The 288,358-nt window shown below is 43.6% G+C and overlaps 1 protein-coding gene across 5 annotated transcripts; it reads right to left on the reverse strand.

Annotated features, from left to right (window-relative positions):
- Window positions 1–9,383: 9,383 nt before the first annotated feature.
- On the reverse strand, window positions 9,384–240,794 carry LOC128136277 (growth hormone receptor-like). 5 transcript variants are annotated; one of them, XM_052775535.1, is made up of 11 exons: window positions 172,163–172,181; window positions 171,751–171,824; window positions 117,504–117,589; window positions 79,760–79,839; window positions 38,395–38,524; window positions 34,672–34,832; window positions 33,466–33,644; window positions 18,202–18,373; window positions 15,251–15,341; window positions 12,497–12,566; window positions 9,384–12,237 (listed from the first exon to the last, which is right to left on the reverse strand). In XM_052775535.1, the coding sequence occupies exons 4-11, from the start codon at window positions 79,827–79,829 to the stop codon at window positions 11,284–11,286; spliced, it is 1,827 nt and encodes a 608-aa protein (XP_052631495.1). In that variant the 5' UTR covers window positions 79,830–79,839; window positions 117,504–117,589; window positions 171,751–171,824; window positions 172,163–172,181; the 3' UTR covers window positions 9,384–11,283. The 5 variants fall into 5 exon arrangements, with proteins under 5 accessions (XP_052631495.1, XP_052631494.1, XP_052631496.1 ...); XM_052775534.1 differs by lacking the exon at window positions 172,163–172,181 and adding an exon at window positions 171,983–172,126; XM_052775537.1 differs by lacking the exon at window positions 172,163–172,181 and having other exon boundaries at window positions 9,399–10,128; window positions 11,269–12,237; window positions 171,751–171,899.
- Between the last annotated feature and the right edge of the window lie 47,564 nt (window positions 240,795–288,358).

The following is a 288,358-nucleotide window of genomic DNA, read 5'->3' on the forward strand; positions in this document are numbered from 1 at the left end:
CTTTTGCCCACCCGAGGATAGGAGTAATTCCTCCGTCCCCGATTTGTTCGTATTGCTTCCGTAGCAGTATTAAGTGTGCAGTTTCTAAGCATCCTTTAACAATAGCGATTAACCTATTGAAAATGCATGGCCCAAAAGTCAAAAATAAGATTAATAAAATAAGAGGTCCTGCAATAGTCGACAATAGGGTGGTTAACTAGGGTGAATAATTAAACATAGACTCATACCAGCTCTGTTGTGATTCCCGGTCTTTTTTTCGTTTTTCTAACCCCTCTCGTAGCTTGGCCATGGTATCTCTACCCCAGTATGGTCAACATATACACAACACTCCTCCCGTAGGGCTGCACATAACCCCCCCTGTTGCATGAACATTAGGTCTAAGTCCCGTCTGTTTTGTAATACTACTTCTGATAAAGACCTAACAGACTGTTCCAGGGCTGTCATGGTCTTTTCTATCCTGGTTAAATCTTCATTGACTGTTACTCTTAAAGATTGAAATTTTTGATTTTGTTGTACGAGGGAGGTTATTCCTGTACCAGCTCCAGCAGCTCCGACTGCCAGGAGTGTTGCCACCGTGAGGGCTGTAAAGGGTTCACGCTTTTGTATATGATGGGTCTGAGTAGTTTGATAGTCATAAACGAAATCTTCGGGATGGTAAATAAGTCTAGGTATCACAGCTACTTGTATACAATATTTAGTTGTTCAATTAAAGACCTTTAGGGATATACAAGGTGTAACCCCAGTTTGGGAACAAATCCACTTAGTATTATCTGCAGGAATTAACCATTCAGCTGTTATTTCTCCTGATTTGCGAGTTGTGTTACATAGGTGTCGTTTGTCTTTTGGGACATTTCTTATACACTTTCCTTTTCCCGATACTTGGGACATTGTTATCCCTTGCTTACGTTCAGATTCCTTATTCTACAAGCACTGAGCTGGATTTGTTCCGTTGGCTTTCTTAAATCTACTGTCCACCCCAATAGCTTCATAAAAGGGTGGCTGAATGTCGTAACATAACCAACAATGCTCAGTTATATTAGGGTAGGTGGTATTCAGTACCTGATAACTGGCTTGAAGCATATTCTACAATGGGTTGACGCTGACTTCGGGTGTAAGAGTCGAGGGTTTGATTTTTACTGATACGCCCGGGATGCTATTTTCAGTGACGTTGATGTTAGGAGAGATTGTAACAGTATGTACAATACTGTTACTTCCACCTTCCTCTACCAGGACCGGATTTGGTCCGACATCTGAAGTATGTGGGAAGGGATTTTCTTTTCTTATTTGGATGAACCCTCCTCGATCCGTCCCTGGTTCCCATATTCTTATTCCCCACATCTTCCCATGCAACCATCCTGAATTCTCAGGCTGTCTGATAGTCATATTCAAGCTGGTACAATTCGATTTGTATTTTCCTCCTAATGGTTCCCGGTCATGAGCATAAGAGGGAAGTTTACATCCTTGTGGACTCCATTTTACGTCTAAAAATAAATCAGGATTCCCAACTCTCCATCCAGTAGCTATAGTCTCACAACCCCAATATGCACAATAATAGTGCCCAGGGTAATTGCAATATGAACGGGTTTGAAAGCGGGCACATATAAATGGCTGGCTTAATCCCTAACTTCTCTTTACCACAGGAATAGGGAGACACATGCCCTAGCATACTGCATATTGTCACATTAAAGGACGGAGATCCAGGGGTAGTAACAGTTTGCAATACCTTTGATCGATCTGGTTGTATTAAAGACCATTTGAAGGGTTGATGGTGGATGTTCCCACATACTATAGGTAGATACCATAATAATATCATCCAGACACGGATTGCTGGTGGGGTTCCCCGAGGAGTACCAACAGGTGTCAACGTCAATTCTTGATTTTCTTTCTGCCAGAATATGCCCAGCCGGACTCCCAGAGTCCATCCTTCCCTTCGAAGTGTCTGTTCCCCACTATTACCTGCCGATGGTCTCACGGTGTACTCACGTTCCCTTTTCCGTACGTCTCTGCCTACTTCGCCTACTCCGGTGCCTGGAGCAGCGAGGTTTTTCATCTTCTCGGCAGCAGTAGTACTTCTCAGGGGCGTGTTTTCCACTTACAAAGCCCTTACGGGGCTTAGCTCCTCCTCGGGAACTCGTGCAGGATATTTTATATTGTCTGGGAAATGACAAGACACTCGTAGGATTCAGGGTTATAGGAGCTCTGGGTTTGTTAGGGACTTCCCGCAGTTACTCCCCCACCCTTTGAGGAGGCTGTATTTTGGTCCCCTTCTCCTTTGGGTACACTGTGCACAGCCGTCCCTAGATGGGTGGCTGTTCTTACAGTGTGTCCACCAGCATTCCCTGTACAATTTTTTATTTAAGAGCAGAAGCCGTCTTAGTGGCACGTTTAGTTTGTTCCCACGTAAATCTAATAGCACACTGTTTTATAGTTCTGGACCAATCTTTCTCATATACTTCCCAGGTTTCAGGCACTAATAATTCCCTCCCACAAAGTAATTTCCCGATGTCTATTTTGTCCAACTGGTTCCTATTGGGGAATTGATGCTCTCGACATTCCATACAATAATAATGTCTCCTACTGGGACTACAATACCATTTCTCACCGCACTTTACACAGTTACGAAACACCCAACTCCAATGGTTGTGGTTATGATGCTTTAAACACGAAATCCCGTCAAGATACTCCGATGTCGTAGGGATTTTAGTCTCTACTTCACAACAAAAAGGTAAGTACCGAGGGGTTCCTGTTAGTTTGTATATACCAGCTCCGCCGGTTTGATGAGGTATCCGTTCTGTATGCCAAGGAACAAAATTCACCACCTGTAGATCATCTCCAGGTGATACCTGGAACTACTGATATAAATTAGGTTTTACCGTTCTTCCAAAAGGATTTATTCACTCGTGCAGCTCCTTTTCTTCCTTATCACTAGTTTCAAGTCCTCTGAATTCTTTGCTATTTCCCACTGATCTCTGGGAAAAGGTCCTTTAATTCACAAGGCATGCGTCCATCCTCGTTCTGCAGTCCGGATAGCAGTTTCTGTGGTAAGTAAAACAAGAAAGGGCCCCTCCCACCTAGGAATGAGAGAGGATTCTTTCCAGGCTCTGATCAATACCATATCACCTGGCTTTACTGAATGTATGGATATATCTAGGGGTGGTCTCTGTATTACCATCCCTTTCTTCCACAATTTTTCCCTTCTTTTCATTAGCTGAATTATATATGGGTTAATATTCTCTTCATCTAAAGTGGGGTAGTCGGCTGGACACTCCATATCATAAGGCATGCCATACAACATTTCAAGTGGGGAAATTCCTGTATCTGTCTGGGGCTGAGTTCGAATGTTTAACAAAGCAATTGGTAAATACTTTACCCATGACATTTTGGTTTCTATCATTAATTTAGTCAACTGTTTCTTAATTTTACCATTCATCCGTTCTACCTTACCAGAGCTTTGGGGATGTCAGGGGGTATGGAATTCCCATTTAATTCCAAAGGGGGCCAGAGCTTCTCTTACCACCTTGGAAACAAAATGGGGGCCTCGATCTGAGTCAATAGTTTCAATATTCCCATATCGGGGTATAATATGTTCTAAAAGTACTTTCACTACTGTATTGGTAGTGGCTCTAGCAGTAGGGAATGCTTCTACATAATGGGTGAGGTGGTCCACTAATACCAGTAGGTGTTTGTACCGTCCCACTTTGGGGAGATCAGTAAAGTCAATCTGTATCTTAGCAAATGGTCAGTGTGTTAACTCCCGTCCTCCTGGTACTTGTTCTCTAAGACGTTGTTTATTAATTTTCTGACACGTCAAACATCCCCGTACAATTCCCTTAGCCACATTATAAACTCCAATACACATATATTTAATTGCAAACTGATCAACTAATGCTTGAACACCCCAATGGGTCTTTAAGTGCATGCTCTTCATTATTTTCCATGTTAATGCTTTTGGTAATACTTGCCTCCCATCAGGTAATTTCCAATTACCCCCTTTTTCTATTACTCCCATCTCCTTTAATTTGTACATTTCTGGTTTACTAAATTGTGGGTTTAGGATTTTTGATGATTTTTCGTTTGTCAGTGGGGTGACCGTTATAGTCAGCAATGCTGCTGTCTTGGCCTCTTGGTCAGTCAGGTTATTCTCCCGAATTTCAGGAGATGTTCCCCTTTGATGTCCCCTAACATGTACTACCGCAATCCTCTTGGGCCCCCTAAGTGCCCGTAGGATTTTAACAATTAGCTCCTCATGGATTAAACCCTTTCCTTGGGAATTAATAAGTCCCCGTTCCTCCCAAATTTTTCCAAACGTGTGTACTACTCCATATGCATATTTCGAATCAGTATATACCGTTCCCTTTTTGCCCTTTAAAAGTTCCAATGCCCTAAATATTGCGTACAACTCGCAGGCCTGCGCTGACCAGCTAGGGCTGAGAGGCCCAGATTCCTTTACTTTTAGGCTTTCCCCATCTACAATTGCATACCCTGACTTTCTTTTTCCTGCTATTACTCGAGATGATCCATCAGCAAATAACTTCTCTCCCTCTCCCAATTCTACTTCTTCTAGATCTGGCCTAATTTTCATTTGTTCTTCAATGGTTTGGAGGCAATTATGTGTTAGCTCCTCTTCAGGACCCCCATACAAAAACTGTGCCGGGTTCTGCAAGCTTGTTGTTCCGATCTCCAATTTAGGGGAATGGATTAGGATCCCCTCATATTTTAAAAGCCTGGCATCGGTGATCTATTTTTCAGCCTTTTGTTGGAGAACCCCTCGAATATTATGGGGAGAGAACACCCTTAATTCACTTCCAAATGTTACCTTATTCACTTCTTCCACGATCAGGGTTACAGCAACGACTGCCTGTAAACAGGTGGGTCACCCTCTACTGAAGGGGTCTAATAATTTGGAAATATACCCTACGGGTTTCTTTTTCCCTGCCCACTCCTGGGTCAAAACCCCGTATGCTGTCCCCTCCTCAGTGGCCACAAATAAATAAAAGGGTCTCTTCACATCAGGCAAACTCAAGACAGGTGCGTTAACTAGATCAGCTTTAAGACTCTCTAATCTCTCCTCATCCTCTTGGGTCCATTTAAGCAATCCATCCATAGTTAACTTTTGATACAAAAATCGCACTTTCGCACTAAAGTTCTCAATCCACTGCCTACAATACCCAAATAGCCCCAACAATTGTCTAATCTGTCGTTTATTCCTCGGGGCTTTCAGTGATAAAATTCCATTTACTCGTTCGGGGTCTAACTTCCTAGTCCCCTTGCTTATCCAGTGTCCTAAATATTTTACCTCCTCTTCCACAAACTGTAGTTTCGACCGTGATATTTTGAGGCCTTGAAGGCTCAAGAAATTTAACAACCGTATGCTTTCTTTTCTGACTGCCTCTTGATTTTCTCCTGCCAACAATAAGTCATCCACATACTGTACTAGCACGAACCCATCTTGCAGCCGGTATTCCCGTAGAATCCTTTCTAGGGCTTGTCCAAATAAGTTTGGGGATTCCGTAAACCCTTGGGGAAGTACAGTCCACCTTAACTGCTGTCTCCTATGAGTGTCTGGGTCTTCCCACTCGAAGGCAAAATAATCCCTACATTCCTCCTTTAGAGGGTATGACCAGAATGCATCTTTAAGATCTATTACACTATACCATTGATTCTCGGGCCCCAATTGACTCAACAGGGTGTGTGGGTTTGCCACTACTGGGAACCGGCTGACAGTTCGTTTATTGATTTCCCTTAGGTCATGCACCAACCGATAGCTGCCATCGGATTTCTTTACTGGTAAAATCGGGGTATTAAAAGGGGACATGCAGGGTTCAAGTAACCCTTTTCCCAATAGTCTCTCGATCTCAGGTTTTAGTCCCCTTCTCCCCTCATTAGATAAGGGATATTGTTTAATTCTCACTGGAATCTCGGGGTTCTTAATAACCACCTCAAACGGTTCAATATCCAGTTTTCCAACTGTTTTGGGAGTATACCACACTTAGGGGTTAATTTGCTTCTCGTCCACCTCTGTAAGGGGACAAAGCCTGATTTTTAACTCTTCCTTTTCCACGTCCACCCGAATCCCCATCTTTACGATTAAATCCCTACCTAATAAGTTGTATTCCGCTTCAGGTACTAACAACAGCGTTCCAATTCCATATCGGCAACTTGATTCCACCGCCACATCTTTTATAATGGGGACCCTAAACGGTTCCCCTTTTGCTCCAATTACATTAACTTTATTCCCGGATATTTTACATCCTGGAGGTAATGATTGTACAGTAGACCTTTCGGCTCCGGTATCCACAAGAAAGGTCACCTCCTGGCACTGAGGACTCACTTTTAAAGTTATCAAGGGCTCTTTCTTACCAGGGGTCCTCAGCACATAGAGCCCCTGACCCCGCTAATCCTCCCGGAACGCTTTCTCATCCTGAATCCTTTTTCTACATTCTCTCTTCATGCGTCCTTTTTTCCCGCAATAGAAACATTCCACGGCTTTATCTCCTCTCCTCTCGATTCTTTCCTTATCTCCCCCACCAGACCTATCAATCACACCTTATCACACCTTTCTGTCCTTTTCTTACCGCAGCAACCAGTAGCCTAGTCTGCCGCTTTTCAGTTTCCTCTTCTCGCCTCACATACACCTTCTGAGCCTCTCTAAGTAATTCATCCAGCCCCCGCTCCTGCCAGTCCTCAATTTTCTCTAACTTTTTCCTAATATCTCCCCAAGATTTTGCCACAAACTGAGTTTTCAGCAACGCCTGTCCCACAGGGGTAGCAGGGTCCACCCCAGAGTACAACTGGAAACTTTTTCTTAGCCTTTCAAGCCATTCTGTCGGGGTTTCATCTTTCTTCTGTTGTTCACTAAAGGCTTTATTAATATTCTGACCTCAGGGAACAGATTCTCGTATCCCCTGAATTATAATTGTTCTCAGATCTGACATATTATTCCTATGAGCCGGATCCTGGTTATTCCAGTCTGGCCGGTTTAAAGGCCATTTCTGATCCACAGCCGGGCCAGCTTGATGTTGTTGATCCCACACTCTCATTCCAGCCCTTCTAATCATGTCCCTCTCTTCCACGGTAAATAGTATGCTCAGGATAGACTGTAATTCATCTCACGTGTACAAATTTGGTCCCAAGAATTGATCCAGCCTCTCGGCTACCCCCAGGGGGATCATCTAACAAACTCCCCATTTCCTTCTTAAATCCCCTTACATCCCCCGTATTAAGGGGAACTGCCACATACCCCGTTCCCGGTCCCCCCCGTCCATCCCCACCAGGCACTAACATTTCCTGAAGAGGAAACAATCTCTCCTCTCCTCGCCTTATTCTATTACGTGCAGACTTTCTGGGAGGGGGTGTCGGGGTCGGGGTATCAGGTTCCGAATCTGACCCCTCCTGGGCCTGGGCTATTCCCTGGCCTTGGGGTGGGTCCTGAGGTGGAGGGGCCTGAGGGGCATAGGGAGGGGGCCAAAGGGGGTCCTCATCATCCTTTCGGGGGTTTTCCGGTCTTTTTTCCCTTAAGGCAAAGAGGAATGATGGTTCCCAAGATTGGGGAATCCATAAGGCAGCATATTCGCTCTCCTCTGGGCCGGCTGGTGGTCTCCTATTGTTTACCCATATATTTAGTTGTTGACACACCCAATCCTCAGAGGACCTGAACACGGGCCAGAATACATGAGGATTGCTGAGGGGTTTCCCACCCCAAATCGCCATACAATAATTAATCATCTTTTCCTTAGACTTATTCTTTCTCCTTGGGGAACTGTTCCAATATCTTATCATCAGGCCTAAGGGACTATCTGGGGGTATGTCTGGTAACTTATCTTTCTTCCCCATCCCCATGCGTCCAGAGGGCTTGCTTTTCCTCTGCCCCATCTTCCGAGGTGCCTTTATCCACACACACACTTCCCCTCGGTTGTGACTCGCTCCCTCGCGGGCTACGAGAACTGCACTACTGGAGGGTCCGCACTCGCGTGATCTCAGAGAGACCTCTCACACAGTCGCACCTCGGGATAACCACCCCAACCAAACGGCTCACAATTTATATACTCACCCGCTCCTGGGGTCTTCGTTTGGTCTTCGTGCACAAAATTTAAGGGGTCCTGCAGGTTCTTTTGCTCAATTATCGTAATTTAAAGGGGGTTCGTGGGTCCAGGGTATGGTGGCGGCACCTCCTCAAGACGGGGCTATCCGGGGATAGGGCGCCTCCCCGCTTGCGAGGGTCCGCACCAAAGAACTGGATCCGAGTCACGGCACCAAGTTTTAGACGCTCGTGACAAATTGGAGGAGCCAATTTGTATTAAATGACAAGATCGAATTTATTAGCAAGCGATAAGAGAGCAAAACAGCGCTGGGCAGCCAGGGAGACAGTGCTCCACCAAAGGCTCGCGCCAAAAATGGGGAAGAGTCCCTTTATTTATACAGTTTCTAGTTTCTGTCTACGTGACGGCTGGTATCTTCTGTATTGTGTGTGCGTTTGTGCCGTCAGTTGCTAGGTGGTCGTAATCTGCCTTCAGGTGGCGGCTGGTATCTTCTGCATTGTGTGTGCGTTTGGGCCGTCATTTGTTTGTTAGGTGGAACGTCTTTCGTTAATCATCGGTACTTAACTGGATACTGTGGTTTTAGATAAGCGAGGAATGTCTCTACCCCCACATGTGATTTCATGAACAAAGTTAACCAGTTCATTACACCCGGGCTGCAGGTGGGCATCTGCTCCCCCGCTCACCTCCATGGGCTGCAGGGGGACAGCCTGCCGTCTCACCACGGGCTGCAGGGGCATCCCCTCCTCCAGGGCACCTCCTCCCCCTCCTTCACTGATCTTGGTATCAGCATAGGTGTTTCTCTCACATTCCAATCTCCTCCTCCGCTGCAAGTTTCCCTTCTTAAATCTGTTCTCCCAGAGGCACCACCACCGTCACTGATTGGGTCGGCTTTGGGCAGAGGCAGGTTCGACTTGGAGCCAGGGAAGCTTCTAGCAGCTTCTCACAGGAGCCACCCCTGCAGCCCCCTTCCCCGCTACCAAAAACCCTGCCACACAAACCCAAAACAATATACTGCTAGTTTTTAACTATCACAACGAGTAACTATCAAGGTTTGTCAGAATATCTGATTTGTGGATTCAACTGTAGGTGTAAATCTTGACCTAGTGCAGCTTATTTATTTGCAACCACAGGTTGTTCCAGCCAAAGGTAAACTGGTCTGCTAAATTAATAACGTATCTTGGCCAGTTCTGGGTACAGCATGTCTTATCTCCATCTATAAATTTAAGTCTGTGCTTCTATTTTTAACTATGTACATATCAATCAGTGAAAACACTGATCCCAATAGGCATTGCTTCTATTCTAAGGAAAGCAGCATTCTGCTTAATTCAATGAGAAATACTTGATTTCTCCTGATAAACTCTCTATTTTCCATAAACATTTAATTATCTGCAATAAAACACATTGTGTCAGGAAAGATCAAAGACAATGCATTTATTAAACTTTGAGAAAAACAAAAAACCCACTAACATAAGGAAAGTTAAATAGAAACTGAAAGACACATCTTTGGACCGGCGTAAAATGGCTTGTGTGACCAGTAAAGTACCAAAATGACATTCTGAGTTTGATTGAGGTATTTAACTAATTTTGGCAATAAAAACAGAGTAAGAAACTTCTTCCAAACACACACATAGGCATTACTTGCATTAGCGTCTATCATCTATGCAATTTTATATGAAACTAAATAATGTAGCTGTTTGTTAGAAAAATATAGCAGCAAATTAGCAGAATATCTAATACACATTTACCATAAAGTATGTGCTAAACTTAAAAATTCCCACCCAATAGTTGGGCCCAGTCCTGTAGCCCTTGGTCACAAAAAGAGCATCAATGAGTTCAGTGGGAGACATCATGAGCAAGACCTGCATTCGCTGCACTTCATACATTTCTGTTCAGGTCAGAGAAATGAAATGAACGTCCCTATTTGCTTTCTAAGAAGAACCCTGCTATGATGGAACTATGGCCTAGGAAGGTAACTTCTGAAGCAATAACAGTTCATTGCAAAGCTCCGTCAAGAGAGCTTTCCCACCAAGTTTCCATTTTCTCACCTTCTGAATGTCTGCCTAACACGGTCAGAGGAGATGCTGTTAGGCTGCAAAAATGATAAACACTTTTGAACAATACTGTATTCGATTCCCTTGTTCCACTTAAGTCTTTTAATCCTGTTATAGCTTTAAAAATGAACTGCTGACCAAATCCTGAAGTCCTTATTTTATTTTTTTAATCAAGACTTTATGTGGCACAAACTAATAACTGTAGTGATACCTTTGGCTGTAGGAGGGCTTCAGAAGTTGGTCAAATGTGAAAAGATAATGCTGCTAAGTCACCAGAGCTTATTCACGTGTTTTCAAAAATTTTCAATGAAAGTGTAGTTGCACACTGTTTAATACTGTGGTCAACAAAATCTTGCTTATAAAATAGTATATTATTAGCATTAACCAGAATCTGATGAAAAATAGAAAAATTTGCCCAAATATTTTTTATATTTTAAAGTTTTCTACAAAACTTTGTTTAATGTATATTTCTATATTAGTTACCATAAGAAAGTAATAGAATCAGTTACTGTAAGTTTCTACAATATTTGAAAATTTCTCTATAGGTTTCTTTGGAGGTATACAATGGCTCTGTAAAAATCTGTTTTTTCTTTTTGCTGCAAACAAAACTTTCATAAAACAGAAAGCTCCTTTTTAAGATTGCAGCAATTACATTCCTTAGATGGGTCATCATAATTAACCTACAGTGTGTAGTGTAATAGAAAACATTTATGTTTTTATGACTAAAATATTAACATATATTTTATTAATTTATATAAACCAAAATAGATGTGTTTTTGTTATTCAAACTATTTTTGTTTTTTCACCTATATGTTCAGTTCCCAATTATTGATATAAAGATCTCTGCCAACAGCATGATTTTTACTAAATTCTTAGACTTTAAACCACCTGATTTTTAGCTTTATCAAAAAGCATGATTTACTGTACATTAAACATAGTCATTTCAATGTTTAGTATCACAAAAATCAACACCCACAAGAACAAGTCACTGCTAGTAAAATAATCTCAAGACAAATTCATAGATAATATTTACAGAACACAATAGGAATATTTTGATGAATATTTTATGTTTCAACATTTCAGATAAAATTATAAGAACCATGAGAAACTTTTAGATTTCATTTTGGTTTCAGCATACAAGCCCGAGCTGACTCTCTGCTGTGAAATACTGCACACACCTAGTCAAAGAAGAGCTACAGCATGATTTTGTTCAGCTGGTCTGTGCTCACATAGCCACAAGACATGTTAAATTCCTTGTCTGGCACAGGCAGTGCAGTTGCATTGAGCACAAGAGAGTGAACAATATGAATAGATGTATAGTCTAGGACAGGCATCTCTGAACTTGGGGTTTCTGCTGTTGAAGCTCCAAGATTGACAGCAGTAGTGGTAAGGCTCGCTGTGGTGAAGTAAGCGTCCTTGTTATAGCTTTGCTCCTGAATATGCAGCTCATCCTCTTCGTGGGAAGTCACAGCAATACATTTTTTCACATCTTCTTCACAGAAGTAGGCATTGTCCATGGTGAAGTTTTGTTCTGTGCAGCTTTCACACTGTGCTCTCCCCACCCTGGATTTCTGCCCTGGTGAAAGTACAACACTGCCTGCTGGAGTAATATCGCTCACTTGTGTGTAAAAATCAGTATCTGTCAATGAATTCTGGTTACTTAGCTGGGTATGGATCGATGGTCTAGCTGAGTCAATGCTGTCTGCAAAAGGTGGCCACAACTGGCTATTTTTGGACTGAGTATTAGTATGTGGCTGTTGGGTGTCTGTGTCGGCAAGACTTTGAAGTGACTCATCATTATCTTTCCTATCAAGGCACAAGAGATCCTCTTCTTTTTCAGTTACCTTTTTGAACTGATCAATATCAGAGATGGCATCACATGTGTCACTTGCACTGAAGTCTGTCTCTGGAATATCTGGTTCACAACAACTGGCCCGTCCAGAATCATCATCCTTTGCTCCCAAGCAACACTGTGATTTCAGATGATCTTCATTCAGGAGCCTGTCGGTATCTGAGACTCTGTTCTTTTCTTCGGGGTCTTCTATGTCCAACTCAATAAACTCAACCCACAAGTCGTCATTGTATAGATGTGTCTTGTAGCTGTCATGGCTGGCTAAGATGGAGTTCACTTCATCTAGCTTTCCTTTCTATAAAGCAAAAAAATAATGTTATAAAGGAAAGAATAAAAATGCTTGTGCTTTTTATGGTGTTAACTTAAGGAAAGGTAACTGTAGCTGATGTAATAATTGCAAAGTGTGGGTTTTTTTGTATTTTATGAAAACTAATTCTGTGGCAACTACCCCCATGTCATAATTTTTTCCTACAAAATTGTTCTGCCTGGGACAACAATTGTCACCTGCTACTACTACAATGATTCCCACTGTAGATTTTAGAGCACAATATTACCTTCAAGAGATCTGGGTCAATCCCTTTAATCTTTGGAACTGGCACAGGAGGAAAAATCAGCATTTTTAACCTGGAAAAAATAAATGATGGCTTTTAATTGACAGTGGTCCTTTATGAGGAGTTTAGAAAGAAGAGCTTTACATTGCATTTATACTTATTTACTTCAAAACTGAAATGTTTGAAGATTCAATTTCAAATAGTGCTAAGGAAAAGAATGATTGTTTTCTCTCATTCCAAATAAAAAACAAGTTTTCTGCAGCCTTCCTTATTGAAATCACATACATTTATGTGGGAATCCATTTTGGACTCCAGTCTTTGATAATTTAATGCTCTATAGAAAGAGAGTAAATTCCTAGAGCACTGTCAATAGTTTCCCTTTTTACATAATTTTCAAAGGAACCTGACACAATTTTTTTTTCAGGGACAAATTAGCCTTGCATAACCCCAATAAATTTAAATAGAGGAACAGAAAAAAAGGAGTTGGTGAAGAGTGAATTACTTTAGAACTAATAAATAAAACAGAAACACAACTTCAAAAATTTAGGCTAGTATTTTGCCATCTCTATGACACTTCTGTTTTCTAAATTATTAATGTAACAAGTAATATATAATAACAACAGGGTTTTACCCTTGTAGATAAAGAACTAGTAACTTGCTTATGCATGTACATACTGTGGAAATAGATATTATTCTAATTCTTCATAAACTGAATTTCTAATTCTTTGAGAAAAAAACCCACAACCAAACAACAAAAAAGAAAACCCAAATAGAAAGATGATTTTTCCATTAATAATAAACCAACAATAGTGGGTCATGCCTATCTCCTCCATTTTACCTCCTTGCTTCTTTTGCAAACAGATAAACTGTACTTCCCAAAAGGAAAATTCAGCATTCTCTTTATACTGGGTTACTTGCCTATTTTAGAAAGTAAGCTGTGGGAATGGTAGATCCAAATCCAAATATTAGTTTTGCTGCATTGTTAGTGACCTTGCTGAGGTCCAGGGAGGATTAGAGGGGTCTTAAGAAGTGCTACAGAGAAATGTAGGCAACTTCTGCTTAACTATGGCAGGCCCAAATTCCCCAGCTATTTTTGTTTTTGGCAGACCCTCAAAGTTCTACCCAGCAAGCCTCAATGAGAGCCAGAAATCCAGTAGTTTTCCACCTAATCCCTGGAGGGGCGGTGTTAGCTGTGCACTGGCTGGGCTCTCAGAGTATTAAGGATTTACGCTTACAGTTGAATCCACAAATCAGCTATTCTGACAGGATTGGTCACTGCTTCTAACAAAACGGACAAAGGATTTTACCACTCACTGCCTGGAGAAATCATTCAGGAGGGAGAACTATGCTCTGCTCCTTTCTTAGCCTCGCATAATTCAAGCCTACATCTCTCAACTCTAAAAGAGTATGGCCTAACCCTATGGCATCTGTCCTAGGGAGCCTGGTTCAGATCTTGTGAGATCAGAGTTGAGGAAATTATGAATTGATATCTTTTCAGATACAGGAGGAAACTGAGCCTGGATATTTTGCATTACTGGAAACCTATGCAGCCTGCTCTTCTGCAGAATACATTGCCACTCCCACCACTGCGTGAACCAGTTTGAAGGTAAGGGTGCAGGCCCATAGGTCCAGAAAAACTTTCCAGATGAAGGGTCCCCAGTGGAGAAAAGCCTCCTCCAGCAATCATGATTAGCATGGAAGATATTAATGAGCTGTGATCAGACATGCTTCAGCCCTCAGGATCTTCTGTGATCAAGCCACTCCTTGCTCAGTGTGCTGACCTTAGTGACCTCCTGGTCCCATGTGTGAGTTGTTCTTGCCCCATTCTGACATATCTAGCTTTTGTCATGCATTGTATCAGGAGCCTTGCTCTTAACTCTGGAATTGGTATGCCATTGCAGGTAGCAGCTTCCTTAAGTTAAGCACTGATAAAGCATAGTGCTGCTTGCCTAAATTTTTTTTTTTGAGCTGCTCCAACTGCACCATCTTGTTTTCATTTCAGCGACTTGTCCTTATGCTGGTATGTTCAAAACACCTCAGTGTTCATTTTCAAAGTGTATATACAAGACCACTGACAACATGCATGTGTGCACTGGGGCTTGACTGTTGTGTTGCTCCATAGTCTAGGACAGTAATGGTATGACATCCAAGCCGAATTATTCTGCCAAAACCCATCCCTGAACACACATCTTAGGGGATGAATTCACTTTGAGACCATTTTGACATTTTTATATATGTGTCATTGTGTCTTTTTTATAAATTACACAATCCTAAGCTTTGTTTTATTTTATTCCTGTTACTTATAGGAGCTGCAGTCTATCCACAGAGACCAAATACTGTCCTATGACTCAAGCTCTGTCCCTTGGCTCAATGAAGAAATAGTCAGAGATTAGTGGAATAGTCCAAGAACAAAAACAAATATATAGACATATGTTTGTGTGAAACTTTTGAACAGTAAATGGATAAAAATAGTATTCCCAAAATTTGAATGGACTAAAAAACCAATCATCCCCTTCATAGCCTAAGTAAATACTATAGTATAAAATGTTCTGCAATCTAAAAGGAACAGGAGCTGTCAACATAATCAGATTCTCACTGCTGAAGGCCTAGTGCGTACATATGCTGGCATCCATGTAGCTTAAGAGGATGGACAACAATCCTCAAAATAGTTTCTAGTCCCCCAGATTTGAAAAAAATTGAAGCACTCTAATTTTTAAGCTACAAGTACATAAAATCTGACAAATAAAAACTCTCTACCTTGGTTGTTTGGACAACAGGATTAAGATCACTGTTACAGCCAGCCCACATGCTCCAAAGATAACAACTAAGACCCACGGAAACTCAATTTCTGAAACAACAGAACAAAAAAATGTTAGCAGGAATTTGCGTCTCCATTGCATCTTTAATTTCAACCTTGTCTTCTGCTGCCTGAGGATTCCAAAGTCATAAAAACTCATAGGAGAATCTTTGGTTACTTAAATGTGAAAGTTCTGTGTTAAGCAGAAATAAAAATACCCTTTTGGTCTCAACAGTTTCTATATTGCATTTGTGAGCTCACTGAGACTCCTTGCAAAGACAGACTTGAGTTTTTTAATATAAACAAGATCTTAGTACAGACAATATATGTAGCAAAACAAGCCACAAGGAACATTCTGCCTGCTTGGAACATGCTACCAGTAGTCCTGATGGCATATAATGCCACAGACCATGTTACTGCTTGTTAGCCCAAGCTGAGAGAACATTATTAATAGCATGCTAAATCATAGATGAACTAGTCTTCTCTCACAGAAACTAAAATATGGTGGTAGCATAATACTATTTCTAAAGGCAGAACATTAATTATGTTGTGAACCTCCAATTGCAAAAAAAAAAAAAAGAAAAGAAAAAGAAAATATATTTCTCCCTTTTATTTACCTTGCAGGTGGCTACAAAGAGAGACTTTAGGTCATTGAGAAATGTGATTTGGTAGGAATGAATAACAATGCTGATAAATGAAATGTTTTATCTTTTAAATACTGGCAATTCCATCATACTTAAGCTGACACTGTAGAATACAAAGTATAGAAAAATTATTCTGGCTGTAGCCTTAGATTCTTCTCATTTGTTCCCAATTTTAAGTTTTCCGTACAAACTTCACTCATTTTTTGGGCTAAGAAATACTGTACAGGAAGCATTAGAATTCTATACATGAACTTAATATACAGTCTTTTGGACAAAAAAAAAAAAAATTCAGGCATCAGTTTTAGCCCTCTACTCTCAGCTTAGATTTTGACTGGACAAGTTTTCATGCTTGAGTATTTAAAGTCCTATTTGGATATGTCTGTTAGGTCCCTAATTTAATGGTGTCCTGGTTTTGGCTGGGATAGAGTTAATTTTCTTCCTAGTAGCCGGTACAGTTCTGTGTTTTGGATTTAGTGTGAGAATAATTTTGATAACACACTGCTGTTTTAGTTGTTGCTAAGTAGCACTTATCCTAAGTGAAGAATTTTTCAGTTTCCCATGCTCTGCCAGCAAGCAGGTGTACAAGAAGCTGGGAGGGAGCATAGCCAGGACAGCTGACCTGAACTAGCCAAAGGGATCTTCCATACCATAGAACATCATGCTCAGTATATAAACTGGGGGGAGTTGGCTGGGAGGGGCAGATCACTGCTCAGGCATCGGTCAGCAGGTGGTGAGCAATTACATTGTGCATCACTTGTCTTTTCTTTGGTCTAATTTATCTCTTTTTGTTATATTCCTTTTCATTATAATTATTATTATTGGTATTATATTTTATTATTATTGTTCTTATTATTGTATTTTATTGTATTTTATTTTAGTTTCATTATTAAACTGTTCTTATCTCAACCCACGAGTTTTACTTTTTTCCCGATTGTCCTCCCCATCCCACTGGGTGGGGGGAGGAGTGAGCGAGTGAGCAGCTGCGTGGTGCTTAGTTGCTGGCTGGGGTTAAACCACGACAAATGGGGAACCAGTAACTCCTTGTCATGTCAGTGAGACCTGTGAACGTCCAGCTGCTTCAAAAAGTTAGAATATTACATTTGAATTTAAATACTTAACTTTTAACATGGAAAATTTCAATTTTAATTCTGTGTTCCTGAGGGTAAAATACAAAACAAGTAAGAATAAATTTTGCCAGACCATCTTATGGTTTCTCAATTTTCCTTTGGAAATTTCCAACTTATGTCCCAATTCAGCAATGCAGTACATGGTGGAAAACTGATCCATCAAATCAGATCACTGCTGCTGTGTGAGATGTATAGATATGGATCAACTTGCAGAATCTGGGTTGTAGTGATTGAAGAAAACTGTGCTCATATGGCCTTAGATTTTCATAGTATTTTAATTTTGTTCCTATAAAACCTTGACAACTTAATGCAGTTCATATGAAAACCTTGACAAAATAATGCCACGTGGACAGAACATTAGCTCTTCATATAAATTAGGAATTAAAAGTAGTAATACAAAGAGTTAAAAAGGCCAATCTAGCAAGATTTTGAAAGATAAGAGTTATGGGTGGTTTTATTTAACACCTCCACTAATACTCTGGAAAATTAAGTGAAGCAGATATTGTTAAAATAAGTTGCTGAAGAGCTCATATTTTGAAGAGTTAATTTAGTAGCTCAGACCTGAGAATGCTTTAGGAAAAGGCACTGTCTCATTCTTTTAATAGAAAAAATGTGGTGCTCAATGGCTGTTTCTTCTTCTGTCTTTAATAGCACTTTAAAAACCAGTACAAGACAGAAGCAAGAATCAGAAAAACGCTGTCCTTGATAGTATCGGGCAGATTAGAAAAGCACATCATTCTGGTAACAAACTTTTAGCCAGCAGTATAACACTTTAATAGAAGTGACAATTCTTCTCTTCACTACTGGAGTGCTCAGTTTACACAATGAAGTATGAGATTTAACTGTATTTTCGGCTCTATAGGATGTGCAACAGCAGTTATTATTTCCGATTCTTAAAGCTATCCATATTTTTGCTCTCTGATGAACTGGGAAAGTCTTGCTGAGTTTACATCTGAACTTGTATATGGAATTTGTACACTCTCAATCTCACCAAATGATTTTCATGTAGTAGGCTGAATTATCAATCCATTCAAGCATACAACATCAAAGGTAAGGAGAACCCCCTCCCAAACCCAACACCCAAAAGACAAAAAGACAGCAATGGTTATAAAACCACTTTGCTGCACTTTGCTTATTTACCTTCAGCACAATGAACAAATTCAACACCTGTTTGAGAAAAAGTTACATAAAGGATTTCACTGAACTCCCCAAATTTTTCGGAGGTACGTTGTCTTGATCGGACTCGTATCTCATAATCTCTTCCCATCTTCAGAGAGTACAGTGGAACCATTGTTGAGACCTTGGGTTCTAACTGTAAAGACAGAAGGACTGCGATTTATTTGCTTAAGTTGTACTGGCAATTTTATACTGCTTCTTGATTTCAGAAATAAACATTTTACTACTTGGAACTGTAAGGATACCATGAGAAGAGTTCAGAGAAAATTCACACCATTTACTTTCAACTTAATAGCTATGAGGCTTTGCTGTGATTCAGGGGACCAAAAGTGGAGAATCCAAGCTCTCTGTAAATACAGTCAGTGAAGAAAGGCAGCTGCTCCCAGTTACATGACATAAGTAGGTGGTGTGAATATCTCCCACTGATCTTATCAAGTTGTAAATCCTTTTTATTGTTATAACACATTACTGACTTCACAATGCCAAAAACCTTGTTGAAATAACATAGAAGTCTTAAAACTAGTGCAATAACCATTACAGAATTAATTTTAAGAAGAAAAATTATCTAAAGGCCTTCTAACCTGTATTGCATCTTACAAATGTATTTATTTGGGAAAGACTGCATAGCTCCCAACATCTTCAACTATATATAAAATGTGATAATGGAGACTCTGGGAGAGCTGGCATCAGATTGTCAGTCTTGAGACTTCTATATTAAGTTACTTAAGAATTGTTTAAGAATTAAAACACCTGGAAAACAACAGTCATTGGGGATTTGAAAGAAGCTTGAACAATACAATCCTATAATCACTGTAGCTGTGTAATCTAAATTTGAGAACATTCTGTTGGTAGCTACAATCTGTGGAGTTCTCATGATCCCTGGTGGCTCCAGATTCAAGTGTTCTGAGAACCAACCAGTCACATTTTGGAGGAGGCAGTGATCCGACACAAATTGCTTTTCTCTGCTAGTGGTTGAGCACAAGATCCTGGAGAACCATCACTCTACATCACAGAGGTTTTTAACGTGAAAATAATCCAGTTGGAAAGTGTTGGGAAGGGAATACAATCTATACTAGTCCAGTTTACTTATTTTGTGCTATGAAGCCACAAAGAAATAGTACACTAAAGTTTTACAGTATATAATTTATTTTTTTTTTCTGAAACAATTAGTGGAAATTCTTAGGAGAGAGATGCTGGACCACACAAAATTTTATGTACCCCAAATAATGGTGGCACTTGGAAAAGGCAGTATGCAGGCCAAAATAGAGCCCTGAAAAATATGAAGTAGAATTACTGTAGCTGTACACCTAAAATTGCAAGGGTTGCTAAAGAACAGATAATTGATTAATGGGCAGAATGTCTCTAGTCCATCAATGGACTAACAAAACTTTATGTAAGATACCTGGATGGAGCAAGATGTATAGACTGGGGAAGGTACAGCATGAACTGAATAGATGAATAGCATTTGTGATATGAATTAAATCAATTAAAAACCATATGAGAGAGACATGATAGAAGATAACTGATAAAAATGCATGACAACATATAGAAAACTCATTTAAAATATGTGAAGGGGAGCTTGGAACCAGACAGCTGGGTTGCTGGACTTATTGCAGGCTATTCAGTTAATGTACACAGAGTGATGCTTGTGATTGCCATACTAAAGAAACATGTGACAAACCCGCTGTCACGCTGAGCTGTGTGACTGCATTGCCTGTGTGAGTCTGGCCCTGTAAGAAGGGGTTAACAAAGACTGTGGAGCAACTGTTTGTCACTAGTCAGCTGGAGCCCCAGGGATGCTGGGAGTGCTCTCTGGGATGAGGGCACCAGAGGCAGAGGCTGGCCCAAGCATGACAGGCAACACAGCAACTAAGGCAATGACTTTCACCAACTTTAACAGAAAAATAGTGAAAACTGGGAGATGGGCAGTACCAGGGAAAGGTTCAGAGGTACCCTGGGGAAAGCATAGCACAGGGTCGGGCACCCATACAACACAGTATACCACATGGAGGTATTAGGCTGTATATCTAATGCAGTGTAGGGAGCTGAGTTTCGCTCCCCCAAACTAGTAAGCCCTGTATCTCAGCCACAGTGCTGTATGGACACAACGATGGTGTTCAGCTCTGGAGTTAGTACTCCATGCTTCCTTGCCCTAAGTGCACTTCACTGCAGTGTGAAATGGACCTTTTCCAGCAGAAATACAACAAGATAACGAGAGCCAGCAGAGTCCTCCCTGGTCCAGCCCTCTTCACTGAGGACTGAGCTGTGATCACCAATTTCATCCCATGTCAGGTGGATCTGGGCCTGTTGTGGGGTTTTTTTTTAATAAGTCAAAAGATCAGCCCAATATAAAATACGATAAATAACTAAAGGAAAATTAGACTTTCAAGATTCCCTATCATGCGTACATTTTTAGGCACTTCATAGTTAGACACTTCTCTACTAAGTCATCATTCTTCACTACTGCTCAGATGGTGTGTTTTCACACCTTATTTAAAAAACACAGCAGCCTCACAAGGTTTGTATAGCTATTGCCATTCATGACTAGTAAACTTGGATAGACATAAGAGGGGACAGAATTTTAGTCTAGTGAATGTAATGGGCAACACTTCAAGATAAGAGTATAATTTTAAAAAGATACCCAGCAAGGAGCTACTAACAATGATGAAAGTTTTTCAAACTGTGAGCCAGATTAAATTTGGCTCTGTCTCATTAACAGCCACTATATGAGGGTAGGGATTTTATTGTTTTTAGGAAGTTTCTCAGTAAATAATTTTGATCCTTTTATCACTATGACTTATTGTTATAACACTTTACTAATTAATGTTTTAGTCCTCTTTCATGTTACCTATTTTCAATTAGTAAATGGATTGAAAAAAATGAATATCCATGAAAAATCAAACAAGTTCATCCCAAAACCTCTAAAAAAATTGCAAACAAGTCTCAGTAAGTACAATTTAAGTACTATAAATTCATTTCTGTATCAATTTTTTTATCAGTTATATGTACAAAGCATTATGATATATTTAAGCAAAGATTATCCTTTGTGTATAAAACCAGTAATAACAGTATAACTGGACATCTCTCTCTTTACTGCTTCAACACTCATTACAGAACATATTTGTAGCAAAGAATGCAAAGCGTGAAATCATTTCTCCATTGCTGTTATTGGGAGTTTTGCAATTGTCTCAGACCAGACCAAGATTTTGTTTGAAAAATTCTCTTTTGTGCTCTAACTGATAGTGTCTCAGGGAATTATGCCATGTTTGTGCTTTTAAGCTGAAAGGCACAATAACATAAAATATATACAGCTGCAGTACAAAATAATCTATAGCACTATTTTTCTTGAGGCAAGCATAGTATTCAGCAATTCCTTATCTGTTTTCTGAAAGAAGAAACACTGAACTTCAAACCTTTGATCTCCTGAGAACTATTCTCAAGGCATGATGGAATTATTGATGGTACTGGAGCAAGAACAAAGCTTTATTACGGTATTTTTATGATTGATACCTAAAGGCTTATAAAAAATTTAAAATGTGCATTTTTAAAGAGGTATCTGTATTGCTGCCTGCTTTTGTAAATCCCATAAATACTGTGCATATTTTCAAGTTCTTAAGGAGTATTGATTTGCTGCCTGATATAGAGAACAAACTGCTTATTGCTTAATGATTATCTCTCTGTCACTTTACATACCAAGGACTGGTGTTTGTCAGGGATTAAGCCTGTCAGAGACTGGTACTTGGGAGTGATGAGCAAGAGGGAGCCATGAGCAATCACAAAACTTAATTGTTTGATGAATTTACGATCTTGTTGAGAAGGCACAAGCAGAGGCCTTGCTTGAATAGGTAGGGCCGGAAAAGATAAGAACTCCTGCCTTTGTTCTCGTCCTTGTAGATAATTTAGCTTAAACTAGCCATATGGTTTTACACCACCAATGAAAACTTAGATAATAAGAGCACTAACAAGCATTTTTTTAGGGACTAACGTGCATTCTTTAGGATAAGATGTATCAAAACATGTAAAGGACCATACTGCGCAGAATCACCTGAGGAGGGTCAAGTAGCGGACAAGTGAGGAAGACTATGGAAGACCACCAGAGGACTCCTGAAGACCACCAGAGACCTTCAATGCGCCTGCGTAAAGGACATTTGCATATGCTAGTAGTTTCCCGGAAAACTAATGAATATGTATAACATTTCTCGGAAATCTAGTGAATATGTATGTAGAACATGTACTTAACCTGCACAATTAGGCCCAACGGTGTGCACGATAGGTGGAGCGATCCCCCGTGCATCCAGTGCTGCCAATAAAGAATACCTACTTAATAGTTAATCAAACTATTGTGTTAGTTTCTTTGAATCAATCTGGCGACCCAGATGGGACGTGCTCTGCTCGGCTGCAGGACCCGCTGAGAACAGGACTCCCTGGGGTACCCCCGGGATTTCCCGGAGGGACTCCTCGCCTCAATCGGATCACTGCGGGAGCAGACAAGGACCATCTAAAGGAGTAAAAGGTATTCTTCATGCTTTTATGTTTATTTTAATTTTAGGACCGGTCATTTGAAAAGCTATCCATAAGTCATAAGACAAAGGTAAACTTATGCAGGATGGCTTATACCAGGTAGCTAGCACCCTTGGTATACATTTGGTGTGGTATACGTTTGGGTGCTTTTATTTCGGTACACTCTGTATACTCTGTATGCTTCAAGTTTGGTACCCACTCGTGTGCTTTTGTTTATGTTTTGGATTTGGTTTTGACGTTTTTGGTTACCGAACGTGGTAAACGCTATTGGAATTGAATTACGGATATCGTTTGCGGATTTTGGCCTTTGGATTGCAAATTGAAATGACATAAGACAACTAAAACTGTGGATTGAATGTTTCAGTAAACGAGACGCAGCTCAGCTGCAAAGCGAGTGTGGAGTTCTGATCCGCAGTTTCGTAACTCCGCAAGGGGTACGGCCGGAGGCGAGCAAAGTGTGACTCACTGATGATTTGGAACTTGAATTTATATGTTAGCGTTGTAATTGTAAGTTTGAGTTTGATTATCTTAATCATTTTGTGGTGTTGGTGTAAGAAAGTCCCTGTATGGTGCATCATATAATTGCGGGTATTTGAATGGTGTCTTTTACATCCAGGAAATGAGTGTATGCCCTCATATGTCCTGGAATGCGTGTGCTGCAAACGGAGGTTGCAAGTAGATTGTAGAGAGGATATTGAATGCCCTGAGTGTTGGGTTTGGACTCCCTGGGACGAGAGGGAACGGGCTACGTATACAGTTAAGATTGATTGTGGTTGGAAAGGTAGAAATCAAAACGAGTAATATGGGAGGTAAACAAAGTGGTGGAATATTGAAAAAGAGCCCCTTAGGCTGTATTTTGGATCACTGGAAGGAGATAGGGGAACCGCCAGGTGGGAGTGTGGATAAGAAAACTTTAATAAAATATTGCAATCAGTGGTAGCCTTTATATAAGTTAGACGGTGATGAAAAATGGCCCTTTAATGGGACGTTGAATTATAACACTTTGTTACAATTGATGTTGTTTTTGAGACGAGAAGGAAAATGGGATGAGGTGATGTACGCAGATATGTTTTTCACTTTAAGAAATCATTCAGAATGGCAGAAAGAATGTGGTATTAATTTGGCCCCACAAGATCCTCTTGTGTTAGCAATGGAAAAGGAGCAGAAAAAGACTACAGGGAAGATGAAGAGATGTTGTTCGGCATGTAGTATAGGACAAAGATGTGTAAAATTAAAAGAAACTGAGGAAAGAATAGAAGATTTTGTTTTTCCACCACCTTTACTACCTCCAACACCCGTAGGAGGTAATTTTACTGACGATACGGGTGCGAAAGAACTTGATGAAGGTACGAGCATGAAAGATTTAGGTTTTACTCCTATTACAGCTCGCACCCGGAGTAAGGTCGGTCCAATAATCCAGGCTCCCTTAAGACAGGCAATAGGAGCTACCAGTCCTGCGAGAATTAAACTGCCATTTGCGATGAATGATTTAGATTCATGGAGGGAAATGGTAAAAGGATATCGGGATGATCCTGAGGGAGTTGCTAAAAGATTTGAATTAATTATTAAAACTCAAGATCCAGATTGGAAGGACATCAATTTGATGCTAGATGCCTTAACCGAAACTGAAAAGCAATTAATAATAAAGACTGCTTGGATTCAGGTCCAAATTCAAATAACTGCTGGGGTTTTACCCGGTACGGTAGATAATCACGTACCGAGAACAGACCCCAACTGGGACCCTAATGATGATAGTGATTACCAATTGTTGAAAAAATATCAAGAATGGATAAAGATCGGTATTGAAAATGCGATACCAAAAGCAGTTAATTGGTCAAGTCTGTATGCAGTAAAACAAGGTCAGACTGAAACTCCCACAGAGTTTCTTGATCAGTTAAGAGCAGCTATGTGGAAATTTACTACCTTAGATCCCTTATCTGAAGTAGGAAAACAACAGTTAGTCTCTTTGTTTCTAGGACAATCTTCAGAAGATATAAGGCGAAAGCTTCAGAAACTAAAAGAGCCTGAGATAAGGGACTTAGAGAAGTTGATAGAGGAAGCTTGGAGAACGTATCGAAACAGAGAGGGGGATGAGAGATGAAAATTGGGAAAAGCTATTGCTGCAGCTACTGTAGCTGCGCTGGGAAAGCAGGACAACTCCCTTCGTGGGAGGGGTGGGGGAATTGGAAGGAGGGGAGGCTCACGCCAGCCCCTAAGATCGGATCAATGTGCTTATTGTAAAGAAATAGTCCATTGGAAAGGACAATGTCCTAAGCTAAGTGGAGCACGAGCTGTTGTAGCCAATGATGTTACCTCTGGTCAATGAGGGGGACTGGGGGAATCCACCCTAGCAGATCCACTGGTTAAATTTAAGCTAGGGAAAATAGAATGAGAGGTGGATTTTCTGGTAGATATGGGAGCGTCCTATTCAGTGTTAAATCAAAGGTTGATACCGGAGGATGAAGAGTTTGTGACTGTAGTGGGAGCTACTGGCCAGCAGAAAAAGGCTTTTTTCCTAAAACTGCTTAAATATAAATTGGGTAAACAGATAGGAATACATAAATTTTTGTATTTGCCTGGATCTCCAAAGTCCTTGTTAGGTCGCGATTTGCTAGAACAATTGGAAGCAGAAATTGTTTTTGAAAAAGGAAAAATGGAATTAAAAATCAAGGAAGACCAGCTAATTAACATTTTAAGCTTGGCATTAATACAAGCTGAACCAAAATTTGAAGTACCTCCAGAAATTGTTGATCAAGTATATCCTGGAGTCTGGGCCTCTGAGGTTCCAGGAAAAGCTAAAAATGCAGCCCCTATAGTAATTAAGCTGAAACCAGGAGAAGAACCTGTCAAAGTTAAGCAATATCCCCTGAAATTAGACGATAGGAAGGGGATCAAGGAAATAATTGGTAAGTTTCTACAATATGGAATATTAATTGAGTGTGAATCAGAATATAATACACCTATACTACCAATTAAAAAGGCAGACGGGAAAAGCTATAGGTTGGTCCAAGATCTGAGAGCCATAAATAAGATTACTGAGGATATACATCCAGTAGTTGCGAATCCATATACTTTGTTAACAAAGCTGAAAGATAACCAAGTTTGGTTTACCGTGCTGGATTTGAAGGATGCCTTCTTCTGTCTGACCTTAGCCGCAGAAAGTCAGAATTTGTTTGCTTTTGAATGGGAGAATCCTGAGTCCGGAAGAAGAACTCAGCTAACCTGGACAGTATTACCCCAAGGCTTTAAGAATAGCCCCACTATCTTTGGAAATCAATTGGCGAAAGAGCTTGAAACTTGGGTATCTCCAGACAATGAAGGAATTTTGTTACAATATGTGGATGATCTCTTAATAGCTACCAAAACCAGGGAAAGCTGTATTCAATGGACTGTGAATCTTCTTAATTTTTTGGGTTTAAGTGGATATCGAGTCTCTCAACAGAAAGCCCAGCTGGTTCGACAGCGTGTGACCTACCTGGGACTTGAAATCTCTGGAGGACAACGGGAGCTCGGGACCGAGCGAAAAGAAGCCATTTGCCGAACCCCGGAGCCCCAAACGGTAAAAGAGCTGCGGACCTTTCTGGGAATGACAGGTTGGTGTCGCCTTTGGATATATAATTACGGATTATTGGTAAAGCCATTATATGAATTGATAAAGAGGGACCAGTCAAAAGTAACTTGGACTGGAGAAGCACGAAACGCATTTCGGCAGCTCAAACGAGAACTAATGAGAGCTCCTGCTCTGCGACTGCCGGATGTTTCAAAACCGTTTTGGCTGTTTTCTCATGAGAGACAAGGAATAGCCTTGGGAGTACTAGCACAAAGACTTGGTCCCTATAAACGAGCAGTAGCTTATTTCTCCAAACAACTGGACGAGGTAAGCAAAGGATGGCCTGGCTGCCTTCGAGCTGTTGCAGCAGTTGTTATCAATATTCAAGAGGCCCGAAAGTTTACCATGGGACAGAAAATAACGGTGTTAGTCTCCCATACAGTTTCAGCGGTTTTGGAACAAAAAGGAAGCCATTGGCTCTCACCCCAGAGATTCTTAAAGTACCAAGCAGTGTTAGTAGAACAAGATGATGTAGAAATTGTAGTTACTAACATTGTCAATCCAGCCTCTTTTCTTAGTGGAACTTTGGATGAACCAGTGACACATGACTGCATAGAAACAGTGGAAGCTATATATTCCAGTCGACCAGACCTCAAAGAAGAACCTCTGGAGGACACTGAAAACTCCTGGCATACTGACGGGAGTAGTTTTATAAAACAGGGACAACGTAAAGCAGGATACGCAATCACAACCACCCAACAGGTAATCGAATCTAAGTCATTGCCTTCCAGAACTTCAGCCCAAAAGGCGGAGATAATTGCCCTTACCCGAGCATTGGAATTGGCAAAAGGGAAAAAGATAAACATTTGGACAGATTCTAAATATGCATTTGGAGTAGTTCACGCTCACGGTGCAATTTGGAAGGAACGAGGATTGCTAACTGCTCAAGGAAAGCAAATAAAACACGCAGAAGAAATCTTAAAACTATTAGAAGCTGTGAAGCAACCAGAAAAGGTAGCTATCATGCATTGTCGAGGACACCAAAAAGGAAACACAGATTCAGAAATTGGAAATCAACCAGCAAATTATGAGGCTAGGCAAGTGGCGGAAGAAGTGGAAGCAGAGGCATTATCCTTAATACCAGATGGTAAAATCCAAACTGTAAGTACAAATCAGAAACCAAATTATTCGAAGGAAGACCTAAAATTAATTGAAGATCTGGATGGTAGAGTCAGATGGATGGGTTCATTTAGCAGATAATCGTATAGTAATACCATCCAATTTAATATGGACAACAGTTTTAACTGAACATAATAAGACGCATTGGGGAGCGGATGCCCTATACAAAAGCTCAAATCAGAAATTAATAGGACACAATCTGTATACAATGGTGAAACAAATATCTCAACAGTGTGAAATTTGTTTACGTAATAACCCTAATGTAGCGAATAAAGTAAAGTTGGGGATAATTGGCAAAGGAAATTATCCAGGACAACAGTGGCAAATTGATTTTTCGGAGCTCCCAAGAAAAGGGGGGTACCGATACTTGTTAGTCATGACTGACACATTTTCAGGCTGGCCAGAGGCTTTCCCCTGCCGAACAAACAAAGCAAGAGAAGTAACTAAGATATTGTTGAATGAAATCATTCCTCGTTTCGGAATTCCAGCAACAATATCTTCCGATCGAGGTTCTCATTTTTGTGCCAAACTAGTACAGCAGGTGAGCAAAATTTTGAGGATAGACTGGCAGTTACATACCCCACATAGACCTCAAGCAAGTGGGCAAGTTGAAAAGATGAATCATTTAATTAAGCAACAGATAGCAAAAATTGGTCAAGAGACTAATCTAACTTGGCCCCAATCTCTTCCCCTGGCATTGCTTAGAATGAGAGTGAAACCAAAAACAAAGGAAAATTTAAGTCCCTTTGAAATATTGTATGGGAGACCATATCAATTTCAATTTACAGGACAAGATTTAACCCAATTGGGTGCAGGGTATTTGTGTGACTACATGGTATCCCTCCAGAAGCAGTTGGAAAATATAGATAAACAAGTTTTAGGAACCAGGGCTAGAGGGTTAGATCAACCAATCCATCCCTTTAAACCGGGTGATTATGTATATGTAAAGATTTTTTCAGGACAACCTCTGGAGGAGAAATGGGACGGACCCTATCAAGTGTTGCTGACAACCTTCACCGCCATTAAGATCAAGGAACAGCCGGCCTGGATTCACTATTCAAGAGTAAAGAGAGCACCTGAGAGGCCATGGACAGTCATCCCTACAGGACCCACGGGTCTGCGATTCTCCAGATCATGATGGTAACAGAGTTATTACTCGGTTTAAATGAAGCTCGATGGAACTTGAACTCACATTTTTCCTTGACACAAAATGTTTCCCAAATCCTGAACAGAACTGACTGTTGGATATGTACTCACATGCCAGAACATGGGGGAAAAGGAATCTCGCTAATTGGTATTCCGATACCAAGAAATCACTCCTGGACCAATCTTTGGGAAAGTACCACATGGTATACTGACAATGACGAAGTCCAGAAGTTAGAAATAACTAGTCCTGAGGCCCAGGAGCCTTATTGTACATGTGTACAGAGATGTAATCCACCTAGAGGACTTGGAAAAATTGACTGCGTTAATAGGACGTATGTGGGGAATCATACAGTTTGTAACAAAACTATAGATATTGGAACTTCAACTTCTGTTAATACTACAGCATGGCCAAGGATGGTACTGGCTATGCAATGACACTGCCCGGAAGGTTTTACCAAAGAATTGGATGGGAACATGTACTTTGGGAGCAGTGGTTCCGAATATGAGTATACATAGTCCTCCACCAAAAGGATGGGTGCGAACACACTTTTGAAGGATTAGATGAGATGTTGAGAATCCTTTAGTAAGGAGGCCTACTGCCTTTCATAGTTTTGCCCGATGGTTTCTCCCATGGTTGGGAGTGAGTGAGTTAGAAAAAGCCATAGTTAACATTTTGGCAGTAATAGAAAACCTTGAGAATAAAACAATTGATGCAATAAGAGCCCAACAATTAGAAATATCCAGTTTATCTCAAGTTGTACTACAAAATAGAATGGCATTAGATCTATTATTGACCTCTCAGGGTGGAGTATGCACAGTTATAAATACGAGTTGTTGCATGTATATAGATCAAAGTGGAAGGATCTCCACCGACTTAGAAGAAATTTGGAAACAGACCAAAATACTACATGAGATAACAAAGGATGACCTCTCATGGGAATTTAAAGAATTGTGGGACAAACTAACATCCTGGCTGCCAAATTTCGGGTGGCTAAAGCAAATTTTTATTATGGTTATAATTTTAATGACTAGGAACGATGGTCTGCATTATGCTTAAGTGTTTTGTGTGGTGTTGTCAGGGCAAGGTAGAAAATTACAAAAGTTGGAAACGAAATAAAATCAGACATCAAGTAGAAACCGGAAAATACTTTACACGGTCTCTCGGAAGTAGTGGAATCCTATAGTTGCAAAATAAATTGCAAAGGTTTAAAGAAAAGGGGGGATTGATATAGAGAATGAACTGCTTATTGCTTAATGATCTAGCTCATCTTGATTATCTCTCTGTCACTTTACATACCAAGGACTGGTGTTTGTCAGGGATTAAGCCTGTCAGAGACTGGTACTTGGGAGTGATGAGCAAGAGGGAGCCATGAGCAATCACAAAACTTAATTGTTTGATGAATTTACGATCTTGTTGAGAAGGCACAAGCAGAGGCCTTGCTTGAATAGGTAGGGCCGGAAAAGATAAGAACTCCTGCCTTTGTTCTCGTCCTTGTAGATAATTTAGCTTAAACTAGCCATATGGTTTTACACCACCAATGAAAACTTAGATAATAAGAGCACTAACAAGCATTTTTTTAGGGACTAACGTGCATTCTTTAGGATAAGATGTATCAAAACATGTAAAGGACCATACTGCGCAGAATCACCTGAGGAGGGTCAAGTAGCGGACAAGTGAGGAAGACTATGGAAGACCACCAGAGGACTCCTGAAGACCACCAGAGACCTTCAATGCGCCTGCGTAAAGGACATTTGCATATGCTAGTAGTTTCCCGGAAAACTAATGAATATGTATAACATTTCTCGGAAATCTAGTGAATATGTATGTAGAACATGTACTTAACCTGCACAATTAGGCCCAACGGTGTGCACGATAGGTGGAGCGATCCCCCGTGCATCCAGTGCTGCCAATAAAGAATACCTACTTAATAGTTAATCAAACTATTGAGTTAGTTTCTTTGAATCATGCCTAAACTTAACTCATTTCGTAGGCTTTTAAATATAGAGGCTATACATTAAGTGTAGCTTAAACCAGTATAGAAAGAAATTCAGACAAGTATTAGGAAAAAGTTATAGACATTATAGGCCTGTTTGGCTGTAGACTTACTAATGAGGAGTAGGATAAACAGAAAATGCCAACATTGAGAAGGATCAGAGGTGAGGAGGGATCCAAGGTCTTTCACAGATGAAGGCAAACCAACCAACTTGACTGTTTCAGTTGGTAAACTTGCCTTTTGTAGGATAAGATAAATTCATAACGGTATTATCTGCCTTCCTTCTGTCAGTTAACTCACTTCATATTAATAAGAAAGTAAAGGAAGGGTTCTGCTCTGAAATGATGTTCTTATTGCATTGAACTTATATTCAGGAAGAAGTCTCCATATGCAAATATTCCATGACACACTGGCACTTAGCCTATGCATTCAGGTAAGCTGGGTGCAATTTTTTCCCCCCTAATGGGAAAACTAACTACATGAGAAGTCAGTGATTTTCAAAGGAAAATTTAAAAGATTTGGGGTATAACCATTTTATATTTTCATGGACTATCCATAGAGTCACAAACTTAACATTGCTGTCTGGTATGAATTCTCTATGTCTTATTGTTATGGGTTTGTGTGGCGCAGGTTTTTTTTGGTAGCCAGGGAGGGGGCCACAGGGGTGGCTCCTGTGAGAAGCTGCTAGAAGCTTCCCCGGCTCCAAGTTGGACCTGCCTCTGGCCCAGGCCGACCCAATCAGTGACGGTGGTGGCGCCTCTGGGAGAACAGATTTAAGAAGGGGAACCTGCAGTGAGTAGTGGGATTGTAATGTGAGAGGAACACCTATGTGGATGCTGAGGTCAGTGAAGGAGGAGGGGCGCCTGAGGAGGTGATGCCCCTGCAGCCTGTGGTGAGCCAGCAGGCTGTCCCCCTGCAGCCCATGGAGGTGAGTAGGGGACCGGAGGTCCCCGAAGATGGCCGTGACTCCATAGGAAAGCCCGCGCTGGAGCAGTCTGTGACTGAAGATCGGCCCGCGGAAAGGACCCACGCCAGGGAAGTTTGGGAAGAACTGCAGCCTGTGGAAAGGACTCATGTTGGCGAAGTTCGTGAGGACTGTCTCCCTTGGGAGGGACCCCACGCTGGAGCAGGGGAAGAGTGAGGAGTCCTCCCCCTGAGGAGGAAGGAGCGGCAGAGACAAGGTGTGGCGAGCTGACCCCAACCCCCACCCCCTGTGCCGGGGGGAGGAGGGAGAGAGAACCGGGAGTGGGGTTGAGCCGGGAAGGAGGGAGGGGTGGGGGGAAGGTGTTCTAAGGTTTGGTTTTACTTCTCAGTATCCTTGTTTTGATTTGATTGGTAGTAAATTGAATTGATTTTGTTTCTTCCCCAAGTTGAGCCTGTCTTTTGCCCGTGACCATAAGTGGTGAGTGATCCCTCCCTGTCCTTGTCTCAACCCATGAGCGTTTCTTTATATTTTCTCCTCCTCATCCCAATGGGGCCGGGGGGGGGAGGAGTAAGTGAGTGGCTTCGTGGTGCTTTGTTGCCGGCTGGGCTGAAACCACGACACTTATTGTGAAATGTATATTGGCTTTCGCAAAACGAGAACACTGAAATTTGCCTAACTACTGCATAAGCTACATCCCGAAAGGATGTTTGCCTCACTACCACTAAATTAGGCCTTAACACGGGAAATATGTAGTTAATGTATTCCAGGCATCAACTGTATTTTATAGTTTGTAGGCAATAAATGGGCACAAGCAGAATATGTAGTTTCTTCTGATGAGATAAGACATCCTGTAACTCAAGTAATTAAAGGATGTGTAGATAGATTTGTGAAAACATAGAAAAACAGACAAATGGACTCAAGGACGAGTAAAATTGAGAACACAAGTAAGAAGATAAGGAGTGATTTGTTAGCATGAGAACAGCATTTTGGGGGTCAAAGATTATTTGACATGAAAGATACGAGAAGAACAAAGGAAAACCAGGAGTTTAAGGTGAAAATATTGAAAAGTGTGACTGGAGGAAAACGACAGGGGGAAAAGTGCAGCCAGAGGAAGACTACTGACTTCATCCCTTGCAGATCCCCGAAGGCCCCTCCGAACCACAAGAGACGCGAGCAAGTGGGGGGTGGTCTGGGGTGGAGTTATGTTAATAGATACCTGAAATATTAAAATAACCCCTTTGAAATGCCACAAACACAGTGTATAAAAAGGCGAGTTTGGGTATAACCGGTGCGCCTCTGGTTTTGACCATGCGCCCAGCGCTGTTTGCCTTTGTTCTATAATAAACTTGTAAAATTCATGAAATTCAGCGTGAGTGCATTTCTCACACTTATCAATGTTGCATTGTTTTTACTTGCTTATTGTATCAAATTTTAAATTATAACTCAAATTTTTTCTTCCTTTTTTTAATCTATTGAAATGATATTTATAAATATTAGAGCTTTACAGGTACCCTGAAAAATCTGGACTGACAGTGACATTTTCTAACCATAATATTCCTGTTCCAACTACTAAAAATACCATGCACTGTTTCAAATAGCTGAGTTTTAGGAAAACAATAGAGAAATATTTTATCCTTGAAAAAAACTGTATATATGTGATTATTGCTATACTTCCTAATCTAACATGGGGATTTCAGGGTCTCATTATTATCCTGTGTGCCAACTATCTTGACACAAAGTTACAATGTTTGCCAAAAAACTTCAGAAGAATATGGGCATATTTTTTAAGACTTAAGGTATCATCTAGTTAGCAAGTACAAACCTGTTGCTTTTCATAACAGTACGAAAGTGTTAGGGACAGAACAAGCCTGCACTGTACTATGACCATTGTATAATAAATACTTGCTTCATACCTCCTTCCATTTTGTCTCATTAACTTCTTTGTACTGCAATTCATACTCCAGAGTAATCCATCCCTTCTGAACATCTGCTGTTGGTGGTGGATCCCATCTTACTTGGATATCCCCATGGATCCCCGTCTGACTAGTATTTAGCAGAGTCCAGTTAAGGTGGACAGGGGGATCAGGTAGTACTGTTTAAACAGAGTATTTAGAATAAACCAGCCAGTTTTCAATGTGAAATGACCATTTTTACTACACACTATTAAATGATTTCAGGACTAAAAAAACATATTAACCACACATTTGCTGATTAAAATTAAACCTATGAATTGATGACAAAGTCACTACAAGTTTGGTAACAAGAAGGCACCCTGCCATTGGCAGTAGACATGCTCTGCATAAATCTTACCTGAATGACTAATAAAGACGACTAAGAATGTATTACCTATTACACTACATTTTCCAATAGCAGCTTATAAAACACTGAGACATAAACAGCTCTCCATAAAAACTTAAATTTTACTTCTCACTATAAATAAAAACAATAATTGGAGTAACACAGAAAGATAAATATTTAATGACTACTTTGAAATAATGTAGAAATACATTGAAAAACTATGGTATCTGAAAAGCTATTCTCATTTTGCTCAGCTGAAGGGAACGGTGGGTATTCTGGTCACTTGCAGGAATAGTGTGTTAATTGTGTATACATACACCACTGCTCTGAACAAGCAATAATGTCTGGAAAATCCCAGACAGTCACAATTCATATAGCAATAAATATAAATTCTAGCTTAGAAATGCTAAACATCCTGATTCTGCAGATTAGTGTTGATTCAGGAACAAAAACCTATTTGGTTCCAGAACTTTTCAGAATCAAAATTTTAATGCCATCCTTGCTCACACTGAACAAGGGGATGTAGCATCCATTAGAAAGGACTCAGAGTGACAGCAAAGGCAAACTCATCTGCAGACATTTGAGAGACCACGTATTTGCTTTTATCCTTTTAGCTTTCTTCCAACCTGGGCAATATTTTCTGGTGTGGATCACATTACATATGTTACAAAAACAAATCCCTTCCAATATATCATATTTTTTAAGAAACTAACCTTTCTGAGATGGAGAATTTAAATACAGTATGAATAATATGAAAGCTTATAGAATCACACCTATTGTGGTATAAAAATATAGAGGTAAAATGCATAACGGAAGCATACCTATTTCATCAACGCTGAAACATTTTTCATCAAATACTTCATCTTTATTAGCAAGCTTAACACAATACGGTATCCAAATAGAGGTGTAGGACGTGTTGAAATAACAGCTATTTTCTCCTGCAGTGATATAATCAGGGCATTCTTTCCAGTCTTCATCATTCCTAGAATGACAACAAAAATGTAATATACATGAGAGAGAGATTTATAGATCTTACAAGGTGCAAATTATAGATGTTACAAGACATGTTGTTGATAAGTCATAACTAATATGGAAGTGAGAAATGCATGTCAATATTTATTGTGACTTAGGATGAAGCCAAACCACTATCCAAGCAACCTGCATAAATGTGTTTAGGTTCTCATGTACTCGTAGTGGCATTTCTGTGCTTTGGATGGTGTTTCCAAAAGATCAGTCAGAGAGCACATGTTGTCATGCTGGTAGGTGCTAATGACTACCAGCAAGCACAAACTTAGATAAATTTGATATGCATTTAAGCAACTGTTGTTCAGGCAAAATTAAATTGCAATAAGATGGCCATCTACATAATGAGATCTGAAACACTGAAAGCCAGTCCTTACAGCAGATCAGTACTGCACTACCTGCACAGCCAAGGACAGGGGAGTGCATTGCCCTGGGGAGCTGAATTGGGATGTAGGCACTGGAGCATTGATTGCTCACACAGGAAAGTGCCCAAGGGTGGATGCTGCAGGAGACCTGGCACAAACCAACCCAGGACTGCAGGATGTGAAAGAAGGGAAGAGAAATACAGCGCTGTGAGTGAGGGCGGGCTAAATTCCTTGGGATACAGAACTTCTAAAACACAGGCTTGGAACTACTAGCAAGAAACCCCTTATGTTTTTCCATTCTGACTTTGTTAAAAAATTCATAAATGTTCTTTGTAAATAAAAGAATTGCAGCAGGAAATATCACATTCATATATTTCATTTAATCTCTTAAAAAAGCCAAACCAGCAGTTATAAAGAGTGGCATGAATTCTCAGACTGAGAAACACTGCTACTTGTGTAGGGTCATTTTCATACAGCCAAGCTGAAACTATGCAGCAGGTCCAAAACCAAAGAAGTCTTCGGTAAAGCAAAATGGGAACAACCAGATTATTAGAAATACTCTACAGGAAAAGCGACAGACATTTATTCAGTATTTCTGAAGTCACTTTAAAAAAACAAATCTGCTGTTCTTTATCTCAATACTCTCTCTCAGCCCAAATATAGAGCGAATAGGGATCTTTTAAAAAATTACAGTCTTGGTTTGTTAAAAATATACTGTAAATTCCTTTTCTTACTGTTGTGGATTAACCCCAGCCAGCAACTAAGCACCATGCAGCCGCTCACTCACTTCCCCCCCCACCCAGTGGGATGGGGGAGAAAATCGGGAAAAGAAGTAAAACTCGTGGGTTGAGATAAGAACGGTTTAATAGAACAGAAAAGAAGAAACTAATAATGATGATGATAACACTAATAAAATGACAACAGCAATAATAAAAGGATTGGAATGTACAAATGATGCGCAGTGCAATTGCTCACCACCCGCCAATCGACACCCAGCTAGTCCCCGAGCAGCGATCCCCCGCCCCCACTCCCCCCAGTTTATACACTAGATGTGATGTCACATGGTATGGAATACCCCGTTGGCCAGTTTAGGTCAGCTGCCCTGGCTCTGTCCTGTGCCAACTTCTTGTGCCCCTCCAGCTGGGCATGAGAAGCTGAAAAATCCTTGACTTGAGACTAAACACTACTTAGCAACAACTGAAAACATCAGTGTTATCAACATTCTTCCATACTGAACTCAAAACATAGCACTGTACCAGCTACTAGGAAGACAATTAACTCTATCCCAGCTGAAACCAGGACACTTACTAAGAGCCATTTGTGCTGGTTTTGGCTGGGATAGAGTTAATTTTCTTCATAGCAGCGAGTATGGGGCTATGTTTTGGATTTGTGCTGAAAACAGGGTTGATAATGCCAAGATGTTTTTGTTATTGCTGAGCAGTGCTTACACAGAGTCAAGGCCTTTTCTGCTCCTCACCCCACCCCACCCCACCAGTGGTGCACTGAAGTTGGGAGGGGACACAGCTGGGACAGCTGACCCCAACTGACCAAAGGGATATTCCAGACCATATGACGTCATGCTCAGCATATAAAGCTGGGGGAAGAAGAAGGAAGGGGGGGATGTTCAGAGTGATGGCATTTGTCTTCCCAAGTAACCATTACGCATGATGGAGCCCTGCTTTCCTGGAGATGGCTGAACACCTGCCTGCTGATAGGAAGTAGCGAACAAATTCCTTGTTTTGCTTTGCTTGCATGTGCGGCTTTTGCTTTACCTATTAAACTGTCTTTATCTCAGACCCATGAGTTTTCTTACTTTTACCCTTCTGATTCTGTCCCCTATCCCACTGTGAGGGAGGTGAGCTGAGCGGCTGTGTGGTGCTAAACCAATTATGCCAAGTGCAGCCTTCAATACTGGAGTGGGTGCTTAAGAAGTAAAAAGGCAGATGCTACATAAATTAAGAAGCATTTCTGCTACTAAGCACAGGTCTTGTGCTTAGCTGATGAGACCAGACACTTTTCTAAAGGAAATGCTGCAGCTCAGGAGTCAGGACTTCATAAAGGTGTATGTGGTTAGACACTATGGTTTGTGTTAAGCAGAAGACTGGGTTAGGTGATATATTTCAGTCCTGAGCCTTATATGTTGCTTGCACATTAAAACAGAAATATTTTTAATGTGGATGTTCCATTCACATCTTTTATTGCAGTATACTACTTTCTGGGGTAAAGATGAAATGTGATCTGTTCAACATATGAGGTACTGCTTTATTGAGAGTTTAATTAATTTTTAAAGTTTGTACTCTCTTGATGCATGTCATTGACAACTGTCAAGTAAACATTTACACTTAAATAGTGGGTTTAACTTGGACCCTTATATTTCTGAGAGGTCTCGGAAAAGTAAGAAATCAAGCTTTGCCATTAAGCTTAAGTTTGCTAAGCAGATGTATCATCACCAGTAGAAAGTCTGTAGATCAAAAAGGTTGAAACATTAGATGGAACAGAAACTCACATCCTCCTATTCTGTGAACAAAATGCCTATTTTCCTTAATAGCCATTACTGGTAATGTCTATGTCCTCTTTCAGGCTAATCATTGTAACATCCTGAAAATTACAAGGGCTTAAATGGAACGTGAATCAGAATTGAACAGAGCTCAATGAAACATTATCCCCAGTCTCAGAGCAGCCTTTTTACCTGGACCTGCACATTCAGTCTTTAATCTAGCAATAGATCAATGGAAGTTCTAGAAAAATGTAATAAAAAATTGAAAGGGGCTTGTATCCAAACTCCACATCTGAGCACAGATATAAGGAATCTCACAGTTGCATGTTAGGTTGGTAAGGAATAAACTGAAGTTCCCTATTAAAAATTCCTTTCCCAAGCCATAGACTGTTCAGTTTTGGATTCTGCAACCTGGACCTAAATTTATAAGAATGTGTTCTTAATTATCTGCCAAGTAATGCTTGTCACCGCAAAATGCTTGATAATTAACAACAAATTTTGACATTGAAAAATATATACTGAAACCACAGTTTTATGCCCTCAAAAACAGTATGGTTTGCATCATAACAAAAAAATTAACAGCAACGAGTTAACAGGAATATCAAAGTATATGACTTTTCTCTCTTTTCCTCTGTCTTTCATTGTTTCCATATTATTACCTTTTCATGTACAATAGTTGTATTGTTCCTGGAGCAGTGAGGTTATAAAAATTTCCATCAGTCCAATAACATGAAAATGTCTCCAGTTCAGGTGATCTGCACTTGCTGATTTGTGGCCACCGCAAAATGTCTGTCAGGAAAAATGGCAGGGGACAGAATGAGACACATTAAACAAATCCATAAGCCAAACTAACATGCTGTTAAAATGAAACTCAGGATTTTTAATGAGTAATTAACTTTTCTTCCAATTGCTTATGTACAATGAGGAAAGATTTAAATTCTTCTTACATGCTGTGATGGGTTAACCCTGGCTGGATGCCAGGTGCCCACCAGAGCTGTTCTATCACTCCCCCTCCTTCTCAGCTGGACAGGGGAGAGAAAATATAACAAAGAGATTGTGGGTTGAGATAAGGACAGGAGAGATCACTCACCAATTACCGTCATGGGTAAAACAGACTCAGTTTGGGGAAAATTAACTTGATTTATTACAAATCAACCGGAGTAGGGTAATGAGAAATAAAACCAAATCTCAGAACACCTTCCCTCCACCCCTCCCTTCTTCCCGGGCACAACTTCACTCCTGGATTCTCTACCAACCCCCCAGCGATACAGGGGGATGGGGATGGGGTTTACAGTCAGTTCATCACACGTTATTTTCTGCCGCTTCATCCTCCTCAGGGGGAGGACTCATCACACTCTTCCCCTGCTCCAGCGTGGGGTCCCACCCACGGGAGACAGTCCTCCACAAACTTCTCCAACGTGGGTCCTTCCCACGGGCTGCAGTTCTTCACGAACTGCTCCAGCATGGGTCCTTTCCACGGTGTGCAGTCCTTCAGGCACAGACTGCTCCAGCGTGGGCCCCCCACAGGGTCACAAGTCCTGCCAGAAAACCTGCTCCGTGGGCTCCTCTCTCCACAGATCCGCAGGTCCTGCCAGGAACCTGCTCCAGCGCGGGGTTCCCACGGGGTCACAGCCTCCTTCAGGAACCCACCTGCTCCGGCGTGGGGTCCTCCACAGGCTGCAGGTGGATATCTGCTCCACCGTGGACCTCCATGGACTGCAGGGGGACAGCCTGCCTCACCATGGTCTTCCCCACGGGCTGCAGGGGAATCTCTGCTCTGGCGCCTGGAGCATCTCCTCCCCCTCCTTCTTCACTGACCTTGGTGTCCGCAGGGTTGTTTCTCTTACATGTTCTTACTCCTCTCTCCGGCTGCCGTTTTCCGTCTGTCCCAACTTTTTTTTCCTTCTTAAAAATGTTATCACAGAGGCGTTACCACTATCGCTGATTGGCTCGGCCTTGGCCGGCGGCGGGTCCGTCTTAGAGCCGGCTGGTATGGGCTCTCTCGAACACAGGGGAAGCTTCCAGCAGCTTCTTACAGAAGCCACCCCTGTAACCCCCCCCGCTACCAAAACCTTGCCGCACAAAACCAATACACATGCATAAACGTAGATGACTATACCTGTAGAAAGCCAAATCTGAAAGTCAAGCTCTCTTTTGTGCAGTGTGGAAATGTTAGTATCACAGCCTGACACACAGCATGGGGATATGCCAGCACTGTAGCTGTAGTTCAGTACAGATATACCTGAATTAGCTCTGTACTTGCTTTAAAGAAAGTGTGGTACTGCAGAGCTCAGTATTAGACTAACCACAGTTTAGTATTTACCCAGCTGAGCAGTTTTGCAATGTCTACTCATTAGAGTAGCTACCTTGAACTGAGTTCAGGTTTGTGTATACTACATTGTGTAGATATAACCTTGCTCTGAGAGAGATAAGGGCAGCTCTAAGCATGTGCTTGTTCTGCCACATGCTGCTTCTATATTCATAATTTCTGTTCTTTGTCAAAACTGAAATCATTTAGGGCCATGAAATGACTGGTACAATTAGTCACCCTCGTCAATCCTTGTGAGAAAAATAAAAACAAAAGTTGCAGGTATGATTCACTGCTTTCAAAGCAAGTACTTAATTTTTTTCCTGATTTTTAAGGGTCTAATGAACCAGGCATTCTAAAATGCCAGTGTTTCCTATTTGGCCTGTGTGGGATACTTGGAAAGTAATGGGCACATAGTGAACAATCCAGACTCGATAGAATTGATCAATTTGTGAGCCAAGGATGTTTTGTAGGCAGCAGGCTTCAAGGACGCTTTGTTTGTGGACACATATTTAGCTAACGGTAGTAAGAGCATTCCAGATGCCTTTAGAAGGCCTTGAACAGAGTAAACAAGACGACAAAAAAAAGAAAGATACCAATTAGAAGAACACAGGTGCGCATTCCACGATAAAGGGAACTTGGCACAAAGAACCTCAATTCGGCAGCTTATCTTGACCAATTAGACTGAGACAAGTTTCGCATGTTTTAGTTAACCAATTATGCCTTATGTTTATGTGCGTGTACAGTGTTGATATAACCAATCATTAGGTGTAACTAGGCGCGTGGACAGCACATGCTAGCCAATCTCTAATTTGCTTATGCGTGAACAGTAACTAGAATGAACATATAAACCGAGCTATCTTGGCAATAAAGTGGCATCTGCTTGATCATATTGATTGTGTGCAGTGTCCGTGACTTCCGCGTCAACAGGCCTGGAAAGCTTTCCAGAGGGAGATCACATGCATGTGGAAGCATCTACCTCTCTTCATTATCTGGGAAATGTGATCATTTATTTAAGAAAATTTCTCCATGAGGCACCTAAAATGTAGATATTAGTCAGTTGTTTATGATCGATGAAATGATCCCTGGCCAGGGAACGACATGATGCTACTGGACTCTGCATGTCAAGATCTTTGCAAATATTTTTGCAGTATCACAACTGTAAATATTTGGTACAAAACATTTACACTCAAAGTTGGAAAAAAGTATTACGATACAGACATCCACATGCACCAGATGCTTCCTACTATGCATGAGGATTTTGTAGCCTTCCTGCATGTTAACTCCTTTCTTTATGGCTCAGAGAGACACAGCCACTCAATGCCAGAACAATTTGTATTTCTTTGGCTTAATGGTTTAAATTGTCCCCTCTACATTCTGCACTGCCAAGCATCCACATCAGGCAGTAACTAATACATGAATATTCATAGAATCATATAATCATAGAATATCTCAAGTTGGAAGAGACCCATAAGGATCATCGAGTCCAACTCCCTGCTCCTCACAGGATTAACTAAAACTAAACCATATGACTAAGAGTGTTGTCCAGATGCTCCTTGAACTCTGACAGGCTTGGTGCCATGACCAATTCCCTGGGGAGCCTGTTCCAGTGACCGACCACCCTCTCGGTGAAGAACCTTTTCCTAATATCCAATCTGAATTTCCCCTGACACAGCTTCATTCCATTTCCTTGTGTCCTATTGCTGGTCATCAGAGAGAGGACATCAGCACCTCCCCCTTCTGCTGCCCCTCCTGAGGAAGTTGTAGACTGCAGTGAGGTCACCCCTCAGCCTTCTCTTCTCCAAGCTGAACAAACCAAGTGACCTCAGCAGCTCCTCATAAATCTTGCCCTCAAGGCCTTTCACCATCCCGGTTGCCCTCCTCTGGACACACTCTAATAGTTTGATGTCCTTCTTATATTGAGGCGCCCAAAACTGCACACAGTACTCGAGGCAGGGCCACACCAGTGCGGTGTAGAGTGGGACAATCACCTCCCTCAACCAGCTAGCTGTGCTGTGCTCGATGCACCCCAGGACACGGTTGGCCCTTTTGGCTGCCAGGGCACACTGTTGACTCATATTCAACTTGCCATCAACCCAAACCCCCAGATCTCTTTCCGTGGGGCTGCTCTCCAGCCTCTCGTCCACCAATTTGTAGGTATAACCAGGATTACCCTGTCCCAGGTGGAGAATCTGGCACTTGCTCTTGTTAAATTTCATATGGTTGGTGATTGCCCAGCTCTCTAGCCTATACAGATGTCTCTTTAATGCCTCTGTACCCTCAAGGGAATCCACAGCTCCTCCTAGTTTAGTATCATCGGCAAACTTACTTAATGTACATTCGACTCCTGCATCCAGATCATTTATAAAAACATTAAAGAGCACTGGTTCTAAAATTGAGCCCTGTGGAACCCCACTAGTGACTGGCCACCAGCCTGATGTAACCCCATTTACTATAACTCTTTGAGCCCAACCCGTCAGCCAATCGTTCATCCAACATATTATGGACTTGTCTAGCTGTGTGCTGGACATTTTGTCCAGAAGGATACTGTGAGAGACAGTATCAAAAGCTTTGCTAAAATAAAAAAAACCCCACATCTACTGGCTTCCCTTAGTCAACTAGATGGGTGACCTTCTGTTTTGCTCACCCCATATCATTGCCTTATTTAACAATTTGGACATTGAATACGGCCTGAACATATGTGTGTAAATAAGAGATTTTGTAAGTTGGGTGGCTTATTCTCCCCGCCAAAGTATTTAAAATTCTTCTTGCCAACTTAAAATAAATGATGTTTGCTTAGAAAGATTTAAACAGAAAGTTTTTTTTCTGTTCCTTAGCCAGCACGCTACATTTCACTGAACTTTATAGAAATTTCTTTTTTACATTGAAAAAAAATATTTAAATGAAGTGTTGCAGCAAATGGAAGAAATCACACTGTCCTTTTTCAGAAAATATTGAAATGAAACATTTTGACTATTGCACCTGGTTTTGTTTGGTATGGTATTCGATATTTGACAGCTTTGGCCTAAATCCCAAAATGTTTTTGGTTGACCTTGATTTGAGTTTTTACACATTTTTACACCATTTATCAAACAATTTTCACGTGGTTAAAACCAGCATATGATCATGAAATTGCAAACTATTATAACATACATCAAAAATAAATCAGAATAAAAGATTCAAGAACAGTACTATATTTATAACTTTTTAAATTCAGGAATGTTCCAGCTTTAAAAATTGAACTTTCTTTTCTATTTAATGGAAAATCAAACCATTGTTTAAAAACAAAAGAAAGAAAAATAAATGAAATTTTGTGCCTCTACTTCAGAGGCATGAGTAAAATTGCCTTGATTGCATAATGCCTATAATCAACAGGACATGAGTCTCTCCCTTCTTCTATAAACAGATAGTGTGCAAGAAAGTACATGTTATGGTGTTTCCTGTTTCTATCCTCAGCTACATAAATCAAGAAAAAATATAGCTATTTTTACTGAAACAGGTTAAGAATTTGAGAAAATGATATTAGAATTTTTCTGTTGATGCCTGCACCATATTTATAACTAGAACATACAATATTTAAAGCCCATGCAGACCATGTCCTCCAGGGGTAAAGTCACACAGTCACTTCTTAACATGAATGAATTGAATAGAATCAAAATTCACTTACATTTTGAGAGGTCCAGCAGAATCTTAGACATAGGGTCTACAATGTGTTAATAATGAATTTTGTTGAATTCACCAGCTTTATATACAAGCTAAATTAAGGACTGTAAGACATACAAACTCTTCTAGGAAAATGGATTATAACACAGCCAGAAATGGCATCGGTTACAATGGAGAGGATTACCAATGCACACAGAATACAGATTAAGACTCGGTCTCTTACACCCTAACTTCAGAGGAACGTATCCCTAAGGTCCCACTTTCTTTTCCACTTCCTCATGACAGGACTCTTAATTCTTTGTCTCACAGGTGTTCCTTCAACAGGCACAAGAATTTTTGAGCAGGAAGCAGATTTGTCCGGGATTCATATGCTCTTGGTTTACTGGTTTGTAATTTGTATTTTTTTTTTTTTATGACCAGTTCCATTTGTAAGAAAAATCATCTTCTGATTGATTGTTTCCAGTTTCTGTGTCAAGCTTCCAGCCTTCAAAACTGCAGGCCTTTGTGACTGACTGGAGGAAACTTTGTCATATTGACTTGTATAATGCTTGGCACTCTTGGGGTGGATCTCCTGAATTCCTTGTTTCCCACAGAAATAAATTATCAACATTGTACAGGACCCTGTGTGAGCTCCATCTCCTGAACAAACTGTACCAGAATGTGATAAATGAACACAATAGCTCAGCTGAATGCATTTAGGCATAAAGGCAGCAGGGTACTGAAAGTAAAGGCTGTCAAACTGAGATTTAAAATAGACTAGAAAAGCAAAACAAAGCATGGAATATACACTTGCCCTTTTCCTACCTGATCCAATAAGTTCCAGTCAAATTGTCATGAATAAAACCACTCACTTCATTCAAGATAATGGCTTGGCTGAATACACAGATTTCAACAGTAGAAAACATGGAAAAAAATGGTAAATCTGTGGTTTCCACTGTCACTACTAAGAAAGTTTGGTAGAAAAGTTCCTAGTCCTGCCCCAGGGTTTAGCTGAAGGTAAATGTTCAGATACCACAACTGTGCTGCAAAAGAATAAAATGTCTTCACATTCTGCTCTCATTGTGTTATGACCACAGATTAGCCATGGTCTAAACTCTGGCTCAGCCAGAAGAAACTGTGCCAAAAAAGAAGCTAAAACAATAGTGTGGTTTACAGAAAGAATCAGGAATGCAGATCTGCCATCACTTCTGCTTACATTTGTTTGTGGGTCACCAGCCAGCAGTTTTCCATTTAGTGTAGTTTCAATGATATATTTGTCATGGTTTAACCCCAGCCAGCAACTAAGCACCACGCAGCTGCTCACTCACTTCCCCCCACCCAGTGAGATGGGGGAGAGAATGGGAAAAAAAAAGTAAAACTCGTGGGCTGAGATAAGAACAGTTTAATAGGACAGAAAGGAAGAAAATAATAATGATAATGATGATAATAATAATAAAAATGAAAATAATAAAAAAAATAATTGAAATATACAAAACAAGTGATGCACAATGCAATTGCCACCACTCGCCAACCGATGCCCAGTTAGTTCCCGAGCAGCGATCCCCCCCAGGCCAACTCCCCCCAGTTTATATACTAGGCATGACGTCACACGGTATGGAATACCCCGTTGGCCACTTTGGGTCAGCTGCCCTGGCTGTGTCCCCTCCCAACTTCTTGTGCCCCTCCAGCCTTCTTGCTGGCTGGGTGTATTGGGTCTGGCTGAGATGGAGTTAATTCTCCCCATAGCAGCCCTCGTAGCACTGTGCTCTGCATTGGTAGCTAGGAAGGTGTTGATAACACACCAGTGTTTTGGCTACTGCTGAGCAGTGCTGGCACAGCATCAAGGCTGTCTCTCCAACATTTTTGCCCCCCCTCAACGGCAGGCTGGGGCTGGGCAAGATCTTGGGAGGGGACATAACCAGGACAGCTGACCTAAACTAACCAAACAGATATTCCATACCATATGATGTCAGCTCAGATATAAAAGCTAAGTAAAGGGAGACGGAAGGGGGGCATTTTTGTCTTCCGGAGCAACTAATACACGTACTGAAGCCCTGCTTCCCAGGAAGTGGCCGGACATCGCCTGCTGATGGGAAGTAGAGAATAACATCATTTGTTTTTTTTTGCTTTCGCACACGACCTTTGCTTTCACTTTATTGAACTGTCCTTATCTTGACCCACAAGCCTTTTGTTATATTTTCTCCCCCCTGTCCAGCTGAGGAGGGGGAGTGATAGAGTGGCTTTGGTGGGCACCTGGCACCCAGCCAGGGTCAACCTACCACAACCAGCCTCTGGTAAAATGGAATGATACAATGGACTGTTAAAGACTACATTGGGAGCAATGGGGGGTGGAACCTTCAAACATTGGGATACACATTTAGCAAAAGCCACCTGGTTAGTCAACACCAGAGGATCTGCCAATCGGGGTGGCCCTGCCCAATCAGAACTTTTACGTACTGTAGAAGAGAATAAAGTCCCTGTAGTGCACATAAAAAATATGTTAGGGAAGACAGTCTGGGTTACTCCTGCCTCAGGCAAAGGCAAACCCATTCGTGGGATTGCTTTTGCTCAAGGGCCTGGGTGCACTTGGTGGGTGATGCGAAAAGATGGGGAAGTCCGATGTGTGCCTCAAGGGGATTTGATTTTAGGTGAGAATAGCCAGTGAATTAAATTGTATGATGTTACTTGCTATATAACCCTGCCACTGTATGTTATCATTACTATAATTGTTATATGCTATATCAATGGTATTACAGTAAGAATCACTTAGATCAAGCAAGAAAGAACTGTGATGAAACTGAGTGAAGCGTAGTAGTGATGGAACCAGAACTGACTTCAGCATGCAACAATCCAACGGTGCACACCATCCTCCTGCTTTGTCCAGTGTTACCTGCTCACTGCACCGCACTGAAGCCCGATCCTGCTCTGCCGACGACTGTGTGGACTTCACACCATCCCTCCTGCCCAGAAAGACTGGTATGACAGATGGAACCCAAAGTTGGGGACTAAATGAACTCAACGAACATTTTATAGAGATGGCCCATAGACTAAGGGAATGATATCTCTGTGTATGTGTGTATACACACATATATATATATATATCAAAGGACGGAAAAGTTGAAGGGGATTAATTAGGATGTATTGCAAAGTATGGGACCAGAGCATGACCTAAATGGTATAGAATAAGAGGTGGATACTGTCCTGGTTTCAGCTGGGATAGAGTTAATCGTCTTCCTAGTAGCTGGTACAGTGCTATGTTTTGTGTTCAGTATGAGAAGAATGTTGATAACACACTGATGTTTTCAGTTGTTGCTAAGTGTAAAAGGAACTAGGCCTTAAGCCTCATTGTTTCTAAGACTATTCGTATCAGACATATAACTAATGATTAGAGATTGCTTTAGATGTGATTAATAGAATGCAGGTGCTTATAAAACAATATACATAAGCTGCTTATTTGTCCTATGTGTAGCCCCCACCATGGCTGGCTAAAAACCCAGTCAAGCTAAATCAACAGAAGAAGGATCATACATCATCTTAGACCTAAGACATGGGAGTAAGTGATTAACTTTAGAACAAGATAAATTAATAGAATAGCCTGAGTGATTTTCAGAAATTCAAAGGTGATCTTTGATGTGTAAGAAGATAAGTGATTGTGGTGACCGGAGACCTTCTGCCTACGACCACTAACTTCAGAAGAACCAGGACACGAGAATTGATGAGAGAAATTGATGAATGATAACGACATGGGAACCGAGATCGACTGGAAAATTACAAAGACTTTGGACTGGGATAATGGGTGGTAAAAGGTATATAAGACTGAGAAATTTTTGGAAGGTTGCCATTCACTGCAGTAGTGGCCCAACTCTGAGTTGTTAATAAAGCAAACCTAGAGAAACCCATGACTGAAAATCCTTTAACACTAAGTAGTGTTTAGACTAAGTCCAGGATTTTTCAGCTTCTCATGCTCAGCCAGCAAGAAGGCTGGAGGGGCACAAGAAGTTGGGAGGGGACACAGCCAGGGCAGCTGACCCAAAGTGGCCAACAGGGTATTCCATACCATGTGATGTCATGCCTAGTATATAAACTGGGGGGAGTGGGGGTGGGGGGGATCACTGCTCGGGAACTAACTGGGCATCGGTTGGCAGGTGGTGAGTAATTGCATTGTGCATCACTTGTTTTGTATATTCCAATCCTTTTATTATTATTATTGTCATTTTATTATTGTTATTATTATAATTATTATTTTCTTCCTTTCTGTTCTATTAAAGTGTTCTTATCTCAACCCACGAGTTTTTCCTTCTGATTCTCTCCCCCATCTCACTGGGTGGGGGGAAGTGAGTGAGCAGCTGCGTGGTGCTTAGTTGCTGGCTGGGGTTAAACCATGACAGTTCAGGCTGTTTCTGTCATAAATAAAACATTCAACTGATCGTTTGGTATTGCTTCATCTTAATTTATCCCAAGGGAATTCCGAATTCACCACGACCCCTCCCTGGTCTGTCCAGCACGGGTTGTGACACCATGGTGCGGAAGGTTGTCCCCCTGCAGCCCATGGAAGTCCACGGTGGAGCAGATATCCACCTGCAGCCCGTGGAGGACCTCATGCTGGAGCAGGTGGATGTGCCCAAAGGAGGCTGTCACCCCGTGGAAAGCCCACGCTGGAGCACGTTTGCTGGCAGGACTTGTGACCCCGTGGGGGACCCATGCTGGAGCAGGGCAAGAGTGTGAGGAGGAAGGAGTGGCAGAGACAACATGTGATGAAGTGATTGTAATACCCATTCGCTGTCCCCCTGCGCTGCTCGGTGGGAGGAGGTAGAGAAAACTGGGAGTGGAGTTGAGCCCGGAAGGAAGGAGGGGTGGGGGGAAGGTGTTCTAAGGTTTGGTTTTACTTCTCATTATCCTTGATCTTTTATTTGGTTGGTAGTAAATGAAATTGATTTTGTTTCTTCCCCAAGTTGAGCCTGTCTTTTGCCCATGACCATAAGTGGTGAGTGATCCCTCCCTGTCCTTGTCTTGACCCATGAGCTTTTCTTTATATTTTCTCCTCATCCCACTGGGGCCGGGGGGGAGGGGTGAGCGAACGGCTTCGTGGTGCTTTGTTATCGGCTGGGCTGAAACCACAACACCATTCTAGTGGCCCTCCACTGGACTGCCTCCAGCTTGTCAACAATATTTGTAAGTATTTATAAATCTTTCTAGATTGCACAATCCTGCAAGAACACACTGACTTAACAACAGTAAAATAAATATTATGAATACGTTTTATGGATCATTCATGATTCATTAAAGAAAATGATTGCTAGCAAAGTAGTAGATTTGGGCAGTAATTACAGCAGAGTACAGGGCAGTTTCTGCCTGGTTACAAATTTTCAGTTGCAATTCCTTTCTGTTAGAATATTCCACTTATATCAAAGCCACATATTTCTGTGAACTGAGATGATTTTGATGAGCTTCTGAAAAATATTTCAGAAAAGAAAGCCTCATTAATAATTTTCTGCACTTAGGAATTGGAAACACTCATGACTGAATGCTCGTCAGTTTGTTTGACCTTGTGTCTACAGAGAAGCTCTCCAAATCCCTCCCTTGGGAAACAGCAACTGAAGAGAACTCCTCCAGCATAGCAAGGGCAGTTACCTTATCCTATGGCATTATTTTGTAACCCTCACACAGGGTTTTATGGGTTCGTCAGGCCACAGTTGAGTTTTCCTTGCCCTTGTGAAGTCTGTCTTCTCTCTTTTCATTATGCAGAAAAACAATGAGGAAAGCAGGGACCATATGCCAGCAGTTATGATATTCCCAAAGGAGAATAAAAATGATGTATTTCTGACAATGCTTGACATTGCAAGTAGCAGGGCTGCCAACCTCATTCCCATATTCCTAACACTGAAAACTGTGTTAGTGGCTTTGGGGGAATGCAAGGCCAGGTTTTCTGGAAGCATCCTTCCTCCATAGAGCACTTCAGAATGGGAAACGGACAGAAGAGCTGCATCAATACTGCTTGATGCTACTTATCCATATGACACCAGTAGTGCTACTCTACCTTATTGGTCACACTGTTGTGGGTCAAGAGCCCACCCAAGGCTCTGCACTCCTATATTCACTCATGACCCATAAGATTGATCCTACTTCTCCAATTATATTTAAAAATACCTTTTTAATCTCTTTGATAATAAAATTAAACTATTTTGGATTAGGCTACAAAGGCTGGTAAAAAAAAACGCACTGAAAGGGTCAGTATTTGTAAATCACAGTCTATCCAGTACATAAAGGACTGTAGTCATGGTGTTGAGTGAGACTGACAGAAACCTTGCAATGTAATTTCAAATATTTATCAGTGGTACTATTCTAAAATAAAAAACCCCACAACACCTAAAACTAAAAGAGACTTTTGAGATTTAGCATTATGATGCATTTGAAATTGAAAGGCTAAGTATGTTGAGATTGGTGCAATTACATTTAAGTGCCCAATAACAATTCTGAACTTACATTTAAAAATATACTATCTATTACTGTAATTTTAACATCATTAGAAGTAATATAAATGATAAAAGAATAGTAGTAGCATTGCTAAAAGAGGTGACAGAAAAATATTTTCTCTTTAATTCTGTCTGCCTCTGTGTTCTTTGTAGGAGGGAGTTTTACTGTCTGTCTTGGTATACAGTCAATATCTTTGCAGTTGGTCTGTCTCTTTTACACAACAATGTGATAGCAAGAGAAAAAAATGGAAAATGAAAATGTGCACATTATACTACTAAAAGGCTTATGGATTTGGAGACAGGAGGAAAAAAATCTAAATGTTTTAAGAGATTTTTGAAGATGAATTATGGAGGTGTCTCTTTTAAGTCCTATGCAGTTCTGACACATCTAAATAACAGATGAAGTCTCTGCTGAAGAGAAGCAGGGGGTCATGTGCTTGATTTGCTGCATTACCTAAAAACCCGTAACAGCTGTCCCCTTTCCCTCCCTATCTTTACAAAACAACTGTTGAACTCCCCTAACAACTCCCTGCTTCAGCTTCACATATTCCTTTCCTATTGTCCTGGTTTCAGCTGGGATAGAGTTAATTGTCTTCCTAGTAGCTGGTATAGTGTTATGTCTTGCATTCAGTATGAGAAGAATGTTGATAACACACTGATGTTTTCAGTTGTTGCTAAGTAATGTTTAGACTAAAAGTCAAGGATTTTTCAGCTTCTCATGCCCAGCCAGCAAGAAGGCTGGAGGGGCACAAGAAGTTGGGAGGGGACACAGCCAGGGCAGCTGACCCAAACTGGCCAAAGGGGTATTCCATACCATGTGATGTCATGCCTAGTATATAAACTGGGGGGAGTTGGCCGGGGGGGATCGCTGCTCGGGAACTAACTGGGCATCGGTTGGCGAGTGGTGAGCAATTGCATTGTGTATCACTTGTATATTCCAATCCTTTTATTAGTATTGTCATTTTATTAGTGTTATCATTATCATTATTAGTTTCTTCTTTTCTGTTCTATTAAAGTGTTCTTATCTCAACCCATGAGTTTTATTTCTTTTCCCGATTTTCTCCCCCATCCCACTGGGTGGGGGGTGAGTGAGTGGCTGCGTGGTGCTTAGTTTCTGGCTGGGGTTAAACCACGACACATGGGCCTTAGTGATCCCTTAACTGCGTGGCTTTGTGTCTTTTATCAGGGTGGTCCCCTACTCCCCTCCCTTTTTTGTTTTGGGTATTTTTAGTTTGGAAAAATGGAGACTGTACATGTGTATTGGTTTTGTGTGGCAAGGTTTTGGTAGCGGGGGGGGGTTACAGGGGTGGCTTCTGTAAGAAGCTGCTGGAAGCTTCCCCTGTGTTCGAGAGAGCCCATACCAGCCGGCTCTAAGACGGACCCGCCACCAGCCAAGGCCGAGCCAATCAGCGATAGTGGTAACGCCTCTGTGATAACATTTTTAAGAAGGAAAAAAGTTGGGACGACGGTATTCGGCAGCCGGAGAGAGGAGTGAGAACATGTAAGAGAAACAACCCTGCGGACACCAAGGTCAGTGAAGAAGGAGGGGGAGGAGATGCTCCAGGCGCCAGAGCAGAGATTCCCCTGCAGCCCGTGGGGAAGACCATGGTGAGGCAGGCTGTCCCCCTGCAGTCCATGGAGGTCCACGGTGGAGCAGATATCCACCTGCAGCCCATGGAGGACCCCACGCCGGAGCAGGTGGGTTCCCGAAGGAGGCTGTGACCCCGTGGGAACCCCGCGCTGGAGCAGGCTCCTGGCAGGACCTGCAGATCTGTGGAGAGAGGAGCCCATGGAGCAGGTTTTCTGGCAGGACTTGTGACCCTGTGGGGGGCCCACGCTGGAGCAGTCTGTGCCTGAAGGACTGCACACCGTGGAAAGGACCCATGCTGGAGCAGTTCGTGAAGAACTGCAGCCTGTGGGAAGGACCCACATTGGAGAAGTTTGTGGAGGACTGTCTCCCGTGGGTGGGACCCCACGCTGGAGCAGGGGAAGAGTGTGATGAGTCCTCCCCCTGAGGAGGATGAAGCGGCAGAAAATAACGTGTGATGAACTGACCGTAAACCCCATCCCCGTCCCCCTGTGCCGCTGGGGGGTTGGTAGAGAATCCAGGAGTGAAGTTGTGCCCGGGAAGAAGGGAGGGGTGGAGGGAAGGTGTTCTGAGATTTGGTTTTATTTCTCATTACCCTACTCCGGTTGATTTGTAATAAATCAAGTTAATTTTCCCCAAACTGAGTCTGTTTTGCCCGTGATGGTAATTGGTGAGTGATCTCTCCTATCCTTATCTCGACCCACAAGCTCTTTGTTATATTTTCTCTCCCCTGTCCAGCTGAGGAGGGGGAGTGATAGAACAGCTCTGGTGGGCACCTGGCGTCCAGCCAGGGTTAACCCATCACAACATGTTATTAATCTAATTCGGTTATGATGGATGTACTAATGTAGACTTGGAATGTCAAGGATCAGAAGATGACTACAGGCAACTAGATACTTAGTGGGCTTTTGAAAGTGATAGACATCTAATTGTAATACTGTTTGTATGCTTGTATTTCCTTAAATTACAATTTTAATTTAAACTAAGAGATCTCCCATCCAACTGGAATCCTTTACCTATTATTGTGAAAGTAACAACTAACAATACTGAAAGTAGCAAATTAAACGTCTCCTCAAGAAGCTGACTGTTCTGCATTACCTAGCTTTCCAAGACTGAGTAATTTACTAAGGACGAAAAGACATTACTAAAAGTATGTGAATATAAAACCTATTTTATAAAAAAGTTTTACTCTTTTTAAATGGTCTTAAAGAATTTTAAGAATTAGTTAAACCAAATTGCTTAAATGCAGGCAGAAGACAGTTCAAGCTACAAAAGATTTTAGTGATCCTAAAAAGTATCTTTCTCAGTGAAATATCAATAATGCAGATTTAAAAGAATAATAATTTTAATTGTTTTTCCATCTTCAAGGTAGCTTGTCTAGCTGTTATCTGTATTTTTTATGAGTTACCTTAATATTTTGTATGTGCTATGTGAGCCACTTAAAATGTTTTTCTTTTTATAGATCTCTAAGTAGATAAATTGCTGGCTTCAGTTCCTTGAAATTACATAAAGGTATCCAGATATTTGTCATATTATAGTTGTGATTGTAGAACCATGGGCACAATGGGAGTTTCTAATTGACTGCATTTTTCTTTCACTTTGTAAAATACATTACTGAAGAATCATAGAATCATTTAGGTTGGAAAGGACTCTTAAGATCATTGAGTCCAACCATTAACCTAACACTACCAAGTCCACCACTAAACCATATCCCTAAGCACCATGTCTACATGTCTTTTAAATACCTCCAGGGATGGTGACTCTACTTCCCTGGGCAGCCTGTTTCAATGCTTGACAACCTTTTCGGTGAAGAAATTTTTCCTAATATCCAATCTAAACCTCTCCTGGCGCAACTTGAGGCTGTTTCCTCTTCTCCTATCACTTGCTACTTGGGAGAAGAGACCAACACCCACCTCACTACAACCTCCTTTCAACCTCCCCTCAGCCTCCTTTTCTCCAGACTAAACAACCCCAGTTCCCTCATCCGCTCCTCATAAGACTTGTTCTCATAAGACTTTGCTCATTGATAAAGATATTAAAGATATTAAACAAAACTGGCCCAAATACTGAGCCCTGGTGAATACCACTTGTGACTGGCTGCCAACTGGATTTAACTCCATTCACCACAACTCTTTGGGCCTGGCCATCTGGCCAGTTTTTTTACCCAGTGAACAGTACACCCGTCCAAGCCATGAGCAGCCAGTTTCTCCAGGAGAATGTTGTAGGAAACAGTGTCAAAGGCTTTACTAAAGTCCAGGTAAACAACATTTTTTTCCCTCATCCACTAAGCGGGTCATCTTGTCATAGAAGGAGATCAGGTTAGTCAAGCAGGACCTGCCTTTCATAAACCCATGCTGACTGGGCCCGATCACCTGGTTGTGCTGTACGTGCCATGTGATGGCACTCAAGGTGATCTGCTCCATAACCTTCCCCAGCACCGAGGTCAGACTGACAGGCCTGTAGTTCCCCAGATCCTCCTTCTGGCCCTTCTTGTAGATGGGCATCACATTTGCTAACCTCCAGTCAGCTGGGCCCTCCCCAGTTAGCCAGGACTGCTGATAAATGATTAAAAGTGGCTTGGTGAGCACTTCCGCCAGCTCCCTCAGTACCCTTGGGTGGATCCCATCCGGCCCCATAGACTTGTGTGTGTCTAAGCAGTGTAGCAGGTCGCTAACCATTTCCCCTTGGATTATGGGGGCTTCATTCTGCTCCCCATCACTTGTCTTCCAGCTCAGGGGGCTGGGTACCCCGAGAACAATTGGTCTTACTATTAAAGACTGAGGCAAAGAAGGCATTAAGTACCTCAGCCTTTTCCTCATCCTTTGTCACTATGTTTCCCCCTGCATCCAGTAAAGGATGGAGATTCTCCTTTGCCCTCCTTTTGTTGTTAACGTATTTATAGAAACATTTTTTATTGTCTTTTACCACAGTAGCCAAATTAAGTTCTAGTTGGGCTTTGGCCCGTGTCGTGGTTTAACCCCAGCCAGCAACTAAACACCACGCAGCCGCTCACTCACTCCCCCCACCCCCCCCAGTGGGATGGGGGAGAAAATCGGGAAAAGAAGTAAAACTCGTGGGTTGAGATAAGAACGGTTTAATAGAACAGAAGAAAATAATAATGATAATGATAACACTAATAAAATGACAACAGCAATAATGAAAGGATTGGAATGTACAAATGATGCGCAGTGCAATTGCTCACCACCTGCCGACCGACACCCAGCTAGTCCCCTGAGCGGCGATTCCCCACCCCCACTCCCCAGTTTATATGTCACATGGTATGGAATACCCCGTTGGCCAGTTTGGGTCAGCTGCCCTGGCTGTGTCCTGTGCCAACTTCTTGTGCCCCTCCAGCTTTCTCGCTGAAAAATCCTTTACTTTAGTCTAAACACTACTTAGCAACAACTGAAAACATCAGTGTTATCAACATTCTTCACATACTGAACTCAAAACGTAGCACTGTACCAGCTACTAGGAAGACAGTTAACTCTATCCCAGCTGAAACTAGGACAGCCCGTCTAATTTTCTCCCAGCATAACCTCACAACATCTTTGTAGTCCTCCTGAGCTGCCTGCCCCTCCTTCCAAAGGTCATAAACTCTTTTTTTTTTTCTTTCCTGAGTTCCAGCAAAAGCTCTCTGTTCAGCCAGGCTGCTCTTCCCTGCCAGCTTGTCTTTTGGTACATAGGGCCGGCCTGCTCCAAGAAGATGAATTCTTAAGAGAATGGTTTACTTTAAATTATGAAACATAATACATAAGAACATATTCTAGATGTCATATTTAATCCTCTCACTGAACTTACCTTTTGAAATGTGAAGAAAAATTTGTAATAAAACAGTCTCTTTTAAATAACTCCGAGAAAATTGCACTTCGTTGTGTTTTCAACAACAAAATCCTGCTATTTAAAGGATTTGCAAAACAGTTGTTTTGAATTTTTTTACTGTAGCTTGTTCTGATTTTTTTTTCATCCATTACTGTGAACTTTAATTGTGTTGAGCTTAGCCCAAAGGTTTCCTGTGTTCCAGCTTTTTAAGCTACCTAACCTGTGTAAATACATTAGGGCAGTTCTAAACCATTAAAAACAAGAGGAGACGGATGTGTGCAAAGTTCAAATGTGTTCTGCTGGCTTTTATCATCAGTGTGAATCATGTGGCAGTTTAGATGCCGAAAATAGTTTCTTGTTCATAAAACACAGCAAAATACAGCAAATGAAATCTCTCTAGAGGAGACAGAAATATATATTGTGCATTTTAATTTGGTGCTGTGGGAGGTTTCTTACTGGAAGGGGCTAGGTTTTTTCCATTTGTGTATTTTCATTTTTATTTAGTATTATTTTTGGTGTACTTGAAATGGTGTCAAAAGCTGTGGAAACTGAAATCCTTCTTTCGTCCTCAAAAATTAAATAGTATGGGAAGTTAAAATATATGCTTCCAGGACAGGGGCAGATCACTAAACAGGATTCAGTCTTCCTGCTGAATCAGTTTCTCACCTCTTTCTGTTATTTCCTAAGACCTCCAGCTTAATTTCACATTGCATGCAGAATCAGTGAATTAAAGTGTTTAAAAAATTTAAAAAGCCTGAAAGATGACATTTCTTGGGCCAGATACGGAGTGATGCTCCTGTCTCTGGACGGAGGCTGACAGCTCTTCCTTAAAACCAGCAGGCACAGTGTGCCAAACCAGTAAAGCCGTGTAGGAGAAAGTCAGGAAAGTATATAAAATCTAGATGTCAAGTGCGATTGTCTGTTTTTTTGTGTTTTTTTTTCATCTTGAATTAGTATTAGTGTGCAGACATAGGGCTTTAAACTAGGTTTGAAGGGGGTAAGGGATAAAACTAGGTGCACCAGAGGTGAGCCTGGGGGCAGCATGCTGATGTTAGGGGTGGATTCGACAGGCCAGCTCAAGTGCATCTATGCCAACGCACACAGCATGGGTAATAAACAGGAGGAGCTGGAAGCCATCGTGCAGCAGGATAGATATGACTTAGTCACCATCACAGAAACATGGTGGGATGACTCCCATGACTGGAGTGCTGCAATGGATGGCTACAACCTCTTCAGAAGGGATAGGCAAGGTAGAAGAGGTGGTGGGGTGGCTCTCTATGTTAGGGAGTGTTTTGATTGTACAGAGCGACACGATTGTGATGACAAGGTGGAGTGCTTATGGGTAGGGATGAGAGGGAAAGCCAATAAGACAGATATTGTGCTGGGAGTCTGTTATAGACCGCCCGACCAGGTTGAAGAGACGGATGAATCATTCTACAAGCGGCTGGCAGTAGTCTCACAATCGTGTGCCCTTGTTCTCGTGGGGGACTTCAACTTTCCAGACATCTGCTGGAAATACAACACAGCAGTGAGTAAACAATCTAGGAGGTTCCTGGAGTGTGTGGAAGTGGAAGATAACTTCCTGACACAGCTGGTAGGTGAGCCAACCAGGGGAGGAGCCTTGCTAGATCTATTGTTTACGAACAGGGAAGGACTGGTGGGAGGTGTGATGGTCGGAGGCCGTCTCAGGCTTAGCGACCATGAAATGATAGAATTTTAAATTCTTGGTGAGGCAAGGAAGGTGGCCAGCAAAACCACCACTATGGACTTCCAGAGGGCTAACTTTAGCCTCTTCAAGGCACTGGTTGAGAGAGTCCCTTGGGAGACGGTCCTGAAGGACAAAGGGGTCCAGGAGGGATGGACATTCTTTAAGAAGGAAATCTTAATGGCTCAGGACCAGGCTATTCCCATGTGCCGCAAGTCGAACCGCCGAGGAAAATGACCGGCCTGGCTGAAGAGGGAGCTTTTGCTAGGAGTCAAGAAAAAAAGGAGAGTTTATCATCTCTGGAGGAAAGGGTGGGCAACTTGGGAGGAGTACAGGGATCTTGTTAGATCATACAGAGAGAAAATTAGAAAGGCGAAAGCTCACCTAGAACTAAATCTGGCTGCTATTGTAAGGGACAACAAAAAATGTTTTTACAAATATGTTAACAGTAAAAAGAATCCCAAGGAGAATATCTATCCTTTAATGGATACAGAAGGGAATGTAGCAACCAGTGATGAGGAAAAGGCTGAGGTACTTAATGCCTTCTTTGCCTCAGTCTTTAGTAGGGAGACCAGTTATCCTCAGGGTACTCCACCCCTTGAGCTAGAAGGTGAGGATGAAGAGCAGAATATACCCCCCTTAATCCAGGAGGAAATAGTGACCTACTACGCCATCTGGACACTCACAAATCTATGGGACCCGATGGGATCCATCCAAGAGTACTGAGGGAACTGGCGGAGGTCCTTGCCAAGCCACTCTCCATCATCTATCAGCAATCCTGGTCAACAGGGGAGGTCCCAGAGGACTGGAGGCTTGCCAATGTGACTCCCATTTACAAGAAGGGTCGGAGGGAGGATCCAGGGAACTACAGGCCTGTCAGCTTGACTTCGGTACCAGGGAAGATTATGGAACAGTTTGTCTTGAGAGAACTCACATGGCAAGTCCAGGACAAGCAGGGGATCAGGCCCAGTCAGCATGGGTTTACAAAAGGTAGGTCCTGCTTGACCAACCTGATCTCCTTCTATGACCAGGTGACCCGCCTAGTGGATGAGGGAAGGGCTGTGGATGTTATCTACCTTGCCTTCAGCAAGGCCTTTGACACTGTCTCTCACAGCATACTCCTTGAGAAGCTGGCGTCTCATGGCTTAGACAAGTGTACTCTTCGCTGGGTGAAAAACTGGCTGGATGGACGAGCCCAGAGGGTAGTGGTGAATGGGGTGAAATCCAGTTGGCGGCCGGTCACGAGTGGTGTTCCCCAGGGCTCGGTGTTGGGCCCCGTTCTGTTTAATATCTTTATCAATGATTTGGATGAGGGGATTGAGTGCACCCTCAGCAAGTTTGCAGACGACACCACGTTGGGAGGGAGGGTCAATCTGCTTGAGGGTAGGGAGGCTCTACAGAGAGATCTGGACAGGCTGGATTGATGGGCCGAGGCCAATCGTATGAAGTTCAACAAGGGCAGGTGCCGGGTCCTGCACTTCAGTCACAACAACCCCATCCAGCGCTACAGGCTTGGGGAAGAGTGGCTGGAAAGCTGCCCAGCAGAGAAAGACCTGGGGGTGCTGGTTGACAGCCAGCTGAATATGAGCCAGCAGTGTGCCCAGGTGGCCAAGAAGGCCAATCGCATCCTAGCCTGTATCAGAAATAGTGTGGCCAGCAGGAGCAGGGAGGTGGTTGTTCCCCTGTACTCGGCACTGGTGAGGCCGCACCTCGAGTACTGTGTTCAGTTTTGGGCCCCTCACTACAGGAAAGACATTGAGCTGCTTGAGCGTGTCCAGAGAAGGGCAACCAAGTTGGTGAGGGGCCTGGAGCACAAGTCTTATGAGGAGCGGCTGAGGGAGCTGGGGCTGTTTAGTCTAGAGAAGAGGAGGCTGAGGGGAGACCTTATCGCTCTCTACAACTACCTGAGGGGGTGTTGTAGTGAGGTGGGTGCTGGTCTCTTCTGTCAGGTGTCTGGAGATAGGACGAGAGGAAATGGCCTCAAGTTGCGTCAAGGGAGATTTAGGTTGGATATTAGGAAAAATTTCTTTAATGAGAGGGTTGTCAGACATTGGAATAGGCTGCCCAGGGAAGTGGTTGAGTCACCATCCCTGGAGGTATTCAAAAAGCATGTAGACAGGGTACTCCATAACATGGTTTAGTGGGCATGGATGATGGTTGGACTCGATGATCTTGAAGGTCTTTTCCAACCTAAATGATTCTATGATTCTTCTATGATAGAACAGTAAATACTTAAGAAGCAAGCATAATAAGAGGGAGTCCATCTAAATCTGTGTAAGGAAAAGTTAAACCCTTAGAGGTATAAGGGAGGTGGCACTTGCATGGACAAGCAGGCTAGGAAACAGAGAGCAGGAGTCAGTGAAGGGAGGTGGCTACGGAAGTTGCTCTTTTCTACATATTCATAAACAGCTCTGCAAAGGAGGTAAATGCTGAGGTAACAATAAGTTTGCCGATGCTCCACTAAGCGACTTAGAACCGTAAAGGGCTAGCTGAAGAGCTGCAGTGTCTGGGTAATAAATCAGCAAATGAAACTCAGCGTAGATAAATGTAGAACGATGCTTGTAAGCAAAATACAACCCTAATGTGGCATATAAATTCACAGGCTCTGAGCTTTACAACTCAGAACTGGGATTTTACAGTTGTGGCAGGCTGTCCCCTGAGAAGGTCAGCTCACTGCTCATCGCAGCTCCACTCTTCCCTATCCCAAAAACATGCAGCAGAGCTGGAAAAATGCAGAGAAGGCCAACAAGGATGAGCAAAGGTCTGGAACAGATTCTGTGCTGGAAACAGCTATGGTCCTATTCCTCAGTCTAGAAATGAGATGACAGGGAGAAGGAAACATGATAAATGGCATAGGGAGGTGTGTTGTCTCCCCTAATAGAAAAAACAGGAATTACCAAGCTAGGAAAAGGGACGTGCAGAGCAAAAAAAAAAAAAAAAGGTGGTTCTTCGTGTAATGCATGATTAGGCTCTAACTCTCTGCTGAAGCTGTGGATCCTTAAGTTTACGTAAGTGCAAAGAGGTGCTGAACAAAGGATACCCACTGGGTGTTACTTCATGCGTGGAAGTGAGACGCAGCTCAGGACATCTCTGAAGCGGCGTGTTACACGTGCACCTTGCTGCTGTATGCCTCCCCAGGGACCTGCTGCTGGTTGCTCTGGGAGGCAGGATACTGACTGGAGGTCTTCCTCAGTGTGGCCTTTCCTAAGCTGTAATTCCTCAGATGCCCCTAAAATCAATATCCTGAAATGAAGAACCAACAGCCTCAACAACAAAGGTGTCTTTCACATGCACTCTCACAGACTGCAGCTAGGGTGTTGGGTGCAGATACTATCTGATGGCAGCGCACAGATTGCATCAAGCCATACCCTAAAGGGAAGAAGCCTGTTGGTGTAGCTAATTTTATACTGTGTTCCAGTGTGTGCAGAATAATGAAAGTAATTCTGGTTGGGTCTAGTCCATTTTATACTAATTATTGCATCTGATACAAGGTTTCTGGAGTAACATGGCCAAAAATAGTGTTAATTGAGACAAATACTACACAGCCAATTTTTAAAAGCAAGCAATGAGTAAGGGTCGCAAAAGTCTTACTTTTCCATGGATGTTTCCTTTTTCTGCCAACCTTATGCTAGAGTTCAAAGACATTATGCCTAAGTGAAAGTTCAGTTATTGAGCAGGAGTAATAGAAAAATAGTGCAGAATCAGTGCAGCTCCTGTGTCAGTATGTCCTCCTTCATTCTGATATTTGTGCTATTTCCACAGAAAATATTAGAAATAGTCAAGTCTCTAGTCAGCTTCAGGGAGGCTTCTTTTCTGCTTTTGATATGAAATGAGTACCATTCCAGTTAGAGTAAAAAAAAGGCGGGAGGGGACGCCAGAAGAAAAACTTAAGAACATTTCAGAACAAGAATGGGCAGTACTCAGCGTCTCTTCTGGTAGTTCCTTCTGCAGCCAGATTTTTTCAGCTGAGGAGGCTTTAACCCTCCTCAGGAACTGCAGCTATGTCCAAGAACACATGCTCTTGGCAGCAAGCTGGTGCCATCTGATGTAGCTGGAGAACTGAAAATAACTGTTCTAGGGGAAAAACTTCAGATGTAAAAGACTTTAGGCATGGTTATCTAATGTTGTTAGGCTTTAGTGTATTTTGTGTGATTAGAGAATTGGAGGGTTTGGGGTTTTTTCCTTCCTCTCAAAAATAAGCAGCTGAACAGTTTACCCACAAAGATAATACAGGATGTAGTGAATTGTATCAAACCTGCTGTCACTTGTGAAATCTGAATTCTCTCTCCGTCTTTTTGAATTATGTGGAAAAAATTCAGTCATTGAAATCAATGTTCAGTCTTTGTTTTATACTTATAAAAAAATGCAGTTGGCTTATTTTCCAATTTCTTCATTTATGTTAAAGGCAAAGTTGTACAGCTAACCATAATGTTGGACAAATAGTTATCAATAAAACCTTAGCACATTTGGTGAAGAAAAAAAAAAAAGTGTTTGGATCAGCATATTGTTTTAACAGGATGAGCTGCTTTCAAATAATTGTTTGCAGTGCCCATTAATTTAAAGCAATCTCACCAGCCACAGCTGTGGGAGGATTATGACCTGGTCACCGGTCCAAGGCAAGATGCGATGTAATTTAAAAAGAAAAGAATCCCTAGCCTATGCTAGTGTTACAATTTGATTTAAAATAAGTGAAATAAATAGTTTATTATTATAAGTAGCATACCATGTTATAAGTGATCTTTAAAAAGCTCTTGATGTCTTCATATACAGTGCAGACTTGGTAGCAAAACCATATATATAGAGAGAGATAAAAATTACCAAAATGTGTGCTTCTTATAGAGGACCTTGCATTTGAGATTATCAACATACTTTATAGATTAATAGAAATTTAATATAGAATCACAACAACATGTTTCATAAGTATTATTTTTGTTTAACAAATGAGGGAAACAGATACAGAGAAACAGTGATTTTCCAGGAATCTTAAAGTGAATGTGATGGTTGAGTGTAGTGGCTTGGCAGAGAAAAAACTTAAATCCTAATAGAGAGCCAGGTTTCTCATTTTACTGGGTTTCACATTTTTCTCTTACATTCGTAATACAGATGATTTTTTTTAAAGTATGAAGTATATTGATAGATTATGATCCAGTAATACTGTGAACAACCTTTTTTTTGACTTTTCAGTTACTAGAAGGGAAGATTAATAGATCCTTGTGTACACAAGTCAAATCCGGTGTTTTGAGAAGGGGTGGAAGAAAATTTCTCTTGTGTTGTTTTTATTTTATGTTTTACTTAACTTCAGATACTAATCCCCTCACTGAAAGCATGAAGTAGAGAGATTTTGTTTGTGGTGCTTATATCACTCTTCAGATTTTATTAGCTTTTATTCCGCTGAGATCAAAACTTCCTGGCAAGTAACATCTTGACAGTTTCACTTATTTACCATATATAATTTATGAGAATACATTGGCTTTTCTGAAACAGAGATATGTTTATGGAATGATATGAAGGATATCTGAAACCTGAAAAAATATGCAAAATGTGCAAAGAAAAATGTGTTACAGTACGGATCATGCTGTTTAACAATGGTGAATTCATGAAGGTGTGCTTTCTACAGATCCTCACACCAGGGTGCTTCTTGAAAGATTGTTTAATGCCACACGAGAGAGGAGAAAACAGAAAAGGAGAAGAGGTGGATGACGATGTGTGAGATTAAAGTCTAACCACATAGTGGACCACATTATTGAGAGCATTGCAAGCAGGTCAAGGGAAGAGATTGTTCCCCTCTATTCCACACTGGTGCGTTGTGTCCAGTTTTCTTATGGTGTGGGACTTCCCAGAAGAAGACAATAACAGACCAGAATCCAGTGGATGGCCACTACGCGGATGGAGGGCTGGAACACTTGGCATACAGGAGGCTAAAGAAACAGGGCTTGTTTAACCTGAAGAAGACAGGTCAGGTTTCTGTTTTCTGTGATCATTAGTACAGCAAAGGCAGTTATGTATAAGGTGGAGCCAGTTTCTTCTCAGAAGTACACACAGAAGAACAAGGGACAGTGGTCACAAGCTGCAACAGCAAACATCTGCTTGGATATAAGGAGAAAATTCTTCCCCAGCGAGTGGTTAAGCACTGGAGCAGGCTTTGCTAGAGACGCTGCAGGATCTCTGTCTTTGCAGATATTCAACATGGGCTTGGGCAAGGCCCTTAGCAACCTGATCTAACTTTGAAGTTGGCCTTGCTTTGAAGCTGAACTAGGTAGCTACCAAAGAGACTTCCCATTTAAATTATTCTGTGCTTGTGTGATCCCAGATGGGCTGACACAGTGGGTAGTCAGAGGTGGCCTTTATTGAGGACCTGATACCCAACCATTTCATAAACAGAGAGCAAGCCTTCTGCATAAGGTGGAGTTCTATGTGGATATGTCCACACAGGTTGCTATAATCTTTTAGTAAGGATTAATTACAATTACATCATCTGATATACATTAAATTCAAAGGTAGGAACAGCATATCTGTGTTCTGAAGGAACAACATTCAGAGTTTACTGATTTTCAGTTGCATTAGTATTTAAATACTTGTAGGAGCAAATTTTCAGAAGTGCTCTGTACTGCAGTTTACAGTCCTATAAAGTTAATTTATTAATCTCTGTCAGAACATTTAAATTTCAAAGGATTAAGTATGGCTGTTAGGCCCTAATTTCATTCTATAAGGAGCTGAGAACCCTTTGCACCCAACAACACTCAAAATTAAAGGCTCTTCCTGGTTTTATTTTACTGCTTGGGGGAAAATTGCCAGAATTGTTAAGTGGTTCAGGGAAGCTAATGCTAGAAAATGGTAAGCTGTGCTGAAGGATGCCAATTCTGCCAGATCCATGGCTCTGAGTGCTCACTGAGCAAAACATGGAAATGCAAACAAAGAAAATACTGGAAGACCAGAGCAATTGAAAAAGGTGAACTGAGTGTGAAACTTTCTGGAAAAAGGGATAAATTAAAAAGGCTGATACTGCTTTTCCCTGCATATGAATGCAAAATGAGTTCCAGCAAAAAGTATTTTAGGCCTTTTCTTTTCTAGTGGAAAAAAAGGAATTTGTAGCAACTACATATTTTTAGTGTAAAACAAAGTGACAACAAGGCAGGCAATATTTTCAGTTGATGAACATCCAAAGCTCTATACATACCACAGTCATCAGTAGGAACCCATTCCTATACTTTTGAAATTTGGGTTGCAAGACATAAAATGCATTAATGCTTTGAGTTAGGTTGCCTTCAGAAACAAGCAAACAAACTGTTCAGATTTAGGAAATAATAAGTTTCTCACCATGCTGAATGTATGATTTGATCTTTCTGTCTGCTGTCACAAGCTGAACAGTCTTGTTTACACTTTGGAGAATGATTAAGGATCTTTATTAAGATGATTCTCTAAAAAGTAGATATATTCCACTCTGAGAACAAATCATGGCTTAAGTCCATCAGGCTCATGATGCCTTGACATGATCTTATGAGCAGACACAATGGAATCTACATACAGTATTGTCATGGAAATTTGAGATGTTTGTTTCTATGTCAGAATAGTGAGCCCTAAATCTCTGCCTGTCATAACTAATTGTTGATTTATGACATTCATCCTGGATGTGATAAGCTGTTCCATTTGTTAACAGGACTTCATAATTCTCATAATTATGGACTTTCCTTCTTAATGAGTAGCAACATTTTTTACTGACAGAGGCACAAGCATTTAAAATAATGTTTTTCAGATTTGTTTTCTTTTGTGAGGAATACTAAGAGGTTCCAGGGAGACAGTAAGATTTATTGTTGGAAACACTCTTGGTGGGTTGAGAGATGTGCAACTATCATTTTCCTAGTCTTGCTGCCAGATGTCCAAGAAGCCTGTTTCCAAATGTTATTATGGTGACAAACCTGCAGCGAATCAGCAGAATTTTGTACATTGTTCTACAGATATCCATTTTTCTAGCTCTGTTTTGAACTGTGTGAAACTCTTTGGTATAAGACAAAAATAAAAGTAGTGTATGGAAGATTAGGAAAAAATAAACATAATTTGGCCACTAAATGGAAACAGAAGCAGCAAGTGTGCATATGTGTGTTAGGTATATGTATTTGCATATTCACCTGAATATTTTAATCTCTTATCTTCACATGAATATATAGAGAGTGAATAAAGAATGAACTGGACAGCAGAGTATGGTTGGAGTAGACTAAAAATGCATACAAGAGAGATGAAATAAAAAGGGGAAGGGTAAGAATACCAATGCAAAGGAAATCAAACTCAGGGAAGCTCTAAAAAATGCTGTAAACCATGAAAGCAGCATAATGCTGGCTCATCAAGAGGGGCAGAGTCTGTAAGAATATATATTTTTTTTTCCTGTGTTGTTAGATTTTACCAATTTTTTGTTCCTTTGCAGCAACAAGGAAAGAAGTCATCTTGGGTCTTTTAATGTGTCAGGAGTGATTTTCTGTGAGGAAGCCTTGCTTCTGAAAAGCCTTAGAAGTTCTCACTGAGACAAGGGGAGTCAAAAGAATCTCAGTAGATATAATAAAGGGGGATGAGAGATGATGTTTAGCGCTTGCATTGTTGAAATTAGCTGAGGTAGAGACAGTCCTTGATAAGAAGAGCTGGTCCCAAGAACCAGCCAATGAGGCAGAGACAGTTCCTGATAAGAAGCAGGAGCTGGCCCCAAGAGCCAGCCAAGACTGGTCTTGCGGCTTGGGTGAATACCAAGAAACCACTGAGCCTGCGCAAGAAAAGAGGTTACTAGTGGTGACGAAGAGGAGTCATCTATCTTCATCTCTGCGACCACCAGACGACCACCATAAAGAGGCACTGCGCAAGGGCAGTTGAGAGGAGACTATGGAAATGACCTCTCGGAGCTAATTTTAATATGAAGCGGGATAGGTCATGCATATGTATAAGCGTATTGTGAATATGTAACACTTGACTGTATAAACTTGAGACAAACTGCCGAGTCGGGCGCGCACGACTTTGGTGGGACTACCCCCCGTGCTGCCCAGCGCTGAATGAACATACCTACTTTACAATCTCACTGACTGTGGAGTCTGTTTCCGCACTTCATCACCACATCTCCAAATATTACTGTTTTCATCCAAAGTTGAATCTCTGAATCCCATATCATTAAACTAAAGAACCACAGCCTGCTTAGTTAACAGTTAAGCAGCTGTTCTGCATGGTCCCTATTGAGTCATGGAATCATTCAGTCACAGAATAATTTAAATTGGAAGAAAACTCTTCAGGTCTCTAGTCCAACCTCCTGCTGAAAGCAGAGCTGATTTTAAAGTTAGATCAGGTTGCTCAGAGCTTTGTCAAGTTTTGAATGTCTCCCAACGATGGAGATTCCACAAACTTTCTGGCAAACCTATTCCTGTCCTTGACTCTCTAAGACTCGTTTTGGAGTTTTAGAAAGCAGGCATTCTTTATTGCAGCGCTGGATGCACAGGGGATAGTTCCACCTAGCGTGCATGCCACAGCTTCAGCACAAACAGGTTATATGGAGTAACAATTACATATTAATCAGATTAGTATACATATACATAAAAATTATTATAACTGATTATCATAGTACTGCCTACATCCGATCATGCGCAATGAAGAATTCATTTGAGTCAAAGGGCTACTTTTACGACCACCGACCCATTTGAGATTCTGTTGGCTGTCCTTGAAGTCTTTGTTCTTGTCCTTGTTCTTTGATCTTGAAGCTTAACGCAGCTTCAATCCCATGTGGTCAGTTTCAACATTGTTCTCCTCTAGCGTACAGGAACATCTAGTCATAAGAGCCAAGAACTGCAAAACTTATGAGGAACTACCTCTACTAGTTAATTGCTTGGCTACACTTTTGTCTATTGTTTCAATCATAGTGTTGGTATAAGATTTCTAATAATTATTTACCAAATCTCACTTTTACAGTCACCTAGCAGCAAACCAGTTTCCACGGCTGGTACAAAATATTAAAACCATCAAAATATTTAGACATACCATACAGAATGTATGGACATATGCTATCATAGGGACACATCCATCCTGTAGCCACCCCAAATATGGACTTAGGAACAATTTTTATTCCTTATCTATGACCTAAGCCTTGCCCTTATTTAAAGGAAGGAGGATTTCTTCTTATGCATTTTTCCAAAATTCACATGTCTTTCTAACATGCTGTATTTAAAAGCTACAGTGTATTATATTAACAACCAGGAAATGCTGTGGGACTTCCCCGCCTATATAAGTCAGGGCAGCTTACCTCTAGTAAAGGAGAGATATGAAGGATTCAGGGCTTTTCTAAAATTAATTTGTTAAAAGATTATAGCGGCTTTTCATAAACTGCAAGTGAATGCATGATGGGATTCCCATAGGCAAATAGAACAACAGACAGGGACTATCTTTGTTTAAATCCAGGAGTCCTATCAATGCAAGCCATTTATTTTTTTTATTGGTCCCCACTTCTGTTCTTAAAGGGTGTGAGAGACTGAAAGAGTTAATGTCTCAAACATTGTGGTGGGGCAAGTTCTGCTTAAAGAGGAACTCTGCATAACAATGAACCCTGCCCAGCAAGGAACCACAGGTGAAGAGAAGCGGATCAGCACCCATCAGCTCAGACATCAGCAACAGGGCAGGGAGGGCATGCTGGAGGGTGCACAGCTCCCTGTTCTGATACAAAGATCAAATAATGGCCACATCTGCAGGGAAGGGGAAGTTACTCCCCAAACAACCCCCAAGTTCCAAAGGCTCACAAACTGCTCATGACACCTAATTGGCCTAATGAGTTCGAGTGCCCGCCCGAAGGAGGGGCAAGGATGATAAAAGGACACAAACTGAAGCCCCAGGGGTGCAAGCCCACTGGAACTGGACCCTCGGCTGACTGAACCAACGCTGGACCCAGAACCGGTGAAATCTTTCTCTCTTCCTTTTTCTCTGTCTGTCTTGATCTCTTTCCTTTTCCACAGTCCCTACACCTCATCCCTTTAGACATAAACCGTTGACCAAGTCTGGGACTAGGAGTGGATCCAGCCGCCCCTGGGCCCTTCTCTGAGGAGTCTAGAAAGCAAGGGGGTCCACTCTGAACCTCGTGACTCAACGGGAGGGCTTTCCTTCTTCCCTGAATTGATGTATATGGTTACCACGGGTTACACGGTTTACTGAGATAGTCTCATGCCAATTCCTGTTGTGAGAAACCCCGCCACCTACTGTTATGCCTCCCAAGTTCAGTTTGCTTCTATCATGAATAAAATGTTTAACTGATCATTTGGTGTTGTTTCACCTTAATTTAGCCTGAGGGAATTCTGAATTCAGTGTGACTCCCTGGTCTGTCCAGCCCGGGTCATGACAAAGGGGGGTAAGAGCCACATGCTAAGCCTAATATTCTATTTTTCTTTAGGGATAGCTATGACTCTAGGAAAAATAACGCTGTTTCTAGAAAGCCAGTGTGTATATACAGGTATCTTGGGATTACCAGAGATCTTAATTATATTTCACACATCTTTGCAAGTTGCCAAGATGTAAAACCCATGGAAGTGCAAAGTATTGTCATGGTCATAACTCATCTTTCTTAAAGTATTTCAAGGGGATATAATGAAATTAAATTGTGTTGCAAATATTTTGGTAAAGAAATCAGAATTTAATCACATAGAAGAGTTAGGTTTGATTAAGAAGTAAGATTGTGAAGCATAATGTATAGGATTGTTAAGTTTGAAATGTAGCCATAGAAACTTTAGGAACTGTGTTATGTGTGACTATAGGAACCTTAATATTGTTAAAAGTTTGAAATAGCTAACCATAGAAACCTCACCAGGAAGTTACTGGTTTTTCTATGTTTTGTTTCAAGAAACTAAGGAAACCATCATGGACACCAGTTTGCTGCTTGGAAACCCCCTTACCCTTCCCATCTTAATTTGAGTATCGAAGATTCCAATCAGTAGAGCTAAGTGTAACTGACCAATGATTGTTTTTTAAATAAGAATATTGATAACGTTATATAATCAAAGGACCAATCATTATAAAGGTTAAGTTTAAGAGCGAGCATAGTATGCATTTTTATGTAAAGAGCTTATGTAACAATGACCTGACAGAATAAGTCGATAAAAACTGATGGATTTTGATACTAAGTTGGACACGCCTTTGGAGGAGTGATCCCCCGTGTCCCCAGCGCTGCAATAAACGAAGTGCCTGCTTCTTAACTTCTCATTGGTGTTAAGGAGTTTTATTCTGGATTTCGATAACAATAGCAAGATGTTAACTGTTGACACTTCTCTAAACAAGAAGAAAACAGAGCCTCATTCTCTTAAGAAAAATTGCACTTTTGGCTTAACAAATGGGAAAAAAAAATGTTGACTTCTAGCAGTAACAAGATCTCATAACTGAAAAACAGCATTTAACAATAATTTACAATCAAGCCTTCTGTTACAAAGTTGGACAAGACAGACCAAACACTAACCCTGATAGATGCAATCCTTGCACAGTTTTTCCTGTAACTAGAACTGCTACTTAAGTCTATTAGTTAGATAAACTGGTGAAGCAGAATATCAAGCCTGCTGTACTGGGGGGATAAGATAACATGTCAGACTGGGAGCTCTGCAAGGAGGATATAATTATTTTGAGATGGTCAGCACTTCTGGAAAGAAGCCCTCACCTCCTGCAGAACACCAACTGGAAGGTGTCACTTACCTCAACAAAACATTCACAAGATCGCACCACATGCAAATGTGCCAGATTCTGTAAAGCATGTTACTCCTGGTAAAAAATAAATGTTTCTTGACTTGTGGAGGAAAGAAAGGGCAACGCAGAGAAAAACCTACTTCAAACAATGAGCAGTGTTCACTGCCTTGGGAAAGTAGACAATAGCAGTTGGATATTTTGGGCAACCACATTAAATTCCACTGCTTTTGTCTTTGCTACCTCTCTTAATATGAAGTCTCATTCAGGAGGGTTCTGCAATATTATTGCAAGTATTTTTGTAGACAAGGATGTAACTACTTACCTGGTGTCCTGGTTTCAGCTGGGATAGAGTTAACTGTCTTCCTAGTAGCTGGTACAGTGCTATGTTTTGAGTTCAGTATGCGAAGAATGTTGATAACACTGATGTCTTCAGTTGTTGCTCAGTAGCATTTAGACTAAAGTCAAGGATTTTTCAGCTTCTCATGCCCAGCCAGTGAGAAAGCTGGAGGGGCACAAGAAGTTGGCACAGGACACAGCCAGGGCAGCTGACCCAAACTGGCCAACAGTGTATTCTATACCATGTGACATCCCATCCAGTATAGGAACGGGGAAGTGGGGGCAGGGATTCGCCGCTCGGGGGACTGGCTGGGTGTCGGTTGGCGGGTGGTGAGCAATTGCACTGCGCATCATTTGTACATTCCAATCCTTTCATTATTGCTGTTGTCATTTTATTAGTGTTATCATTATCATTATTAGCTTCTTCTTTTCTGTTCTATTAAACCGTTCTTATCTCAACCCATGGGTTTTGCTGCTTTTCCCGATTTTCTCCCCCATCCCACTGGGTGGGGGGGGAGTGAGTGAGCGGCTGCATGGTGTTTAGTTGCTGGCTGGGGTTAAACCACAACACCTGGCTTGGCCAGAAATGGGAGGTTAAACAGTCTCAGCTGTGACAGCTGGATACCCCAAAGAGCTCCCAGTGCATCCTTTCAAGAGCAAAGTCTTGCCTTCTACCTCTGCAAAGCATGGCATAATCCAGCCAGAACTTTAATTTAATTCTGAATGGCCCTAGGTGCATTGAAAGGCATGTGCCAAGAGTAACAGGAGATACCTTGGGTTTTTCTGATTAACTTCTACAGCTTCCTATTGTGCAAATGCTACGGAGTCAGAAAGATAAGAAGTTATTGATCTCACATCCATTTCATTAGAGCGCCAAGTTTCTTCCAACTTGCCTTGCCCAGAAGAAAAGCTTTCTAGTGTGCAATTTCCTTGAGTTCTTTTTTAAAATAGGTGTCAAATTTGCTTGTGGTGGGTTGACCCTGGTTGGATGCCAGGTGCCCACCAGAGCCACTCTATCACTCCCCCTCCAGCTGGACAGGGGAGAGAAAATATAACAAAGGGCTCATGGGTTGAGAAAAGGACAGGGAGAGATCACTCACCAATTACCATCATGGGCAAGACAGACTCAACTTGGGGAAAATTAACTTAATTTATTGCTAATCAAACCAGAGTAGGGTAATGAGAAATAAAACCAAATCTTAAAACACCTTCACCCCACCCCTCCCTTCTTCCCAGGCTCAACTTCATTCCTGAATTCTCTACCTCCTCCCCCCTGAGCAGCAGAGGGGGATGGGGAATGGGGGTTGCAGTCAGTTCATCACGCATTGTCTCTGCCACTCCTTCCTCCTCTTCAGGGGCAGGTCTCCTCACACTCTTCCCCTGCTCCAGCGTGGGGTCCCTCCCATGGGAGACATTTCTCCATGAACTTCTCCAGCGTGAGTCCTTCCCACGGGCTGCAGTTCTTCACAAACTGTTCCAGCATGGGTCCCTTTCACAGTGTGCAGTCCTTCAGACACAGACTGCTCCAGCGTGGGTCCCCCACGGGGTCACAAGTCCTGCCAGAAAACCTGTTCCAGCGTGGGCTCCTCTCTCTATGGGTCCACAGGTCCTGCCAGGAGCCTGCTCCAGTGCAGGCTTCCCACAGGGTCACAGCCTCCTTTGGGCATCCACCTGCTCTGGTGTGGGGTCCTCCACAGGCTGCAGGTGGATATCTGCTCCACCATGGACCTCCATGGACTGCAGGGGGACAGCCTGCCTCACCATGGTCTTCACCACAGGCTGCAGGGGAACGTCAGCTCCGGCACCTGGAGCACCTCCTCCCCCTCCTTCTTCACTGGCCTTGGTGTCTGCAGAGTTGTTTCTCTTACATGTTCTCACTCCTCTCTCTGGCTGCAGTTTCTGTGTCGCAGCAACTTTTTTTTTCCCTTCTTAAATATCTTATCACAGAGGCGCTACCACCATCGCTGATGGGCTCGGCCTTGGCTGGTGGCGGGTCCGTCTTGGAGCCGGCTGGCATTGGCTCTATCAGATGTAGGGGAAGCTTCTAGCAGCTTCTCACAGAAACCACCCCTGTAGCCCCCAGCTACCAAAACCTTGCCATGCAAACCCAATACATTGCTCCATCCCACTTCTTTGGTGCCAAGGCTGATAAGTGGTAAATTCCCAGCTACACTTAATATTTAAGAGTTTCCTATTGCATTCTTTGAAACTCTCAGGTAAATTTCCTTGACCAACTTAATGGGAATGAAACACAGGACTGAACAGAAATTACACATGGCTCTTTAGATATACCAAAAGCCTATTTTATGGCGATTCTATGCCCCTTAGCATGGAATTAACTACTTTCTAAAAGATTTTTAATTACATGTAAAAAAAAAAATTAAAAAAATCCTGTACTTCAGAAAAAATAGTCTTCACAGTTTTCTAGAGTTTCTGCAGAAAACTAACCATTGCTGTTACTACTTAATTTTACATTTTGTTTGTGTAATGGGCAGGAAGAGAAAGCAAAGTATAAAAACCTCTGTCTTGTTAAATATCAGGACTTCTTCCAAATTCAGAAGCTAAAGAGTCCTTACTGGTAGTCCGTAGCTCTGCCTCTCATGTACAGCATCATCCCTAGGCTATTCTTCTTCCATAGTTCATTTTTAGCACCTTTCCAATAACAGAGAAGGGTTAAAATATCATGTATGCTCCCAACACAGAAGAAAGACAAGGTGAAATCCTTTCTTCTCAATGTGAGAGCATAGATACTGTCACATTGGCCCAGACAAATGGCTTATCTGAAATATATACTACTGGCTAGGAAGCAAGAGCAGTAAAAGTAACTCAAAAGTGCACAGACTCAAGGCCTTCCCTCAATTTTTTTCTGCTAGCCATCAAAGCCATACCTAATCGCAATGGAAAGTGATGATGGAAATACTACTTTGCTCTCTGCCAAACTGAATCTTCCCTCCAGCTGAAATGGCTTAGCCAGATCAGAGTGGTATAACTTACACTTTCCTGTGCCAAGCTTTCCAATCCTGGCTCCTGGAATGGCTCTATAGCAATTTCTACTACATAATGGAACATTTTTCTTGCTCAGAGATACTTAAACTTCTGGAAATAAGGCAACTATTCTATAGGCTTTGTCTGCAGGTAAAAGTTTTAAATACGCATTCTTGACAGTTTTGCCCCTGTCCATGTAAAATAGGATGCACTAAGCTGATCATGATTTTGAACTTTTCAGGTTTTACTGCCAACTCTGCTTTGGCTTGTGTTCCATACTTCTGTAGCTGCATATAATTGAGAAAGTAGGTAACACAGAGAAAGGCCTTAGCAAAGACACACCAGTTAGAAGAATTCAGAAGAGAAAATGACCACAATGAACAAATGACTACCAACTATATTATGGTACTATTATTTACCAAGAGGAGGCAAGAGAGTTTGCAGCTTAAACTAAGGAAAGATTCTGCCTCCTTTCTCATTATCTTTTGTCACTTCCTAACAAGATTAGGATCGTTATATATGCAAATACATCTAGTCTTCCTGACCATAAAAAAAAGTAATTAAAAATAAATACCCTTCATGTATGAGAAATGGCTTGTCACTGCACTGACTGCAATCTATAAAATTTGAGTTTGCCTACATCACAAAACGTGTTTTCAGCCAAAACCCCACACAGCTATCAATCTTTTTTTCTAAATATTTCAAGCCAGGCAACGAAGTCCCTGGTACCTCCTAACTCCGTGAACAGATGGACAAATTTCCCTTTCTCAGCAGAGAATATGCTGCAATTCAAAGGCACCTTACTGCTTAGACTAAGAATTCCTCTGTGTGTCACAAAAGTCAAATCCATGCCTTTAGACAACATCCATCTGCTACTTAATTTCATGGTGACAGCAAGAACCCAACTGTTATCCTGTCAATCCAGTAAGAAGACCCCTCACCTTGGCTGGCAATAGAAGATGTACAGCATGTGGCTGAGCAGTTATGACACTACCCAGTAGAAAGCACGTATGCATACCCAAACAAGGGTGAGACTCAGTTCAAAATGAAGACACCTATATTTAGCTCTCTTTATGCAAGGTAGGGCAAAATCTAGTTGCCTAAACATCTGTAGCTATCTCAGACTGCCTAGGGTATTCTGCCTGCCTTCCAGCCTCTGCTTCAAAAGGCAGGTAGTAGGTCATATGCCCTATCTACAAGTCTCATGCAGATTTTTTGAGTACCTGGAGGCTATCCATATGATTCATACATGGATGAGTCTCATCCTTAGGTGTCCAAGCTCCCATGAAGTCAATGGAGAGCTAGTCAATACAGTCCCTGGAATAAAGAACAGCTGATGGAGTTGATTTAGTTGCCTGAAAACAGATGTTCAGGGACATTTGAGATGCCTGACCTTAAGCTTTTTATAAAGCTCTTTAAGATTCTGGCCATTCCAGAAGGATGGAGATGTCCTGCAGGTCCTGTGTCATCTCTGTGAGTCCCATGCAGATGTCTCAGGTGCCCAGGGGTGTCTTTAATGATACTAAAGCCCTATACATGCGTTACAGATACAATCCCTAGCTCTATAATTGGGAGTTTTCACACCCAGTGCACACCTAAACTTAGATGGTTTAATCTGAACGTGGAATGCATGCAAAGCATCCAAGTACAATAAGTGAGGAGACAACAGCATAACAAAAGGATGTTTTGATGGAAGTAAAAATTAGATTTGATATGTCTCAGAAGGGAAAATAATTAATCCCACTTCTTATATAAAAATGAGGAAAATAGGGCATTTGAGTATAACAGCTTTATACAATACTTAAAAAAAGTTGTGATGAAAAAAATTAAATACATTTCTAAAATCAGATTAGATAAAAAGAACAATAAATTCAGGCTTGTAGCTCCTAAAATTATCATTGTACAAAAACAGGTCACTCAAAAATATTTTTATTGTGCTATCATTAAATATGAATGCATCTCTAAACCTGCTTCAGAGGATGATCTAGTACCAAAAATGAGAAAAGACATTTCCCACTTCTTTTCACTGGGAAGAAATTAGTTTTGGAACTGCTTGAGCTTATGTATTGTTTTATTAACTGGGACTAATTGCCAGTTTATTCCTCTGTGTCTTTATGTGACCTACACTCATCAGTTGTAGAGAAGGAACAAGCAGACAAAACTTATTTTGCTTCCTAAACATTTTGCAACCTGTGTCTGGAGCAATTCCCCTTAACCACTTCTGATGTCAGCAGGTATAGTAAACCAAAATAGCTAGGTGTATGCTGGATATGTATTTGAAACACTGTAGTTACATTAATGTAAATATCTCAAACACAAATTGTGTATGTGTACATGAATATAAGCTCTTACTTTTTTCTTGAACCATGATTATTATTGCACAGAAGTAGGTGATCTACTCATGAAGCAGTACTGTCTCTTGTTCATGTACCTAATTAACTAAATTAAACTAAATTTTCAAAATCACACAATTCCCCATCTTCAAAGCAACCTAAATTCTTAGGCGCCTAAGTTCTATTGACTTAACAAAAATGTCTTCATTATCTGTGAAAATGGATCTTATGTTTTCAAATCCCTAGGGCACAAGACCCATTTACCTATGGTAATTACACACCTATTAGAAATTACCTTCCCATTACTGTGGCCTTTACACTTTCTTTCTACCACTGCCTATGTTCTGCCCTTTCTATTGTACCGCACCTCAAGGACACAGACAGCATGTGGGTCAGCATCCAGCTGGCAAGAGGCTGCAAGTCCCAAACCTGCTCCGCTCTGACTTATACACAAAGACCTGATGCAGCAGACATACTTGGTCACATTTAACATTGCGATCTCAGAGACAGTGGGCACCCCTGTCACTTCACTCCAGCCACAGCCTCTGTTTAAGGAGACGACAATCCAAGCTCTTAGCAGAAGGAGAGCGTAAAAACTAGCTAGATCAATGGAAAGCCTCCAGCAGAACTTGGCACCAGCCTGGAGACAGCAAATGGGTGACTAAATATCCAATATCTGGTCTCAAATGCTGTGCAGTTTTCTGGCCAACTGCTGGCCTCACACCCTCTCCTGCTAGGAGGAAACACGTATGGGATTTCACTGTGTGCCAAGGGTGGATCCGACCCCACTGCACAGAGCCAGCTCAAAGCACAGGCACTTGTAAGGCTGAACATAAGCTTTACTTTCAGGACATAAAAGTGTGCAGTTCTTCCATGGATCCTTCCATATACAAGTCAATATTACACTGCCTCAGTAATGTGCTTTGGTGTAAGATTAGCAACTACATGTAATTTTTTTAACCTGCTGCCATAAAAAATACAATTACTGAAGTGGATTTGTTAGGGAACTGTGACACCACAGATCCAGTCCTTCAGGCAACGTATCAGATATGGTACAGGTATGGAGCACTTCTAATTAAGTTTATAGGAAGGCCTCAGCAAGACTGTGCTGGGCAGAACTCTGTAAGATTATCAGGATTCATCACCTAGTAATGACTTGGGAGAGGGACTGGATGCTCATGAGAACTTTTGCAGATACAAGCACATTCACATGGGGGAAAAAAAAATAAAAAAACAGCCAATAAACATCTCATCTAATACTCTGTCCTAAATCATGCAAGAATGACAAATGGATGTTCTCTCATGCTGTTATCTCAAATATTCTTGTTCAACTTATACTTCCTTATCTGACTTTCTCAACTGAGCATTTCCCCTACTCAGAATAAATGTGTTACAGCATTAGAAGCAGTTTAGTGGTTAGAAATTTATTTTTGGGACAACAAAGCTCTGTTCCCTTCACACACACAATTCTGTAATAATGCAGTGAATCAGGACATATATATTTAGTATTGTGTCTGGATTTAAGCACAGGAACACAATTAAAATGTTCTTCATTTTTTGATTCTGAAGGTAAGCTCATGGAAATTACTATTCCATCAGTATAGAAAGTCACCAGTATAGACAAAAGGTGATGTTGTGGTTAAGTTTTATTTATAACACAGATTTTTACTGAACTTAGGACATCTGGACCACACCTCATTTGCCAAGGATCAAAAAATCCTCACGTGCTCTTAAACCTCAAGAGAGAAATCAATTGGTCCAGTAGACTGCATCTGAGCAGAGATTATTTTTGTCCATTGAATGAATGTACTATAAAATACAGACACTGCAGGGGGAAGGATCAAGTCAGGACACATTTGTTTTTGTTCTACTGACCATTCTGTAAGAGACAATGAATAGAAACTGGTACATGTATCATATTTCACTGTGAAATACTGACTTTCCACATTTCAGCAGAACCAAGGAGGAATGTGCAAATTTTATTTCAGTTCATAGGTCTAACTAAAAAGATTGGTACACAAAGGGGAAAAATGAATATATAGCTTTATTCTGCAAATGCCATCAGAAAATTCATCTTCTTTTAAAAAAAATCAGAAGACAGAGAAGGATTATAAACACATTAAATAAAGGCCCCACATTGTTTCAGCCCAATTTTAATATGAAAATAAACACTTCACTGCCCCACACTTCCTTACACACTTCTTAAATAGGCACACTCATGGGACATGTAGGTAGCAGAATGAAAGTATTGCTGCAAGTAGGAAATGAAAGTAGGGAACAAAAGTGAAAACTTGATTCATTCATTGCCTTCAACAGTCAGCTACATTAGGAACTCAAACCAAATTTGGTAAATGTTAAAGAAAATGCTGTAACTAGCAGGGGAGAAGAGAATCTTATAGATGAGCTGGTGTCTGATAACACAGAGGATAAGAGACTGAGCCACATACATAGAAGTAAACAGAAACCTGTGTTTTCCCTATCCAAACCCCTTTTTTAATAAATAAAATTAACTTTATGGAAAAATTCCCTGAAAACTGATCATTTGAGTTCCAATTATATCTTATTTCAGCTTAATGTCTCCATTAACAACAAAGTAATAACACTTATATCTCTCCAGCGCTTCAGCAAATATGGATATCTAGAAATTTTAAGTATGCAACTCCAAGAAAATGCAGAACTGTATCAGGGCAAAGGAGGATGATTATACCTTTAAACTGTAGGACAGTTATGACTACAGGCAACTATGCCATAGCCGTTTGGTTTAGTACCATATTCTAAAACTAACACTAGAAAGGCTAATCAAACGTGGCTTGCAACTCTATAGGTATTTAATTTGCATTCAGTAACACCTAAGTATGGAGCTAAAGGAAAGAAAATAAATAGAGATGTGAGAAATTTTCATTGAAAATTTTAACAGTTTATTTACAGTTTGTTGTGGAAGCTGTTTTCACCCCACTTTTTCTAAAATTACTCAAACTGCCCTCTCTGACTTTCTCTGCTAACACTGATTTTGGCTAGGAGGTCAGGAGGGGCACCTGCTTACAGAGCCACCCTTCTGTAGCTGCTCTGTAGCTCTGGGAGAAGTGGTGACACATTCATATAAAATTAGTAATTATGGAAAACTGTTACTGCTCTCTCCAAAGGCCAGAACAAGACTGAGCAGACTAGGTTAACTTGTATTTGTTTACAGGAGCAGATCATAACCAAAGTAGCACAGATAAGTCTGACACAACATAAAACTCCCACTGAAGTTAATGGGATTTCTTTGTTCTAAACGAGTAAAAGACTAGTCCCAAAGGACCAGCCAGAGTCAAAGCAGGCCTCTGGGTGATACAGAAATGGTTCTAAATCGTTGCTGGTTGCAACAAGAAAAAGCATCAGAGAAAGCTCAGCTGGAGCGAATACTTTCCAGCCCTGCATTTAATTTAGAAGATGGAAGAATTGAGGTGAATAAGGATGGGAAGGAGAAGAACTGTGGAAAGCCAGAGGTACATTCAGTGGATGTGAACCCTGGGCAGATCTGTTGAATCATGAACACCACAGGATGTGCATTCAGAGCTTCTCCTAGCTAAAAAGGCTTCTACTGGCTACCCACAGCCAGCTGGCTGGTTGAGGCTACATGTTCTTTTCAAATCCCTTTTATAACCTCTACTCAAGAATTTCTAAGTATATTTCTTATGAAACTTGTTCATATTGCCCTCAGACCCAACACGTACAGTCTTAAAATGCTTCCTCCATACTTCCAAATAGCTCTACATTTAACATATGATTATACTAAAAAGACTTGTTAAGGGGAAAAAAGGAAAAAAGTTTCTATAAAAAATTAACCCCATACAATTCTTTCATAATTTCAGTACCAGAGCAAAGAAAATCCAGGTATCTAACACCAACATTGATCCAGCCTGTTTACACATCACACACCTAATGCTGTCTATGAAATTCACCTTCATTCTGCAACATGTTGTCTCAATCTCATCCACTATCTTTACAAGAAGATTAACTGACATATTTTTCACATTTCACATGATGTACCCAGGTTACTGCAATCAAGGAACATGCATAGTCCTGACACATATAATATAAAAATACTCTTTATATAAAGCTATATATATACACATACACACAAAGGCACAGAAAGGTATCATAAAACTTACCATCACTTGCAGAAAGCGAGTCATTTGCACAGACCAGTGCCAAAGTAAACAGCAGATGCTGAAGATCCATACCTCTAATTCTGTAATAATAAAAGACATAACAGAGTTTCTTTAGAAACTGATATTACATTAGCTAGTTTTATTGAATTTCTGATTGGATTTAAACCAGAAGTGTATTTAGTTTACAGTTTATTGCCTCATAAAGCATTACATCATCTTGCAGTCTAGGACAGATAGTAAATACTATCTTTACAAGAGAACTAGCTTATGGGTCTCTAGTTCATTTAATATAGAGGGAAAAAAAAATTAGTATTGTCAATCTCTAGCTTGCTTCTAGGGAGTAACCACACTCCCCCCACAGCAGCCTTTGGGGAATGGATCCCAATGAGCAGCCTAGGTTAAATGTGAAAGTAGAAGAATAGTATCTCTTTCAGGGAACAAAGAGATGATGATGCCCTTTCCAGCTCATACTCCTCTGAAGCTGTGTTCGTCTTTGCAGGCCAGGTGTCCTGGTTTCAGTTGGGATAGAGTTAATTTTCATTCTAGTAGCTGGTATAGTGTTATGTTTTGGGTTCAGTATGAGAAGAATGCCGATAACACACTGATGTTTTCAGTTGTTGCTAAGTAGTGTTTAGTCTAAAGTCAAGGATTTTTCAACTTCTCATGCCCAGCCAGCAAGAAGGCTGGAGGGTGTGGAATAATTGCTGGAGGTGACTTATTGATATGTCCAGCTCTTAAGGGAAGGTAAACCTCCAGGGTGGAATGCAGTGGATATGCAAGGAATCTGTTCCATAATAATTCCCTAAGCAACATAACCTGCAACCTTAGATGTTAGCAACACCAGGGGAGCTTGGTATGCTGACTCTGAGAGAAACAACACGGAGGGTGGAGCGGAGTGGAGACACCACGGCCAGGCTCTGTGATATCATCGCAGGGATAGGGAACTGGAACTACTGGAACAAGAATGAAAGGTCCCTGCATTGAATCCACTGAAGCAAGGATGTGAAACAATGGGGTTCTGTCAACCTACTGCTCTACTTCTGATTTATATCATAAGTGCCCCGTTCTGGAGTACTGACATGGAACTTTGCTCATTATAATACTAAAACACACCTCCATCCCAAAAGCTACCCACCTTCAAGGTGCGACCACCCTTCACTGAACATGCTTTCAGAATTTTCTCTAGCATATACCTTTAAAAGTAAAGTGAGGAGATTTTACACCAATCATAATAAAGGTATGTATGACTAGAGTCACTCAAGCTCCACCCAAAAAATAAGAAAATATAAAAGGGCTTAAGAGAGGAGGAATGTTAGGGAAGACACCAGCATAGACAAGTCAGGAGGACATCGCTGACTTCTGGGATCAGTCGACGGGCTGAACCTCTCTTCCCCCACATAGGGACGCCTATTGGGTAAGATTTGAACCCTCGGTTATACCAAGTGCTTCCCCAAGAAACTTAGAAATCTCTATAGAGTTTTCCATAATTTAGTGTGCTTGTAGTCAACTGTATTATTATTTGCACGTGCTTTGCAGACAGTGTATTTATCACTGGCAATCCAAAAGAACCTGTACTCCTGTTGCTTTAATAAACTGCGCTGCTCATTAATCTAGCTGTGATAGTTCGTTGAACACGACCAAACTCCTTAAGTCTGGCAATTCTAGTGCATTGAACGCGGCTAAATTGAAAGTACGGTGCCAGTGCACTATTAGTGCATCCGTAATCGTGATTGATAGTTGAATATATTGAACACGACCGGACTTATAGTGCTGAATTAGGTATCACCCAGAATCTAAGCCTAGCCACCCCCAGCCCCTCTGATATCTGAGGACAAGCTGGAATGCAAGGAGGTTTATTTTCTGCCAAACTTTGTTACGCTTTAACGCAACAGAGGAGCACAAGAAGCTGGGAGGGGAAACAGCCAGGACAGCTGACCCAAAGTGGCCAAAGGGGTATTCCATACCATGTGATGTCATGCCTAGTATATAAACTGGGGGGGAGTTGGCCTGGGGGGATCGCTGCTTGGAAATTAACTGGGAATTGGTCAGCGAGTGGTGAGCAATTGCATTGTGCATAATTTGTTTTGCATATTCCAATCCTTTTATTAGTATTGTAATTTTATTATTGTTATTATTATCATTATTAGTTTCTTCCTTTCCGTTCTATTAAACTGTTCTTATCTCAACCCACAAGTTTTACTTTTTTTTTTTCCCGATCCTCTCCCCCATCCCACTGGGTGGGGGGAGTGAGTGAGTGGCTGCATGGTGCTTAGTTGCTGACTGGGGTTAGACCACGACAGTCCTTTTTGGCACCCAACGTGGGGCACAAAGGGTTGAGATAACAACAGATCTCACCAGAGCATGTTAAAATGAATTTGTTACAAGCATTCATTACATTAGTTTAATAGTTGCTGGTCACAATGTCACTTTATGAACTCTTAGAGTTGTGGCACTCATTTTTAGAGTTCTGTTATTTATCACCTCACTTGCTGTATGTAGTCCCTGTTCTGCTGCTTATCATCCATGGGAGGTGGATTAAAGTTTTTGCTTTGATGTATTCTGTAATACTGGCTTGTGGTATGATAAAATTATCGGTCGTGGGACTAATCCGGTATTTGTACTCAGAACTGTCGTCACCTCTACAATTCGGTAGCCATCTCGGGGAAACTATTAATAATTACACCCTTTACCTTTCCTCCTCGGAGACCCAATCTATGGGTGAGACACCTTTCTTCCCCTTTCCCTTCTCCTCCAGTCTAGTTACAATGGCGTTTGAGAATTCTGAAAAATTTGAATACCCTTGGGAAGTTGAAAGCAGCATGGTCCTCTTGCTAGGAACTAGCATGTTCCCGAATGTTGTTCAGGCCTTGTTTAGGGTTAAACAACTATTTAAGAATATCACCCAGACATCTGCCCCAAGGCTAGATAATTATGAGTGGCAGGGTGTGTGGGGTAGTATGGGCAAGTATCTAGGACAGTGGGCACCTCCAGTGTTTTGGAACTTTACTCCTGAATAAGTGCAGAATCTGGAAGAACTAGTAGAACATTTGGAAATAGTATGCTGTCACCCTGAAAATTCCAGAGAGGCACAAATCACTGCAATGTGCTAGGGCCTGGCCCAGGCCTATCGAGCCCCGTTCAACACTATTCAGTACCCTCAAGGGGAGGAGAAGGTCCCTGGATCTGACAACAAGGCGACGGGCACCGTGTCCACTCCAAACCTCGGCAACAGGCACTGCAACCACTCCAACTGCCGTGACAGGCACTGCAGCTGAACCAGAGAACCAACCCGTACCAGTATCAGTTGCCCCCATACAGAAGAAGAAATATACAAAAAAATCAGTTCGCTTAGCGAAGGATGAAGGCGAACCAGGGTCATCACGGGAACAGGAGGAAGAGGCAGAACCAGAGGTAATCACCCGATCCCTATCCCTGAGTGTGTTGCGGGATATGCGAAAAGATTTCAGCTGTTGTCCAGGTGAGTACATTATCACCTGGCTTCTCCAATGCTGGGACAATGAGGATAGTAGCCTGGAATTAGAAGATAGGGAAGCCAAGCAGCTGGGATCGCTTGCCAGGGAAGGTGGCATTGACAAGGCAATTGGAAAAAGGACACAAGCCCTCAGCCTCTGGAGGCCATTCCTGTCAAGCGTGAAGGAAAGGTACCCCTTTAAGGAAGATGTTATATGTCAACCAGGCAAGTGGACCACCATGGAAAGAGGTATCCAATATCTGAGGGAATTAGCTGTGCTAGAGACGATTTATTATGACCCAGGCAACGCACAATTACCTAAATATCCAGATGAAGTCCAATGCACATGACCCATGTGGCGGAAGTTTGTACAGAGCACACCATCGTCCTATGCCAACTCACTGCCGATAATGACCTGGAAAGATGAAGAGGCACTGATGGTGGATGAAGTGGGTCGCCAACTCCAGCAATACGAAGAAAATCTCTCTTCCTCCGAACAACCCCGCATCTTGGCGGTGGAGAAGCTGTCCTGGGATTTCCAGCAATTCAGAGGATATGTCCTACTCCCCACCTGTATGGACCCATATCTCAGCTATTAGGGGTAAGCATTTCTCCGCTCAAGAGAGAGGAGACAGAAGGTACACGCGACAGGGTACACTGTGGTTTTACCTATGTGACCATGGAGAGGACATGAGGAAATCGGATGGATAACCTACCTCAGTCCTAGATGCACGGGTATATGAGTAGCGAGGAAAAAACACCACAAAAGGGGATTCTTCCAGCAAAAAATACCATTCTAGTTTCCAGACAGAGTAGAAGGGCTGATCTTACTTCTGATCCTCTTGAAGGGACTTCTGAGTCAATTTTACAATATGTGGGTAATGGATACTCTGACCAGGATTAGAGGGGCCCTGCCTCCAGCCAGGTGGAGGAAAGGGACAACTGGGTTTATTGAACTGTGTGGATTCGATGGCCTGGCATGTCAGACCCACAGGAGTACAAGGCCTGGCAGATTGACTATATCACACTCCCACAAACCTGCCAAGGCATGCGCCATGTGCTTACAGTGGTGGAAGCAACCACCGGGTGGCTGGAAACATATTCTGTACCCCATGCCACCGCCCGGAAACACTATCCTGCGCCTTGAAAAGCAGGTCTTGTGGCGACATGGCACCCCAGAACGAATTGAGTCAGACAATGGGACTCATTTCCAAAACAACCTCATAGACACCTGGGCCAAAGAGCATGGCATTGAGTGGGTGTATCACATCCCCTATCATGCACCAGCCTCCGGGAAGATCGAACAATACAATGGACTGTTAAAGAAGACATTGAGAGCAATGGGGGGTGGAACTTTCAAACATTGGGATACACATTTAGCAAAAGCCACCTGGTTAGTCAACACCAGAGGATCTGCCAATCAGGGTGGCCTTGCTCAGTCAGAACTTTTATGTACTGTAGAAAGGGATAAAGTCCCTGTAGTGCACATAAAAAACATGCTAGGGAAGACAGTCTGGGTTACTCCTGCCTCAGGCAAAGGCAAATGCATTCGTGGGATTGCTTTTGCTCAAGGGCCTGGGTGCACTTGGTGGGTGATGCGGAAGTCCGATGTGTGCCTCAAGGGGATTTGATTTTAGGTGAGAATAGCAATGAATTAAATTGTGTGATGTTACTTGCTATATAACCCTGCCAATGTATGTTATCATTACTATAATTGTTATATGCTATATCCATAGTACTACAGTAAGAATCACTGAGATCAAGCAAGAAAGAACTGTGATGAAACTGAGCAAAGCACAGTAGTGATGGAACTAGAACTGACTTCAGCATGCAACAATCCAACATTACACACCATCCTCCTGCTTTGTCCAGTGTTACCTGCTTGCCACACCGCACTGAAGCCCGATCCTGCTCTGCCGACTGTGTGGGCTTCACACCACCCCTCCTGCCCAGAAAGACCGGTATGACAGATGGAGTCCAAAGTCGGGGACTAAATGAATTCAACGAACATTTTACAGAGATGGCCCATAGACTAAGGGAATGATATCTCTGTGTGTGTGTGTATATATATATATCTCAAAGGACAGAGAAGTTGAAGGGGATTGATTAGGATGTATTGGAAAGTAGGGGACCTGAGCATGACGTCGATGGTATAGAATAAGAGGTGGATACTGTCCTGGTTTTGGCTGGGATAGAGTTAATTTTCTTTCTAGTAGCTGGTATAGTGTTATGTTTTGGGTTCAGTATGGGAATAATGTTGATAACACACTGATGTTTTCAGTTGTTGCTAAGTAATATTTAGTCTAAAGTCCAGGATTTTTCAGCTTCTCATGCCCAGCCAGCAAGAAGGCTGGAGGGGCACAAGAAGTTGGGAGGGGACACAGCCAGGGCAGCTGACCCAAAGTGGCCAAAGGGGTATTCCATACCATGTGATGTCATGCCTAGTATATAAACTGGGGGGAGTTGCCCAGGAGTTGCAGATCGCTGCTCGGGGACTAACTGGGCATTGGTTGGCGAGTGGTGAGCAATTGCATTGCGCATCACTTGTTTTGCATATTCCAATCCTTTCATTATTGCTGTTGTCATCTTACTAGTGTTATCATTATCATTATTAGTTTCTTCCTTTCTGTTCTATTAAACTGTTCTTATCTCAACCCACGAGTTTTACCTTTTTCCTTCCGATTCTCTCCCCCATCCCACTGGGTCGGGGGGAAGTGAGTGAGTGGCTGCATGGTCCTTAGTTGCTGGCTGGGGTTAAACCACGACACCAGGTATAACGCTAGGTCTAGGAATGCATGCAGTAAAAATGAGAGGAGTGATGCAGTCTAATGAGTCAGCTCCCACACTAGAAAGTCAAATGGGTGTTAGCAGAGAAACACCAGCTTAGTACCTACTTCCACCACCAGCAGCAGGCAGCACTCCAGAAGTGGAGAGAGCAGCAGTAGCTGTGGGGCAGCAAGAATGAGAGTAACCCAGGCTAATTATCTGGTCTGTTTCCCACTGGCATTCTGCACAACCCTGAGCACATACCTTAGTGCCCCTGCTCTGCCACACTGCTCTTAGGGGGCTACCATGGAAGCTGTCTCACCTTGGAAACTTCTACCCATGTGATTTCTGAGAAGGCACCTTCTGATGGACCTGAGCACATCCACAGAAGCCACACAACCTCCAAGCTTACAAGCCTTTACAACCTCCCCAGAAAGCACGCTCCTCCTTCTCCCTAATTCATCTGTGCCACACACATATATCCTACAACCCTATCACACGATTCTTTTTGAGGGATACTACTTTGCTCATGTCATTGTCACCAGCATCTGATAAGAACAGGGAAGGGCAGAAGCTGGACTACGGTGGACTTGTGGGCAGTGCAGCCTTCTGCACAAAATTGTACCATGTCCCCAGAAGCTCATGAGGTCTCCATATGTAGTAGGGAGAAAACATACATACCATGGATTACGACCTGACAGTTTACAACCATGCCAACGGAGCACAGAGATTACTGGAGGCCTTCAAAAGCAAAGCTACAACAACAAAATGAACACGAACACTGAAACAATGGTCAAGAATTGACTTCTTGTTCTGTGGCATGCAATTGCCAAGATATACTGACACCCCAGCTCAGTGAGGCAGTGGAGAGAGAGTAATAGCTCCACTTTTACATTTGACCATAAATTGGTATGACAAATCTTGATTCTACACTGGAGAATTTTCAATTAGACATTTTCTTTTTTCATCTAACAGGAGAATAAATCACTGGTGTCCAAACAACCAAGCCCACTAATGAGTAATAATCTCTAAGTGGGTGTTACTGATGAACACGACCAATGCTGTCAAATCTGGATATCAACAAATAGTCAGTCTCCTAGTAGAGTTAGCAAAGTTTGAATTTAGTCAGAAACTGTAAAACACAAGCACACCGAGTATGTAAAACTATGTTAACACTGAATTTAAAAGACAATTCCTTCCTTAATTTTCTTACCCCAAGAGAACAGTCTGACTCACACTGCAGAAAAAACGTAATTATTACCAACTCCAGATTTCTCATTCATGCTGTTTAGTACAAAACGAAAATCAGAAGGTATTTCTCCCATCTTCATTAATACAACTGCTCAATAATTCTCAAGTTTCAGGCTCAGTACAGGAGGAATTTATTCCAACTGCTCTAGGCTAGTAGAGTCTAACCTAGACCTGCAAAGGCAAGCCAGGAGACACTCCTCATGGCACCTGCGCCACCGCAATGCCCATGGTTTGAGCGGGCACAGGGCAGCAGGAAGGGCACTGCGGGTATGACTGGCTGCACGGAGAGAAGAGCTGGGGGAGCTCTGGGGACCTGCCAAGCACCAGGCAGGACTTTCCCCTGGCCAAACAGACACGAGTCTTTCAAAAAGTGACTCCCCTGTTCTCAAGTGGACAGGGAGGAATGAAACCATACAGTGAGGCTGGACGCACATTTAGCAAGGATTTGGGGCCAGTGTGAGAGTGAGGCAGCTGGGGAGCAGGACCCCGGAGTAGTGGAAGGCTGCAGCTGCTGGAGCGTACAGGGCTGGGAAAAAGTCCATAAAGCAATTACAGGCCAACAATCCTCCTACTCTCAGAGAGGAGTTACACTGGCACAGCACGAGGTTCATCCGAGCACAGCTATGTTTTTAGCTAGCTCAATTGTTCCCCTGCTCCATCTGTATTCTTGTTTAAAGGATTCTTATTGTCTCTTATTAATAAATAAATCTTTTACAGAAATGCTTCTCTGTATATGCCAATTCCTCTCCTCTTACACTATTTCTACCCCATCGAACAGTCCTCCCTCCCCTTCAGCCCTTCCATTTTCTCCCTAATGTTTTGTTTTCTCTTTCACAGGCCTGAGCACAATGTCTATTTACAACCCTCCTGCTCTCTCCCTGTCGCAATACCCAGACATCCCATGCTACCTCCATATTCATACTTCCCTGTTCTCCTGTGTTCACCAGCCTCTGCTGATTTTCCTACCACTCTTCTCCAGACTTTCCTACTTCTTCCTGCCTAACAACAGCTACAAGAAAAACCCAAACCTTCACAGGAGTTCTCCTGTGAGAACAAATGTCATCAACAGAGTCAGTCATTCAGAGCACATCTGTGAATACAGTTTCGGTTTTCATAACCGCACTGAACAACTCTGTGGTTGGACCGGGATCAGTCCCCACGTGCAGCCATCACAGCATGGCTATCCCCTCCGTCCCTGCACTGTGACTGGCAGCCATCTCAGCTTTGTCCAAGGAAGAGCAGTTTGACAGCCAGAGTACCAACCCAGGAGTCTGGAAATACATCCCAGAGGTCAACAATCATGTTGAACTTCAATAAGGTCTTGCTGCTGCAGATAAAAACAATCCCATTCCAGTATTACTCTTCTTGCACTGGCAGACTTGTTTACATACCTGCACACAGTGAACTCCATCAGGAAATTATTCCAGTTAAAATGAATCTGTAAACATTTATTGTAACAAATCTGTTTGCTGACTGGGTTTATCAGGACTCCACAAAGACGCACCCTGGGAGCAGAGTGGGGGCAGCACAGGCATGGGAGTGAGCAGCCAGGGCAGAGGGGAGGACACAGCCACCCCTCCAGCAGCAGCAGCTACCACTTCTTTAAGAGCAATTCTACAACTATTGTGACAGTTCCTGCTTAGTCACAGACCTTGACTAAAACATCTAGCTGTCTGAAACAGGGCATGGGATTAATTTAGGTTCCTAAACCCTAAAGGTGACCAAAATCGCTGCTTAATCCCTTAGTTTTTGCTAATAAAATGCAGTATAGAAACAAATGATGCTTCTTCTGTGGATTCTCACAAATGCCACTATCTTGGCAAGGCAAAGCAATAGAGTGTCTCTGCTCTGCCTAAATCCAAATGGGATCCTCCAATGAGTTATCCGTCCAGACAAGTTGCATGTGGGAGAAAAATCCAACAGGTGTACTCTGAACATGCCCAATATGGACAGGACTGTGCTCAAAAATGGTGAATGCTCTCATTTGAAAATACAGAAATTATGGTCGGGCCATGCTCTACCCTTTGTACAACAGCTTCTGGAAAGGGCAAGTTGTGCTAGCCTCCTTGGAGCTCAAACCCAGAGCCCTTGGGACAGGGCTCATACTCAAGGTCTCTCCCAGGCAAAGGGAGCTCTGCAAGAGGTTTGAAGCACAAGGGACTACGTGACCTCTCTGCGTCCAGCACATATACCAAAAGCTCTGCTGGGCTGCAGGTACGACTACCACTTCTAGAAGTATCGGAGACTAAGGGAGTTACACTGCCACAGCTCCGGTCTTGTGGGAGAAAATCTGTTGCAAAGCAGGAGCTGCCTCATTACGATACCACTTTTGGTGGTACAGAATAAAATTTCTGAGAGAAGAGTCCTCTGAAGCGCCATCTGCCCCACCATCAGACAACTACTGCCTTGCAGAAAGTTCTCACAAATCTGTTTTGTAACCACCTGCTGTTGTTCCTCTAAGACACTCTTGCAAGCTTGCTGCCAACAAGAACAGTATTGTTCAGAGGCTGCAGTGTTAACCTAGCAAGAAACAGCTTCTCTATCAGTTTTAGGACAAAACTGATCTTTTACAATCTAGTAATATCTACCTCCCAACACGTACCCCTGTATGCATATGAAAAACAAATGCCACTAATAAAGTCCCTGTTATTTAACAGAAAAAAAATTCAGTGTCTGTAATACACACTATTATAAGGAATAATAGCCTATATATTACCCAACTCTAGCAGTTTGCAAGAAGAGAGCTAAAACCAGAAAAAAAAAATTACAGCAGCTGACTGTTCTCAAGGCAGCTGAAACTTGACCACAGGAACATTTGGCTAGATTGTATTGGGTCTGGCTGAGATGGAGTTAATTCTCCCCATAGCAGCCCTTGTAGTGCTGTGCTCTGCATTGGTAGCTAGGAAGGTGTTGATAACACACCAGTGTTTTGGCTACTGCTGAGCAGTGCTGGCACAGCATCAAGGCTGTCTCTCCAACATTTTTGCCCCCCCTCAATGGCAGGCTGGGGCTGGGCAAGATCTTGGGAGGGGACATAACCAGGACAGCTGACCTAAACTAACCAAACAGATATTCCATACCATATGACGTCAGCTCAGATATAGAAGCTAAGTAAAGGGAGACGGAGGGGGGGCATTTTTGTCTTCCGGAGCAACTAATACACGTACTGAAGCCCTGCTTCCCAGGAAGTGGCCAGACATCACCTGCTGATGGGAAGTAGAGAATAACATCATTTGTTTTCCTTTGCTTTCGTGCGCGACCTTTGCTTTCACTTTATTAAACTGTCCTTATCTTGACCCACGAGCCTTTTGTTATATTTTCTCCCCCCTGTCCGGCTGAGGAGGGGGAGTGATAGAGTGGCTTTGGTGAGCTCAGGCTAATTGCTTCAGTGCAGAAAGGGAGCCAGGAGTCATAAAAAGGACAAAACATTCCTGGCCCTTTTCTATAGCAATGTTGGAGTAAGGTCAATCACAAGTGATTTTAAACATAACATCTCTTCAGTGGGACGTGAACACAGTCAGCATAAACAGGGGAAACCAGGCTAAGAAAATCCCTGAGAAGAAATTGTTTAGTTACAGCATACTGAGTTGTTTGCATCTATTCTGGTCAGGTAACAATGTTAACACTCAGAGTAAACCATAAGGAGTTTTGCTTATAAACAAAACTGTTGTTTGAAATGAGATCTTTACGTTTAGATAGCTCCTGAACCTGAAAGGACCTGAAGGAAGGAGATTACACTACATTAAACTGCACCTAAGAAGAGATTTCTGCTTTTGCTATCTCCATTAACTCACTGTACTCCAAATACAACAGTTTTTTCCCCCTATAACCTTGAACAGTTTAGCTTTGCTTGCGAAAGCAGCACACATGCAGCTAGTCCAGAACCAAAGGTGGCCTCTCTGAGATCTCAGGATAAGCCATGCATGCTTTCGGGAAAACATCCCATTCTGCTTTTATCTTGATTACAAGTGCAGCATCTTTTGGGCTTCAGGCACTCTTTGGCCACACCTGAGCCATCTGTTGCCTGAATGGTACATCAGGACCATCCTGATATTTCAGGATAAGCTATGCATGCTTTGGGAAAACCTCCCATTGTGCTGTTATCTTGATTACAAGTGCAGAAACTTATGGGCACCAGGCACCCCCTGGCCACACCTGGGCCAACTGCTGCCTGAATTGTATATCAGAATGACTCAGCACAAATTGTGGCCAGAATGTAAAAGAATGACCAAAGCCAATCATCTCGAGACCCTATAAATAGCAATCCAAGGTGAGACCTTTTGGAGTTCTCCAGGACTGCAGTGGGCTGTGCAACCCAGTATCTCCCCTTGAGCTGGGACGTCTCTCAGGGTACATTTCGCGAGGATTGAAAGATCGTCCAACGATTTCACGAGGACTTAAAGGCCTGATTTCGCGAGGTTCACTGACCGTCCGTTGATGAATGCCGGCACATAAAAGCGAGTAATTCATGAAACTCACGAGAGGGAAATTTTAATAGTAGGTTAACATCTGTGTGTGGGGGGGGGTTGTAGCTGTGCGTCTGACATTCATGACAAATTGGCGTAGTTGGCAGGAAGGCAAGTAGTGTCACCGGTTATTTACAAAAGCACGGTATTAATCCGAACCCTGGCTTCTCAAGAGAATGGACCTGTGATAATGGGTATAATTGCGAAGCAGTAGAGAAGCAGCTAAATGCTGTGAGGGGTTCGACTAAAGATGGGAAAGATAAAGGTATAATCTGTAAAATGTTGGGAACATGCCTAGAAGCTGCATGTAGAGAAAGAGGGGAAACAACCTGTAAAATGCAAGATCTGTAGGATGAAACAGAGAGATGTAAAACTACCGAACTGCTACTATTGGTAAAAATAGAACAACTGCAAAAACAACTTAAGGAAGTGTCCTGGTTTCAGCTGGGATAGAGTTAATTGTCTTCCTAGTAGCTGGTACAGTGCTATGTTTTGAGTTCAGTATGTGAAGAATGTTGATAACACTGATGTTTTCAGTTGATGCTAAGTAGTGTTTAGACTAAAGTCAAGGATTTTTCAGCTTCTCATGCCCAGCCAGCAAGAAAGCTGGAGGGGCACAAGAAGTTGGCACAGGACACAGCCAGGGCACCTGACCCAAAGTGGCCAACGGGGTATTCCATACCACGTGACGCCACATCTAGTATAGAAACTGGGGGGAGTGGGGGCAGGGGATTGCCGCTCGGGGGACTAGCTGGGTGTCGATCGGCAGGTGGTGAGCAATTGCACTGCGCATCATTTGTACATTCCAATCCTTTCATTATTATTGTTGTCATTTTATTAGTGTTATCATTATTATTTTCTTCTTTTCTGTTCTATTAAACTGTTCTTATCTCAACCCACGAGTTTTACTTCTTTTCCCAATTTTCTCCCCCATCCCACTGGGGGGGGGGGAGTGAGTGAGCGGCTGCGTGGTGCTTAGTTGCTGGCTGGGGTTAAACCACGACAGTCCATTTTGGTGCCCAACATGGGGCACGAAGGGTTGAGAGAACGACAAACCTGACCAGAGTTTGTTAAAACAAATTTGTTACAAGCATTCATTACATTGGTCTAATAGTTGCTGGTCACTATGTTGATTTATGTGTTCTCAGAGTTGTTGCTCTGGTTTTTAAAGTTCTGTTATGTATCACCTCGCTTGCTGTATGTAGTCCCTGTGCTGCTGCTTATCATCCGTGGGAGGTGGATTAAGGTTTTCACTTTGATGTTTTGTATAACACTGGTTTATGGTATGATAAAGTCATCGGTTGTGGGATTAATCCGGTATTTGCACTCAGCATTGTCACCTTTATACTTTGGGAGCCATCTGTGGGAAACTATTAATAATTACACCATTTACCTTTCCTCCTTGGAAAACCAGTCTATGGGTGGGATACCTTTCTTCCCCTCTCCTTTCTCCTTCAGTCCAGTTACAATGGTGTTTGAGAATTTTGAAAAATTTGAATACTCTTGGGATGTTGAGACCAGCATGGTCCTAGCCCTACTGCTAGGAACTAGCATGTTCCTGAATGTGGTTCAGCTCTTGTTTAAGGTTAAACAACTATTTAAGAAGATCACCCAGAGATCTGCCCCAAGGCTGGATAATTATGAGTGGCAGGGTGTGTGGGGTAGTATGGGCAAGTATCTAGAAAAGTGGGCACCTCCAGTGTTTTGGAAATTCACCCCTGAACAAGTGCAGAATCCGGAAGAACTAGTAAAATATTTGGAAAAGGTATGCTGTCACCCTGGCAACTCCAGAGAGATACAAATTACTGCAACGTGCTGGGGCCTGACCCATGCCTATCGAGCCCTGTTCAACACCACTCAGTACCCTCAAGGGGAAGAAAAGGTCTCTGGACCTAACAACAAAACGATGAGCACTGCGGTCACTCAAACCTCGGCAACGGGCACTGCGGCCCCTCCAGCCCTGGCGACGAGCACTGTGGCTACCCAAACCTCAGCGACAGGCACTGCAGCCCCTCCAGCCTCGGCAATGAGCACGGCAGCTACCCAAATCTCAGCAACGGGCACTGAGGTCCCTCCAGCCCCAGCAACGAGCACAGCAGCTACCCAAACCTTGGCAACAGACACTGCAGTTATCCAAGACCCGGCGAGCGGTACTGCAACTGCACCAGCGGACCAACCTGCACCAGTATCAGTTGCCCCCGTACAGAAGAAGAAATATACAAAAAAATCAGTTTGCTTAGCGAAGGATGAAGGCGAACCAGGGTCATCACGGGAACAGGAGGAAGAGGCAGAACCAGAGGTAATCACCCAGTCCCTATCCTTGAGTGAGCTGCGGGATATGCGAAAAGATTTTGGCCGCCGTATAGGTGAGCATATTATCACCTGGATCCTCCGATGCTGGGACAATGGGGCTAATAGCTTGGAATTAGAAGGTAGGGAAGCCAAGCAGCTGGGATCGCTTGCCAGGGAAGGTGGCATTGACAAGGCAATTGGAAAAGGGACACAAGCCATCAGCCTCTGGAGGCGACTCCTGTCAAGTGTGAAGGAAAGGTACCCCTTTAAGGAAGATGTTACATGTCAATCAAGCAAGTGGACAACCATGGAAAGAGGTATCCAATATCTGAGGGAATTAGCTGTGCTAGAGACAATTCATCATGACCCAGACAACCCACAATTACCCAAAGATCCAGACGAAGTCCAGTGCACACGACCTATGTGGCGGAAGTTTGTACGGAGCGCACCATCGTCCTATGCCAACTCACTGGCAATAATGACCTGGAAAGACAAAGAGGCACTGACAGTGGATGAAGTGGCTCGCCAACTCCGTCAATACGAAGAAAATCTCTCCTCCTCCCTACAAGCCTGCATTTCGGCTGTGGAGAAGCTGTCCGAGGATTTCCAGCAATTCAAAGAGGATACGTCCTATTGCCCACCTGTAAGGACCAATGTCTCAGCTATTAGGAGTGAGCGTTCCTCTGCCCAAGAGAGAGAATATAGAAGGTACACATCGCGAGGTGCCCTGTGGTTTTACTTATGTGATCAAGGAGAGGACATGAGGAAATGGGATGGAAAACCTACCTCGGTCCTAAATGCACAGGTACGTGAGTTGCGAGGAAAAACCACCACGACAGAGGATTCTACCAGGAAAAAAGCCGCTCCAGTTTCCAAACAGAGTAGAAGGGCTGATCTTATTTCTGATCCTCTTGAAGGGACTTCTGAGCCAATTTTACAAGAAGTGAATACTGGATACTCTGACCAGAATTAGAGGGGCCCTGCCTCCAGCCAGGTGGAGGAAAGGGATAACCGGGTCTATTGGACTGTGTGGATTCGATGGCCTGGCACGTTAGACCCACAGGAGTATAAGGCTCTAGTAGACACCGGCGCACAGTGTACTCTAATGCCATCAAGTTATAAAGGGGCAGAACCCATCTATATCTCTGGTGTGACAGGGGGATCCCAAGAGTTAACTGTATTGGAAGCTGAAGTAAGCCTAACTGGGAATGAGTGGCAGAAACACCCCATTGTGACTGGTCCAGAGGCTCCGTGTATCCTTGGCATAGACTATCTCAGGAGAGGGTATTTTAAAGGACCCAAAGGGGTATCGATGGGCTTCTGGTATAGCTGCCTTGGAGAGGGAGGGCACGGAACAGCTGTCTACCCTGCCTGGTCTCTCTCAAGACCCTTTGATTGTGGGGTTGCTGAGGGTTAAAGAACAACAAGTAACAATTGCTACCATGATGGTGCACCGGCGCCAATATCGCACCAACCGAGACTCTCTGATTCCCATCCACAAGTTGATTCACCAACTGGAGAGCCAAGGAGTGATCAGCAAAACTCGCTCACCCTTTAATAGTCCCATATGGCCAGTGCGAAAGTCTAATGGGGAGTGGAGACTAACAGTTGACTATCGCGGCCTGAATGAAGTTACGCCACCGCCGAGTGCTGCCATTCCAGATATGCTAGAACTTCAATATGAACTGGAATCAAAGGCAGCCAAGTGGTATGCCACAATTGACATGGCTAATGCGTTTTTCTCCATTCCTCTGGCAGCAGAGTGTCGTCCACAATTTGCCTTTACTTGGAGGAGTGTCCAGTACACTTGGAATCGACTGCCCCAGGGGTGGAAACACAGTCCCACCATTTGCCATGGACTGATCCAGACTGCACTGGAGAAGGGTGAAGCAACGGAACACCTGCAATACATTGATGACATCATCATATGGGGCAACACAGCAGAAGAACTCTTTGAGAAAGGGAAGAAAATAATCGAAATCCTTCTGATAAGCCAGTTTTGCCATAAAAGAAAGTAAGGTCAAGGGACCTGCACAGGAGATCCAGTTTTTAGGAACAAAATGGCAAGATGGACGTCATCAGATCCCAATGGATGTGACCAACAAAGTAGCAGCTATGTCCCCACCGACTAATGAAAAGGAAACACAAGCTTTCTTAGGTGTTGTGGGTTTTTGGAGAATGCATATTCCAAATTACAGTCTGATTGTAAGCCCTCTCTATCAAGTTACCCGGAAGAAGAATGATTTTAAATGGGGCCCTGAGCAACAACAAGCCTTTGAACAAATTAAATGGGAGATTGTTCATGCAGTAGCCCTTGGACCAGTCTGGCCAGGAAAGGATGTTAAAAATGTGCTCTATACTGCAGCCGGAGAGAATGGCCCTACCTGGAGTCTCTGGCAGAAAGCACCTGGGGAGACCCGAGGCCGACCCCTGGGGTTTTGGAGTCGGGGATACAGAGGATCTAAGGCTCGCTATACTCCAGCTGAAGAAGAGATATTGGCAGCATATGAAGGAGTTCGAGCTGCCCCAGAAGTGGTTGGGACTGAAACACAGCTCCTCTAAGCACCCCGACTGCCAGTGCTGGGCTGGATGTTCAAAGGGAGGATCTCCTCTACATATCACGCGACTGATGCCACATGGAGTCAGTGGATTGCACTGATCACACAACGGGCTCGCATAGGAAACCCCGATCACCCAGGGATTTTGGAAGCAATCACGGACTGGCCAGAAGGCAAAGATTTTTGAATGTCACCAGAGGAGGAGGTGGCACGTGCTGAAGAGGCCCCGCTGTATAATAAACTGCCAGAAAATGAGAGGCAATATGCCCTGTTCACTGACGGATCCTGTCGCATTGTGGGAAAGCATTGGAGGTGGAAGGCTGCTGTATGGACTCCTACACGACAAGTCGCAGAGACTGCTGAAGGAGAAGGTGAATCAAGTCAGTTTGCAGAGGTGAAAGCCATCCAGCTAGCGTTAGACATTGCTGAAAGAGAGAAGTGGCCAGTGTTCTATCTCTATACTGACTCATGGATGGTGGCAAATGCCCTGTGGGGGTGGCTACAGCAATGGAAGCAGAGCAACTGGCAGCGCAGAGGTAAACCCATCTGGGCTGCCGCACTGTGGCAAGATATTGCATCCCGGCTAGAGAATCTGGTTGTAAAAGTATGTCATGTAGATGCTCACATACCCAAGAGTTGGGCCACTGAAGAACATCAACACAAGCAGCAGGTGGATCAGGCTGCCAAGAGTGAAGTGGCTCAGGTGGATCTGGACTGGCAACATAAGGGTGAGCTATTTATGGCTCTGTGGGCCCATGATGCTTTAGGCCATCAGGGAAGAGATGCAACATATAGATGGGCTCGTGATCGAGGGGTGGACTTGACCATGGACACTATTGCACAGGTTATCCATGAATGTGAAACATGTGCTGCAATTAAGCAAGCCAAGCGGTTAAAGCCCCTGTGGTATAGAGGGCGATGGCTGAAATATAAATATGGAGAAGCCTGGCAGATTGACTATATCACACTCCCACAAACTCACCAAGGCAAGCGCTATGTGCTCACAATGGTGGAAGCAACCACTGGATGGCTGCAAACATATCCTGTGCCCCATGCCACCCCCCGGAACACTATCCTGGGTCTTGAAAAGCAGGTCTTGTGGCGACATGGCACCCCAGAACGAATTGAGTCAGACAATGGGACTCATTTCCAAAACAACCTCATAGACACCTGGGCCAAAGAGCATGGCATTGAGTGGGTGTATCACATCCCCTATCATGCACCAGCCTCCGGGAAGATCGAACAATACAATGGACTGTTAAAGAAGACATTGAGAGCAATGGGGGGTGGAACTTTCAAACATTGGGATACACATTTAGCAAAAGCCACCTGGTTAGTCAACACCAGAGGATCTGCCAATCGGGGTGGCCCTGACCAGTCAGAATTTTTACATACTGTAGAAGGGGATAAAGTCCCTGTAGTGCACATGAAGAATATGTTAGGGAAGACAGTCTGGGTTGCTCCTGCCTCAGGCAAAGGTAAACCCATTCATGGGATTGCTTTTGCTCAAGGGCCTGGGTGCACTTGGTGGGTGATGCGAAAAGATGGGGAAGTCCGATGTGTGCCTCAAGGGGATTTAATTTTAGGTGAGAATAGCCAGAAGTAAACTGTATGGTTTTAGTTGCTATATAACCCTGCTACTGTATGTTATCCTTACTATAATTGTTATATGCTATATCCATAGTACTACAGTAAGAATCACTTAGATCAAGCAAGAAAAGAACTGTGATAAAACTGAGCAAAGCGCAGTAGTGATGGAACCAGAACTGACTCCAGCATGCAACAATCCAACGGTGCACACCATCCTCCCGCTGCGCCAAATGTCACCTGCTCGTCACACTGCACTGAAGCCCAATTCTGCTCTACCGACTGAGAGGACTTTGCACCATCCCTCCTGCCCAGAAAGACTGGTATGACAGATGGAGCCCAGAGTCGGAAACTAAATGAACTCAATGAACATTTTATGAACATGACCCATGAACTAAAGGAATGATATCTCTGTGTGTGTATACATATATATCTCTCTCTCTCTATCATTGTTCATATGTCTTAAAGGGATGGAAAGGCGGTGATGATTGATCAGGATGTAACTAAAGGTATGGGAACTGAGCATGACGTCAATGGTATAGAATAAGGGGTGGATACTGTCCTGGTTTCAGCTGGGATAGAGTTAACTGTCTTCCTAGTAGCTGGTACAGTGCTGTGTTTTGAGTTCAGTATGCAAAGAATGTTGATAACACTGATGTTTTCAGTTGTTGCTCAGTAGTGTTTAGTCTCAAGTCAAGGATTTTTCAGCTTCTCATGCCCAGCCAGCGAGAAAGCTGGAGGGGCACAAGAAGTTGGCACAGGACACAGCCAGGGCACCTGACCCAAAGTGGCCAACGGGGTATTCCATACCATGTGACGTCCCATCTAGTATAGGAACTGGGAAGTGGGGGCAGGGATTCGCGCTCGGGGACTGGCTGGGTGTCGGTCAGCGGGTGGTGAGCAATTGCACTGCACATCATTTGTACATTCCAATCCTTTCATTATTACTGTTGTCATTTTATTAGTGTTATCATTATTAGTTTCTTCTTTTCTGTTCTATTAAACCGTTCTTATCTCAACCCATGGGTTTTGCTTCTTTTCCCGATTTTCTCCCCCATCCCACTGGGTGGGGGGGAGTGAGTGAACAGCTGCATAGTGTTTAGTTGCTGGCTGGGGTTAAACCACGACACAATTCTAGATGCTCCACCCTTAACTGAGAACATGCTGACCAAGGGTATTTGGTTCACAGATGCCTCGGCCCAAAGGATAAAAGGGAAATCACCACTGGCAAGCAGGTAGTGGAATATGGAGAAGGTAGCATGCAGGTAGGAGAACTCAGAGCTGTTGTACTTGCTGCCCAAAATGGAGCGAAAGCTATATACATGGACTCTTATACTGTTTGGGCAGGTGCGACACAGTGGCTCTGTCAATGGGAAACCCTAAAATTGGAAGTAAACAGATTCCCAGTTTGGAGAAGCAAAGATTGGCAGTTGTTGCTAGACATAGCCAGGAAAACACCTCTCAGTATGGGATGGGTGAAAGCTCATGCTAAGGATGACAAACCAGCTACAAAGTGGAATCAAAAGGTGGATGAGCTAACTAAAATTAGAAAAGTCAGTATAGACCCCAAATGGTACCGGTTAGGAGAATGGTTACATCTTAAGTTAGGACATAGTGGAAAGGATGTCCTTTAATTTGCAGCACAAAGCCAAGGCTGGCCTCTTGATAGGAAAACATGTGAAACCATACTTACTGAGTGCCCTCAATGCCGACTCAGACTGCAAACTGATCATCCTGATAAAGCACCACCTTTGCACATTAAAGAAGGGAAAACATTATGGTCTACCTCGCAAATTGATTATATTGGTCCTTTAAAACCATCCGCTGGATACAGGTATATTCTGATGGGCATAGAAGTGGTGTCTGGACTTTTAATGGCCACAAAGTGCTGTAGGGCCGATGGGCAAAACACCATCCGAGGCCTTTCCTCATGGTTCTCAATTCTGCCTGTTCCTGACTATTCAGAGTGATAATGGCTCACATTTTACTAATAAAGGAGTACAAGAATGGGCAAAACAAGAAGGAATAAAATGGGTGTTCCACTCTCCATACTATCCACGATCTAATGGTATGGTTGAACAGGCCAATGGGCTACTGAAAAGATATCTTAAGCCACATGAAGGACAATGGGATGCCCGCCTCTCAAAACCCCTACACCAACTGAATGATACGGTCCCTATGGAAGCCCAGTTACTCGAGCATTCTTGATGGCTCCTTTAGATAAACCACTAGATAACGGGCATATCTGGCTTTCAATGAAACCAGGGCAACCTGTCATGGTAAAACTACCATCTATTGGAACAGAACCAATGACTCTATTAACTAAACTACAAGGAACAATGGCATGGGAAGCCATTGACAATAGTGGAACAGAACATAGAATCAGTGCTAGATGGATTTGTCCTGGATCATAAAAGGGGTAACCTGTTTGGCCTTCCCTACCGAGACTCTTCCTTCTTTTACAGGAAACAATGAATCCCACTAATGACACCATGGGAACAACTATTATACTAGACATCGGCATCTTTACCTCTCATGTATACTCCTTTACCCCCTCTTCACATTAACCTGCTGGGATCAATATCAATGGCAACGACAATGATGACTATGTGCCCCTACTCCAACTTCTCTTTTCCTCCTGTTAATTGGAGTAGGTATAATTGCCACTGCTCATACACCAAGCCCATGGGACCATGCACTGGTAAGATATACTGGAAGTATGGGAACATCAAGGGAAAGGACAGGCTTGAACCTTTCTACTTTAGTTATGCATGGAAATGAGAGATACTTAAGAAATGAATGGAGGTGGGACAGGAAAAATTTTGTTCCCCTACTCCAAGGCACACCAGGAGAAGAAATCAAAGTAGGATGCCAAGTAATCAATGAATATACCCACTGGAAATCGACAGAAATGACTGTTTATAATGCTGATTCCACTTGGACTAGAAAAGACATGAAATTTTGCGATTATGACAACCTAGATTTCTGGTATAATTTCACCTTAGTACAACCTGTTCTTGTGATGTGCAGATAGACCCACTGTAGAGTAGGACTGATGATTAAATTTAAGATTGACATGCGCAAAATATGGAATATGTGTATGACGAGGTGGCCATGGGTTAATGGGTTATATAGGCTCTAATGAATTTGCGCCCAACACTTATCCCGCTAAATCTCTAAATTTATCTGCAGTAGTACTACATAATGACATTGCCTTTCATAGACGAGAGTGGATTATAAAAAATGAAGATGAGGATCGACAGATTCCATCTTTAAAGGGAACAATAGGAGACATCATTTCAGCAGGATGCCAAACTGAAAATCACACTGAGTGCATGACAGTTTTAAGCATTATTGTGGACTATGCTGAAGGAAAACAAGGACATGGTCTTGATAACACACATACCTGTCCTTTTGGGCATGAATGTTGGTATAATTTTACTATATTCTGCTCAGCACTTATGTGTCTTTGGGCAGACTCTAAATTTCATTCCAGCTTAAGCCTCCAATTCAAAATTGATATCAAGCAACTGTCCTCACCAACTTGGCCTCCTATTAAGTTATGTCCTTACATTTATAACACTGGCCCTTATATAATTAAAAATATAGGACAACAGTGAGTTTTCTTTAACCCTAGTTGGTCCCTAAAAAGGGTGGAACTTGCACTGCACATTAATGTGTCAACAATTAGATCAGATTGTTCTGCCTTTTTGGGAGTAGCTTACACTGGCTGGCTAGCATGGTTACATGGATGAACTCTTACTTCTCCAAAATGACCAAAAAGAGATGTGACTGGTATCTTAGGAACAGGACTGGGAGTATTGAACAGCATAGATGCTGAAGTCCTAACGAACAAATTAACTGCTGCTATGGACGACCTAAACAAATTAGAACACCTGTCAGGGAATGCAGCGAATCTGCTGAATACCTGACGGTGCATGAGCAGCGTGACCTTGAGCAGCTCGTGGTGTATCCTTGAGAGTCTGGAAAGTCCCGAGCAAGAAAATGATAAGAACCATCTTGGTGAATCTGCAGAAAAACTGTTACCCAATCATGAATTGTTAGTTACTAACTAAACCAATCATATATGAACACATACTCTGAAGAAGGTTATAAAAAGGCTTGTTAGAACAATAAAGTAGCCATTTTGGCACAATCTGATGTTTGTCATGTCCGTCTCTACTGCGACAAACACCCACTAAAATCATCTTTATTGGCATTAGGAGCAAGTCAATGGCTCCTATCAGACATTCTGCCTTATTGGGAACGAATAGACAAAAATGACCATCAATTAATTGTAAACGCCCTCAAGAGTAACTCAAGGTAATACCTCTCTTGCCTTGAGCTGTATCCAAGCACAATTATGGATAATACAGTCTGTAGTAGCAGCTATTATTAGAGAAGGAGAAGGGGGAATCCTACCTACCGAAATTCGCAAAGTGATTTGGGACAACGCCTCAGAATTTGAGAAAGAGTTTCAATCATGGTGGCAATTAGTCAACTTTACTTATCATTCAGAAGGTGATAAGATTGTCTCCTTTGTCCTCACTATACACAATGCTTTGGTATATACCATATACCCAATCGTTACACTAGGATTAAATCACAGTGGAATCATATTTTATCCCTTAGAACATAGGGTATGGGCCCATCAAAAAGAGGGAAAGTGGCAAACAATTGATGTAAGTGCGCGCATTGTGCGGGAACCACAAGGTTTTATTTGCAAAAGTAATAGTCTTAAAGCTCAAGATATCTGTTTGGACACAGAACAAAATATTTGCCGCTTTGAAATACATTCCAACAAGGTTCCCAAAACTGTAGTTATATATATTGGAAAGGGATGTGCATGTATGAGAACGTTGTATGAATCCTTGTTAATAGATGATTTTGTTCACAACAACCAACCACTCTAACCTATGCGTGTATAACTTTTCTATGGTCATTGGTTGTGATTTCAATTTTTCTGTACCCATAACTACTCACGAAAATGTCTTTTGATTACATGCTATATCACGAGTTGCAACCAACACCTATTGGAATGAATCTGACTTTAGTCAAGCGATCCTCCACCATCCTGACTTGATAAACCTCTGCGACAAGCACAGAAAACAGGACAAAAAAAAAAAAGTCGTCTTTCTTCCCCATCATGATGCACTGCAATACATCAAGTATTGGAAAGAGTTAAAAGGAATGGAGAACATCAATGGTGGGAAGTCCTGTTTGGATGGCCTCTAACAGCAACTGGAGCACTGAACCTGATGCTGCATCCCATTGTGATTTTACTGACTCTTGATATATTATGCTTATTGTTAAACATTGTTTTATACATCAGAGTTTGGAGAGTGGCTAAACAAGTTATACTATCGCAAGGACCCCACATATATAATGTTGTCTAACCACATTTAACAAAGCTTTAATAGTTATGGAGGTTGACCAAATGTGAAAAACATTTTCCTCAAATTATAATTGGAATGCAGCATTGTCTATTTATAGGCACAGAGGCAAGAGGTGACCACACCACCACTTTGTGGAGAGATAGACTTTGGTCAGGGGGTGGAATGTGGTGGTGCAGCCCTCCAGGCCACTCTGAGATCTCAGGATAAGCCATGCATGCTTTGGGAAAACTCCCATTGTGCTGTTATCTTGATTACAAGTGCAGAGACTTATGGGCACCAGGCACCCCCTGGCCACACCTGGGCCAACTGCTGCCTGAATTGTATATTAGAATGACTCAGCACAAACTGTGGCCAGAATGGGTTGTATCTGTGCATGTGCATTTGCAGTTTGGTTTGGAACTATTTGCCTGTCTGTGTGTGGTTCAGAACTGTTTTCTCTGTCTGCACATGTGTGTGATTTGATTTAACCTCCATCTGTGTGCAACCCTGCTGTAAGTTTCAGGTGATCCTTACCATTTTTGAATCTTTAACTAAGTCGCAAATTTGATTGTAACAAATTCCATCGAATCTCTGTTAAATTGGCTCATAATTAAGTACTGTTAAAATTATACAACCTAATCTTGTGATCTATCTCAAAAATATTAATAAATCCTAAATTGCTGCTAAACCAAAGCCATGTAACAAAATCTCATTCGTGACAACCTCTCTGCTGCAAACCGAACCACAAAATTATTGAGCAAAGGATTAACCTAAGAAGCTTTTTTGTACATTGCTATGTTTCATCATTCCATCAGATCACAAACAGGCAAGGACACAGGAACTTGCAATGCAGATGAATATACACCAATACTTCCACCACCAAGTAAGAACGAGTGCTTAGAAGGGAATGTAACTCCTGGCTCTCAAGCTGTGCTGAACCATATTTATGCAGCTACAAAATACATATGTACATGCCCTTGCAGAATTTGCTTGACAGAAGGTATAGCTGTAAACAGTGCATTTTAAATTGGTGCAATTTTGTATGTCCTGAAGTTCATATCAGTTTAAGATATGATTTATATTGATTTAATTTGCACCTGTAATTTACAGATTGAAGCTAACTTTAAGTCTGGTTTAAACTGATGTAGAGTTAGCATATGAGTGCATCTATTCAACACAACTGTTTTTGAAAATAATTTCAAGTAAAATTCTCTGTTTGAGAAGTCCTCTGTTAATGAGAAACAATATTATTGCAACTGTTTTCCATGTGTCCTCTGTAAGATCATACCAGCATTGTCCCCGATCCTATTCTCTGCTGATTTGTGCTTTAAGTCCATACAAATCTGAATATAAGCTGTGTGTATCTACCAAAAAAGTAGCTTACTGCATTCAACAACTGCATAAACCACTTCGTATAGCCATGTACAAAGATTCTGAGCTAGATCCTTAATTATGTAAATCATCACAAAGTTGAAAGAGATACTGAATGATACCAGCATGGGGAGAAGATTTATTCAGTATTTTTACATGCAGCATTGCCAAAGCAAGTTTTCATTAGGTAAGTAATAACTTGTGAAGAAACGCTGATCTCTGTTCAAACCTTTCATAAAACTGTAAAAAGTCAGTTAACTTCTCCCTCCACTTGCATTGGTAAGATCTGGAAATTAAAATACCCAACATTTAAGCTTAAAGTATGTTTTGATGAAGCATCTTGCATACAAAAATAGACTATGTCCACACTTACCAAAGTGGTTTAAAAACACAGCAGCATTTTTAGATACCATCCAAACAGGATCTCTAGAACCTTTATACTGAACCAATCACTTCTGATACACATTTTTATGATACAGCTGTCAATGACACCTTTTAAACCAAGAGCCATAGATGTATGCTGTTAAGTTATTGTTTTAATCAGAGATTCTTCCACGGTTATTGTGTCCAGTATTTCCAAATACAGAGAAAGAAATCAGCTCATTTCACTACCTGAATTTATTCAGTCAATGTAACATATATACTGGGTACACTATTTTTTAAGGACTTCAAGCAACTTTTCTTCCAGATCACATTTTGAATCATATCATGGCATTATTTTAGCCATTTCAATTTTCACAGGTCCTGAAACAATTCTTCACAAGAAAGGAACAGAAGTGGGTTTTGATTTGTGTGCATGTGCTTGCACACACTGAATTCACACATATGCACACACGTATATTTGCACTTTGCTGAAATATGAAGGTGTAACTTTACTGGTATTCAGCTGATTATTTGTATCCCCATGACAGGGGGAGGTTCCACCCCATGAGGCAGGTGAGCACAGCTTAGAAGACAAAAGATCTGATGATAAAGAAGTGTGGGAAACCTTGGGGAAAGCCTTTTTCCCCCCCATTGGAGAGGTCAGAGGATATGTGACATGGGATCCAGGACAGGCTTGGAGATGAGAAAGTGATTATTAAGGAAGTGGAGACCAATGGATTGCAGCACAGTGGGTAATGAAGCCAGCCTGACTTTTAAGGGGAATAAATGGAACAGCCATGCCTGGTAACCTCTAGAGTTAGTGACCTATTTAACAGTTACTAGTTTAGTGAAGATTAATATCTCCCAGTTAATCTTCTAAGTGGACACCTGCAGCTACAAGGAAGGCTACATTCTGGAATAAGCAAGGTAAAGGGAGATGTCAGGTTGCAATTAGAAATTCACATTGGAACCTGAAAGAGCTCAGTCAGTCCCAATGCCCAACACTTCCTCTAAGAAAACCCTACTGATGAAGAAATTAAGAAGCGTCTGCAAAATAAGCAATAGAAACAGCCATACTGATTTTAAACATAATTTGCCAAATTTATTTCTAAAAAGGTCTTTTAATGCTGTCAGACAATGTTTTCCATCAGCAAATCCTGAAGCAGTCTGCAGTGAGGGTCAGTGGCATTATCCATTTTACAGATGGGGAAACAGAGACACCAGGAAGAGGAGTGGCTTGCCTGCATTTACACCACAGCCCAGCAGCAGAGCAAGGCATGGACTGCAACCCTGTCCAATGTTTTACCTACCACAGAATATTACAGTCCTGCGAATTTATTGCCAGCCATCTTAGCATCACAAAATAAAGCTGTAGTGGGTTAAAAAAAACCCACAAAACAACAAACTAATAATTTGCATTGAGAGAATGAATTGCAATTAAGAGAAAGACCAGCTCATCTGAAACTCTTAAGCAACTAGCAAAACTTTCTTAATAAGTATATAGCTCTATTTTACAAACAATAGGAACGAACCATGCTCTTTAGCTATGGTAACTATAAGAGAACGTGGTGGATGTAAACCTCTCCCTCCACATTTACCTTTCCTAAAATGTCAGACACTAATACAATCACGGTTCTACATTGTAACCTTTGGTTTTAGATATCACAGATAAAACACATGAACTCTGAATGGATCAACTTCAAAAGGGATACTCTGCAATGTGCATGCACTACAAACAACAGAGCTGCTCAGTGCAAGGCCGGCTGGCGCATCTGCTTCCACTGATGTTGGGACTCCCTCCCCTGCAGGAACTCCATCACATTGCCAACTATCCGATTAAGAAAGTCAAATTTTGGAGCAGATTCAACTGGTTTTTATTAAAACAGACTAGTGCATTCAGATTTTTCCTGTTGTTGTTATTTTACACAGGACCATGAAGAAATAGATGTTTACAGACAAAATTCACACGATATCTGCCCTGAGGAACACCTGAGAGCCTGAGCCTTCACCCACTACTACTACAAGTATTGCTCAAACTCATACCAATTTCGTGAGGGCTATTCACAAAAATAAAACCCATACCAATCTAGATCTCAGGACTTATATTAGACACACAGTACAATAAAACCAAGCAGACTAAAGGGGAGGACATTGCACTGTAGCTACAGAGAGTTTTGTAAAACCCTGCTGGGGGCCCTCCTAATCTAGCACGATACCAAACTCCTCTGAAGCCTGACCAGCAGTCTTGCCTCAGTACCCATTGTTATACTAAAATAGAGAGCAAGGCTGCTTTCACATGAGCCTGTCAGCAAAAGTCTTAGCAACTGGCTCTCTCCCTTTAATCAGCACATCAGTAATCATCCCATTCAACACTGGGCCCTGTGAACTAAACTGCAGTCTTTTCAGTCTTACCCATGTGACCATGTGTGGAAACTGTCAGCATAGAAGGGAAAGAGTATGACTATTCCTTTTTGTGGTTCTTACATTGAATAAGTTTAATATCACAGGGAACTTTATTTTTGGAGAGATAAAAGGCATCCATTTTTAGAAAAACCTTACCATATAAAAAAGTATTTTTTTTTTTTTTAGAAATCATTAATGATCTCATCTGCTCCTAAAATGTATACGACACTTACCAATCACACTTGAATCCTGTGTAAGCAGCCACGTTCACAATAAGCATGATGAGACTGACTGCTCTTAGGTTCTACTACAAAGTGTACTGCAGCATTAGATAAATCACTTCTGCATAGATTATAATTTTCCCAATATTACTAAAACTGCAAAATATTACAGCAGATGGAGCTTTGAGTTTCAAATTGCCCTGGTATATATAAATTAATCCTGATTTTTAGTTCACTTATTGCATACAAGTTTCTCTTCAGCAATCAGACTTGATAACAGGTGACTGGACTCATACACTAAAAAGAACAATGACTCAGTATAGTTCATTCAAGGAAGATATTTTTCTGTTGCTGCTTTCAGAGATTCTAATAGCAATAGTCTGCAAAGATTTTTGACAGCTTACCAGCCATACTCTCAGTTAGCTCTGAATATAAATTGATACAGGGTGGCCAGCAGGAACAGGGAGGTGGTTGTTCCCCTGTACTCGGCACTGGTGAGGCCGCACCTCGAGTCCTGTGTTCAGTTTTGGGCCCCTCACTACAGGAAAGACATTGAGCTGCTTGAGCGTGTCCAGAGAAGGGCAACCAAGTTGGTGAGGGGCCTTGAGCACAAGTCTTATGAGGAGCGGCTGAGGGATCTGGGGTTGTTCAGTCTAGAAAAGAGGAGGCTGAGGGGAGACCTTATCGCTCTCTACAACTACCTGAAAGGGGGTTGTAGTGAGGTGGGTGTTGGTCTCTTCTGTCAGGTGTCTGGAGATAGGACAAGAGGAAATGGCCTCAAGTTGAGGCAAGGGAGGTTTAGGTTAGATATTAGGAAAAATTTTTTTACTGAGAGGGTTGTCAAACATTGGAATGGGCTGCCCAGGGAAGTGGTTGAGTCACCATCCCTGGAGGTATTCAAAAAGCGAGTGGACAGGGTACTCCAGGGCATGGTTTAGGGGGCATGGTTAATGGTTGGACTTGATGATCTTGAAGGTCTTTTCCAACCGAAATGATTCTATGATTCTATGTAAAAAAAAACTCCCAAGCCCCTCAAAGTCTGTAGTCCTTTCATAGCTTAGATGAATCTAGATGTCAGCTGTTCTATGGGTTGCAGAGAACAATTGACTGCAGGATTATTCTCGGTGGTCTATAAATTATTTTCTTGGCTAAGGATCTGGTTTTGGCTGTCCTGGAATTGAGGTTTTTATCTCCCTAGGAGAGCAGGCTTCCTTCCAGACTCAGGCACGCTCTATGGTAGACATATAAAACTCACAAAAAAAGCACATACTGTGGGTCAGCCAGGTTTCTCCTGAATAGCTCAGCTGGTAGGGAGGTACCCAACAGCTGTACCCTTACAGAGTAGGAAAGTCCTCAAAATGTAGAACTTGCAGTTGTGTTTTAATTTCCCTGTGTCTTTTTGTTCCATATTAGAGGAAAGGGTAATTTTAAAATTTTAACTCTTAAATAATTAAAATATGTATATTCCTTTGATATAGATACTTGCTCTAGGTCTTACTATAGATACTGCTAGGTATATGTACATACACGTTTGATAAAGGATTTAAAGAACAGCTTTGAGACTAAAATGTTGAAGTATCATACTACAGAAATGGTAGGAAATTTGTATCACGGGGTGTGTGATTTTTTTTTTTTTTTTTTTAAGCAACTAGCTTATTTGAAACAACCCCAAAACTATTTTTTCCAAGAAGAATTTGTACTGATGGGAGTAATACATTTAATTTCCTGGTGTGGCTGAAAGTCCTCTGATATGGTAACAAGCAGCTGTTACTAGGAGCTGTAGCACAAATTAATATGGATGGTGGTAGAGCTTTACAGAGAAACATCTGAAGAAGAGGACTAGCATTTCTTTCTTTCACAAAAATTGGATTCTTTAAGTAGGTTTTTATTTACGTGTCGTGCTTTAAGCCCAGCCGGTAACAAAGCACTGCGAAGCCGCTTGCTCACTCCTCCCCCCCGCCCCGGCCACAGTGGGATGAGAAAATATAAAGAAAAGCTCGTGGGTCGACACAAGGACAGGGAGGGATCACTCCCCACTTATGGTCACGGGCAAAAGACAGGCTCAACTTGGGGAAGAAACAAAATCAATTTCATTTACTACCAATCAAATCAAAACAAGGATAATGAGAAGTAAAACCAAACCTTAGAACACCTTCCCCCCACACCTCCCTCCTTCCCGGCTCAACCCCACTCCCGGTTCTCTCTCCCTCCTCCCCCCGGCGGCGCAGGGGAACAGGGGGTGGGGGTTGGGGTCAGCTCGCCACACCTTGTCTCTGCCGCTCCTTCCTCCTCAGGGGGAGGACTCCTCACTCGGCCCCTGCTAAACCGTGGGGTCCCTCCCAAGGGAGACAGTCCTCACGAATTTCTCCAACGTGAGTCCTTTCCGCAGGCTGCAGTTCTTCCCGAACTTCCCTGGCGTGGGTCCTTTCCGCGGGCCGATCTTCAGTCACAGACTGCTCCAGCGCGGGCTTTCCCATGGAGTCACGGCCATCTTCAGGGGCATCCCCCTGCTCCGGCGTGAGCTCCTCTCTCCCCAGGCTGCAGGTGGGCATCTGCTCCCCCGCTCACCTCCATGGGCTGCAGGGGGACAGCCTGCCGTCTCACCACGGGCTGCAGGGGCATCCCCTCCTCCGGTGCACCTCCTCCCCCTCCTTCTTCCCTGACCTTGGTAATCTGCATAGGTGTTCTTCTCACATTCCAATCTCCTCCCCCAGAGTAGGTTTCCCTTCTTAAATCTGTTCTCCCAGAGGCGCCACCACCGTCACTGATTGGGTCGGCCTTGGCCAGAGGCGGGTCCGACTTGGAGCCGGGGAAGCTTCTAGCAGCTTCTCACTGGAGCCACCCCTGCAGCCCCTCCCCTACTACATAAACCTAAACCAGCATGTAATTCGTAAACCAGATCTAGCCATGAAACAGTGCCATCCAGCCTGTGTCACTTCTGCCTGGAGGAGATGAGAAATGGCTTTTAAAGCCATGAAGGCTGCCTGAACCCCCCAGCTTTTTCTGCCAGCCCCAGCCCAAAGGAGAGCTTGGCTTCCTCCTGCTGCCAGAGGTGCAGGGAGCTATGGGGAGCTGTGATTTTCCAGCCCCTTGCTCCCCTCCTTTCCTTTTTCCTATTTCTCGACCTCTGCTGGTGATGGAAGTAGGAGGGCAATGGCCTTCATGAGGGAAAGAGATGGGAAGAGGAGAGTTGTTTACGAAGTGTGGTGAAAGGGAAGAGCTGCTTCCCCTGGGAGAGGGCACAGAGGGTGGATGGGGTGAGATACAGAGGGTGGACAGGGTAAGACAGTCTCATGTCGCTAAACTGACAGCAGGTCCACTGCAGCTAAGTGGGAATATTGAGATTAGCCTTTCCAAAAATCCAGATCCACGCATACTACTGCAAAGATTGGACCATATGGACATATTTTACTAGTCATGCATAATAAACCCTATAGTAGTACCTACAGTGTAAAAATATACTCCAGCAAATCAAGTCTTAAAGTACACAGAACGATGTGTGGAAGGATAGGTTTCCATAGATTTATCTAATCTGATTCTTCTCACTGGTTCAGTGTAGTATATTTAGTCTGGAAAATCTATTTTTCACAAATAATTCTCAAACAGCATATTTATGAGGTACTTTACTCAGAAGCAAGAAGCCAGAATAAAAGTGGCTACCAATGAGCGCAGAGTATTGTCTTAAAAAAAAAAACAAACCAAAACCCAAAACCATTAAGTAAATACTTTATGCAGTATATTTTAATGTTTACATTCCTAGTTTCCTTTCTATTTTATGCATATTAGTTAATAAAATATGACTGCCTATAGCCCTTTGCCAGGGCATAATACCTGACTTGGACAGATTTGTTCAAACTGAATCTTAACTTTGATTTCAAATCTGCAGTAACATATGACTCAACAGCAGCAGAATTTAACTCAATTTATTTAACAGCAAATTAAATTGTCCTACTGATGACTGTACTATTAACTGCTAAAAAGCAAACACTTCAAATTGTATGATGAACTGATAAAGGTATGAGGAATAGCCAGAAAGCTAAAAAAAAGAGTGTTTTGGGTTTTTTTATGATTAAGTATATATGTCTCTCTGATCTACTCATAACACTGTTGATTGAAGGATTTGGATCTGATCCCAGTCACAAACTAGCGGACATAACCCACACGTGGTGGATACCTAGTTTGTGGTAGCCTAACATCACCAAACAACTTGCCTGATGAGAAAAGTATTACAGAATGTTGGTATTAAACTGATGGATACATTTATTGTCAATACGACATCCACACACTGACATTTTCAGTGTAGGGAAGTTCTTCCCTGAACTTAAAAGGCTGTTCAAAAGGAGAAGTCCTGTATGTCTATAAGTTTTTTCAAACTGTGGAGGAACAGATCACCGTCAATTTTATTTCCATACTCCTAGCTTTTCTCAGGCACTCACAGCACCACAAATGGTTTCAGTACTCTGTACATTGTATTCCACAGAAAGCAACTTAGCAGAGCTTTATTTAAGGGACAGGATGGTGTGCTGACCTGGTAGCTGGATAAGTGTTAATAGCTAAAGAAATTACAGTTACTGGAATATTTTACAGCAGTTATTTTATAAACATCTCTGCTACTTTTGGCCAGATATTAATTTTTTTTCCCAGCATATTCAGCAGAACTATCAGCACTGTCAAAATCTATTTAAAGCTATGCCTCGTGTTATCTTTCATTGGGATTGTAAATGTCAATGAGGCACAAATTACTCTCGCCACATCTATGGGTCACTTTCAGTATCCCAGACTTGAAATAATAAGACATCTGTTTAATTTTTAAGGAAAAAATGCGACACATTCATTTAGGATAAACAAAAAACTCGTTCAGAGTAGAACACTATTAATCTCAGTCTAGAAAATGTACAGATGAACATTTCCCACTGTGCATAATGCATTAAATGTCTCAATTTCACAGAAGAGCTGAGCAGTAAACTTGCCTCCAGATGACTGAGTCTGGAGCTGGTATTGCCAAAGATGTATTAAAAGGTAAATATAAAAAGGCTCAGCCATTAATTGATCTACATGGGGACAGTTATCACATGTCCAATTCTTAATCTAAAACTAACTTGGTATAGGTAATATAAATTACAGACATGTAATTTTCAAGATATCTGGTCAGCATAATCTCCCCTCCCCTATGATCATGTTGTCCTTGGAGTAAGTTAGTACCTGTTCCCTGTGCCAAAATGTTCTTTAGGTCTAGTTAGTGGCAAATACAAAGTGAGAAAGCACCACAGAAATTATTTTTACCACCCAGGGATCCACTATCCCAAGCCCAGGGTCCCACTATCCCAAGCCCAGGGTCACACTTAAACACAAAGGGTTTGAACTCTCCCTTGGTAACGCAGTGTTAATATGGAATCAAATATGACACACGCTGTGTGTGTTGTGGTTTAAGCCCAGCTGGCAACTAAACACCACGAGGCCGCTCGCTCATTCCCAGTTAGGCTTACTTCAGCCTCCAATACGGTTAGCTCTTGGGATCCCCCTGTCACACCAGAAATACAGATGGGTTCTGCCCCTTTATAACTCGATGGTATTAGAGTGCACTGTGCACCGGTGTCTACTAGAGCCTTATAATCCTGTGGGTCTGATGTGCCAAGCCATCGAATCCACACAGTCCAATAGACCCAGTTGTCCCTTTCCTCCACCTGGCTGGAGGCAGGGCCCCTGGTCAGAGTATCCATTACCCACATATTGTAAAATTGACTTAGAAGTCCCTTCAAGAGGATCAGAAGTAAGATCTGCCTTTCTACTCTGTTTGGAAATTGGAGCGGCATTTTTCCTGGAAGAATCCCCTTTTGTAGTGTTTTTTCCTCACTACTCATGTACCCATGCATCTAGGACTGAGGTAGGTTCTCCATCCCACTTCCTCATGTCCTCTCCGTGGTCACGCAGGTAAAACCACAGGTTAGCCCGTCGTGTGTACTTTCTATCTCCTCTCTCTTGGGCAGAGGAATGCTTACTCCTAATAGCTGCAATGCGGGCCTGTACAGGTGGGGAGGAGGACAAATCCACTTTCAATTGCTGGAACTCCCAGGACAGTTCCTCTACAGCTGAGACAGAGGCCCGTAGGGAGGAAGAGAGACTTCCTTCGTATTGCCGGATTTGGACAGCCAGTTTGTCCACCGTTTGTCCATAGCCTTCTTTCCAGGACGCTACTGCAATGAGTTGGCATAGGTTGGTGATGCACTTCGTAGAAACTTCTGCCACATGGGTCGTGTGCATTGGACTTCATCTGGATCTGTGGGTAACTGCTCGTTATCTGGATCATTATAAATCACCTCCAGCATGGCTAATTCCCTCAGGTACTGGATACCTCTCTCCATGGTGGTCCACTTACCTGGTTGACATGTAACATCTTCCTTGAAGGGGTACCTTTCCTTCACGCCTGACAGAAGTCGCCTCCAGAGGCTGAGGGTTTGTATCCCTTTTCCAATCACCTTGTCAATGCCCCCTTCCCTAGACAGGGATCCCAACTGCTTGGCTTCCTTACCCTCTAATTCGAAACTACTGGCCCCATTATCCCAGCATCAGAGCAGCCAGGTAATCCTGGATGGCGGCTGAAATCCTTTCGCATATCTCACAGCTCACTCAGGGATAAGGATCGGGTGATTATTTCGGGTTCTGCCTCTTCCTCCTGTTCTCATGATGACCCTGGTTCACCTTCATCCCTCACTAAGTGAACTGATTTCTTTCTTTGTGTATTTCTTCTTCTGTTTAGGGGCGACTGACACCGGCACGGGTTGGTTCTCTGGTTCAGCTGCAGTGCCTGTCATGAGGTTTGGAATAGCTGCAGTGCCTGTCGGTCTGTTTTCCCTCCCTTCCCCCTGAGGGTGCTGCATAATATCAAGCAGTGTTTGGTAGATACTGGCCAGGGCCCAGCACAGTGCAGTGAGTTGTGCGTCTCTGGAATAGCCACAGCATTTTCCTTTCAAATATTCTACCACTTCATGAGGGTCCTGTAGTTGTTCGGGAGTGAAATTGCAAACCATTGGAGGTGAGAAGTTCTCTAGATACCTGCCCATATTCTCCCACATGCCATGCCAGTGATGACTATCCAGCCTTGGGGCAGGTCTCTGGGTGGTATTCTTAAAAAATTTTTGTGCAACCTTAAACAAGACCTGAAACACATTCAGGAGACATAGCCCTAACAGCATGCTGGCTTGTGCATCCCAAGGGTATTCAAAATTCTCAAAAGCTGTTGTAATTAGACTGAATGAGAAAGGGGAGGTGAAAGAGCGGGAAAAAGTATCCCCTTGTCTTCCCCATAGATTGCATGCGATTACTAATAAATTCCAATAGAAGGCGCCTGAAGTACAGGCATGACAGCAATGCTGCATACAAATACCAGCTTAACCTCATGACCAGTGATGTAATCATATCATAAGTCGACATTACCCAGTACAGCAAAATGATAGTCCTGATCCCTCTCCCAGAGGTGATAAACATCACCGCAGGGAATACATAGTGCATATAAAAACTTATATAACACCACCATGTGAACAAATGAACCAACATTGTGACCAGTGACTATTAAACTAATGTAATGAATGCTTGTAACAAATTCGTTTTAACATGGTCTGGTCAGATCTGTCATTATCTCAACCCTTTGTGCCCCACATTGGGCACCAAAAAGGACTGTTCTGGTTTAGGCCCAGCCAGCAACTAAGCACCATGCAGCCGCTCACTCACTCCTACCCCCCGGTGGGATGGGGAGGAGAATTGGAAGAAAAAGGTAAAAACTCGTGGATTAAGATAAGGACAGTTTAATAGGACAACACAAGGAGAGAAGAAATAGCAATAACAATAATACTAATAAAAGAGTATACGAAGCGAGTGATGCACAATGCAATTGCTCACCACCCAGAACCCGATGCTCAGCCCATTCCTGAGCCATGATCCCTCCTTCCCCTGGCCAGCTCCCCCAGTTCTATACTGAGCATGACATCATATGGTATCGAATATCCCCTTGGATAGTTTGGGTCAGCTGTGCTGGCTGTGCCCCCTCCCAGCTTCTTGTGAGAATTAACTCTGTCCCAGGCAAACCTAGGACAGTGAGTAACAGCATTTCCTAAGGATCAGGATGCTGGGGTCCTTCCTGGAAGTTAAGCAGTATTAGCCTTCATTTACAAATAGGAAACTGAAACACAGTGAGGTTACAGAGGGTGGCAGAACTACTGAGTGAGCCAGTGGTGGAGCTCAGAAGCGAGGCCAGACCCCGTGTTCAAGCTGTGCGCTCTAAGTGCTAGACACACTTCTTGCACTGCTACTCGCAGAGGAATAAAGAACGAGCAGCTTAGCTAGGGAATGACCAGCTTGTGGGGCACAGAAAGCCAATAAAACAGAGCACAGCAGAAAACAAGCTTTCTGTATGGTTGCGTTGCCATGCTTCAGCTATAAAATGGGAGAAGCCATTCATAAATTGTTTTTCAGGTGTGTTTAACTTTATACAAGAAGGCATGGTAACCACAACAAAGAAGGTTTTGGTTGAGGAGGTCCCTAATAACTCTAAGTTACACCTACTTTACAAACATTTTTACAAGTAGCTTTTCACTATCCTGACCTTTTTATTTTCTTAGTGGAATTGGTATATCCTTAGACAAGCTTCCCAAGCAGATTCATGGTTCAATGAATGCATCTAGAGTTCCACCATCTGGTTTTAGAAACATTAAAAATATGGACATAGGGTGGCAATTTTTACCTGTTGCACCACAACCAAAGCAAAATGTCTCTAGAATTTATCTTCTATTTAATAACATTACATTTGTGTACACTTAGACAGGAATAGCCAATTAAGTCTCATAAAACTGCTATGGTACACAGCAGCTGTAAAGGCTTATGTAATCATTTAACACTAGATAACATCTTTCCAGTTCCACAGCATGAGCAATCATGAGTCTGAATCCCTTATACCACAGCATATTTCTGTGATGTTTGATTCAAATTTACCCCACTGTAATCTGATTAAGCTTTCAGTAATACCCTCCAGGTATGAATTGGACCCAATACATAAATTCAAACTAGATGTCATTGAAGTGTCAGTTAAACCAAGATTTGTTATCTACAATGTTCTGATATGTATTTTCAAGTTTTCTCTCCCTGGAAAAACACAGAATTTTTTCTCCATTTGTTTCAATATTGTGCATTTTAAAAGTCAGGCAATTAATACTTCAAATAACATTCTAAATGGGAAATGTCTCATTAAAATACAGTAAAATAATTTTTTTTTTTATCAAGGAAAAATGGTTTTGAAACACTTCTACCAGTCACTGAGCCCTTTGTCTCAAATGCTGGCTATTAAAGCTTGGTAGAAATGGGCATGAAGCCATCAATTTACATCAGAATTGAATTTGACAGCTTTAATTCAAAGATTTCTATTGTTTTGGGGAATATTAAAATATGACGATTGGGATCCAAATCAGAATTCTGTATACTGCATATTATCATTATCATCTTCTGTAGGAATGGATCATGGGATTTGTGAGGATTATCTGCAGGGCGCTACAGGATACTATTGATCACTCTGCTTAGCCAACATTCATAATAAAGTCACTTGCAGGTAAGATAAAAGTTATCACACTACCTCAAAGGACAGCAGGGGATGGATGATGCTTCAATGTCTCCCTCAGCTCAACTGCAAAATATTACCTTCTCCAGCCATCCCAGCACCTACACAAAATCAGGGGATACAGAGAAAACTGATGAGTTCTGGAACAACAAAGGTCACTGACAGCGGGAAGACAACAAAACAAAATCCTAATGGGCATCCTGACACTGCCCTCCCTTGGGGAAGGCCACCTCAGGAAAGGCCACCAACTGGGCAGTCTACACAATGGCCCTGAGAGGTGCACTTGGGCTTCTCACTTAAACAGCAACGGCTGTCTGAAACCCCTTGTGTCGCTGGGGGCTTGCCAAGCTGCAGGATCCTATGCTAACCTTGACATTAGAATGCACAAACACAGATTTAAATGGCAAAGAGAAGTCAGGGCGACTGATCAAGACTCTTTTTCAGTGCACATCCACAGTGTAAATCAGCTGGACTGGAAGAAAACTCAGAATTATCAAGAGGAGGGTATGGATGAGTAGTATCTCACTCCTACTACTTTAGACAATAAATTACAGTGTAGTAACTTATAAACTGGCAATTTTAAGAAAGTAGCATTTCCTTTTTCTTTAAAAGGACAGTGTGTAACATTCTCAGGAAGATGGCATGCTGTTAAAAAAAAAGTACGTCATTTGTTATGTTCAGAATTCCTAAACACATTATCACTCCCATGATATTTGGCACAGCAGTATCATCTAAAAAGGTTTTGAGTTAGTAATACTTCTATATTTAAATAAACATAATATTAATTCAACATGGAAGGTTACTTCTTCCCAAGGTTGCAAGTCAGCTTTTTAAAGTATTTTAAAAAGTCAGCCCTGGTGCTCACATTAATTGAGTAATTCATAATAATTTCGTTTCTAGTGGGTGGGACTATGAAAAGACGACCAGATTTCACAGTATCAGGCTCTTTAAACAACCAGAAAAAGGAAGCAGTCTGCAAAAAACTACAAGTATCATCCAAATAAATGCTGTATACATTCAGACTGAATGCTTGGGCTACATAGCCCTAGCCTTAACAAGAAGAAAGTAATATTTTAAATGAGAGTTTTCCTTGACTGAGTGCTAGCACTGGCTTAAGAAAGAGCAGCAGCAATCTTGATTTGTACCCATAGAATTTTCTTCCTTTTATGTGTATTGTTTTAATGTATGGACAGATCCCTAAACAACATAGAATTGAATGCAAAATGGGATAGAATGTGAGTGAAAAATTCATCATATTTCTTAGGAATCCTTCTTCAATGCAATGTGCAAATACCAAAAGAGAAAATCCTTGAACTGAAGAGAGAGAAAAATTAAACAGACATTCAAAAATAATAGAAGGAATTTTTCATGCAAACCCAAGAACAATAAGCAATAGCAATCAAGATTAAAATAAATAATTCTATGTGTGGTTAGCTGAAGTGAAACCTGTAAGCAGGGTTCTCTCCTGATTCATATAATGAAACAAGAGAATTAGATAGGTCCATACATGCTAAGTCTTTACCTTTTACCCCATAATATGCACAGCCAAGTTCTAATATCCCACTTTTCAGAAAGACCCTGCTCACATTTTATGAGGCTGAGGATCTAACTGATTGTCCCATTTATATATAATTCTATAAGGAGTCTTATGTTGATTTAACTGTTGATTTTCAAAAGAACTCTTAATCTCAGAGAGAATAATTGACTAGTGAGCTACAACTTGCTTTTTCAAAAATAAAGGGACACTTCAGACTGAAACAAAGTTGTAAAGTCTAAGGCTGAAATGAGCTACCAAGCACTACTGACAAATTCCTGTTTCAAAACACTCGGTAGGGTATTAGCAAGTGGAAATGATCTCCATGTGACAAAGTCAGAATCCTACTACAGTAGGAAAGGGAAAATTATTCTAGTAGCCTTTCCAAAGTATTTTGAAATCCTGTTCAACAGCAGAAAAGATCTTAGCTACTCTATGGGCAACAAAGGGAAATGTCCTAACTTCTGATTACCTAATTGTACTCAGAACATTTTGTTTCACTCTTGGTAGCAAATAGTGATAACACAGAGACTCCATGCATTGACACTGTTTATTTGCAATATTGCAATTTAGAACAAGCCACATGAGCATGAAGACAGTTATATTTGCACTTGGCTCTGACACTTCATTATGTGTGAAAAAGGGGCAGTACTGCACATAAGGTAATGAGCTAGATGTTTAAATGGCAAGTAGCCACCTTTTCAATGATTCTTGGAAAAACTACAACTTCAGCAAAAGGAAAACATAGATTTGTGTGAATAAACTATACAGGTGAGGTTTTTTCAGAGACACATTTTTTCTCAGAAACACATTTGTTTATTCTAACCCATGTGGCAAACGAAAGGATTGCAGCACTGAGTTAAGATAAGGCCTATCCAGGACTAGTTTGCTTCCCAAACTAAGAAACAGACTCAGCTCTTGATTGGGCTGTCAGGATCTGTGCCTATTTTCTCTCCTCAGCACATCCCATGCTAACCTATCAAAAAATAATAAACTGGAAAAGATGAGATGGATCCAAACGTGCCAAAAGATCTTTTGGTCTTCAGAAGAGCATCTAAGCAAAGACCCAGTGCTGGAAAAATCCCGTCTTTGTGAAACCATTCCTGGCATTTTCAGACAGAATCCTGCAGCTGGTCTTAAGGTAGGCAGGACGAGATGCTGCACTAGGTATCAGGGCAGGAATCTGCTCCCCAGGGAGAGAGCTAACCAAAATTAACCTACTGCTTAAACAGAATGCCTGGGAAGCACATAGGCTCCCAGGAGATTTCAGCCATATCTGGAAGGTAGACATTTTACTGTGTATACAGATCACTCACTGCCTCACCCTCATTAAATCAAATGAACAGCTCCAATACAATGCTGCTGAGATGGAATTAACTCCACATTAGGACTTGGGAGTTGTCAGATTGAAGGGAAATGCCAGAGGCCCTGTTACCCCAGAACAGGGCAGGCTCAAACTTTCCTGTGTTACTCGTTAACTTGATCAAGGTTATTTCATCCTCAGAAAGTGAAGAGATAAGGTAGGTAGAGGAACAAATTAGCATGTAGTTTTATGTTCACTGCAATTGCCTTTCTCCACTTCAATGTGTGGTCTCCTAACAGAGGAAATGTGGGACAGTAGCCTGGGACTAGATGGATACCAAGCACTGCCACTTCAGTTATGCACACTTTTAACCACATGGTGATGCACCTGCTTTTTATAGATGCACACATACATGCATGTATATACAGTCATGCTGACAATATGCTACAGTATTTATTTAAATTGATCTTAAACATACTAAGGTTATAATTTACATGGACACTTGACACATGCATCAAATTTGAGTCTAAAAACTAAGATGAATGACCTTCTAGTGGCTGTGCACTGAAAACGTACAGAGTTATTGTGGCTCTACAGCCCAGCATTAACTTGCAGAAATGAGTTCTCCAGAGAACTTGAAAAATATTTTCAGTGTGGCTTACGTACTGCGCACACGAAACATGAACATAAAAGCTTGAGAAGTTGAGAAGGCAAAGCCAGCTTAATGCTTAAATTCAGAGGAGGCATAATATGCTTGCTCTTTAGTTATAAAAACTACAACTGAATACTTGTAATAAGCCACATGTATATATGTCCATATGAGCTGATGGGATGCACATAGGAGTGCTGAGGGAGCTGGTCAGTGTCACTGCAAGGCCACTCTCCATGATCTTTGAAAGGTCATGGCAACTTGGGGAGGCTCCTGAGGACTGGAAGGAAGCAAATGCAGCTCCTTATCTTCAAGAAGTGCAAGATGGAGAACACTGAGAACTGAGGGCCAGTCAGCCTCACCTTGATTCCTGGGAAGGTGATGGAGCAAATAATCCTGGAAAACATTTCGAAACATAGAAAGGACAAGAAGGTGATTGGGAGTAGTCAGCATGAATTTGTGAAAGGGAAATCATACCTGGCCAACCAGCCTTCTACAATGAAATGATTAGCTTGGTGGATAAGGGGAAAACAGAAGATGTTGTTTATCTTGATTTTAGCAAGGCTTTCAACACCATCTTCTGTAAAATCTTCATTGACAAACTGATGAAGCACAAACTAGATAAGTGGACAGTGGACTGAAAACTGGCTGAAATGCCAGGCTCAAAGGATTGTAATCAGTGGCACAAAGTCCAGCTGAGGGCCAGTCACTAGTGGAGTAGCCCAAGGGTTGATGCTGTGGTCAATGCTGTTTAATATCTTCATTAATGACCTTTTTCACTGTAGAGGTGATCAAACAGTGAAACAGGTTGCTCAGAGAGGTTGTGGAGTCTCCATTTCTGGAGATATTCAAAACCCAATTGGACATGGCCCAGGGCAACTGCATTAATGAAACCCCACTCTGAGCAGGAAGGTTGGACTAGATGATCTCCAGGGGTGCCTTCCAACCTCAGTGATCCTGTGATTCCACGTTTCTGTATATTTATATACAGAATTGAAAAATTGCTGGCAGCAGACAAAAAAGAAGAGGAGGATATCAATGACATGCTTTGGAAGAAAGATGGTAAACTATGGACACCCTGTGACTGCATGGGTAGCTCACCATATATGGCTGCCTGAGGAATCCAGACAGCTGCTATGGAGTATCTTTCTTTTCTGGATCCAAGGGTGGTGATACTTACCTCTCCTTTTTTCTCTTTCTTGTCTCTCTCTCTTATCTCTTCCTCCTACCTTGTTGTTAGGAATATTTTGCTATGGCTGTTAGGTGTCAAGTTTTTTATTCGAAATATCTGCTACGCCAAATTTAGCCACACTTGTGTTATAAGTCAACGTTAAATAAAACATATTTTGAGCATTTAGGAGCCATTGTCATGACTCCTGCCCTGGGATTCGCCAAGTGAAACGGGGTGTTGAAATTTTCCCTGTCCCTCCTGAGTCATTGTCGTGACTCCTGTGTGCGGCAACGGACTATCTAAAAGATCACCTCCCCCAAGCCCACCGAGTGGGATGGGACAGGGAGGAACAGTGTGCATTCCCCCCAAAACCTTAACTACCTTTGAACAGGTTAAAATGCATGGAATTAAGAGGGAACTACAACATGCCCTAGGTTTGCTAGTATTCTGGAGGAAACATATCCCCTATTTCTCTATCATAGCCTGCCTCCTCTATGACTTAACATGCAAAAGAGCTGCTTGGGACTCGACCCCCATTCATGAGGAAGCTCTGAAGCTGTTAATCTTTGAGGCTGGGGTATATCAGGCCTTAGGGCCAATACACCCGATAGATCCACTCCACATCGAGTGGGGTTTTGCAATTCACGGACTGTCCATACATACGTGGCAATGCGGACCAGAAGGCCCAACTTGGCCTTTTGGATTCTATTCACGTAGCTTTAAAGATGCAGAGAAATGATACTCTGTTTGGGAAAAGGGCCTCTTTGTGGTCAACCTAGCTTTGCAAGAGGTGGAAAAAATTATATGGCAACAACCAATTATCCTAAGAGGGCCCTTTAATGTTTTAAAACCAATATTGGCAGGAACCCCACCCCCTGTAGGAGTCACACGGCGAGAAACCATAAGGAAATGGTATGCACAGCTAGATCATTATTGTCACACGAGGCAGATAGAGGAGGGAGCACCCGAAGTAGTCCAAATACAAGATCCACCCTCTGATCCACCACAGAGTGCCCCCCCCATGCATAAAGCCTGCTCCTCCATTCAAGCCCCACCTTTAAAATGTATGATTCACTGATGCATCCTCTAGGAGAGAGGGAAAGGTGTGGAAATATCGAGCAGTAGCCCTACATATTGATTCAGGGGACCGAATTGTGACAGAAGGGGAAGGAAGTGCTCAGATAGGGGAGTTGATCGCTGTGTGGAGTTGTGGAATGATTGCTGGAGGTGACTTATCAATATGACACCCTCCCCTCAAGGGAAGGTGAACCTCCAGGGTGGAATGCAGTGGACACGTAAAGAATCGGTTCCATGGTAGTTCCCTAAGCAACATAACCTGCAACTTTTAGATGTTAGCAACACCAGGGGAGCTTGGTGTGCTGACTCTGAAAAGTAACACGGAGGGTGGAGTGGAGTAGACTGCGGCCAGGCTCTATGATTGCAGGGATAGGGAACTGGAACGATAGGAACAAGAACAGTTGGTCCCTGCATTGAATCCACTGAAGCAAGGAGGTAAAATAATGGGGGTTCTGTCAACCTAATGCCCTACTTCTGATTTATATCACACGTGCCCAGTTCTAGGGTATTGGCATGCAACACCATGTCCTTTGGGTGAACCTTGCTCATTACAATATCATTATAATACCAAAACACACCTCCATCCCAAAAGTTACCCACCTCCAAGGTGCAACCACCCCCCCACGGAGCATGTGCTCTGAATTTTTCCTAGCATATACCTTTAAAAGCAAAGTGAGAGAACTTCATACCAATCAAAGGTATGTATGACTAGAGTCACTCAAGCTCCACCTAAAAGGAAAAATAGAATAAAAAGACCCCAAAAGAGGAAGACTGTTAGGGAAGATACCATCATAGACAAATTGGGAGGGCATTGCTGACTTCTGGGATCAGTCGACGGGTTGAACCTCTCTTCTCCCCCCATAGGGACACCTATTGGGTGAGATTCGAACACTCGGCTGTACCGAGTGCTTCCCCGGGAAACTTAGAATTCTTTAGAGCTCTTTTCTTTCATAATTTTATGCGCTTGTAGACGACTGTATTATCATTTGCACATACTTTGCAGACAGTGTATTTATCACCAGCAATCCAAAAGAACCTGTACTGTTGCTTTAATAAACTGCGCTGCTCATTAATCTAGTCATGATAGTTTGCTAACGCAACCAAACTCCCTAAGTCTGGTAATTCTCGTGCGTCGAATGTGGCTAAGCCGAGAGTGCAGAGTGCTGTAAGTGCATCTGTCGTTGTGCGACTGGACTTATAGCGCTGAATTGGACATTACTCAGAAACTAAACCTAGCCGCCCCCAGCCCCTCTGACATCTGAGGATAAGCTGGAATGCAAGGGGGTTTATTTTCTGCCAAATTCCTTTACCCTTTAACGCAACAGGAGTGTATTTACCAAGGAAGCCGAGACTGAAGAGTCAGTATTTGTTTATACAGATTCATATGCTGTCTTCAAGGGATGTACGGAATGGCTCCCATTTTGGGAACAAAATCAATGGGAGGTCAATTGGATACCAGTATGGCAATAAGAAAAATTGGAGGAAATCTTAAACATTGCTAAACGGAAAACCTTCCTAGTAGGATGGGTGGCTGTGCACCAGGCAGGAAATCATCCAGCTCACCTTTTAAATAATCAGGTGGATTCGATGACCTGCTTAGCAAAATTAGCTGTAGAAGGCGAAGCAGAGAAATAGGAGCACTTATTAGAGTGGTTGCATGTAAAGTGAGGTCACTCAGGGAGCAAAGGTTTATTTAAAGAGGCAGTAAGCAGGGGATGGTCTGTAACCAGGGAATTGTGCAACACCATTATTTCAGCATGTGGCTTATGCTGCACTCGATTAGGAGAGCACAACCCCCTTAAGGATTGACCCCTACACTTAAGGGATAATAAAGGGTTGTGGGATACTTGGCAAGTAGACTACATCGGTCCCTTTCGACTCTCAGAGGGAAAACAATATGTGTTGGTAGGGGTCAAAATAATTTTGGTACTAATCCAAGCGGTAGCAGTCCAGCAAGTGACCAGAGATAACACAGTAAAAGGCCTGAAATTATGGTTTAGCTACTTGCCCACACCCAAATCAACCCAATCAGATAACGGGAGCCACTTTACTGCTAGGGTGGTCCAAGAGTGGGCACAGAATGAAGGAATACAGTGGGTTTTCCACACCCCATACTACCCTCAAGCAAATGGGATAGTGGAGCGTACTAATGGACTTATAAAACAAACCCTAAAACCCAACAAACCGGGATGGCCACAATGAGTGCCAGACTCCATCACAAAAGTAAATAGCCTCTGGGGGGTGAATGGATGTCCTAGACTGACTGCATTTTGCCCAAAGCCCCCCTCCCTACTTCCAGGAAGGGGAGATAAGAAAGATACAATACACCCGCTCCATTATCCCGGACAACCTGTTCTGGTAGATTTACCTACTGTAGGGGAAGTACCTATAACATTGAAAACCCCTTTGAACTTGTATGCGTGGATAGCAACTGATGCACATAGAAAAGACCACCAAATCCACACGCGATGGACAATACCCTTGTTTTAATCTATGTATGCTTTATATTTGTACTTCGTAGAACCAAAGAGAAACGGAGAAAGACGGCAAGGGACCCATGCTAGTCCTGACTATATTAATTGTTATTTGTGTTATCAGTTTATTGTTATTTGCAATTTTTGTCTGTTATTATAGGGAAAGATACTTTGGGGATCCTTTTCCCTCATCCTGATCCTTTCCACTGAAGGACAGGGAAAAGATTCTCTAAATTCAGCTTGGAATTTGATTCAAGGTTTTATGCACCTCTGGAATGACACCAATCAAGGTGTTTGTATAGCATTACCAAAATCTGTCAACAAAGGAATTCAATTCGGCCTCATTAATCTAAACATCACCAATCTCATGAAAAGGAGTCTTGCCTCTGGTAATATTTTATGTAAACCAAATTGCTCCTGGAACAATGCTTCCGGGGGACCTTTTGTGGCTCTAAAAACCCCCTCTGATGATTCAAAGATTTATCTTCTTCCCTGAGGAGGAAACCTTGAATCTCGTGACTTATGGAAAAGCGAATGATGGGAATGGAAAAATGGGTAGAACCGAAGTAGTGCTTGTAATTTTACTGGGGAAAAACGCTATCGGGAATCTCAAAGCATATGGAATTTTTTTCTTAGGAGACACCAATTTGTCCTGGAAAATATAATGTGGCAAATGCACGTTTTATCCAACTGGACACATTATGCATTTGGAGAACTTAACACCCAAGTTCAACAAGCGTCGAAAATGATCCTTCAAAACAGATTAGCATTGGATATGTTGTTGTTAAAAGAACATGGGGTATGTGGGATGTTGAATCTAACTGACGGGGAATGTTGTATCACCATCCATAATGCCTCCACTTCAATTGAAGAAGCCTGAGCTAAGATGACAGAAGTTACAGACAAGACTGGAGAACTTTTCCAAGCGATGCAACCAAGAGACCAGTTTAACGGAGTGTTGTGGTTTCAGCCCAGCTGGTAACAAAGGACCACGCAGCCGCTCGCTCACTCCTCCCCACCCCCCTCCAGTGGGATGGGGAGGAGAATCAGAAAGGAGAAAAGAAAAAAAAAAACCAGAACCTCGAGGGTTGAGATAAGGACAATTTACTGGGACAACACAAAAAGAGAAGTTACAACAACAACGGTACTAATAAAAGAATATATGAAGCGAGTGATGCACAGTGCAACCGCTCACCACCCGGAACCCGACACTCCGCCACTTCCCCCACCGAAAGCCAAGAGAGCACCCCCAGCCCGCTCCCCAGTTATATACTGAGCATGATGGCACATGGTATGGAATAGCTCCTTGGCTAGTTCAGGTCAGCTGTGCCGGCTGTGCCCCCTCCCAGCTTCCTGTGGAAATTAACTCTATCCCAGCTGAACCCAGGACACGGAGGATCGTTGCTGACCTCTCTCCTAACATCCTTGGGACTCATGGGGTGGGGAAAATGGCTTGTTAACATTGGACACATTGTTATGTGGATTTTTGTTCTTAATGCTTGGCCTTCCAATTGTGCAGATGTATGACTACCCACTTCCTTTCCTCTACTTCTCTTTTCTCTCCTTCTGTCTGATATGTGAAGATTACTACTGTGGAAGAAGATCTCTACAACTTAGTCCAGTCAAATGTTTGAGCCACAGGGTGGTGTGAGAGACTGAAGGAGTTAATGTCTCAAACATTGTGGTGGGGCAAGTTCTGCTTAACAATGAACCCTGCATAGCAATGAACCTCAGGTGAGAAGTTGGTTAGCAACAGGGCAAGGAGAGCATGCTGGAGGGTGCGCAGTTCTGTGTTCTGATACGCTGAGCAGGGCAGCTCACCATATATGGCCAAAGGTCAAAGAACGGTCATACCTGCAGGGAGGGAGAAGTTACTCCCCAAATGACCCCCAAGCCCACCGATCCATTTCCCGAAGGTTCTGGAAGTGCAAACCGTGCATGACAGCTAATTAGCCTAATGAGTTCGAGTGCCCACCCGAAGGAGAGGCAAGGAGATTATAAAAGGGCACGAATTGAAGCCCCATGTGTGCGCCCACTGGAACTGGACCCCTAGGCTGACGGGCACAATGCTGGACCCAGGACCAGTGAAATCTTTCTCTTTTCTTTTCCTCTTTCTCTCTCTGTCTCTCTCTGTCTCTCTCTCTCCTTTTCATAATCCCTGCACCTCATCCCTTATTTTACATAAACTGTTGACCATGTCTGGGACTAGGAGTGGATCTAGCCGCCCCTAGGCTTCTCTCTGAGAAGGAGTCTAGAAAGCAAGGGGGTCCACTCTGAACCTCGTGAGTCAATGGGAGGGCTCTCCTTATTGTCTTCCCTGAACTGATCCCCAAATAAGCAAGGCTTGTAGTATATGTTTGACATATGGTTAGCACGTGTTACACAGTTTACTGACATAGTTTCATGCCAATTCTTGTTGTGAGCGAATAAAAGCTGAGTTTTGTGAGTTAAAGGATCCCTGGTGTCGTTTCCCCTTAATCCTGACCTGGGAATCAGCAAACCTGAGTTGTCTTTCTGAGAAATTGGGATGTGACAACATCCTACTATATCTGTGTTTTTGTAAGAGAATGGCATTGTTGACTCATGATCAGTCAGCTCTAGATAATTTTCTGCAAAAGTGGAAAGCCTGGCTTTTGAATAATATGATTTCCTTTTCTCTCACAAACTCCCACTCCTTTTTGATTAAACATTTCTAAATATGCAAATATAAAAGGATATGGGAAAACAAACCTGTTAATTTTAACTAAAAACTAAAACTACTGCAAGGATAAAAACCATGGTTCAAGGAACTAGGACTGTAAGAAGGTAGAAGGTATTTTTCCCAAAGGAAATATAGAATATTAAGAAAATCACCTATTAAATGCATACTGCCAAAATCATCACCGTTCCAAGAAAAAACATAGCATATGGGAAGATTTGGCAAACAGTTAATACAGAAACATACAAACAAAATTTACTGGCTCAAAAAAGCTCATGACTATTCAGCACAGTGGGTGAACAGTTTAGTGCTTTAAAGTACAGGACTTTTAAAATTCCGGAATACAAACTTTATTTTAAACTTACTGGTGCCTTAGTATGTAACTTGGGCAAAGTTAAAAATCTCTGTGGCTCTCATTTTTTCCCCACTTTTGGAAATTGTGTAATCTACACTTTAGGAGAGTGCTTCTGAGGACAAAGGAGGGAGATTTAGGTTGTAGCAGCAAATTTACCTAATCTCCATCACTGCTATGTTTGAGTTTAATTTGGCCGTTAAGTGTTGCAGCTGCTATCCTAAGAATTATTAAAGATCTTCATCTTTAAATGACTGGCTTTACAAGTTCCACAAATGGCTCACATTCAAATGAAGCATTATCCATGAACTAAGATGGTGACCATTTTGTTCGACCTTCTCTTCACTCAACAGCAAATCCAAAAAGCCCAGTTTGTTTTTATATCCCAAAACAGCTATTCTATTTCCTGCCTCACTGACTGCTCACTGAATGCTCTGTCACTTTGTTTCCTAAAAAAGGTAACATTTATCATTGTATAGGCTCACTTTCAGCTCAGCAGGGGTCAGATTTTCCCAACACAAGAAGAAAATACAACTCTTCACAAGCACCCAAAATTATGCAGCAAAAGAGAATGAGCTTCTCCTCTCTCTGTATTTTTGAAGTTAGATGGTTCTAAGCTTTGCAGTCCTGAACTGCACTCCTTCAGCCCTTTTGCAGAGTCAGGGAATCTGGACATTGCTCAGCTATGCAGAGCAATGCCTAAAAACCTACACCTCTGAGCATACAGCTCCAAGGTCAACATGACTGGTGCCATCAACAAAGAGTGCATGTGAATAGATTAAGCATTAAAGAAAGGAATTTGCAGAAGTCAATTGCTAAGAAGGAAGATGCTGAAGTAAGCCAGGAGTGAAAAGTGCAGCTGGGAGGTGCATATGCATGTAGGGCTGAAGGGCTAAAAAGTGGCCCTTCCATCCACTCCAGATCCCCAGCCATGGGCTATTCCTTGAGTTAGGCATCCAAGTCTCATCAGCTGTTCCTGCAATATACTGATACACCTGTGGCTTCAAATACTGCTGGAATATGAGTGAATGTAATAATCATGTTAAAAATAAACATTTTATTAATATCAAATATTGATCTGATTTTTGTTCATCAACAATCACTACTGCGGTCTCATATAAAAATAAGAGGCAAAAAGAGTCACTAAGATTTACATTTTAGTTGTGGCTTTTACTATTGCCTTCTGTTAGTTTTCTGGATGAATTATTTGCAAGCTACATGTGTACTTTGTGTATTTTCATACTCTAAATATATTTCTCTTCTGGCTCTCCTCCACAATTTTGGATAACAACGAGCCCTAATGTTAAAGAGCTCTCTGTTTAGCAAAGCTGTGGGAGCCATATACATTCTGACTTTTAATAGTGTTTTTCCAAACTCTATAGATTGCTTAAGAAACATTTCTTGTTGATTTCAGTCTTCCTTTTGTTCATGCTTTCAAGCATTTCTAGTTTCTAAAACCTGAATCTGAAGAATGACCCAATAAGGAAAAAACTACTAGATCAGAAAAAATCTTCTAAAGTTCTCAGCTGAAGGCACTCAGCATTTTATTTCAGAGTCAAATATTTCATCTGGGGAAATCTCAAATCCAGCTCCTTATCTCAATGAAGATTATACATGGCATTACTGGTCTATAATACTCATGGAAACAGAGACTCAGAAGAGATTTCTTGTGTCACGAACTTTGGCCCCTATACAGCAACGACACTATATAGTCCCTTTCGTATTTTTCTTCAGTTCTATTTTAAAAGCAGTCCTCATCTGCTTTTGGCTAATACTCAAATCAATAGAAAAAGAAGACAGCTCCAGAATACCTCCCTGCAAGTCAATTACAGTGAGGCATCTGGGGAATCCGAGTATTTAATCCATACCCCTCCATCCATCTTCTGTGAGACTGTATGGGTTTGTATATATGTACATATTGAAATTATAGGATTTATGCATATGATATGTGTTTGTGTTGTACATCTGTTTCATGTCCTGAGTTCTTGTCATGGCTGTCATTTATTTACTCTAAAAAATTTGCCATAAGTCCTGCATCTGATTTTCATGTATATTCTGCATTATTCAGTTTTAATAGATGATCTGACTGCTAAGGCACAGGGAGGTCATCTCATAAACCAAAGTAGCACACCACATTAGTGAACCAACCCAGAGCAGATCACGGAAACTACCTGAGTGAGCAAAATATGCTCTGACCAGTGAAGTTCTATGGCTTTATGATACTGTGCCATTTTCTCCATCTCTAACAATTTAGGTAGTTTAGTTAAAAACACAACAAAGCAAAAATGCAGCTGAGACAGTCTAGCTCACTTGTGTAGACTCACTGTGGAGTCACCAGATTCTCCAGCAAAACCTCTGCACTGCCTCTTTTAGCTTGAAGTCTTTTTGGTACATCTCAGGAAAAGTACAAGACAACGTGCTGCCCAGCTGATGCAAAGCAGAGTCCAACTATAAGAGCATCAGTATCAAAAATCAAGGTTTCTTTACATGTGGCTAACTAGGGAACAGAAAGTATCTGTGGCAGGAATTTTTTTGGGGGGACAATGACGGGGGGGGGGGGGTAGTGTCAAAATTAACACAGGAGTGGGGTGGATAATTCCTCCAGAGTGTGTTTTCCCTGAGGCACCAAGTGTGAACATGTATCTTGTGCAATTCATGTGTTCAGCCAATTATTTCTTCACTGATTTAGGCTTGTTTTCTCTTCTAAAAATATTAAATCAACAATCTTAAATCAAACTCCGGAATTCAAAGAGGCCTAGTTTCAGGGGTTGGCAGGAACACCACTGATGGCAGGATTCAGACAGCTTCCAGCCTGTAGCCAATATGAGAACATATTAGGAATATAAATGTACTTATGTGTTTACATATATACAATATATACACTTATGTAATATAACATTTAAGTATTTCTCAACAGTTCTCTCATGTTTGGTTATACGGTACATGACAGAAATGCCAAGTAATTGCAAAAAAGAATCAGATAAACTCATTTAACACTTTCAATGAAACAAAATGGAGAGTGCTTACTCTTCCCATTTCAGTATGCAGATATCAAAAGGGATCCCTGAACACATCACAATATGCCAAATCAGATAATCTCTATTAACTTCTTTATGAAACACTTATAACTTGATGGTAGATGACATAATTAAAAAATGAAGGGACTTGCAATTTTCTTGCGTTTCTAAGGTATCTTTATCAATCTGTTTTTGTAAATTTAATTTCCTCTTGTTTTGGATTTGTGTGGCAGGGTTTTGGTAGTAGGGGAGGGGGCTACAGGGGTGGCTCCTGCTAGAAGCTTCCCCAGCTCCAAGTCGGACCCGCCTCTGGCCAAGGCCGACCCAATCAGTGACGGTGGTGGCGCCTCTGGGAGAACAGATTTCAGAAGGGGAACCTGCAGTGGGGGAGGAGATTGGAATGTGAGAGGAACCCCTCTGCGGATACCGAGGGCAGTGAAGCAGGAGGGGGAGGAGGTGCCCTGGAGGAGGGGATGCCCCTGCAGCCCGTGGTGAGACGGCAGGCTGTCCCCCCCCAGCCCATGGAGGTGAGCGGGGGAGCAGATGCCCACCTGCAGCCCGGGGAGAGAGGAGCCCACGCCGGAGCAGGGGGATGCCCCCCAAGATGGCCATGACTCCATGGGAAAGCCCGCGCTGGAGTAGTCTGTGACTGAAGATCTGTGGCCTGCAGAAAGGACCCATGCTGGAGCAGTTCATAAAGGACTGCAGCCCGTGGGAAGGACAAACGTCGGAGAAGTTCGTGGAAAACTGTCTTTTGTGGGAGGGGCCCCACGCTGGAGCAGGGGAAGAGTGAGGAGTCCTCCCCCTGAGGAGGAAGGAGCGGCAGAGACAAGGTGTGGCGAGCTGACCCCAACCCCCATCCCCTGTTCCCCTGCGTCACTCATGGGGAGGAGGTAGAGTAAATCGGGAGTGGAGTCGAGCCTGGGAAGGAGGGAGGGGTGGGGGGAAGGTGTTTTAAGATTTGGTTTTACTTCTCCTTATCCTTGTTTTGATTTGATTGGTAACAAATCAAATTGATTTTGTTTTTTCCAAGTCGAGTCTGTTTTTTGCCTGTGACCATAAGTGGGGAGTGATCCCTCCCTGTCCTTGTGTCAACCCACAAGCTTTGCATTATATTTTCTCCTTCCCATCCCATTGATGGGGAGGAGTGAGTGAGCAGCCTCGTGGTGCTTTGGTGCTGGCTGGGCTTAAACCACGACACCTCTGTATAAGAGAGAGCTGCAAGTTATCAATGTCTCCAAACTATTTACAACAGGGAAAAACCTAAAGCAATAAGATTCGGGTTTTTCATTTCTCTTTAACCTCAGATCATTTCATAAGTTTTCATCATAATGGAATAACTGATGCTGACAGTAACTGAATAGATGTTACAGAGAATGCTCCTGGGCATAATAATTACTGTGTCCCCACAGAAAGCATGTGCATTTATACAGATGCAATTCATGATTCATTGTTATTCCACTTAATGGTAACATTAATGCAGAGTTCATTTATACTTCACATTTTTCTAAGCCTTTCCTCTGAATCCTCCTTAAGTATCGAATCTACTGTGAGTCTGTGAAAAGATTACTGACAAGTAGTTATTTCTGTAAGCAGTTCTGTACTGGGCATAAAGAAAAATAATTTTTCTGGAAATAAAACCTGAACATGATTTTTTAAAAATAAATACCATACTCAGAATGAACACAAGTAATCTATACAGATAAACAAAACATAAGTTATATTGAAAAGAAACATTGCTTTCAAAAAACCCACATATTTCAAACAAATTTCAGTTCAACTTGTTCTCCATAATTCTGGTGTATGCTACCTTGCCTTGCCAAAAATAATGAATCAGAACAGTGGGCAGCAGTTAGATTGCCAGGGCAGCACAAATTATACAATATATCACTGTCAGACTGAAAACTGACAACAATGGTTATATAGATAACAGTATCATTTCAGCATTTGGTCACAAATCTGAAAAAAACCATGTAGATAAACTAAGATTTATGCAATCTGCACAGTGCTTTGTTTCCTTCTAAACCCAAGTAACACTAAGTCATCAGACCATCAGAACACTTTGATAATTTTATGACTTGTAACTTTTGATCTTCTCCAAGCAACCAATGATTCAGCCCTTTTATGAAATATTTCTTACTTTGGTAGCTGATTACTCAGAGATCTAAAATAAGAAAGAAACTGTTACCAACAACATGGATTGCAATAGTGATGTGAGAAGCTGAGAGTGCTTCTCACTGCAGTGAGTGCTTTTCTCCAAACAGCTCATGAATTTTGTATGAAAATTATCACAAAGTCAGACTCAAATACCAAAGCAAGCTGTAGTTACTGTGTCATGAATCTGTTTTTTCTGAATATTAGCTTGCTATACAGAGCCCAGTAGAGAAACTGAATCAGCTATACCTATCCACCTGTGAAAGCCAATTCACAGAATACTGAAGCAGAATGAGATTTTTTTCCTGTGCTAGTTTTTCCTGCCAGAAGGAATCCATTCCTGTAATCACAGCTTAAATGAGGACCATCAGGAGAAATCAGAAGAATTTTACCCCAACAAAGAATTGAATTCATTTGATAATTTACATAGGCAAGTGTGCTGGTTTTGGCTGGGATAGAGGTAATTTTCTTCATAATAGCGAGTATGGGGCTATGTTTTGGATTTGTGCTGGAAACAGTGTTGATAATGCAGGGATGTTTTTGTTATTGCTGAGCAGTGCTTACACAGAGTCAAGGCCTTTTCTGCTCCTCACACCGCTCCACCAGTGAGTATGTTGGAGGTGCACAAGAAGTTGGGAGGGGACACAGTTGGGACAGCTGACCCCAACCAACCAAGGAGATATTCCCTACCATATGATGTCATGCTCAGCAATAAAACTAGGGGGGGAGGTTGGCAGGGGGGCCACTGCTCGGGGACTGGCTGGGCATCGGTCGGTTGGTGGTGAACAATTGTTTTCATTTGCATCACTTGTCTTTCTTGGGTTTTATTTTTCTCTCTTTGTTATTTTTCCCCTCTTTTCCTTACAATTTATTATTATTAATAATTTTTTTTTAACTATTAAACTGTTTTTATCTCAACCCATGAATTTTCTCACTTTTACCCTTCCGATTCTCTCCCCCGTCCCACCGGGGGGGTGGGGAGTGAGTGAGCAGCTGTGTTGTGCTTAGTTGCTGGCTGGGGTTAAACCACGACAGCAAGCAATTTTCAAGCACCAGGCTAACAGCATGGTCTTTTTTCCTAAGCATACTACAGACACTCTGCTTCAATATGTTCTAGCTGCCACAATGATTATATGATATGTCAAGATTGGCAGGTACAGTTAAATGTTATACCCCTCAGGCCTACTTTTCCAAAGGAGTTCATACTCTTGATGAATGGCTCCTAATCATCTTTCAGCTGCTGGATGAATATGACTTGGCAGATCAAGCTATTCTAAGGCAGAGCCCAAGAAAGAGAAGATAATTACAGGCCACATCAATCTTCTGCATACCAAGAGACCTCCAAGCAGCATAGGTAAAAGATACTAGGGAGTTGCCTAACAGCTGCTTCCAGACTGGCAACCATCTGAATGCAGCCACAAGGTCGCCAGCCAGAAGAATTCTTGTAAGACTTCTTCCCTCTGCTTTCTTTTATTTTTGAGGAAGGAAGAAAGTGGATTAATGCTGGAACAATCTGAAGATTGGTCTCAAGTATTTAGTGGATGGCAATTTTTTTTTCTTGTCTACTCTATCTCCTTTAGCTTCCTCTTGCTCTCTGTCCTATTACTCTCTTCCTCTCCTTCAGGCTTTCCTCTAACCTTTCACTATCTTCTGCCTCTCCCTTCCCATTACAAATGTGCTCAGTATTTCTCATCTTAAAAACCCCTCTGCCTCCTCAGCCCAGAACTATCATGCGTCTTTCCACAATTTTCATCTCAGACTCATCAAACATAGTGCTTTCACTAGCTGGAGGTCTCATTCTCCAGTTTGGGTTCTAGACTCTGAAGTACAGATCTTTTACACCTCAAAGTTTCTCAAGATCTGTTTTTGAACAAAACTCAGAATCCGGATTCCACCATCAGTCTCCTTCACTTACTCTTCTGACTGCACTCCTGAAATCATGGCCTGTCTTGTTTTCTGTGACTGCTTCCATGGAGCTTCTCATTTCTCCATTCACAGTGCTCTCTCCTTCCCCCTTATCTTTCAGAAATCTCATCCAGAAATACCAACTTCACTGGTATGTAAAATCCTCTGGCTAAGAATACTCTTCCTATTTATTACTCCAAATCCATTTCTCTTTATGTCCTGGTTTCAGCTGGGATAGAGTTAATTTTCTTCTTAGTAGCTGGTACAGTGCTATGTTTTGGATTCAGTATGCAAAGAATGTTGATAACACTGATGTTTTCAGTTGTTGCTAAGTAATGTTTAGACTAAGTCAAGGATTTTTCAGCTTCTGATGCCTAGCCAGCGAGAAAGCTGGAGGGACACAAGAAGTTGGGAGGGGACACAGCCAGGGCACCAGACCCAAAGTGGCCAAAGGCATATTCCATACCATGTGATGTCATGTCTAAGTATATAAACTGGGGGGAGTGGGGGTGGGGGGAATCGCCGCTCAGAGACTAACTGGGCATCGGTTGGCGAGTGGTGAGCAATTGCATTGTGCATCACTTGTATATTCCAATCCTTTTATTATTACTGTTGTCATTTTATTAGTGTTATCATTATCATTATTAGTTTCTTCTTTTCTGTTCTATTGAACTGTTATTATCTCAACCCACAAGTTTTACCTTTTTCCTTCCGATTCTCTCCCCCCCCCATCCCACTGGGTGGGGGGGAAGTGAGTGAGCAGCTGCGTGGTGCTTAGTTGCTGGCTGGGGTTAAACCATGACATCTTGTCACACTGAAAAAATACAGTTTGGGAGAAGGTGAAAATAACTGTAAATTCAAATTGCATTTCACAGAATTGAGATGCAAAAATGTCTGCAAAAAGCTTTCCCCCGTCCTGGTTTCAGCTGGGATAGAGTTAATTGACTTCCTAGTAGCTGGTACAGTGCTATGTTTTGAGTTCAGTATGAGAAGAATGTTGATAACACTGATGTTTTCAGTTGTTGCTAAGTAGTGTTTAGTCTCAAGTCAAGGATTTTTCAGCTTCTCATGCCCAGCCAGCGAGAAAGCTGGAGGGGCACAAGAAGTTGGCACAGGACACAGCCAGGGCAGCTGACCCAAAGTGGCCAACGGGGTATTCCATACCATGTGACGTCCCGTCTAGTATAGGAACTGGAGGGAGTGGGGGTGGGGGGAATTGCTGCTCAGAGACTAACTGGGTGTCGGTTGGCGAGTGGTGAGCAATTACACTATGCATCATTTGTATATTCCAATTCTTTTATTATTACTGCTGTCATTTTATTAGTGTTATCATTATCATTATTAGTTTCTTCTTTTCTGTTCTATTAAACCGTTCTTATCTCAACCCACGAGTTTTACTTCTTTTCCCGATTTTCTTCCCCATCCCACTGGGTGGGGGGAGTGAGTGAGTGGCTGCGTGGTGCTTAGTTGCTGGCTGGGGTTAAACCACGACAATTGGCTAAGGGGTCTTGACTTAGCCAAGCTGGCCTCCTGCCTCCCCTGCACGACTTCTTGCACGTCAGGATTGAGAGCTCTTGCGCCCTAAGGAAATTGTCTTTAAATATCTCCCAGCTCTTGTTCTCTCCTTTGCCTCTGAGGGCAGTTTCCCAAGGGATCCCACGCACTAGTGCCCTAAACAGCTGAAAGATTGCCCTTCTGAGGTTTAGGGTCCTGACTCTACTTTTTACCCATCCTGTACCCCTCAAGACTGAGAATTCTACCAGGGCATGATGGCTGCAGCCCAGGCTACCTCCAGTCTTGACCTCTCCAATAAGTTCTTCTGCATTAGTGAGCAACAGGTCCAGCAGTGCCTCTCCTCTGATTGGGCTCTCCATCACCTGTACTAGGAAGTTGTCCTCAACGCACTCCAGTAGTTTCCTTGACCACTTGCAGTTTGCTGTGCTGCTTTTCCAGCAGGTGTCCAGGTGGTTGAAGTCCTCTATCAGGATCAGGGCCTGTGAGCGTGATGCTTCCTGCAGTTGAAGAAAGAACTCTTCATCTACCTCCTCTCCTTGATTGGGTGGCCTGTAGTAGACACCAACCACAAAGTTTCCTTTGTTGGCTTGGTCTCTAATTTTCACCCATAAGCTCCTGACTTGCACATTGCTGTTCTTCAAAGATAGCTCTGTGCAATCAATCCTGCTTTTGACATAGAGGGCAACTCCTCCACCTCTCCTTCCTTGCCTTTCCCTTCTGAACAGTTTATAGCCATCAATCACAGCACTCCAATTGTGCAATTCATCCCACCAAGTTTCTGTGATAGCAATCAGGTCATCAGGTTTTCCATCTGGGCAGCAGCTACCAGCTCCTCCTGTTTGTTTCCCGTGCTGTGTGCATTGGTATAGAGCCACTTCAGCTGGGCTATTGGCCACAATCCCCTTTTTAGAGGAGCTCACCCTAATTCCCTTGAGGCAATTCACAGGTGCTTCCCTGTTGCTTCCTAATGCCTCAGCAGCCCCTGGCTCTTCTCTAGTGCTTCGAACTCCATCCCCATCCCCTGCTAAATCTAGTTTAAAGCTCTGTTTATAAGTCCAGCCAGCTTGTTACCCAGGATGCTCTTGCCTTACTTGCTCAGTTGAGCCCCGTCAGCTGTCAACAGGCCTGGTTTCTCAAAGGTATGCCCAAGATCGTAGAAGCTGAGACCTTGAGCATGGCACCAGCTATGCAGCCAGTCATTCACCTGTTCAATTTGTCTCCTTTTTCTTGACCCCCCCTTCTCCAAGTGGGAGGATAGAGGAGAACACCACCTGTGCTCCCAACCTCTTTAACATTGTTCCGAGGGACATAAAGTCTCTTTTGATATTTCTGAGTTGCCTCGTTGCAGCATCATTCGACCCTACTTGAAATAGTAGGAATGGGTAATAGTCTGCAAGCTTTACCAGGCTCAGCAACCTCTCCATGACATCACGGATGCGAGCTCCCAGCAGGCAGCAAACTTCTATAGAGACATTGTCTGGGTGACAAATGGGCACTTCAGTGCCTCTCAGCAAGGAGTCTCCAATTACTAACACCCTATGTATTTTTCTGGTGGCACCAGTTCTAAGGTGGGTGGGTGGGCGGGTAGACCAACTTTGCATGGTTGACCTTTCCTGGGTCTTGCCCATTACTCATGTTCTCTTCATTCTCCAGCCCCAGGGCATCATACCTGTTATGTAGGGGCACTTCAGGAGGAAGGGGAAAAATTCCTCCTCCTGCCCCAAACAGAGACGAGAGTCCAGTCTCCTTTGTCTTGTGAGTTAGTTGAGTCTGTCAGCTCAGGGTTGGAAGCAAGCTTACCTTCCCTTTGCAAAGACTTAAGGCAGGACTGTCGCTCAGCTTGTGACAGCCCACAATGCCACGCATAGATCTCTCGCTCAGATTCCTGGATACCGCGATGCCTGTTAAGCTCTCTTGTAATATGGTGTTGTGGTTTCAGCCCAGCCAATAACAAAGCACCACGAAACCGCTCACTCACCCCTCGCCCCCTCAACCCCAGTGGGATGAGGAGGAGAAAATATAAACAAATGCTCGTGGGTTGAGACAAGGACAAGGAGGGATCACTCAACATTTATAGTCACGAGCAAAAGACAGGCTCAACTTGGGGAAAAAAAACAAAATCAATTTAATTTACTACCAATCAAATCAAAACAAGGATAATGAGAAGTAAAACCAAATCTTAAAACACCTTCCCCCCACCCCTCCCTCCTTCCCGGTTCAACTCCACTCCCGGTTTTCTCTACCTCCTCCCCCCAGCAGCACAGGGGGATGGGGAAAGGGGGTTGGGATCAGTTCATCACACATTGTCTCTGCTGCTCCTTCCTCCTCAGGGGGAGGACTCCTCACTCTTCCCCTGCTCCAGCGTGGGGTCCCTCCCACAAGAGACAGTCCTTCACAAACTTCTCTGGCATGGGTCCTTTCCGCAGGCTGAAGATCTTCAGGCACAGGCTGCTCCAGTGCTGGCTTTCCCATGGAGTCACGGCCATCTTTGGGGGCATCCACCTGCTCTGGCGTGGGCTCCTCCCTGGGCTGCAGGTGGGCATCTGCTCCCCCGCTCACCTCCATGGGCTGGGGGGGGACAGCCTGCCGTCTCACCATGGGCTGCAGGGGCATCCCCTCCTCCCCCTCCTTCTTCACTGACCTTGGTATCTGCACAGGGGTTTCTCTCACATTCCAATCTCCTCCCCCACTGTAGCTTTCCCTTCTTAAATACGTTCTCCCAGAGGCGCTACCACCGTCACTGATTGGGTCAGCCTTGGCCAGAGGCAGGTCTGACTTGGAGCCAGGGAAACTTCTAGCACCTTCTCAGAGGAGCCACCCCTGTAGCCCCCTCACTCGCTACCAAAACCCCACAACATTCCACCCTTCGCCTCTGCAAATCACATATTTAAGAATTATCATTAAAATCACAAACTTCACTCACATCAACTAAAAAACTTCCCCAAAACAAAATTAACATAATCACAATACCAAACAGAAGTGGACAATTTACACACAATCCACCCCTCATCCCTCCACCACAATTACAACCGAAATTCCCATGAGTATTTCACTAACATTGTTCAGTCCATGTTTTGCCTGTTACCTCTCCCCATTACTATCCTTATATCTCAAATTATTCCTCTTGCCCCACGTTCAGCGCCACAAAGGACTGTTGTAGTTTAAGCCCAGCCGGCAACAAAGCACCTCAAAGCCGCTCGCTCACTGCTCACCCCCCTGGCCCCAGTGGGATGAGGAGGAGAAAATATAAAGAAATGCTCGTGGGTCGAGACAAGGACAGGGAGGGATCACTCACCACTTATGGTCACGGGCAAAAGACAGGCTCAACTTGGGGAAGAAACAAAATCAATTCAATTTACTACCAATTAAATCAAAACAAGGATAATGAGAAGTAAAACTAAATCTTAAAACACCTTCCCCCCACCCCTCCCTCCTTCCTGGCTCAACTCCACTCCCAGTTTTCTCTACCTCCCCCCAGCAGCGCAGGAGGACGGGGAAAGGGGGTTGCGGTCAGTTGTCACCCATTGTCTCTGCTGCTCCTTCCTCCTCAGAGGGAGGACTCCTCACACTGTTCTCCTGCTCCAGCGTGGGGTCCCTCCTGTTATCAATTAATATGTATAATATGATTGAAATAAACAGGGAGCTGCTGAAGTCCTGTGTACAGCCCCCATCAGTTAATATTTAAAATAGGGAAACAATAACTAGACATGATTTAGGGTTTAGGAACTAACTACTAGACAATGGGGCTTTATGTTTATGTCAGAAAAGGTAATGGATTGTGGTCTGATCAACAAACCTGGAAGAACCGCTTGGAACTGCCAAGATTAGGGAAGAAGTAGGTAAAAGGTAATTCCTACAGGGGGAGATTGTGACCACCGACTCATTGACCACCTACTCAAAAGAAGACAATGAAGGAAGAAAGAGTCTGCGCACTAATTTACATGAGGGGCGAAGAAGAAAGAACCAATCATTAAGGAAAATAACAATGAATATGTATTAGTTAAATGTATAAATGTGAGGATTTCTGAGACAAGGGTGTGCTATCTTGAGACAGGCACCCATTCATGGGCACCAATGAAATTAATTTGAAAATACCTCGACTCTGTGTGTTATTGGCTTGCACACAGGTTAAATGAATTTCATGAAAACTTTTTCTACATTCTGGTGTCCATTCAAGGATCTCCTCAGGTCCCTTTATGGCAGCATACAAGGGTTTGGCAATTAGTCTAAAATTGTCGTTTATGCATCCCCACCATCCAGCCATTCTCAGAAATCCTCTTAATTGTCTTTTTGATGTAGGCACAGTGATGCTACAAATCGCTTCTTTCCTTTCATTACTTAATTCTCTTTGTCCTTTCATAATTTCAAACCCCATGTATTGGACCTTTTCTTTTCCAATCTGTGCCTTTTTCTTAGAAACTCGATAACCCTCCAGGCCCAGGAAGTTAAGCAAACTAATGGTGGCTTCCAAGCATGACTCATAACTATCAGAACCGATTAGGAAATCATCAACATATTGCAACAATGTCACAGCATCATTATCACTTTGCCATTGTTTCAGCTCTTTAGCCAGTATGTTACCGAACAAGGTGGGGTTATTCTTGAATCCTTGAGGAAAAACAGTCCAACATAGTTGCGTCTTTTGCCCTGAAGTTGGATTTTCCCATTCAAAGGCAAAGATGGTCTGGATTTGCTTATCCACAGAAATACAAAAGAAAGCATCTTTTAGGTCCAACACTGTAAAATAAGTATTACTGTCAGAGATTGAAGCAAGGGGAGTGTATGGATTTGGAACCACAGGGTGAACATCTACTGTTCTCATATTAATTTCTCGTAAATCCTGTACCAGTCTATACTCTGAAGAATGAGGTTTCTTCACAGGTAAAATTGGAGTATTATATTCTGATTGGCATTCTCTTAACAGTCCATATTTCAAAAAGGAGCTTATCATAGGTTCTAAGCCCTTTTGGGCTTCTGGCTTAATAGGATATTGTCTTTTTCTTACCAGCTGGGCTCCTGGTTTAAGTTCAGTCTTTACCAGAATCACATTCTTCGCTCGTCTGGGTATCTTAAATGTCCACAGCAAAGGTATAACTGCGTGTCGCGTCCCAAAGTTGGAGCGACTCAGGTTCGTGGATTTCCTTTGTCAGAATTAAGGTGAAACGACACCAGGGGAGTTCAAACAACAATCAACATTTATTCAACCTAGCTAACCTTGCCCAAGTACACGTGGACTTATCAATATGAACCTTGCAACATGTCATTAAGCCGCTGTTTGAGAAAAGAGGGGAGGTGTAGAAAAAGAAATGGAAGAAGAAACATGAAATGTATCAGAAGGAGAGCCCTCCCGTTGAGTCACGAGGTTCAGAGCGGACCCCCTTGCTTTCTGGACTCCTCAAAGAGGAGCCCAGGGGCGGCTAGATCCACTCCTAGTCTCAGACTTGGTCAACGGTTTATGTTTAAAAGGATGAGGTGTAGGGACTGTGGAAAAGAGAGAAGGAAAAGAGGGAGAGAGAGAAAGAGAGAAAGAAAGAAAGAGAGAAGGAAAGGGTTTCACCAGTCCTGGGTCCAGCGTTGGTCCAGCCAGCGTAGAGATCCAGTTCCGGAGGGCGCGCGCTGAGGACTCGTTCTCCCTTCTTTTATAGTGTGTTAGTCGATGGTCTCGACATGCGCAGTCCCATTCCCGGGGTTCTCTGGAATCGGTCGGAGAGCTTTGGGGGGGGGTTCATCGCAGAGTTGCCTCTCTTTTTCTGCTGGCATGACCGCTTAAGATAGAAGCACAGTCCCATCCTCCGTGGGGCCTCCTCCTCCAGGCGCATATGCTGTGCTCCTTCTCCTGGTCACTTAAGATAAGGAATTGCGGCTTTGGAGAAGTGCAGTCCCACCCTCCGGGGGGCCTTCTCCTCCGGCCACATTATCCTGTTCACAAAACTCCAGCATTTTTACAGAGGCCGTTTTCTCCACCAAAGTTCTTTAACGAATGTTTGAGACATTGAATTTGTCAGACCGTCACACCACCCCGTGGCTCAAACAGTCGCTGGACTTTGATTCTCGTTCATATCATCTTCCTCTGTGGTGATTTTAATATAGCAGACAGTAGGAGAAGAGAGAGAGACAGCTGAGGATAGCAAGCGGCTAATCATACATTTTACTATGGCAAGGCCTGCTATTAAACATATAAATCCAATTAATATCATAAGTCCAATATTTACAAGCCATTTTCCCCATCCCGTCAGTCCCAAGGATCCCAAAATGGAATGTAGCCATGAGTTTGGACTCCAGCCATCAAACCAGTCAGCTGGTTGCATTGCATGGAAGAGTTCCCCCATCTGGTCGGCAATCTCCTTCATCTTTGCCCGGGCTTCTTCAGTGGAGGTCGTGGCATTATGAATGGTAATACAACATTCGGATTCAGTCAAGTTTAACATACCACACACACCTTGTTCTTTTAACAATAACATATCTAAGGCTAAATGATTCTGTAACGCCATTTTTGATACTTGTTGCACTTGCAGATTTAGTTCCCCAAAGGCATATCGAGTCCAATTACTTAATATATGTACTTGCCAAGTTAGGTTTTCTAGCACCCATTGGTGCCAAACAATATACCCAGATGGTGCAAAGAATGCTTCTAGCTCTAACGATACCTTCTGTCCCCAGGTATAATAATCGGGTTTTAGAAAGCTTTGAATCCACTTCTGGGTGCTACTTGGGTCATCAAGTTCTCGTTTTTTCCTGTGAATAGGTGGTGTGGTATATTCAAAGATTCGCCTGGGACACATAGTAGGAATTCCCAAACCACACCGCAATCCAGCCTGTTTGATAACATTCAAGTGCGAGTACATTTTCCCATCTGAGCACCCCCAGACGGTCCCCTCAGGGGCGGCATACAAAGCGTTTTGACAAGTAGCTGCATCTCCCCAGGGTATTTGATTATCCTCCCCCACCTTATGTCTTGGGAAGTGGTTAATGGGAATTCCACATTTTAGCCAGATATTAACATTATTGGTGATCTGATTACGTTGGCTATCTTGGTTTCGGTATCCAAAATTAGGATATCCCCAACAGGTGCACATATCTCAAATTAAGGTTCTAACTTCCAAACTGATCCACGTTTCAATGGGATTGCCAGCACCTGTGGTACAGTCTATAATGTGGGTACAGTTTAACAAATGGGCATCATTGGGGTTGGGTGTGCCCACAAATTCTTTCTTTAATAAGTGAAGAGGTTGGGTTTTTAACATGTGTTTCACTGACCATCCCCAAGCAGTGTGGACATTATTCATTAAAAGATATTGTCCCTTCCTGTCAAGTATGTGAACACACCAAGCTGAATCCCATCTTACATTATATTGCAATTCAAAAGGGGTAATTTCCAGGGAAGCAGGCCAAAAGGGCACTAGATTACAAGATATATTGTGATAGGAAGGGCAGCCTGTTATTCTCCACCAGGATGGAGAAGGTGGGAATCGTCTAGAAGAGGCTTCCTTGAATCCTGGAGGACACGGTGGGCTATGACTAATACCAATTTTGCGACTGACCTCCAATCTCCATCGCTTACAAGTTTTGTTTATTAAGTCAGGCCACCCCGTGTTCCGAGGGATCTCATAGAAGGCTGCTTCATCTCGCCACCATCTGCCAGAAGAGGTATAATCACTTCGATATTGATACTCAAACGGAGCATCTACTAACCCTATAATGCCATTGCTCATATTATATTTTCCAATATTGAGCTTCATGGGTATCAAACCGAATCTAATCCCCTGCTCAGCAGAAGTAGGAATCTGAATACAGATCCCCTGATCCGTTCTATTCCAGACATGTATGAATCCTTGTATCACTTCCCAAGCCAAATTGGAGGCCCTTTCTCCTTGTCCGGATGCACTAAAGGTAAGAAAGGCAAGGAGGAAGGAGTTCCAAACCATCTTTCCCTGTTGTACCATAAAAATATCACAAACAAAATCAAACAAACAATACAGATAATGGCCCACTCATCAAGTGAAAACATAAGTCCTGCCGTGGGCTTCTGATAACCTGCAAAATATATACAAAAATAAACAATGATTAGAGGGATGGGATTGGAGGAGATGTCAAGCAGTGCTGCTAGTGGTTGGGATCCATCCGAGAGGCTGAGGTGCACCCTCCAAGGCGCTCATGCAGCTTCTGTAAAACAACCTCATACAGGCCATGTGCAGGATGTGTTACTTATTATAGATGCATACAAACTAGCCTTAAACTTCAAGCTCTCTTGACTGGAATTGCTCTGATTAAAGCATCCATAGATCAGCAGAATGTGCTCATTGTGCGTAAAAAGGCTAATAAGTTTATAGCAACCTCTTGCTCTTGCGTGGCATAGGTGTCGCTGCAAGGACTCCAACGCGGTCTGCTGCCAAGCTCCCTATGTCCTCCCCCCAACTCAGGAATCCTGAGAAGTCAACACAGCATCACTAGTCAGAAATACAAAAGTAACAAAAACGTAAGCAAGCAATCAAGCAGCTATGGTCTTAGCACTATAGCAGAGGGTTGGGGTTATATTGTGTATCTTAACTGATATGCTTGTTAGAATCCAGCTAGTGGGATACAGAAAAAACATATTCCCATCAGCCATTTAACATTGGAACAACTTTAATTCAGAACATGAAGGCCCACTTAGAAGGATGGGACAATCCATCGGATATTGATACGATGCTCCTTCCCATGGGCATCTGTGGCCACCCAGGAATAAAGGTTAAGGGGCGTCTTTAGGGTTAGGGGCACTTGCCCCACAGTGGGCAGTTCCACTAATACTGGTTGTCCAGCATAGCGGAGCAAGCGTACAGGGTCTTTGCCACCTTTTGTCCCTGGAACAATAGAAGGAGGTGTGGGACAGAACGCTAGGAGTCGGGGGCAGCCATTTGCCCCCCACCGGCTATTGATTCGGTATAGTGCTTCTGGTACTCATGAGGCCCACCCTGGGTCATGGGGCCTCAGAGCTCGTTTTAGAAGTCCATTCGTTCTCTCCACAGTACCATTAGCTTGAGGGTAGTAAGGGGTGTGAAAAACCCACTGGATTTCCTCACCCTTAGCCCATTCTTGCACTACTCCAGCAGTGAAATGGCTCCCATTATCAGATTGAATTGATTGAGGCTTGGGTAGGCAGCTAAATCATACTTTAAGACTTTTCACTGTATTTTCTCCTGTTGCTCTGGATACAGCTTTAGCTTGTGTTAGTCCTGATACTACCTCAACTCCTACTAACACATATCGTTTTCCCTCTGATACCTGAAAGGGGCCAATATAGTCAATTTGCCACGTTTGCCATAAACCTTTGTTTGTCCTTAAATGCAGGGGTTGCTCCTTTAAAGGGTTATATTTTTCCAAACGAACTCGACATTGACCACGTGCAGAAATAACAGTGTTACATAATTCTCGTGTAATGGCCCATCCTCTACTAATAGCCTCTTTGTACAGGTCTTTACTCCCTGAATGGCCACGCTTCACGTGCAGCCACTCCAGAAGGTGTTCCCATTTTTCTGCTTCACCATCGATGGCAAGACTGGCTAGACATGTTAAGGAATCTACTTGGTTATTTAGGAGGTGAGCCGGGTTATCTCCTGCCTGGTGTGCAGCAACCCAGTCTACCAAGAAAGATCTCTGCTTGGCAATATTCAGTATTTCTTCCCATTTGTCTCATTGCCACACTGGCACTTGGTTTACTTCCCATTGGTTTTGTTCCCAAAACGGTAACCATTCAGTGCATCCTTTAAACACCGCATAGGAGTCAGTATAAATGTATACTGGCTCTGTTGTCTCAGCTTCCTTAACGACTACGCTCCACACAGCAACTAACTCCCCTACTTGGGCACTACCCTCTCCCTCAGTTATCAGATGCTCCCCTGAATCAATATGTAACGCTACTGCTCGATACTTCCACGTCTTTCCTTCCCTTTTTGCGGAAGCATCAGTGAACCACACATTTGTTAAATGGGGTTTAAAATGAGGAGCCACTTTGATGTACGATGGAGGGGGTTCTGTATCTGGGTGATCAGAAGGGGGATCCTGTATTTGGAGCGTTTTGGGTGTTCCCTCCTCTATCTGTCTAGTGTGACAGTAGTGGTCTAACTGGGCATACCACTTCCTTACTGTTTCTCATTGAGCTACTCCCACAGGGGGAGGAGTTCCAGCCAATATTGGTTTCAGGATCTTAAAGGGTCCTCGTAAGATGATGGGCTGCTGTCGTATAATTCTCTCGGCTTCCTGTAAGGCTAGGTTAACCACAAAGAGTCCTTTCTCCCAAACTGAATACTGTTTTTCAGCATCCTTAAAGCTACGCGAGAAAAACCCTATAGGACGAGTAGGACCTTCAGGTCCATGCTGCCACATATGTATAGATAACCCATGAATTGCAAAACCCCATTCTATGTGGAGTGGGTCTGTTGGATGTATTGGCCCTAGGGCCTGGTAAATCCCTGCTTCAAAAATTAATAATTTCAGAGCCTCTTCATGGACAGGTGTCCAGTCCCAAGCAGTTCTTTTACGTGTTAAATCATATAAAGGGCGAGCTATGATAGAAAAGTCGGGGATGTGTTTTCTCCAAAACACTAGCAAGCCTAGGGCATGCTGTAATTCTTTCTTATTTTCAGGCATTTTAACTTGTTCGAGGGTGGACAAGGTTTCGGGAGGTATACACACAGTCCCTCCTTTCCACCAGATACCTAAAAATTTTACTTCAGGTGATGGGAGTTGCACCTTTTCGGCAGGAATTTGGAGCCCTAAATTCTCTAAGTGGTTAATGATTTCTCTCTGGGTTTGCCCCACCACAGTGGCGTCTGGTCCTCCAATTAGCACATCATCAATATATTGATATACTTTTACTCCATCTTTAGGAGTGATCTGATTTAGTTCCTGGGCTAATGCATAGTGAGCAATGGTTGGTGAGTGGCAATAGCCTTGGGGAAGCCGTGTAAATGTATATTGTACACCTTCCCAGGTAAAGGCAAAGCGGTCCCTATCTGCTTCTTGCAAGGGAACCATAAAGAACATGTCTTTCACATCAATGGTTGCTAAAATCTGGTGACCCTGTTCTTGTATGGTTGCAATTAATTCTGCTATATTGGGAACTGCAGCTGTTAACGGGCCAGTATTGGCGTTCAAGCGTTGATAGTCAATTGTCAGTTGCCACTTCCCATTTGGCTTGCGGACCGGCCATACTGGGGAATTATAGGGTGAGTGCGTAGGAATAACTATCCCCTGTTCCCGTAACTCAGTTATCACTGAAGTGATCCCTTCCCTTACTCCCAAAGGCAAAGCATAAGGTTTGACATTAACTATCCTTGAAGGGGGAAGAGTTGGTGCAGACTGCAAAAGCCTCACAGAGATTGCGGGACACCCAAATTTCCATTCTCTTCCCTTAGAGTCTACCCACGACTGGCCCTTTAAGAGGTCGAGTCCTAGAATATTGGTGGGTAGAGGACCTAGTATCATAGTTACCTCAACAGGGGACGAATCCCCTGGCAGCCAGCATTTAACTTTAGCCGTCAGCTGCGGTTGGGAGCTTCCGAAAATGTCTGTGACCCATATCTGCTTCTTATCTGCAATTATTCCATTGCGGTTAGCAACATCCGCCCGGAGTGCTGACATCTGAGCACCCGTATCAACTAAAAAAGTTACTGGGGTCTTAAAGGGACCAAGGGGAAAAGTAATCAACAGGTCTTCTGTCTTATTTTCAGTGAGCCTCCTTAAATAAACCCACTGGCCATCCCCCGGCTCACTTACTGGGGATGGCCTGTCTAGTTTCCCGTCCTGCGGACAGTCATACCTTCCTCTGGGGCAGTAGGCGTTTGGGGAGTGGGAGTTGCCAGCAACTGCGGATTCGCCCCCTTATAGTCTCGAATGTTTAACTCAGTATGGGGAGGCTCCTTGTTCTTGTCTTTCCATCCTAGGACCAACTTTTCTAGGACAGAGGTGGGCATGCTGTCCATCACATCCCGGGGAATTCCCTTTTCTATCCCTTCTGCCCACAACAAGTTCCGCTGACCCCCATACGGCTTTTTGGTGCTTACAGTCTTAGATGGGGGAGGTCAGCCAGGCCCTTCTATTCGGCGGATAGCAGGCTTAGCCCTGCTTTCTTCCCTTGTGAGACCCATTCTCCGGCCGTAGTTAATCAATTCCCATGCCACTTCTCCCCAGGTCAGGGCCCCTCCTGCATTCCGCCTGCCTCCTCTAGGTGCTATCGCATCGCGTAATCTATCTTGCAGCTGGACAGCATATAATTTCAAAGAATCTGGTAAACCTCGGATTAGAGGAGTCATTCTATCAGGATTGGCATTTAACAACATTGGAGAGGGCTGTTGTGGCACTAATCGCCTATCATGCATTAATTGGAGACAAGCAGTTTTCTGTAAGCTCTCGGTTAACTGATTTATAGAAGGGGTGTCTATCCGTGTTGGTTCTCCTCATTCCATTTGGTCTATCCCCCCTGCCCAGTAAGCTGCCCGCTGTGTCAGAGACCATGGTTCTCTAGGATCATCGGTAGTTAGGAACACTCCAGGCCCCCAATATCCTTGGGCTTCATCTTCTGACAATAAAATCTGGTCGCCACCGGTTAATGACACCCTCCACACATATTCTGTTTCGGTCTCCTTTGCTAGTCGGCTATACTTTTCCTGAATTTTAGATAATTCAGTGGCGGAATATGGTACCGTCTTAATGGTCACGTGTGGTGCTCCGCCATTTTGGCCATTGTCTATGGTTTCTGTTTTAATTAATGGCCTCATTGCTATCCCTTCATCCTCAGGGTAAAAAACTTTTCTGGTACATTCTAACTCTTGATTTGGGTATAAAGATTTTTGCTGTTTCACCTGAACTACCTCTAGACCTTGCAGGTCTAAGTCCGGGTCAGATTGTTCATCCGCCTCGGCTCGTAAAATTCTTTCCCGATCTAATGCATCAGACAAGGCAGCATGAAGCCGCTGTGTTGTATTACGCTCAGCAGTTAACTGCTCTTGCAGGACTTTAACTAAATCCTGCAGGGACTGAATCTTCTCCTTATCTGCCTGCTCAGCTCTCATTGTTTCCTGTCTGTCTTCCTGGGCTGCTACGAGTGCAGCCCCTAACACTGCACACACTACAGCCTTCCCTTTTCCCGGGCGAAACCTGCCTTCTTTTGCCAGCTTCTCAGTTCTTCCTACAATGGCTTTTGGGTCATGCCAGTGGTTTCGTGCCCAGGCTACTCCTTGTGGGGAAGGGTGGGCTTTATAGGCAATTAGCTTCTCTAAAACAGGGGAACAGTCAGACACAGATATTTCCCGGGCCCCTGTGTCTGCCACTGCTCGGATCTCTCCCGACTTATTGTTGAGAGATCCTTCCCAGATCCTCCCCGCTCATTCTCTGAGTGGAGGTCCGGTATCCCGTTAGAAACTCCCTTCCAACAAGGGAAATCCTGTCCGTGACGCCAATTAAGATGTCGCGTCCCAAAGTTGGAGCGACTCAGGTTCGTGGATTTCCTTTGTCAGAATTAAGGTGAAACGACACCAGGGGAGTTCAAACAACAATCAACATTTATTCAACCTAGCTAACCTTGCCCAAGTACACGTGGACTTATCAATATGAACCTTGCAACATGTCATTAAGCCGCTGTTTGAGAAAAGAGGGGAGGTGTAGAAAAAGAAATGGAAGAAGAAACATGAAATGTATCAGAAGGAGAGCCCTCCCGTTGAGTCACGAGGTTCAGAGCGGACCCCCTTGCTTTCTGGACTCCTTCTCAAAGAGGAGCCCAGGGGCAGCTAGATCCACTCCTAGTCTCAGACTTGGTCAACGGTTTATGTTTAAAAGGATGAGGTGTAGGGACTGTGGAAAAGAGAGAAGGGAGAGAGAGAAAGAGGGAGAGAGAGAAAGAAAGAAAGAGAGAAGGAAAGGGTTTCACCAGTCCTGGGTCCAGCGTTGGTCCAGCCAGCGTAGAGACCCAGTTCCGGAGGGCGCGCGCTGAGGACTCGTTCTCCCTTCTTTTATAGTGTGTTAGTCGATGGTCTCGACATGCGCAGTCCCATTCCCGGGGTTCTCTGGAATCGGTCGGAGAGCTTTCGGGGGGGGGGGGTTCATCGCAGAGTTGCCTCTCTTTTTCTGCTGGCATGACCGCTTAAGATAGAAGCACAGTCCCATCCTCCGTGGGGCCTCCTCCTCCAGGCGCATATGCTGTGCTCCTTCTCCTGGTCACTTAAGATAAGGAATTGCGGCTTTGGAGAAGCGCGGTCCCACCCTCCGGGGGGCCCTCTCCTCCGGCCACATTATCCTGTTCACAAAACTCCAGCATTTTTACAGAGGCCGTTTTCTCCACCAAAGTTCTTTAACGAATGTTTGAGACATTGAATTTGTCAGACCGTCACACTGCGTTTAGTACTTCTTCTGGAATATCCATTTTTTCATCAAGATTCTCTTCAGTTATTAAACATATATGGGCTTTCGAAGCCATCTCTGGAGGAATATGCAACTGAACAGAGTCTTCAGAAAAGGTTAGTTGTGCATTCAAATTACAAAGTATGTCCCATCCAAGCAGTGGTAAGGGGCATTCTGGCATATAGAGAAATTCATGAGTTAATTTAGTATCACCAGTTGAATACTCCGTAGGTTTTAAAAACGGTCTTAAGGTCTTTTTCCCTGTCACACCAACAACATTTATCTTAGTTTTACTTAAGGGTCTCTTACAACTAGTTACTACAGAATGTGTGGCTCCACTATCAACTAAAAAAATCTATTATCATCTCATTCCCCAGCTTAACTGGAACCAGAGGATAGGCTGGGGAGATTTTAATAGATTCCTCCGGTCCCCTTCCTGTCTGCAATATGTACATTGATTTGCTCCTAAAGGTACGTTGTAATTTTCTCTATCATAACTTCCCTGTTCTATTCCCTTTCCTTGAAATCCACCTCTTCCACGTCCCCTTCCTCGCCCTCTGCTTCTCCCATCATTTAGGGCAGCTACTTGGGATGCCTGAATTTTGGCCTGTCCTCGTTTTTCCTTCTCAGCCGCCTCATCTCGATTATTATATACTTTATATGTAATGGATAATAACTGTGAAATTGTCATTCCATCTGCCCCTTCTACTTTTTGCATTTTTTTTCTAATATCTATTGCAGATTGACCAATAAACAACATATTAAACAACTTCAAATTGCTGGGATCTCCTGGATCTAAATCAGTCCATTTTTGTGTCACTTCGCACAATCTCTCATAGAAAGCAGAAGGGGTCTCTTTATCCCTTTGTCTTACTTCATATAATTTGGATACTATGCATCCCTTCAGGATTGCTTCAATATGATCCAATCACCTGTTTCCAATTTAATAAATCAGATGTATTGGGTCTGGCTGAGATGGAGTTAATTCTCCCCATAGCAGCCCTCGTAGCACTGTGCTCTGCATCAGTAGCTAGAAAGGTGTTGATAACACACCAGTGTTTTGGCTACTGCTGAGCAGTGCTGGCACAGCATCAAGGCTGTCTCTGCAACATTTTTGCCCCCCCTCAATGGCAGGCTGGGGCTGGGCAAGATCTTGGGAGGGGACATAGCCAGGACAGCTGACCTAAACTAACCAAACAGATATTCCATACCATATGACGTCAGCTCAGATATAGAAGCTAAGTAAAGGGAGACGGAAGGGGGGCATTTTTGTCTTCCGGAGCAACCACTATGCGTACTGAAGCCCTGCTTCCCAGGAAGTGGCTAGACATCGCCTGCTGATGGGAAGTAGAGAATAACATCATTTGTTTTTCTTTGCTTTCGCGTGCAACCTTTGCTTTCGCTTTATTAAACTGTCCTTATCTTGACCCACGAGCCTTTTGTTATATTTTCTCTCCCCTGTCCAGCTGAGGAGGGGGAGTGATAGAGCGGCTTTGGTGGGCACCTGGCACCCAGCCAGGGTCAACCCACCACATCAGAGGTGGTAGATGGTACATATATATATATAGGTGTTCCTTCTGATCCCACTGCTTGTCTAAGGGGAGCCTGCACTATAGGTTTCTGTTGTCTTGTTCTTCCTGAGACCAGACTCATATTATCACTTTCTTCATCACTCGAACTATTTGCCTCTGAATTCTTAGGGGGGGAATACTAGTAATTGTACATTCTCTTCATTTTCTCCAGTCTCATATTTTCCACCCCCACATCCAGTACAACAAGATTTAGTTCCTTTTTCCTTTTTTTTCTTTCAATGCATATATACTAATTTGATGTTTAGAATCTACTAAGCCACAGTTTTTTGAACATCCCAATGATTCCTCAAAGTAAAGAATAAATCAACATAAGGTACCTCATCCCATTTTTCAGTCCTACGACAAAACAACATTAATTGTAATATTGTATTATATTTCAAAAATCCATTTTCTGGCCACTTCTCACCATCCTCTAATTGGTATTGTGGCCACCACTGATTACAGTAACGTTTTAATTTATCTTTTGTCAGGGGATCCCCACCACATTTATTCCAATTCTTTAGGATGCATCCTAAGGGAGAGCAGGAGGGTACTTCCTGGGAAGCAGTAGCGCCCATTTCAGTACTGAAAAGAATTTACGAGGGACATCTCCCTTCATCTTCTGCTGCGTATCCTCCTTGATAAGTCTTATGTAGGATCCAAATGCTCACTGCTTTTCAGTAGTTTTCCTCTCCCCCCTTTTTCTAAAAAAAAATACCTCTTTTAAATAGCGTTGCACCATTGTGTCGCTTACCGCCCGACCACAGGAGAGAAGCCAATGGAATTCCCGATCAACAGATCAGTGCATGCTGGAGTCCACTCAGTTCTTTTCTCCCCGTCGGGTGCGGCAAGACAATCCAGGCAAGGCTGTCAGCATGGTCCCATCTGGGTTGCCAGAAAACTGTTGTCCCACAAATGGGGTTCATTTACCCGGTGTGCAAGCTAATAACACACACAGTCAAGGTATTTTCAAATTAATTTCATTGGTGCCCATGAATGGGTGCCTGTCTCAAGACAGCACACCCTTGTCTCAGAAATCCTCACATTTATACATTTAACTAATACATATTCATTGTTATTTTCCTTAATGATTGGTTCTTTCTTCTTCGCCCCTCATGTAAATTAGTGCGCAGACTCTTTCTTCCTTCATTGTCTTCTTTTGAGTAGGTGGCCAATGAGTCGGTGGTCACAATCTCCCCCTGTAGGAATTACCTTTTACCTACTTCTTCCCTAATCTTGGCAGTTCCAAGCGGTTCTTCCAGGTTTGTTGATCAGACCACAATCCATTACCTTTTCTGACATAAACATAAAGCCCCATTGTCTAGTAGTTAGTTCCTAAACCCTAAATCATGTCTAGTTATTGTTTCCCTATTTTAAATATTAACTGATGGGGGCTGTACACAGGACTTCAGCAGCTCCCTGTTTATTTCAATCATATTATACATATTAATTGATAACAGAAGTACCACTGAGCAGCAGTTGCAGAGCCACTAAAGCAATTTGGACCATAACAGTTCTTTACCAAATATTTTACTTTGGTTCCTGTTAGCTTTGATCACATGTACCTTAAGCTGCTTAACCACATGCTAAAATTAGATAAATTTTACACTGAAATAATGGCAGCATATGCAAAATAGAAACTTTACTTGTTAGATAAAATACCAAGTGTTTTTTTTTAATTTGCACTAATACATCTTGATATTCACATAGGCAAAAGAGCTTCTAAAACATGACAGAGCATCTCTGACTCTTCAGTTCCATTATTTATCCTAATTGTAGACAGCTAGTTACAATATGAGATAAACTCCTTGTATTGAGACAGCAATTAGTTAAGTACCAAAATTCTGAAGGGCAGGAAAGTAAGAGTCTTATTTTGAGCTTTATACTTCTGTCCTAGTTTCAGCTGGGATAGAGTTAATTGTCTTCCTAGTAGCTGGTACAGTGCTATGTTTTGAGTTAGGTATGAGAAGAATGTTGATAACACACTGATGTTTTCAGTTGTTGCTAAGTAGTGTTTAGTCTCAAGTCAAGGATTTTTCAGCTTCTCATGCCCAGCCAGCGAGAAAGCTGGAGGGGCACAAGAAGTTGGCACAGGACACAGCCAGGGCACCAGACCCAAAGTGGCCAACGGGGTATTCCATACCATGGGACGTCACATCTAGTACACATCTTCAGTGTACTCTCCGACAGTCTTGATCAGCAACATCAGCAGTACAAATCAGCATTACCACCCCCACGCATCTCCACTCCAGGTCCCTGCCACATAGATTAAATCACAGGTGACGATTCAGAAACTATTTTTGGGGGGGGGGGGGGGAAGAAAAAATCCTCAGTATTAAGTAAGTGGTGTGCATTCGGACTAACTGTCAGCAAATCCACCTCGGAGTCATTACAAGAAAGCACCTATCACACAACATGTCAGCAACAGCAAGAGTTTTCCCCATGTCTCCAGGCTTTCTCACTGTTACTCGCTTCCTTTAAGAATTGAGCCAGGCACCCTCAAAATTCACAAAATGTAGCAGAACATTTCCTTAATAAAAGAAATTGAAATTAAAAATGCTGTCCTCTGCTATTCAAACTATATCTCCACTGAGTCAAGACTTTCCTCCTGTTCAAAATCCTTAGCCAATTTAGCCTTAGCTTCCATCTGGATATTCCTTACTCCATCACTGGGACTCAAGATGATTGCTCACTCAAAACGTCACAGGCCAATTCTTGACCACTGGCTTACTGAAGCCATGCTGATCTCCATATGGAAAGGCAAAGAAGGAGCAAAAGGACTAGTATCACATCTCCCCATCTTGACTGGGTCTACACTAAACAGTGCACAGAAAAAATCCCAGGCACGTTTGCCCCTGAAAGAACATTGTCCTGGTTTCAGTTGGGATAGAGTTAATTTCCACAGGAAGCTGGGAGGGGGCACAGCCAGGACAGCTGACCTGAACTAGCCAAGGAGCTATTCCATACTATGTGCCATCATGCTCAGTATATAACTGGGGAGCGGGCTGGGGGTGCTCTCTCGGCTTTCGGTGGGGGAAGTGGCGGAGCATCGGGTTCCGGGTGGGTGAGCGGTTGCACTGTGCATCACTCGCTTTGTATATTCTTTTATTAGTGCCGTTGTTGTTGTAACTTCTCTTTTTGTGTTGTCCCAGTAAATTGTCCTTATCTCAACCACGAGGTTCCATTTTAAAATTTTTTTTCCTTTCTCCTTTCTGATTCTCCTCCCCATCCCACCGGGTGGGGAGGAGTGAGTGAGCGGCTGCATGGTGCTTAGTTGCCAGCTGGGCCTAAACCAGGACAGTCCTTTTTGGCACCCAACGTGGGGCAGGAAGGGTTGAGATAATGACAGATCTGGCCAGAGCGTGTTGAAACAACTTTGTTATACGCATTTCTTATATTAGATAAATAGATGCTAGTCACAATGTTGGTTCATTTGTTCACATGGTGGCGTTTTGTAAGTTCTTATATGCACTATGTATTCCCTGCAGTGATGTTTATCACCTCTGGGAGAGGAATCCAGATTAGCATTTTGCTATACTGGGCAATGTCGACTTATGAAATGATTACATCACTGGTCATGAGGTTAAGCTGGTATCTGTATGCAGCAGTGATATCATTTCCATATTTCGGGTGCCTTCTATCGGATATTATTGGTAATCGAACCCAATCTATGGAGAAGTCGGGGGGGATACTTCACCCTGTTCGTTCAACTCCCTTTTCTCCTTCCGCTAATTACAACAGCTTTTGAGAGTTTTGAATATCCTTGGGATGCGCAAGCCAGCATGCTGTTAGTGCTATGTCTCCAGAATGTGTTTCAGGTCTTGTTTAGGGCTACAAAAAGGCTCTTTAAGAATACCACCCAGATCTGCCCTAAGGCTGGATAGTCATCACTGGCATGGCATGTGGGAGAATATGGGCAGGTATCTAGAGAACTTCTCACCTCCAGTGGCTTGGAAGTTCACTCTCCGAACAACTACAGAACCCTCATGAAGTGGTAGAATATTTGAAAGGAAAATGCTGTGGCTATTCCAGAGACGCACAACTCACTGCACTGTGCTGGGCCCTGGCCAGTATCTACCAAACACTGCTTGATATTAGGCAGCACCCTCAGGGGGAAGAGAGGGAAAACACAGCAACAGGCATTGCAGCTACCCCAACCCCGGTGACAGGCACTGCGGCTACCCAAACCCCAGTGAAAGGCACTGCGGCTGAACCAGAGAACCAACCTGTGCCAGTATCAGTCACCCCCATACAGAAGAAGAAATACACAAAGAAATCAGTTCGCTGAGTGAGAGATGATGATGAACCAGGGTCATCATGAGACAGGAGGAAGAGGCAGAACCTGAAATAATCACCCGATCTCTATCCCTGAGTGAGTTGCCCGACATGTGAAAACATTTTGGCCGCCACCCAGGTGAGCACATTGTTACCTGGCTGCTCCAATGCTGGGATAATGGGGCCAGTAGTTTGGAATTAGAGGGTAAGGAAGCCAAGCAGTTGGGATCTCTGTCTAGGGAAGGGGGGCATCGACAAGGCGATTGGGGAGAAAAACACAAGTCCTCAGCCTCTGGAGGCAACTTCTGTTAGGTGTAAAGGAAAGATACCCTTCAAGGATGAAGTTACATGTCACCAAGGCAAGTGGACCACCATGGAGAGAGGTATCCAGTACCTGAGGGAATTAGCCATGCTGGAGGTGATTTATAATGATCCAGAAAATGGGCAGTCACCCACAGATCCAGATGAAGTCCAATGACACAACTGATGTGGCGGAAGTTTCTACGAAGTGCACCACCAACCTATGCCAACTCATTGGCAGTAATGTCCTGGAAAGAAGGCAATGGACAAATGGTGGACGAACCGGCAGTCCAACTCCGGCAATACAAAGGAAGTCTCTCTTCCTCCCTACGGGCCTGTGTCTCAGCTGTAGAGGAACTGTCCTGGGAGTTCCAGCGATTCAAAGTGGATTTGTACTTCCCACCTGTACAGGCCCGCATCACAGCTCTTAGCAGTAAGCATTCCTCTCCTCAAAAGAGAGAGGAGATAGAAGGTAAACACAACGGACTAACCTGTGGTTTTTACCTGCGTGACCATGGAGAGGTCATGAGGTACTGGGATGGAGAACCTACCTCAGTCCTAGATGCACGGTGTCCTGGTTTCAGCTGGGATAGAGTTAATTGTCTTCCTAGTAGCTGGTACAGTGCTATGTTTTTGAGTTTGGTATGAGAGAATGTTGATAACACACTGATGTTTTCAAGTTGTTGCTAAGTAATTACTCTAAAGTCAAGGATTTTTCAGCTTCTCATGCCCAGCCAGCGAGAGAGAGCTGGGGGGGGGGGGGGGGGCGGGCATGGGAGATGGGGGGGGACACAGCCAGGGCAGATGACCCAAAGTGGCCAATGGGGTATTCCGTACCATGTGACATCATGTCTAGTATATGAACTGGGGGAAGTGGGGGCGGGGGGATCACTGTGCAGGGACTAACTGGGCGTCGGTCAGCAGGTGGTGAGCAATTGCACTGCGCATCACTTGTGTATTTACCATTGTCATTTTAATAGTATTATCATTATCATTATTAGTTTCTTCTTTTTTGTTCTATTAAACCGTTCTTATCTCAACCCACGAGTTTTACTTCTTTTCCTGATTTTCTCCCCCATCCCACTGGGTGGGGGAGGAGCGAGTGAGCGGCTGCGTAGTGCACAAAGGGTTGAGGTAACAACAAACCTGACCAGAGCTTGTTAAAACAAATTTGTTACAAGCATTCATTATATTGGTCTAATAGTCACCGGTTACTATGCTGATTTTTGTGTTCTCAGAGTTGTTGCTCTCGATTTTAAAGTTCTGTTATGTATCACCTCGCTTGCTGTATGTAGTCCCTGTGCTGCTGCTTATCATCTGTGGGAGGTGGATTAAGGTTTTCGCTTTGATGTATTGTATAACACTGGTTTATGGTATGATAAAGTCATCGGCTGTGGGATTAATCCAGTATTTGCACTCAGCATTGTCGTCACCTCTATACTTCAGGAGCCATCTGTGGGAAACTATTAATAATTACACCATTTACCTTTTCTCCTTGGAAAACCAGTCTATGGGTGGGGGTACCTTTCTTCCCCTCTCCTTTCTCCTTCAGTCCAGTTACAATGGTGTTTGAGAATTTTGAAGAATTCGAATACCCCTGGGATGTTGAGACCAGCATGGTCCTAGCCTTACTACTAGGAACTAGCATGCTCCTGAATGTGGTTCAGCTCTTGTTTAAGGTTAAACAACTATTTAAGAAGATCACCCAGAGATCTGCCCCAAGGCTGGATAATTATGAGTGGCAGGGTGAGTGGGGTAGTACGGGCAAGTACCTAGAACAGTGGGCACCTCCAATGTTTTGGAAATTCACCCCTGAACAAGTGCAGAATCCGGAAGAACTAGTAAAATATTTGGAAAAAATATGCTGTCACCCTGGCAACTCCAGAGAGATACAAATTGCTGCAACATGCTGGGGCCTGGCCCATGCCTATTGAGCCCTGTTCAACACCACTCAGTACCCTCAAGGGGAAGAGAAGGTCTCTGGATCCAACAACAAGATGACAGGCACTGCGGCCACCCAAACCTCGGCAATGGGCACTGTGGTCCTTCCAGCCCCGGCGACGAGCACTGCGGCCACCCAAACCCCGGCGACGGGCAATGCGGCTACCCAAACCTCGGCAACAGGCACTGAAGTCCCTCCAGCCCCGGCGATGAGCGCTGTGGCCCCTCCGAGCCCGGCGACAGACACTGTGGTTACCCAAAACCCAGCGAGTGGTACTGCAACTGAACCAGCGGACCAACCTGCACCAGTATCAGTTGCCCCCATACAGAAGAAGAAATATACAAAAAAATCAGTTCGCTTAGCGAAGGATGAAGATGAGCCAGGGTCATCATGAGAACAGGAGGAAGAGGCAGAACCAGAGGTAATCACCCAGTCCCTATCCTTGAGTGAGCTGCAGGATATGTGAAAAGATTTTGGCCGCCGTATAGGTGAGCACATTATCACCTGGCTCCTTCGATGCTGGGACAATGGGGCTAATAGCTTGGAATTAGAAGGTAGGGAAGCCAAGCAGCTGGGATCGCTTGCCAGGGAAGGTGGCATTGACAAGGCAATTGGAAAAGGGACACAAGCCCTCAGCCTCTGGAGGCAACTCCTGTCAAGTGTGAAGGAAAGGTACCCCTTTAAGGAAGATGTTATATGTCAATCAAGCAAGTGGACCACCATGGAAAGAGGTATCCAATATCTAGAGGGAATTAGCCGTGCTAGAGACGATTCATTATGACCCAGACAACCCACAATTACCCAAAGATCCAGACGAAGTCCAATGCACACGACCCATGTGGTGGAAGTTTGTACGGAGCACACCATCATCCTATGCCAACTCACTGGCAGTATTGACCTGGAAAGACGAAGAGGCACCGACAGTGGATGAAGTGGGTCACCAACTCCGTCAATACGAAGAAAATCTCTCCTCCTCCATACAAGCCTGCACTTCAGCTGTGGAGAAGCTGTCCTGGGATTTCCAGCAATTCAGAGAGAATATGTCCTACTCCCCACCTGTAAGGACCTATCAGCCAACTATTAGGAGTGAGCGTTCCTCTGCTCGAGAGAGAGAATATAGAAGGTATATACCGCAAGGTGCCCTGTGGTTTTACCTATGTGATCACAGAGAGGACATGAAGAAATGGGATGGAAAAACCTACCTCAGTCCTAAGTGCACGGGTACGTGAGTTGCGAGGAAAAACCACCACAAAAGGGGATTCTACCAGGAAAAATGCCGCTCCAGTTTCCAAACAGAGTAGAAGGGCTGATCTTATTTCTGATCCTCTTGAAGGGACTTCTGAGTTAATTTTACAAGAAGTGAGTAATGAATACTCTGACCAGAATTAGAGGGGCCCTGCTTCCAGCCAGGTGGAGGAAAGGGATAACCGGGACTATTGGACTGTGTGGATTTTATGGCCTGGAATGTTAGACTCACAGGAATATAAGGCTCTAGTAGACACCGGCGCACAGTGCACTCTACTGCCATCAAGTTATAAAGGAGCAGAACCCATCTGTATTTCTGGTGTGATGGGGGATCCCAAGAGTTAACTGTATTGGAGGCTGAAGTAAGCCTAACGGGGAATGAATAGCAGAAACACCCCATTGTGACTGGTCCAGAGGCTCCATGTATCCTTGGCATAAACTACCTCAGGAGAGGGTATTTTAAGGACCCAAAGGGGTATTGGTGGTCTTTTGGTATAGCTGCCTTGGAGATGGAGGGAATTAAACAGCTGTCTACCCTGCCTGGTCTCTCTCAAGACCCTTCGACTGTGGGGTTGCTGAGGGTTGAAGAACAACGAATGCCAATTGCTACCACAACAGTGCACTGGCGGCAATATCGCACCAACCAAGACTCCCTGATTCCCATCCACAAGCTGATTCATCAACTGGAGAACCAAGGAGTGATCAGCAGAACTCGCTCACCCTTTAATAGTCCCATATGGCCCATGCGGAAATCTAATGGGGAGTGGAGACTAACAGTAGACTATTGTGGGCTGAATGAAGTTCCGCCACCGCTGAGTGCTGCCGTTCCAGATATGCTAGAACTTCAATATGGACTGGAATTAAAGGCAGCCAAGTGGTATGCCACAATTGACATCACCAATGCGTTTTTCTCAATCCCTCTGGCAGCAGAGTGCTATCCACAGTTTGCTTTTACTTGGATGGGCGTCCAGTACACCTGGAATCGACTGCCCCAGGGGTGGAAACACAGTCCCACCATTTGCCATGGACTGATCCAGGCTGCACTGGAAAAAGGTGAAGCTCCAGAAAACCTGCAATACATTGATGACATCATCATATGGGGTGACACAGCAGAAGTAGTTCTTGAGAAAGGGAAGAAAATAATCCAAATCCTTCTGAAAGCCGGTTTTGCCATAAAAGAAAGTAAGGTCAAGGGACCTGCACAGGAGATCCAGTTTTTAGGAATAAAATGGCAAGATGGACATTGTCAGATCCCCATAGATGTGATGAACAAAATAGCAGCTATGTCTCCACCGACCAATAAAAAGGAAACACAGGCCTTCTTAGGTGTTGTGGGTTTTTGGAGAATGCATATTCCAAATTACAGTCTGATTGTAAGCCCTCTCTGTCAAGTGATCTGGAAGAAGAATGATTTTAAATGGGGCCCTGAGCAACAACAAGCCTTTGAACAAATTAAATGGGAGATTGTTCATGCAGTAGCCCTTGGACCAGTCCGGACAGGACAAGATGTTAAAAATGTGCTCTATAGTGCAGCTGGGGAGAATGGCCCTACCTGGAGTCTCTGGCAGAAAGCACCTGGGGAGACCCGAGGCCGACCCCTGGGGTTTTGGAGTTGAGGGTATCGAGGATCCGAGGCTCACGATACTCCAACTGAAAAAGATATTGGCAGCATATGAAGGAGTTCGAACTGCCCCAGAAGTGGTTGGGACTGAAACACAGCTCCTCTAAGCACCCCAACTGCCAGTGCTGGGCTGGATGTTCAAAGGGAGGATCTCCTCTACACATCATGCGATTGATACCACATGGAGTAAGTGGGTCACGCTGATCACACAACGAGCTCGCATAGGAAACCCCAGTCACCCAGGAATTGTGGAAGTGATCACAGACTAGCCAGAAGGCAAAGATTTTGGAATGTCGCCAGAGGAGGAGGTGACGCGTGCTGAAGAGGCCCCGCTGTATAATAAACTGCCAGAAAATGAGAGGCAATATGCCCTGTTCACTGACGGATCCTGTCGCATTGTGGGAAAGCATCGGAGGTGGAAGGCTGCTGTATGGACTCCTACACGACTAGTCGCAGAAACTGCTGAAGGAGAAGGTGAATCGAGTCAGTTTGCAGAGGTGAAAGCCATCCAGCTAGTGTTAGACATTGCTGAAAGAGAGAAGTGGCCAGTGCTCTATCTCTATACTGACTCATGGATGGTGGCAAATGCCCTGTGGGGGTGGCTACAGCAATGGAAGCAGAGCAACTGGCAGCGCAGAGGTAAAGCCATCTGAGCTGCCACACTGTGGCAAGATATTGCGTCCCGGCTAGAGAATCTGGTTGTAAAAGTACGTCATGTAGATGCTCATGTACCCAAGAGTTGGGCCACTGAAGAACATCAAAATAACCAACAGGTGGATCAGGCTGCTAAGATTGAAGTTTCTCAGGTGGACCTGGACTGGCAACATAAGGGTGAACTATTTATGGCTCTGTGGGCCCATGACACCTCAGGCCATCAGGGAAGAGATGCAACATATAGATGGGCTCGTGATCAAGGGGTGGACTTGACCATGGACTCTATTGCACAAGTTATCCATGAATGTGAAACATGTGCTGCAATTAAGCAAGCCAAGCGGCTAAAACCCCTGTGGTATGGAGGGTGATGGATGAAATATAAATATGGGGAGGCCTGGCAGATCGACTATATCACACTCCCACAAACCTGCCAAGGCATGCGCCATGTGCTTACAGTGGTGGAAGCAACCACCGGGTGGCTGGAAACATATTCTGTGCCCCATGCCACCCCCCGGAACACTATCCTGGGCCTTAAAAAGCAGGTCTTGTGGTGACATGGCACCCCAGAAAGAATCGAGTCGGACAATGGGACTCATTTCCGAAACAACCTCATAGACACCTGGGCCAAAGAGCATGGCATTGATTGGGTGTATCACATCCCCTGTCACGCACCAGCCTCCGGAAAAATCAAACGATAGAATGGACTGCTAAAAACTACACTGAGAGTAATGGGGGGGGACTTTCAAACATTGGGATACACGTGTAGCAAAAGCCACCTGGTTAGTTAACACCAGAGGATCTGCCAATTGGGCTGGCCCTGCCCAACCAAGACTTCCACATACTGTAGAAGGAGATAAAGTCCCTGTAGTGCGCATGAAGAGTATGTTAGGGAAGATAGTCTGGGTTAGTCCTGCCTCAAGCAGAGACAAACCCATCCACGGGATTTCCTTTGCTCAAGGGCCTGGGTGCACTTGGTGGGTGATGCAGAAGGATGGGGAAGTTCGATGTGTACCTCAGGGAGATTTGATTTTGGGAGAGAATAGCCAGTGAATTAGGCTGTATGATATTTAACTGCTAAATAACCTGCCAATGTATGTCATTGTATCTATAGTGTCTATATGCCATATCAAGGGTATTACAGTAAGAATTACCCAAATGACTGAAGGATGGACTTTGAAACCGAGCCAAGTGCAACAGTGATGGAACTTGAACTGGTGCCCAGCGATTTCCTCAAGATCAACATCTTTGACCTGCAGACCAAGGGCGTGGGTTGCACCAAATGTACCAGCCGCAAGCTCCGGAGGCAGCATGCAACAATCCAACACCTCACACCATCTCTCCTGTCCTGAAGGACTGTTACAACAGATGGAGCCCCAAAGTCATGGACTAAATAAAATTGATGGACACATTGGAGGGATGGCCCATAGACTAAGGGAATACTATTTGTGTGGGTGGGTGTACATATATATATATATATATATCTCAGACAGGTAAAGTGGTGGTGATTAATTGGAAAATGTAGGATCTGGGCATGATGTAGATGGTATAGAATAAGGGGTGGATAATGTCCTGGGTTCAGCTGGGATAGAGTTAATTTTCACAGGAACCTGGGAGGGGGCACAGCTGACCTGAACTAGCCAAGGAGCTATTCCATACCATGTGCCATCATGCTCAGTATATAACTGGGGAGCAGGCTGGGGGGGGAAGTTCTCTCTCTCTCTCAGTGTGGGAAGTGGCGGAGCATCGGGTTCCGGGTGGTGAGCGGTTGCACTGTGCATCACTTGCTTTGTATATTCTTTTATTAGAACCATTGTTGTTGTTGTAACTTCTCTTCTTGTGTTGTCCCAGTAAACTGTCCTTATTTCAACCCTCGAGGTTCCAGGTTTTTTTTTTTCTTTTCTCCTTTCTGATTCTCCTCCCCATCCCACCAGAGGGGGGCAGGGAGGAGCGAGCAAGCAGATGTGTGGTGGTTTGTTGCCAGCTGGGTTTAAACCACAACAAACATTTATCCAGTTCCCCTGAAATTTGGTTATCTCTAGAGCTAAACTGTTACCATGATCCCTGTTGGACCACCAGCTTGGGTCAATGTATTGGGTCTGGCTGAGATGGAGTTAATTTTCCCCATAGCAGCCCTTGTAGTGCTGTGCTCTGCATTGGTAGCTAGGAAGGTGTTGATAACACACCAGTGTTTTGGCTTCTGCTGAGCAGTGCTGGCACAGCATCAAGGCTGACTCTCCAACATTTGCCCCCCCACCTCACCAGCAGGCTGGGGCTGGGCAAGATCTTGGGAGGGGACACAGCAAGGACAGCTGACCCAAACTGACCAAAGGGGTATTCCATACCATATGACGTCAGCTCAGCTATAAAAGCTAAGTAAAGGGAGATGCAAGGGGGGGCATTCATTATTTACATTTGTCTTCCAGAGCAACCGCTACAAGTACTGAAGCCCTGCTTCCTAGGAAGTGGCCAGACATCGCCTGCTGATGGGAAGCAGAGAAAATCTTTTGGTTTCCTTTGCTTTCGCTTTATTAAACTGTCCTTATCTCAACCCACGAGCTGTGGGAGCAGCTTGGAACACCTGGCATTTGTTTTCAAGAGTGACCACTAGAATTTGTTGTGCTGCATGTTTGCCAAGCCTTTGAAGAACTAGTTTTACAAGGTCGGGTTGGAGGATGGCCTTGTGTAGGCCTGGGAAGATGTGGCTGAAGACAGTCACGAGTATGTCTATGGAATGTTTTTATCTTTAACTGTTCTAAGGAATGGCAAATATCCCAGCTCGGCCAGATATGCGCTCCTGTGTTAGTAGTATTGGCTGTATGCCGTTAGTTCTTTCTAGATCTTTGTTGAAACATATATAAGTTTGATCCTTTTGTGAAATAAAGGGAATCTTGCACAGAGAGCTTGAGCGCTTGATTCAGTTGCTGCACAAGCCTTTTGTTATATTTTCTCTCCCCTGTCCAGTTGAGGAGGGGGAGTGATAGAGCAGCTTTGGTGGGCACCTGGCATCCAGCCAGAGTCAACCCACCACAGTCAAGTACCACAGTTAAAAACAATTCTTAAGTATGACTTAAGAGCAAAACCAGTTTGATAGTAAAGAGGTAGGCCATTCTGCACCAGCTGGTCTCAGCGCCAGGAACAGTCCCAGGCATGCTTAAGTTACCAATACTTAGCTCCCCAGCCCAAGCCACCAGGCAGCCATTTCCACCCACTGGAGACACCGATCTCAGAGGGATGCTGCAATACCATTCTTAGAGGACTGCAGTGTGACAGTGGGAACAGTGTGACCATGCCTTCCCTCTCCCAGTCCTCACTCCTAATAACCCTGCGCTCTCCAAAATCCATCATCCAAAGAGGCTCCCATGCAGAATGGATAAAAGGCTGAAAACCAAGAGCTAGTGTTCAGCAAAAGCACTTGTTGAAAATAGTCCTGGCATGGCAGGATGCACGTTTACACTAGGGGAGCGCACGACTGGAGATGGTACTGCCTGGCCCTGCTTAACATTGGCACAATCCCATGTTGCTTTCAAGAGGGGATCCTAGTAAAGTGATGGGGAAAGGCAGTATGGAAGAGACAAAAATAATTTTTAACATCTTGATAAAAATACAAGTTTCTCTATCAGTTTTGAAAACTGTCTATTGCACTAGCTGTCAAGCCATTTTCAGCAGAGATGCAGTCTCATTAATAAACAGAAACTATTAACAAAGATCAAAACTGTGGAGGTCCATAATAGGGCATGGTGGGAACAACAGAATCTGCAGAACTCAGAATTTTGAGAAATAAAAAAATTACAGGCCTTTTAACAGTTTATAAAATCCTTAAGTTCATCATTCTCTTTAGCATGCTATAGGATGTTCAAAAGAGCTACAAAATGTTTATCATTTTCTATTATATTTGAAGTACTTCTCCGTAAAAGAGGGGATTTTTTTATTAATCACATTTCTCACCAAAAGCTGGGACTAATATATTGGTCTGTAACAACAGCTGGGAAAGAAATGCTTAATAATGGTTATTATTTGTACAGAGCAATGGTAAAATAAAAGTGGGTTGTGTAATTTGTTCTGCTTGTTTTATGACTACATACACCAGGACAAGACTTTTATGCTATACTGATGTTTAATTTTTAATGGACCTACTGCAGGCTGAATTATTTTATTGCACTACTTGTCCCTTAGAACATTTACAACTGCATAATCTCTCCACTGGTTGGATTAGTCACTTGTAAAGCACATGTTGATCTATAAATATTGAACCACTCCAATCCTGTGTCCATTTCAGATCCAGGACTGAAAAATTATTCCAACTAAGCTGATAAACTTGTAACAAAATATTCAGAGTAAAATTGTCCTGTCGAAATAAAGCTGGAATACACGGAATGAATAAGGGCACAAACCAGCCTCTAAGACAACACAAACAACCCCTTCTTAAAGGGATACAATAAAATCAGAATCTAGTTCACTAAAAGCTGTTACTTAAACTTAAGTTACCCCAACTAAAATCTCCTGCTAAATTTTATAGCTATTTTTTCATAGTGTATTTGTCTCCTTTGTTGGTGTAGTGCTAGATAAAACCATGCCATACATACTAAAAATGAGACTAAAATGCAGTCAGAAGCACAAAGCAAACAACACCCAGCAATAAAGAGAGAATAATAATTATTTATTAATTAAATCTTTACTAGGAATCAACAATTCTTTTTTTCAGTCATTCTTTTAGAGACCACCATTTTTCAGGTTATTTGTAACAAATCTTATCTTCCACTGAGCATTCATACAGTGCCTAGTGCAAGGTATATAAATTCATAACTACATAATTTTTTAAGTAAAAATACACAAAGGGAACCAAAAAGAGGTATCCCTTTAAAAGATTTTTACTTTCCAGCAGTTAATTCAGCACTAAGAATCTAACTACTGAAATGTATGCAAAGAGAGATAGGGAATAGAAAAACACGAGATGAATGTCACCACTGGATGATTTATGATGTCTAACATTATCCATTCTCTGATAATGGCAATCAAATCAAATCTCTGACTTCTAAGGGAATACTAAAGGTAAGAAGGATCAAAGCACAACTCCTATGCCTTTTGTATACAGCAGCAGAGCTGGCTAAGGTTTGTACCATGGGGCAAGGGTTCATTACTTCATGTCTGTACAGCGCTGTGCAAATATAAAGTACTAATGACTGAGAACAAGAGAGGAATGCCTCCCTCTAACATATGAACTTATTATTCACATGGAAAGAGATATCTCAGCCTTGTAACTAAACCCCATTTTCTGCACAGGTAAATAATCAAGAATTAATTTAGAACTGATCCTATAGAGAGTTAGGCAAATTCTGTGTCTCTATTTCTGGACAGCCTTTGGTCAACCTGGACAGAAAATGACATTTATTTAATATTCATGTAATGGTAATTCCTGGGGTCATAATCACATGTAAAATCAAAACCACCAAATGCTTTACAAACAAAAAGGCAGATAAGGTTTTTGAGACTTTAATCTCACTCGCCCTGTCAACCAAAAAAAAAACAACCACCAGAAAACTGAGGCCAAATTAATGTTGGGGTTTTTTTAAAAAAAACAAAGCAAAACAACAAAAAACGCCCACAACTAAATTGATTGCAGCAATCAATAAATAAGTTTCAAGGAACTCTTAGTAAAGGCCAGGCCTAGCCAGCAGGTATTACATTAACTGTCATTATCAATTTGGACTCACTGGGAACAGACTTTATTTACAAAGCAAGAGTTCTGGGAATTCACTCGTGTTAAAAGAACCTCCGTATTGCTCCAATTCGATGTTAGCAAAGCTAAGTGCTGCTTCATTAAGTGCAGTGCACACATTTCTTAATGGAGAGCAACTTTAATATTTCGAGGGAGTTCGTCATCATCTTGTGTGGGATATACACATTCATGTTAACAATTTCAGAAATGAGAAAAAACACTGTTCACTTTTTCTTCTTTTTTCCTTAAAAAAGGCAGGATATCATAAATGAAGAATTAGTGTAAAATAGACAAACATCCTTCACAGTTACTAAACTTTGTCAGCCTTTAGCATGTTTAAAACTGACAACTTTAAATGTAGCAAAGGAAGGAAGGAGGTTAAAAACTGCAAAATATTTCACCTTCTGAGAGCCATCTTACATCCCATTCAGACAAGCATCGATCACTCCATAGTTTATGATGGAAATAGCCAAACGCAGGAAAGAAAAGAGGACAAATATTTCTGATGAGTCATTTTTCTCTTTCTCAATCACTCCTTCCCCTCCCTTCTCCAAATGCCTTTTCCAGTAGATACAAACATCAGAAACACCTTTATTAAGTCAGCTGTACTTTTCAAAAGGTTGCTCTTGTGATATTTTGATCATTACAAAGCATGCAAGTTACACAAGCACTGCATCACTGTAGCTACATTCAACTCAAATCCACAAAGGGAGCCTATTAGCTACCGATGCTGACATTCTGCACATTAAGAACCCAAACCTCTATTTTGGGTAATCGGGACATGAAGGATTTGGGTGCAATAATACGAGCCATAGGCGACAAGGAGATAAACAGCACCATTCCCCTTCCCCATGAAAGGGGATGGCTCTGGAACATTGTTAGCATTTGCACTAAGACATGGAAAAAACATACAAAAGAATATATCAGTCTCTTCAAGGCAGAAAACATCTTAGGTACTACAATTAAAAAGGCAAAAAATCTCCACTGCAAACATAATTGTCTCTCTTTTTAACAGAGACCATTTATCACCACCCTGAAGGTGCCTATAAATCGCAAAGGGCAAAACTGTTTTCCAGCTTGGTGTTCATATCTTTCCCAATGATAAGTGACCTTGAGGGTTGGATGGTTTAAATGTTGCTTAAAGAAACAATAGGAAGAACAGAGGGCAAGGTGATTTCTTCACTTTTAAAAGCAGCTTAACTCTGAAATTTCTGTACTTTGGTAAGCTTTGGGTAAAGTCTTTCTCCTGAAATAACAATTTAACTGAGAAAATTCCAGCAAGCAAATACAACTGCTGCTTATTTTAACAAGAAAACTCATTTTTTTATATATAAACAAGTATGACTCAGTCCTACATAGTAGTTTTACTACTAAGAACTTCCTGTACCTTCCCTGCACTTGAAACAGTCTGTCTAATATTTCCATGCTAAAACATGCCTTGTTGCTCTCCCTCAGCACTGCCCAGACATGAAACAAGCCCTTTTCAGAGAGATGAATGCCTTCTCATCCTGCACCAGTGATTTTAGCAGTGGCTTATGCTTAGAAATCTCACTGCAAGATTGGGACCTAAGTAGTGTCCACATAAAGAGAGCAACTAATATACAATGTGTATCTGTAAATCAGTTTGCTCACAGGTTGAGAAAGAAGATGTAGAGAAAGATACTATTTCTACTCTTTGTTTTAAGTAGCTGAGGCATTCATACACCAAAGACAGTGAATGGGACTGTATTAAGAAATTACTTTGTCAAGCTTACCACAGGCATTCAACATTCATGACGTTGGCTTAAAGCTGTGCTTAAAAAAATGAGCTTTCTTATTTTTTCTGGGGCCTCAGCCTTTAGGATTCACAGTTGCAAAATTCTGTAGGCAACAAGGAAGGCTATAAACTTTCATTAAAAGCAAGATAAAGGCATACTGCACCTCTTCAGAAATGAAATGCTTTCAGGCATTTTATAGCATCATGTGTAAGATCAAATCTCTAGCAAGGTGCTAAATAGACACGGAGGCTTACAGGGGATAAAACAGAATGAACCTTACCATATGCATTCATCTCTTTCCAGCCCCCTCCCCAAACCCTCTGAAGATAACATTATCAAGAAATAAGCAGGACCAATCAGAAAAGGGAGGCTATACCCCCAATCAGGCATTTCTTTAACATTACTGAATTTTACAATATTCAAGTGGACAGTGTCCTTTTTAAAAAGCAACCCCTTTATTATAATCAACTGACTGTAGCAGAAGCTCATACTCATCATCTCTCAAAGACACCAGGCTTCCCTTGATTAGCTTGAACATAAAGGGTAACATTGCTTTTGTGTACACTCTTCCCTCCTGCCCAATTTGCAAATGTTTAATTAAATATAAATAGCATTAACTTTTTCTGTATGATTCATTTAGCAGGTTAAAAAGTTCACTTGAATATACAGTATTCATCTAAGTAGTCCATAGTGTGGAGTAATTATATCTGAGCTGTTACAGTGAAAATGGAATGCAAAGTGATTAACGTTGTACAAAGAAAACGTTATTCCTCAATACTGAACAGCTCCACCTTCAAAGTCTCTGTAAACCAGTCATCATAATCTGTCACTGCCTTCTGTCCTTCCCACCCACCCCCCCCCCCAAACCAAGAAAATAACAATTAAAAGATAAAATAATCCAGCACCTGGATTGGGAATCCAACCAAGACAAAGAACCAGGCTGTTCAATGGGAGCTCACCTTTCAGCACACGTGCAGCCAAGGTCAACTTTAAAGGAAGAAAGAAGCTGTGATGTCCAAGGGAAGGAGATGGGCTGGAAGACAGGGGAGCAAGTTGTGCCAAGAAGAGTGGGTGAAGGTCAGGAGATCACTCCTGGCAAGTATTGCCTGCTGCAGCCCCTCCCAGCTACCACCCCTTCCCACTCGCCCTACAGGCAGAAACTCCCAGCTGAACCCCACACCCACGTCCTACCTGCCAATCTCCCTCTCTAGATATGCACCCCATCCATTCATCATCTCTGGTAATTCAAATATTCCCATCTGCAGTGCTAAAAAATCAGTAACATGCAAAATGTCCACAATCCGTCCCATCAAGCACTCTCACAGCAAAAGAGAACGATCACCCTCAGCACAATTTGGAAACTGTGCTCACGTTCGATTTTCCAGGAAAGAGCCCTCTGACAGAAAAAGGAATAAACAAGAAAATGTGTACAGGGATCATCCAGAAGTTTAAGGGCAAAACTGTGCTGAGTGAGAGCAACAGCCCTGTGTACCCAAAAGTCAACAACTAGATTCCAAGTATTTTGGAATATGAACTCAATATTTCTTTGGTTAACAAAGTTTACAAACCTGAGTTGATGCCAGAGACAAAGAGAACATTTTCATTTTGCAATAAATCTCAGGGAGAGCAAAAGCTCTTAGAAAGGCTTACCCTCTAGCTGAAGAAAACTAGCCTGCCAGCTTAGGAGTTATATTTGCAAAGTTTTATAAGTAGCAGTTAAGGCCAAAGGGGAAACTGTACTGTCAGAAACTTAGTTTGGCCACCAGTTATTGCCTTAATCCATGAAAAAAAGCAGCGCCGGGATCTTTACTGACCACAAACCAAACAGGACTTTGAGCGTTCGCTCTGACATAGGACAGTGCCAGCAGCAGGGCACCAATGTCACACTAACGCAGCTGTGGGACCTGTCCAGATCCACAGCAAAACCAGTTATGCCCACCCCAACCTGGAAATAAAGATGGATTTTGTGTATTTCACTAAAGCATTTTTCAGTCCGAAGCTTCTTCTAACACACATTTTAGGCAATGTTTAAAAAAAAAAAAAAAAAAAAGAGTAATACCAGCTAAATCACAGGGTTATAAGTGATTATATCAAGGGAATTCACATGATTCATGACAGTTTTCTCATTGCTTTATTATAAGATTAAATATCAGAGTGTCATATTCTACCACTAGCCAGCAGTTGGGGGGGGAACAGCCCCTATAATGAAAGAGGAGTTTGGAGTAAATCACAAACTGAATGTAAGCCAACACCACAATGTCATTGTCTCAAAGGCACCAGGAATTCTGTAACGTGTTAACGGGAGCAGCACACTGCAGGACAGGAGATTAGCTGCCCCACAGAAGAGAGCAATAAAGATATGAAGTTCAGAAAACCTGACCAACTGAGAAAGGTTTAAAGAGAAGCATTTGGCTTACAAAAGAGATGTGAGACATATGGGGGAGCAGGAGGAAGGAGGAGGGAGGAAGGGAAGCACAAAGCCTCGCAGCCTGGAGAGGCTGTTGGCGGTTCTCCGTGGCTGCCATGCTAACACAGCACCAAGTGTGGTGAAGAAGGTTTTTTTGAATAACTTTTCAACTAGGTAATTAAGAAAACCAAATCGACCCTGCAGTGCTGCAGATCCTATGGAGCTCACTCAGCAGTGCTCTGGGGGTCTGCTGTCCCATCCACATGTGGGGTAACTGCTTTCCTATCCATGCTGCAAACTCTTCAAAGACAGGGAGGTGTGTCCACTCAGCATCTACCACATTATCATTAGCAGTAGCATTATGTCTATCTTAAACCTTATCCCAGATTATTATCTTGCACAATCAATACCTGGCATCAGTAAATATCCATTTAGTAAAACTGTATCTGTTTAAAGGCATTTTAATATCTTCACGAACATCATAAAAACACTGGCTTCTCTATAAAAGAAAACTGACAGCAGTTAGCCTAACAGCAAAAAACAGTTCAGTAACAGATCCTTTTGGTGTGATAAAAAAAAAATTCAGTTGGTTCCATTTGTACTGATATATAATTTTAACAGAGGACTGAAATTTTTATTTCTAGTCAATACATAACATTTTATGCAATACAAAATAAAATGCATTTTCATTTATTTGAATACACTTCAAAATATTTGAACTTCTTATTTGAATTTATTTTAAATTACTTTTGTTTAGCTGTTTTCAACTCATTAAAATCATGCTCCACACTGAAAATTTGATTTATTTTTTTTAATGTGTTTAACCAGTCCAGCATTTAAAAGTAGCTGGGACTATATAACTCATAAGAGATGAAACTATTAGTTTAATTCAACCCAAAATTATAAACTGGCTTGGTTTCGTGAAAACTTTGTTTTTCCAGAAAAAAATACTACTTTATTTCACCCAGTGTCAGAGGCAAGCTTATAATGAAAAGCTTATATACTTCATTGCACAAAAGAGACTAATTATCTTCACTCTAAATTAAATATTCAAGGATTCCTTCACTGTCATATCTCATCAAGCTATATTCAAAATTCCCTTAAAACCTGAGATTTCAGAAAAATATTTTCCTACAGCTATTTTAGCAAAGGACAAAGAGGCAATTAATACAGGGTAGTGTCAGATTTCAGCAGGCATACAGCTGATGTACTTAAGCCACCTTAAAAAGGCCACAAAGGTCTTGTGAAGCAGGATACCCTTTGTATAAACAAGGCACGCCTTGCTAACGACTGTGCCCCTGAAGAAGAACTAAAAGACTGATAAGAAGGGACCATCCTACCCCAGGAGTCACCGAAAGTTGAATAATTGCTAATAGGCATGAAGTCAGCAAAAATCTTCCATAACTGGAGGAAAGGTAAAGGCAGCAGGGGGAGATCATGACCACCGACTCAATTCAAGACCAAAAAGACTTCCCCACTCTCCTTGAGCATGCGCTGTAGAATAAAAGAACACTGTACCTTTAATTCAAAGCGGGAAAACTTTAGCCCAATAGAAACTGTGGTAGATAAGCGACTACCAGTAATAGTTTTGGGGAAGAACTTTGGAAACTAAATATGTATAACTGAACTGTATAAATTGCTTGCCCGTTTAGGTATGAGGGGGCTAGCTTTGTGGATTACTACCTAGCCCCCATCCTTGCACAAACATGAATTGGAATAAAATACCTCTGCTCTGTGTGTACATTGGCATTTGACACACTGGGTAAACGACCCCACTTTTAGGACAACACAGCCAAAAAACCAACCTTATTAAAAGCAAAAGTAACGAGCACGCAGTGCAGCCACTGTATTTGTTTTGTTCAGCACTGTAAATTATCCTGCCATTCCTGAATGCAGCTTACCAGTTCTCCAAGGCATGTATCTTCATATTTGTTTAGCATAGTTGACTGAATTGCAAACTACAGCTATGGCACTGTATTAGTAATAAATTATTGTCACCTGATGCAAGAGTCTTTGCTCCTGTTTATCATAGCAGACAGTGCATACCAGGAAAATTCTGCACATACCATTGAAGAGCAGGCACTAAAACTGAGGTGGCTGAATTAAGGTCTTAGGTTTATCATAGTCAGTAGAGTCTATAGAGAAGGCAAATAATTCAGGTATGTAATGCAAATACTTAATATTACATCATATGAGTACTCTTCAGCAACTTCAAAATAGGAAAATAACAAACTTACAATATCACCCAGACCGACGAGCCACCATTAGGTCACATTTCCCATCTGCTGCTAACAGCTAAATCCTGCCCATCCCTGCTTGACTAAGATTTGTCTTTGATTGCAACGCCCTGGCTGTAGAGCTCTCAAATTCCTTGTCCTTGGATGCATGAGCCTTTGGGTCACATGAGCTTAGGCCATCTTGCAGGTGACTGAAAGCAGATCCTAATGCCCCCCTTTGCCTGATGCATGGGGGGCTGCCTCTAGCCCCAGCCTGTTACCTGATTGATGTCAGATACAGAAAAACCTGTGGTAGATTAGAAAGTCCTGTTTTAAATTAAGTTAGTTAGCCAAGATCATTCTGAGCTTTTCTATTCTTCCTGTTTAATGGTGCCTCACCTGGAGCACCACTTCTGATCCTTTCTATTCTTCCTGACTGATGGTGCAACCCTCTTGGCAGGAAAATGAACCACTGACCCGATACAGAGCGACTTAGCGGTCAAAGTGAGGAGGGGATACCTCCCCAAACGACCACCAAAGACCACCTGAGACCCCTACACATGCGGAGAAGGCATCTGATGTGTCATGGTTATGTAATCCTATGCATATGCATCAGGTAGTTTGAATATGTACTAGGTAGGAGTAGTTTAATAAATTAGATGCAATTGTTACTGTATAAAAGGGGCACACCTGATGAATCTGGTGTGCTTGATTTGTGGAAAGTCCACCAAGCACCCTGTGCAGAATAAAGCAATATCTCTCCTGAGTGTGTGCGATTGGTCTATTGCACACTGGGTAATGAATCCGCTTTTAGGGCAACAGTTTTGGTGACCCAGATGGGACTGCCATGACACCTTGCCTGGATCGACTTGCCATCCACCAGCGGGGAGACACTGCTCTCCAGACTCCAGCATGCACCGACCTTTTGATTGGGGACTCCGAGAATATTCTCCCCAGCCAGAGCAGGTAAGCGACACAATGGTGCAACACTTGCTAAAAGAGATGTTGCTAGTTTGAAGTATAATTGGTGTAACTGGTGTAATTGGTATATCATATGCACAACTGGAGTATATGATATTACGGTGTTTGCATGCATAGGAAAAGCTAATCATATACGTTTGACAGCGGTGACTGGAGTATATGAAATCTTGGTTGAGAACGTTCTTTCTGGGGAGGAATATGGGTGCCCAGGAGTCAGCAGAAACTCCTTGTTCCCCATTAGGTTGTATTCCAAAACATTGGGGCTAGTTTAGAGGGGATCCCCTAACAAAAAAGAAGCTGACAGAATACTGTACTCAGTGGTGGCTGAAATATAAATTGAATGATGGGGAAAAGTGGCCAGAAAGGGGATCGTTGAACTATAATACAATTTTGCAATTAATGTTGTTTTGTAGAAGATTGGATAAATGGGATGAGGTGCCGTATGTTGATTTGTTTTTCTCGTTAAGGAACAATCATGAAATACGGAAAAAATGTAATTTGTTGACTTCTGATTCAAACGTAATGATGATGATGGAGGATATTAAGAAGGCACCAAGGTATTGTTCTGCTTGTAGTATTGGGAAAAGGTGCCTAAAACTGGAAGATGAGGAGGAGGATATCCAGATGTTAGTAGCACCAGAAGAAAAAAAAAATGGCTATAGAAAAGGGAGGAGAATGAACGGCAGAATGCTAGAGACGGCCCTGACAGGTTTATGCCAATTCAGGAGCCTAATTGGAACACAAATTCGAGTACAGGGAGGTTAATGATTAAGCAATACCACCAGCTAATTCTGTACAGAACAAAAAATGGAATGTCTGGGATGACAATATCCCAGCTGATTGAAATTGCATATAAAGCATACAATAATAGAGAGGAGGTAGAGAAAAAAGAAAAATGAAAAGGAAAGCTGCTTTTGTCAAGGCTCAGACCTCATCTGGAGGTCGAGATTTTAGAAGGGGACGAGGACAAGGATGAGGACAGAGCTGAGGGATGGGAAGAAATCTGAAATTTAGTACCCCCTTAGATAGGGACCAGTGTGCTATTTGCAAAGAAAGAGGGCATTGGAAAAATGAATGCCCAAAAAGACTGTCTAATCAAATTTTAACTCCCATAGCAAGACCTATACCGGAGGAATTAATTGGAGTCGTTTATGAAGACTCTGATTGACGGGGACCGGGGGTTGAAAAGATAGAGTCCCCAGCCAAACCCCTGGTTGAAATTAAAATGGGGAATGATGTAGTTAAGTATTTAGTTGACACAGGAGCAACTTATTCGATATTAAATAGTTGTAAAGGACCTATGAGTAAATATTCTATGGCTGTTGTTGGTGCAATGGGAAAAGGAGAGGTTAGACCCTTTTTCCAACCGAGTGTAAAATTGGTAACAAGATGTTTGTACATGAGTTTTTCTGCATGCCAGAATGCCCATTACCTCTAATGGGAAGGGACTTGTTGAATAAATGACGGGCACAAATAACTTTGGATGCAAACAAAATAAGAGTCTGTATTCTGCAAAATAATGCCTGGGAAGCGCAGATATATGTGTTGCAGGAACTACTTGGGACAGCAGAAGACAAAGATAAGGAAGTCAACTCTGTTGCGGAAATAGAAGATGCTGTAACTCCCTTCGTATGGGCAACTGAGAGACCTGGAAGAGCTAAATCTGCTGAACCGGTAAAAATAGAATTGAAGACAAGCTAAGCTGGTAAGACAAAAACAGTATCCTATAAAATTGGAAGCCCATGTTGGATTGGAACCTATCATAAACAACTTCCTCAAGTATGGACTGTTGCGAGAGTGCCAGTCAGAATATACAATCATAGAATTGTTTAGGTTGGAAAAGACCATTAAGATCATTGAGTCCAACCATCAAACCAACACCACCATGCCCACTAAACCATATCCTGAAGTGCGTCGTCTACACGTTTTCTGAACACCTCCAGGGATGGTGACTCCACCACTTCCCTGGGCAGTCTGTTCCAATGCCTGACAACCCTCTCAGTAAAAAAATTTTTCCTAATATCCAATCTAAATCTCCTCTGGCGCAACTTGAGGCCATTTCCTCTCGTCCTATCACTAGTTACTTGATAGAAAAGACCAGTACCCACCTCACTACAACCTCCTTTCAGGTAGTTGTAGAGAGCGATAAGGTCTCCCCTCAGCCCCCTTTTCTCCAGACTAAACAACCCCAGATCCCTCAGCTGCTCCTCATAAGACTTGTGCTCCAGGCCCTTCACCAGCTTTGTTGCCCTTCTCTGGACACGCTCCCGCACCTCAATCTTACCTGTAGTGAGGGGCCCAAAACTGAACACAGTACTCGAGGTGCGGCCTCACCAGTGCTGAGTACAGGGGAACAATCACTTCCCTGCTCCTGCTGGCCACACTATTTCTGATACAAGCCAGGATGCGATTGGCCTTCTTGGCCACCTGGGCACACTGCTGGCTCATATTCAGCTGGCTGTCAACCAGCACCCCCAGGTCTTTTTCTGCTGGGCAGCTTTCTAGCCACTCGTCCCCAAGCCTGTAGCGCTGCATGGGGTTGTTGTGACTGAAGTGCAGGACCCGGCACTTGGCCTTGTTGAACTTCATATGATTGGCCTCAGCCCATCAATCCAGGTGTCCAGATCCCTCTGTAGAGCCTTCCTACCCTTGAGCAGATCAACCCTCCCTCCCAACTTGGTGTCATCTGCAAACTTGCTGAGGGTGCATTCAATCCCCTCATCCAGATCATTGATAAAGATATTAAACAGAACTGGCCCCAACACCAAGCCCTGGGGAACACCACTTGTGACTGGCCGCCAACTGGGTTTAACTCCATTCACCACAACCCTCTGGGCTCGTCCATCCAGCCAGTTTTTCACCCAGCGAAGAGTACACCTGTCTAAGCCATGAGCCGCCAGCTTCTCAAGGAGAATGCTGTGAGAGACAGTGTCAAAGGCCTTACTAAAGTCCAGGTAGATAACATCCACAGCCTTCCCCTCATCCACTAGGCGGGTCACCTGGTCATAGAAGGAGATCAGGTTGGTCAAGCAGGACCTGCCTTTCATGAACCCATGCTGGCTGGGCCTGATCCCCTGGTTGTCCTGCACATGCCATGTGAGCGCACTCAAGATGAACCACTCCATAATCTTCCCCAGTACCAAAGTGAAGCTGACAGGCCTGTAGTTCCCTGGATCCTCCCTCTGACCCTTCTTGTAAATGGGCGTCCCAGTAGTCTGGGACCTCCCCTGTTGACCAGGACTGCTGATAAATGATGGAGAGTAGCTTGGCAAGCTCCTCTGACAACTCCTTCAGTACTCTCAGATGGATCCCATCTGGTCCCATAGACTTGTGAGTGTCCAGACAGCATAGCAGGTCATTAACTACTTCCTTCTGGATTATGGGGGGGTATAATCTGCTCTCTGTCCCTGTCTTCCAGCTCAGGGGGCTGAGTACCCTGAGGATAACTGGACTCACTATTAAAGACTGAGGCAAAGAAGGCATTAAGTACCTCAGCCTTTTCCTCATCTCTGGTTGCTACGTTCCCCTCTGCATCCAATAAAGGATAGATATTCTCCTTGGCTCTCTTTTTATTGTTAACAGCTTTGTAAAAACATTTTTTGTTGTCTCTTACAATAGTGGCCAGATTTAGTTCTAGCTGAGCTTTTGCCTTTCTAATTTCCTCTCTGCATGATCTAACAAGATCCCTGTACTCTTCCTGTGTTGCCTGCCCTTTCTTCCAAAGATGGTAAACTCTCCTTTTCTTCTTGAGTCCCAGCAAAAGCTCCCTGTTCAGCCAGGCCGGTCGTCTTCCTCAGCGGTTCGTCTTGTGGCACATGGGAATATCCTGGTCCTGAGCCATTAAGATTTCCTTCTTGAAGAATGTCCAGCCTTCCTGGACCCCTTTGCCCTTCAGGACTGTCTCCCAAGGGACTCTCTCAACCAGTGCCTTGAAGAGGCTAAAGTTTGCCCTCTGGAAGTCCATAGTGGTGGTTTTGCTGAGTCCCTTCCTTACCTCACCAAGAATCGAGGATTCTATCATTTCATGGTCGCTAAGCCTGAGACGGCCTCCGACCATCACACCTCCCACCAGTCCTTCTCTGTTTGTAAACAGTAGATCTAGCGAGGCTCCTCCCCTGGTAGGCTCACCTACCAGCTGTGTCAGGAAGTTATCTTCCACACACTCCAGGAACCTCCTAGACTGTTTGCTCTCTGCTGTGTTGTATTTACATCAGATGTCCAGAAGGTTAAAGACCCCCATGAGAACAAAGGCACACGATTGTGAGACTACTGCCAGCCACTTGTAGAATGATTCATCTGCCTCTTCAACCTGGTTGGGTGGTCTTTAACAGACTCCCAGCACATCTGCCTTGTTGGCCTTCCCTCTCATCCCTACCCATAAGCACTCCACCTTGTCATCACAATCGTGTAGCTCTGTACAATCAAAACACTCCCTAACATAGAGAGCCACCCCACCACCTCTTCTACCTTGCCTATCCCTTCTGAAGAGCTTGTAGCCATCCATTGCAGCACTCCAGTCATGGGAGTCGTCCCACCATGTTTCCGTGATGGTGACTAAGTCATAGCTATCCTGCTGCACGATGGCTTCCAGCTCCTCCTGTTTATTACCCATGCTGTGTGCATTGGCATAGATGCACTTGAGCTGGCCTGTCGAATCCACCCCCAACATTGGCATGCTGCCCCCAGGCTCACCTCTGGTGCACCTAGTTTTAACCCCCCCCCCTTCGAACCTAGTTTAAAGCCCTCTCTATGAGCCCTGTCAACTCATGAGCGAGAATCCTTTTCCCCCTTTGAGACAGCTGGATTCCATCTGTCGCCAGCAAGCCCACTGCCGTGTAAACCTCCCCATGATCAAAAAACCCAATATTCCACCTATGGCACCAGCCTCTGAGCCACGTGTTAATCAGGTGTGTTTTTCTGTTACTTTCAGTATATTTCCCTGCTGCTGAAGGGATTGAGGAAAACACTACCTGTGCTCCCGATCCTTCCACTAATCGCCCCAGTGCCCTGAAGTCCCTTTTGATTGCTTTTGGATTTCTCTCTGCAATCTCATCACTGCCAACCTGCACAACCAATAGCGGGTAATAATCAGAGGTCCAAACCAGACCAGGGAGCTTCCTGGTAATGTCTTTTACCCAGGCCCCAGGGAGGCAGCAGACTTCCCTGTGGGATGGGTCAGGTCTGCATATTGGGCCCTCTGTCCCCCTCAAAAGGGAGTCGCCTACGACAATTACCCTCCTTTTTCTTTTTTCAGAGGCTGTCAAAATGCATGGGGCTGACTGACTCAACCTAGGCAGCCCTTTGGATAGGCCTTCATCTACATTCTGATCTTCATTGGCCTGGTCCTCAAGTTCCAGAGCCCCATACCTGTTGTGTAAGGGCAACTGGGAAGGTGAGGGAGACTGGGAGAGGATTCGCCTGCCTCCCCAAGCAGGGACCTGGATCCATTCCCCTCCATCTCTTAGGTCCCCTCCTGCCTGGTGGCAAGAGGGCAGGGGAACCTCCACTTCTTGCGGAGCCTCCATCTGCTGCCTCTGCCTCAGGGATGGTAGGGTGTGGGCCCACCAATCTATCATCTCCCTCTCACACTCCCTGATACTCCTCAGCCTTTCCACTTCCTCCTTCAGCTCTGCCACCAGGCTGTAGCAAATCATCCACCTGGTCACACCACACACAGGAGTTGTCCCTGCTGCCCTCTGGTACCAGTGACAGGCTCAGGCACTCCCTGCAGCCGGAGACCTGGACAGCTGCATGTTTGTTTGGGAGCTCCATCTGGGATGCCACATTTTTCCTAGCAATAGCTTTCACCTGAGTGGCAACCATAGCTGGGTCTCCTTCTGAGGCCGATGCCTACTGGTTGAGTAGCCTTCTCAAGCTGGGAAGGGGACTGCGCCCTTCCTGTACGAACTGCCGCGCCAACTGCCCCTCCACGCCCTTTCTGACACACCACGCCCTGTTTGCCCGTCGGTGCTCCTCAGGGCTGTTTGAATCTCCCACGGTTGCCCCTGGTAATGCCCACACTGCGTCAGCCTCTCTCGCAAGAGCTGCTGGCTCTAGACAGGTGTGTCTGCTCTTCCTCGGGGTTCCCGGCTCTGGGAACCTCCTTGTCCACCTCAATCTAGCGCTTAGCTGCCGAACTTACCATTGTCGCTGCTAGTCTCGTTGCCGACTGACTGCTGCTGACAGTTACATGGCGTTTAAATCTCCCGCGGTTGCCCCTGGTAATGCCCACTCTGTGTCAGCCTCTCTCCTCGAGAGAGCTGCTGGCTCTGGATGGGTCTCTGCTCTTCCTTGGGGTATATAACACTCCAATTCTACCTGTCAAAAAGCCACATTCACAGGAATAGAGATTAGTACAAGATCTAAGAGATATCAACCAAATAGTAGTGGATGTCCATCCAGTGGTACCTAATAATGACTATTATTGATTCTAATGTTTATTCTACAGTACTGGACTTGAAGGATACTTTCTTCTGCATCCCTGTAGAAGAACAAAGTCAGAAACTGTTTGCTTTTGAATGGGAAAGTCCCTTGACAGGATGAAAGATGCACTCATGCTGGACAGTGCTTCCTCAAGGATTCAAGAATAGCCCCATGATTTTTAGCAACATACTTGCGAAAGAACTGGAGCAGTGGCAAGGTAAGGAAGCTAATTGTGTGGATTGTCCAGCTCATAGTTCACAAACGAGTTTCACCATGTCTAGTGCATACAGGCAACTCATGGGGGGGTTACAAAAGTGACCCAGCCTTGGGTTGCCTTGAGGCCCTGTCTCTCTGCAGAGACGACTCACGGGGAGCTGTGTAGACAGCTTAGCCCTGGGTTGTCTGATAAACCCTAAAGTAAACAGGGCAGTGGCTGCACCATTCAAAGAACCAAAACCCGAACTGAGCCTTGAAATCCCTTAACAAATAGTATGCCCTGAGTCTCAATCCAACCACTATCCAGTTGCTGAGGAAGCAAGGTAAAAAAAAACCCAAAACCTGGAGGGTTTCAGCTTCAGTTTCAAATGACAATCTTGTGTATTCAAACAATCACAGACCAGCAAAGGAAAGATAAGGGGAATCTCCACTCAGATGTACATAATCCATTTAGGCATATATCATAATCCACTCAGACATAGTCATACACACCATTCCACAAGTCAGGGGATAAAAACTCTAAGATTCAGGTTGGAAATGGGGGGAGTCACTTCTCTAACTATGCAGTTGGCTTGCGAAGGAAACCCTTCCCCCCCCTTGATGGGGATGCCGGTCAAGGTAACTTCCCTGGGATTGAAAGCCCTTACCTGGAGGGGTAAGTGAATATTGTTTATGCTTTAAGTTTGTAAACACGTGTGTGCTTGTGGTTGTCTGTGAATCGCTTGTGGTTGTAATAGTGTACTACTCTTGCCTTAAAAAATTGCAATAGTGCATTCCTCCATTGTATCTGTAAAACCTGCAATAGTGGTGTGTTAAGTCTGTAAGTGAAGTTCAAATAAATCATTTGCTTGAACCTTGCAGTTAAGTCCTTTTCCATCACACTAATGTTACCTTGTTACAGTATGTAGATGACATACTGCTGGGGGCGGACATGGCTGCTGGAAGAAGAGAGAGAGGCAACGTCGCTGCCAGTGAACGCTTCTGCTCAGAAGGCCGAACTAATTGCATTAACCCGAGCTTTAGAGATTTCAGAAGGAAAGCAAGCCAACATTTATACTGACTCAAAGTATGCCTTTGGAATAATACATGCACATGGTGCAATTTCGAAAGAGAGGATTATTATCATCACAAGGAAATCCTATAAAACATAGAAAAGAAATTTTGAGATTATTCGAAGCAGTCAATAAACCAAAGGAAGTGACAGTAATACATTGCAGAGCACACCAATCTGGACAGACTGATATAATCAAAGGAAATCGAAAGGCCGATGAGACTGCAAAAAGAGCCGCTTCATTTACAAACATTGCAACCTTAGTTCCTGAAAGAGCTTTTAATGTTCATGTCCCTGAATATACAGAGAAAGAAGATAAATTGGCTGAATTTCTAAAATGTATTAAGACTCCTGAAAGATGGTGGAAAACTTCAGATGGACAATGTATAGTTACCCCTCAAATAATGAGGGAACTTATGAAAAGAACACATGGTACCACTCATATGGGAGCTGAGGCCCTGGTAGAAATGGTGAGAACATATGCAATAGGCATTAACATGCTAAAAATTGCTAAAGGTATTACACAAGGTTGTGAAATCTGTTTGAAGAATAATCCCAAAATTCAAAAAAAGACCCTTACCGAGAGAGGTAAGAAGAGGTTTTATACTTGGGAATTACTGGCAAATTGATTTCTCTGAATTACCAAAGTGTAAAGGATATAAATATTTATTGGTAATTGTTGATACCTTTTCAGGTTGGCCAGAAGCTTTCCCATGTCGCACCAACAAAGCCAGGGAGGTATTAAAAGTGCTTTTGAAAGAAATAATACCTAGGTTTGGAGTTCCCAAAGGACTTTCTTCAGATAGGGGACCCCATTTTGTAGCAGAAATCATACAGGAAATTTCTAAATTCTTACAGATAAAATGGGATCTACACACTCCATGGAGACCACAGTCTAGTGGGAAAGTAGAAAGAATGAATCAAACAATTAAACAACAAATTAGGAAATTATGTCAGGAAACTCAGATGAAATGTATTGAAGTCTTGCCTCTGGCATTACTTAGAATCAGAATAACACCTAGGACAAAAGAGAACCATTTGAAATATTATATGGAAGGCCTTAACTTACAAATTTGACAGGAAAAGATAGTCAGATGCACCTGAAAGGAGAACAGATCTTGGGGGATTAATATCTTTGGGCAAAGTCATTAACTCTCTCCATAGATACATCCTGGTTAAAGCTCCTGTGCCTTTGGATTCACCAGTACACCCCTTCAAGCCGGGAGACTCAGTATATCTGCGGATGTGGAAAGATGAACCACTTGTGGAGAAGTGGAGAGGACCCTATCAAGTGCTACTAACTACAAACACTGCAGTGAAGCTCCAGGGAGTTGAATCCTGGATTCACTATACTAGGATAAAGAAGATACCATCCCCCTTGTGGACTTCCACACCAGAAGGACCTTTAAAATTGAAACTAAAGAAAACCCAATATTAAGTTACAGTATAGTATTCTTGCAGAAACAATAATGAAGTTGCTAGTTGTAATAAATATTTTGATAATTTGAGTAAAGAGTAATAATCCATTATATAGACCAGGAATTTACAAAGGCATGGTGTGAGACTTAAGATGGGTATTAAATACCATCATAAGTCTCAAAGGGGGAAAAATTGATGTCAGATACAGAAAATCCTGTGGTAACTTAAATTAAGTTAGTTAGCCAAGATCATTCTGATCTCTTCTATTCTTCCTGTTTAATGGTGCCTCACCTGGAGCACCCCTTCTGATCCTTTCTATTCTTCCTGACTGATGGTGCAACCCTCTTGGCAGGAAAATGAACCACTGACCCGATACAGAGCGACTTAGCGGTCAAAGTGAGGAGGGGATACCTCCCCAAACGACCACCAAAGACCACCCGAGACCCCTGCACATGTGGAGAAGGCATCTGATGTATCATGGTTACGTAATCCTATGAGTATGCATCAGACAGTTTGAATATGTATTACGTAGTACTTCAATAAATTAGATGCAATTATTACTGTATAAAAGGGACACACCTGATGAATCTGGTGTGCTTGATTTGTGGAAAGTCCACCAAGCACCCTGCGCAGAATAAAGCAATATCTCTCCTGAGTGTGTGACGAATCCACTTTTAGGACAACATGATCAGAAAGTAACTCCCAAAACACACAAAGTATGTTTAGAGAGGAGACATTGCTTTATTCTGCGCAGGGTGCAAGGTGGAAGATTTCCACAAATCGAGCACTCCTACTGAGGTTTTCAGTCCATACTTATACACTACAGTTAAAACACTGAGATGGAGAACCAAAGGAACCTTAGTAGATATAGTAGATATATGAATGTAGATAGGAATTGTTTAATAATTATCTAGCTTATAATGAAATTAAAGAAGTTTCAATAGAGGTAGACATGGCCCAAGAGGATGAGAAGTGATGTTTAACGTTTCCATTGTTGAGGCTGACTGGGACAGGAGATAGTCCCTGATAAGAAGCAGCAGTGACTCCAAGAACCAGCCAAGACCGACCTTGTGATTTGGACAAATGCCAAGGGACAACTGAGTCTGCACAGGGACAGAAGGTTAAGAGTTCACTGTGAAGAAGACATACAGCCTTCATCTTCACGACCACCAGACGACCACCATAAGGAGGCACTGCGCAAGCGCAGTTGAGAGGAGACTATGGAAATGACTTCCTAGAGCTAATTATAATATGAAGCGGGGATAGGTCATGCCTATGTATAGGCGTATTGCGAAACTCTATGTATATGTAACACTTGACTGTATAAATTTAAAGTGAACTGCCAAATCAGGCGCACACGACTTTGGTGGGACTACCCCCCGTGCTGCCCAGCGCTGAATGAACATACCTACTTTACAATCTCACCGATTGTGGAGTCTGTTTTCCGCACGTCAGTTTGGCGAGCCAGCCAGGAGACTCTCTGCTCGGCTGCGGGACATACTGCGGAGCGGACGCCCCTAGGCGCGCCCCGAGCACTTTCCTCGGAGGAGCCTCCGCTGCCAGCCGCTCACCGCGGGAGCAGACAACAACCTCCTGAAGCCGCGGACCAAACGGTATGTTCTACAAAGGGAGCCTGTAGAAATACGGGCCGGGGCAGCTGGTAAATCGCGCAGAGACGTCTGGCGTGCAGCGTAGTCCCCGTAAGGGAGGAGGGTACCCTGTATGGTGACAAGGGGGGATTTGCTGACCGATAGAGCGGCCGCTAGCGATCTTGAGGGTAGATCGAGCAAATCCGGGGTGACTGCTACATCCCAGTATCGGGAGCCAGGACGGACCTGTCGATGACTGGTATATAAGAGGCAGGAGAAGGGTAAGCGCACCTTGTTATAGACGCTCGTGACAAATTGGAGGAGCCAATTTGTATTAAATGACAAGATCGAATTTATTAGCAAGCGATAAGAGAGCAAAACAGCGCTGGGCGGCCGGGGAGACAGTGCTCCGCCAAAGGCTCGCGCCGAAAATGGGGAAGAGTCCCTTTATTTATACAGTTTCTAGTTTCTGTCTACGTGACGGCTGGTATCTTCTGTATTGTGTGTGCGTTTGTGCCGTCAGTTGCTAGGTGGTCGTAATCTGTCTTCAGGTGGCGGCTGGTATCTTCTGCATTGTGTGTGCGTTTGCGCCGTTATTTGTTTGTTAGGTGGAGCGTCTTTCGTTAATCATCGGTACTTAACTGGATACTGTGGTTTTAGATAAGCGAGGAATGTCTCTACCCCCACATGCGATTTCATGAACAAAGTTAACCAGTTCATTACAATCCCCCCTTTTCTATTTTATCCTGATTTTGTTCATTAAATCGATCCAATGCTTCTTTTGCCCACCCGAGGATAGGAGTAATTCCTCCGTCCCCGATTTGTTCGTATTGCTTCCGTAGCAGCATTAAGTGTGCAGTTTCTAAGCGTCCTTTAACAATAGCGATTAACCTATTGAAAATGCATGGCCCAAAAGTCAAAAATAAGATTAATACAATAAGAGGTCCTGTAATAGTCGACAATAGGGTGGTTAACCAGGGTGAATAGTTAAACATAGACTCATACCAGCTCTGTTGTGATTCCCGGTCTTTTTTTCGTTTTTCTAACCCCTCTCGTAGCTTGGCCATGGTATCTCTACCCCAGTATGGTCAACATATACACAACACTCCTCCCGTAGGGCTGCACATAACCCCCCCTGTTGCATGAACATTAGGTCTAAGCCCCGTCTGTTTTGTAATACTACTTCTGATAAAGACCTAACAGACTGTTCCAGGGCTGTCATGGCCTTTTCTATCCTGGCTAAATCTTCATCGACTGCTACCCTTAAAGATTGAAATTTTTGATTTTGTTGTACGAGGGAGGTTATTCCTGTACCAGTTCCAGCAGCTCCGACTGCCAGGAGTGTTGCCACCGTGAGGGCTGTAAAGGGCTCACGTTTTTGTATATGATGGGTCTGAGTAGTTTGATAGTCATAAACGAAATCTTCGGGATGGTAAATAAGCCTAGGTATCACAGCTACTTGTATACAATATTCAGTTGTCCAATTAAAGACCTTTAGGGATATACAAGGTGTAACCCCAGTTTGGGAACAAATCCACTTAGTATTATCTGCAGGAATTAACCATTCAGCTGTTATTTCTCCTGATTTGCGAGTTGTGTTACATAGGTGTCGTTTGTCTTTTGGGACATTTCTTATACACTTTCCTTTTCCCGATACTTGGGACATTGTTATTCCTTGTTTACGTTCAGATTCCTTATTCCACAAGCACTGAGCTGGATTTGTTCCGTTGGCTTTCTTAAATCTACTGTCCACCCCAATAGCTTCATAAAAGGGTGGCTGAATGTCGTAACATAACCAACAATGTTCAGTTATATTAGGGTAGGTGGTATTCAGTACCTGATAACTGGCTTGAAGCATATTCCACAATGGGTTGACGCTGACTTCGGGTGCAAGAGTCAAGGGTTTGATTTTTACTGATACGCCCGGGATGCTATTTTCAGTGACGTTGATGTTAGGAGAGATTGTAACAGTATGTACAATACTGTTACTTCCACCTTCCTCTACCAGGACCAGATTTGGTCCGACATCTGAAGTATGTGGGAAGGGATTTTCTTTTCTTATTTGGATGAACCCTCCTCGATCCGTCCCTGGTTCCCATATTCTTATTCCCCACATCTTCCCATGCAACCATCCTGAATTCTCAGGCTGTCTGATAGTCATATTCAAGCTGGTACAATTCGATTTGTATTTTCCTCCTAATGGTTCCCCGTCATGAGCATAAGAGGGAAGTTTACATCCTTGTGGACTCCATTTTACGTCTAAAAATAAATCAGGATTCCCAACTCTCCATCCAGTAGCTATAGTCTCACAACCCCAATATGCACAATAATAGTGTCCAGGGTAATTGCAATATGAACGGCCTGGGTTCGAAAGGGGGCACATATAAATGGCTGGTTTAATCCCTAACTTCTCTTTACCACAGGAATAGGGAGACACATGCCCTAGCATACTGCATATTGTCACATTAAAGGACGGAGATCCAGGGGTAGTAACAGTTTGTAATACCTTTGATCGATCTGGTTGTATTAAAGACCATTTGAAGGGTTGATGGTGGATGTTCCCACATACCATAGGTAGATACCATAATAATATCATCCAGACACAGATTGCTGGTGGGGTTCCCCGAGGAGTACCAACAGGTGTCAACGTCAATTCTTGAATTTCTCTCTGCCAGAATATGCCCAGCCGGACTCCCAGAGTCCATCCTTCCCCTCGAAGTGTCTGTTCCCCGCTATTATCTGTCGATGATCTCACGGTGTACTCGCGCTCCCTTTTCCGTACGCCTCTGCCTACTTCGCCTACTCCGGTGCCTGGAGCAGCGAGGTTTTTCATCTTCTCGGCAGCAGTAGTACTTCTCAGGGGCGTGTTTTCCACTTACAAAGCCCTTACGGGGCTTAGTTCCTCCTCGGGAACTCGTGTAGGATATTTTATATTGCCTGGGAAATGACAAGACACTCGTAGGATTCAGGGTTATAGGAGCTCTGGGTTTGTTAGGGACTTCCCGCAGTTACTCCCCCACCCTTTGAGGAGGCTGTATTTTGGTCCCCTTCTCCTTTGGGTACACTGTGCACAGCCGTCCCTAGATGGGTGGCTGTTCTTACAGTGTGTCCACCAGCATTCCCTGTACAATTTTTTTTATTTAAGAGCAGAAGCCGTCTTAGTGGCATGTTTAGTTTGTTTCCACGTAAATCTAATAGCACACTGTTTTATAGTTCTGGACCAATCTTTCTCATATACTTCCCAGGTTTCAGGCACTAATAATTCCCTCCTACAAAGTAATTTCCCGATGTCTATTTTGTCCAACTGGTTCCTATTGGGGAATTGATGCTCTCGACATTCCATACAATAATAATGTCTCCTACTGGGACTACAATACCATTTCTCACCGCACTTTACACAGTTACGAAACACCCAACTCCAATGGTTGTGGTTATGATGCTTTAAACACGAAATCCCGTCAAGATACTCCGATGTCGTAGGGATTTTAGTCTCTACTTCACAACAAAAAGGTAAGTACCGAGGGGTTCCTGCTAGTTTGTATATACCAGCTCCACCGGTTTGATGAGGTATCCGTTTTATACACCAAGGAACAAAATTCACCACCTGTAGATCATCTCCAGGTGATACCTGGAACTACTGATATAAATTAGGTTTTACCGTTCTTCCAAAAGGATTCATTCACTCGTGCAGCTCCTTTTCTTCCTTATCACTAGTTTCAAGTTCTCTGAAGTCTTTGCTATTTCCCACTGATCTCTGGGTAAAGGTCCTTTAATTCGCGAGGCATGCGTCCATCCTCGTTCTGCAGTCCGGATAGCAGTTTCTGTGGTAAGTAAAACAAGAAAGGGCCCCTCCCACCTAGGAGTGAGAGAGGATTCTTTCCAGGCTCTGATCAATACCATATCACCTGGCTTTACCGAATGTATGGATATATCTAGGGGTGGTCTCTGTACTACCATCCCTTTCTTCCACAATTTTTCCCTTCTTTTCATTAGCTGAATTATATATGGGTTAATATTCTCTTCATCTAAAGTGGGGTAGTCGGCTGGACACTCCATATCATGAGGCATGCCATACAACATTTCAAGTGGGGAAATTCCTGTATCTGTCTGGGGCTGAGTTTGAATGTTTAACAAAGCAATTGGTAAACACTTTACCCATGACATTTTGGTTTCTATCATTAATTTAGTCAACTGTTTCTTAATTTCACCATTCATCCGTTCTACCTTACCAGAGCTTTGGGGATGCCAGGGGGTATGGAATTCCCATTTAATTCCAAAGGGGGCCAGAGCTTCTCTTACCACCTTGGAAACAAAATGGGGGCCTCGATCTGAGTCAATAGTTTCAATATTCCCATATCGGGGTATAATATGTTCTAAAAGTACTTTCACTACTGTATTGGCAGTGGCCCTAGCAGTAGGGAATGCTTCTACATAATGGGTGAGGTGGTCCACTAATACCAGTAGGTGTTTGTACCGTCCCACTTTGGGGAGATCAGTAAAGTCAATCTGTATCTTAGCAAATGGTCGGTGTGTTAACTCCCGTCCTCCTGGTACTTGTTCTCTAAGACGTTGTTTATTAATTTTCTGACACGTCAAACATCCCTGTACAATTCCCTTAGCCACATTATAAACTCCAATACACATATATTTAATTGCAAACTGATCAACTAATGCTTGAACACCCCAATGGGTCTTTAAGTGCATGCTCTTCATTATTTTCCATGTTAATGCTTTTGGTAATACTTGCCTCCCATCAGGTAATTCCCAATTACCCCCTTTTTCTATTACTCCCATCTCCTTTAATTTGTACATTTCTGGTTTACTAAATTGTGGGTTTAGGATTTTTGACGATTTTTCGTTTGTCAGTGGGGTGACTGTTATAGTCAGCAATGCTGCTGTCTTGGCCTCTTGGTCAGCCAGGTTATTCCCCCGAATTTCAGGAGATGTTCCCCTTTGATGTCCCCTAACATGTACTACCGCAATCCTCTCGGGCCCCCTAAGTGTCCGTAGGATTTTAACAATTAGCTCCTCATGGATTAAACCCTTTCCTTGGGAATTAATAAGTCCCCGTTCCTCCCAAATTTTTCCAAACGTGTGTACTACTCCATATGCATATTTCGAATCAGTATATACCGTTCCCTTTTTGCCCTTTAAAAGTTCCAATGCCCTAAATATTGCGTACAACTCGCAGGCCTGCGCTGACCAACTAGGGCTGAGAGGCCCAGATTCCTTTACTTTTAGGCTTTCCCCATCTACAATTGTATACCCTGACTTTCTTTTTCCTGCTATTACTCGAGATGATCCATCAGCAAATAACTTCTCTCCCTCTCCCAATTCTACTTCTTCTAGATCTGGCCTAATTTTCATTTGTTCTTCAATGGTTTGGAGGCAATTATGTGTTAGCTCCTCTTCAGGACCTCCATACAAAAACTGTGCCGGGTTCTGCAAGCTTGTTGTTCCGATCTCCAATTTAGGGGAATGGATTAGGATCCCCTCATATTTTAAAAGCCTGGCATCGGTGATCCATTTTTCAGCCTTTTGTTGGAGAACCCCTCGAATATTATGGGGAGAGAACACCCTTAATTCACTTCCAAATGTTACCTTATTCACTTCTTCCACGATCAGGGCTACAGCAATGACTGCCTGTAAACAGGTGGGCCACCCTCTACTGACGGGGTCTAATAATTTGGAAATATACCCTACGGGTTTCTTTTTCCCTGCCCACTCCTGGGTCAAAACCCCGTATGCTGTCCCCTCCTCAGTGGCCACAAATAAATAAAAGGGTCTCTTCACATCAGGCAAACTCAAGACAGGTGCGTTAACTAGATCAGCTTTAAGACTCTCTAATCTCTCCTCATCCTCTTGGGTCCATTTAAGCAATCCATCCATAGTTAACTTTTGATACAAAAATCGCACTTTCGCACTAAAGTTCTCAATCCACTGCCTACAATACCCAAATAGCCCCAACAATTGTCTAATCTGTCGTTTATTCCTCGGGGCTTTCAGTGATAAAATTCCATTTACTCGTTCGGGGTCTAACTTCCTAGTCCCCTTGCTTATCCAGTGTCCTAAATATTTTACCTCCTCTTCCACAAACTGTAGTTTCGACCGTGATATTTTGAGGCCTTGAAGGCTCAAGAAATTTAACAACCGTATGCTTTCTTTTCTGACTGCCTCTTGATTTTCTCCTGCCAACAATAAGTCATCCACATACTGTACTAGCACGACCCCATCTTGCAGCCGGTATTCCCGTAGAATCCTTTCTAGGGCTTGTCTAAATAAGTTTGGGGATTCCGTAAACCCTTGGGGAAGTACAGTCCACCTTAACTGCTGTCTCCTATGAGTGTCTGGGTCTTCCTACTCGAAGGCAAAATAATCCCTACATTCCTCCTTTAGAGGGCATGACCAGAATGCATCCTTAAGATCTATTACACTATACCATTGATTCTCGGGCCCCAATTGACTCAACAGGGTGTGTGGGTTTGCCACTACCGGGAACCGGCTGACAGTTCGTTTATTGATTTCCCTTAGGTCATGCACCAACCGATAGCTGCCATCGGATTTCTTTACTGGTAAAATCGGGGTATTAAAAGGGGACATGCAGGGTTCAAGTAACCCTTTTCCCAATAGTCTCTCGATCTCAGGTTTTAGTCCCCTTCTCCCCTCATTAGATAAGGGATATTGTTTAATTCTCACTGGAATCTCGGGGTTCTTAATAACCACCTCAAACGGTTCAATATCCAGTTTTCCAACTGTTTCGGGAGTATACCACACTTCGGGGTTAATTTGCTTCTCGTCCACCTCTGTAAGGGGACAAAGCCTGATTTTTAACTCTTCCTTTTCCACGTCCACCCGAATCCCCATCTTTACGATTAAATCCCTACCTAATAAGTTGTATTCCGCTTCAGGTACTAACAACAGCGTTCCAATTCCATATCGGCAACTTGATTCCACCGCCACATCTTTTATAACGGGGACTCTAAATGGTTCCCCTTTTGCTCCAATTACATTAACTTTATCCCCGGATATTTTACATCCTGGAGGTAATGATTGTACAGTAGACCTTTCGGCTCCGGTATCCACAAGAAAGGTCACCTCCTGGTGCTGAGGACCCACTTTTAAAGTTATCAAGGGCTCTTTCTTACCAGGGGTCCTCAGCACATAGAGCCCCTGACCCCGCTAATCCTCTTGGAACGCTTTCTCATCCTGAATCCTTTTTCTACATTCTCTCTTCATGTGTCCTTTTTTCCCCGCAATAGAAACATTCCACGGCTTTATCTCCTCTCCTCTCAATTCTTTCCTTATCTCCCCCACCAGACCTATCACACCTTATCACACTTTTCTGTCCTTTTCTTACCGCAGCAACCAGTAGCCTAGTCTGCCGCTTTTCAGTTTCCTCTTCTCGCCTCACATACACCTTCTGAGCCTCTCTAAGTAATTCATCCAGCCCCCGCTCCTGCCAGTCCTCAATTTTCTCTAACTTTTTCCTAATATCTCCCCAAGATTTTGCCACAAACTGAGTTTTCAGCAACGCCTGTCCCACAGGGGTAGCAGGGTCCACCCCAGAGTACAACTGGAAACTTTTTCTTAGCCTTTCAAGCCATTCTGTCGGGGTTTCATCTTTCTTCTGTTGTTCACTAAAGGCTTTATTAATATTCTGACCTCGGGGAACAGATTCTCGTATCCCCTGAATTATAATTGTTCTCAGATCTGACATATTATTCCTATGAGCTGGATCCTGGTTATTCCAGTCTGGCCGGTTTAAAGGCCATTTCTGATCCGCAGCCGGGCCAGCTTGATGTTGCTGATCCCACACTCTCATTCCAGCCCTTCTAATCATGTCCCTCTCTTCCACGGTAAATAGTATGCTCAGGATAGACTGTAATTCATCCCACGTGTACAAATTCGGTCCCAAGAATTGATCCAGCCTCTCGGCTACCCCCAGGGGATCATCTAACAAACTCCCCATTTCCTTCTTAAATTCCCTTACATCCCCCGTATTAAGGGGAACTGCCACATACCCCGTTCCCGGTCCCCCCCGTCCATCCCCACCAGGCACTAACATTTCCCGAAGAGGAAACAATCTCTCCTCTCCTCGCCTTATTCTATTACGTGCAGACTTTCTGGGAGGGGGTGTCGGGGTCGGGGAATCAGGTTCCGAATCTGACCCCTCCTGGGCCTGGGCTATTCCCTGGCCTTGGGGTGGGTCCTGAGGTGGAGGGGCCTGAGGGGCATAGGGAGGGGGCCAAAGGGGGTCCTCATCATCCTTTCGGGGGTTTTCCGGTCTTTTTTCCCTTAAGGCAAAGAGGAATGATGTTTCCCAAGATTGGGGAATCCATAAGGCAGCATATTCGCTCTCCTCTGGGCCGGCTGGTGGTCTCCTATTGTTTACCCATATATTTAATTGTTGACACACCCAATCCTCAGAGGACCCGAACACGGGCCAGAATACATGAGGATTGCTGAGGGGTTTCCCACCCCAAATCGCCATACAATAATTAATCATCTTTTCCTTAGACTTATTCTTTCTCCTTGGGGAACTGTTCCAATATCTTATCATCAGGCCTAGGGGACTATCTGGGGGTATGTCTGGTAACTTATCTTTCTTCCCCATCCCCATGGGTCCAGAGGGCTTGCTTTTCCTCTGCCCCATCTTCCGAGGTGCCTTTATCCACACACACACACACTTCCCCTCGGTCGTGACTCGCTCCCTCGCGGGCTACGAGAACTGCACTACTGGAGGGTCCGCACTCGCGTGATCTCAGAGAGACCTCTCACACAGTCGCACCTCGGGATAACCACCCCAACCAAACGGCTCACAATTTATATACTCACCCACTCCTGGGGTCTTCGTTTGGTCTTCGTGCACAAAATTTAAGGGGTCCTGCAGGTTCTTTTGCTCAATTATCGTAATTTAAAGGGGGTTCGTGGGTCCAGGGTATGGTGGCGGCACCTCCTCAAGATGGGGCTATCCGGGGATAGGGCGCCTCCCCGCTTGCGAGGGTCCGCACCAAAGAACCTGGATCCGAGTCACGGCACCAAGTTTGTTATAGACGCTCGTGACAAATTGGAGGAGCCAATTTGTATTAAATGACAAGATCGAATTTATTAGCAAGCGATAAGAGAGCAAAACAGCGCTGGGCGGCCAGGGAGACAGTGCTCCGCCAAAGGCTCGCGCCGAAAATGGGGAAGAGTCCCTTTATTTATACAGTTTCTAGTTTCTGTCTACGTGACGGCTGGTATCTTCTGTATTGTGTGTGCGTTTGTGCCGTCAGTTGCTAGGTGGTCGTAATCTGTCTTCAGGTGGCGGCTGGTATCTTCTGCATTGTGTGTGCGTTTGCGCCGTTATTTGTTTGTTAGGTGGAGCGTCTTTCGTTAATCATCGGTACTTAACTGGATACTGTGGTTTTAGATAAGCGAGGAATGTCTCTACCCCCACATGCGATTTCATGAACAAAGTTAACCAGTTCATTACACACCCCCTCGCAATTGTGCTTGGTTTATGGGGTAAGTGGACCCCCTCGCAATTACGCTTGATACATTTTTGCAGCTGCTGAAAAGTTATCACCTGGAGCGATGATTGTATGGTATGAATGTTTGGAAATTTAATGTTAAAGATTTTGTGTGAGAATGTGAAAATGTTATGTTGAGATTTATATGTGTATATATGTTTGTTAATGTGTAAATATCTAAAACTGTGGATTGAATGTTTGAGTAAAAGAGACACAGCTCAGCTGCAGAGCGTGTGTGGAGTTCTGCTCCAGTTTCGTAACTTCACAAGGGGTACGGCCGGAGACAAACAAAGTGTGACTCACTGATAATTTGAAACTTGAATTTATATGTTAAAGTTGTAATTGTAAGTTTGAGTTTGATTATCTTAATCATTTTGTGGTGTTGGTATAATAAAGTCCCTGTATGGTGCATCGCATAAATGTGGGTATTAGAATGGTGTCTTTTACATCCAGGAAATGAGTGTATGCCCTCATATGTCCTGGAATGTGTGTGGTGTAAACAGAGGTTGCAAATAGATTGTGGAGGGGATATTGAATGCCCTGAGTGTGGGGTTTGGACTCCTTGGGATAAGAGGGAACAAGCTACGTACACAGTTGGGATTGTTTGTGGTTGGAAAGATAGCCAAAATAGTGAAATTGGTGTGTGAAAAGGAAAATTTAATCCCGGAATTCAGGACATGTGAGAGAAAAACCAGGAGAATTCTATAAAGAGGTGTAAGAAACAATTTGCATGGAATCATATTAAGAGGAGAAGTAAGAAAATGGGAAACAATCAAGGGGGAATATTGAGGAAGAGTCCTCTGGGTTGTGTTATTACCCACTGGAAAGATATTGTTGGGGCCGGAGGTACGGAAAATAAAAAGAACCTTATTAAGTATTGCAATCAATGGTGGCCGTTATATAAGTTAGAAGGTGATGCTAAGTGGCCACTTAATGGGTCAACAGATTATAATACTCTATTACAACTAATGCTGTTTTTAAGGAGAGAAAGAAAATGGGATGAAGTTTCATATGCAGACATGTTTTTCACCCTCCGAAACCACCCGGAGTGGCAAAGGGACTCTGGAATGGTACCCCCACAGGACCCCATGGTGCTCGCAGTTGAGCGAGAAAACAACAAGGAGCTTAGAGGTAAACTGAGAGGGTGTTGTTCGGCATGTAGTATTGGACAAAGATGTACAAAGACCAATAAAATTCATCAGGCACCAGAACAAGATCTAACTGATTTGTTTAAGCCTCCCCCTCGACCACAGGAACAGGATGCAGACTTGGATAGAACTCCGACCCCCCCCCGAACAGCCCAGTATCTTCCCGTACTAGGAAGAAAACTACCTCAACAGCTTTACAAGCACCTCTCCAAGAGGCGGTGAGGCCGGATGGTGGGACGATGTTAATCAAAGTACCCTTTTCTACTGCTGACCTAGGGGAATGGAAAAAGGTTGCAAAAGATTATAGGAGAGATCCGATAGGTGTAACTAAGCATTTCCAATTTATTGTAAAACAGCATAACCCTGATTGGAAGGATATACAGCTATTATTAGAATATATGACCGAAATAGAGAAACAGCTGATTTTAAAAACAGCAGGGAACCTTGCTGAAGATCATTATAAGATCACAGGAGGGGACGTTAAAGAATATTTCCCTCTCCAAAACCCAAAGTGGGATGTTAATAGATCTGCACATATGGAAAGATTGCAAGGGTATCAGGATTGGATTACAAAAGGAATGGAGAGGGCAATCCCCAAAATTATAAATTGGTCAGCTTTATATGCAGTCAAACAGAGTCCTTCCGAGTCTCCATCTGAATTCCTGGATCGATTGAGGGATGCAATGCGCCGCAACACACCGCTGGATCCTGGGTCAGAGGTAGGAATACAACAATTGGTCTCCCTGTTTTTGGGTCAATCTACAGGGGATATAAGGCACAAACTTCAAAAATTACGCCCTACAGAGGGTAGGAATTTAGAAATATTATTGGATGAGGCATGGAGAGTATTTAGTAACAGAGAAGAAGGATATAGGCAGGGGCAAAGAAAATTAATGGCTGTTATCCAGGAAGAAAGAGGAAGAGGGCCTAGGCGAGGCTTGCCCCGACTGGGCAAGGATCAATGATGTGCTTTGTGTAAGAAATTTGGTCATTGGAAAAAGGAATGCCCAAAGAACAAGAAGGAGGATCAGGGGGCTCAAACAGGAAGAACAGTAACCCATGTGAAGGGAAATTGACAGGAACCTGGGGAATCTACCCTAGCGGATCCACTGGTTATAATTAAGCTAGGGAAAACACAACAAGAAATAGAATTCTTGGTAGATACAGGGGCAACATACTCGGTTCTGAACCAAGCTTTGATGCCCCTGGGAAATGATTACGTCATGGTGAAAGGAGCAACTGGTCAAAGTGAAAAGGCATATTTTTGTAAACCTTTAGAATATAAATTAGGAAAACAGTGGGGCATTCATAAATTTTTATATATGCCCAACTCCCCAAAGGCACTTTTGGGAAGGGACTTGTTGGAACAATTGGAAGCAAAAATTGTATTCGAAAAAGGAGAAATTACTCTGGAGGTAAAAGATCAGCAATATATTCAAATACTGAGCCTAACCTTAACCAGTCTCCCCCTAGAAGGAAACATTAACGAGGACATCTTAAACCAAGTGTACCCGGGGGTATGGGCTACCGATGCACCTGGAAGAACGAAAAGTGCCCCCCCTGTTGAAGTTAGGATCAAGGAAGGCCGAAAGCCGGTAAGGATTAAACAATATCCCCTAAAGAAGGAAGACAGAGAAGAAATTCGGCCGGTGATAGAAAAATTTTTGCAGTTGGGATTATTAAAAGAGTGTGAGTCTGAATTCAATACCCCTATACTACCGGTTCAGAAGCCCGATGGGTCATATCGGATGGTCCAAGACTTACGGGCAGTGAATAAGATAACTGAAGATCTTTACCCGGTAGTGGCGAACCCATATACCCTGTTAACTGTATTAACACCTGAATTGACTTGGTTTACTGTTTTAGATTTGAAGGATGCTTTCTTTTGCCTCCCTCTCCATGAAGCCAGCCAAAAATTATTTGCATTTGAATGGGAAAACCCCAAGAGTGGTCGAAAGACCCAGCTCACTTGGACGGTGTTGCCACAAGGATTTAAGAATAGTCCTACCATTTTTGACAATCAGCTTGCAAAAGACTTAGAATCCTGGGAAACCCCGTCTGAGGAGGGAAAGCTGTTACAGTATGTGGATGATATCCTGATCGCCACCAAGACAGAGAGAGATTGTATGACGTGGACGGTGAGTCTGTTGAATTTCCTGGGACTTCAAGGGTACCGGGTATCCAAGAAGAAGGCACAGGTAATACAACACAAAGTGAATTATTTGGGCTATGAAATTAGTGCAGGACAAACAACTTTGGGACAAGCCCGTAAAGAGGCAATATGCCAAACTCAGAGACCTCAGACAGTGAAAGAGTTACGAACTTTTCTGGGAATGACAGGGTGGTGCCGATTGTGGATCTATAATTATGGATTGCTTGTTAAACCACTGTATGCATTGACAGCCACTGAGCAGAAACACCTTGAGTGGAACAAGGAGACCGAATGAGCCTTTGAGCTACTGAAAAAAGCTTTAATGTCGGCCCCGGCCTTGGGACTCCCAGATGTAAGCAAGCCGTTTCTTCTTTACTCCCACGAGAAGCAGGGCATTGCCCTGGGAATATTAGCACAAAACCTGGGTCCATATTGACGGGCTGTTGCCTACCTCTCTAAGCAGTTAGACACGACTGCAAAAAGTTGGCCTGGATGCCTGCGGGCAGTTGCAGCTGTGATACTAAACATACAGGAAGCCCGAAAGTTTACTCTGGGCCAGAAAATGACTGTTTTAGTGTCTCATACAGTATCAACAGTACTGGAAACAAAGGGTGGACACTGGCTCTCTCCACAAAGATTCCTGAGATATCAAGCTATATTGGTAGAGCAGGATGATGTGGAGATTGTAGTCACTAACATTGTCAACCCAGCTTCTTTTCTCAGCGGGAACACAGGAGAACCAGTACATCACGACTGTTTGGAAACCATCGAAGCAACATATGCAAGTCGCCCAGACCTGAAAGACAGCCCCATGGAAAACGGAGAAACCTGGTTCACAGACGGAAGCAGTTATGTCCTAAATGGTAATCGACATGCGGGATATGCCATCACCACCAGCCAAGAGGTAATAGAATCAGGGGCTTTGCCCATGAACACCTCCGCACAGAAGGCAGAAATAATTGCTCTAACCCGCGCCCTGGAATTGGCCCAGGGCAAAGTTGTGAACATTTATACGGACTCAAAATATGCCTTTGGAGTTGTACACGCACATGGAGCAATTTGGAAGGAGAGAGGACTATTGAGTTCTCAAGGGAAAAATATCAAACACAGAAGAAATTCTGAAGTTACTGGAAGCTGTCCAGCTCCCTAAGAAAGTAGCAATTATGCATATTAAGGCACACCAGAAAGTGAACTCAGATTTGGAAAACGGAAATGAACTGGCGGACAGAGAGGCAAAACAAGTAGCCAGAACAAAGGTAAAAATAGAAGGGGCTTTAATTCCTGATAGACAAATCTCCCTAAAAGGTAAGCCAGAATATACCAAGGAAGATCAGAAACTTATTACAGATTTAGAAGGGTCATATAATGAAGAAGGGTGGGCTCATACCCCACAGGGAAAACTAATCATTCCCTCTTGCTTACTGTGACATTTGATACGGGAGGAGCATAGAAAAAGACATTGGGGGACAGAGGCTCTGTATAAACATTTAATAAGAGAAATTGTGGCTAGAAATTTATATACCACAGTGAGACAAGTGACTCAACAATGCGATCTTTGCCTTCAGACTAATCCTAAGAATACCCCCAAACTAGAAATGGGCCAGATTGGAAAAGGCAATGGGATGGGCCTAGACAGCAATGGCAAATTGACTTCACAGAACTTCCAAGAAAAGGGGGGTATCGATATTTACTAGTATTAACTGATACCTTTTCAGGTTGGCCAGAAGCATTCCCAACAAGAACGGCTAAAGCCCGGGAGGTAACTAAAATATTAGTGCAAGAAATAATACCATGTTTCGGGGTTCCAGCAACCATGTCCTCTGACAGAGGACCACATTTTGTCTCAAGAATAGTACAACAAATTAGCCGCCATTTGGGTATAGATTGGCAGCTTCATACTCTGTATCACCCCCAGTCGAGTGGTCAAGTGGAAAAAATGAACCACTTAATCAAACAGCAAATTGTGAAATTGGGACAAGAAGCAAATTTGACATGGCCTCAGTCTCTCCCTTTAGCCCTTTTGCGTATACGAACAAGACCAAGGACAAGGGAAGGACTGAGTCCCTTTGAAATGTTATATGAGAGACCCTATGAAATACAGAAAGGGGTGTCTGTACAAGCTAGGGATGAAATTGTGACCTCTTACATGATAGCATTAAGTAAACAGCTCAATAAAATCAGGAAACATGTAGCTGGGACTCGAGGGAAAGGTTTAGATGGACCTGTACATAATATACAACCTGGGGATTATGTATATGTAAAGTCTCTTACAGAAAAAACCCTGGAACCGCAGTGGGAAGGACCATTCCAAGTACTACTCACCTCCTTTACTGCAATCAGAATCAAGGAACAGAACGCTTGGATTCATCACACCAGAGTAAAAAAGTCACCCAAAACTCCATGGAAAGTCACCACAAAACCCGATGGACACTTAGTTTTTACGCGGTAACATGGGCAACCTTGGTAACAAGGAGCGTAACATGGGATGGGAACACGTTTGTTCAACTCCACGAGAGTATTGCAAAAATAGTAAATCAAACTGATTGCTGGATATGTTCACGTTTTCCTAAGGGTCTCGGACGGGGCTACCCTGTAATTGCTACAGTCTTTTCTAACATCTCTGTGATAGTAGCAGCTTTTAATAATATGTCCCTCACAAGGTACACTGAAATACCCCCTGAGAACCTTCAATAGCAAACAGATTTGAGCGAATTGTGGAATGAAACCCAAAAGGTTCCATGTGTTCAAAGGTACCATCTGAAAAACACAACTAAGAATTCTGGAGGTAATAACACAGACCCTAAATGTGGATCAGTTAAGTTGTTTGTTGGGAGTTACCCCAATTGTACTGAATATATTAAGTATGGTGGCGCAAACATGTGGAACTCCAATCAAACCCAGGTTGCAAGAACCCGGGAGCATAATTCTATTACACCCAAGGGATGGCCCACTCCAGTAGGATTAGGATAGTATTGGATTTGTGGACAGACAGGATATAAAGTACTGCCTCTAGGTTGGACTGACCAATGTGCCGTAGGAACCATAGCTACTAATACCATTACGATTAAAAATTTAACTGATCACGATTCCCAAAACATTTACGAACTTATATGAAACCAGTAGTAAGGCAAAAACGCACCAGCAATCCTCTAGTGGAAAGACCAACTAACTTTCATAGTTTTGTACGATGGCTCATTCCATCATTGAGAGTTAGTGAGTTAGAAAAAGCTCTGGTAAATCTTTCTGCCACTATGGAAATTATTAATAATGTCACAATCGATGCTATAAAGGCCCTCCAGGAAGAAACCACTTCCCTAGGAAAAATGGTGCTCCAGAATCGACTAGGTCTAGACATGCTCTTTGCTCAGCAAGGGGGCCTGTGCACTGTGATTAATGAACGCTGCTGCACCTATGTTAACCAAAAGAAACGAATAGAAACAGATCTCTCTCAAATTTGGAAAAAAACCCAACTTTTACATTTAATGTCACAAGATGACACTTCATGAGGATTCACTGAGATATGGGAGAAATTAACCTCCTGGTTGCCAAATTTCACATGGTTGAAACAATTGTTTGTCACTGTAATAATCATCATTCTCTTGTCTGTAGTCCTTTGCATAATGGTTCAATGTGGTGTTTGGTGCTGTAAGAATACAGGGGACTCTTACAGTGAATGGAAAAAGAATCAGTTGCGACGAAAACTTAAGTCCAACAAATATTTTGAGAAAATGCTAAATAAGGAAATAATGCATTAAAATACTAGAGTTGGATATAGTAAAAGAATTTACTATTTTCTAGAAAAGGGGGGAACTGAGACGGAGAACCAAAGGAACCTTAGTAGATATAGTAGATATATGAATGTAGATAGGAATTGTTTAATAATTATCTAGCTTATAATGAAATTAAAGAAGTTTCAATAGAGGTAGACATGGCCCAAGAGGATGAGAAGTGATGTTTAACGTTTCCATTGTTGAGGCTGACTGGGACAGGAGATAGTCCCTGATAAGAAGCAGCAGTGACTCCAAGAACCAGCCAAGACCGACCTTGTGATTTGGACAAATGCCAAGGGACAACTGAGTCTGCACAGGGACAGAAGGTTAAGAGTTCACTGTGAAGAAGACATACAGCCTTCATCTTCACGACCACCAGACGACCACCATAAGGAGGCACTGCGCAAGCGCAGTTGAGAGGAGACTATGGAAATGACTTCCTAGAGCTAATTATAATATGAAGCGGGGATAGGTCATGCCTATGTATAGGCGTATTGCGAAACTCTATGTATATGTAACACTTGACTGTATAAATTTAAAGTGAACAGCCAAATCAGGTGCACATGACTTTGGTGGGACTACCCCCCGTGCTGCCCAGCGCTGAATGAACATACCTACTTTACAATCTCACCGATTGTGGAGTCTGTTTTCCGCACGTCAACACCACGCCTAATACATATGTTCCGCCTAACTATTACATATTCATTATGTTGAGCAAGCATGACGGGTGTTCTCTTGAGCAATCATCCCAGAGTGTTCTACGCCTGCGCGGGGGTCTCCGGTGGTCTTCGGTGGTCGTTTGGGGAAGAATACCCCTACTCCTTTTGTCTTTTCATGGTCATGCGTCATCTGAGGACACCAGGGTCTTTGTTTCTCTTGCCAACCCCTAGTTTCTCAATGCCCAAGGAGGATGTATGTCCTTAATTAGCAAGTCTGTGACTCCGAAATGTCCGTTATCTGGTGCCTTGACTATTATCCAAACACTCCTTAAGCATCCTCTATTGTAAGCAGAATCTTAAACTAGATAAGCTTTACCTTGAGTACACATAATCTAAACAGTCCTTGAATAGGAAGCATATCACACTTCTCATGTCTTAGGTTTTTTTCTTTAAGCTATCACCGCCTTCTTATTTGTTAATCAGTCTTTTGAAAGCTAGAGGCAACAAGCCCTGCAACAAGGCTGGCAGCATCTGGTATGTGGGGCTGTTAAAAAGCAGCTTTGTGCCTGACCAAAACCAACCTGGCTGTGGGCTGCTGCCAAAAGGAGCTGACTAGCCCTTCCTGATAAGGCAGCCCACTGCCTTGGGCTCCCAACTTCTCCTGCTATCAGGCAGTTGTGGGACAAGTTGTATCAGCTTAATGATTTGGATGAAAGTAGTCTTTGTTGCTGTTGCCTTTTTACTCAGTTATAGATTAATTCGTTGATCCAAATGTAAATTGCTTCACCTGATATTTGCAGGATGATTTGTGCTGACACCGGCAAAGAGTGGGAACTAGGAACCCACGTGGGAGAGAGGATGCAACCCCCTTTCTCAGAGCAGGAAGACTTGGCTCAGCTTGATCCAAGCATGAAACTGCTCCCAACCAGGGAAGCCGCTCAGGCACTCTATAGGACAGCATAGATTACAGCCCCTGTGGCAGAGAAAAGAGTCTCCCGAATGAATGAATCTTACATAAAATATATTTGCGTTTAATTTCTGGCCACAGCCTTCAGATGTATTTCACATCTGAATCTATCCTAGCAGACCTTATCGCTCTCTACAACTACCTGAAAGGGGGTTGTAGTGAGGAGGGTGTTGGTCTCTTCTGTCAGGTGTCTGGAGATAGGACAAGAGGAAATGGCCTCAAGTTGAGGCAAGGGAGATTTAGGTTAGATATTAGGAAAAATTTTTTTACTGAGAGGGTTGTCAGGCATTGGAATGGGCTGCCCAGGGAAGTGGTTGAGTCACCATCCCTGGAGGTATTCAAAAAGCGAGTGGATAGGGTACTCCAGGGCATGGTTTAGGGGGCATGGTTAATGGTTGGACTTGATGATCTTGAAGGTCTTTTCCAACCGAAATGATTCTATGATTCTATGATTCTATGACTGTGTATTGACATACTCCACAAAGCTGTGTCACTCTTAAGCGTGGTGACTCTGAAGATTTAACTTCAGATTCAGGAACTGCAGCTCTTTTGAGAAATAATAGGCTGCTTATACTCCAGCAAATTGTCAGGGTAGTCAAGTTGTCAATTGACAGTGAAGAGAGAATAAAATCCCATGAAGCAAAAGGAATGCCAGCTGATAAACTCTGTTTTTCACTGATGCAGTTTCTATTTACCACCGGCTTCAGGAGAGTTATTGTAGCTCACTGGTAGCATATTTCAAGGGTCAGAACTATAAATCTGCTTCTGTGTACATGTGCATTTATGAATTTGTGTGTATAAAATTTGGTATGCAAACACTACATTTTCCTTTGATAAAACATGCTGCAGTATATAGAATACCCACAGGGAAAAATCACACACACAAATGCTCTGAAAATAACCAAATATGCTTGATGACTAATTTCCACCTTAATGAGTGTAAAACAGTCTCATTCCTTCAGGACAAAGTGGTTACTGATAATAAGAGATGGAAGCAAGTTACTCCTTTGGAAAGGAACAAGTTAATATGTCCACACATATATTTCTCACAATAGTTTTCCACCTCACAGAACTCAGAATATTTTATTTTAGCCTAGTTATGGAGGCATTTCAGTTGTATGTTTAAAAAAAAAAAATCAAATATATTTTCCTGTCTACAAAACACCCAAGAACATGCCAGAAAGTAATTAGGAATGACAAGCATATAATGACACATGAGCTGCAAGTATTCAGTTTTTAGTCTGGAAAATAAAACACTTAACAACAGATATGGAATGCTTTTGCTCCAGCTCTTTTATGCATAGCTGGCATGACTAATTTGAAAAATAAGAGAACACGTGCCAATCTACTTTTTAGGCAGAGTTCAGACAACAGAGAAATTCAGGGGAAAGAAGATCAGACTAACCACACCAGGTGCCTACATTAACTTTGCAGAGAAAGAACCAGCATATCAGAGGGCCCACAGGTAATTCTATACAAAGAGTCTGGTTTGCACTTGGGGCCTGCCAGATTCACATTTTTGCTAAAGAGAGAGCTTTTAGCCATTTTGAGATTGATGAAGAAGTGCTTGTTTCCTGCAGATAGGTCATCATGTGGCAGAGACCTGAGTTAGAATTTAAGATTATCTAAGAGGGTACCTACTGGCATCATTTGGTTAAGTTTTTCTGGATTTATGAAAATAACTTTTTAATAAATTTGACACCACAATCTGAATTTTCTGAAAGTATGCTGAATTTTGAGCAAATGCCTAGATTTCTAGTACAGCATGGAAAACTTCAAAATAAGCAGATTTGTTAGTGAGCAACAGGACACGCCTATTGGCACCTTGACTAGAAACTCTCCCTTAAATCTTACCAGAAGCAGAGTTCCTCAGGCTCAGATTGCTGATGAACAATGCAGGAAAGTTTTATGATGGAAAAAAAAAAAAAAGTTCTTTTTATCATATAACTTGGCAGCAATAGGTTATCCAATACATATCTGTCCCAGACAATGCTGGCAGTGTATTTCAATTGCTTAGCAAAGTAGCTGTGAAGGATATTGTTGCCCTGTGCCTCACAAGACAGCTTGCTGCCAACTGGGTCATACAATAATCAACAAACCAGACTCCAGAAAGGATGCTAGATTCCTCCCAGCAGCAGCTACCATTGAAGCAATTTAATATATTTAGGCAGTATAGCGCTGGATTTTCACTTCTTTATTAACGAACTGCTCAGGGGGGTCTGATTAATAGTAAGATAACTTTAATGGCCTGACTTCATACTCTGCCACTGATACCGAAAAGCCGGTCGAAGAAACTCTCTAAGACTCGTTTTGGAGTTTTAGAAAGCAGGCATTCTTTATTGCAGCACTGGATGCACAGGGGATAGTTCCACCTAGCGTGCATGCCATAGCTTCAGCACAAACAGGTTATATGGAGTAACAATTACATATTAATCAGATTAGTATACATATACATAAAAATTATTATAACTGATTATCATAGTACTGCCTACATCCGATCATGCACAATGAAGGATCCATTTGAGTCGAAGGGCTGCTTTTACGACCACCAACCCATTTGAAGTTCTTGTTGGCTGTCCTTGAAGTCTTTGTTCTTGTCCTTGTTCTTTGATCTTGAAGCTTAACGCAGCTTCAATCCCATGTGGTCAGTTTCAACATTGTTCTCCTCTAGCGTACAGGAACATCTAGTCATAAGAGCAAAGAACTGCAAAACTTATGAGGAACTACCTCTACTAGTTAATTGCTTGGCTATACTTTTGTCTATTGTTTCAATCATAGTGTTAGTATAAGATTTCTAATAATTATTTACCAAATCTCACTTTTACAGTCACCTAGCAGCAAACCAGTTTCCACGGCTGGTACAAAATATTAAAACCATCAAAATATTTAGACATACCATACAGAATATATGGAAATATGCTATCACCACGAATCTTTAATTCATGTAAACCTTTCAGCTCATGCTACTGCCAAAGAGAACGGCTTGAAGAAAAGGAATAGTCTGGTTTTAGATTCCCTGGAATCTTGGGTTGGATATGTTATCCTTGAAATAGAAGCAGCACCTGGCTTATTATTAATTCCAAGACTGCATAAAAACTAAGAGCACAACACATTCAAAACAACACCCAAACACTCACCAAGTATTCCCCTGTTCTAAAGAAAAAAACCAAAAACCACCACAAAAAAACACCCACATAAAAAACACCACCTGAAAAATAAAAAAAACCAAACCAAAACCCCAAAAAACAAAAATAACAGAACAGCTGTAATGGTTCTGCTATGGTTTGGAAACCAGTGCCATGAGCACAGCGCTCTTAACATCTTCTGAATGCTCACATCTGGCTGAGGTCTTTTTGAGCTCACTGCAGAGCCTCCTATGCAGTCACATCTGGGAATATGGCCCTGTTCCTAGCCATAAGCTGCATATCTCTTCCAGGAGCAACTGCTTGAGAAATGCAGACCAAATCTTTCACTCCAATCTTACAATCTATGCTACAATCCCTTTTACACAGCTACACTGAACTCCCAAATAAAAGATGCTGTATGCATTCCCAGAGTTAACAGGATAGATGAGAAACACTTTCCTCATAAATATCATTTCTACCTGCTTGCTTGTCATTCAAACCATAGGATAGTCCACAGAGTATTAATAAACCCCTACAACAACTGGACTGATAATTGACTTTGAGTAATTTCAGAAAACTAATTTCCCCAGTGGTGGCTGCTGTTCTCTCTCATTCAGCATCAGCATCTGGCAACAAGTGATTCCACTGAGTAATCTTGGCAAAACTTGGAGAGATCATTTTGAATTTCCTTTACAACTTCTCAATGCCTGACTGTATTAATAACTGAAGATGAAACAACACTGTTGTGGGTCTTCCTAATCCCATGATAATTATTTCTAATGGCCCACATGGCATATCTTTAAGTTTTCAACATTTTCTTAAATTTATTACAATTAAAAGACTGTTCTACACAGTGACTTGCTGGTAATAAAGGGAAGAGCAGACAACATTTAACATCCATGGATAGGTCTTTGAGCCAAAAAATGGCCAGAAATACTAACACTACATAAAATACATGCAAAGTTTGTAATGCTGTCTGCAGAAAGTTCCCTATCTGTAGTCCAGTAAGGTCCCGTGTCACTCTTCAGAAAGGAGTTACCAGGATGGTTTTGAAAGCATCATCCCTCACCCACCGGATACACACGGGTCTATGAAGAAAAAGTCGAGAGAATATGAGCAGTTCTGTTTGGTTTTGTTGTTTTGAATGACAAAACAACATAATAAATGGCATTAGTCCTTTTCTGTACTGAAGTGCTCTGCTAAGACAAAGACAAAGGAATGAATGGTAAGAACAATCAATGTGGGTCAAAAGACAAGGCCCAAAGCCAGAGCTGCCAAGAAGCAACTATTTATAATGTAGAACATCCAAAAAGGTCCGTGCTGTTCACTTACATACCCTCCATCCTTGATCTACTGTGTTAGAATTACTGTCTATTCTTCACTTCTTAGTCCCTTAATGCATCCCAGAAAGCTTATGCAAGGTAAAGAATCAATGCTAGCCTGTTCACTGTGCTTTTGGTGCTTTTTTGTTGTCGCTTTTCAAATGTCTGAATTCCTCCATTATTGTTTGTGTGATTATAGCACCTACAAATCATTGCCAGCCACCTGCACTACAAACTGCACAAACAGAACAAAATGCAGATTAACATTCATCTTACCCCACAAGATGCCTTATTTCTGTCCAGTAATTGCCATACCGAATACGGTTGCTTGTTCAGGCTTCCTTCTATTCTCTATTAGCAAGTTTCCACCTCCACCAGCTTCTGCAGCTCTACTCTCTTAAGGTCACTTAACACATGGGCTTTATCATCAGCTGCTTTTCCTGTACTGGTGTCCCATCCCACTCGGTGGGCTCGGGGGAGGTGATCTTTTAGATAGTCCGTTGCCGCACACAGGAGTCACTGAGAAGGGGAGCCAAAGGAACCTTAGTAGATATATGGATGTAGATAGGAACTGTTTAATAATTTTCTAGCTTATAATGAAGTTAAAGAAATTTCAATAGAGGTAGACATGGCCCAAGGGGATGAGAGGTGATGTTTAATGTTTGCATTGTTGAGGCTGGCTGGGGCAAGAGATAGTCCCTGATAAGAAGCAGAAGTTGACCCCAAGAACCAGCCAAGACCGACCTTGTGATTTGGACAAATGCCAAGGGACAACTGAGTCTGCACAGGGACAGAAGGTAAAGAGTTCACTGTGAAGAAGACATACAGCCTTCATCTTCATGACCCCCGACGACCACCACAAGGAGGCACTGCGCAGGCGCAGTTGGGAAGAACTTAGGAAAATGACTTCTTGGAACTAATTTTAACATGAAGCGGGGATAGGTAATGCCTATGTATAGGCGTATTGAGAAACTCGATGTATATGTAACACTTGACTGTATAAATTCGAAGCGAACTGCCCATTCAGGCGCGCATGACTTTGGTGGGACTACCCCCCGTGCTGCCCAGCGCTGAATGAACATACCTACTTTACAATCATCTCACTGATTGTGGAGTCTGTTTCCGCACGTCAGTTTGGCGAGCCAGCCAGGAGACTCTCTGCTCGGCTGCGGGACCGACTGCGGAGCGGACGCCCCTAGGCGCGCCCCGAGCACTTTCCTCGGAGGAGCCTCCGCTGCCAGCCGCTCACCGCGGGAGCAGACAACAACCTCCTGAAGCCGCGGACCAAACGGTATGTTTTAAAAAGGGGAGCCTGTAAATCGTACGGGCTGGGGCAGCTGGTAAATCGCGCAGAGACGTCTGGCATGCAGCGTAGTCCCCGTAAGGGAGGAGGGTACCCTGTATGGTGACAAGGGGGGATTTGCTGACCGATAGAGCAGCCGCCAGCGATCTTGGGGGTAGATCGAGCAAATCCGGGGTGACTGCTGCATCCCAGTATCGGGAGCCAGGACGGACCTGTCGATGACTGGTATATAAGAGGCAGGAGAAGGGTAAGCGCACCCCCTCGCAATTGCGCTTGGTACATTTTTGCAGCTGCTGAAAGGTTGTCAACTGGAGCGATGATTGTATGGTATGAATGTTTGGAAATTTAATGTTAAAGATTTTGTGTGAGTATGTGGAAATGTTATGTTGAGATTTCTATGTGTATATATGCTTGTTAATGTGTAAATGTCTAAAACTGTGAATTGAATGTTTGAGTAAAAGAGACGCAGCTCAGCTGCAGAGCGTGTGTGGAGTTCTGATCCACAGTTTCGTAACTCCACAAGGGGTACGGCCGGAGACGAACGGAGTGTGACTCCCTGATGATTTGGAACTTGAATTTCTATGTTAGTGTTGTAATTGTAAGTTTGAGTTTGATTATCTTAATCATTTTGTGGTGTTGGTATAATAAAGTCCCTGTATGGTGCATCGCATAAATGTGGGTATTTGAATGGTGTCTTTTACATCCAGGAAATGAGTGTATGCCCTCATATGTCCTGGAATGTGTGTGGTCTAAACAGAGGTTGCAAATAGATTGTGGAGGGGATATTGAATGCCCTGAGTGTGGGGTTTGGACTCCCTGGGATAAGAGGGGATGGGCTACGTATACAGTTGAGATGATTGTTTGTGGTTGGAAAGGTAGAAATCTAAACAAGTAATAGGGGAGGGAAGTGTGGATAAGAAAACTTAGGGATGATTCCCTGCTTTGTATGTGGGCTTGCAACTAGCCGGCTTGAGTTTTGTTGAAGTGTAAATCTTGTGGGAGAAGGTGGTATTGTACATCTAGCAGACGGAAACCAGACTGCCCTAAGTGTTTTCCCCAAATTTCACACTTTTATGATTGGGAAAGAGTTCACCAAGAATCCGAAATAGTGAAATTGGTGTGTGGAAGGGAAAATTTAATCCCGGAAATTCAGGACGTGTGGGAGGAAAACTGGGAGAAGACTATAAAGAAGTGTAAGGAACGATTTGCATGGAAGCTTATTAAAAGGAGAAGTTATAAAATGGGAAACAATCAAGGAGGAGTATTGAGGAAGAGTCCTCTGGGTTGTGTAATTGCTCACTGGAAAGATATTGTTGGGACCAGAGGTATGGAAAATAAAAAGAACCTTATTAAATATTGCAATCAGTGGTGGCCGTTTGTATTGGGTCTGGCTGAGATGGAGTTAATTCTCCCCATAGCAGCCCTCATAGCACTGTGCTCTGCATCAGTAGCTAGAAAGGTGTTGATAACACACCAGTGTTTTGGCTACTGCTGAGCAGTGCTGGCACAGCATCAAGGCTGTCTCTCCAACATTTTTGCCCCCCCTCAACGGCAGGCTGGGGCAGGGCGAGATCTTGGGAGGGGACATAACCAGGACAGCTGACCTAAACTAACCAAACAGATATTCCATACCATATGACGTCAGCTCAGATATAGAAGCTAAGTAAAGGGAGACGGAAGGGGGGCATTTTTGTCTTCCGGAGCAACCACTACGCGTACTGAAGCCCTGCTTCCCAGGAAGTGGCTAGACATCGCCTGCTGATGGGAAGTAGAGAATAACATAATTTGTTTTTTCTTTGCTTTCGCGCGCGACCTTGGCTTTCAGTTTATTAAACTGTCCTTATCTTGACCCACGAGCCTTTTGTTATATTTTCTCCCCCCTGTCCAGCTGAGAAGGGGGAGTGATAGAGCGGCTTTGGTGGACACCTGGCATCCAGCCAGGGTCAACCCACTACAGTCCTTTTTGGCGCCCAACGTGGGGCAAGACAACGGCAGTTTTGCATTAAACATGCCATAGCTAGTTATTAAGTGGCAAGCTCCTGTGCAGGTCACGGAGCTTGTTGGCTGCTTGCTTATCTCTACCTTGCTGAGTTTGGGAACATGGTAATGCAAATAATGGCTGTGTGCTTTGCCCTGGCACTGATGGCTTTGTTGTGCTGCGGGAGCTATCTTGTGGGGAGAATGAAGGAACTCGGGAACATGCTAATACAAATAATATCTATGTGCTTTGTCCTGGCACTGATGGCTTTGCTGTGTTGTGGGAGCTATCTTGTGGAGGAGATGAGGGAACACATCTCCCTCTCCCTACCGGGCATTGATGTGAATGGTTTTATTATGCAGGCTCCTGAGGTCCTTGTTCACCCTTATGTGAGTTGTTCAGTACTAATAATTAATACTGGTGGTATATTATGGGTATTGTGGAATCTGGTCTCATCCTGGTATAAGAGAAGACAAGTTTTGGGTGAGGCAATACTGAAATGTGCCCTCAAGCGACCGGTCCCTGGGTGGCAGGGTATATGGAAGGATTTGGGCAGATTCCTAGGACAGTTATCACCTCCCATAATCTGGGACTTTACACCTGAACAGGCAAGTAACCCTGGCAAACTGACGCGCCACCTGATAGAAGGGTGCCTTGCCTATCCCAATGAAAACCAGCAGCTTCTCGCACTGTACTGGGGCCTGGCCTATGCCTACCGAGCCATAGTTCAACACTCTCAGAGGACCACGGTTGAGGCAGGGACCCAGACTGCATCTGAGGACACCATGCTCGAGGCAGGGACCCAAACAACAACAACAACTACAGTAATTGCCCCAGTAGTGAAAAAGAAACAGTGGACAAGGAGATCAACAGGTCCATACCATCGATTAGTGAGGGAAGAAGAAGAAGAGGAAAGGCTTAATCTAGAAGCTGGTCCTTCGATAAAGAAATTGGAGGAAGGAGTGAGGGAACTTAGACAGGAAGCGGAAACTACCCGGTCCCTGACGTCCTCAGAACTTCGGGACTTGCGGAAAGACTACAGCCGCCAGCCAGGTGAGCGGATTGCTGCCTGGCTGCTCCGATGCTGGGATAACGGGGCCGACAGTCAGCAATTGGAAGGCAAGGAAGCCCAACAGCTGGGATCCCTCGCTAGAAACCGGGGAATTGAAAGAGGAATTGGAAAAGAGGCAGCAATTTGCAGTCTCTGGAGCCGGCTCCTCTCAAGCGTGAGGGCAAGATATCCATTCAAGGAAGATCTTGTGAATTCCTCAGAAAAGTGGACTACTGCAGATGAAGGCATCCAGTACCTGAGAGAGTTAGCAGTGGTGGAAGTCATCTACAGTGATCTAGATGATGAGGAAGTCTCAAAAGATCCAGAGGATGTCCTGTGCACACGGGCCATGTGGAGAAAGGTGATTCAAGGTGCCCCAGCATCATATTCTAACAGCTTGGCAGCAATGTATTGCCCAGATATGGAAACACCAACTGTGGAGAAAGTGTCGTCTTGGCTCCAAAACTTTGAAGAAAATCTCTGTGTCTCCTCATCCCTACAGGACAGTGCCTTGGCTCTTAGGGACGCTCCAAGAAATCAGTCCTCTCCTGCCCCGGTCAGAGGGAAAGGGAGCCCAAGGCGTATGCCACGTGGTACACTCTGGTTCTTCCTGCGTGACCAAGGGGAGGACATGAGGAAGTGGGATGGTGAACCCACCTTTAAGCTGGAAGCCCGCGTACGTGAACTGAGAGGGAAGACAGCTGTTAAGAAGGGGTCACCCAAGAAGAAGGCTGTCAGTGTCGTTGCTGTAGAGGCCCAAGAAAGCAATCAGCGATCCTCCAGGCATAGAAGAACTGAAACGACCTCCCTTGACTCTGGTGAGGGGACTTCTGGTCTGGCACCGCAAGGGTCAGACAGTGAATACTCTGATGAGGAACAGCAATAGAGGGTCCCTGCCTTCGGCCAGGAGGAGGAAAGGGATGTCCAGATATACTGGACTGTGTGGATTCGATGGCCTGGCACATCAGACCCACAGAAATATAAGGCTTTGGTAGACACTGGTGCACAGTGTACGCTGGTACCATCAGGGTACGGGGGCACAGAACCCATCTGGATCTCTGGAGTGACAGGGGGATGCCAGGAATTGACTGTATTGGAGGCTGAAGTGAGCTTGACAGGGGACAAGTGGGAAAAGCACCCCATTGTGACCGGCCCAGAGGCCCCTTGTATCCTTGGCATAGACTACCTCAAGAGAGGGTATTTCAAGGACCCAAAGGGGTACCGATGGGCTTTTGGTGTAGCCACTGTAAACGCAGAGAAGATCAAACAGCTATCTACCCTGCCTGGCCTCTCAGAAGATCCCTTCATTGTGGGACTGCTGCAGGTTGAAGAATAGCAGGTGCCAATCGCTACCAGGACGGTGCACCGCCAGCAATATCGGACAAACCGAGACTCCCTGGCTCCCATCCATGAGCTGATTCATCAACTGGAGAGCCAAGGAGTCATCAGCAAGACTCATTCACCTTTTAATAGTCCTATATGGCCAGTGCAAAAGTCTGATGGAGGGTGGAGGTTAACAGTAGATTATCGCGGCCTGAATGAAGTGACACCGCCACTGAGTGCTGCTGTACCAGACATGTTAGAGCTCCAATATGAACTGGCATCAAAGGCAGCCACGTGGTATGCTACAATTGATATTGCCAATGCGTTTTTCTCCATTCCTTTGGCAGCAGAGTGCAGGTCACAGTTTGCTTTCACATGGAGAGGTGTCCAATACACCTGGAATCAACTGCCCCAGGGGTGGAAGCACAGCCCTACCATTTGTCACGGACTAATCCAAACAGCACTGGAACAAGGCGATGCCCCTGAACATTTACAATACATAGATGACATCATCGTGTGGGGCAACGAGACAGAAGAAGTGTTTGAGAAGGGAAAAAGAATACTTCAGATTCTTCTGAAAGCTGGTTTCGCCATAAAGAAAAGCAAGGTCAAGGGACCTGCACAGGAGATTCAGTTCTTGGGAATAAAAGGGCAGGATGGACGCCATCATGTCCCTATGGATGTGGTTAACAAGATAGCAACTATGTCTCCACCAGCTAACAAGAAAGAAACACAAGCTTTCCTAGGCCTTGTGGGGTTCTGGAGAATGCATATTCCAGGTTATAGTCAGCTTGTGAGCCCTCTCTATCGAGTAACCCGGAAAAAGAACTATTTTGAATGGGGCCCTGAACAACAACAAGCCTTTGAGCATATCAGACAGGAAATAGCTCGTGCAGTAGCTCTTGGGCCTGTCCGGACAGGACCAGATGTACAAAATGTACTCTACACTGCAGCTGGGGAGCATGGTCTCAACTGGAGCCTCTGGCAGAAAACACCAGGAGAAACCCGAGGTTGACCATTAGGGTTTTGGAGCCGGGGGTACCGAGGATCGGAAGCCCACTACACCCCGACTGAAAAAGAGATACTAGCAGCATATGAGGGGGTTCGAGCCGCTTCAGAAGTTGTTGGTACAGAAGCATATCTTCTCTTGGCACCACGATTGCCCGTGCTACACTGGATGTTCAAAGGAAACATCCCCTCTACACATCATGCAACCAGTGCTACATGGAGTAAGTGGATAGCATTGATCACGCAACGGGCTCGACTGGGGAAATCTAACCGCCCAGGAATTCTGGAAGAGATCATGGACTGGCCAGAAGGCAGAGATTTTGGAGCATCGCCTGAGGAGGTGGCTCGTGCCCAAGAGGCACCACCATATAATGAGTTATCAGAAGATGAAAGGTGTTATGCTTTGTTTACTGATGGATCCTGTTGTGTGGTAGGGAACCATCGGAAGTGGAAAGCTGCTGTGTGGAGTCCCACACGACAAGTCGTTGAGGCCACTGAAGGAGAAGGCGAGTCAAGTCAGTTTGCAGAAGTGAAAGCCATCCAACTAGCCCTAGACATTGCTGAACGAGAAAAGTGGCCGGTACTCTACCTCTATACTGACTCCTGGATGGTGGCTAATGCCCTGTGGGGGTGGCTACAGCAGTGGAAGAAGACCAATTGGCAACGCAGGGGTAAACCCATCTGGGCAGCAGCATTGTGGCAGGACATTGCTGCCCGTATAGAACACATGACTTTAAAGGTACGTCATGTAGATGCTCACATGCCCAAAAGCCGTGCCACTGAAGAACATCGAAATAATGAACAGGTAGACAAGGCTGCCAAAATAGAAGTAGCTCAGGTGGACCTGGACTGGGAGCGTAAGGGTGAGCTATTTGTAGCTCGCTGCGCCCATGAGACATCGGGACATCTAGGGAGAGATGCAACATATAGGTGGGCTCGTGATCGAGGGGTGGACCTGACCATGGAGGCCATCACACAGGTCACTCATGAATGTGAAACATGTGCTGCAATCAAGCGAGCCACCAGAGTAAAGTCTCCCTGGAACAGAGGGCGGTGGCTGGGCTTTCGATATGGCGAGGCCTGGCAAATTGACTACATTAGACCACTGCCATGAACACACCAAGGCAAGCGCTACATACTCACGATGGTGGAAGCAACTACTGGTTGGCTAGAAACATATCCTGTAAACCATGCCACTGCCCAAAACACCATCTTAGGCCTCAAAAGGCAAATTTTATGGCGACACAGTACCCCAGAAAGAATTGAATCAGACAATGGGACTCATTTCCAAAATAACCTCATAAGCTCCTGGGCAAAGAAACACGGCATCGAGTGGGTGTACCACATCCCCTATCACCCGCAAGCATCTGGAAAAATTGAGAGATATAATGGACTGTTGAAGACTATGTTGAGAGCGCTAGGCAGTGGGACATGGAAGCATTGGGATACAAATTTAGCAGAAGCCACTTGGCTAGTTAACACCAGAGGATCTGCTAACCGTCCTGGTCCTGCCCAAACAAAACCCCTACATACTGTGGGAGGAGATAAGGTCCCCGTAGTGCACATGGGGAAGTGGCTGGGGAAGGCAGTGTGGATTTCTCCTCCCATGGGAAAAGGCAAACCCATTCGTGGGATTGTCTTTGCTCAGGGACCTGGGTGTACTTGGTGGGTAATGCAGAAGGATGGGGAGACCCAGTGTGTGCCTCAAGGACATTTAACCTTGGGGGAAAAATAATCTGTGATGTGGGTTGTATGTTGTAGGAAGTAATGTAGCAGGAATGACCTGAACTGCAGAGGAGTGAACTTCGCAAGGAACCAGACAAGTGCATCGGTGACCCAAACCAAGCTGGTGTTGGTGCCCAACGATCGAACATACTGCTTCTCCTGTCCTGACCACTCATCTTGACGGATGGGGCCCAAGTCATAACCTGTGTGTGAACATCTGGAGGAGTGGAAGAAGCCCATGGAATATCTATCTCTTAAAGGACAGGGGATAGTAATTCATAAGAATGTATAAATCTGTATGTTGGGTATAAAAGTGGTTTAAGTATGTAGTTTCAGTTGTAAGTGTTGGTAAGAAGGGATTTCAGTAATGAGAATTAAATACAATGGAATGGTTAGAAGATATCTGTATTAAATTATGTGGGACCTGAGCATGATGCAAATGGTATGGAATAAGGGGTGGAGATTGTATTGGGTCTGGCTGAGATGGAGTTAATACTCCCCATAGCAGCCCTCATAGCACTGTGCTCTGCATCAGTAGCTAGAAAGGTGTTGATAACACACCAGTGTTTTGGCTACTGCTGAGCAGTGCTGGCACAGCATCAAGGCTGTCTCTCCAACATTTTTGCCCCCCCCTCAATGGCAGGCTGGGGCAGGGCGAGATCTTGGGAGGGGACATAACCAGGACAGCTGACCTAAACTAACCAAACAGATATTCCATACCATATGACGTCAGCTCAGATATAAAAGCTAAGTAAAGGGAGACAGAAGGGGGGCATTTTTGTCTTCCGGAGCAACCACTACGCATACTGAAGCCCTGCTTCCCAGGAAGTGGCTAGACATCGCCTGCTGATGGGAAGTAGAGAATAACATCATTTGTTTTTCTTTGCTTTCACTTTATTAAACTGTCCTTATCTTGACCCACAAGCCTTTTGTTATATTTTCTCCCCCCTGTCCAGCTGAGAAGGAGGAGTGATAGAGCGGCTTTGGTGGGCACCTGGCATCCAGCCAGGGTCAACCCACCACATGATGGAACCAGAACTGACTTCAGCATGCAAGAATCCAACATTACACACCATCCTCCTGCTGCGTCCAATGTCACCAGCTCGTCACACCGCACTGAAACCAAGTCCTGCTCTGCCGACGACTGTGTGGACTTCACACGATCCCTCCTGCCCAGAAAGACTGGTAGGACAGATGGAGCCCAGAGTCGGCAACTAAATGAACTCAACGAACATTTTACAGAGATGGCCCGTAGACTAAGGGAATGATATCTCTGTGTGTGTGTGTATATATATATCTCAAAGGACGGAGAAGTTGAAGGGGATTGATTAGGATGTATTGGAAAGTATGGGACCTGAGCATGACGTCAATGGTATAGAATAAGGGGTGGATAATGTCCTGGTTTCAGCTGGGATAGAGTTAATTTTCTTTCTAGTAGCTGGTACAGTGTTATGTTTTGGATTTAATATGAGAAGAATGTTGATAACACACTGATGTTTTCAGTTGTTGCTAAGTAATGTTTAGTCTCAAGTCAAGGATTTTTCAGCTTCTCATGCCCAGCCAGCAAGAAGGCTGGAGGGGCACAAGAAGTTGGGAGGGGACACAGCCAGGGCAGCTGACCCAAACTGGCCAAAGGGATATTCTATACCATGTGACATCACATCTGGTATATAAACTGGGTGGAGTGGGGCTGGGGGGAATCGCTGCTCGGGAACTAACTGGGTGTCAGTCGGCGGGTGGTGAGCAATTGCATTGTGCATCACTTGTTTTGTATATTCCAATCCTTTTATTATTATTATTGTCATTTTATTATTGTTATTATTATCATTATTAGTTTCTTCTTTTCTGTTCTGTTAAACTGTTCTTATCTCAACCCACGAGTCTTACTTCTTTTCCCGATTTTCTCCCCCATCCCACTGGGTGGGGTGGAGTGAGTGAGTAGCTGCGTGGTGCTTAGCTGCTGGCTGGGGTTAAATCACGACACAGAGCCACCCTGCCAAAGCACAACAATATAGCAAGATATAAAGATCGCTCATTCGTCCTATAAAAGAAGCTTCTGTTGGTCCTTCTACACTTTCTCTAAGCCATGCAATTCAGAAAATCCTAATGTTATCAATTCATATGTATAATATGATTGAAATAACCAGGGAGCTGCTGAAGTCCTGCATACAGCCCCCATCAGTTAATATTTAAAATAGGGAAAGAATAACTAGACATGATTTAGGGTTTAGGAACTAACTACTAGACAATGGGGCTTTATGTTTATGTCAGAAAAGGTAATGGATTGTGGTCTGATCAGCAAACCTGGAAGAACCGCTTGGAACTGCCAAGATTAGGGAAGAAGTAGGTAAAAGGTAATTCCTACAGGGGGAGATTGTGACCACCGACTCATTGGCCACCTACTCAAATGATACCACCTACTCAAAAGAAGACAATGAAGGAAGAAAGAGTCTGCGCACTAATTTACATGAGGGGCGAAGAAGAAAGAACCAATCATTAAGGAAAATAACAATGAATATGTATTAGTTAAATGTATAAATGTGAGGATTTCTGAGACAAGGGTGTGCTGTCTTGAGACAGGCACCCATTCATGGGCACCAATGAAATTAATTTGAAAATACCTTGACTCTGTGTGTTATTGGCTTGCACACTGGGTAAATGAACCCCATTTCTGGGACAGCACTACCCAAAACTGAACGCCAACTGTCAGTCAGAAGAGCTGGAATAAACTGAAGGAAGTAACTTTGCTCGGTCTATTAAATATAATGATACACGAGGCTCAACATGGATCGTATACATGCAGATGAAACACACAGTTCAATAATCTAGATATATTTTTCTGTTAAACATGTGCTGAAATTTGACTATATGTCCAGTAAGCTTTGGATCACCATTCTAATATTTGGTTTTGTCAAGTATGAAATACAACTGGGAAAAAAGAAAAAGTCAGAAGAAAATAAGAAAACCTCCTACAAAAGTCTCTGCAAGTAATCTGTCACTTTCTTCCTCATGGCCAATAATGACACTGACACAGCAGAGTTTAAATGTCTTCCTCCCTCCGCTCTCCATCTATTACTGTTTCCCCTCTCTGGCAGGCTGGCTCATGGTAATTTTCCCACAAAAGAACACTCAAGAGCTCTAATGATTGTCACTCTAGTAGGTTATAGAGGCTTTCAACCTACAGTACCTATAAAAAAATGACAACATAAAGGATGTTTATATATACTGTAACATAAACATGAGAAATTTCTAAAAGAGTTTGTACCCCTGCTATAAAGTGTTTAAAGGTTCAAAATTAAATAACAAAAAAAAAATTACTTGACTAAGCCTATTCAATTCTCGGTCTCAGCTGAGCAAAGGTTTTGGCATGTGGCTCCAGGGGCAGAGGAGCCTGGCCACCCCCAATGGAGCAAACGAAAAGCCCCAAGAACAGCTGTGTGACCTGCAGATCCAGAAGCCAAAGCTGCGGTCGCTACTCTGTAGTATCAGTCAATCTGAACAGGAATGAATGTACTTCTCCTGCTAATTTTCAAGGTATCTGGTCAGTGCAGGTGTCTGAGATGTAGGGGATGAGAGGGATGATTCTTCTTTTGCCCATAAGGGCACACTTTTGCCTCACATGAACAGGATTACCAAATCACAGCCTCTTATCAGATCAGGCTCCTTGACAAGAATTTTTTAAATTCAGTTTTAAAATTTCAGACAAATAACTAACTAGCGAGAGCTACCTCTTCTGTTTCAGCCCTAAGAACAAATGGTGCCAGTCATTTCTATTAACATCTTTTTTTTTTTTTCCATGCTTCAGTATCAGGAAATAAAACAAAAGCTGCAATATAACCAAACAGTATGTGTACCAACTGCTCACATATAAAATGAGTTGGTGAAAGACATCAGTAGTTTGATGCAAAAATACCATCTTTCCATTCCCTGTGTTTTGTTATGAGCTGCTGCATTGGCAGGCTCCTACAAAACACTGCAACCAGTATGCCATTTGGAAAGCATAGCAATGCAAGCCTCTGGCAAAACGCGTCCTACACTACCAAAAACATTTCTACTCTTACCACACAGGTCTACCCATAAAGTGGCATAATTATAATAATAATTTTTTTAAAAAAGCAATATGAAAATATACTTCTGGGTACAATTCAAGTTACATTTGAATTTTTAAATCATCTTGAGGGTTTGTTTTTTTACTATGTTTTAGTCCAGCCATCTCAAACATTCTTAAACAAATCATTACACTCAAATATGCTCTTTTGATTACTGGTCACATAACATCCAGTTTTCACCTTAAGACAGTGCAACCAAATAGTTCAGAGTCTATAACCTCAGTCTTTCCAGTATCAGCCAACAACTCCCCAGGCTTTCATGTCCCAGTTTTTCTACTTACACATATTCCATTTTGTTTCAGAAATTATCCACAATCTATATGCAGTCCCTGGCTTTTTATCCTTCACACCATATAACCTCCTCTCCTTTTCTGCATGATTTAGCAAACTGAAATACCTGTAGAACATGTTCACCCACTATGGAAAACTTCTTCCCTCTTCTACTCTCAGATCTCCTGTGGTTAACTGTTGACGCGAAAGTCCCGGACACTGCACACAATCAATATGATCAAGCAGATGCCACTTTATTGCCAAGATAGCTCGGTTTATATGTTCATTCTAGTTACTGTTCACGCATAAGCAAATTAGAGATTGGTTAGCATGAGCTGTCCACGCGCCTAGTTACACCTAATGATTGGTTATATCAACACTGTACACATGCATAAACATAAGGCATAATTGGTTGTATTAACTAAAACATGCGAAACTTGTCTCAGTCTAATTGGTCAAGATAAGCTGCCAAATTGAGGTTCTTTGTGCCAAGTTCCCTTTATCGTGGAATGCGCACCTGTGTTCTTCTAATTGGCATCTTTCTTTTTTTGTCTTCTTGTTTATTCTGTTCAAGGCCTTCTAAAGGCATCTGGAATGCTCTTACTACCGTTAGCTAAATATGTGTCCACAAGCAAAGCATCCTTGAAGCCTGCTGCCTACAAAACATCCTTGGCTCACAAATTGATCAATTCTATCGAGTCTGGATTGTTCACTATGTGCCCATTACTTTCCAAGTATCCCACAAATCCCTCTTTTTGTTTTTGAACAATCCAGACTTTAGCCATTGCATTCTGTACCATCCTTCCTAAACAACTGAGTATACAAGGGATAATTAATAACAAGACTACCAATACTAACAAAACAATTCCCAACATTTTTAACAGATCTCTTATCCATCCCATAATTCCCCAATGGGTAAACAGCCTGTCTAACCATCCCAAACCATCACTAACCTGCAGTTTTTGAACTTGGTCCTTCATTATTTGTATAGCTTTATGGACCGATTCAGAGTGATCAGATAAATTCATACAACACATTCCATCTAAATCTTCACAACCATGACCATGTGCTAGCAATAGAAAATCAATAGCAGCTCGATTCTGCAACATTGCATGCCGTCTTGCACCGCAAACTCAGCCCAGCAATCGGTAGGTGCCAGCTTTACATGGGCGTCCCCATGGAGGCAACGATGGCCCTGCCGTACACCAGCCCGATGCTCTTCAGAAAATCCCGGTATTTATACATTTGCAGAGGAATGGATTTCAGCACACGTGGCCAGTGGGTGCCAAAATCCACCTTGGTTGCAACATGGGGAGCCTATGACGCATGCGCTCGCTGGCCAGGCGCGCTGCACGAGTCATAGCCATCCTGTCTACTGGTTCATGGGTTTTGTGATGCGGTTGCAATGCACCGAGAATCTTGACCTGTTATGTTGGTCAAGGTGACCTACAAGATCTATGAACACAATTAATTAAACACAGTAAAAGCAACATTATACCTAATAAAATACACAAGAATAAAAGAAACCCCGATTTTTAACAAAGATACAAACCAACTCCTAAGTCCCCATCCCGCAGCTAAATGCTCTAAGCCGAAATGACAGCTTTCTTAATTGCATTAAAGCTCTTGCAGCTCCTTCTTGCCTCTGCAGTTCTGTTATCTTGTTTATTAATTGCTCCACTGTCCAAGTTCCTCATGTCCGTTGTTTTTCTGGTGGTTCAAAGTCCGTTTATACTGCAGCTGTCACGTACTCTGGCCCACTCATGCTAACTGCGGCCTACTTATGCTAACTCTAAATAATCAGGCTCAAAGAAATGTCCCCCATTTTCCATGAAATCTCCCACAATTCCCCCTTTTTGTTTTTGTGCAAGCCAAGTTACATGAAATGCTTTTGCAATCATATGTTCAACTATTTTTATGATACGTGGTACAATCATTACAACTGCTAATATTACAATTACAATAACTAAGCCATGCATAAGCAAATCTTTCAACCATCCCATAATTCCCAAACTTGTTAGTCATCCACTTAACCCTGTGTTAGTTATCGTGAGCCTTTTTACTGTGAATCATATTGATATCGGGTGTTAGTAACATAAGTTGTCCGAGGCTACATGGCCTCCCGTTAAGTTTCGATGGAATTCCCTCCCACGCTCTATCCCCACAAATTAAAAACATCCCCGCAGGTAAAGCAGCTGGAATAGAAAAAAGAGCATGATATTCTGGAATAGATATAGTTACACCAAGCTGTAGCATTTCTATATACAGGCAAAATAGCATTTACATTCTGACCCTTTCGAGTGGTGTTATAGGTGTAATTAAACATCACACAGGCATTCACGATGACTGACCCTAACAACTCTAACTCTTGAGGTTCTTGCATTACTTGAGGCAGGTGTGCATACACACCGTCCCAATTATCGACACAGGATTGTGGGTTAGTACAAAGGGAAAATTCAGGCATTGGATCTGGCCAGGTGTCTAGAGGTAACCCCACCAAAGAGGTAGAAAAAGGGTTTTCAGGGGTAGCGACAGAAAGACATATAGCTTCTTGATGCGTTATGTTCGTCAAAGTTACCCATACATTCTGTTTTGGTTGTTGGATCATCCATTCTTCACTTATGTGTGTCACCCATAACAGGCCAAATGTAGCAAGGAGGAGGAGGAAAGTGAGGCGGGGGGGAAAGGGGTGCATCAAAGGATATGGTTGGCGGTTTTTCTCGCTTCACAGCAGCCTCCTGATTCTGTAGGGTTTCCTTTAAGCATACGGTTAGGGAGGCTTGGGAACTGTCAGATGGCTGATTAATATCGGCAGTCCCAGGGAGTGGAGCAGAAGTCAAGGGCACAGGAGCAGGTGGACAAGCTCCAGGGAAGCCAAAAGTCTCTCTCGCTGCATTATGTTTTTCTCCCCGCGTTTCTCCTTCACTTGCGGTGGGAGAGAGAGCAGCAAAAGCAGACGCAGCCGCTTTACGATCTGCTTTCATTTCTTGCAGAGTTGTCCTAATTAATTTCCATAAAGTTGCAAGACCTTTAACTTCTTTAGACCCATCACTAATTTCATCCCATAGGGAGGTTCCAATAGCTTCCCAGGTACTAAGCTCAAAAGCTGTACCCACACTAATTAAAAGGTTTCTGTCCAACGTTTTAAAAGCTAAGTCTTGACTGAGTTGTAAAACTTCTATGGCAAATTGTGCCTGCCATCCTGATCTGGCATAAGGACCTGCCCCCAATAACATTTGAGCTTGCACTCCAAACAAAGGATCCCCGTTCTGTCGTGGGATAGCGGCTGCATTTTCACAGGTCGCTTGCCAGTTTTGATAAAATTGGATCTGCTGGGATGGAAGCAGTAACATTTGCACAATCATTTTAACATCGTATGGTGTCAATAAATGTGCAGAAAATACATGTTGAATAACAGATTGACTGTATGGTGATTTTAACCCATATTGAGTGATTGCTGCCTTAGCTTCTTTTAAAACTTTCCAGTCTAACGCTTCCCAAACAGAACCCCCATGTGCCCCTGCCACAACTGGAAAGGCAGATGGAATAATTTCCCCTTCAATTAAAGCATCTCTGATTACCCCCTTCCATCTTTTTGCCGGATCTCCCACCCCACCCCCTGTTAATAAGGTCGCCGGAGGTGGCTGTGGCAAAGGAACCACGGCACCGATCTCACCCGATACGTCCTGGGAAACACAAGGATTCATTGGAGGTGGTTGCGGGAACGACGAAAATCCTGCGTTGAAGGGTGGTGGAGGCGCAGGAAAAGTTGAAGACGACGGCTCGGACTTCACCGATGGCTCCAGGCGGGCTTCAAGAGTCTCTAGCCTCTGTAACAGTTCCTTTAATTGTGGATCCCCCGAACCTATTGCCCATTCCTCCTTTCCCTCGAGCGGGGATGGGGGAGAGGATGGTGGCAGTGGTGGATACAGGGATGAGGCAACTGGTTTAGGTGATTGTGCTGGGTTCAGCTGGGATAGAGTTAATTTTTACAGGAACCTGGGAGGTGGGGGGGGGCATAGCCGGGGCAGCCGACCTGAACTAGCCAAGGAGCTATTCCATACCATGTGACATCATGCTCAGTATATAAATGGGGAGCGGGCCGGGGGGAGGGCTCGGGACTTTCGGTGGCGGAGCGTCGGGTTCCGGGTGGTGAGCAGTTGCACTGTGCATCACTCTTTTTGTATATTCTTTCATTAGTACCGTTGTTGTTGTTATAACTTTTTTTTGTGTTGTCCCAGTAAACTGCCCTTGTCTCAACCCTCGAGGTTCCAGTTTTTTTTTCTTTTCTCTCCTCCGTCTCCTCCCTATCCCACCGGAGGGGGGCGGGAGGAGTGAGCGAGCGGCTGCGTGGTCCTTTGTTACCGGCTGGGTTCAAACCACGACAGTGATGAAGGACGAGAATTAGAGACCAAGTTGTTTTCCGTCTCTTCTGCTGGTAGTGGTGGAAATTCTGTCAGGCTGTCGGCTTTTTCCAAAGGCTGATCTCTGGGCTCTGGATCTGCTACCGCAGATTTCCTGACTGCACTAGCCCCTGCGCCGGATACACGGGCCGGAACAACGGCTGGAATTTGTGGTGGCGCAAAAGTGAAGCTCGCCGGGGATGGCATCCCTTGTGGCCCTTTGGGCTGCAGTGCGGCAAAAGCAGAAGCTACTGCCGAACGTTCAGCTTTCATATCTTTTAAAGTTTCTATAATTAACTTCCACATGGTGGAATATCTGCTCGCCTCTTTTGAACCCGAACTTATGTTATGCCATAATTCTGGCCCTATCTTTTCCCAAGTAGGGATGGCAAAAGCATCTCCAAAGGTAGGGAGTAAGCTTTTTTCTCTCGCCCATAATAACAGGGCTTTCAGGGTAGACGAGTCATAACTTAATCCTCTCGCAGAGAGCATATGTTGGAGGAGCTTAACCACTGCTACCTCTTCCTTGGACATAGTGGACCCCATCTCCTCCCCAGCTGCTCGCCTGATCAGGACGAGATTTCCACGACGGTACCGGTTTTTTTTCCCCGAGTGCCGGGGCAGCACTCGCCTACAGCTGGCTTCCGCACCCTCTCTCCGTCGATTCCTGTCGTAGAATTCAACACCGATCTGAGGGTCCCTGTTCGGGCGCCACTTGTTGACGCGGAAGTCTCGGACACTGCGCACAATCAATATGATCAAGCAGATGCCACTTTATTGCCAAGATAGCTCGGTTTATATGTTCATTCTAGTTACTGTTCACGCATAAGCAAATTAGAGATTGGTTAGCATGTGCTGTCCACGCGCCTAGTTACACCTAATGATTGGTTATATCAACACTGTACACACGCATAAACATAAGGCATAATTGGTTGTATTAACTAAAACATGTGAAACTTGTCTCAGTCTAATTGGTCAAGATAAGCTGCCGAATTGAGGTTCACAAATTGGCTCACAAATTGATCAATTCTATCGAGTCTGGATTGTTCACTATGTGCCCATTACTTTCCAAGTATCCCACAGTTAACCAGGCTCTCAGGTTCCTTAGGCTTGAAATAACATTCAAATGTGTCGTGGTTTAACCCCAGCCAGCAACTAAGCACCACGCAGCTGCTCGCTCACTCCCCCCCACCCAGTGGGATGGGGGAGAAAATCGGGAACAGAAGTAAAACTCATGGGTTGAGATAAGAACGGTTTAATAGAACAGAAAAGAAGAAACTAATAATGATAATGATAACACTAATAAAGTGACAATAGTAATAATAAAAGGATTGGAATGTACAAATAATGCACAATGCAATTGCTCACTACCCGCCGATCGATGCCCAGTTAGTCCCCGAGTGGCGATCCCCCCACCCCCACTCCCCCCAGTTTCTATACTAGATGTGACGTCACATGGTATGGAATACCCCATTGGCCACTTTGGGTCAGCTGTCCTGGCTGTGTCCTGTGCCAACTTCTTGTGCCCCTCCAGCCTTCTTGCTGGCTGGGCATGAGAAGCTGAAAAATCCTGGACTTTAGTCTAAACATTACTTAGCAACAGCTGAAAACATCAGTGTTATCAACATTCTTCCCATACTGAACTCAAAACATGGCACTGTACCAGCTACTAGGAAGACAATTAACTCTATCCCAGCTGAAACCAGGACAAAATGATAGGCCAAAATTCTTCAGAAAATAAATTATATCTGAAATTCATACCCTAGCATACAAAAATAGGAGCATGACTACAGAAGCTTCTGTATGAAGGCTTCCGTTATATTGTTCAATATCAACGTGAACAATTAATGCACAGCATGTAAGTCAGGAGGAGAGTCTCTCTTCCTAAATCCTATGTTCTTTCTTTTTGATGGATGGACTTTTTATTCCCACTGGATCCATAAAGCTCCCTTGGGCTCTTACAGAGAGAGCCCTCAGCCTGCAGTAGTAGAAGGGGAGAGGAAAAGGGACCTGCAATGATTTTCACAATACTTTTGGTTACTTTAATAAAACATTAACCTTTTTATAATTGGAAAAAAGCAATAGAACAGGCTACAACAAATGCATGGGTGCAACAGTAAACAGCATTAATTTTTCCATCATGGCATTAAGTGCATTCATCTATGTCACAAGTTGGATCCAAGATACAAGCGCACAATGTATTTGCTTATTTCCCGTGTACATCAGATATATGTTCTAGTTATACACAATAAGCCTGAAAAAAATCAATGATGTATAAAGCATCTTCATGCAAATATTCTTGCTCTCCTTGCTCCGATGCAAGTTAGGCAGACCCCTCACACCACTTAAACCAGGGAACTCCCTGGTCTGGTTCGGACCTCTGATTATTACCCATTGCTGGTTGTGCAGGTTGGCAGTGATGAGACTGCAGAGAGAAATCCAAAGGCAATCAAAAGGGTTTTCAGGGCACTGGGACGATTAGTGGAAGGATCGGGAGCACAGGTAGTGCTTTTCTCAATCCCTTCAGCAGCAGGGAAATACACTGAAAGGAACGGGAAAACGCACCTGGTTAATACATGGCTCAGAGGCTGGTGCCATAGGTGGAATATTGGGGTTTTTGATCATGGGGAGGTTTACACAGCACCGGGCTTGCTAGCGACAGATGGTATCCAGCTGTCTCAAAGGGGTAAAAGAATCCTCGCTCATGAGATGTCGGGGCTCATAGAGACGGCTTTAAACTAGGTTCAAAGGGGGTAAGGGATAAAACTAGGTGCACCAGAGATGAGCCTGGGGGCAGCATGCTGATGTTAGGGGTAGATTCGATAACCCAGCTCAAATGCATCTATGCCAACGCACGCAGCATGGGCAATAAACAGGAGGAGCTGGAAGCCATTGTGCAGCAGGATAGATATGACTTAGTCGCCATCACAGAAACATGGTGGGATAACTCCCATGACTGGAGTGCTGCAATGGATGGCTACAAGCTCTTCAGAAGGGATAGGCAAGGTAGAAGAGGTGGTGGGGTGGCTCTTTATGTTCGGGAATGTTTTGACTGTACAGAGCTACATGATTCTGATGACAAGGTGGAGTGCTTATGGGTAGGGATGAGAGGGAAAGCCAATAAGGCAGATATTGTGCTGGGAGCCTGTTATAGACCACCCAACTAGGTTGAAGAGACGGATGAATCATTCTACAAGCAGCTGGCAGTAGTCTCAGAATCGCGTGCCCTTGTTCTCGTGGGGGACTTTAACTTTCCAGACATCTGCTGGAAATACAACACAGCAGTGAGTAAACAATCTAGGAGGTTCCTGGAGTGTGTGGAAGATAACTTCCTGACACAGCTGGTAGGTGAGCCAACCAGGGGAGGAGCCTTGCTAGATCTATTGTTTACAAACAGGGAAGGACTGGTGGGAGGTGTGATGGTTGGAGGCCGTCTTGGGCTTAACGACCATGAAATGATAGAATTCTCAATTCTTGGTGAGGCAAAGAAGGTGGTCAGCAAAACCACCACTATGGACTTCTGGAGGGCAAACTTTGGCCTGTTCAGGACACTGGTTGAGAGAGTCCCTTGGGAGACGGTCCTGAAGGACAAAGGGGTCCAGGAGGGATGGACACTCTTTAAAAAGGAAATCTTAAAGGCTCAGGACCAGGCTATTCCCATGTGCCGCAAGTCGAACCGCTGAGGAAGACGACCGGCCTGGCTGAACAGGGAGCTTTTGCTAGGAGTCAAGAAAAAAAGGAGAGTTTATAATCTCTGGAGGAAAGGGTGGGCAACTTGGGAGGAGTACAGGGATCTTGTTAGATCATACAGAGAGAAAATTAGAAAGGCGAAAGCTCAGCTAGAACTAAATCTGGCCACTATCGTAAGGGACAACAAAAAATGTTTTTACAAATATGTTAACAGTAAAAAGAATCCCAAGGAGAATATCTATCCTTTAATGGATACAGAAGGGAATGTAGCCACCAGAGATGAGGAAAAGGCTGAGGTACTTAATGCCTTCTTTGCCTCAGTCTTTAGTAGGGAGACCAGTTATCCTCAGGGTACTCCACCCCTTGAGCTAGAAGGTGAGGATGAAGAGCAGAACATACCCCCCTTAATCCAGGAGGAATTAGTTAGGGACCTACTACGCCATCTGGACACTCACAAATCTATGGGACCTGATGGGATCCATCCAAGAGTACTGAGGGAACTGGCGGAGGTCCTTGCCAAGCCACTCTCTATCATCTATCAGCAATCCTGGTCAACAGGGGAGGTCCCAGAGGACTGGAGGCTTGCCAGCGTGACTCCCATTTACAAGAAGTGTCGGAGGGAGGATCCAGGGAACTACAGGCCTGTCAGCCTGACCGCGGTACCAGGGAAGATTATGGAACGGTTTGTCTTGAGAGAACTCACATGGCAAGTCCAGGACAAGCAGGGGATCGGGCCCAGTCAGCATGGGTTTACAAAAGGTAGGTCCTGCTTGACCAACCTGATCTCCTTCTATGACCAGGTGACCCGCCTAGTGGATGAGGGAAAGGCTGTGGATGTTATCTACCTTGCCTTCAGCAAGGCCTTTGACACTGTCTCTCACAGCATACTCCTTGAGAAGCTGGCGTCTCATGGCTTAGACAAGTGTACTCTTCGCTGGGTGAAAAACTGGCTGGATGGACAAGCCCAGAGGGTTGTGGTGAATGGGGTGAAATCCAGTTGGCGGCCGGTCACAAGTGGTGTTCCCCAGGGCTTGGTGTTGGGCCCCGTTCTGTTTAATATCTTTATCAATGATTTGGATGAGGGGATTGAGTGCACCCTCAGCAAGTTTGCAGACGACACCAAGTTGGGAGGGAGCGTTGATCTGCTTGAGGGTAGGGAGGCTCTACAGAGGGATCTGGACAGGCTGGATCGATGGGCCGAGGCCAATCGTATGAAGTTCAACAAGGGCAGGTGCCGGGTCCTGCACTTTGGTCACAGCAACCCCATGCAACGCTACAGGCTTGGGGAAGAGTGGCTGGAAGCTGTCCAGCAGAGAAAGACCTGGGGGTGCTGGTTGACAGCCAGCTGAATATGAGCCAGCAGTGTGCCCAGGTGGCCAAGAAGGCCAATGGCATCCTGGCCTGTATCAGAAATAGTGTAGCCAGCAGGAGCAGGGAAGTGATTGTTCCCCTGTACTCAGCACTGGTGAGGCCGCACCTCGAGTACTGTGTTCAGTTTTGGGCCCCTCACTATAGGTAAGACATTGAGGTGTTGGAGCGTGTTCAGAGGAGGGCAACCAAGTTGGTGAGGGGCCTGGAGCACAAGTCTTATGAGGAGCGGCTGAGGGAGCTGGGGCTGTTTAGTCTAGAGAAGAGGAGGCTGAGGGGAGACCTTATAGCTCTCTACAACTACCTGAAAGGGGGTTGTAGTGAGGTGGGTGTTGGTCTCTTCTGTCAGGTGGCTGGAGATAGGACGAGAGGAAATGGCCTCAAGTTGTGGCAAGGGAGATTTAGGTTAGATATTAGGAAAAATTTCTTTACTGAGAGGGTTGTCAGACATTGGAATAGGCTGCCCAGGGAAGTGGTTGAGTCACCATCCCTGGAGGTATTCAAAAAGCATGTAGACAGGGTACTCCATAACATGGTTTAGTGGGCATGGATGATGGTTGGACTCGATGATCTTGAAGGTCTTTTCCAACCTAAATGATTCTATGATTCTATGATTTTATGAAACAGGTGAACGCCATCTTTCTTTTATGTCACCAGCCAGCATCCTTGTGGTCAGCCAAAGCCTTTACAATGATCAGGCAGTATCCACTGTAGTTAACACACGTGTGCCTTGTGGTGGATAAATTACATGTCACCCAAAAAAGTGTGTCTGGACCCAGTACAATCAAAGAAATTCATTCTCTCAAAGCTACCTATTATTTCAAGGAAATTAGCTATTCAAGAAAAATACTTAACTAAGAACCATCAGTAACAAGGCACAGGCTGCTTTACAACAGTGACTGCTTTTTCTGAAATGGTTTCTGAACTGATATGGCCTTCTTGTTAAACACACCTTAGTGCTGGAAGATACCAGAGCTCATCACACACTTCCACAGAAATAGCCTTCCTCACAGGGAGGTGGAGGGGCCATTTCTCCCTGTCCCAGGCTGCAGTCCCTCCATGCCGTACACACTGTCCTGCACCAGCAGAACTGGCCAGCGTACAGGAGGCCAGCAGTGACCGTATCGCATAAGGACCATCTCTTCTGTGCGGTGTTTGTTACCACCACCCAGCACAAGCAGACCCCAAGACTCACTGCTGCTCTCCAAAGGTCAGAAATCACAGCTAAAAAGTGTAAAATGTTGTCTCACACACACTCTCTCTGATCCTATTGCAGTAGCATTGTGGCCACAAGCAAGAAAAGTTTATCTACACATACTGGACCAGCAGGTTAGCACTAGCTGGAACAACAAACACAAGTCAAGTCTGAAAAGTTTTGGCTGCACGTGCTACAGTTATGTGTGTGGATGAGCCAAGAACTGCAAATGGATTCAGGAAAAATAGGCAGTATTTCCCACTACACGCCGTAAATCGTTCCTTCTAGCGGCTCAACTCACTGAGGCAAGTGTGGCCCTAGAATATGCCCTACAAAAACCAGGACTCAACCTGGAAGACCAAAGCCCCAGCATAAGCATAGCTCACTGGGCTTAATCTGTGCATGCTGTGAAGTACATATGGGTTTGTGAAGTTCCAGAGCCCCGACCGTGCTATATTCTGTCCTGTTTACTTAACATCTGACTTAGTCCTTAGAGCTGCTCTGTGCCTGAGTTCAAACTGTCACAGTCATTACAAAAGCAACAGTTTTCTTGGGGGCTTCTTTGTAAGTAGAAGTTCCATAGAGTTCCCCGGACATACCTTTTGTTCTTATGCATTCTTCTTCCCGTAACTAGGCTCAGCCATAAAAAGTAATCAAATCTAAAGATATGCCAGCTCATTACTTCTAATTGCTTTTCTTCTCTCAATCCTCATCCCAGACCTTCCTTACTCTAGGCAGAACAGATAAAGTTTGGTCCCAAATGTAATCACAATCAGGCCTCTTCAACTCATGTGAAGCAAGGTACAAGAACCATAATCTAGAAGGAATCCTGCTTTCTTATACCTCTTCACTCACTTTTTATAGAATCGCATAAAGCCACAAGCAATCTCATGAACGGTCAAAACACCAAACAGTTCAAACTTTTTGGGATGAAAACAGTATACCAGGCATCACTCAAAACAATTATAAGTTATAAAGTAGGTTCATAACATGGTTCTTGAGCAAACACAATTTAATAAGCATTCGGTACCAAATTCAAACAATATTTGCAGTCATGCAACAAAGGAAAGCCCACTGCACCAATTCGTTCTCAAGATAACACTGACAAATTCCTATGTGCGTGTGAGAAAGGCAGGCGAAAAAAGAAAACAACATGAAATATAGCGGAAATCAGGCTGCTAGCTGAATATTGAGAGCAGCTGGGAATAAGGCACACAGTTTATGAAGTGAAGCAAAACCTGATAAGCATGCTTATTTAACCGAGACAGCTGAAATAAAATTTGTTGGTTCTTTCAGTCTGTTTCTCCTGGCCTACAGGCTCTTTCTCTTTCTCACAGTCAGACCATTGCTACCCAATCCCCAAACTCCAACAGGCACAAAAGGAGTTGTTCAGCTATATCAATAAGGTTGTAGAGATGAACCACGTACAGAATAAACCCCAAAACTGTTGCATACTGGTCAGGCACACAGGCATCTGTTTGCAGAACTAACATAGGTAGTTTCTATCTACAAGTTACCAGCAATGCATCCTAGAGATCTACTGGAATATGGAGCCAGCCCACTGGGATTTGAACGAACCCAGTATTTTACAGGTGCAGCAGATTTTCGAGGCTAGAAACAGCCATTGGATGTTTCTACCTGGACAAGAACAGGCAAAAATACTTCTGTTCTCCCCAAGTTCTAGGCTGGCCAGACCTGAACCAGCACCACTGCAAAAGCTGGAGTACTGAGTGACCATATCGGAACTGTCCAGGACCACAATGCCATGACAGCCTGGGCTACAAGCAAATAGCCACTTAGCACAGTGCTGGAACAGCTCCTTGATAATAGGTCAGGATTTTTTTCTTCTCCTACTGAAGGGCCAAGTTTTACCAATCTCATTTTCTCCTGAGGCAGTAAAACTTCAAACTCAATTTAAGCACTTGAATGATGCAACACAATGGTGAGGAGACCAAGTTGTAATTAATAACCTAACTCTTTCCAACTACCCCTCAGAGGAGTTGTGTGTTAGCTGCTGACAAATCTGTATTGCACAAAATTACTCTGTAGAGCATCTGAAATATTACTTTATGTTTTGACTGACTACTTATAAACTGAGTTTGAAGACTGTAATGGATTTATGACAGTATTTAAACAGCTTTTTAAGTTCTAAATATTAATTATCTCCATCCCTATTATTGCCCAGTGTTTAAATGGTACCCAAATGCAACTGATTATTCATATTTATGTCTTCATATATCATCTTTGTTCTAGGATTACAAGTATAAGCTTATTAAGCAATTGGAGACAGAAATCTTTCACCTTAATGAGTGTAAAGCCAGTGAAGCATCTTCTCTTTGCACATTCTAAGTTCAGTTTCCCACATTATGCACCCTACATACTGATCTGTGCTTGATGCACAGGCCTAGCAGGTCTAGCACTATGATACCCTAACACTGTGTGTCTCTAAGTGACTACAGAAAAGGAGAGACAGGAAAGCCTAACTCCTTCCACACCAGAAGAATGGGTGCTGTGTTTACTCTCTAATGTAGAGAGGTTAAAATTTTCTCCTAAATTTACCAGAGCTCCATAGCCTCCCATCTGTGTTCCCCCGTGCAGAGTTCATTGTCTCCACCACATCTCCAGCATTCTCCATACAGCCCTGGGTTACCTCTTCTTCCCCTGTATGACCACATTCCCACACAGTAGATCCCTTCCACAAAACATAACTGCTAGCTCGACCATGTAGCAGGACAAAAGACTATGTTGCAGACTGTATCACTACACAAATAGGAGTATCTTAATAACTCAAAGTTATAAAACTGAGTATGATTTAGAAGATATGGATGTCAGTGTCACGGTCAGTGGATTTTTGGAAAGTCAAAAGACTAACATAAATGTGATTAGCATGATAAGTATGAATAGCATGAGAGCTGAAGTTTTAGAGCTCATAAATGAGGAGTATTTGATTACCACTACAATCCTTTAGCTACTGACTACATGGATAACAAATGAAGTGGGACAACCTTACACCTGAAAAGTTATTCTGAACTGAGTGCCTGTGCACGTGCATCCACACACTTAATACAAGTATCTCTCATATCAGTGACCATTAGTGCTCGAAGCAGAAGACTGGACAAGAATGTTTTCCAGTAGTTATTCCTTCAGTAAAAATCATTTTAATTGTTCTTTACATCTCCACAACATTGTACCTCTGAAATGCTCAGCAAACAGTAAGGAAAATTACCTTGTTTAGGTAAGACATTAAGTCCCATCCTGTCGCAAACCACCCTGCTACTGTGAAGCATTTCTGAATTTTATATTAATTTATTAATAAAAAAATAAAGTTTCTGGTGATGACTTTCTTTTCAATAGAATACCTGCTTTCTAAAGGTCAATAAAATATCATGCTTAAATGTGTTTTCGTTTCATAATCTGCAGCAAATGTGATATGGAAAACATCCATCTGTGTCACAAAACAGCCTTCACAGTTTACTAGGAAAAATTTTCCCATACACTGAGAACCAGCTCTTTGGCAAGATGATGCTTGTTACATCTCTCGTGAATTAAAATTACGTGCAAATAAACACCCACCTCACACAAAGAACTTAACTTGGGATTCATATACAATAAAGAAAGATTTCCCTTATGATAAACAATTTGAGCACAAAGTATTCCTTCAAGTCCTGACAAATCTGTTCCTGCCAAGCTAGTATCTCATTGCATCAGCCTTCCGCCTTCACCACGATTGTAGTGGCAGCCTCGTCACCTCTCTGCCTGTTTTCCTTACACTGCCCTCTTCCCAGAATTACCATCCCAGCTCTGCTGGGCCAAAGATTCGTCTTTCCATCAGATATGTGGTGAAAATATAGGCAAGATCCTTTTAGTTAAAATGAACCTGACCCTTTAGCAAACCCTTCATTCAGGGACTCCCATGTGGGCTGAGGGGACTCATTATTGTACTGCTAGTATCCTTGCCTTTCCCCACCAACTTTATCCCCTCTTCTTGTTATTACTATCATCTTTATTTATTTGCAATGCTTTGAAAACATTTTGACACCTATCTTGAGACTGCAAGAGCTTCAACTGGGCTGAATGCAAGTGCTGTCATGTCTGATAAAACATTTTTTTTTTTTAAATCAGACAAAAAAAATAATCAAAGCATCTCTGCCTATGTTGCTTTCTCAATTACAAATATTCACAGCTTCTATTTTGTCCATGGAAATCTGGTATTTCAAATAAGATACATAATGTTATATTTATTCAGTTCAATGCTCCCATTAGTAGCACAAGATAAATACTAGCTTTGATAAAAAACAATTTCTGCAGCAAAAGGAAGCTTCATTTGATAGGAGCAAGGCCTACCTCTTTTACATACACATTAACAGAAATGAATGCATAGTCAAGGGAGAGACCCTATGAGTAAAAGTTATACAACCTAAAAGGACCAATATATATTATACTTCCTCAGCCTCCAGATCATGGTAAAGAAAGGTACCAACCCAGAAATAGGGAAATTGCCATCAAAGATTTATTTTAGCTTTCCCTACTGGAAACAGGCACAAGAGGTCACATACAGTATTGCATGCTGCTTCAGTTAGTAAAAACATGCAGAATCGAACTCCGTATATCTCCCCAACACACCCAGCATGGCACAGACACCCAAGCGCTCTCTGGTAGCGGTGCTGCTGTGCTGTACAGTGCTACAAAAAAATAACACCTCTATAAAAGTTGCTATAGAATCCCCAAGTTTATATATTTGCATGGTGCTGCACTATGCTGTGCAGACATATCAACACTGGGAGACAATGAAACAGCCCATAGTAATAAAAACAATGCTTAACCATACTCAAAGAATTTGACTCCAAAGTATTTGGGGGGGTATCTATGACTTCTCTATGCATTAGAGTAAGTTTCAGCAGTTATTCTCATATATTTAATAAAAGTACCACTACCATTTACTGGCAATTTTAGAAATGACTCTTCAGAAGCATTCCTGTCTTGTTTGTCAATCCTTTATTAAAATATGCTAATGTCCTGAATTAACACAGTAAGTAGCAATTCTAGTAATGCAAGACTGAGATGTGGTGATGAAAGACACCGCATTCCTATTTAAACATTTCAAGTTGTCTGAATAACTTTCAGTAATACTTATATTTATCAGAGCCACAAAACATCTCAATTGCAATCTACTCTAATCTCAATATTTAAAATAGCATCTTTTAAATAAATTCTGGTATTTTAAATAAATCTTACCAAATGCCCATATATTGATTCTATTCCAAACTACATTTTTCACCACTGATGTGAGCAATCAAGTCTACACTATAGCTAAGAGTCTTTCAGATTTAAGTTAAGCACCTATTTATCTTGTAAGTAATTTCAATTTTTCCTATCAGTAAACACTTGCTTAAAGGTTCACAGGATTTAAATGGGATCCATCTCAAGTGGTGGGCTACAGTTTTTTAATTGCTTCATTCTTATTTCTGATTTAACCATGAACAGAAAGATGACCAGGTGTGGGTCTTTTGTAGTTGCTACACCAGGAGGAAAGTGAAGCTGTGACTGAATGCAGTAAGTTAACAATACACTAGATTCTGAATGAGATATACACTACTGAAAAGATGAGTAACTAATGCACATCCATTCACTTGATCTCTAGAATTAGCCCTGTGAGAGTTTGCAACAAATATCACTGAAGACATTGCTGTGAGAAAACACATTCTATTTCATATACTTCTATTTAGAATATTTGCAGTATTTGTTTTTAAAAAAAATTCTCTTCAGCTTTTCTTCCTGTGCAGTACTTACAGCAGACTGATGTCTTGAATAAAGGCTGGAGTTGAAAGACTCCATTGTATTTTTGTAGCGCTTAATTTATGCTTGCTTGAGCGACTTTGAAACTTTTGGTATATAAGAAAAACTTGAGCTTTGTTAACAGTACGCATAAATAGATAAGAAGCCTTAAGTTTTGCTGAGCTTTGTGATTAAAACCTGCTAGGACCAGCTAACTAGGAAGAAGAGATGAACCACCTGAGATGACCCACACTGCGCATGCCTTAAGAGAGAGTTCAATTAGTGGACACCAAGAAAATGACCACCAGAGGGTTTCGAAGACCCCAAAAGACCACCGACCCATTTAATAGCACATGCCCAAATGGGCGGACACTATGTAAATAATTTCTGGGAAATAACATGAATATGTACGACAATTCCGGGAAATGTAATGAATATGTATATATTAGAACAATATAAGCTTTGCTTGCTGTAGGTAGCGGTATGCACGTTAGGAGGAACTATCCCACATGCATCCAGCGCTGCAGTAAAGAATGCCTGCTTTCTAAAACTCAAAAATTGAGTCTTAGAGAGTTTCTTCGACCGGCTTTTTCGGTAACAAGACCACATACTAAGAAATTCAATCAATTATCGATGGCATGAAAAATTAAAAAAAAAGAGGGGGGAAATTGTATAAACTGGAAGAAACCACACAGAAACACTCCGATTAGATCCATTACAGCAGGAAAAATTGAGATGCTGACAGCTCGTGTACCCTTCTCGCTCTGCTTTTTAAATTCAAGTCCATACAGAAAAGAAGGTTTCTCTAAAGAACAGTGTTTAGCCAGATCTCCAAAACCATGTTTTCTCTCTCCAGACAGCTCCCCCGTCATCTCCCTTCATCACCCACAGCACACGGGGTCACAAACCTTTTCGCCCCCACGCCTGCCCCCTGCTAGTCGTCCATACCGCGGGTCCGCGGCCACAGCCAGACCTGACTCCCACTACCACAGCCCGTGTCCGGCGCCCCACTGCCCACGCGAGCGGGACACGCCGAACGCCCCCGCTCCCAGAGGGGCGACGGTACCGACGACGACGCTCTGCCCCGCGGCAGCGATCGCCGCTCCCCGGGGACCGACCGGGACCGCGGGGCGGGCGGCCGGGGGCTGTTCAGAGACCCACCGCCACCCCCACGCAAAAGCCGGGCGGGCGGGAGACGAAGCCCGAGAGGAGACAGACCTCGGCCCGCCGGGGCTGGGGACAAGGAAGCCGCCCCGCCCCACGCGGGACGCAGCCGCCGCCCGGCCGCAAAGCCGCCGCCAGTACTCACCAAGTCGCTCAGAAATTTCCCCCGAGTTTCGGCGGCGCTTCGGGCGGCGGCGGGCGCCGCCCACCCCGGCGAATGCCGGCACCATCGGAGCGCCTCAGCGAGGGGCCGCCGCGACGGCGCCGCCGGGCATCGCGCTCCCTCCCCCGGGCCGGCCCCAACTTCTGAGACAGCAACGACCGAAAACGGCGACTGAGAGCGGCCGGACGTGGGGCTGAGCCTGCACCCCTCCCCACCGCACCCCCTCCCGCGGGGCGGGGAGGTCAGGCCGGGGCGGGGGACAGCCAGGGAGCGCAGGCTACCGCCCCTCCCCGCACATGCACCCCACCTCCGTTCCCCCGCCGTAGGCAACCCGCCGAGCCCCATCTTCGAAGCACTCACTTCACTCGCCGCGGTCCCCTCCGCGCCTGCCCTGCCCACCGGGGCGCGTGGCGCTCAGCGGTCGCCGTCACCTCTTCCTCCTCCTCCTCCTCCTCCCATAGCCGCCGCGCCCCACTCTGCAGCTGGCTGGTCGTCAGCCGTGGAGAGGAGGGGGTAAGTAAGCGAGGCCGATAGCGCGCCGGGTGAACATGTCTGTCGGGGGGGAGGGGATGAGGGGGTTGGCGGTCGCCTCGGGGCGGGAGAGCCGAGCGGGTGGGGGCGGCTCCGCGCGTTCCCGGGAGTGCCACTGGCTGCCCGGGAGCCCCAACCGGTGCGTGTCACTTTCACTGCGCCGCGGGGCTCCATCTAGGGGAAGGCGGCAGCTACTACAGCGCTTCTTCCTGCTGGGTGGGGAGTGGGAGGGAGAAGTTCCCCCCGGAGGCCGCGAAGAAGTTATGCCGCTCCCCTGGCAGGTCCGCAGAGCGGTCGCCGGAGGCGTCGCCGCGGCGCCGCTCTTCAGTGGACCGTCCAAGGCGGAGCGGCTTGCTGGTGTGGGGCGAGGGCCCGGGCACCCGGCCCCGGCCTGCATCGATAAGGGGAGGGCTAGTGCCTGGGTTTGTTTTCAGGAAGGTGGTAAATTCGAGTTTAGGGTGAAGCAGCTGTCAACGAGCTGTGCATGTGGCTGCCAGGTAGAAACGAAGTGGTTTTGAACAGCTGAAAGTGCAATGATGTGCCTGGGCACTTTCCTCAACCAGGTGTCTGGAAGAGCACACACAGGGCTAAGTAGTGCAAGCATAAACATGAACATGTATTGGGTTTGCATGGCAAGGTTTTGGTAGTGGGGGGGCTATAGGGGTGGCTTCTGTGAGAAGATGCTAGAAGCTTCCCCTATGTCCGATAGAGCCAATGCCAGCTAACTCCAAGTCAGACCCACTGCTGGCCAAGGCCGAGCCCATCAACGACAGTGGTAACACCTCTGGGATAACATATTTAAGAAGGGAGGAAAAAAAAGCTGCGCACCAGCCATTGCAGCCGGAGAGAGGAGTTAGAACATGTGAGAGAAACAACCCTGCAGACCCCCAGGTCAGTGAAGAAGGAGGGGGAGGAGATGCTCCAGGCACCGGAGCAGCCCGTGGGGAACACCATGGTGAGGCAGGCTGTCCCCCTGCAGCCCAGGGAGGTCCACGGTGGAGCAGATATCCATCAGCAGCCCGTGGAGGACACTGTGGAGCAGGTGGGTGCCCGAAGGAGGCTGTGACCTCGTGGGAAGCCTGTGCTGGAGCAGGTTCCTGGCAGGACCTGCGGATCTGTGGAGAGAGGAGCCCATGCTGGAGCAGGTTTTCTGGCAGGACTTGTGACCCCACGGGGGACCCACACTGGAGCAGTGTGCTCCTGAAGGACTGCACCTCGTGAAAGGGACCCATGCTGGAGCAGTTTGTGAAGAACTGCAGCCCGTGGGAAGGACTCACGCTGGAGAAGTTCATGGAGGACTGTCTCCCGTGGGAGGGACCCCACGCTGGAGCAGGGGAAGAGTGTGAGGAGTCCTGCCCCTGAGGAGGAAGGAGCGGCAGAGACGACGTGTGATGACCTCACTGCAGCCCACATTCCCTGTCCCCCTGTGCTGCTCAGGGGGGAGGAGAAGGTAGAGAAAATTGGGAATAAAGTTAAGCTCGGGAAGAAAGGAGGGGTGGGGGGGGAAGGTATTTTAGGATTTACTTTTTATTTTCTTATTACTCTGCTCTGATTTGATTGGTATTAAATTAAATTAATTTCCCCAAGTCGAGTCTGTTTTGCCTGTGATGGTAATTGGTGAAGTGATCTCCCTGTCCTTATCCTTGACCCATGAGCCTTTTGTTATATTTTCTCTCCTCTGTCCAGCTGAGGAGGGGGAGTGATAGAGCAGCTTTGGTGGGCACCTGGTGTCCAGCCTGGGTCAACCCACCACAACAGGAAAAGGGAGAATGACTGCTTAGACTTTTCTTATAATAATACAGATTTTTCTTTTGAGAAACACGTTAAGATTGAAAACAGTCAAAATGAGCATAGTGTCATAATTTTATTTTATTTAGGTATCATTTATGTTGACAAAGTACCAGAGATAGACTCACAACAGTGACTTCAGCAGTGACATACTGATCTTTAATGCCTTTACAGTAGCCTCTCCCATGTTGGGTCAGCATCTGCCATCCTCGTACAACAGAGATGAGACAAGAGCCACACAAGCCAGTGTTGCAAGACATTGTGGTTTAACCCCAGCCAGCAACTAAGCACCACGCAGCCGCTCACTCACTTCCCCCCCACCCAGTGGGATGGGGAAGAAAATCAGGAAAAGAAGTAAAACTCATGGGTTGAGATAAGAACAGTTTAATAGAACAGAAAAGAAGAAACTAATAATGATAATGATAACACTAATAAAATGACAACAATAATAATAAAAGGATTGGAATATGCAAGTGATGCACAGTGCAATTGCTCACCACCCGCCAACCTACGCTCAATTAGTCCCTGAGCGGCGATCCCCCTGCCCCCACTCCCCCCAGTTTATATACTACATGTGACATCACATGGTATGGAATACCTCTTTGAGCCACTTTGGGTCAGCTGCCCTGGCTGTGTCCTGTGCCAACTTCTTGTGCCCCTCCAGCCTTCTTTCTGGCTGGGCATCAGAAGCTGAAAAATCCTTGACTTGAGACTAAACATTACTTAGCAACAACTGAAAACATCAGTGTGTTATCAACATTCTTGGCATACTGAACTCAAAACATAGCACTGTATCAGCTACTAGGAAGACAATTAACTCTATCCCAGCTGAAACCAGGACAGTATCCACCCCTTATTCTATACTATCGATGTCATGCTCAGTTCCCATACCTTCAGTTACATCCTGGTTAATCATCATCACCTTTTCCATCCCTTTCAGTCATATGAACAACGATATATATATATTTATATTTGTATATATGTATACACACACAGAGATATCATTCCTTTCGTTTATGGGTCATGTTCATAAAATGTTCGTTGAGTTCATTTAGTTCCCGACTCTGGGCTCCATCTGTCATACCAGTCTTTCTGGGCAGGAGGGATGGTGCAAAGTCCTCTCAGTCAGCAGAGCAGGATTGGGCTTCAGTGCGGTGCAGCGAGCAGGTGACATTGGACGCAGCAGGAGGATGGTGTGCACCATTGGATTGTTGCATGCTGGAGTCAGTTCTGGTTCCATCACTATTGCGCTTCGCTCAGTTTCATCACAGTTCATTCTTGCTTGATCTAAGTGATTCTTACTATAGTACTATGGATATAACATATAACAACCATAGTAATGTGTCCTGGTTTCAGCTGCGATAGAGTTAACTGTCTTCCTAGTAGCTGGTACAGTGCTATGTTTTGAGTTCAGTATGCGAAGAATGTTGATAACACTGATGTCTTCAGTTGTTGCTCAGTAGCATTTAGACTAAAGTCAAGGATTTTTCAGCTTCTCATGCCCAGCCAGCGAGAAAACTGGAGGGGCACAAGAAGTTGGCACAGGACACAGCCAGGGCACCTGACCCAAACTGGCCAAAGGGGTATTCCATACCATGTGACATCCCATCTAGTATAGGAACTGGGAAGTGGGGGCGGGGAATCGCCGCTCGGGGGACTAGCTGGGTGTGGATCGGCGGGTGGTGAGCAATTGCACTGCGCATCATTTGTACATTCCAATCCTTTCATTATTACTGTTGTCATTTTATTAGTGTTATCATTATCATTATTAGTTTCTTCTTTTCTGTTCTATTAAACCGTTCTTATCTCAACTCACGGGTTTTGCTTCTTTTCCCGATTTTCTCCCCCATCCCACTGGGTGGGGGGGAGTGAGTGAGCGGCTGCGTGGTGTTTAGTTGCTGGCTGGGGTTAAACCACGACAGTCCTTTTTGGCGCCCAACGTGGGGCACGAAGGGTTGAGATAATGACAAACCTGACCAGAGCTTGTTAAAACAAATTTGTTATAAGCATTCATTATATTGGTCTAATACTCGCTGGTCATTATGTTGATTTATGTGTTCTTAGAGTTGTTGCTCTCGTTTTTAAAGTTCTGTTATGTATCACCTCGCTTGCTGTATGTAGTCCCTCTTCTGCTGCTTATCATCCGTGGGAGGTGGATTAAGGTTTTCGCTTTGATGTATTGTATAACACTGGTTTATGGTATGATAAAGTCGTCGGCTGTGGGATTAATCCGGTACTTGCACTCAGCATTGTCACCTTTATACTCCGGGAGCCATGTGTGGGAAACTATTAATAATTACACCATTTACCTTTCCTCCTTGGAAAACCAGTCTATGGGTGGGGTACCTTTCTTCCCCTCTCCTTTCTCCTTCAGTCCAGTTACAATGGCGTTTGAGAATTTTGAAAAATTTGAATACCCTTGGCATGTTGGGACCAGCACGGTCCTAGTCCTACTGCTAGGAATTAGCATGCTCCTGAATGTGGTTCAGCTCTCGTTTAAGGTTAAACAACTATTTAAGAAGATCACCCAGAGATCTGCCCCAAGGCTGGATAATTATGAGTGGCAGGGTGAGTGGGGTAGTATGGGCAAGTACCTAGAACAGTGGGCACCTGCAGTGTTTTGGAAATTCACCCCTGAACAAGTGCAGAATCCAGAAGAACTAGTAAAATATTTGGAAAAGGTATGCTGTCACCCCGGCAGCTCCAGAGAGATACAAATTGCTGCAACGTGCTGGAGCCTGGCCCACGCCTATCGAGCCCTGTTCGACACCACTCAGTACCCTCAAGGGGAAGAGAAGGTCTCTGGACCAAACAACAAAACGATGAGCACTGCGGTCACTCAAACCTCGGCAACGGGCACTGCGGCCCCTCCAGCCCCGGCGACGACCACAGCAGCTACCCAAACCTTGGCAACAGACACTGCGGTTATCCAAGACCCGGCGAGTGGTACTGCAACTGAACCAGCGGACCAACCTGCACCAGTATCAGTTGCCCCCGTACAGAAAAAGAAATATACAAAAAAATCAGTTCACTTAGCGAAGGATGAAGGCGAACCAGGGTCATCACGGGAACAGGAGGAAGAGGCAGAACCAGAGGTAATAACCCGGTCCCTATCCTTGAGTGAGCTGCGGGATATGCGAAAAGATTTTGGCCGCCGTATAGGTGAGCATATTATCACGTGGCTGCTCCCATGCTGGGACAATGGGGCTAATACCTTGGAATTAGAAGGTAGGGAAGCCAAGCAGCTGGGATCGCTTGCCAGGGAAGGTGGCATTGACAAGGCAATTGGAAAAGGGACACAAGCCCTCAGCCTCTGGAGACGACTCCTGTCAAGTGTGAAGGAAAGGAACCCCTTTAAGGAAGATGTTATATGTCAATCAAGCAAGTGGACAACCATGGAAAGAGGTATCCAATATCTGAGGGAATTAGCTGTGCTAGAGACAATTCATCATGACTCGGACAACCCACAATTACCCAAAGATCCAGACGAAGTCCAATGCACACGACCCATGTGGCGAATTTTGTATGGAGCGCACCATCGTCCTATGCCAACTCACTGGAGATAATGACCTGGAAAGACGAAGAGGCACCAACAGTGGATGAAGTGGCTCGCCAACTCCGTCAATACGAAGAAAATCTCTCCTCCTCCCTACAAGCCTGCATTTCGGCTGTGGAGAAGCTGTCTGAGGATTTCCAGCAATTCAAAGAGGATACGTCCTATTGCCCACCTGTAAGGACCAATGTCTCAGCTATTAGGAGTGAGCGTTCCTCTGCCCAAGAGAGAGAATATAGAAGGTACACACCACGAGGTCCCTGTGGTTTTACCTATGGGACCATGGAGAGGACATGAGGAAATGGGATGGAAAACCTACCTCGGTCCTAAATGCACAGGTACGTGAGCTGCGAGGAAAAACCACCACGACAGAGGATTCTACCAGGAAAAATGCCGCTCCAGTTTCCAAACAGAGTAGAAGGGCTGATCTTATTTCTGATCCTCTTGAAGGGACTTCTGAGTTAATTTTACAAGAAGTGAGTAATGAATACTCTGACCAGAATTAGAGGGGCCCTGCCTCCAGCCAGGTGGAGGAAAGGGATAACCGGGTCTATTGGACTGTGTGGATTCGATGGCCTGGCACGTTAGACCCACAGGAGTATAAGGCTCTAGTAGACACCGGCACACAGTGCACTCTAATGCCATCAAGTTATAAAGGGGCAGAACCCATCTGTATTTCTGGTGTGACAGGGGGATCCCAAGAGTTAACTGTATTGGAAGCTGAAGTAAGCCTAACTGGGAATGAATGGCAGAAACACCCCATTGTGACTGGTCCAGAGGCTCCGTGTATCCTTGGCATAGACTATCTCAGGAGAGGGTATTTTAAGGACCCAAAAGGGTACCGTTGGGCCTTTGGTATAGCTGCATTGGAGACGGAGGGCACGGAACAGCTGTCTACCCTGCCTGGTCTCTCTCAAGACCCTTCGGTTGTGGGGTTGCTGAGGGTTGTAGAACAACAAGTGCCAATTGCTACCACGACGGTGCACCGGCGCCAATATCGCACCAACCGAGACTCTCTGATTCCCATCCACAAGTTGATTTGCCAATTGGAGAGCCAAGGAGTGATCAGCAAAACTCGCTCACCCTTTAATAGTCCCATATGGCCAGTGCGAAAGTCTAATGGGGAGTGGAGACTAACAGTTGACTATCGCGGCCTGAATGAAGTTACGCCACCGCTGAGTGCTGCCATTCCAGATATGCTAGAACTTCAATATGAACTGGAATCAAAGGCAGCCAAGTGGTATGCCACAATTGACATTGCTAATGCATTTTCCTCAATCTCTCTGGCAGCAGAGTGCTGTCCACAATTTGCTTTTACTTGGAGGGGCATCCAGTACAGCTGGAATCGACTGCCCCAGGGGTGGAAACACAGCCCCACCATTTGCCATGGACTAATCCAGGCTGCACTGGAGAAGGGTGAAGCTCCGGAACACCTGCAATACATTGATGACATCATCATATGGGGCAACACGGCAGAAGAAGTCTTTGAGAAGGGGAAGAAAATAATCCAAATCCTTCTGAAAGCCGGTTTTGCCATAAAAGAAAGTAAGGTCAAGGGACCTGCACAGGAGATCCAGTTTTTAGGAATAAAATGGCAAGATGGACGTCGTCAGATCCCAATGGGCGTGATTAACAAAATAGCAGCTATGTCTCCACTGACTAATAAAAAGGAAACACAGGCCTTCTTAGGTGTTGTGGATTTTTGGAGAATGCATATTCCAAATTACAGTCTGATTGTAAGCCCTCTCTATCAAGTGACCCAAAAGAAGAACGATTTTAAATGGGGCCCTGAACAATGACAAGCCTTTGAACAAATTAAACGGGAGATTGTTCATGCAGTAGCCCTTGGACCAGTCCGGACAGGACAAGATGTTAAAAATGTGCTCTATAGTGCAGCTGGGGAGAATGGCCCTACCTGGAGCCTCTGGCAGAAAGCACCTGGGGAGACCCGAGGCCGACCCCTGGGGTTTTGGAGTCGAGGATATCGAGGATCCGAGGCTCGCTATACTCCAAATGAAGAAGAGATATTGGCAGCATATGAAGGAGTTCAAGCTGCCTCAGAAGTGGTTGGTACTGAAACACAGCTCCTCTTAGCACCCCGACTGCCAGTGCTGGGCTGGATGTTCAAAGGGAAATTCTCCTCTACACATCACGTGACTGATGCCATGTGGAGTAAGTGGATTGCACTGATCACACAACGGGCTCGCATAGGAAACCCCAGTCGCCCAGGAATTGTGGAAGTGATCACGGACTGGCCAGAAGGCAAAGATTTTGGAATGTCACCAGAGGAGGAGGTGACGCGTGCTGAAGAGGCCCCACTGTATATTAAACTGCCAGAAAATGAGAGGCAATATGCCCTGTTCACTGATGGGTCCTGTCACATTGTGGGAAAACATTGGAGGTGGAAGGCTGCTGTATGGAGTCCTATACAACAAGTCGCAGAGACTGCTGAAGGAGAAGGTGAATCGAGTCATTTTGCAGAGGTGAAAGCCATCCAGCTAGCATTAGACATTGCTGAAAGAGAGAAGTGGCCAGTGCTCTATCTCTATACTGACTCATGGATGGTGGCAAATGCCCTGTGGGGGTGGCTACAGCAATGGAAGCAGAGCAACTGGCAGCGCAGAGGCAAACCCATTTGGGCTGCCACACTGTGGCAAGATATTGCGTCCCGGCTAGAGAATCTGGTTGTAAAAGTACGTCATGTAGATGCTCATCTACCCAAGAGTTGGGCCACTGAAGAACATCAAAACAACCAGCAGGTGGATCAGGCTGCCAAGATTGAAGTGTCTCAGGTGGACCTGGACTGGCAACACAAGGGTGAACTATTTATGGCTCTGTGGGCCCATGATGCTTTAGGCCATCAGGGAAGAGATGCAACATATAGATGGGCTCGTGATCAAGGGGTGGACTTGACCATGGACTCTATTGCACAGGTTATCCATGAATGTGAAACATGTGCTGCAATTAAGCAAGCCAAGCAGCTAAAGCCCCTGTGGTATGGAGGGCGATGGCAGAAATATAAATATGGGGAATCCTTGCAGATTGACTATATCACACTCCCACAAACTCGCGAAGGCAAGCGCTATGTGCTCACAATAGTGGAAGCAAGCACTGGATGGCTGGAAACATATTCTGTACCCCATGCCACCGCCCGGAACACTATCCTGGGCCTTGAAAAGCAGGTCTTGTGGCGACATGGCACCCCAGAACGAATTGAGTCAGACAACGGGACTCATTTCCGAAACAACCTCATAGACACCTGGGCCAAAGAGCATGGCATTGAGTGGGTGTATCATATCCCCTATCATGCACCAGCCTCTGGGAAAATTAACTCTATCCCAGCTGAAACCAGGACACAAGAGTTTCACAAACATTTGGTAAGCTATTTTGGTAAGCTGTGATGCAGACCCCCCTCTGAAATTAATCTGGAATAGAAGAGAATTTTAGCTCACCCGAGTTCCCTGCTGTGGTTCAATGAACATGAATGCTGGTGCCACCACATGGAAGTTGTTGGGGTACAGTGCCCCGGGGACTGTGCAGTTGCAGGCACCTTTCGCTGCTCAAGTTGGTGCTGCCCTTCCCTTGTTCTTGCACCAGGAGCTGTGCAACTGGGTGCTGCTTGGCTTTAGGCAGCTGGTGTGCCTCAAAGACTGACCTGCAAACAGCAAGTGATCAGTCCTTAGCCAGGCTGTCACTCCAGGCTGGCTCTCTGCCCACTCCTGTGAGTGCCAGACCAAATGGGGCAGAGGTGGGGGCAGAAATATGCAGCTGGGGCAACATGGACTGTCAGATGTGACCTCATCAGTTTTCAGTCAGCTTAAGGGAATTGACATGTCAATAACTATCTGCCAGAAGTGTCACTTGGGTTTTAAACTAAGGGCACACAGATACATCTTTCTTATTCCTACACCAGCACCATCTCTTGCCTTTTTCTCATTTCAAAAATTGTGGAAACAGAACTCTATATTCTTTCAACAGTGTCAAGCAATACTATAGCGTTTCCATTAATATATGTGAAAAGGACATATAGGTTCAATTCTTACCACTGGTTAGGGGATTCACATCCACATCTCCCGGGAGATGCCTGTGCTGCCAAACTAGTGGTTGTTCCTCAGGCCTTTCATTCTTACCTCCTGCTGCTGAAGATATGGTAGACCATGATTAGTAACTCATTGGGTTAGAAATTGCAACCACAGACCTGATCCTGACTGTAGTTTTGTGTTTGGAGCACTGTGTTAGGACATGAAGACTTGCATTCTAGCTCCAGAGATGTTTATGGTATTTAATACAACATTCCTGTAACATAATAAGAATAAATCTGAGATTATTACAAACTGTTTTGTATTGGCCCAGTAGCAGTGAGAGTTGAACATTAAAATACAACATAGATAAACCAGAGAAAATACTTTACTGCTCCCTCATTATATATTTGAATAAGCATAGATAATAATAAATCAGTAGATTTATTATATATTCCAGATTTAGACCTCCCTGCACTTTCTGTGTACTAGATAGTGGTTTTTACTTCTTCATATGGCAGGTGGTTTAGTTTCACAGGGATTAATGTCAAACACACTTCACTGCCAACAAGATCAGATTTAGGTAAAAGCAGCCAAAGTAATTTTCAATCAGAAAGCTTGTGGGGATGTGGACGGGGTTGGGAAGACAGGTAAGAGTTGTAGGTAGGTGCTGGTTTGGGGTCCTGGCTTGGGATAGCAGGGGGGCTTTGGAGGGGTGAAGGTCATCACTACAGTGGTAGGAAGGGGTTAAAAGTTTGTGCAATAGATTCTCTGAAAGTGGAAGACAAGAGAATTTGATATTTTTTTTTTTAATAATTAGGACTTTACCCCTAAATTAGGCTTCAAGTCTCCACACTGTCTACAGCTAGTCCTGGAGCTGCAAAAGTACAAGGGGGTGTGTGTTGCGTGTCTGTAGAATAAATATCTTGAATTTTCTCCATTGCTCCAATACAAGTAAATAGCATAATACATGGTCAGTGATCTCTTGGCTTCTTATTAAAAAAAATAAATCTATCTTCTTTTTTTTTTTTAAATAACTAGTATACTTGGTTTCATTGGAGGATTTGGGGGGATATTGTAATACACTTATTCTGTTCTGCTAGTCTGTGGTAGTATTTTAATCCAACAGAAATTAGCTTCAGAATATCCGAGTTTGATATCTTATGAAGTATGAATCTTAAATTTAGCTTGGCAACAATATAGGAATTGATTATGTTCTTTATACATCTGTTAGGAAACATCTACCTTTCAAACTATGTATAATTTCATGTATAACTATGTACTTCACTTTTTTTTTTCTTTCCTCTCCATTACACTGTATTATCACTTTTCCAGATTTCCTCCAATTCCCTTAGAAAGCCTGGAAAAGCAAGTCTGACTTGCATACACTTGGTAAAGATACCTGAATTCTGACCATTTGTACTGACATAATATCCAGTAATACCAACATCAGCTAATGAATGTCAGTACTCTTCTCTGTATATGCAGTTGCTGCTTCAATCTGTTCCAAACAGCATATTGAAAGTCCTCTCCATTCTGAGCGTGATGCTCTAGAACCAGGCGCAGAAGACAAAATGATGGCTGAATCTGGTTTTGCTTTCTGTTTATGTTAGTGTATAATGCAATGTTTATCAACAGGATGTCAAATAGGATTCTAACAACTCAGTTCTTAATAGTTCATCTGGAAGAGGTTCCTTCACTTCAAACTGGCTACAGCTAGCGCACTTTATATTATGATTGGCAATAATTTCTGCAAGACTAGCTGTGAATGCCTAGTGTAAGTACTAGCTTAAGTCTGTGCTTGTACAGCATAAAGGTAGCTATATCAGTAAAATCTATCATAGGTGGAGTTAACTGATCAAACTCTGGTTGCTTGGTTTAGCAGGCAATAGTTTCTTATAGTCAGCAAAAGCTATGTTAATATATACATTTCTAGATCAATATAATGGGGTCCACATGCAGGATCCATGCTAGAAAAAAGAGTTTATTTGGCTGGTAGAGTTTATACAGGAAGGAAATAAAGTGACGACTTTGTTGCTGGGCATTTTGCCAATATAATATTGCAAAATGCACTCTTAATTGATATTTCTCTACCTGCTGAGCTTTTAGGTAAGGCTCGAGACTCTGAGGGCTAGTCTGAATAGGTCAAAATTCCATACTGTTTGCAGTTTAAGTGAGTATGAATGTGTTTCTTTTGAGTGAGAAACTATTTATATTGAATTACTAAAACAGTTTTTATTTTTCAAAACTGCATGAAAAACTGCAGGAGACTGAAATTAAATCAAGACATTGTTCATATTCCACATTCTTACCTGCAGCTTAAATCTATGGGGTTTTTTATCTATTTTCTTTGCTTTGTGTTTAACAATCATAGAATCACAGGAAAATTCAGCTTGGAAGGGACCTCAGGAGGTCCCCAGTCCAACCTCCTGCTCAAGGCAGGGTAAATGAAGAGGTCAGACTTTGTTACTCAGGGCTTCACCTATCTGGGTTTCAAAAACTTCCAAGGATGGAGACTGCACAACACGATCTTGGGGCAACCTGGGGGTTGTTCCTCTGCACACCATCCTCATGGGGAAAAAGGTTTTCTTTCTTCTCCAGTCTGAACTTCATGTTTCAACTTATGCCCATTGGCTCTCCTCCTGCCATCATGCACTGCTGTGGAGAGCCTGGCTGTCTTCTCAGTGACCTGCTTGTAGCAAGGGGAAAGCTGCTCTGAGGTGCCCTCAAAGCCTTCCCTTCTCCAGGCTGAAGCAGCCCCATCCCTCAGGGTCCCCTCACAGGGCTGATGCTCCAACCCCTGAGCATCCTGGTGGCCCTCCACTGGGCTCACTCCAGTTTGGCAATGTCTCTCTTGTAAGGAGGGGGAGGGGGGCAAAACTGGATGCAGTACACGAGATGTCATCTCATGACTGCCAAGTGAAGGGGGATAATCACTTCTCTTGATCTCCTGGCTGTGCTCCTGTTCACACAGCCCATGATGCTGTTGGCCTTCACTGCTGCTGGGGCACACGGCAGCTTGCTGTCTACCAAGTCCTCCAGGTCGTTTTCAGCAGGACTGCTCCCCATGCAGTCAGTCCTCAGCTTGTATCACTGCATGGGCTTCTTTCTTCCCAGGGCAGGATTTTGCATTTCTCCTGGCAGAATTTCACATGGTTTCCATCAGCCCATTCATTCCTCCAGCCTGTCTAGGTCCTGCTGGAAGACAGCCCTGCCCTTGAGCATATTGACTGGTCCCTCCAGTTTGGTGTTATCTGCAAACTTGATGAGAATGCACATTACCTCCTCCAGGTCATTGATACAGATGTTAAACAGGACAGATACCAGTACAGATCCTGTGGTACTCCACTTGTTACTGGCCTCCAGGCATAGGGACTATGAATCCATGTTTTTTCAGTAATATAACATCTTTCTCCAATTAATCTCCACTGATCTTATTTAGATGGTAAGGGAAAAATGGAGGATGTAAAATGAACATGTTGGTCTTGTAGAAATAAGATAGAGAATGGTTCAGATGAATCTGTGTTTCCCCCACTATGTCATGACTTCAGAAAACTAAAACCAAAAAAAAAAAAAAAAAAAAAGCACTAGTGCTATGTGAAACCTAAGTGATAACTTTTATAGGGAGTAAATCAATCTTTTAAGCACATATTGTGTGTTTGTCCTGGTTTCAGCTGAGATAGAGTTAATTGACTTCCTAGTAGCTGGTACAGTGCTATGTTTTGAGTTCAGTATGAGAAGAATGTTGATAACACTGATGTTTTCAGTTGTTGCTAAGTAGTGTTTAGTCTCAAGTCAAGGATTTTTCAGCTTCTCATGCCCAGCCAGCGAGAAAGCTGGAGGGGCACAAGAAGTTGGCACAGGACACAGCCAGGGCAGCTGACCCAAACTGGCCAAAGGGGTATTCCATACCATGTGACGTCACATCTAGTATATAAACTGGGGGGAGTGGGGGTGGGGGGATTGCCGCTCAGGGACTAACTGGGCGTTGGTTGGTGGGTGGTGAGCAATTGCTTTGTGCATCACTTGTATATTCCAATTCTTTTATTATTACTGTTGCCATTTTATTAGTGTTATCATTATCATTATTAGTTTCTTTTCTGTTCTATTAAACCGTTCTTATCTCAACCCTTGAGTTCAACTTCTTTTCCCGATTTTCTCCCCCATCTCACTGGGTGGTGGGGGGAGTGAGTGAGTGGCTGCATGGTGCTTAGTTGCTGGCTGGGGTTAAACACAACATCTAGTTACAATGGCATTTGAGAATTTTGGAAAAATTGAATACTCTTGGGATATTGAGACCAACATGGTCCTATTGCTAGGAACTATCATGTTCCTGAATGTGGTTCAGGTCTTCTTTAAGGTTAAACAGCTATTTAAGAAGATCACCCAGAGATCTGCCCCGAGGCAGGATAATTACGAGTGGCAGGGTATGTGGGGTAGTATGGGCAAGCACCTAGAACAGTGTTCCAAAACACCTCCAATGTTTTGGAACTTCACCCGCAAACAAGTGCAGAAACCTGAAAAACTAGCAGAACATTTGGAAAAAGTATGCTGTCATCACCCCGACAATTCCAGGGAGACACAAATCACTGCAATGTTCTGGGGCCTGGCCCATGCCTATTGAACCCTGTTCAATACCACTCAGTACCCTCAAGGGGAAGAGAAGGTCTCTGGATCTAACAAGAAGATGACAGGCACTGCAGCCACTCCAACCCCCGCATCAGTATCAGTTGCCCCCATACAGAAGAAGAAATATACAAAAAAATCAGATCGCCTAGCAAAGGATGAAGATGAGCCAGGGTCATCATGAGAACAGGAGGAAAAGGCAGAACCAGAGGTAATCACCTGATCCCTATCGCTGAGTGAGCTGCAGGATATGCGAAAAGATTTCGGCCGCCATATAGGTGAGCACATTATCACCTGGCTGCTCCCATGCTGGGACAGTGGGGCTAATTAATAGCTTGGAATTAGAAGGTAGGGAAGCCAAGCAGCTAGGATCACTTGCCAGGGAAGGTGGCATTGACAAAGCAATTGGAAAAGGGACACAAGCCCTCAGCCTCTGGAGGCCATTCCTGTCAAGTGTGAAGGAAAGGTACCCCTTCAAGGAAGATGTTATATGTCAATCAAGCAAGTGGACCACCATAGTGAAACGGGGAGCCAAAGGAACCTTAGTAGATATATGAATGTAGATAGGAACTGTTTAATAATTATCTAGCTTATAGTGAAGTTAAAGAAATTTCAGTAGAGGTAGACATGGCCCAAGGGGATGAGAAGTGATGCTTAATGTTTGCATTGTTGGCCCAAGGGGATGAGAAGTGATGCTTAACGTTTGCATTGTTGGCCCAAGGGGATGAGAAGTGATGCTTAATGTTTGCATTGTTGAGGCTGGCTGGGGCAGGAGATAGTCCCTGATAAGAAGCAGCAGTCGACCCCAAAAACCAGCCAAGACCGGCCTTGTGACTTTTGGAACTAATTTTAATATGAAGCGGGGATAGATCATGCCTATGTATAGGCGTATTGCGAAACTCCATGTATATGTAACACTTGACTGTATAAATTTGAAGCGAACTGCCGAGTCAGGCGCGCACGACTTTGGTGGGACTACCCCCCCCCCCCCCCGTGCTGCCCAGCGCTGAATAAACATACCTACTTTACAATCTCACTGATTGTGGAGTCTGTTTCCGCACGTCAATAGAAAAAGGTATCCAATACCTGAGGGAATTAGCTGTGCTAGAGACGATTTCTTGTGAGTCAGACAACGCATAATCACCCAAAGATCCAGACGAAGTCCAGTGCACACGACCCATGTGGCGGAATTTTGTACAGAGCGCACCATCGTCCTATGCCAACTTACTGGTGATAATGACCTGGAAAGACGAAGAGGCACTGACGGTGGATGAAGTGGCTCACCAACTCCAGCAATATGAAGAAAATCTCTCCTCCTCCCTACAAGCCTGCATTTTGGGTGTGGAGAAGCTGTCCCAAGATGTCCAGCAATTCAAAGAGGATACGTTCCCACCTGTAAGGACCAATGTCTCAGCTATTAGGAGTGAGCATTCTCCTGCCCGAGAGAGAGAATATAGAAGGTACACACCATGAGGTACCCTGTGGTTTCACCTATGTGACCAAGGAGAGGACATGAGGAAAGGGGATGGAAAACCTACCTTGGTCCTAGATGTGGGAGCAGCTCGGAACACCTGGCATTTGTTTTCAAGAGTGACCATTAGAATTTGTTGTGCTGCATGTTTGCCAAACCTTTGAAGAACTAGTTTCACAAGGTCAGGTTGGAGGATGGCCTTGTGTAGGCCTGGGAAGATGTGGCTGAAGACAGTCACAAGTATGTCTATGGAATGTTTTTATCTTTAACTGTTCTGAGGACTGGCAAACATCCCAGCTGGGCCAGATATGCCCTCCTGTGTTAGTAGTATTGGCTGTATGCCGTCAGTACTTTCTGGATCTTTGTTGAAACATATATAAGTTGGATTCTTTTGTGAAATAAAGGGAATCTCGCACAGAGAGTTTGGGCGCTTAATTGAGTCTCCGCAGATGGTGACCCCGACGTGATCAAGAGAAGAAGATGGCGTGACTGAGAGAAGAAGACGACGTGATCGAGAGAAGAAAGATGACGTGATGGAGAGAAGAAGCCGGCACGATTAAGAGAAGAAAACGACGTGATCGAGAAAAGAAGAGGTGATTCCCCTTCACTGCGGAGACCATGTAATCTAATGGGGAGAATTTTGAAGAAGTGGCCACGACTCCGAGAAAATAGGTAACAGCAACCCCTGCGGAACGGGTGAGTTGCGAGATTGCGGTAGCATGGGGCAATCAGTTTCTCAGGAGCATAAGCTCTACTTAAATGCTTTGCAGCAGATTTTACGGGCTTCTGGGTATAAAGTAACAGAGGGACAAATTGCTTCTCTTTTAATATGGGTAAAGGATAATTGTAACTGGTTTCCCACAAAGGGAACTTTTGATAGCAAGGTTTGGGAAAGAGTCGGGGAACATTTACAAACGCGAAAAACTTTGGCCTTTGGTGTATCAGAAAATTTAATTATGACATGGAGATTTATTTATGCTGCGCTGGTGCATTTACAGCCGGCAGTGAAAATCATACCAATACAGCCTAATACTGCTTTTGAGGAGACAGTCTGTAAGCAGGCTGCTAATGAGCAGGATTCTGATTCTGATAATAATTCTTTTGTATCAGGCAGGGTGGACTCTGAAAAAGAGATGGATTTATATCCCTCATTATCTCCACCACCGCCTGCACTAACACCGTTAATGCACACATCCTGCTGGCAGGCAGAAAGGCAGGCAGTGGGCGGGCAGCACGGGCTCCGCGGGCTCGCCAACCCTTACCACCGCATACAGGTCCCCGCCACCTCGCCGCTGCCTCCCGCCACTTTCGCACCCCCTTGCCGCCGCTGCCTGCCGCGGCCGCCGCACCTTCGCCTCTGCTGCCTCCCGCGACCTCTGCGTCCGCCACAGCCACTGCTGTGCCGCCGCCGTCCCCCACCCACCCACCCCAATCGCCTGGTACTCCCTCTCCAGGGTTTGCAGAACTTACTTAAAACAGAACCTGGCTTTGCTGCACTGCCTGTATCTCCTTCTTCTACTAATCCCTCTAACTCTATGCCTCTGTCTAATCCTGTGGCTCCTGCTTTACAGCGGTGCGGAGAAAACATTATAGTGCCTTCAGCTCTGCCTTTACCAGACTGTGATACTAAATGTGACAATTCACTTAATGATTTGGGAAAAAATACACATACCTTGATGCAACGCTGTCGAGAAAAAGCTCTACAGCAAGGTGATACCATGTTCACTTTTCCTGTTATATACAAACCCCATACTCCACCACAGCATGACGGTTTACCTTATGAAATGATAAAAGAATTACAGAAATCAATTCGTGAAAATGCGTTACACAATTCATTTACAATGGGACTAGTGGAAGCAATTGGAGGAACTTATACTATGATTCCTTGGGACTGGAAATTGCTTATGAAAACAGTGTTGACTTCTGCTCAGTATTCTGTATGGCAATTAGAATATAATGATTTGTCAGTGGAACAAATTATGGACAACTTGTCATCAGGGATAGCTATAGATCAAAACATGTTACAAGGAACAGGCCCTTACATTACACCTCAGGCACAAGCAGCTTTGCCAAAGCAAGTTTTCGATCAAGCCACTCATATTGCAATCATGGCTATACGATGTGTACCTGAAACTGGGCAAAGTACCACTTCATTTGCCTCTATATGACAGGGCTCTCAGGAACCGTATGTATCTTTTATTGATCGCCTTCAAGCTGCGATAACACGGCAGGTAGAAAATCAGGAAGCTGCAAAAGCATTATTATTTCAATTGGCTTATGAGAATGCAAATACGGACTGTCAGGCTGCACTGAAGTCAGTTAAAGGAAGAGCTACTGACATTGGGCAGTATATTAAGATATGTCAAAATATAGGGACAGAAACTCATAGAGCTAACATGTTAGCTGCTGCACTGTCACAGCAACTAAATGTTAATCAAGTTACTGTGAAATGCTTTGAGTGTGGAAAATTGGGACATATGGCTAAGCACTGTCCTAAATGACAAAAATCCAAACGTGATAAACCTGTAAATCACTTCTGCCCTCATTGTAGTAAAGGATATCATTGGGCGAATCGACACAAATCAAAATTTGATAAAGAAGGTAATCTCTTCCAGGGAAACTACAGGAGGGGCGCGAGACCCGGTGCCCCACAAACCAACAGGGTCTGGAATTCAGTGGAGGCACCACTAACCGATGGGACTGCTACTCAAACAGGCAGCACGCAAGAACCATCTATGACCTCCAGCCCGCAACTACAGGGAGTGCCGGGCTGGATTTGGCAACAGCAGCCGACCTCTCAATAAAAGAACAGAGAATTTATATTGTGGGGACCGCAATATTCGGACCTTTGCCTGATGGCATGTTAGGATTAATAATTGGACGATCTAGTGCTACGACACAGGGAATAATTGTATACCATGGAGTTATTGATTCAGATTATCAAGGGGAAATTAAAATCATGCTAGCTTCAATGCAAATTCCATGTACAATTCCGGCAAACACAAAAATAGCTCAATTAATATTGCTTCCTTGTTGGGTACCTCAAAACATGCAAAATAATCGAGGCGACGGTAGCTTTGATAGCACCGGGAGTCCTTTTGTATTGTGGTCACAGGAAATAACACAGCAATAGCCAATTTTAAAATTGCAAATTGAGGGTAGATGGTTTTCAGGATTGCTAGATACCGGAGCAGACGTTTCTATAATATCAAAAAAGGACTGGCCAACTTCGTGGCCATTCCAAATAGCTCTTTCTACAATTGTTGGTATAGGAGGCACTCGACAGCCCATGCGAAGTGCCAAACTTTTGTCAGTAAAGGGGCCTGAGAAGCATGAAGCATGGATTCAGCCTTATGCACTTGACTCATCTGTAAATTTGTGGGGCAGAGATTTATTGAAACAATGGCACATTACCCTAACCACAGTCAATTCAAATTTATCCTAAGGGTCACTGATGTAAAACCCCTGCTCAAACTTACGTGGCTAACCTCTGCGCCCGTTTGGGTCGATCAGTGGCCGTTAAAAGGGGACAAATTGATACAAGCACATAAATTAATTCAAGAGCAGTTGCAGCAAGGACACATTGTCACTTCAACTAGTCCATGGAATACACCAATTTTTGTTATTCCCAAAAAGTCAGGAAAATGGCGATTATTGCAGGATTTACGAGCGATAAATGCAGTGTTACAACCTATGGGGATTACTCAGCCAGGAATGCCAAATCCTGCAATGATCCCTAAAGAGTGGGAATTACAAGTAATTGATTTAAAAGACTGCTTCTTCATGATTCCTTTACATCCTGATGATTGTGCACATTTTGCCTTTTCAGTGCCTAGTGTAAATAACGCCGAGCCTATGCAGCATTATCAGTGGACAGTGCTACCTCAGGGCATGATGAATAGTCCTACTATCTGTCAGATAGTGGTTGCTGCGGCTATTCAACCGAGCCGAGACGCATTTCCAAATGCTATAATATATCATTATATGGATGATATTTTAATTGCAACAGAAACTACACAGTATTTGGAAAGTGTTGTGCAACATCTTGTAAATTCTTTGCACACCTTTGGACTTCAAATTGCTACAGAAAAAATTCAAAAGATGCTGCCCTGGAAATATTTAGGGTGGATTCTTACAGAAAGAACAGTACAGACTCAATCATTAAAGTTGCAGACAGATATATGAACTCTGAACGATGCTCAAAAATTATTAGGAAGAATAAACTGGGTACGACCTATGTTAGGTATAACCACAGAGGAATTAAGTAATCTCTTTAACATTCTGAGAGGTGATCCTGATTTGACATCACCACGGATCTTAACTCCAGCTGCCAAAGAAGAGTTAAATTTAGTTTCACAAAAGATATCTACATTACAAGCCTATAGAAGGGACTTAACTTTACCTGTTGATGTATATGTCATACAAGGTCCAAAACAACCTTTTGCTATTATAGGGCAACATGATAAAGTCGCTCAGAAAATTTTATATTTGGAATGGGTGTTTCTCTCTCACACTTTAAAGAAAACTATTACACAGCCTTTAGAAATGATTGTGACTGTGGTACAAAAAGCACGGTCACGTATTCAGCGTCTCATTGGTTTTGATCCCGATACCTTGTATCTTCCTTTTTCAAAACAAGATTTTGATTACCTTTTTGTTCAATCACAATCACCGCAAATTGCATTGGCTGACTTCACGAACAAAATTTCTTTCTCACTGCCTAAATGTAAGTTACTGCAAAACCTTCACACATTAAACATCAAACCACAGATGATAGTATCAGATACTCCTATTGTTAATGCTTGTACAGTTTTTGTGGATGGCTCTGGAAAAACTGGACGAGGTGTAGTTGCCTGACTAGATAATGGAGTATGGCACACATCTGTTGTTCTGTTACAAGGTTCCACACAGCATGTGGAATTACAGGCTGTTTTACACGCTTTAACTTTATTTCCATCGGAACCACTCAATATTATTTCTGATTCAGAATATGTCGTACGTGTTGTACAGCGATTACCAGGATCTTACTTAAAGGAGGTAAATGATGAAGACTTATTCAACAAATTTTTGGAATTGCAAGCTCTTTTAAATAAAAGAGCTTATCCTTTGTTTATTTGTCACATTAGGTCGCACGCTGTGCTGCCAGGACCTTTGACTAAAGGCAATGCCGTGGCTGACTCTTTTACTGTTGGCACAGTGCAATTCCACTCTGCTGTGGCCTCTCATTCCTTTTTTCACCAAAATGCTGCAGCATTGCAAAAGATGTTTAGTTTGACAAAAGCACAGGCTAAAGATATAATTCGTTCTTGTCCAGATTGTCAAAGAGTTGCTTCTGATGCAGTGAGCATTGGAGTTAACCCACGTGGTTTACACTCTAATGCCATTTGGCAAAGCGATGTTACACATGTATCTGCCTTTGACTCCTTGAAATTTGTGCATGTTTCTATTGATACCTTTTCCTCTTATATTTGTGCTACTGCTCATTCTGGAGAAAGGGCACGTGATGTACAACGACATTGGTCACGATGCTTTGCAATTATGGGGGTTCCTCAAACCATTAAAACTGACAACGGTCCAGGGTATGTAGCTAAATCTACTCAATTATTTTTGCAACAGTGGCAGGTATCCCATGTGACAGGAATTCCACATTCACCTACTGGACAAGCAATAATTGAGCGTGCGCATCATGCTTTAAAGTCCATGTTGCATAAACAAAAAAGGGGGAATATGCCACCACAAGAACAGCTAGATAATGCTATGTTTACTTTGAATTTTTTAAATCGCTCACCAGACTCGGCCAGCACAGCAATAGATCGGCATTTTAAAACTCCTGATTCTATTTCACACAGACCTAAAGTACTGTATAAAGATCCTTTTAGTGGACCTGGTTGGAATGGACCTGTGGAACTAATCACTTGGGGGTGAGGGTATGCTTGTGTTCTTCTTCCCACAGGAACCAAGTGGATTCCATCTAAACATGTGAAGCCATATCATGAGCTGGCGAAACCACCCGGACAACCCAATCCCACAGATGAAGACTCTGAATTTGAAGGAGAAGAGACAAATGAGGAGGAAGCAGCACATCGAGAATGAAAAAGCTATCACATAGGGACATTTGAAGAGAATGCAACAACAAGCCAGCGAGATGATGCAACATGTATCCTACTCCAAAGAATACCTTTTCTAGCATACCTGGCAATGGTGGCCAGCAACAGTATTGTAAGAATTCTGATCTTTTTTCTTTGTGGATGGGTTAAAAAATGGGATTTTGGTCCGTGGATGAACACTGGGGGAGAGGTAGATAGCCGAGGAAAACGCAGACTGCTGGATGATGACAATATGCCGCATGTACAAAGCCCATGAACCAATAGACAGGATGGCTATGGCTCGTGCAGCGCACCTGGCCAGCGAGCGCATGCGTCATAGGCTCCCTATGTTACAATCGAGGTGTCTTTTGGCACCCGCTGGCCACGTGTGCTGAAACCCATTCCTCTGCAAATGTATAAATACCGGGATTTTTCCGAAGAGCATCGGGCTGGTGTACAGCGAGGCCACCGTTGCCTCGGTGGGGACGCCCATGTAAAGCTGCCACCTACCGATTGCTGGGCTGAGCTCGTGGCGTAAGACAGCACAAGAATGTATAGAATCACAAAGATTTGGTGATGATATGTACTTCACATCCTTATGTTTTTGTAGGAACTCAATTTCTATATATCACTTTACGTAACCATGCTTTTGAAACTAATCTGAATTAACCTTGGTATTTTAGCTGTTTTACTCATAAGAATATATCTGAATTAAGTCTTACAGTAATCATGCCAATATGATGTCGTGCTGAATTGTGGATCCCTGTAAATATGACCAAATCATGGGAAAGGGAATAAGGATTAAGTCAATTATCAAGGCTTTTAAAGCGAACAATTAGTCACCCAAAACAATTTATAGGATGGCTCATTGCCTTTATAATATCAGCTATCATTTTTGCAGCTACTGCCGCCGTTGCTACCATGGCGCTTGTGAAATCCGTTCAGACTGCTCACGCAGTAGCTAATGTATTAAAAAATGTTACAGCTGAAATGAATACCCAGGTACAAATTGATCAACAATACTAGAATGATTGGATGCTTTGGAAGCAGTGGTAATTTGGCTTGGGCTGTATTGGGTTTGTGTGGCAAGGTTTTGGTAGCGGGGGGTTACAGGGGTGGCTTCTGTGGGGGCTGCTGGAGGTTTTCCGCTGTGTCTGATGATAGAGCCAATGCCGGCTGGCTCTAAGACGGACCTGCCGCTGGCCAAAGCCGAGCCAATCAGTGATAGTGGTAGCACCTCTGTGCATAAAAAAAAAAAAGAGAGAGACAGAGAGAGGAAGAGACAGAAAAAAACAATAAAAACAAACAGCAAGAGAGGGGGAAGAGAGATGCGGTTGCGGAACACACAGAAATGGCAGCTGAAGAGTGAGAACATGTAAGAGAAATAACCCTGCAGACACCAAGGTCAGTGAAGAAGGAGGGGGAGGAAATGCTCCAGGCGCCGGAGCAGAGATTCCCCTGCGGCCCGTGGGGAAGACCATGGTGAGGCAGGCTGTCCCCCTGCAGCCCAGGGAGGTCCACGGTGGAGCAGATATCCACCTGCAGCCCAGGGAGGACCCCACGCCAGAGCAGGTGGATGCCTGAAGGAGGCTGTGACCCTGTGGGAAGCCCATGCTGGAGCAGGCTCCTGGCAGGACCTGCGGATCTGTGGAGAGAGAAGCCCACGGAGCGGGTTTTCTGGCAGGACCTATGACCCCATGGGGGACCCACGCTGGAGCGGTATGCTCCTGAAGGACTGCACGCCACAGAAAGAACCCATGCTGAAGATCTTCATGGAGGACTGTCTCCCATGGGAGAGATCCCACGCTGGAACAGGGGAAGAGTGTGATGAGTGCTGCCACTGAGGAGGATGAAGCAACAGAGATAACGTGTGATGAACTGACCGCAAGCCTCATTTCCCATTCCCCTGTCCAGCTGTGAAGGAGAGAGTGATAGAATAGCTATGGTGGGCACCTGGTGTCCAGCCAGGATCAACCCATCACATAGAGATAGACAAAGTGCATTATAAAATAGAATGAAATTACATTGTGATTGGGAATTTCAAAAACAAGGGCACTGTGTAACTCCTTTACAAGGGAATGAAAGTGTATGAGATTGGAATTAGGTGAAGGCGCATTTGCAAGGTGCATTTGCTACTAATATTGCAGGAGAGATCTAAGACCTTGCACAGATATTACAAGATCAAATGGGAAATATACGAAATTAGCAGAATAAGGTGTTTTTCAAAGAATTTTCTAATAGTGTTAAATGCTTAAATACAAAGACATGGTTTGAAGGTTTAAATTTGTGTATCTGAATTTGTATTGCTATTGGAGGGTTATTAATCATTTGTGTGTTTTCAGCAATCAGAATCATCTGAGGAGCAGTACAAGGATTGCGTCGGTTTGAAGCTAGAGTCCTCGCTGCCTTCCTCGTGAATCTGATGTTCCTAGACAAAAAAGGGGGAGATGTGGGAGCAGCTCAGAACACCTGGCATTTGTTTTCAAGAGTGACCATTAGAATTTGTTGTGCTGCATGTTTGCCAATCCTTTGAAGAACTAGTTTCACAAGGTCAGGTTGGAGGATGGCCTTGTGTAGGCCTGGGAAGATGTGGCTGAAGACAGTCACAAGTATGTCTATGGAATGTTTTTATCTTTAACTGTTCTGAGGACTGGCAAACATCCCAGCTGGGCCAGATATGCCCTCCTGTGTTAGCAGTATTCGCTGTGTGCCGTTAGTACTTTCTGGATCTTTGTTGAAACATATATAAGTTGGATTCTTTTGTGAAATAAAGGGAATCTTGCACAGAGAGTTTGAGCACTTAATTGAGTCTCCGCACTAGATGAACGGGCACGTGAATTGCGAGAAAAAAACACCACAATAGGGAATTTTCCCAGGAAAAATGCTGCTCCAGTTTCCAAACAGAGTAGAAGGGCTGATCTTATTTCTGATATTCTTGAAGGGACTTCTGTGTCAACTTAAGAAGTGAGTGCTGGACACTCTGACCAGAATTAGAGGGGCCCTGCCTCCAGCCAGGTGGAGGAAAGGGATAACTGGGACTATTGGACTGTGTGGATTCGATGGCCTGGCACATCAGACCCACAGCAGTACAAGGCTTTAGTAGACACTGGTGCACAGTGTACTCTAATGCCATCAAGTTATAAAGGGGCAGAACCCATCTGTATCTCTGGTGTGACAGGGGGATCCCAAGAGTTAACTGTATTGGAGGCTGAAGTAAGCCTAACTGGGAATGAATGGCAGAAACACACCATTGTGACTGGTCCAGAGGCTCCGTGTATCCTTGGCATAGACTACCTCAGGAGAGGGTATTTTAAGGACCCAAAGGGGTATCGATGGGCTTTTGGTATAGCTGCCTTGGAGACGGAGGGCACGGAACAGCTGTCTACCCTGCCTGGTCTCTCTCAAGACCCTTCGATTGTGGGGTTGCTGAGGGTTGTAGAACAACAAGTGCCAATTGCTACCACGACGGTGCACCGGCACCAATATTGCACCAACCGAGACTCTCTGATTCCCATCCACAAGTTGATTCGTTGACTGGAGAGCCAAGGACTGATCAGCAGAACTCTGTCACCCTTTAATAGTCCCATATGGCCAGTGCAAAAGTCTAATGGGGAGTGGAGACTAACAGTAGACTATCGTGGGCTGAATGAAGTTACGCCACCGCTGAGTGCTGCCATTCCAGATATGCTAGAACTTCAATATGAACTGGAATCAAAGGCAGCCAAGTGGTATGCCACAATTGACATTGCTAATGTGTTTTTCTCAATCTCTCTGGCAGCAGAGTGCTGTCCACAATTTGCTTTTACTTGGAGGGGCATCCAGTACACCTGGAATCGATTGCCCCAGGGGTGGAAACACAGCCCCACCATTTGCCATGGACTGATCCAGACTGCACTGGAAAAAGGGTGAAGCTCCGGAATACCTGCAATACATTGATGACATCATCATATGGGGCGACACAGCAGAAGAAGTCTTTGAGAAAGGGAAGAAAATAACTGAAATCCTTCTGAAAGCTGGTTTTGCCATAAAAGAAAGTAAGGTCAAGGAACTTGCACGGGAGATCCAGTTTTTAGGAATAAAATGGCAAGATGGATGTTGTCAGATCTCAATGGACATGATCAACAAATTAGCAGCTATGTCTCCACCGACTAATAAAAAGGAAACACAGGCCTTCTTAGGTGTTGTGGGTTTTTGGAGAATGCATATTCCAAATTACAGTCTGATTGTAAGCCCTCTCTATCAAGTGACCTGGAAGAAGAATGATTTTAAATGGGGCCCTGAGCAACAAGAAGCCTTTGAACAAATTAAATGGGAGATTGTTCATGCAGTAGCCCTTGGACCAGTCCAGGCAGGACAAGATGTGCTCTGTACCACAGCTGGGGAGAATGGCCCTACCTGGAGCCTCTGGCAGAAAGCACCTGGGGAGACCCGAGGCCGACCCCTGGGGTTTTGGAGTCGAGGATATCGCGGATCCGAAGCTCGCTATACTCCAACTGAAAAAGATATTGGCAGCATATGAAGGAGTTTGAGCTGCCCCAGAAGTGGTTGGTACTGAAACACAGCTCCTCTTAGCACCCCGACTGCCGGTGCTGGGCTGGATGTTCAAAGGGAGGGTCTCCTCTACACATCACGCGACTGATGCCACGTGGAGTCAGTGGGTCGCACTGATCACACAACAAGCTCACATAGGAAACCCCAGTCGCCCAGGAATTTTGGAAGTGATCACGAACTGGCCAGAAGGCAAAGATTTTGGAATGTCGCCAGAGGAGGAGGTGACGCGTGCTGAAGAGGCCCCGCTGTATAATAAACTGCCAGAAAATGAGAGGCAATATGCCCTGTTCACTGACGGATCCTGTCGCATTGTGGGAAAGCATCGGAGGTGGAAGGCTGCTGTATGGAGTCCTACACGACAAGTCGCAGAAACTGCTGAAGGAGAAGGTGAATCGAGTCAGTTTTCAGAGGTGAAAGCCATCCAGCTAGCGTTAGACATTGCTGAAAGAGAGAAGTGGCCAGTGCTCTATCTCTATACTGACTCATGGATGGTGGCAAATGCCCTGTGGGGGTGGCTACAGCAATGGAAGCAGAGCAACTGGCAGCGCAGAGGCAAACCCATCTGGGCTGCCGCACTGTGGCAAGATATTGCGTCCCGGCTAGAGAATCTGGTTGTAAAAGTACGTCATGTAGATGCTCATGTACCCAAGAATCAGGCCACTGAAGAACATCAAAATAACCAGCAGGTGGATCAGGCTGCCAAGATTGAAGTGTCTCAGGTGGACCTGGACTGGCAACACAAGGGTAAGCTATTTATAGCTCTGTCGGCCCATGATACCTCAGGCCATCAGGGAAGAGATGCAACACATAGATGGGCTCGTGATCGAGGGGTGGACTTGACCATGGACACTATCGTACAGGTTATCCATGAATGTGAAACATGTGCTGCAATTAAGCAAGCCAAGTGGTTAAAGCCCCTGTGGTATGGAGGGCGATGGCAGAAATATAAATATGGGGAATCCTGGCAGAATGACTATATCACACTCCCACAAACTTGCCAAGGCAAACACCATGTGCTTACAGTGGTGGAAGGAACCACCAGGTGATTGGAAACATACCCTGTGCCCCATGCCACCACCCGGGACACTATCCTGGGCCTTGAAAAGCAGGTCTTGTGGCAACTCGGCACCCCAGAAAGAATTGAGTCAGACAATGGGACTCATTTCTGAAACAACCCCATAGACACCTGGGCCAAAGAGCATGGCATTGAGGTGGTATATCATATCCCCTATCATGCACCAGCCTCTGGAAAAATCAAACGATACAATGGGCTGTTAAAGACTACATTGAGAGCAATGGGGGTTGGGACCTTCAAACATTGGGATACACATTTAGCAAAAGCCACCTGGTTAGTCAACACCAGAGGATCTGCCAATCGGGGTGGCCCTGCCCAGTCAGAAATTTATGTACTGTAGAAGGGGATAATGTCCCTGTAGTGCACATGAAGAATATGTTAGGGAAGACAGTCTGGGTTGCTCCTGCCTCAGGCAAAGGCAAACCCATTCATGGGATTGCTTTTGCTCAAGGACCTGGGTGCACTTGGTGGGTGATGCGAAGAGATGGGGAAGTCCGATGTGTGCCTCAAGGGGATTTGATTTTAGGTGAGAATAGCCAGAATTAAACTGTATGATATTAGTTGCTATATAACCCTGCTACTGTATGTCACCATTACTATAATTGTTATATGCTATATCCATAGTACTATAGTAAGAATCACTTAGATCAAGCAAGAATGAACTGTGATGAAACTGAGCGAAGCGCAATAGTGATGGAACCAGAACTGACCTCAGCATGCAACAATCCAACATTACACACCATCCTCCTGCTGCGTCCAATGTCACCTGCTCGCTGCACCGCAATGAAGCCCGATCCTGCTCTGCCGACTGAGAGGACTTTGCACCATCCCTCCTGCCCAGAAAGACTGGTATGACAGTGTGGTGGGTTGACCCTGGCTGAACGTCAGGTGCCCACCAAAGCCACTCTATCACTCCCCCTCCTCAGCTGGACAGGGGAGAGAAAATATAACAAAAGCCTCGTGGGTCTAGATAAGGACAGGAGAGAGATCACTCAACCAATTACCATCACAGGCAAAACAGACTCAGCTTGGGGAAAATTAACTCAATTTATTAACAATCAACCAGAGTAGGGTAATGAGAAATAAAACCAAATCTCAAAACACCTTCCCCCCACCCCTCCCTTCTTCCCAGGCACAGCTTCACTCCTGGATTCTCTACCTACCCCCCACAGTGGTGCAGGGAATGGTGTTTACGGTCAGTTCATCACACATTGTCTCTGCCACTTCATCCTCCTCAGAGGCAGGACTCCTCACACTCTTCCCCTGCTGCAGTGTGGGGTCCCTCCCACGGGAGACAGTCCTCCATGAACTTCTCCAATGTGGGTCCTTCCCACAGGCTGCAGTTCTTCACGAACTGCTCCAGCATGAGTCCTTTCCACAGCGTGCAGTCCTTCAGGAGCACACTGCTCCAGCGTGGGTCCCCCACGGGGTCACAAGTCCTGCCAGAAAACCTGCTCCAATGTGGGCTCCTCTCTCCACAGATCTGCAGGTCCTGCCAGGAGCCTGCTCCAGCGTGGGATTCCCACGGGGTCACAGCCTCCTTCGGGCACCCACCTGCTCTGGCGTGGGGTCCTCCACGGGCTGCAGGTGGATATCTGCTCCACCGTGGACCTCCCTGGGCTGCAGGGGGACAGCCTGCCTCACCATGGTCTTCACCATGGGCTGCAGGGGAATCTCTGCTCTGGTGCCTGGAGCACCTCCTCCCCCTCCTTCTTCACTGACATTGGGGTCTGCAGGGTTGTTTCTCTTACATGTTCTCACTCTCTCTGCAGCTGCCGTTTCTGTCTGTCCCAGCAACTTTTTTTCCTCCTTAAATATGTTATCACAGAGGTGCTACCACTGATTGGCTCGGCCTTGGCCGGCGGTGGGTCCGTCTTAGAGCCGGCTGGTATTGGCTCTGTCGGACACAGGGGAAGCTTCCAGCAGCTTCTTACAGAACCTTGTCACACAAAGCCAGTACAGACAGATGGAGCCCAGAGTTGGGGACTAAATGAACTCAACAAACATTTTATGAACATGACCCATAAACTAAAGGAATGATATCTCTGTGTGTGTATACATATATATCTCTCTCTCTATATATATATCTCAAAGGACAGAAAAGTTGATGCTGATTGATTAGGATGTATTGGAAAGTATGGGACCTGAGCATGATGTAAATGGTATAGAATAAGGGGTGGATAATGTCCTGGTTTCAGCTGGGATAGAGTTAATTGTCATCTTAGTAGCTGGTATACTGTTATGTCTTGGATTCAGTATGAGAAGAATGTTGATAACACACTGATGTTTTCAGCTGTTGCTAAGTAGTGTTTAGACTAAGTCAAGGATTTTTCAGCTTCTCATGCCCAGCCAGCAGGAAGGCTGGAGGGGCACAAGAAGTTGGCACAGGACACAGCCAGGGCAGCTGACCCAAAGTGGCCAAAGGGGTATTCCATACCATGTGACATCATGTCTAGTATATAAACTGGGTGGAGTTGGTCTGGGGACAGATCGCTGCTCGGGAACTAGCTGGGCATCAGTCAGCAAGTGGTGAGCAATTGCATTGTGCATCACTTGTTTTGTATATTCCAACCCTTTTATTAGTATTGTCATTCTATTATTGTTATTATTATCATTATTAGTTTCTTCCTTTCTGTCCTATTAAACTGTTCTTATCTCAACCCACGAGTTTTAGGGTTTTTTTCCCGATTCTCTCCCCCATCCCACTGGGTGGGGGGGAAGTGAGTGAGTGGCTGTGTGGTGCTTAGTTGCTGGCTGGGGTTAAACACAACAGTGTTCCATCAACATTTCTCTTCATAGGATAGGAGCAAGTCAAAATTCTTTGCAGTGGGTAGGTTAATGCCTCGTCTTTCCTCACTTCACCTTCTTAATGTTCTCTATTCATCTAAGCTATAAAAATAGCTGAAAGAAGAGAAGCATTCTTTTAATCTAAATTTCCATCATAAATTGAATTGCAGCAAAAAGTACCATTTAGGTTATTTTGTTACGGCACACGATTTCTTGCCACAAAAAGAAACCACACTAATAAAAGGCACGTTCTAACCATGATCAGACTTGTACCAAGAGCTGGGAATGTACAGTACTTGCTGTATGCAAAAATAAAGACAATATTGAATAGCAGTTCTGCTCTCAGCCTTTGAATATGTGGAAAATTTAGGTTGTGGGTTGTCTGGGTTCCTTTAAACCTACAGAGCAAAGCTCCCTTGAATACTTTATATGAAAGCAGAATAATTACCTAACCAACAAATATCTGTGGAAACAGAGTATTTTCTTTAAGGAACTAATCTCCAAGAAATCAATATGAACATGCATGCAGGAGAGGAAGGCACAGGCAAAGTGAGAAAGGAAAATGAAGGAACACTCTGCTACAGTCTGCAGTCTCTTGCTCTGTTGTTTCTAAGGCATCCATTGTGTTGTTATCTACAGCTAATATAAAATGAAGACCCATCTGACTCTGTAATTAATACATTGACTTTCTGGTTCTCTGGGAAATGTGACAATGGAGGTATTTTGCTTGCTTTATTTCTGAAGAAGGGAGATGGAGGAGAGTAGAAGTGAAGGTTTTGCTTCAGCCAGTATATTTGGTGCCCATTTTTTTAAGGCAAGGAATTTCAAACCTGGTGTTCTAGCCTGCTGTCCTGCATCCTACATATACATTAGCTAGAAGAACTACTGCAAATGAACAATGAAAAACACCAATCAATTTTAAGATAAATAATGTGCAAGTATTGCCCTGTGGATCTTAGAGCAAATTTTCAGAAAATAAATTTATTTTCAGAGTTTCAGGGATATTGGAGCAGACTCTGGAACATCATCCCGTATTAATACCTCAGGCCTGATCCTTATTTGCTGGGTGCTATGCCTTTATTTTTGAACAGATACAAGACCTACTCTTCTAGGTGTCTCCTCTCAGAAGGTCTAAATTGCAAATATGCAGACACCTATGCTCCAGAAAGCAGTGCGTATCCAGAGACAACTTTATGTTTAGTGCTGGCTAGCTCAGCTTTGGTGAACATGGAATGTATTTTGGAGCTGCCTACATGTCCCAGTTTACTCTGCAGGGGCTCTGAGCACCTAACTCTGGGCCCACTCACCTTGATCGCCCCAGACAGGTGTTCACCAAAGTGCTGAAGGTGATATATTTTGAGCCAGAGTTACTCTCTCATATCTGCCACCACCCTGTGTATATCTCAGATACTCTATGGTATCTAAAATAGCACTAAATTACTATTGCAGGTAACTAAATTCCATCCTTAGTCTTTTCAGTGCTTATTGAAGATTGTGACCAGGCACATACTGCAAAACTGGAATTTGGACCCTGAGACCACTTCCTGCACCTATGTATCTACATTGTCCTCCATTTTCTTCTGTCAATAGCACAAGTTTATCTGTCCAGTGAAGCTTCTGCCTAAAATGCTAGTGTCTCAAAGGTTTAAGCATGTTAAACAAGGCTTTCTTGGATTGCTTTCCTGTGCTTAGCTTCCTAAATTCCAACATGTTAGAGGCCTAACTGGTTCACTTTTCAAAGTATTTTGCATTTTATTGCTCAGAGCATGCACTCATTATGTACCCACATTTTATGAGCATTTTTCTGTGACTTTTGCTGCATATTCCCCCTCTTTGCTCCAAGTTCTTTTGTCTGTCAGATTTCGGTGTAAAAAGAAATCGCAGAAGCTAGAGCAAAGACCATGTTTGATTATTTGGGTACTCAAATTCACTTTAGGCTAAAACACTAGTGTTACCATGCAAAAGACAACAGACAAGAATTTGACCAAGGTCACAGTGTATAAAGCAGGAGATTTAAATTTCTTGGGCTAGTTGAAGAATGAAAATTAAAACACAGAGTAATTGTTTTCATAAGGCAATGTGGGTTAATAACAGAAGATTGGCGAGGAGGATTATAAACACGCTTAAGTGACCTACAGCTGGGGTGTAGAAAAATACATATATCATACTAATTGTTGTTTATCCTTGTGTGCTTGACAAGTAGAACATCTGTGTTTAGATAACATAGGCCTATATTATGACTATGTTAGGACTTAGAGGTGCCCTATCGGACATGCTTGAAATTCTCACCCTGCTATGGAGAAGATCAAAGCACAGTGGTAAACTATGCCTGCGTGAATCCCTGAAATACAGGTGAAAACAGCAGGTTTGGTGATCCTCCAGCATGGACCGAGCTCAGCAGTGCCCCCCCCCCCGCTTGTGTGCCTCTGCCTGGGTGCTGCTTCAGGATCCCCCAGTTTGTGAGGTAATGAAAATAAATATACTCTTTGCATTTCATCCGTGGTTTTGTGGTTGTTCCTGCATCCTGCCTGTGCTGACTCACACAGGCTGCTAGTTCCAGGAACAGTAGCATCCTTTAATTTACAATTCAGCTTAAAGTCTATAATTGACAGGTCTTAAGTGTGTACGTGATGACAAGGGATTCAAGACAGGCTCACAGAATGCGTATTGTTGCCTTCTGTACATAACTGATACACTTTCTATTGAGGAACATTTTTCTGAAGAGCTTGGTTTTTTACATCAACTCACCATTTTAAGAAAAATATAACATCAGTAGAGGAAAATCTTGTCTTAATATTATTTTGTTAGAGTATCATTCAAATGCTCTACAGAGAAGCATCTTTCAAAGCAGAATATTGTTATATACATGGAAGTTCATAAGATGATGTGAGATAGCACTTTGACTCTCCCAAAAGACCATGTTCATTCACGTGCTTCCCAACCCTATTCTGTATTATCCATCTAATCAGGTGTAAAAATCAGACCCACTGGTCTGTAGTTCCCAGGTTTCCCTATAGAGCTCTTTTTGCTGATGGGATTACACTGATAGTTCTCCCTTCAGAAATCTTAATTGAGCCATAACTACATTGCAATCAAAATGCAGATCTCTGGACCCTTTCATTCTTGCTCGACAAATCCTTCTCTCCTCCCTCATCAGAGTTCTCCCATGGACTTTCCATTCCATTTGTAGAAAATGGTTTGGCTGTCCGTCCACATAATCTAATGTCCTTTGGCCCTCAACCACTGCCTGGGTGAAATTGCTGCGCAAGATTATTTCAAACTCATTTCATCCTGCATGCTTGTACTTTGATGATTCTCAGCACTCAGTACTGAAAGGCAGTGAGGGCAAAAGTCAGCTGACAGAGAAATGGCATCAAGAGTCATCCAGTTTGGGGTGTGTCCAGCCTTTCTGATTAATGGAACTGTATAGCTGTCGTGGTTTCAGCCCAGCCGGTAACAAAGGACCACGCAGCCGCTCGCTCACTCCTCCCGCCCCCCTCCGGTGGGATGGGGAGGAGACGGAGGAGAGAAAAGAAAAAAAAACTGGAACCTCGAGGGTTGAGACAAGGGCAGTTTACTGGGACAACACAAAAAAAAAAGTTACAACAACAACAACGGTACTAATGAAAGAATATACAAAAAGAGTGATGCACAGTGCAACTGCTCACCACCCGGAACCCGACGCTCCGCCACCGAAAGTCGAGAGCCCTCCCCCCGGCCCACTCCCCAGTTATATACTGAGCATGATGTCACATGGTATGGAATAGCTCCTTGGCTAGTTCAGGTCGGCTGCCCCGGCTATGCCCCCCCACCTCCCAGGTTCCTGTAAAAATTAACTCTATCCCAGCTGAACCCAGGACAATAGCAATGTTTTACTTTGGACAGAAGCCATGCGATGCATACCATATGCCTTAGAGAGGGCAAGGAGCAGGAGTCCTATGAACAACAATGTTCTTACAGGACTCCAGAGCTCCATCATGGGATGGGGGCCAAGCTGAATATGAAGCTGGGTTCCAGGAAAATAGGTGATTTCACTCTAAACAGGATCTGATGACTACTTCTTTTTCATAGGTGGAGACTCAGACTGAGCAGTAGCTCCCATACTAGAACAGACCACATGCTCATCATGTACTTGACATGCTTGACACGTCATCACATTGACATGGTAACCACATTTGAATTACTGAGGAGCCAAATGCAGTTGAAACCTACAGGTTACCTACTCCTGATGTAGTTAATTCTTGTGTCCCAGAGCAGGATTAACTGTCCTTACCTAATTCTTGGTATTTTCTTGACTAGCATTTTTAACAAGTCTTAGCGGTAAAGACCCTTCTACCTACCAAAGCCACCTGTATCTGAACTTCACAAGTTTATTATTAGAATGCTTTCCTTAATGCCTAACCACTATTCTTGCTACAATTTAAATTCCTGAAATCTTCTATTCACAGTGGGAATTGTGGTCAGATTATTCTCTTCTCTTTTTGAAAAGAATTGCCATGTACTCTTCAGTCTTTTCTCTTTCTTAGGCCAAAAAACCTCTATTTTAAAAATCTTTTGTCATAGATTGCATTCTCTTTACCTCTAATCGCTTGCACTGTTTTGGACTTTCTCCAGTTGGCCCATGTCTTTTCTGAAGTATAGTGCCCCAAAGGGACCAAGTCCTCTACCCGACATTCTAGGAGTGCTGAGAAAAGGCAGGCTTAAGGGCTATACTGCTGTTTATACTTCACAACATATTCCTTGTGTCTTGCATTTGTAATATATTGATATTTTTGATATATCTTGAATTTGTGACCTATTACCTCCAGGTACTTCTCTGAAAAGTTAATTCTTAAATAGTCATTCCCTGGCCTGTATTTTTTTATTTGATTATTCCCACCTAAATGCAGTACATCATCCCTGTTGCATTTAATCCATTTTTCATTCCACTGCTGCAATTTCTCAAGATAATTCTGAATTTGAGTTTTGTCCTGGTTTCAGCTGGGATAGAGTTAATTGTCATCTTAGTAGCTGGTATACTGTTATGTCTTGGATTCAGTATGAGAAGAATGTTGATAGCACTGATGTTTTCAGCTGTTGCTAAGTAGTGTTTAGACTAAGTCAAGGATTTTTCAGCTTCTCATGCCCAGCCAGCAGGAAGGCTGGAGGGGCACAAGAAGTTGGCACAGGACACAGCCAGGGCAGCTGACCCAAAGTGGCCAAAGGGGTATTCCATACCATGTGACATCATGTCTAGTATATAAACTGGGTGGAGTTGGTCTGGGGACAGATCGCTGCTCGGGAACTAGCTGGGCATCAGTCAGCAAGTGGTGAGCAATTGCATTGTGCATCACTTGTTTTGTATATTCCAACCCTTTTATTAGTATTGTCATTCTATTATTGTTATTATTATCATTATTAGTTTCTTCCTTTCTGTCCTATTAAACTGTTCTTATCTCAACCCACGAGTTTTAGGGTTTTTTTCCCGATTCTCTCCCCCATCCCACTGGGTGGGGGGGAAGTGAGTGAGTGGCTGTGTGGTGCTTAGTTGCTGGCTAGGGTTAAACCATGACAAGTTTAAAAAGATATGCATTAGCAAATTAGTTTTTATGCTATTACTTTTCCTGCTATCTTTCAAGTGTTTGCAAATAGTTCGATTAATTCTTGATTTTTTTTTTCTGTGAGTTGAAGTTAAATTGATTAGTATATTATTTCCAGGCTCTTCTTCCTCTGCTCCCTCTCCTCCTTTTTTAAAAGGCAGCTGTTATTTTTGTCCTTTCCCAGTCTTATATATCTTATCCACTTTTCATGAATTCTCAAGTAATAGCCGAGTACTTTGCCTAATTCTTAAAATATCCCAGGCCATAGTCTATCTGGTCTGGCTGACTTGAGAACATTTCATAACGCTCTCCTGTCCTATTTCTTCTGTTTTAGATTGAGTTTTTAACCCTTTGTCATGAATGTTAATTATGTTAGTCATGTGCCTGCAGCTGACATACAAAAAAGGTTTTAAATACTCTGACCTTCTTGGGATCATCAGTTGATATGTCATCGTCTTTCTCCCCGCTCTTCCAAACAGACAGGAAAAACAACCAACATTTTCCTTGCTCTTCCTTATTATTAATAGAATAGAAAGCACATTACCTTTTGGATTCTTTTGTAATTGTATGTTGGTTTTGTGCCCTGGTTTTCTGATTGGGTTTTATATACATGTGCTATTTTTTTATATGTTTTAGAATTTGATCTGATTTCCACTTTCCAGGCGGAACTTTGTGAGTTTGAGATCAATTGAAAGCTTCTGGCTTACCTAAACTCATCTCTCAGTACTTTTCCCTTCTGATAGGGACAGCTTATGTTTTCTGCCACAACAACTTAATTACATTTTCCTTTGACTTTATTGTTGACTTGAGCTGGTGGAAGTTTGCCTGCTTCAAGTCCATGATTTTCTTGTTTTCCCCTATTTTCTTTCTTAGGATTGCGAACTCTATAATTTCATAGTCACTGTCTCCAAGTTGCCTTCCATCATCCTATTCTCAGACAACTATACTTCACTGGTTAGAACCACATCCAGAAGAACCTCTCTTCTGTTTTTTCTACTGCACCAGAAATAGTGACCAATGCTTTTCAATTTAGAGCTTGCTAATCGATCTCTGTCCTGATGTTTCCTTTCCTAGCTGTTCTTTGGACAGTTAAACTCTCTCATGACTCTCTGGTCCTGTGCATTGAATGATTTGTTGTGTTATTCATAAAAAAAGCTTTCTCAGCAGATATCCTCTGTTTGGGTGGCTTGGTCTAACAACAGTCGCAGTCGTGTTCTTCTCTTCTTTCACCATTAGCCAGAGGCTTTCAACAAGTCCAACTTCCTCCCCTGTCTGGATTTCAGGACCAGTGCAGAGCTATATCCTTTATTATTAAATAGTCCTATTATTATGTGAGTTATTATACTAATAAGTCTATGTTTTGCCAACAAGGTCATGTTTGTGTTCATGTTTTAGGTTTCCTTACTCCTCTTGTTGATTTCCTTCATTTCCTCATACTTTTAACTTGGCTTGTCACAATCTTCCCCATGCTTTTTTTTTTAACTAAATTTGTTCAAATCTGCTTTATGTGCTTGAAATGATCACATACAAACAGAATGATACAGAGGGATGCGTACAGAGTGACACGTATATAAAATTAAATCTAAGCATGTGAGCAGAAAGAACAGAAAGACCATCAGCCAAACAGGGAAAAGAGGTCTTTTATCCAACTTCTATGCCAGTCCCATGTTTCTCTGTGGTGGTGGAGCCTGGATTTCTCCAAGGCTTTTGATATGGTTTCCCACAGCCTCCTCCTAGGGAAACTGATGCGTTACAGTCTAGACAAGTGGTCTGTGCGGTGGGTGGAGAACTGGCTGACAGGCTGCACCCAGAGGGTGGTGGTAAATAGGTCCTTTTCAAACTGGCAGCCTGTCACAAGTGGGGTCCCCCAGGGATCAATATTGGGCCCAATGCTGTTTAATATCTTCATAAGTGATCTGGATGATGGGATCAAGTGTACCCTGATGAAGTTTGCTGATGATACCAAACTGAGTGGGGAAGTGGACACCGGAAGGGAGAGCCACCCTGCAGGAAGACCTGGATAGGCTGGAAGAGTGGGCTAACAAGAACCTTATGAAGTTCAACAAAGACAAATGTAAGGTCTTTCACCTGGGAAAACATTATCCAGGAGTGCAGCACAGGCTGGGATCTACCCGGCTCGGGAGCAGCTCTATGGAAAGGGACCTGGGGGTCCTGGTGAACAACAAGCTCAATATGAGTGAACAGTGTGCTGCTGTGGCAAAGAAAGCCAACAGGATGTTGGGTTGCATCAACAAGGGCATCACCAGCAGAGATAAAGAAGTCATTATCCCACTCTACTCAGCGCTTGTCAGGCCACACCTGGAATACTGTGTTCAGTTTTGGTCCCAGTTATACAAAAAAAGATGTGGACAGGCTGGAGAGGGTCCAGAGAAGGGCCACAAAGATGATCAAAGGACTGGGAAGCCTGCCATATGAGGAAAGGCTGAGAGAACTGGGTTCGTTCAGCCTTGAGAAAAGAAGGCTTAGAGAAGACCTTATTACCATGTTCCAGTATTTAAAGGGTAGCTACAAAGAAGATGGAGACTCCCTTTTTACAAGGAGTCACATGGAAAAGATGAGGGATAATGGGTACAAGTTACTCCTGGCGAGATTCTGATTGGACACAAGAGGAAAATTTTTCACAATGAGAACAATCAGCCATTGGAATAATCTCCCCAGGGAAGTGGTGGATTCCCCAACATTGGACACTTTTAAGATTCAGCTGGACAGGGTGCTTGGTCATCTTGTCTAGACCGTGCTTTTGCCAAGAAAGGTCAGACCAGATGATCCTTGAAGTCCCTTCCAACCTGGTATTCTATGATTCTATGATTCAAATTGTGCTTTTATTTATCATTGTTGACTTGAGCACAGTGCACTTCAGATATCAGCCCTGAAGTCATTTGCAAATGCAATATTTAAATGGCTTCACACAATGGCAGTGACATTTACCTAGTGTGTTTTTTTAATTTCATTTTTAATCAGAACAGTTCCAACCCCAAAGCGGAGCACCAGCAGATGTGTCCTTTCCAGTTCCCTTTGACTGTACTTGATGATAACATTCCATCCATCCTGATGCTTGTAAACAGATGCTTAGATATCCAGCCAGCCAAAACCTCTGACACAGGCCACATCTAAAAATAGCTTGTACAGAAATAATCCATAAATAATTTGACACAGCCAAGAGGAGGACCCTGTAATGTTAAGTTGTGCTACTCACATATACACACTGTTTAGCAAGAACACCACCTACTTTCACCCCAGCTATTGTGCTCATGACTTCATGTGAGCTATATTATATACTCACTACACAACATGTTTATGTATACTTCCTCTAGTAAGAAACTGTCACAAAACTTCTGTTTCCTGTTTTCATAAATTCGACCTTTTACTTTTATAACTTTGAAGTAGTTTCCAGCTATTACCCCTGGGGCAGACATAGCCCTGACATGACGAGGAGTCCAGCAGCTGGGGCCATGTCTCCATCACACACTGAGGGTGCAGGATTAAAGTTCTGTTTGCCTCTGCCTTCACTCCCAGATCAAACCATGCCTGGCCAAAGTCTCTGCAGAGAAGTGCCACTGGAGTATTTCTGTTGGGTTCTTGAAGTTTAATTTAAAATATGAAACAAGCCATTAACTTTCCCAAGGGCAGGGAAATGTAAGGGAAGTTTGTAATTCTGGAAACATATCACGTGAGAAACTATAGCTTCTGTTATGTGTGGAGCACAGACACTGTTTCTGACACCGTACAGAAGAAATGGAACATCAATGCTGAGATTTCATAGCTGCCTAAAGGACTGGGACCTCCAAGTCCTATCCATTTATTTGTGGTGGACAAAGTCAGAGTAACGTACAGCTGGGCAGGATGGGTTGGGCAGAACAAGGATTACGACAGTAAGATTACTGTCTTTTGGTATGTACATATTTCAGTGGTTCCAACAATATACTGTCATGGCTTTAAATCTACTCACATGTTGGGACTGACTCGTTTTTATTTTTTCCCCAGATCTGCCAATTTTAATGAAGTTTACAGAGACAGCAAACCCAGAAATGGATGGAAAGTTTTGAATAACTGCTGAAGAGTGAAACACAGACATCCCTAACACATAGGATCAGGTATATAGCCTACATACATCCTGATAGTTGGGTGACATGAGATACAGGTACACACCATTGACTCCCAACTGCTTACTCACATGGGCAGAGAGGGAACGATGATGTTCTTCAACACATCCCCTGCAATTTAGATGCAGAGGTCTAGTCCACTATTTCCAGCTATTGTGTCATCTAAACATCTCAAACTCACTTAAACTCCATCTTAAGCAACATGAGGTTGAGTTTTGGGGCATCAAAACTCAGCTTCTCTAATGGTTATGAGTATTCATCTCATTTTGGCTTAAATATATTCATGGCCTGCAAAAATCCATTTCTTTGTGTGTCAAAATTGTCCTTTACCTGAAATTACTCACCTCCTCCCCAGTGCTTTCCCTAAGTATATTGATAGTTATTTTATTGCCTCTCAGCTTTCACTTTGCTTTTATCAAGCTGCTTTACTCCCCTCTCAGGGAGGAGGCTGCTACAATAGTCAATTCTAGTAGGAACGGAGATTCCCCTAATCGTGCTTTGTATTTCATTTTTCTAATAATCCTGCCACTGAGCTGACCAAAAAGGAGAATTTCCAGTTCAATGGACATACTTTTATTTTTTACTCCTTTTTGTTTGCTTTGTTTTGATTTGGACCAAAACCCAAACATTTTGAAATTTCCAGTGAACTGAATTTCAGGATTCAGTGAATTGTCTTTTTTGTCTTATTAATACTTCCTATCTCTGTACAAAATCCCTTGTCTGATACATCTTTCTGACCATAGTCCCTCCTTTAGAGCAAGCCACAGTCACTACAGTGCTGGATGGAGCTGGTGGTTGCTGGGGGAAGAGAGGCCACTGCTACTGGGGAAGAAGAGAAGCCATGCCACATGAGGAGCAGGACAGGCAGTGCATATGGAGGTCCTAATAGGAGCATGTGCACGTATGTACCCTGATTCCTTAAGCATCGCTGGCAAAGCCACATCCAGTCATCAGTTCTGCATTCTCTTTTTCATCTTATACTAAATCCCACCTTCTCTATTTTAATGAAAATATTTTCACCATATTGCTAAGTAAAACAAGACCAGGCAATGAGCTCACTCGCTGGGCTGTAAATCACCCACATCACTAAACATGCTCCTTGGCATAGTTTTGACCTGAGTCAACAAATCCTAAATAATGCCAGGGGGATAACACTTGCTGGGGACTGCTTCTAGTAGACAGTATGGAGATACCTAAACCACCGGGGCTGGCTCCTTTCTCTTACACAGTCCTCCAGCACTATCCCAGCAGCGTCTGAATCCCCAGGTACACAGCATAGTACACATCAGGGGTATGCAACGCACACCCTCAGTTTCATGCTATGAAAACACTGGTCTGGCAGACTAAAACCTGAGCCTTCACACAATTTTAGCTGCCGCACAGAAATAATCATTATGTTTAACTTTAACTTTCCAGACATCTGCTGGAAATACAACACAGCAGTGAGTAAACAATCTAGGAGGTTCCTGGAGTGTGTGGAAGATAACTTCTTGACACAGCTGGTGGGTGAGCCAACCAGGGGAGGAGCCTTGCTAGACCTGTTGTTTACGAACAGGGAAGGACTGGTGGGAGGTGTGATGGTTGGAGGCTGTCTTGGGCTTAGTGACCATGAAATGGTAGAATTCTCAATTCTTGGTGAGGCAAAGAAGGTGGTCAGCAAAACCACCACTATGGACTTCCGGAGGGCTAACTTTGGCCTCTTCAAGGCACTGGTTGAGAGAGTCCCTTGGGAGATGGTCCTGAAGGGCAAAGGGGTCCAGGAGGGATGGACACTCTTTAAAAAGGAAATCTTAATGGCTCAGGACCAGGCTATTCCCATGTGCCGCAAGTCAAACCGCCGAGGAAAACGACCGGCCTGGCTGAATGGGGAGCTTTTGCTAGGACTTAAGAAAAAAAGGAGAGTTTATCATCTCTGGAGGAAAGGGCGGGCAATTGGGAGGAGTACAGGGATCTTGTTAGATCATACAGAGAGAAAATTAGAAAGGCAAAAGCTCAGCTAGAACTAAATCTGGCCACTATCGTAAGGGACAACAAAAAATGTTTTTACAACTATGTTAACAGTAAAAAGAATCCCAAGGAGAATATCTATCCTTTAATGGATACAGAAGGGAACGTAGCAACCAGAGATGAGGAAAAGGCTGAGGTACTTAATGCCTTCTTTGCCTCAGTCTTTAAAAGTGAGTCCGGTCATCCTCAGGGTACTCTACCCCATGAGCTGGAAGGTAAGGATGAAGAGCAGAACATACCCCCCTTAATCCAGGAGGAATTAGTTAGGGACCTGCTACGCCATCTGGACACTCACAAATCTATGGGACCTGATGGGATCCATCCAAGAGTACTGAGGGAACTGGCAGAGGTCCTTGCCAAGCCACTCTTTATCATCTATCAGCGTTCCTGGTCAACAGGGGAGGTCCCAGAGGACGGGAGGCTTGCCAATGTGACTCCCATTTATAAGAAGGGTCGGAGGGAGGATCCGGGGAACTACAGGCCTGTCAGCCTGACCTCGGTACCAGGAAAGATTATGGAACGGTTTGTCTTGAGAGCACTCACACGGCAGCTCCAGGATAAGAGGGGGATCAGGCCCAGTCAGCATGGGTTTACGAAAGGCAGGTCCTGCTTGACCAACCTGATCTCCTTCTATGACCAGGTGACCCACCTAGTGGATGAGGGAAAGGCTGTCGATGTTATTTTCCTAGACTTCAGCAAGGCCTTTGACACTGTCTCTCATGGCATACTCCTTGAGAAGCTGGCATCTTGTGGCCTGGATAAGTGCACTATTCACTGGGTGAAAAACTGGCTGGATGGACGAGCCCAGAGGGTCGTGGTGAATGGGGTGAAATCCAGTTGGTGGCGGGTCATGAGTGGTGTTCCCCAGGGCTCGGTGTTGGGCCCTGTTCTGTTTAATATCTTTATTGATGATTTGGATGAGGGGATTGAGTGCACCCTCAGCAAGTTTGCAGACGACACCAAGTTGGGAGGCAGGGTCGATCTGCTTGAGGGTAGCGAGGCTCTACAAAGAGATCTGGACAGGCTGGATCGATGGGCTGAGGCCAATTGTATGAAGTTTAACAAGGCCAAGTGCCGGGTCCTGCACTTCGGTCACGGCAACCCCATGCAGCGCTACAGGCTTGGGGAAGAGTGGCTGGAAAGCTGCCTGGCAGAGAAAGACCTGGGGGTGCTGGTTGACAGCCAGCTGAATATGAGCCAGCAGTGTGCCCAGGTGGCCAAGAAGGCCAATCGCATCCTAGCCTGTATCAGAAACAGTGTGGCCAGCAGGAACAGGGAGGTGGTTGTTCCCCTGTACTCGGCACTGGTGAGGCCGCACCTCGAGTCCTGTGTTCAGTTTTGGGCCCCTCACTACAGGAAAGACATTGAGCTGCTTGAGCGTGTCCAGAGAAGGGCAACCAAGTTGGTGAGGGGCCTTGAGCACAAGTCTTATGAGGAGCGGCTGAGGGATCTGGGGTTGTTCAGTCTAGAAAAGAGGAGGCTGAGGGGAGACCTTCTCGCTCTCTACAACTACCTGAAAGGGGGTTGTAGTGAGGTGGGTGTTGGTCTCTTCTGTCAGGTGTCTGGAGATAGGACAAGAGGAAATGGCCTCAAGTTGAGGCAAGGGAGATTTAGGTTAGATATTAGGAAAAATTTTTTTACTGAGAGGGTTGTCAGGCATTGGAACAGGCTGCCCAGGGAAGTGGTTGAGTCACCATCCCTGGAGGTATTAAAAAAGCGAGTGGACAGGGTACTCCAGGGCATGGTTTAGGGGGCATGGTTAATGGTTGGACTTGATGATCTTGAAGGTCTTTTCCAACCTAAATGATTCTATGATTCTATGATTCTATGATTATACGATTCTATGATTATACAAGTGCTGGATGGGGGCCCAGAGGAAACCCATGGCCAAAAGCTGTGTAGTGTGGGCATTGCCCATCTGTGACTGGTTGTGTTTCATTTAGTAGTACAAATGTAGCCATGGTCATCTGCCTCTTTGAGCTGTCTCTAATTATATTTCCATAATTTAAAACTGAATAGGGTGAAAACAAGGTGTTTTTTTTTTTATTATACTCTATCCAAAAATCTCCCACTTTTCTGTCTATGTAACCTAACCAAAAACTTGTTTTGAGCCAATGCACTCAGCTTTTAAATGGTGCTTTGTGTAAACTTCTGAGAGTTTTCTTCCCAGCTGGTGATCTCCAACCACAACCCCCCTACCCCCCACCCAGACACAGCTTTTGGAGATCACAGTTCAGAAGTACACAGTTGGAATTAAAAATACTAGAGCAGCTGTCCTCATTGTCTCAGTTGCCCCATTCAGCTGCTGCATCCTACATCAAGCCTCACTTTCTGGAGTCTGTTCCATGTAAAAGGAAAAACATTAATGTTTCTTTATATTAATATTCTTTCCAAACCTTTGCCAGCATTCTCAAATCCCGCTTCTCTCCTTCCCTACTTTCAGCTGCACAGCTGTGCTTTGGTTCAGCTTAATATTTTCTGGGAAGGTGAGGCTCCTTATGATCATTCCCAGCCCACTCTTTTAATTGAACTATAAATTTCAAAGATTTGCTGAAGAAAGATTCTCTTATCTGGTCACTGATCTGATTATTTGTCTCTGCACCCATGATTGCAATGCCTCGGACTCACGGGCTCTTCTGTTATCAGAAGTCAGTTAACTCCTTCCCTATTGCATGGTAGGGGGAAGTATCTTCCTTTCCCCGCTTTCAAGATTTTTCTTTTTTTTTTTTTTGCAAGTTTCTTAAAGATATACGATTGAAAGTTCCATTTGAATAAGTACGTTCGAAGAAAGGAAACAGTGAAGATATTTGTCAGAAACAAAGATTTAATGCTATTCTGAATTGTCTTGTTCATCTATATCATTAAAATAAAATCTGTGAATTCTTAATGCTAGAAGATAGATACTGCTCTGAACTCTGCTGTTTAAAATATTGGCTGCTTTATATCTGCCTAGCTCAAATAAAGGCCACACAACAGGGCCTGACCATTCACATACTCATGAGAGCTTTGCTATCCACAGCAGCTGCAGCAAGAAATGCAGCACCTGAATTCAAGCAGAAAGACCACTACATGAAGGTGTAACACTGAGATGCTTACTTAATGAGACAATTACAGGGCTCCTTGCTTGCCAACATTTGAGCTCCCTTTCTACAGCCTACTGGGTCTGATCTGAGAGCACCAACTCTGAGAATGGACTCGGTGTCTGATAATCAAAGCAGGGCTGAGAACTGTGGCGAGCTCTGAAATCACAGGACAATGGGACTAGAGGAAAAAGAAACAAAAAAAACCTTTTGTGCCAGTCTTATTCATGTAATATCTATCAATCAAGTCTCCAAGTCAGTTTGGTCATGAATTATTCAAACAGAAGAGGTAAATTTACAGACTAAGATTAGAGTCTAATCCCCACCTGTCCCCACTGGGTAGTAATCATCACACCCCTTTTCCCAGCAAAATGAAGACCACAATTATTGTTACAAAAGTAAAAGTTGAGCCTAACGAGAACATTTGTCATTAAACTAAACAAAAAAAAAATATTGCTGTTAAACTGTGCTTTCATTAATAGCAGAATGAGCTAATGAATGCTATTAGTTACAGTTTTGCTGCTTGTTTTCTCTTGCTATTTTATTCATAGACCTCGTGTTTTTGCTAAAATGGGAATGATAAACAGCTGCAGAGCATCCTGGGTCACAAACTGAAATAGCCTCTTTCAAGGCATATGAAGCTGATAAAACTGCGGAACCAAGTCTAATTGAAAATCCAATGCTGGCAGGCTAAGTCTGAAGTATACTCACTTGTTCATTTTTGACCTAATTACATTTGATTACAACAGATGAGAATGACTTGATTCTTACTGATAGCAATTGAGTAGATGCACGGAATCACTTAGTCCTTTCTCCTGCTCTAATAACCTGGATCATCTTCGTGTTGCTCAAAGAGAAGGGGAAAAAGTTGCTGCACAACAGAAACTGCAGCCGGAGAGAGGAATGAGACCATGTAAGAGAAACAACTCTGCAGACCCCAAGGTCAGTGAAGAAGGAGGGGGAGGAGATGCTCCAGGCGCCGGAGCAGAGATTCCCCTGCAGCCTGTGGTGAAGACCATGGTGAGGCAGGCTGTCCCCCTGCAGCCCAGGGAGATCCACAGTGGAGCAGATATCCACCTGCAGCCCGTGGAGGACCCCACACGGGAGCAGGTGGGTGTGGACACATATTTAGCTAACAGTCGCAAGAGCATTCCAGATGCCTTTAGAAGGCCTTGAACAGAATAAACAAGAAGACAAAAAAAGAAAGATGCCAATTAGAAGAACACAGGTGCGCATTCCACGATAAAGGGAACTTGGCACAAAGAACCTCAATTTGGCAGTTTATCTTGACCAATTAGACTGAGACAAGTTTTGCATGTTTTAGTTGGTATAACCAATTGTGTCCTATGTTTATGCGCGTGTACAGTGTTAGTATAACCAATTATATCTTATGTTTATGCGCATGTACAGTGTTGATATAACCAATCATATTTTATGCTTGTGCGCGTGTACAGTGACTTTGCAGAATATGTGACTATAAGTATGTGTGTGTTTTAGCAATAAAGGTCGTCTGCTGTCTGCTCTCAAGATTACAGGTGTCCGTCTACTTCAATCTCCTCAAATGGTGACCCCGACGTGATTGCGGGCTGAGAAAACGCTGGAATTGCTGGAAGTGCGTCCGGAGGAGACTCTAGCCGAACGATCGTCTAGCCAGCTGGACTGAGTGGACAACCTTCTCCCGGGAGATCAATCACCCTGCTCGTTTGGAAGTAAGGTGAGCGGCTAGGAGGATTAAAATGGGTGCCCAGATGTCTGTGGAAGAAGGGGCAATTGTACGAATGCTTTCGCATATCCTCTCCGTGAGAGGGATTAAGTATGATTCAAATACTTTACGTATGATACTGAAGTGGCTTAAGGACCATGGTGCCCCCACTTCGAATGTAGAAGTCTTTGAAGTTAAAAATTGGGAAGAAATGGGAAAAGTAATTTGGGACTTTGTATCGCATGGGGACGTGAAGGCTCAGAAAATCTCCGCTACGTGGAGATTGGTGCTGGAAACGTTGAAAGCCCTTAAGGCAGAAAAGGAGGTGGCTGCTGCTGTAAAAATTTCAATTGAAGATACCCCGGAAAAAAAGAAAAGTGTGTGTGGCGAGGTGGTAAATAATTCGGACAGTGATGAGGAATTAAACACCGAGGGATATGTCATTAATGGAGGCAACGATCAACCTTTAAGTAACCTGCCTCTCGAGCAGAGACCTATCCCCTCTGCACCTTCCTATGAGACAGATACATCCCCAGGAGAAGCTATAAAAAAGCGATGGAAGGACATAAATGATAAAATGTTAACCGAAGGTCTAAATCCTGTGGCTTTTCCAGTTACAGTCAGGCAGAATGCCCCAAACATGTGGCAACCTTTCAATTGGGATTTAATAAAAGAAGTACGGAAAACAGTAATGGCTAATGGACTGTCTGCTCCGTTTAGTCAGGCGTTATTGGAGAATATATTTTCTGGTCAAATTTTAACGGGCTTTGACTGTACACAATTGGCTACAATGATTTTAACCCCGACTCAGCGTCTATTATGGAAGGTGAAATGGGCAGAATTATGTGATTTAGCGGCACTAAGAAATTTGGACCGCCCAGAAGGAGATCCGCGGTATATCATCACTTCTGCACAAATGATGGGGACTGGTGACTTTGCAGATGTTAATAGGCAAGCGAGGCTACCGGTGGAAGCATTACAAGAATCAGCTTCCTTAGCTCTGAAGGCAATGGTAACCTTGCCTGAAGCTGGAAAGCCAGAACAATCATTTACAAGTATAAGGCAGGGTAATACGGAACCTTATATGTCCTTTATTGATCATCTGT

This window comes from Harpia harpyja, chromosome W, assembly GCF_026419915.1.
Source record: "Harpia harpyja isolate bHarHar1 chromosome W, bHarHar1 primary haplotype, whole genome shotgun sequence".
Lineage (NCBI taxonomy): Eukaryota > Metazoa > Chordata > Aves > Accipitriformes > Accipitridae > Harpia > Harpia harpyja.

Bases quoted from the DNA above. Each gene is read 5' to 3' on its own strand.
- LOC128136277 (XM_052775536.1), bottom strand. From the start codon at position 79,829: ATGGATCTTCAGCATCTGCTGTTTACTTTGGCACTGGTCTGTGCAAAT. The intron at 33,645-34,671 runs GTATGCTTCCGT...CTGTTTAAACAG, and splicing joins TTTCAGCGTTGATGAAATAG to TACTACCTGATCCCCCTGTC. The intron at 18,374-33,465 runs GTATGAAGCAAG...CTGTCTTTACAG, and splicing joins ATGAGACAAAATGGAAGGAG to TTAGAACCCAAGGTCTCAAC.